The 271744-nt window shown below is 40.8% G+C and overlaps 5 protein-coding genes across 11 annotated transcripts; 3 read left to right on the forward strand and 2 right to left on the reverse strand.

Annotated features, from left to right (window-relative positions):
• Positions 1 to 9686: 9686 nt before the first annotated feature.
• Positions 9687 to 196072, reverse strand: MAST2 (microtubule associated serine/threonine kinase 2). Of its 7 annotated transcripts, none has more exons than XM_059853908.1 (31): positions 195811 to 196072; positions 175832 to 175979; positions 172406 to 172548; positions 166567 to 166719; positions 115470 to 115501; positions 74954 to 75045; positions 68134 to 68209; positions 65726 to 65746; positions 63140 to 63218; positions 58245 to 58381; positions 50700 to 50775; positions 49620 to 49829; positions 43825 to 43926; positions 39824 to 39956; positions 38143 to 38204; positions 37420 to 37505; positions 35818 to 36026; positions 34814 to 34952; positions 34260 to 34392; positions 32788 to 32953; positions 31673 to 31774; positions 29971 to 30093; positions 27647 to 27756; positions 25457 to 25611; positions 24150 to 24454; positions 21316 to 21531; positions 19328 to 19554; positions 17698 to 17820; positions 16831 to 16967; positions 16403 to 16590; positions 9687 to 15712 (listed from the first exon to the last, which is right to left on the reverse strand). In XM_059853908.1, the coding sequence occupies exons 1-31, from the start codon at positions 195976 to 195978 to the stop codon at positions 13623 to 13625; spliced, it is 6141 nt and encodes a 2046-aa protein (XP_059709891.1). In that variant the 5' UTR covers positions 195979 to 196072; the 3' UTR covers positions 9687 to 13622. The 7 variants fall into 7 exon arrangements, with proteins under 7 accessions (XP_059709891.1, XP_059709890.1, XP_059709893.1 ...); XM_059853907.1 differs by having other exon boundaries at positions 58245 to 58399; positions 195811 to 196071; XM_059853910.1 differs by lacking the exon at positions 65726 to 65746 and having other exon boundaries at positions 195811 to 196071.
• Positions 196073 to 205534: 9462 nt separating this feature from the next.
• Positions 205535 to 216550, forward strand: LOC132330999 (riboflavin-binding protein-like). Its single transcript, XM_059853914.1, has 6 exons — positions 205535 to 205689; positions 206508 to 206665; positions 207394 to 207493; positions 208583 to 208711; positions 213008 to 213119; positions 216183 to 216550. Exons 2-6 carry the CDS (start codon positions 206527 to 206529, stop codon positions 216426 to 216428), a joined length of 726 nt encoding a protein of 241 aa, XP_059709897.1. The 5' UTR covers positions 205535 to 205689; positions 206508 to 206526; the 3' UTR covers positions 216429 to 216550.
• A 10523-nt stretch (positions 216551 to 227073) lies between these two features.
• IPP (intracisternal A particle-promoted polypeptide) lies at positions 227074 to 234310 on the forward strand. Its single transcript, XM_059853915.1, has 8 exons — positions 227074 to 227412; positions 227497 to 227928; positions 228264 to 228419; positions 229303 to 229470; positions 230271 to 230408; positions 230729 to 230851; positions 231527 to 231747; positions 232570 to 234310. The coding sequence occupies exons 1-8, from the start codon at positions 227109 to 227111 to the stop codon at positions 232792 to 232794; spliced, it is 1767 nt and encodes a 588-aa protein (XP_059709898.1). The 5' UTR covers positions 227074 to 227108; the 3' UTR covers positions 232795 to 234310.
• Positions 234311 to 234924: 614 nt separating this feature from the next.
• TMEM69 (transmembrane protein 69) lies at positions 234925 to 238952 on the reverse strand. Its single transcript, XM_059853916.1, has 3 exons — positions 238414 to 238952; positions 237908 to 237970; positions 234925 to 237353 (listed from the first exon to the last, which is right to left on the reverse strand). The coding sequence occupies exons 2-3, from the start codon at positions 237950 to 237952 to the stop codon at positions 236634 to 236636; spliced, it is 765 nt and encodes a 254-aa protein (XP_059709899.1). The 5' UTR covers positions 237953 to 237970; positions 238414 to 238952; the 3' UTR covers positions 234925 to 236633.
• Positions 238953 to 239128: 176 nt separating this feature from the next.
• Positions 239129 to 271116, forward strand: GPBP1L1 (GC-rich promoter binding protein 1 like 1). The gene is made up of 12 exons (XM_059853917.1): positions 239129 to 239248; positions 253545 to 254427; positions 255089 to 255203; positions 255489 to 255618; positions 255966 to 256249; positions 259001 to 259073; positions 260227 to 260420; positions 264301 to 264441; positions 267976 to 268134; positions 268873 to 268997; positions 269847 to 269949; positions 270181 to 271116. Exons 3-12 carry the CDS (start codon positions 255144 to 255146, stop codon positions 270325 to 270327), a joined length of 1416 nt encoding a protein of 471 aa, XP_059709900.1. The 5' UTR covers positions 239129 to 239248; positions 253545 to 254427; positions 255089 to 255143; the 3' UTR covers positions 270328 to 271116.
• The last annotated feature ends 628 nt before the right edge of the window (positions 271117 to 271744 follow it).

Below are 271744 nucleotides of genomic sequence, written 5' to 3' on the forward strand. Positions count from 1 at the left end.
GTGGTGAGTGTGCTGCACAGCACCTTGAGCAGCCCAAAATCCATGAGGGATGTGGTTGCTTGTCCCCTCCATCCCACTTCAACATGCACAGCTGAAATGTGGGATCCATCAGGTGCCTCTGCCATGAATGAAGCACCTGAGCCTGGAGATGCAGTCAGGGCAGCTGCTTCTCTCACCAGTCCCAGTGGGATTGGGGTGAATGTGAAGGTACCCAAGACAGAGGGAGCTGCCTGAATCCCACAATTCACCCCTGTGAGACATGAGATGCAGTATTTCCCTCCTTGGAGCATCAAGTCCAAGCTTGGAGCAGCAGTCAGCAGCTTTCAAATGAACTGCTGGATTAGGGTTGGCCAGAGACCCAGAATCCCCATTTCATGGGAAATCTCGTCTTGCTTGTCAGGTTTCATCCAAATTGGAACAAAATGGTAATCTACAAAATTTGAGTCTGGAAAATACTTTCAAGGAGGGGGGGAAGAAAATATGCCACACTGATTTTTGTTGAGCTGGCACAGTGCCACACCAGCATTAGCCTTTCTATATCAATGTTATCCATGAGCCCAGAAGGGTTGGAAGGACAGAGGCTTTACTCTGACCAGCATAATCCACTTCCCTTCTTATTTTCTCCACATTTTATCTTGACTGTTATTTTCATCAAATCTTTTCTTTCTGATGGCAAATCTTTCTCACCGAGCTCTAATTCACTCTGAAGAGAAGTGATGGGTAGGGGACAAAATGCCAAAATGTCTCTTTGCTCCCTGGGCAGAAGGTGTGGTGGAGGAAGAAGAAAAGGCTGCAGAGCAGCAGCCTGGGTTGCTGCCCACTCTCCTGCCTCCAAACCCATCCGTGATGGTGGTGGTGGCTCCTGGGAAGCACCTTGGCCACCTCTGCCCAGTCACTGGCAGTTTTCAGGGCAAAACCCAGTGCAGGTTTCCCTGGGCTCCAGCTGTCCTGTGCACAGCCACCTGCCCAGAGCCCTTCCCTTCCCTGGTCCCACCAGACCCAAGTCATCTCCCCCAGACAAGGGGCAAAGCCTTGACTTCTCCCTTGGAGCAGGAGGAGGCAGCTCCTCACGTCCAGCTGGCTCAGCCTCCCAGCCCTGATGCAAACTGGAGCAACTCAGGGTCTGCTTCCCAGAAAAGGGATAAGGAACAGGAAGAGGAGCATGAGCTGTCACAAGGCCTCAGGGGCAAGCAAAGGCATGTCCCGTGGTAGAGTATCTTCAGGCAGGATGGATGTCAGGAGGGCAGGGGCCAGGGTGTGCCCCTGCATCCCAAAAACCTTCCCTGTGCTCCTGCATGGGCTTCTGGGCAAGATCCCAGCTTTCCCAGCTGCTGCCCCAGGGCTGTGCCCTAGAGAGGCACTCGATATTCACAAGCCTGCTTCAAGCAGAGCTGTGGCTGGAGCATTCCCAAACTTTGCCTTTGCTCACACTTTCAAGGGAAGGGGCAGGATGGGTGCACTGAGAGCAGAGCCGGCCGCCCTGGGCAGGTGCTGTGCACGCTCCCACGGCCGCCCTGCCAAAGGAAACACAAACATCCTACCCAAAGAAAGCACTTTTCATCGGCAGCACAAGTTCCCATTTTTGCACAGGGCTGGTCTGTTCCTGGCAGCTTTCCCCACCCCACCACACTGCCGGGCTGAGCAAGGGCCCGGCCGAGCTTTCCGGGCTGGGCTCTGGCCAGAGCCGCCCTTCCTGCCCCTTCCTGGAGCCACAGGAACCAGGCACCGTGACCACCTCTGGCACCTGGACAGGGTTTGGGCCGACCTGCTGGGAGACACCTCCCAGCTAAAGGGGCTAAGTCAGCCTCAGAGTCCCTCCCGTGCTTGAGATGTGGCAACTGGGGATGTAGGACCCTGGAGACTGGAGACCTGGAGGATGTAGGACCTTACTTCTCCTTACTTCTGGCAAGGGGAATTTTGGCCAAACCCAACTGTCCCAGCACTGCAGACAGAGGTGGTGAGGCCCCATAACCTAGAAGGAGCTGTGGAAGGGAAATTCCAGTGTCATGTAATGGTGCAGTTCAACACCAAGTCAGAACAACAAACACAGGTTATTAAAAAAAAAACAAACTAAAAAAAATAAAAAGCAAGTGTTAATTTGGCCTAAAGTTTGTGAAGACCTGAGCAGAAAGCAGGATTCAGGGTGGAAGAGGGGGTGAGGAGGAGTGCAAGGGCACTTGGATGCACCTCACTCATGGAATAAATAGCTCTGGGTGTTTTATACCTGCCCTCAGTGTCGGTAGGGGAGAGGAGCAGCCGGGGAGAGGGGCTCCTTCTCCTGCTCCTCTGCCCCCATCAAAGCTGCTGCTGCAGCAGAGCCGGCGTCTCCCTGGTCCCAGCACCTGCCCAACCTCACCTGCCCATCTCACCTGCCCAACCTCACCTGCCCAGGCACCGTCGGGAGCGAAGTTCACAGCAGGAAAAGCAAGGCTGAGGCCTCAGGAACAAAGCAGCCTTTCACAGCAGCAGCTTGGCCAGAGGAACCAGGGAATGTTCCTGTCCAAGGGCTCCCAAACGGCTCCCAGCTTTGATCCTGGGCACAGGGCGGGTTGTTGGCGTTTTTCCTTTCCTGCTTTGTGTTGCTCTTTAATTTTTTTCCTTCCTACTTCATGGTGTAATTTTTGTGTGTGTCTACAATTTCTGAGAGAATTTTCTTGTCCCTCTGGGAAGAGAAGCCTTCTGCTGGGAGCAAGATGCACATGTTGCACAGCCCTTTCACCCTTTCACCTTTCTCCTGAGGGAGAAAAATCCCTCCTCCAGGATTCACTGGAGGCACAAGCGTTCATCACCATCATTTTCAGTTCAGAGGTTGTTTTCTGAATATGTCTGATAAATCCCAGCCTCACTCAGGATGGGAAGCTGAACCAGCTCCACAGCTGTGTACCTTCCTCCTAAACCACACCTCTTCCAGGGACTCACTGGCGTGCGTGCTCAGGTGGCCTTTCAGACTCCCCAGGTGACAGGGACAAGCATCTTCCTCCTGAGCAGCCCCCAAATGTGCTGCCTTCCAACAAGTTCCTCTGTCACCTGTCTAAAGCTGCTCCCCCACCCCAAATGCAGAGGGAGGGGGTGCACCAGCCCACCTTGCCCAGCTGAAGCCGTGCCCAGCCCAGGGCTCTCCCCTCCTGCAGCACAGGGATGATTCCCCACGAGCCTGTTCACTCACACAGTGTGGGCCACACCTGACACCCCTGGCAGGCCAGGCCGAGCCTCCCCTGCCCACTGCCCACAGCCCAAATATTTTTAGGCAGTTGGAAACTTGCCTTTGCTGCTGCCAGCCTTCCATGCAGGGCTAGGAGGAGACAGATGGGATGGAGAAATTGAGTCAGCCCCGAGAGGTCACTGTGGCAGCCAAAGGAATAAAACCATCCCCCTCCTCTTCCTCCTTCTCCTCTTGCTCCTCATCCTTCTCCTGGTCCCAGCACCGCCTCCTGACGGATGTTGCCTTTGGAGCAGGCTCCTCGCAGCCCAGCTGCCGAAGGAAGGAACGCTGTGGTGAGCCCTGTGCGCCCACGGGCCGTCTGGAATCCATCACTGTCTGTGCACAGGGACGCCGGCCAAACCCTGCTCCTGCCTGCTGCTGGCAGCCCCTGGCTTTCCAGGGGAGCACCTGTGGGTCCCCCACTTCCCAGCACTGGAATTCAGCTGGAGAACCCACTGTACCAGCAGCAGGGGCTGGGAAGGGGAGCAGCCCCCCCACAGGAGCCCCAAACCAGCCCCACGCTGGGGAACGGTGCTTTTCTCCCGTGCCAAGGTTGGGGTTGGTTTCTCCAAAGTGGGGAGGGGCCATGGAGGCTGTCCCTCGCCAGCCCAATGTGCTGGGCCATGCTATAGGGCTCCAGGTGCTCCAGGGCCTTTCCTGGCTCTGCCACTGCATTCCCAGATCCTCAGGAACATCCCTTCAGCCCTCCCCATAAGGCTCAACACTCTTTGGGGTTCATACCCCTCTCCTTGAGCAGCAAATGCCCCATCCTACAAACAGACCGCAAAGAAGCATCATCCCTCTGTTCCCATGGGTGCAGCACCTGCCCAAAATGTCCCTGGTGTCCCTTCTTGGTGTTATCTGCACCCCACCAGGATAAGCCACTTCTGGAGCTTCACCAACACCTGGCCACAGCACCCTCAGAGGTCTGCAGCAGTGCTGGTGGAGCTCCAGCCTCGCTCCCCCGGGAGCAGGAATTGGAGAAGGATGGAGTGGATTGCCCTGAATTTGGGATGTGCCTGCACACACATGTGCATGTCCTTCCCCAACACAGGAAGGCCCCAGCAGACTGGAAGGAAAAGGAATTCCAGCCCAACTCCAATGCAATCTCACAGCAGCTCAAGCTGCCAAACCTCAACGACCCCCAAAAATTCAAATTTGGTCTCCAAATCACCTGATCTGATCCTGTCCTAGTGCCAGCACCCACTCCTCCAGCACAAGGACAGAGAAGCAGGGCTGGAATGTGTGTGTCCCACGAGCAGGAGGGGTTTTTCTGGCTGCTGGGTCAGGGGTGCAACATAAACCAGAAGGTCTCATGCATGGGCAGCACTGGCCTGACTCCCACAGAGGAGATTTCCTGGGAAAAGTGGGGCCTCCATCCAGCTGCAAAACAGATGGGGGGGCTGCCCATGCACCGTAATGCAGGCAGGGCAGGGGCTCAGCTGCTCCCCAGCATTGCTCCACCACCATTCCCCTGAATCTGGCTCCCTAAACAGGGGACAGCAGCCACAGCCCCACAGGTTTCTGCTGGACATTGCTGCATCTAGCTGAAGGCTTGGGAAAGAGGCGAGGAGGTGAATGTTCCTCCTTGCCCAAAGTCCTTCATGCCTAAAGAACCAGGAAGGTAAGCACACGGAAATGCAAGGAATGGGGGGACAGGAAGGGGCACAGTGGGCCCTGCTTCCCTCCTCATGCTCTAAACATGCTTGTGTTCTAACAGTGAGAGGGAATGTGGGCAGTGCTGGGGAGCAGCACAGTCCCCCTGTCCCACAGGAGCATCCCCCCCTGCTCTGGGAATGTGCACCCCTGAGCAGCCCCATGGACAACCCCAACAGCACCTGCAGGATTAAGGAGCACCCTCATTAATGACAGCTCCAGAGTTAACAAGCTGGCTCCACCACCCACTCAGCTTCTCAAAAGTCAGGAGAGGGTGGGAGGGAGGCAGCAGGACCCGGTTACTTTTAAGATCACTGGTGAGCAATCAAGCAGGGAATGGCCTGGGGTGTTAGACCAGTGACCTGGGGCTGGAAATCTTGAAAATCTCATTCCACATTTTCATCTTCTCCTTTTCATCTCCAGCAAAACAACCATGGCTGTCAGGGGATGAGAGGATGAGCACAGGAATTGTTTATTGGGGAATGCCACCTTCTGCTGCATTTCCCTGGGATGGCAGCACCTTTCCCAGAGACCTTCTCCTGCAGGATCAATAGGGGTGTCCAGAGCAAAGCCCAGACCTACTCACAGAGCAGTGAGACCCCATGTCCTCGCTGCCAGCAGCAGGGATGGCTTGGTCATCTGAGGGAACCCAAAGGAAGACCCTTCAGGATGCTGCCCCACTGTGCTGCTCACAGAGCCCCCCAGAAGCTGGTTTTGGGGAAAACCCAGCCTTTTAGGGAAGGAGAAGGGCTACTGACCAGAGGAGGGTTTGCAGCCACAGGGCCCATAGGTTTAGCTCATCCCTTCCTGATGGCATCCAATGCCTTTGCTAGGGGCCAAAACAGAAAGAGTTATTGGTGTGTCTGTATTAGAAATAGAGAAAGATGCTAAACCAGCAGCTGGGGTGCAACTCCAACTTCCAAGGCCCTGAAGGACCACGGAGCTCAATGCAGCTGCGATGGGTTAAATCCTGCCTGACCCACTGCCTGGGGTGAGCACCAGCCAGAGTCAGGGATGCTCCAGGTGAGATCCGGAGGAGGAGGGAGCTCTCCCAGCCTGACCCCACCGAGTTCAGCCCCAGCCCTGCACAGGGCAGCTCCCCAGGCAGCACCACGGGAGATCATCCCACAGCCAGAGGGATTCCCGGCCCAGGGCATCACCATTCCTGCCTGTCCCCCACCTCGCACAGCTCAGCACCGGCAGGACGATGCCCCCGCCTCACCCCTGCCCCTCCTCACTCTGCTGTGACCCCTGTGTGGTGTCACCCTCCCACGCCGGCCGTCCCCGGCGCCTCCCCTCACCGAGGTCAGCGCCGGAGCCGGCGGGGACGCTCCGTGCCCGGGCTCACGGGAGCCCGGCGGGGGAGCCCCGTGACGCGGGCCCAGCTCAGGGATTAGCGGGCAGACGGACGTGACTGCCAGGCAGTCGCCTGGTGCTAATTAAAGAAGGGATATATTTAGGCACACGGTTATCCCCTGCATTTCACTTATTTTTAGCTCCCAGTCTGCCAGGCTGGGGTGGCACATGGGAAGGGCACGGACGAGAGGCAGGATGGATCCAGCCCCGGCAGCAAGGAGGTCACAGCCGCACGTCCTGGCCAACGCTGAGCCCCTGGGGGCGAGAAACCTCTGTCCAAACTGGCTGCAAAGGAAAAGAAAGCTTTACTTTTCCCCCCAGAAAGTCAGGAAAATGGGTTTCAGGCAGCAATAGGAGCATCCCTGCTCAGTCCTTGCCCCAGATCCATCCAGCCTTTGCCACCACCCACACCCCCACATCCAGGAGCTGAAAATGGCCCTTTTTGGAATCATCCAGCAAAAAGCACAGCTGTGCCCAGGGCAGAGGCAGCTCCCTCATTCCCAGAGACCTGCAGTGGCACTGGCCTGACAGCAATGCCCCTGGTTCCCATGCCTTCTTTCTCTCCAAACCTGCCCCTCAGCACAGCCGGAGTGTGTCCTTGGCACAAGGCTGAGCACCCCATCCACATGGGCCATCAGCAGGTGTGGAGCTTCCTTGGGTCCTCAGTACCCTGAAAAGAGCAGAGAAACAGCTGGAAGTGCCCAGCATCCCTGCATCCCTCCTGAGCCAGGACAGCCCATTAGTCCCATTCGTTTCCCCTTATGCTTCATCCCCACAAGCACTCTGGGGTTTTATAATTGGGGGTTTGGGGTTTTTCCCCCTTTCCAGACTGAAATATTGATCAGGTCCCTGCTACCCTCCCACGTCCCACCTCATTATACACCCTGGCTGCCCTGCTTCCCTCATGGAGTGGAGGGTGGGGTGTGGGAGAAAATCAAAATAATGGGATAATAAATAATCCAGGGAGCTGAAACCCAGCTGAAAGCCAGGCTGCTCTGGCTGGCCTGGGAGGAGGCTTCCCAGCAGGGAAGGTTTGGTTTGAGGGTATTTTTGGAGCTGAACAGCATCCAGGGGTGGCCAAATTTCTTGTCAGGTGACCCATCAGATAAAGCTTCTCCCAAACCAGTCCAGCTGGGAAGTTTGGATCATAACTCAACAAATCTGAGATGGGAAAAAAAAAAACCACCCCAATTTCTTTACTTATTTAAATCCTTTGGCTCCAGGAGCAGGGGTCCTGCACCCTCCAGTCTGAGGAGAGTGGCCAGGGCTGTGTGAGGTTGTGAGCTCTCATCACCTGGGCTGCAGCTCGCCCTGGTTCCCTGCTGCCCATCAGAATTAGGCAGCCCGTTTGAGCAGGTTTACGATAATCATCAAATAACTCGTTCATTGACAGCATGTCAGGCTGAGGAGACTGACTGAGCCCTCGTTTGCTGATTGCTAATTAGCTTAACATTCCTAATCCCTCATTAGTGACTATGAAGTAAGCTCTGAAATATGAGGTCAGCCCTAATCAGCATTTAAAATATAAAGCCCACTGGCACATGAGGGAGGCTGGAGAGGGGGTGGCTGCAGGCCAGCCCTGGGTGCTCCCATGGTCACAGGGAGTGAGGCTGCCCAGAGCAGAGGCAGATGGGAAGAGTTAAACCCTGTGGAGCCACAGACGCCTGCACATCCCCCCGAGCTGAGCCCCTGCCCTCAGTGCCCTGGATCCACACGGGAACAGGCAGCAATGTGGGGTGCAGCACTTGAGGGGCCTCAGGTTCCTCTGGAGTCCCCAGTGCATCCAACAGCAATTCCAGCTGTGGCTTCCATTCTGGGCAGACTGTTTACAGAATCACAGAATATTCTGAGTTGGAAGGGGTCCACAAGGACCATGAGTCCAATTGTTAAGTGGATGGCCCATACAGGGATCAAACCCATCAGCTCCATGCTCTGACCAACAGTGCACCTGTGCAGAATGCTCTGGTTTCCCCCAGTTCCCACCTTCAAGATTCCAGGTTTGCTGCAGGCAGGCAGGCTGCTGGCAGTGGGACTTTCCCCAGAGACTCACCCACACCCTCTGATCCTGGGGAAGGAGTCAAATCTCAGCATTGGCAAGTGGGCACCAAAGTGCACTGGCTGCCACTTCCATGCCATCATTTGGGAGGAAAAAATGGCCCTTAGTTGTTGTAGCTCAATCCTCTAGAAGATGTTGTGAACTGAGTCTTACCTATTCCTGGCTGGGGAAACCTCTACAGGAGAGCTGTGGATGTTAAAATAACCCTAATTAAACTCTAGCTAGTGAGCCTTGAAAAAGGAGAAAAATATCTTGAAAATAACCATAATTAAATTCCAGCTAGTGAGCCCTAAAAAAGGAGAAAAATATCTCTGTTGCCATGAAAATGTAATTTGAAAAGCCCTTGCACCGAACTGTGCTCATCCAGGGCGCTGCTCCCACCTCAGGCTGTGTGCTGCTGCAGGTGATGCTCTGGGTTTGGGCTGTGGGGCAGAGCCAGCCCCTGCTCCTCGCCCGCAGCCGGGAGCGGGGAGCCTTTGCCGTGAAGGACAGGGGGGTTATTCCCGGGGAGGCACCGCTGTCCCCTCGCCCTCTCCCGTCCCTCCGGGCCCGCTCGGCGTGGGCAGGAGCATCTCTCTTTCATGAGCGCACGTCAGCAATGACGCCCAGCGAGCGGCTGCCGGCAGAGGCACCGCAAATCTCCTGCGGACGGAGCCGAGCTTCGCCCCCGATTCCCGCTCCGCAGCGTCTCTGGAGCACGGAGACACGGGATATTTTGAGCATCCTTGGCAGCAGCGAATGAGGATTAGTCCAATCCCCCCAGACATGAACGTCTCCCCAGCTCTATTTCCAAGGACGGGAATAGCCTTGGAAGGCTTTTCCATGTGGAGGGCACACACCTGCAAATGTTAAAAGCAAAGATCTGTTTCTGGAAAGGTTTTGGGTGGTGCAGCACCAAGGCTGCCTGAATGAGTGGGTGAAAAAGGGGCCGTGTAGCACCTGCTGGCTCTTGCCCCATGGCTAATCCAAGCCCACATCAAGCCCCTGCCCTTTGGATTTTATTGTGTATCTAATTCCTGCACCCATCAGACATGGTGTGCAGTTGTGGCCAGTCACATCCTCATCTCACTCAGCCAAGTTTCACATCTGACAGGTTTTTACCCTTTCACCCCTTACATGTTTTTACCATCAGGACCCTGCATTAGCAGGGACACAAAACACTGTAAACTTACAGACGTGGTGGAAGATGGCAAATTCTGGGCTTGAGTTCCAGAGTAGAAAGCTTTGGCTTAGCCACACAGCTGGCCTGTGGAGCAGAAAATCCCAAAGAGCCTGGCAGAGTTACTCCTGTACCCAGACACTCCACAGGCCATTTTCTGCCCCATCAAGCAGCTGGTTGAGCTGGCAGGTTGGGAGCACAGCCACCACCAGAGCTATGAAAAACTGAGGGGAGACCAAGCAAGAGACAAACACGAGTTTGGATTTATGTAAAAAAAAAAAAAAAAAAAAATTATTTATTTTGGAGGAGGATTTGAACATCGACATGCAGGTACAACATGAATAAAAATTATTGCACCGCTATTATGTGGCAATTGTTCAAGTTTCTAAAAACACAGAAATTCCACACTTTCTCTTATCTAGCTAAGTGCTGAGTGACACGGCTTGGCAGAGCCCAGCGCAGGAGGTGCTCTCACAGCCACCTGGATATGGTAATCGAACACAACGTAAACACACACTTCTGTCAAATCTTCTACTAGAAGTACAGAATTATCCTTCACATCCAGTAAGAGAAAACCAGAGAAAGACTTTATCCTCCCCTCTTCGGAAGAAAAACAAAACAAAACAAAACAAAAAAAAATTACTCCAAATCACACCTTAATGCAAGTGTGGCAAACAAACCCACAGGTCACTCCTACCCCTTCCCCCACAAGCGCTCTTTAGTACAGCAGCAGCCAAAGGCCTTCAACATTCAGACCCAGGAGTGGCCAGTACAACACTAAAGTCTAATATTTACAATAAATATCATCCATTTCTCTTAGTTTGCAACAGTAAGAGACAAAGGGAAAAATAACACTGAGGCACAGGGCAGGGATGCAGGAGCAGAGAGGAGCTGTGGAGGCCGAACCAGCTTAGGCACTGCCATCCCAACGCAGGTGAGGAGCAGGAGACACATCCAAGCTGACAGAAGGGAAGAGGGAAACAAAGCAGGAGAGCAGCACACTTGGATGGTGACATGCACGGCTCATTCACCAAACACACACCTCACGCTTGTGGCTCCCCCCTTGGGCCTGCCTGACTCGGCACTGGGAACACACTCGTGCCCCTCAGACACAGCTTTTCCAACATCCTGTTCCTTCCCAGCACATACTGCAAGCTTTTTTTTGAGAAGGTATTTAAGGAATTTATAGCAGAGCAAGGAATAAGTCTTGGTGTATCTACCTGGCTTACTATCAAAATTTAATAGAGAAAGTCTTTTTGCCCAAACCTTTTGCTAAAGTGCGCCATGTAAATTTGACAGCAGGTAGAACAGGGATGATGGGGCACCTGGCACACTGAGGGAAACTGCAGGACTGGGCAAGAGCAGGGGATTCTTCACTAGAATGCTTTCCTGGCAATGCTGTTTGGCTTTGGCTTCCAAAAAACCAGGGATTTTTAATTGCACTGACCACTCTCTGTACCGTAGCTACAAAAGAGGCAACGAAACACATACCTCACCTTTTCTTTGGCCAACACAGGCAAAAGCAGCAAAAGCTGTGACATAGTAAGGGTTTTCACTCTTCCTTTTATGCCTAGGAAAGGATAATTCTGCAATTCAGCATGGGAAGCAGTGCCTGCAAAGGCAGGGAGTCAGCAGCTTACAGCTGGTACTGTCACAGGGTCCCACCCCTGCCCGTGGGGGATGAACCAGGTTACCCAGCCTGGCTCACACCCCGTGCTCACCTCCTATGAGCAGTGAGTCTTCTCCTCAGGTTTTTTAAACACAGAAGGAAAAGGGGGACCTGCCACCCAGGGAACAGCCAGGTCAGACCACGTCCTCACACAACTCCTTAATTTACACAGACACTTCCATCTCGCCAAGGTCAGGTGCTCTCAGGAGATCAGCTTGTCAAGGAGGCTTGTCTTTGTAATTACCACAGACTCAGGATGCCAAATCCACTTTTCACTATTCCTGTCCATGCCATAATATCCTGCGCTGTTTCTCAACAGTTTTTTAGCAGATCAACCCATCAGGGAGAAAACCAGCCAGGCAAGTACCAGATCCTGCCAAGTCTGTTCCTTACTTGCTACTGCTCTAAATCAGCACTGAATGATGCTCACCACCAAGAGCACTTGGAGACGCTGGAGACACCCAGGACCCTGACAAGGCAGTGGAAATACTGTGGTTTGTAATTGCAAACCAAGTGTATACGAGCAGCCTATGAATTCCAGGGAAAAGAGCAGAGAGAGAGCACAGCAGGCTCTGCTCTCAGTACCACCACAACCAGGTTTATTCAGTGTTACCTGGGAGCGCTGAGGCTTTGGTTAGTGTAGTAGCAACACCATACATGTTCACACTGACACACGGAGTAAACACTCATTTAAACATGTTAAAAAAAAAAAAGCTCAAACCAAACCAAACCTTGGTCCAGAAATTGAATCCAAGCAGCCAAAATCAAGTATATAATGGGGAGAATCAACTGCTACACAGAAAGAAACAGGGTGAGATTCCAGAGATTTTTTCGAGTTGTGGGTTGTACCAAAATCAGATTAGAAGAGATGGAGAAAATATATTCCTATATAATAAACATATTTGCATTCAGGGGAAACGAATCAAAACTTCAAGTTCAGAGAAAGCCAAGACAGTGAAGGAAGCAGCAGTGTAAGGAAATCAGGCCAACAGAGATGGGTTTTAGCCTGGAATACTGTTGCACAGTCATTCTGCTTCTAACAGAGTAAGCCAGTGAGCAGGGAGCGATCCCTCGCGGTGATCCGCAGGGAGATCCACTCAGACAAGATGAGGATACAAGCTGAGCACAATCTGGGACAAATGATGGGAGTGTTCATTGAGAGGAACCTTTAATTGGATGAAGAAATGGCTTACAGTGCTACAGGTATCACCACTCGACACATTTATTGGTGCATTATTATTGGTCTAATCCTCAGCAAGGAGCACTGTCACCCAGGGTCGGTCACACTTAGAGCAAAGCAATGTCTAAACCTAGGAGCAAAGAGGAAGCTTTTAATGCAAAGTGACCTCAGCAGTGGAAATGATCTAGCTATTAAAGCTGAAATCTGAAAATATCACACGTGTTTTAAAGTCTGCTTGCAGCTTGACCACAGAGCTCGAGGAGTCTGAACTCTTCATAGGTTTGTTTTTAAAATGGGCAGATTCAGAAAACTCAGCAAGTTTCCCAAGCCCCAGTTCAGAAATGTTAAGGGACATCTTAAAATCCCTACCTATTTAGACTCACCAAGAGAAGGAAAAGTCTCCAAAGGTCGTTTTTCATTGAGATAACTTTGCCAGACACACTGGAGAATATGCAACTACAAATTTTTCTACTTTAAAACCAACCTACAGGCACCCCTTTCCTGGGGTCACTTACTCTGAGGCCGGGCAAGTTATGAATTGAAGCCAGAGAAAGGAAGATAAAACATCACTAAAATTTTAAAAACAGAGGGAAAAGTTGCCATGTGTACCATACAGATAAGTAAAAACAATCCCCAAAAAAGCCAGCTCATGGATTGGAGATTTCTCTTTCTGATAATTCCATTGAAAAATACTCTTACTTGTTTTAAAGAGAAGACAGGGATCTCTCTCTGTCCAGTCTCTCCAGTCAAGTCCTTTGTCTCCACATCCTCTAAGGACACAGGACTGTGCAGACACATGGTGACAAAGAGGTTTTACTTGCACAAAGAGGGTCTGTATTTTCAGAACAACTTGCAGACAAGAGGATAGGTTCTCATTCTTGTCAAGGGACATCAGATTGTAAAACTGGAGCAAAAACTTGACATTTGTGAATTTCAATGGAATTTCAAAGAGAATGCTGAAAAGCAGAAATTTAAAAACAAGCTGCCTTTTTTGCACACAGAATTTTTGGGATCTCAAATAAATGCAGAATTAGAGGGAGGAGCACATCAGGCCCTAAACTCAGGCAAAATAAAAGGTGTGGAAGGGAAAAAAATGAAACCAAAGTGTTTCTTAAGCCCTGCTTTAAAGATACCCTGTTCTAAAGAGACCTCAAACAGCAAGCACTACTGTGTACAAAAATAGAATAGCAAGGATGAAAAAACACAAAAAACAGTATGAAAAAAACCCTCCCAAAAATAGATGTACACAAGTTCTATTTTATATTAGTGTATATTACAAAATTCAAACATGCAGTCTCTATTTTGAATGTAGAACGCTCCAGTCCATGAGTACCAGCGATGCTGCTATGTTTTCTTTACAGCATCATCATGTGACAGGGGAAAGTCTTGTATTTTTAACTGATTCCCAACCTCTTTGCTTTTTGCTTGTGCCAGAGTCCCTTCTTTAGAGGGCCTCGTGCTGCCATCTGGCAGAGGAGATGCTCTCAGAGCTGCTGGTCCAAGAGCATGAGACAGCTCTTTTGACGGAGTGATTTTGCAGCTCCCTGCCAACGCCTCAGATGCTTTAGCACTGCAAAAAAGTGCCTCCTTTTTGACCACCACGGGACATGTTGCCTCCTTTTTGGCCCCCACAGGACACACTGCCTCCCAGGGCTTTGCTGGGTGTAAGGACTCTGCACGGGACCCACTCGTCGTGGTCAGATCATCTGTGCCAGAGGGTTTGGCTTTCTCTTGACATTCTCCTACTTGTGAAATTTCCTGCCTTTTTTGTTTCAAATCTCTCTCCTCTTTAGAGTGGGCACCCAAATCCTTTCTCGTTTCCACCTCTCCAGACCCAGACATACTGAGCTTCAAAGGGCCCAACACACTCTGGGCCAGGGGCACCAACTGGGACACGGAGATGGCACCGGGGATGGGGAGAGGGGAGCACACGGGTCCTGCCGGGCTGGTTTTGCTGGAGGTTAAAGCATCCTCTGCCTGGGATGAGCTGGGCTGCTGCTTGTCAGGGCTAGGACTTCTTTGGGATGTTTCACTGGCGCTCCCAGGAGACAGAAATGAGGAGCTGTGCTGTTCCACAGGCTGAGGTGTCTCCTCACGACCCTTCTGGCCGCGGTCCGGGGGGCTCACCGCGACAGGAGTGCTCGTGCTTGCTGGGCACCATGAGGAAAGTGCCAGCAGAGGTTTGGAATCCTGCTTTTTCTGACTGCTTTCTGTTAGCACAGGCTCTTTCAAGTCAAGTTTACCACAGGAGGCCCCAGAAGAATCACCTTCTTCAAGTTCCAGGAGTTTGATAGATGGGCACTGCATACGTTCTGTGAGATCTACTGGTTTTTGAGTACCTGGAGTGCTCCCAAGATCTTTGACTGCTTCAGAAGACCTGTCTTTTGGACCAAAACACTCCAAAGTTTTGTTTTCTGGCAATTTATGCTCCTTTGCAGTTGTTTCTGATTTTAGGGATGGCTTTTCTGAACTAGCTAGTTTTTCTGGAGCAGTTCTTGAGGGGAGCTCTGTTGGGGAGGGGTGCACACTGATTTGCAGCAGCTCTGAAACAGGCTTTGCTTGTTGAGTATTTCCCTTCTGCAAATCTTCTGTACCTTTTGGATCTTCAGGTAGAAAGGCATCATCTTCAATACTATCCTTGCTTTCCAATTTAGATGAAAACTTATTATCCTCATTAAAAGAATCCGAGCCTTGGTCTCCACTGCCACGGGGCTTGTCCACCCTTCTCCCATCCTGACTATCTTCCGAACCATCATCTGTTTCATCTTCAGAAGAATCTACTTCCCTGATGGCCTCCTGCTTTTGCAGGGACTCCCTCCTCTCCACCCTGTCCTGCCGAATGGCACCCAGCTTCCGCGAGCCCGGCTTCTGCAGCATCCCCTTTTCCGCCAGCCCGAGTTTGCCGCCCGTCGTTTCGTTGGCAGATTCCTGCAGGCTCTGGAGGCTGGGATCCCGCTGTAACATCTCCTTCTTGAACTCAGAGTGGGAGATATCCAAGCTATGCTTCCGTGAGGAGCCCAGCTTCTTCTCAGAAGAGGACAGAGAGGCAGCCAGTTTCTCAGCCGACTGCACTCTCTTCAGCAAAGGAGACCGAGGGGGCTCGGCACTTTTGGGGCGAGAAATTTGTCTCACCAGTGGTGGAGAGGAGTGCAGCTTTACTGGGAAAGACTGGATGATACCGGAGCTGCCAATTGAGTGTCCTGGCAAAGGAGATGGGGAGCGCTGCGGTGACGTGGACTGTGGGGTTGGTGATGGAGTGTGAGCCAGCGGGGACAGAGGGATGTTTCCTGCAGATTTACGCCTTGGAGACCTGTACTGCCTCTGGAGCTTTGGTGCTAGGCCATGCAGGGAGCTGGGTCGGATGTGTCCAGAGCTGGCTGGAGAATTGGGAACACTGGAACTGGGAGAGCTGCTCTGAGAAGAATTGCCACCAACTTAATAGAAAAAAAAAAAAAACACAAAAAGAACAAAGAAAAAATACCAAGAAGATTAATACATTTTTGGCCATTAAAACAAGTTATTGAAAATAAGTCAAGACACAATGCTGTGTTACTCCAAAGCACAGCAGTGATATTGAAGGCAACATTGCCAGGCTTCTGATGGAAATTCACATCATTAGCACCCAACTCCAGAGCACAGTAAGAAACATTCAGCTATGAGAACACTTTTCTGGAAAAAAACCCCCTTTGATCAGACAAACCACGTGTTTCATTGCTATTCTCTGGATGCAAATCTCTTTATTCCAGCAGCTGATTCAATTTTCAAATATGACTTTGCCACACTGTTTTGATTTCTTTTCTCTGAACGCAGAAAATGTGTCAAACTGCAATGAAAAGATTGCGACTTATAACACACATTTTCATCAAAGTGGAAGGATGCTGTAGTACAGCAAGTGCATTCTTAAAAGGATGTATGGATTCTCATTTTTAAATGAATCAATGAAAAAGAACACATCCATCCTTAAGGTAATCGACATCACAGCTGTCATTTGCTTCACAAAGAGACCTGCTACCTGCTGCTGTGTATTTTATTTCCAAAATTAATCAATCAGCAAAAGTCTCCTCCAGTATTTTCTTTACTTGTTTGACTGGATTTTTTGGCTCAGTTTTGTTTTGTTTTTTTACCTGAGTGTACAGACTCTGGAGTGGATCTGTAGCTCTGGGTTGGTGACCGAGGAGACAGGTTGTGAGTTGGAGAGCCAGGCACACTTTCTCCAGATGACAGAGACCGGTTCAGGGACGATAAACTCCGGCTGGTGTGAAGCAGCGATGCTTGTTTAGTGATCTTCCTCAACAGAGAACTCTTCTTCTTACTGGGGAAGAGCATTCATAAGGTGTTTACAATCCCAAATGATTTATTTACCTTTGCTAGCATATTTCAGTCAATTTTGTGTCACAGTAAAAGAGAAAAAAAGAAAAGGAAGAAAGGAAGAACTAAAGTACATACCTGCAGATATACATTATCTGCAAATGGATTTGACAAGATCTCTCTAAGGATCTCTTACATTATCTTGATGACCCCTTAATTTTAACAGAGAAACATCAAAACAAACCTTTCCTGACCATCCTTTGTTTTGCTCTTCTTGTTCCTACGAGCCATCTTGGATTTGTAGCTGGCTTTTCGAGCTGGACCAACTTTGATGGATGTGTTCTCAAATGGTGTGGTGGAGATGGACACTTTATTTCCACTCTGTCAGACACAAGACAAAGAGACATTGCTTAAAACATGGTTATTTGAAGCAGATCTGCAGGCAAAGCAGGTAGGCTGCTAGTTTATTGCTGCCTGCCATTTTGTAACCCTTTGTCAAACTCCATTTTTCCCCTCAGCATTTCCACCTATCATTTATTAAGGAATTGCCGAGAGAGAGCCCTCGTTAGTCAGGCTTTCACAAATGATTAGCTCAGACCCCAGCTGGTAGGTAAAGCTTCCCAGAGCAGGCAGAACACAGCATCTGACCTCTCCCATTGAGATCCCAAATGACTCAATTTAATACTTGTAATACTTGGAAACTTGAACAAAGTGATATTCTGTCACCAATCCTATTCCCAGTGCTCTGACTGATGGCAGATGAGAACATATCAGGCATCTATCATGATGAATCTGCAACACAGAGCATGGCTTGTCTCACTCATGTTAAAAAAATAATAATCCTGACTGCTCCTCTATTTGCAATCCCAAAGACGTCTGTCTCTTGGAACAGTCCAGAACTTTGGGGTTTTTTTCTGCAAACAGATTCTGCTCAGAGAGGTATCAAACACAAGTCATTTAACTGGATAATTTCAACACCAACCAGTACAAAGCTGCTCTTAAATACCACCAGGTGCTTTGCGCACACTTGTATTTCAGACAATGCCAAAATTACCCACATTTTAAACAAGCTGCTCATGTTTTCCAAAATGTAACGGTGCTGAGCCCCTACCTTCAGAATCAGCTCCACCACTTCGGTGTGCACCAGCCCGTGCACCGGCTCGCCGTTGACGTGGGTGATCAGGTCCCCTTCCCGCAGCCCTGCTTCGTTGGCCGGACCCCCTTCCTCCACGTGCTGCCAACAACAAGGGGTGACTGCTCTGAGAAGGGGAATGTGCAGGGCCACTGGCCCAGATGGGACTCAAAGCCCATCCGTGCCACTTCCTGCCACAGCCAGCCCCAGCTGCTTCTGAGAAGGGGGAAAGAGATCACCCCTGGCATGGACAAGCACAAAACCCTGCACTCTTCCACCCCTCCCCAGCATCCCACCAGTCTTATCCTGATCCAAGGCAGCCAGGATGGTTAAGCTGATCGAGAGACCAGCTCTTCTCAAAGCAAAAGACTTAACACACTTCCAAAAATTTTACAGCACGCAGGAATGTTACCCAGATGCTCTTGATTTCCAGACAAACATTCAGTCTCTTTCAATTTCTTTGCCATCCCAAATCCAGCATCCTTCCATATACATGCTGGAACCCAAGGTGGCCAACAGACTTTTAAGGAAGACTCTGCCATGTGATTAAGGTGCCTATATTGCATCTCATCCCAAACAGAGTTTCTTTTTCTACTTTCCATCCTTTATTAACCTATCCAACACAAGACTTTTCTCCTGTGAACACACTGCCTTTCCCCTGTCCCTGGTCAGGAATGTAAGCCTCCTTCACCATGAGGAGACAGATGTGCAAGGGAATGCACATCTCTCCCTCTAGCCAGGAAAGATTCCAAATAAGTATCTTGGTAAACCCAGCATTGCTCAAGAAAAGCAAGGGAGGGGCAAGGCAAAAATTCAATTTCAGATTATTTCTCCCAGAATGAGTGTTAAATAAGGACCAAAGGGTGTGAAGTCCATATTACCTAATGAACACAGAAGTGCAAGGGAAAGAATAAATCACCTTTACCCTGACTGCATTCTCCCTACCTACACAATCCTAACAACACTGCTTCAGGGAATGGATCATTCCTAGAAGTCATCTACACTGACACAAAAGGAACACAGAGATCAAGTACCAGCAGCAGTGGGAAGGAAGTGATACAGACATGGAAACCAGACCTTTTAGCACAGCTCACAACTAAGCCAAGAGCTAAATCCCATGGCAATCAGCATAGCAGCAGTGATGCTTTAAGGCTTGTAATCAATTCCAAGCGACTGCTTGAAAAACCCCAGCAGACTGAACTGATCAGAAGCAGGTTATAATCACTAACACAAGCCTGAATAAATTAGCTATAATGGACCTTCATGCAACAACCCCAATAAAGAGAAAGAGGGTGTGTACACAGAAACATGCTTTAAAGGATGTGCTGCAGGTGAAAGAAGGTGGATTCATGTAACCAGGGAGAAAAGAAGGAAAGAAAGGTTGCTGTGGTTCTGTGATGGGCTTGAAAACTATTAGAAAACCCAAAGTGCTGTTATTTATTTAGTTAGTTATTTATCTAGAGTTCCCCCCACCAAAAAGACAACTTTGGGTGTGATTAAGGAGAGAGAAAACAAGGTGGCAAAACACAATCTCTAAAGCTAAACCCCACACCCCTGGCTAGATGCATGTGGCCCCGAGGGTCCTGTGTGCAGAAGAGCAGAGACCTACCCAGACCATGTGATGCACAGTGTAGATATCACTGTCACCCATATAGACGCGAATGGCGCGCAGAGTGAAACCGTATTTCTTTCCGGCCCGATGGATGATGATTGGTGGTTTCAGGTTTGCAATAGCAGGAGAAAAGTCGCGGCTGGGTGAGGAGTCCCTCGAAGATGGGTTGGAGGAGAGAGAATGAGGTGACATTGGACTGGCCAATGGAGAACACGTGTGGTGATCTACAGTGATGACATAAAGGTGGGCAAAAATTAGGAAAACAGGCCTCCGAAAGAGAGAAAATTCTTGTTAGAGAACAGCGACGAAACCGTGTCCGCTAATGGTCCTAAAGCTGGTGGCCTTCACCAGAGCTGGGTCTGTCTGCAGCTTCAACTAATTCATGCTTTGTAATACAAACAGCAGAGTTTTCAAAAAGGCACATTTGGAGGTGTACATTTAGTGCACTGCTCATACAGAATTATGGTTGGGTCACAGTGTTCTCTACTTCTCTTTCCAGGATTTACAACCCATCATGAGCATTTGCTCTAGGCACAATCCTGCAACACCCCATTTTCAGGCTATCATGTATTATCCTTCTCCAGAAGATCAGATGTCTCTAGATCTTTGTGCAAGTTATACACTGGTGCTGGAATAAACCCAAATCAGTCAGTATTAACACAAAAGGAATGAGTAGGTGATCAGACAACAACTATGTCTAGGCAGTTTTGGTACCGTTTTAAATTCACAGGGGCAAAAATAGCTAAAATATTAGCTACTGCAGGGACTTTGCTACTGAAAAGCAACTTCACAAGTTACTTTTGTGTGAGTTTCCCAAATGAAAAGCCATGGGCTGGGCTGTCAGACAAACTACCTGACTCTTCTTGCTGGTGGAACAACATCTACTTTTTAAATTACAAAGCAAATACAGAACTCTCATTTAAAAGTGAAGCTGGTTAACATCAGTAAAATAAACCCAAAGAGCAGGAATACTAAATGCAGCTGTAGAAGGTAATCTCTAATCCATTAAGAAACACCTGCTGAATCACCCAGCACATATTTACCTGGCAGATGAGAGCAGCTCTGGAGAAACCTTTGCTGGGTGGTTAAATACACATTTTAGAGGTTTTCATGTGGGAGTTCGTAGTTCAAAAAGCAACCGACGCCCAAAGCACAAGAAATGTGATGTGCATCACCACAAGGCTGCCAAGAGCAGGCGCATTCCTGCCTCCAGCTCACTGCTGGCAGGAACGGGTGGGCATTGCTCATGGCCCAGCTGCATTCCCTGCTCCCATCTAGGCAGGAACAGGCACAGCCCTGGAAATACAGCACGATCTTATCCTCTGGAAAGGGACAAAATCCCTGTGGGGAGAAACTCCTTCTGCTGAACCAGTCTGTCACAGATCAGAATGGCTGAGCTGCTCTCTAGGAGTTATTACCTGGCATTGGGAATTGTAAAGGTCTGGTTATGCTTGTAGACAGAGCTGGGCCAAGAAGGTGAGCAGTTCAGCATTGACTTAGTGAGTTACTTACACTGTTCAGTTCCTGAGCACTCAATCTCAACCAAGTTATCTGGAGTTTCTGAAACTTCCCTGCACATAAATGCACCAGACACATTTCATTCCCAAACAGCGCTGTAGTTAGCATGTGACCCCAAAAAACAGCACCTTGAGGGTTAAAATGATTTTGTGTCTCTATACCTCCTTGCTGCACCATTGTCTAGAGACCAGCTAGGAGTCAATTTAAACAAAACCAGGGGAAGAACAGGGCCCAGCTGCCATTTGCAGAAGCTGCAGTCAGACCACACGCACAGCGCTGCTGTCTGTGGCACAGCAGTGCTCATCAACCTGCGAGCAGGAAATATGAAACCGACTGTAAAAGTTAGCTCTCTCCCCTCCTGCCAGCCAAGGCTTTATTCCAGGAGAGCAAAGGGGGAGGATCTGTCTGCAGACCTTTTGTTTAGTGCTTGCAGATTCTGACAATGCCTCACTCAAGGCATTTCTTACCTGAGGGAATCAGGAGAGACAAGGCAGTAGCGGATGCTGATTTAATCACTTTATTGACAGGTCTCGAGGTGCGTTTCTCCCCTGATTCCCCAGAGAGCAACCTGTGTCGTGCCCGCCGCACTGCCAAATCGCTGATGGCTTTTGGAGTGGTAAAGTCTGGGCCTTCATTGCTATTACTGCGAGCTCGTGGATCAGAGAAATCTGCAGTGCTCCCAGCTACAGTTTAAATTAAAACAGATTAGAACCACAGGGAATTCCTAACAGTCTATTCCCCTACAGGCAAAATACATTAAATCAAAGTCATGTTTACATGAAGTCCAAGAGTAAATTTTCCTAAGAAGAAACCCCAGGGCTTGAATTTTTATTTACAGAAATGGTGTTATTCCGAACACAGAAAATTAGCAGCTTCTATTCTGTGGAAAAGCTCACTAATGAAACCACACTGCTCAGTGGCAGTTCCATGAATCCTAAAGCCGTGGTGCTCTTCTGCACACCGTTTCAATGGGATCGTTCACAGACGAAAACTGGTTTATAGAAAGTGCTGCATTTTTACAACCAGCAAGAACTGTCAATCTTTAAGTTAAAACTGCCTGAAATAGAAGAGCCAGTTTCTACTGGAGTTGCACATAAAAAATCCACTTTAAGAGAATACTAAGGTACTCAAGTCAGGGAAAGTAAAAATGTGGATTGCAAAGACAACCTTAATTTGCCCCCTTCTGTGCACCGTTGCAATTTAGTCTTGAATTACTTAACCTGCTACAATTATATATAAAATGCGAAGTATTCTTGAAGATCAGACTGGGCATGTAACAACAGCAGATGCTGGGGGTTGGGGGTCCTGTACTCAAGGCCGGTGCCTCAGTCCCCCATGCGATACCTTAAAGGGGCACTGTGAAAATACAGTAATTAGAATTTACAAGGTGCTTAGAAATGAAAGTGGTGAGCATCACAGCAACTCCACAAGGGAAATTAATCATTCTGTCTTCAAAAGCAAATTTTAAGCAGCATGCAATAAATAAAGCCTAAGGGCCACATTTTGAACAATGAGGACAGAACAAAACATTGATCATCGTTATTTAAGTGGGCAGCACTGCTGTGCATACTAAGTGAAGCAGGAAGTATCATGAAAATAAAAATTCGAAGCACTATTCCCATAGACCTCAGGACCAGATGCTTGTTCAACATTTAAGAGGCACAGGGTTTGAAATCAGGCTCCCAGACAATAAGGAACCCGGATTTGGAGGCTGCATGGGAAAAGGTGCCATATAAATTAGAGGAGCAGTCTGAGACAGTGACAGGAATTAAACTCCTTTCAAGCCTCTGGCTTGGGGACACTGAAGCACTGGTATCCCTGGATTCCATGCACTAGATCAAAGACTGCTCTAATGTATTGAGCTCAGGGGAGCAGGCTGCCCAGGAGAACTTCATTTTTGCCAATCTCACATTGCAGATACTCAAATTAGCAATGGAAGTGTTCTTGCCATTTTTAACAGCATGTTTCTAGGTTCTTAGCATGACATTGAGAGCCCAAGGTTTCACTTATGGCACCTTTGCCAAACAAATATGAGGCAGCTTCCTTCCTTTACCCTTGCACCTCTTCTTTCCATGGGGGCAGCACCAGGCCTCTTCAGGGAGCGTGGGCAATGAAGGGGAATGGGAGGAAGGAATTTCACAGACTGGATTGCAGAAGAGGAGTAAAAAGATGTAGGAATCTTTGGCTTTACTCTGGAGGCAAATTTCTTCTAGCGCATTTCCACCTTCTGCTATCAGTCCCCCATCACATCTGCCCAGTGCCCTCCACCTTGTCCATTCTTGCTGCCATTCTGACTACTCCCTCAGTACTCTTTCCTCTCCATTCTCAATGCATCACAACTGCTTTGTCTGCTTGCTCCCAGTTTGTCCCAGCAACTTATTCCTTATTTTCTTACCCAGTTAGTCTTTGTTATTCAACCCTACAATCTAGCCCTTCCCCTAATTATGCCTTCTTTGTCGAATTTTCTCTTGCCAACCTTCATTTCAACTTCCCCTCTTTCTTCCATTGTTCCAAACTTCCTTTTTTCCCCTCTCCTTACTACTTTGCATCAGTTCCCAGCTCTGGCCTCCTCTGTTCTCAGAACAGGCAGCTTCACCCTCTTGCCTTCCCAATGCCCTGAAAGGGGCAGGAGCTGGGAACACTCCCCTGCACTGCAGCAGCCCAGGGCACCACCACAGGAAGGTTCAAGCTCAGCCCAGAGCTGGGGAAAAGCCCCAGGATGGTCAAAGTTGCTGAGAAATCAAACACTGACTTCTAAGTGCCACTCTACTAAATTTAGGCTGCACTTCTCTGAAACAACAACTGGATGAATATCGGCGTATTTGGCTGTTAAAATAAGTAGCATGTCCCTGACACAAGCCCCACTTCCCCAGCATATTTCAAGCCTCTCCAAACTCTTGGGATGAGCAAAACCACAGGAAGCGGGGATCTGTTGATATGGCTGACACCCACGTTCTCCAGCTCCAACTCAGCAGTGATCTGTTCTGATTAATGCTTGAATTAATGCTGTCTCAGGTAGGCACCCAGTGGTTGTAAGTAGGCATAGATCATATGAATCTCAAGCATGTGAAGACCTAAATCAATTTGAAGTGACAGTACTGAAATCTGAGATGCAATTTTGAGGAGATGAAACCACTGGCGTTATTTCAAAGGCAAGCACATCCACAAAGCGACACTAAAATATCTACATAGCACGAGGCACTCACATCCCCTGACACCCAGAGCCAGCTTTACAGAGCTCATCTCTGCCAGGTAACACAACCTCCTCGGGGAGCAGGACGCCCCCACGCCAAGCACGTACCTGTCAGCGCCGAGGCGCTGCCGGCGGCCGTGGAGGGGGTGGTGGCTCCAGCATCCCCTTCCAGCTGCAGCTCGTGCTCCACAGGCTGCTCTGGAATGGGCAGGGGCAGCCCCTCCCGTGCCTGCACCGTGGACAGGAGCATCCCCTCGGACTGGGGCCGTTTGAGGGCGGCGCCCTCGTCCTCGGCGGAGATGGCGAAGCGCGGCATGTCCAGGAGCCCCGAGCAGCGGCGCCGCACCGTCAGCGGCGGGCTGGAGTCGCTCTCCGTGTGCGAGGACTCGGACATGGACAGGCGCTTGCGCAGGCTGCGGGCAGAACCAGACAGGGCCCCGGGTGAGCCAGGCCACGATCAGCTTGGAAGGGTGAAAACAGCACAGAGAGCCAACCCAGGCGTCCGAAACCAATTAAAGGTGAAGTTTGGTGGCCAAGCTACAACACTGGGAGTTAAAACAGCAAAGGCTTGGGGCATCACTTGAATTTAGATTTCCAACTTCTAGGAAAGGAAGGGATAAGCCCAAAAAAACATACAGTACAATGAACATGGTATTAAATATTGGTTTTTTAAAAATCACAGTTGCAAAATACAAATCATCCTCCATGTTCCTTTTGGAATTAGTTGAATTTTTCTTTTGAAGCCAGGAAGACCCAATGCAAAATGAAGTGCACCTCAGTTGTGAGGGCAATCTGTAAAACATTTTTAAGGGAGTCATACAGACTAGGTCAGAGCCACATTTTATTCTCTTTCTAACGCCAAACATTAGTGTAAAGGTTTTACGGAGGTTGCACAAAATGAGAGACATCTCTTTTATAAAGTAAGTTTTCAGTAATGCCAGAAACATGGCAGGTATCCAAATTGTGAGTATTCATATATTTTACTGACATTTTTTATTAGAGCACAAGATTTTGCGGGCATATTCTGAACTTTTGAAACTTTGAACTCCCCTAATGATTTCTCTGCTTTGTAGCAAAAGGTCAAAGTCTGGCGACACCAGAATTTGCATTAATTTAAGAAAAAAACTGATGTGGGTACATGTCTGACGTAATATATAAAATCTGCCCTTAAGGTTAGAATACCTTTAAATTCATTAAAAATATTTGCTATACATTTAGATGACGTTAGTACTTAACTAGATACATTTAAGGACTGTATAGGTTCTACACATTCACTTTTAGCTATTCAACCCAGGCTTCTCTTGTAGAAATACAACATAAGAAGCTCTCCTCACTAAACACTGGTCACAGAAAGTTTTGGCTGGCCTTTCTTAGCTGCCGTGGGAGAACAGAAGACTCAGTGGCACAGAACTCACATTTCAGGAGAGCCAATGACCCAGCTGCGGTCCCGGCTCTTCAAGCCCCCCAGGCTGTCCAGCCGATCGTCCTTCTCCTCGCTCAGGCTCCGCTTGGTTGGTGGTGGAGTCTTCCTCTCCTCGTGGATGGAAAGTCGTTCCATGCTGCTGTACACCTGTGTGCAGCAAAAGATCCTCCTGAGCAGGGAAACCCAGCCCACAGGGCCTTTTCTGAGCAAGGGGAAAAAATCTCCTCTTGAAATCCCCCCGAACGCCTGAACTTGGTAATGTTATTTGACCAAGTAACAGTGCAGGTGTGACATGCTCCAGGTGTGCCAGGGAGGAAAGGAAAAAGGCCCAGCCTCAGAAACACTAAAATGCTTTTCTACAACAGCACCCAATGCCTCTCCTTTGAAAACACAACGGAAATACTGACAAACTTCATGAAATTACTTTGATTTTTGGTTTTAACCATTCTCAAATCCAAGAGGAGCTATTGCTAAAGACAGCTGCACAACTCTTGAGGGCTGGCATCTGGATCTTGAAATCTTACTACACAAATTCACTTCAGTGATAGGCATCACGCTCATGACCCCATTTCATTATCAGTCTATCAGCATTGCCCCAAGCTTATTTCAGAACAAAAAAGTCCTGCCCTCCTCAAGGAATCTACTATAATGCTGACAGCTTAATGAAAGTGCCTTTCTTGGTTTTACAGCCGTCTTTAAATAATTAAATGATTAAGCAAAAAAATCCATCCTTTTAAAACTACACTTGACTGTGGACCTAATTTACATAAGAAGAGATTAATGAAAATAATGTTATTAAAAATTCAGAGCATCAACAAGATAACTATTAATAAATCATATGGCTGAATTGTCAGACAAGAATTTCAAAATATAATGAGCCTTTTATGCCTCCCACATTACAAATGCTGTATAATTTTCCAGGTCTTAAAATAAATTCATTAAAAGTGAACTTTCTCTTTGTGGCAAAAACATTGAATCCTAAAGAAAAGCTTCAATCTAACAAATGAGTAATACTCATGGTGAGAAAAGGCAGAGAAAAGAAACTCTTACGTACTCATGAGAACTTTTTCAAAACACCAACTAATCCTCAGGTCCAATTTTAAACATACTTTTAGTGATGCAAATCAGGAGCAACTCCATTAAATTAAGAGTAACTGTTATTTAAAGCACTGTAGCCTGGTTGAGGACAAAGAACAAACTGGTCCTTAAAAACTGACTTCAGCAGTGGAAAACTGGAGGAACTGTTGTGAAAAACCAAAATACCTTTCAGAGCTCCTAAGTAAAATTCCTTCTCCCATCTCACTAAGAGGGAAATACTGTTCATGAAGTGGCAGCCTCAAAACAGCATTTCTTCTCCCTTCTGCCCCTCCCAAACATATTATATTTTATCAGGAAGACCAATGTAGTCCTTTCCTTCTAGTTATGTATTTGAAAACACCAAAGTTTTTATGTTTTGTAGAACTCAGGTCATTCTTGTTGTTTTCCTCTGGACTCCCTTTTAATGGTCCATGTTCATTTTCAAAAACATTGCCCAGTACAGACCAGAATTCCCCAGCTATGGCCTTCCTACTGGTAAGCCCAGTATGGAAAACTATTGCTTTCATAATTTGGCCCATCTAACTCGTGAAGGACTATGTGCCAAGACCCTTCTCTTTGAAATTGTCACCTTGCCTTCTGCTCCTCAGGCTGTATTTGAGACAATGAGTGATGTAAGCTTCACTGATGCTCTTACCCCTTTGATTTTAGACCCTTATTCCAAATGTCAGAATTGATTTTCTTCCCAAAATCATCATGTCACCCATGGAAGGTCCTGTCAGAATGACACTGCTCAAAGTAAGTAAGTTTTGGATACTCCCTATGCCAGCATCCAGGTCATTGGTAAAAACTGTATCAGATGCAGAAGGACATTTTTTATTTCTTAATGTTTCACCACAATGCCCTGCATATTGGTGAAACATTAAGAAATATAAAATGTCCTTCTCCAATTATTCTGGCACTCACCTTTTAACAGGCCACAAACTACTACAGAATAAACAACTCATGCAGGGTTTTCTTTCTTCAGTCAACTACACACCATGAGATCTCATAGAGCAACCACATGATTAAAATCTGCCCCATATGAAGCAAAGAAAGCGTGTTCCTCCCTAGATAGTTTTCTTTCAACAAGTCAGCATGTCCCCACCTTGCTGAACCTGGGCGAGCACGAGGAAAACTGCCGAATTTCCACGTGATCATCATCATTGGTGTCCTCCTCTTCTTCTGAATCCAGGTGCTGGTACCGCTCTGAACGGGCTGGGAACAAGACATGGCACTTGCATCAGAGCGGGGAGTGTTGGCAACTCACACCTCAAGCATTGCTTCTGGTCTGCTTAAAGAACTTGGAGTGTTTATACACCATGCAGGGTATTTCCCTGAACACTGAAACATACCCAGCCAGTTTTTGCTCATCCCGTGCAATTGCCAGTGAAGAATATCTCCTTGGCACTGAATTTATCTTATCCTGTCAGCTGTATTCCATTCTGGAAGCAGCTGATACTCAAAAGGTGCCTAATCCTGCAGACCCTTCACGGTAGGGATATTTCTTCCCTACAGCAAACAATCAAGTGGAAGGAAACATGGAAACAATTCACTGTCCAACTTCCCAATAAACAGCTTTTTGATTATACAGTCTGTCCTGCATACATGCATACATACAAGCCTACTTAAAAAAATAAAAATATTTACCCCAAAAGAAAATCTTCTCTTTTCCGTCTTGCAACTAGGAAAAGGATTAGATTTTGTGAAAGAAAATGGGCAAGCAGCCAATATGCAAAGCTATTTTTAATGCAAAAACTTCTTCCAAAGAGATTTTGTGCTTTGAGATTTGCAGCACTGGATTTCTAAGCCAGCCACACTGGATTTTGTGGGGTGGGCACTAATAAGTTTGGCTACAGGAAGCTGATAACTACACTGAGCCAAATTTGCTGCACCACATCAGCCAGAAAGCTACTTTTATAAATTCTAACATTTTTTGCATTAGGGTTTATAGCAGCAACACCAAGTCCTAGCAGTGTCTACGTGAGATATTTCCTGATGTGAGAATTCCAGCCTTTATAAAGGACTCACACCAAGGTCACCCTGACCCCGAGTGTGCCAGGACACGTGGGGAGGTTCCCATGGTTCTGCCTTGACAGACCCAGTGGTTTTGCTTTCATCCACCAGGATCTGCTCGTGGCTGCTGCACTGGGCCTCTGCCAGTCACTGACCCAACTCAGTGACCAAAGTTTCCACACGCTGTAAGTGCAGTTAGTGGTGAGAACAGCCCACCACATCAGTTTCTCCATCTGTGTTGCACCAGTACAACCTCAACACATGTAGAAACCCCACCTCTGCTCCCTCTGCACAGCTTGACCCCAGCTGCTCTCTGCAGTAACCACACAGAGATTTCTCAATCCATCTCCCTCTCCCATTCCTACCTCTCCAAACAAGCCCCAGCCCTAAAGCCCCTTCCCCAAAATGGAAGAACACTATCTAAATGGAATCACTGCTCGTGCAGTGTGAGAGCCAAGGGACTGGAGGCAGCTGTTCTCTCCCTCCTTTCCCTGTCAGCAAAGCACAGGAGCAGAGAAAAAATGTACTTCACACAGATTCAACCAGGCCAAGATGGGAGAGATTCTACTGATGTAGAGCAGAAATTTTCACTTCTCAGAGAACTGAAACAGCCAGTATCCTGTTCTGCAGCTGGAGAGGGGGAAAGACCTCACCCTGGCCAAGCCCCCTCCACCTGCTCAGCTCCCCAAGTCAAATGAGAAAAGTTAGGAGCAGAGGCTCTGGGAACAGAGATCTGTCCATCCCTCCCCTGATGCTCCTCCCTTCTCTCCCAAGACCACTTACTCTGTCTGGTGCTTATCTTGAAATACCAGGAATCTTACATAGCACTGATACCATAGCACTGATACCATAGCACTGATACCATGGCAGTTCCCAGACATTTCTACACACCAGACAGACACTTCATATCTCATTAGAGCTAGCAATACTAAAATAAAGCGATACACTTGCAGCAAAAATAATTCAAATTACTTCAAATCTCTTAAGAATTTTCCCCACATATTTGTCTTCAAGGTCTAGGGTTTGTTTTGGGGTTTTTTTAAAACATTTATTGGCTGAAAAGAGTCACTAGGGAAAGATCATGTTGCTCAAAAACTCAAGGAATTTGGATTTACCAAATGCTTTGGAAGAAGTTTAATGAACCCAGCATGACAATGGCAGCACCTCTCACTGCAGGCCTGTGGCTGGCAGGACCACAGGCACCAGTGAAAGGCCAACTGACTCCAGGAGCAACATTTTTTCATTTAAAATTAATTTGCCTTCAAAGAAACCTTCCTTGGCATTCAACAGAAACTTTTTAAAGCAATTCCCATCAAGCGTTTTATTCAATTTCTAAAATGACTTATCTCTAACAATTTCAAAAATGAAATATGCACAAGAAATATGATGCTGTTTAGGCCAAATCTCGAGTCTTACTGTCAAAATAGCTTGTGTCATCCTCAGATTCCAGCTGTGGGATGAATTCAGCTTTCTGCCGGAGTAATCCATTCCAGTCCAGATCTTTAAAGAACCGATGCTGCTTCACTTCAAAGGCACTACCTGAAATAAGCACCTTTTATTGCAGAGTATTTCTTTCAGCATTTGCATAACATGAAAAACAAACCCTAAAAATATCAAGAGCCTAAGAGAATGTACTCGAGTATTTTTAAGTCACACATTTTCCAGGAATTTTGAGAAACAACTTATCCTTTTACCAAAGTGGTCATGCAGGATAAAACCTGAACAAGATTTCCTCCTTCCCACCTCCTCTTCCTGCTCAGCAACAACACAGAGGCTGGAAGACAGCATCTGCTGTTGCATTCCATAACAAGTTCAAGATTAAGAACACCTTAATTAAAAATTTTCAAACTCTGAACACCATCTTGCTCATAACTGAATAAAGAGAGCAAGCCCTGAGAGGCACTTAGAATGTGAGTGACAGCTCACAACTCCACGGTTGTGAATAAACTCATTCATGTGCCTAGAACAAGACAGGGCTCACCTATCTTCCTGAATTAGTATCTATTGTTATTAAGCTCAGAAGCTTGGGTACCCAGAAGAAAAAAGTAAAGACTATCTGTCTACCTGCTTATGCATTTTTTTTTCAAATGAAATTAATATTCATTGCAGATGCTACCATCTTTTTAGAAAAGAGCAGAGGAAAAGAGATAAAAGGTTTGCTGAGTGCCAGTGGCACTACAACATGCCAAGTGAAACAGCAGTCTCAGCACTACAGGTATATAAGAAATCAAAAAAAATCAGTCCATCAACTCCTTTTATAAGGCTAGAAACTCTACATCTTTTCCATGACAGCAACATCTTTCAAGTACATGGATTTTAAGCAGAGAAGAACATGTGAAAACCATCTGATATCATTATTAATTCATGATCTATTCATCACCCTTGTGTGCACATGTGCTAAATCTGCTGAATACATGTACCTTTTGGAATTGTTATATATTTATCTCTAAGCTGTTTTTTTATCCTTAAAGTGTTGTTCTGAATTGAAAATCCCAAAATAAATTAATCAAATCAATGAAAGATGAGCTGTCATGTGAAGCCACAGTGTTGCACAAATTACTTTAAAACAAGAGTGTACCTAGAGATTATTTATGATTATTTACTATGAGGAATGAGAAGTGTTGGCTTGTAAAACTTCCAGCCTGACATTATAATACAGAAAGACTGACAGACATATCTGACTTTGCCAAACAGATTATCAGACTTTGCTGTATATCTGGAGAATTCTGCACTACAGGCCTCTAGGAATGGGAAAGTTTTCATTTACTTTATTACAGCCAGGAATTCACATCCACGGCAGGTATTAAGCTTCTACTCAAAGAGAACTTCAAAGAAATCTGATCATACACTGTTCAAATAGAGACACAACCCTCAAGTCTATAATGGAACAGCACAAATCAGAGAAGTGATGTTGCCAAGCTGACAGTGCCCCTTTCCTGTTTCCCAGACAGGACAGACGTATCTGCCTGGCTCATGGACATGTGACAGTAATGAATCCAGTATAAACTGCTCCCCAGCTCCACATGAGCATTCCCCACCATGACTGGGTGTGCATCACTGCCAAGGTAGCTTCATCCCCTGCTTGTGGGCAGTGTTTTCCTGTGCAGGAGGCTCTTACCTGTTCCCATTCTTTCCAGAGGATTTTGGCGGAGAAGCTTAGAAATGAGGTCCTGGGCATCTGGGGGCAGTGCATCATCTCCTTCTGGCCAGGCAATTTCATCTAGGGACAAAAAGAGACTTGACATTTTCTACCAGCTTCTCAACTAATTTGAATAACCATTCATACTCCTACACCTCAAAGTGCAGCATTGGGAACTGCCCCAGAAGCATAAATACCTTGAATTCAGCAGCTTAATATAATTCAAGCATTGACATTTTCCAAAATGCATAAAATTCAGCATCAGCTAAAGCTGCTGTCAATCCAAGCAGTGCTTGTGGAGACAAAAAAAAGCTTTAAGGACTCTATTAATAAAGTATGAAATGGGACTTCCATGACAATCCATAAACAAAGGCAGTGACAATACTGTGGCTGTATCTCCTGCCTGCACATTCCAGAGTCGTTATACTTGGAACAGAGAGAACAATTCACAGGTAACGATTTCATGCATCATATTTAGTGCTTTGATGAAATTTTCTTTTTACAAAGGACATTTGCCAAGTGTGTTAAAAATTTACTGCTTCAGAAAGGATTCCCAATAGAAAATTATTTCACTGGCATATTCACTGAGTGAACACAAAGCAATTGTCTGTCCAACTCCAAGCATGAGAAAGGTTTAAAAAGCCACAAGATGTGAAGGTACTGAGTACAAAACTTCAATGTATTGTGCTCGAATTTCCTTTCATTTCACTTATACAAAATTACTAGCTGACTAGCATTTGGACCTACAAAAACAATAACCAAAATCAGCCTGAAATAGACCAGTTGGTGGGTACTCCTTTCAAATTCTCCATCATTTAAGTTAAAAGACAGAACCGAAAAATCCCCAAATATTTTTCCTCAATCCCACAAGGATTTGTATGACTCCCACACCATGACAGAACTATTCAGGTAGATGTTAAGCAACACAAGCTTCCATAGCTGAAATCAGATGCAAGCTGCTTTGACAAAGAAATTTAGAAATTCTAAAATTAAACCCCATTATTTTATACCTAGTCCTTCCTGACTAAACTGTGGATCCCCAATATTCTCAAAGCACATTTTGAAACCCCTTCAGAGCCAGAGTAGAAACCTACCACTGATCACTTGTCCAAAGAGCTCTTCAGGTGTGTCCCCAAAGAAAGGAACGCAGCCGACCAGGAACTCGTAGAGGATGATGCCCATGGCCCACCAATCCACGGGCTTGCCATAGCCCTGGCGCAGGATCACTTCTGGGGCAATGTACTCTGGAGTCCCACACACCTCAAGAGAAACATGCAAGACAGCAACTTTACCCCCTCAGAGCTTTACAAGGAAGTTATTAATGTTTTGCCACTAACCACTTCATGCTGTGAACTACTTCCATGGAGCAAGAGTCTATATTTGAAGAAGACATTGCCTGCACAGAAATAACATCACATGAAATTAAATGTTCCTTGTGTGGATATGCCAGCTAAGTAGTTCTTTGGTGCATGCACAGGAAAGCATATGGGAAAAATGCATATTCTGTGTGTTTAGGTCTGACAGCTTGATGGATGTCTGCTGGCACAGCTACAGCTATCAGGAGCTGAGTTTTGACAAACCTCTCACATCTCTGTGCTAACAGAATTTAGTTTCACAGATGCAGAATTAGCAGCACAGCATGATTACACACTTCAGCCTTAATCTTGGGAGGTATAGCTGGCATGGACAATGGTTAAGGAAATTACCTTGGAAGATCAAAATTGCCTGGGGCTTAGAAGCAGCAACAACAATAACAAAAGAGTTGTAAAAATTGTACTGCTGTAAAGTACAAGAATATGATCTAATGACCTAGGAGAGTTCTGTTAGAAAAAGCATCCTTACTTGGAAGACAACAGGAAGACAACACCACAGGATAATTATGAATCAACACTTGGCACAAATAAAAATTCAGCTGAAATATTCAGCTGTGATCCTAGGCATTTTCAGAAGAGAGAAGCATTTTTTAATCCCATTATACAAGGCACTGGTGAGCCTGCATCCAGAACAGTTCCTTCAACCATGTCCAGAAAATATCAATTCAAACAGAAAGAGTTACATGCAAGAGCCATTCATTCACCAAAGGAAAAATCTGTCTTGTCAGCCAGAAGAACTTAGCTGGTTAAGCCTAGCAAAATGAAGGCTAAGGAGAAAAATGACCCTTAGTAAATATCATGGGGATAAAAATCAATGTTTAAACAGTTAGACAAAATTACAAGAAACATATAGAAACTTGCCGTGAACTTCCTAAGCACCAGAAGGGGGAGATCGTGGAACAACCTTCAGCAAAATCCACATTACATCCCTACACCAACTTCTGTTTACACCTGCACTGCTGCCTGGGCCACCCCTTCAGCATCCTAAACTAAGAGCTGAAGCGCATGACTCCAAAACAAGAAGCAGAAATAGCAAACTATGTCAATTTATGTACAAACATGAGAGTGGACTTGTGTCTTTTCCTCCAATTTTACAGTGCACAGCACAGCATCCAGGCTTCTAACTCTGATTCTATCCCATGACAGAATCCTGCACCTGATACCACATCAACAGACAACATTTTTCAGCTTACCTGCTTGTCCAGGAATTCCCTGGTATCCTTCTCAATGTGGCCCTCATAAAGATTAGTTGTAAGACTCATTAATCCAATTTTGGACAGTCCAAAGTCTGTTAGTTTAATATGACCCATTGAAGTTATCAGGAGACTAAAAGAAAGAGAAGTAAAATAATGCAACATTCATTTAATTGTTTCCCAAAAGCAATTTCAGATAAAAAGAACACAAGATAATGTGAAGGACGATCTCAGTGTTACATCCCCATTAAACACCTGGAAAAAACTCCTATGGAGCCAAATATCACAGAGCAGACAAGGCAACTAGGAGTGGGACTACCTTCTGCCAAAACACCAGCAGTGTAGCAACATCTTTGGGATAATACCTGAAAACATTCTTCCCACCCTTTTCAGTGCCTATCTGCTTCTACATTGGTAGCAAGAGACTCCATAAAACCTCCCACATGTCAGATGCTGTTGAAGATCAGTGCTGTCTCCAGCCCCCATGTCCTGCTACCTACAGAGAAAGCCCCTGAAGGACTGGCTCTGTTCCCTTTGAGGGCCCAAAGACTTACTTATCAGGTTTTAGGTCACGGTGAACAATCCCATAATTGTGTAGGTACTCCAGTGCCAGAACAGTCTCAGCAAAATACATCCTCGCCATATCAACAGGTAGGGCACCAATGTTCTTGAGAAGTGTGGCACAATCACCTCCTAGAAACAAAACATTTGCACATATGGCACATTGAAATGGCAACTATCAGTAAGAAACAACAGCTATGGGTCTGCAGGACAAGATTAGACTAAGTTTTCTAAAGGTCGTCTCTCACAGCCCTGTCAGGAAGAATTCTGAAGATCTCTCTGTACTCTGTCTTGAACTTAAGACAAATATTAAACTCCTAGGAAAACTGAGATCCATATACGTTGGGCAGGCTTGGATAGGAATTGTACTGATGCCATTTGTAAACTGAAGGAAGCCTTGAAGAAAATAAGTCAGGACTCCTGACTGAAGCTTCCTTGGGAACACTGGCCACACTTTTCAGTCGACCTTTATTTCTACTTGCAAAGAGGAATTAATATTAAAATTTCCTATTGTCAATAAATCTGATTTCATCCCACTAATTTATCTGAAAGAGCACTGATACAATAACTATAATCTTATTTCTCAAACATTCAGTCAAGCAAGCTAGGCATAAGAAATTAATCCTATCCACCAGTGGATATTGCTTATAATAAGATATACTGATAAAGTAAAATCAAATTATATTTCAAAGAATAAGCAAACCAAACAATGAAGAGAACCAACCCCAGCATAAAATGGCACTTTATTTTTAAAAAGGCTGCTAAAGAACAAAGACATGTCTCTTAAATCTTTTTCTAAGTGGAATGTCAAGCAAATGGGCTATGGATCCAGCCATGCCATCCCACAGAAGGGAGGGAGGGTTTCCTTTCCAGTGAAGACTGGAAAGTTCATGCTGATTTCTGGCCTCAGCAGTGAGGCTCAGCTCACTGCAAATGTGTTGTATCAGTCCCAGAGATTCACAGGCCCCTTTGGAGGAGTGGATACCAACAACCATACCTTCCACATACTCCATAACCATGCACAGGTGCCGCTTGGTCTCAAAGGAGCAGAACATGCTGACCACGAAGGGGTTCTCTGCAAATGTCAGGATATCTCTCTCCACAAAGGCCTGCTGGATCTGGTTTCTCAGGATCAGGTTCTGCTTGTTGATCTTCTTCATGGCAAAACGCTGGCGGGTGGTCTTGTGCCGCACCAAATACACCGCTCTGCAAAACCACACCGAGAGGAAAAGGTCCATTTCAGTTCAAACTGCTTTCTTGTGGGCTCAGGTTTGGAGTTCTTTGTGGTTTTGTTGGGGTTTCTTAAACAGTGATGTTACTGTTTTGAATGGATCCTGACAGACTTATCCATGACTCCAGAAAATCCTGATTCAGTGACAAGCTTCCCTAGAAAAGAAGGAGCCCCATGATGCTTCCTTCCCTAAGCTACTCTGCTTTCCTGAATAAAGCAGCATTTTTGCTGATGTGAAAAACAAGGAGACATCTCAAACACCAATGCCACAAATTTCCATAAGCACCATTGCAGAGCAGCATGTGTTTTTCAACACTACAGTGACCACTTTGCTTTAAACATTGTCCAAAATCTATGGAATCAGCACGAGTTCTTTCCAAGCTCCATAAAATTAATTTGACGCAGCACTGTCACCAGGGATTTCCTTCAGTAAAGTATCTCTTACACTTCTATCATTTGCAGATCATTAGATTCCTTCACATTAATAATACAGTTTGCAAATAAAATTTTCATCCAGTCTGCCTGCCTTATTGAATCAGTACTTGTTTCCTTTTCTCTGGAGTACATTACATTTAACGTGGTATTGTGTCTCACCAGCCACTGACTATAAAATAAACCCAGGATAAAGACATGTGACTTACAGCAAAACTACCACTTCTCTCTCCCCTTTTTACAAAGTTACATGGGGCTTGTGCAGAAATATGACTGAAGAGATTTAAAGTCTTTTTGTCTCATAATGACTCTTCAACATGCTCCATTGTGTCTTCACTCACTAAAAACCCATGCTTACACTTTTTCCACATATAATTTTTAAAAAGTGATTTGTTATTAACTAAGCACCCACTGCCACAAAACACTCAAGCACATGCTCAGGTTCTGTTATTATGACCTACTGAGTATCACTGCTTTTCAGTAACAGCCTAATGACCTCACTGGTAAGGATTTATGAACTGCAAAGAGTCAGGAACTGCCTTTTAAAATTCTGGATAGGTTTGTGTGTGTGGTTAAAACTGTAACTGACTGAATTCATACTTGATTCTTCAATGGATAATAAAATCTAATAGCCTTTCTCCTGTATTACTCCTCACAGTAGATTTACCCCAGTGTAATTCTAGCACTTCTTTTAGCATTTCAAGCGCTCACAAACAGCCACATATGTTACATATATAATCTGAAGAAATGAAAGAAATGGCATCTCCCAGAAGAATGCAGAAGATACAACAACTGTGGAACCTCTGTAAGACCCAAGTGAAATTACTTTAGCTTTGGACCCAACAAAACCCAGACACTTGCCAAACCTTGCTATAGCCCTTGGCTGGGTAGGATAATAATAGCATTTTCTTCTAATTCAAAGTCTAAAACTCTTACCCATAAGCACCATTACTGATCAGTTTAATAGTTTCAAACTCTTCTTCAGAGGGAGTTTTCTTTGACTGGACGGAGGCCCCACGGCTCTGGGGAAAGACAACAAGAAAATGGAAATCAGGAGCAGGAATGACTTAATTCTGTATGGGGGGATTTTTGGTCCTTTTCTTCTTTAGCACTCAGTAACTCAAACTCAATCCATTTCTGAATTTCTGGAGTCCCCAGCTTTAGGACAATTGTCTGTATCCAAAGGGTGTTTGCAGATTCCCTCTGCAAATTATTAGCACAATAAGTCAGTGGACTGTAAGGTTCAGGCCTTTCCTTAATATTACATTTTTTTAAAAAGCAATAAAATAAGGATCTTTGAAACCTAGCCAGTTACATAATTAAAGTTTTACAGTGGTTTAACTAAAGTCAACTCTTTTCAATACCCATCACATTTTACAAATGTAGACATAAAGACTTCTCCCAGATGATTTTAATTTTTAACTCCAACAATTAAAAAAAAAATCCACAAAACTTGGTAATAATGCCTATTTACCACCACCGTATAAAGATTTTCACATTTTTATGAGCATGTGCTCCAGTTTTAATATGAGCTTTTAAATGTCTGCACTTTTTTTTTTAAATTACAATTACTCTGCCTTATAATTAATTCTTTACTGTAGACTACTTCTTTTGAGAGAAAAAAAAGTGCTAGACAGAGTGAGTGTATTACTGCTTTACCTCGACTGAATCATCTGTCTCGGGAGTGTCTGGGCTGTCATAGCTATTCAACTGGGCCATTTCTGAAAAGAAAGAGGAAAGATTACTCCTAATGATCTCAATCAAACACTATTCTCTTTGTTTATGCAGGAAAAACAGGATTTTAAAAGGTGCTTGTAGATGATGAAGGACATTTTCTCCCTCTGTAAAAAGTCACCCTAATTATACAGTGATAACCTTTAACATCTTGTATGCTGCAGGCAGTATTATATATAAAGAGGAATATAATTAATTGTTCTAATTTCAGCCTGACTTTCTCTAGATAGTTTCTATAATAAGTAAAAGCAATAAATGCATGTTTGGGGAAAGTGCTGTCTAGTTAATATTAAAACCTATTACACACATATATGTCTGCATGTAGCCTGGTGGCATCTCTGTGCTCACATTTCAAACAGCTGCCCTCCACGTGACGTGGCTGATTCTGCAAAACACTGAGCAGCAGCAAACAGGGGAAAGTCACTTAGTTTAGGCTACTCAGCTGTTGCAGGAGATGCTGTAAACTCTGCAAGCCCAAATCCTGCCTTAGCTACGAGGCTCTGAACAGACATCACTGACATTTCTGGGTGCCCTCCTTACAGAAAGGAAATAAGGCACCTTGACATCTTCCCACATTTCCAAAGAAAATTTGACTTTAGTAAGGGGAATTAGCAATGGAAAGGTTCTCTCCCATGACAGGGATCAAAGGAAATTTCCCTTTAATGTCAGATTTCAACAAATGCTATTAAATTGCATTTAGCAATCTTTGGTAGAAATTTTCCCGAAGAGCTCTTCACTTGAAGTCAACCTGTCACTGTCATTCCAGTAAACACCAGAGAAGTTAAACTAGTCCCAGCCAGACTACTAATTTATGTTAAAATTATGCTCTCCTGAGGTAACAAGAAGCATAGTTCAATCACTAAAATATTCTGCAGTAACCTCCAGTCTCTGTCACACTTTCTATTGTTGCTGAACAAGCTGTGCATGCTCAGAAAACTTGTCATTTCAGCCAGCAAAGTGCCAGGCAGAAATATTAACCGACTAATTCTAAAGTTACAATCTTCTGGGCCAATGTATGTCTATATTAAGTTTACCATATGCAATTCTGGCACCTTTCAGAAAAGCTGTTTCTGTCCTTACACTGCTCTCTTTGGTTTGGCTGCTACACAAGATGTAAAGCTTCAATCTCACCTCCAGCTAAAAATTCATACTCATCGTGGCAATCTCATGAAAAACCACAAAAAACACACTTTTCCCAGAGAGGACAACCAAGTGGGATGGCAGGATACTTTCCAACCAGGCCACTAGCAGGCCAGGCAGATCAGAAAAATAACAGGTAAATTTACTTTTACTGTCGAACAGCACAGAGAAAACAGTTAAATCCTGAAGCTATTTTCTAACATTGTTTCAGCTATGATACAGGGAGACATTATTAACATCATAAGTAAAGAACTGTCACTATTGATGTGCCTTCCTTACCCCAGCAACATTCCTTTGAGACATGGGGCTGAAAAGGACAGTCTAGAATTTGACAGCAAACAGGAAAATAAGGAAAAATGGCCTAGAAAAACAATCAATAAAATGAAAGCATCCTTCGGCTATGTAGTGACCAAGGTATCTGACTATCTTTTCAACAGTGTGGAAAGTCCCTAAGAAGAGTTCTCACCCTCCAGGGGATCCCTGGTGAGTCCCAGCTGGCTGATAATGTAACGAGGAATGTCGCATTTAATTCCTTGCCCTTCCTTGGCATGGCCTTCCGCAGCTTCCAACAAATGGTAGAACTCTTCAGGATCAAACTCCTACAGCAAAGCAGTGAGAGACACACAGAGAGGTAAATGATACAGCTTTACAGTTAGGAAAGGTTCCTCCCCCTTAGAGGGGAATCCTCAGAAACATCCAAAGGTAATTCTGGGCTCAGCAGTGAAGCAGAACATTTCCAGTTACAACAAGCAAGGCAATGCTTCCCACTCTGCTCTGCAAAACCAACAGACAGTTACATCCCACGGGGTTTAGATCTGCAAATCTAAACAGAACAAGGACTGTAGGGACTTTCTACAAACCAAACCCAAACTTTCAAAAGGTCCTCTTAACATAAGTGTAAAGTGTGGACACAACTCCCAGTTTTGTCACATTGAGACATGCCAGGGAAAGGTCTGTGATGAGAACTGAGGCACCACCTTCTGCCACCTCCATCTGACAGGTGAGTTAACCCAAGAAAACCCTTTCCTGCTGTCAGTTGTCACTTCTGATCAAGCCATACACCCACCCAATCCTGCCACTGTCCTAACCTCAGCAATTGCTAATAAAACTATTAATAAAACAACTTTCTTCATAAGACATACTGCTGCCCTATTTCTTCTACTCTACAGTACAGGATCACTTTAGCAACTCAGTTGTGGTGCATGTGATCTCTCAGGCCAGACAAGGTTATAGAAGGTGTGATCTCTTGCACTGGACTAAGAGATATAGCAGGAAACAAAAGACAAGCTTTGGGCAGAAGGAGCACTCTGCTTAGGAACAAGTTCACCAGTTAACTTTAGCTCTCCCCACTACAAACCTCATCATTCACCAGCAATGAGCAGCTTCACCAACACTCTTCAAAAATTCTCCAGTGAATTGGGAGGGTGAAAAGGGAAGAGTTTGAGCAAACAGCTGAGCATGCACAGATAACAGTGAGGGCATCAGTAAAGAACTGCTGTGTGGTCAGCAACGTAAGAGAAAAAGAGCACAGAACTGCAAACAAGAAAAGGAAATTGAGCTTGTAATGATGTGAAGAGACCTGAACAGAGAACAGATGCTCTTTTCCATGACTGCTTCAAGCAATGCTGCTTGGTTAGATGCTGTCACCAAAGACAGCAACAATGTGAGAAACAAAGTTCCTTCCCAATTCCTCTGGAAAAGGATTAATCAACAGTCTCAGAAGTGGCAGAGAGCAGGAGCCAAACCAGAGAGGACCACAGAGAGACATGGTCACCAGAATGCAGGGAGAGGGATGGTGGAGCCAAGGAAGGACTTCTCGAGGTACAAGTGCAGGTCATTCATTGGTGAGTAAAAGAGAGAGGGAAAAAACCAACTTGGTGACAAAATAAAACCCCAAGCATACAAAACATTAGGGAACTATATAAATTCCAGTTCTGACTTCTTTATGGTAGGTTTAATCATCTGAATACAGGAGAATGAACCCTACTGAGGGGAGGTGGGTGCTATGGAAAAACAAACAAAAATTAAATAAATTAGATACTTTTCCCCAAAGATGGTTTCACAGATGCACAAACCACACTATCATTTTCTTGAAGCCTCAGAGATTGTCTGCCAATAAACATCTCATAGTCCAACAGGTAATGCAAAGACAGAAGCCAAACAGCTGAACTTTGGAATACTTAAATGTTTTTGACTGCATTAAAACAATCACAATCATCACAAGCACTGTCTATATAGACACTTACTTCATTTCCAAGGAAGAAAGAAGATTGAGCTGTGTAGGTAAACTCAAGTTTACCTTAACACTAAAGAGTAGAAAAACTTTTTATAAATTCATATATAATTGAAGCCAAAGATTGAATTACAAAAAAAAGTATGTTAAAGATAAAAATTAAAATTAGTTCTTAAAAACTATTTAAACAGTTGACTACCCACTACTATATTTCTTGTTTTATGGGACAAAAGGAACATTAGTATTTAGTTCTTCATGTCACCAGATTAAAATAAACATTTGGGAAAAAAATTGCTAGAAAGGCAATGCAGGTTGAAAAAAACAGGTAAGACTAAGCCACAGACCCAGATACTATTTCTATACTTTGGAGTCTGGCCACTTGATTGTCAAGGTTGTCACTACATACTTGGGAATTCGTTACTCAAATCTCAATGCAATGCTGCTTCCACCTGCTCCCACTCATTTTGCAGAACATCAGGTGGAGAAGACATAGAAGGACCTGGAGACCTCTTGATCTGCAACTAAGAGTTGCCTTGAGTTTGGAACTCAGCAGGTATAGACACGGGTTCCCAAGGCTTTCTGAGGTGCTTTCCTAGATGATGAGTGTACACAAGCAAAAATGACAATGGTGAATGCAGCAAATACAAACACGGTGAGTTCAAATTTATCTCCTTTCTCCATTGCCCTCCCTGCCAAAATAAATTTTGAAGAAGTGCTGGAAGAAGATAAGTGGGAGTCACAAAATCTCATCTAAATCACAAATATGGTTTGAAAACCAAGGAATTCCCAGTTTGAATGGAGTTGTGCCTGGGATTTTCAGTGCAGTCTGGCAGAGACTTCTGGAATCAGTAAGTGAAGATATCTGTCCTGCTGGTTGTGCAAGTAACTTCCTCACTGACAGTGCCCTTCCTTGCACTGCAGGATTCCCAGCAAAGTGATCCATCTGACAGCTGTGGAGGAGGAATAAGGAACCCTCCAAAGTATACTGGTTCTCAGAACTTCTGCAGGTGTTTCCAAAAACTGGTATCATTGGTAAGACTGGACCACTCTTGTCTACTTTGTCATAGAAAGCTCCACAAAAGTCATTCATCTTCCAGTGACTCCAGGGATAGAAGTCACCCATGGACACACTACACAACCCACATGATAACTGTGCTTTTATAGCCAGCCACAGATCCCTAATCCAGCCAACTTCTCTGATGTCTCAAACACCTGTAGCATCTCTGTCACTTTTATGTCCAGAAAGAACCATCATGAGTGTGCTCAGACACAGCAGGGAATTTCATCCTGTCATTACCTAAATTTCCATTGTAGATTTGTGACACGTCACAATTTTTGGTGACTTCCCTACATTCTCATTAATTTTTCAATGTCCTTTTGAAATACAGTCACTAAATAGAACCCTTCCAACTGTGTACACCTCTTTCTATATATATTGAAGGTTTATATTAACCCTGTTGCTATGGCATGACAGTGAGAATACAGGCTTTCAAGCTGCTTCTCCACCACACCAAGGCAATATTTTTGTAGCTGCAGAACTTCAGGACACAGTGGCCTATTTTGGAATTGCCTAAACAATTTCCACCATTTTCTAGCATTAAATTTTTTAAAACGCATCATTATTATTATTATTAGCCAAATTAGGTTGCTAAAAAGGAGTGAGACTTGCTTTTGCTTATATTCCAATAGCACCAAACTGGATTTCAAACCCAGGCTCCCAAATCTCCTTGGATCTCACACAGGTGTATCCCATTGTGTGTTCACAGCTGGAAAACCTGACACCAGGTTTCACCAGTTGTTGGGTTTACAGGAAGGGTTTGAGCCCCACAGCCCAAACACCATTTATGTCATGGAACTTCTTTCTTAGCACAGCACCCTGGACACGGGGCACACCCCACACAAACATTTACAGGCTCCTTACAGCAGCTATTAACAACATGAGGAACATCCAGTGGCACCAAGTAGCACAGAATGATGTTGACAGCTACATCTGGCCCCTCAGCCATGAACTTTATACTAAAATATAATCTACCTGCTGATAGTCCATTGGAGAACTACTTCTATATTAATGCAGAAGCCACTTAGCACTTCTATTTCTTTTTAAATATCAATTTATTTTTCATCAGGGTTTAATGAGCATGTAAAGGTCTCTTTGAAAGGCTTTGTGTCCCTCATCTCCTCGAGTGCACAGCACTCTGCAGAGCCTGCCCAGCCTGTGCCAGGCCCACACTCACCAGGCACTCGAGCAGCCGCGCTGGCCGGGCGATGACGATCATCAGCTTCTTCACCAGCTGCGTGACGAAGGCGACCTCGGAGCTCTCGGATCGCTCGTGGGCCTGTGGGGAGCACAGCAGCACCTCAGGGTCCCAGCACTGAACTCGGAGCTTCTCTGCCTCACGTGCTGAAGGCAGTCACCAGCTCAGTGACCAACCCAGCTGCAAAGCACGGCTGGGTCAGGGCAGGCTGAGCTCAGCTTGCTCAGGGATGCCACGGCTTTTCCATCACATCTGACTCACGTTATCATGCAAGAGATATTTCAAAGGCTCTATTTGCATTATATCACCTATCAATTATAATAGATACAATGTGGGCTCAGCTTATTTTTTAAAATGAACAGAGGAATATTGATTTTTTCAATTTTACTTTCCACACAACACTGACATCTAGGTAATCACTAACAGACACATTTCTGTGCTTTACTTTCAGCTAGAGTTTGAACTAGAATTTCTCTTCATCATCAAGAAAAACCTCAATCTCAGTTTCTCCTTTTTCAGTTTTACCAATCCTGTTGAACAACTCCAGCATTTCAATGTATGTTATGTAGGTCCAAGCAGATAAACAAAGAAAAGAGCATATAAAAACTTAATTCAGAGGATTTATTCCTGTCTGTTACTTCACCAGACTTCAGTATAAATTGAAGTCCTAGTTTGAAGATGTATGTGTGTATTTGTGTGATGGGATGTCTGTTTACAACAGCAAACCCAGCAAAACAATAATAATTTTAAAAAAAATAAGAGCTACACAAAAAAACCCTCAGAAATTACCCTTCTCTTGATGAAGCACACAATGGCTACATGATGAATTCTGGAGCAGAGATATAATAGTATTTCATGGCAGAGCGATAAAAAATGGCAATGCAAAAACTCTTAAATAAAGTACAGCTATTTTTCCCCAGGATCTAAAAATTGTGCTTTAACACAGCCACAAATATAGAGTCCAGAACTTAATAAATGAGCTTTTGCTGGCAATGAGCCAGTTACTTATAAGAGTGATATTTTATCAAGAACAGTGCAAGCAGCAATAAACTAAAAGGTTCATTTAATGTTGTCCATTAGAATCACCTAAGAAGAAGACATATTTATATGTCTTTATATGTCTGAGAAGTCGAATCACACTGGTGACCACCTAAAAGAGCAATACAAACACAGGGAGCAGAAATTCAGAACTAGAAATACACAAGCAGCATCTTATATAACATATCTCTGATACTTTGCTGCCAAACAAAAAATATTAAAAGGTTCATTATTTTTCATTTTGACACCAGTCAGAATAGAAATGTTGATTGTGTCCTTCTGCACTGGTTAGCACTGGCTAGAATTTTAACCTTGAAGAGAATGATGTACCTGCTAATTCATTATCTAAAAACAACAACAGAGGTCCTTCCTGGCTATAGAGCCTTAAAAAGATTATTTTAGAAATATTGAAATAAGTTGGTATTTCTTTTCCTAATTAAAAGATTTTTAAATTATAAAATAGAAAATAATCACAACAAAAATGATAGTCACTTTGTGTTCTCTAATGCATTATGCAAACTTACAAGTCACAATATGAATTTTAGAAAGAAATTAATGCTTTCATATTTTAAAAGCCATTCCAGATCACCAGAGGTTAGCTGCACTGAAATGAATGGATAAAACATCAACAACTTTGTATTATTTTAAACTTGAGCCATGCAATTGGAAAGTTCTTTCCTCCCCCCACATAGATTATATTATGCAAAAAATATAATATAATAGATATAATTCATCATTTTGCGCCCATTTGTACTGTTAAAGAGAACTTAGTTTTTTAAATCAAGTCCTTTTGTTTTCTCCTTTTCTCATCTCTGACAATCCAGGCAAAACAATTTAAAAATGCAGCTAGTTTAATCAGGTGTCTGTTTTGAAAATTAAAAACTAGACCATGACTGCCAAATGATACAGAAAAGCAAAAGGAAAAAGAAAAAAAGCATTTACAAAAACCAAACACAACTTGTAACAGCCACTCAGCCATCATCTGTGCACAGCGCTGCTCTTCCAAGATCCTCAGTGAAACTGCCTCCTCTTCTTTGCTGCTCCCACAGGACAGCCCGGACATCCCTACGGACCCCTCGTCCCCAGTGTCCCACGGACAGAGCCCAGGAGCAGGAGGTGTGTCCAGCCAAGCACCCCCTGCTGTCCCATGAGCCAGGTGCCAGCTGTGCCACCTCAGCAGCGCGTCCCCAGCACCAGGCGCCGGCCTCCGGGCTGCCGGTGCCATCTCAGGGCTCCCCTGCCGTCCCCAGGGGGGCTTTGGGCAGAGGCTGATGCCATCCCTGCACACACCGCCGGTGACACGTGCGCAGGAGGCAGAGATGGGGAATTTACAAACCGATTCCCTCATCTGAAAGATCCATCCGTCACTAACTGTGGCTGCTGGGGCATGAAATTAAAATCACCGTCCTCCCCTGGGCTCCAGCAGCACCAATAACTGGGATATGCAAGTCACAACGCTGTAATTGAGCTAATATACTGATGGAAACCAAAACAATAGACCTGCAAAGCCAAGGACTGATAAATTTACACTCAGGCTCCTACTAAGAAAGCAACCCCAGCCAGAATATCCATTTGCCAATATGCAGCATCTGTCACTGCTGTAGAACACTCATATCCCCCCTGCTCCTTTTGTTCCAAGCACAGAAACACCTGAAATCCTTCACCTTCCTGCCCAGCTGGCTACACCTAGGCTACTTCTATCTTATTGATTCAGCCAAGGAATAACTGACTATAACCTTTTGTTCCACAGTAACCTGACATTCTACCCCATGGTAACAGGTAAAGAACTGAATGTCACATGGTCTTTTTTATATCAGTGCTTTATCTTCTTTTTTTGTATTTCTACTTTGATGTGAAGTGTACCATTCAAGTTCATGTTTTCCAAAATGAAGAAAATCTCTTAAATTCATTTTTACCTCATGATTATTTCAATGATGTGATAAGTTCTTCTGGCTAAAAGACAGTGTTTCATGCTCCAAACAAGGGAAAAGATCTCATTTGCCATAGCTAATGAGATTTGCTGGCATGTTATTACAAAAGCCAGGATCCAAAAATCTTCCAAAAGCTTTCTGGTTTGGTGCATTTAAACAGCTCATTATTTGCTTACCCAAACAGTCTGTTTTACATTCTTACTCAAACTACAATATATTAAATCAAGTTTCCATTTTATGGTTTGAAATGCTGTGCAAGTTCAGTTTGTTACCGGGTATCAGAATCAACACTTTAAAAAGAATTTTTAAGAGAGAGAATCCATTCTTTCACAGCAAAATTGTAAGAAAATCTGTGGATATTTCTGCCACTTGCTGGCCTCATTATTCACCAATAAAGCATCTTTCCAATCTTTCAGTATGTTATAAAAATATACCATAAAACTCCATAGCCTCCTACACAGACCATACAACTCCCAAGTGGTACAGCTCTTTGAATTACCTTCTAATTGGCACTATTTATGTACCTATTATTTATGATACTTTACAACCTAAACAAAGGTTAAGATGCTGCCATCAAATTTGGAATAGTTTAAACTTGACTCCAAAATGTCCTGTGCTTCAGGTGAGTCCTCCAAAAGAAATAATATCACCAATTTCTATATATTTTGACTAAAATGTTCCAATTATTTCCTTGCAGAATGTAGTCTGAAGGGCAAAGCACAGACTAGGCAAGCAAAGGAAACCAGTAGCTCTTAAATATTAAAATCTAAAAGATAAGCTAAGGAACAGAAAAATCCATAGGACAGGGGGAAAAAAACAAATGCGAAAGAAGTGGAGAAGTGGAATAGAGCCTTTGGCTTTCCTCCAATGTCTTTAATGTCTTTGTTCCCTTCCTTCCCAGCCTGTTTTGCCTCCCTAGCCTCTCTAAACTTTCCTTTACTCACCTCTAGCCCACCTTACTTCCCAGAGTAAATCAACCAAATTGAAGAGCTGACCCCTCTCTCAGCCCTGCTCCACAGAAGATGTTAAGGAGAAAGAGGGCAAAGAAAGCCCCAAATGTCAATTCCTGAGCAAGCTCAGGGATGACCATTGTATCTCCTCTAATCACAGTTCAATGACCCATTTCCCAGTATTTCAGAGCAGCAGGATAATGCCTGTAGGATCAAGGGGGAAGGGACATTTAAGAAATGCATTTTGAAGATTTGTTCTGAGGCAAAGGGGAGAAAAGGAAAAAGCTGATTTATCTGACCCAAACCTTCTCCAAGACCCTGATTAACCTCTTCAGATCAGAAGACAGGACTGAAAATGCACACTGGAAGTGGCCAGCCCTGATTTATGGCTCTCTCAGTTCCTCATGGTGTAAGAAATCACTGTCCACACAGGAGAAAAGTCAGGGAAAGGGAGAATTTCAGGCTCCAAGGATCTGCTACCAGAAGCAGTAAAACACAGTGTAGTCCCCCTGTGCCCCTGAAACGTAAGGCATTTTGCTGAGCACACAAAGTCACTTTTAATGAAAACTTCCCAACTTCCAAACCATCACCCAAAGAGACCTGATCCCTTATTTCACAGCTCACATGTGCAAACACCCTGCTTCCAGACTCTGGAGATAGAAGGAGGATCCACAAGTGGTTACTGATATCTTATAGGGAGACAATCATATAGCCCCTCAAAAGATATTCCCTACTCCTCTTGGTCTGTCAAAATTGTATTCCCCACCCAAGCAGAACACCACAGATCCAAACATGACTCATTTTTCTCTCAAGCATAACAAATACCAGAAAAATTACAGTCACACTTACATAAATGGAGCAGCCAAAAAATTTAGCTGATACAAGGGAAGTTCCTGCAGCTTTCACAAAGCTTTTTAATACAGCAAATGAATATGAATATAGTATTTTTACTCATTTGCCTTTTTCTAATGTCTGAAAAGAGTGGCAAAGGGACACAATCTAGTGCAACTCATGCCAGTGGGTTGGCAAACCTATCAATATAGATAAAATAAAATTAAAATCATAGCAGAAAACAAAGTATTTTGGGTGTTCTGTTTCCAGGTGTCTCTGAGATATTTGCTATCTGAGAATGCAATATTTATAAAATCAGTTTTTTCAGCTTGCTGTATCATTAAAGCAGAGGATTAGGAAGATATTTCTAAACAGAGGTCTGGACTCAGCAATAGCACAGAATCTTCACAACAGTTATGGCATAAATTCTAGGAGATGTTTGAAATTTAATATTGTTTTCATGTTGAAGGGAAAGAGGAATTTTTAATGAGTAGCTGAGGCATACTGAGACTGCATTAAAATTACGCCCCCTTGTGTATTTTCAAATGCTTTGAGTGCCACAAAGCACATCCAAGTACTAAAAGCCCACAACTGGATTGCATTCAGCTCAAGAAAATCTTTTGTGAAAAATTTACAACAACACTAATAACTATGGTGTTTTCACTCCTGGAAGGCACTATTGTAATTAATAAGTCATTCAGAGTCCTGAAGTTCATGAGAAAAGATTTCAGTAATTTTGTTCAGCTGAATAAACCCAATTTTCATAAATGGTACAGATTGCCTTTGACTTACTCATATTCACATTTCATTTCTGTACAAATGAAGTCCACAGGTGAAGTGATTCACTCAAATCCACACACAGTAGATCCTGTTCCAGGAGATTGGAACATCTCAGATCTCCTGACACCCCCCACCTGCTGCCCCTCCCTTGGAACCCACACTGCCTCTCCTAAGATCAAATCTCCGGTTTATTGGTTAAAGTTTCAATCAAAATAATATATTCTACTTTCCAGAGGGCACTTACATCCTGGAGAAGTTTCTCTAAGTTTTCCTGCAGCTCATAAAAGTACCGAGAAGTAATAAGACCTTCACGTGATTTATCTAGGCAATCTCTGGCCAGTTCAATAACTTGATGATGAATGAAACTGAGGACCCCATCCGCTAATTGCAGCACGTTCTCGGGAGCATTCGAGGCAATAAACTCAGCCAGCCGTTCTTCCATCTGTGCCGTGGCCTAAAAGTGCAGAATACAGAGAAATCACTCCTGAATTTTACTAAGGCAGACCTTAAAGCATAAACAAGTAGGGTGCTAAAGAAACATTTGCTATATCATACTGCGCAAGGGTTAAAAAATATTCCAAAATACAGTAGCGTTTTCTGAGAATCAAGATAGCACAACAGAGGCAAAAGTTATGTTCACATGAGCAAACAACTAAAATTAATCAAAACATGCTTTCTGAAAATGTAAATGACCATAAAAATATCTTGGTCCTGAGGCTGTATTCCTCCCTGGGTCTCCAAAGTAAGGATGTAAGATGTGAGGCAGTTTTCAGAACTTTCAGACAAGACTCTGGAAGCTGGAAATCATTGCCCCAAGCAATAAACACGCGGTGTTTCCATCACTATAAGCCCTGATATCCTGTCTCCAGAGAAACATCTATTTTTGCTGGTGGTGGAACAGGAAGGAATGGCCGTATTGACAGCTGTGGGATACACAATCTTTTACTCATTTCAATGAGATTTTGACTTTTAACTTGCTTCCACAGGCTTCATTATCCAGCTTTTTAAAAAGCCAAGGCATGGCCCTTCTTCTCACTCTAGTGAGAGTTTCTCGTGCCAATAGAAGACACCAAAATTTAGCAAATATGAAATACATAAAAAAAAAAAAAATTTCAGCCTTTTCCATCCTAATCTCTACATATACCAAATCTATTTCTTCTACTGCAGAATTAAGGTATGAAGATGAGGAGGCAGCTTCAAACTCTTAATCACTGCTTGGAAATGGGATGTAAAAGCTGGATTCCTTCTCCAACCAGCACTACAAACTAATTCTGAGCTTGAACACAAGTTCATTGAATGCATTATTCAAAAAGTAATTATTTACCTTTGGAAACCTTTCTTTGTACACATGATTCATCATTATTATTTCACTGTCAAAGGAAACTGGAGAGCGACCAGGGCTGGAGGAGAAAAGAAATCAAGTCATCATTTACAGATATCACACCAAAACTTCAAAACCCAGTGCTGGTCATAATGCTGCCACATTAACTGTAGCCCTTCCAAAGCTTTGAGTTCACTTCAGTACTGTGCAGATGCTGGACCTCAGAGAAGATCCTGGCAAGCAGTGGCAGTCTGCAGTCTCCTGGAGACTGCTGACATCCCTGTCCCCCCACAGGCTCTGGCAGAAACCCCCCTGTTTTTTTTCCAGTGAATGCAAACCCTAACACAGAAGCTGGCAAAACCCCAGTGCATTTATTGCAGATACATTTGCTATTCCCCCCATTCTGTGACTGCCCCCCATGGCAGCAGGAGCAGCCCTACTCCAAAAGAAATCACAGTGAGCTCTGGAGACTCCAGTGCCAGAAGGAAGCAAGGCAATAGGAAGTAAGGAAGTTGGGATGATTTGTTTTCCTTTGTCTGAAGGATACTGCATGAGCACTGTTATTCAGCTAAGTCTTACATATAAAATAAATCCCACAGGCAACAGGGACAGAGTTCTTTTATGAGAGCTGCACTCCCTTGGTGCACATTACACCATGGATCCATATGCAGCTATGCACAGTTAGCAAGAAAGTTTAAGGCACACCAAAAAAACAAAACAGGACAGTAAATCTTGAAGAACTGCATTTATGTTACTGTTTGGGTGGGTTTTTTAAAGAAGGGTTGCATCTCCTTTCATCACATCTGATGGTATGCAGGGCTCTGACTCACTCTGCCACCAAGGACAGGCGGATGAGGTAATGCAGATAATCCCCAGCTACAGATCGCCTGCAGCAGCTCAGGGCTCCAGCTACCTTGCTTCAGTGCTCAAGACAAACAAGGGCTTCAATTATTTGGCATCTTACATGATCATTGTCTTCATGATTTTAAAGAGTACTAAATATTCCTAAAAATACTCAATGTCAAAAGATACAATTTTATCTTAAATGCCTTCAAACATTTCAAACTTTCTAGAGAAGGATGAAATCGATGTCTCTAAGTGGAATAAATGCATTTTAAACTTGGAATGCATTACAGTTACTACCTTCCTGATAACCTATTTAGAGCAAAAAACATTCTTTTGGCAACATATATTAACAATTCAAAGAAAACTTAACTCATTGGGTCACAGACTGTAGCAGTACCGAACTCTCTGCATGGCTTGTACTGAAATTCCATGAATTACATCATCTTGTTTTTATTACTCCTTATCCCTTAGCTTGAGAAAATGCACTTCAGATTAAATATGTCACTGAATCCTTATGTTGAAGAAGAAGAAAACTGATTTGGATGTTATGAATAGCAAGTAAAAAGACATTTTCATCAACTTCCCTTAGCTTGGCAGATAGCTATTTTTAATCAAGAAGAATTTTCTTTAAAATAAACTTACCTTTATATTCACATGTAATGTATGACCTAATTAAACATTTGGGTAAAAACATTTAAATTGCAGAGTTACAAGCAAATTCCCCTGCACATTTAGCCTATTCTCCATATCCTTTTTTCTCTTAAGACCAAACATGCTGACACAAACACCACACTTGTTTACTGGTATTTCATATGGAGCTGGAGGACTTGGTGAACACAGTTATTGAAGAATTTATTTTTCTCTGATGTAATTTTTCTCTGTGTGATCTAAGTGAAGTATAAATTACAAGTATATATAAGCCCTTTGATACTTACACAGAAATACTGAGGCACATACACTTCACTTAAACACTAAAATTTGCACATGCTTAAGTATTTGCTGTCTTAGGGCTACAATAAAACATGAGGGGTTTTGCCTTTTGCTTTATTCATATAGATACAGGAAATTAAGAGCTCTGCAGAAATCAGGCTACTTGAGCTGTCCTGCCAGCAGATGTAGCATTTCCATGACAGGAGAATTTACTGTGTTTGCTTTTGTGTAAGAAACAATTTCTGTGCACACCAATTGGCAAGGAAGTGCTTCCTTGGGCATTTGCAGTCTTGTATCTTACCTCTGGAAGCTCATCAATGCCACCTTCTACCAATTAAAACCACAGAATACACAAAAATCTCCAGATAAAACTTCGGATCAAGGTGCACATTGTCACCCAAAATAAAATTTGCTCAATATATCGGGTCAAATTAAATGTGTAGCTGACTCTAGCAAGACTGCAACATAATATACTGCACCATAGTATTTAATGTTGATCCTCAGCTTGGGAAACTAAGGAACTAATTAGCTGGAGTCCTAACTAACCAAAGGCTGCCTGCCAAGCACTGCCAGGTTCTTTACAGCACCTCTGGGACACAGCCAGGTGAAAAAGGAACAAGGACTGGGCAGATAACTGAATGCCACCAAGGGAGAACACAAGGAAATTTAGAAATAAGATAAAAGGAGTCTAAGACATTTTACTGGCATGACATCTTTTCAAATGCACAAGTTTCACACATCTACCAGCACCAAAAATTTCACAGGCAGAACCAAAGTGGTCTAACATTTCAAGCCCCACAGAAGAACAGATTGTTTTCTGCAAAACAGAGGACACATGCTGTGCATGTGCATAACATTCTAAGACAAAAGGCAGGCTCCTTCCCTTTTCTTGGTGCAGATAGGTAGGTCAAAGAAGTGATTATTGTCAGTGTTTTTCATTTCAGCAGAGCAGACATTAGAAGAATAATATCTGTCCCCTTAAGCTTAACAGCAGAATGAAAAACTACTCTCTCTTTTCCCCTCCTTCACGCTTCCTCCACTTTATGAGACAACGTGGAGGTGGATTTTCAGGGATATCTATCTCCCACAAAGATTTCTGTTGCCTTCAACCTGTCAAAACTCATGTCTCCTTATCTGATTCTTCAAAGTGAAAATAGCTAATAGAGAGCTATTTTGAGGAGCAACATTAACACAATAACTTAAATCTCAAAATCCAGTTTGAGAGTGACTAAATAAAACCAGGATGTTTATGAATAGGCAATTTTTCCTTCACTATGATAGCTGTACTTACTAGGAAAAAGCAAAAAAGCTGAAAGTACTGTGTTTCCCTCTGCTTTCACCCTGTAAATAAAGGTTTAATTAGGTTGTATTTACAGGACATGACCAAAGTCAGTTCTCATGGGAAACTTACAGCTATAGGCTTTAATTTTCTGTCTTTTCCAGACACAGAAAATATGGAATTTGAAAACTAGAGAGCTAAAGTTGGATAAAGTAGGCACTAAGATAAGCCTTCTGCTGAAGGTGAGCCTTCTTCTTTTCCCAAGAAATAAAAATTTAAATGTTTGAGGTAATGAAAGTTACATTAATACCAGGAGTCAGAAAACTCCACCAGCAGCAGGGGCTGCAACTTCTGCTTTCCAATATTTCAGGGGTTTTATGCATGCCAGCAAAGACTGAGACTGCTTTAGAAAGAAAACAGAAAGTTGGAGTAATGAGCAGTGCAAAGAAAAAATAAGGATACCCAGTTTTCTTCATAACAGAAAACCACAAAAAAGGTGAGTGAACCCAAAAGTTAATAAATATAAAACCGATCACTTTGAAGAACCTTTTCAAGTCAAGTTCACAGGACACACTGTCTTGAGAGAGGAAAAAAGAGACCAACATTATCTGTAATGCAGTTAGAATGTGTTTTCAGAAGGAACAGATGCCTTGTGCTGTAGAATATAAAACTTTTATCCTTCCCCAAATCCATGGGGATGTGAATCCCTGCTCCACAGCTTGTGGTGGATGGCCCTGTCTGAGAGCAGCGTGAAGGGATGAACACACCACGATTGCTCAAGTGGTTAAAGCTGCCTCTGAAGTGCACTGAGATGAGAGAGCCCCACAGCCTGCAGGATGAAAGATAAAAATGGACTACGTGGGCCACTGGTTTTCACAACACCTATTGCTTCTTGGGCATTTTATCATCAGGAGTCTTTTTTGGTATTTTCCAGTTGTTTTGTCTGTATATTCTTAACAGCAGGATCCAGTGTGCTAAAAGTCAGGCTGGGGGATTGCATTTAAAAAGCACTCTACCCAGCAAAGAGAGGAAGAAGGATGATCTCATCTACTTCAACTATATAAAAATTCACTGCAACAATCTTCAGCCCTTTGTACCTAGACAACATTATCCTGAAATACAAAAAGAGATCAAGAAAAATGGGCAGATTGGTGGGCTGAGTGACTGCACAAAGGCAGCTCCTGAAAAAGTCTTTATTAGTTAACTCTACTTTTATCTCTGACATTCTCCACACATTCCCACATGTGAGCAACTGCTAAAGATGACAAGTAAAGAGAACTGGGAAAAGATGGAAGGCAGCATCTCTTTAACTTAAAAAGAGTAATGATGCCAAGTTTAGTGCAAGTATTCACAACTTTTCATGCATTTTACTCCAGGGAGAAAAAGTCTTGTTCAGGTGAAGCCCAGGATTGATCTGAACAAAACAAATGTAGCCTGGGGATATCCCTGTTGGTCAATAACTTGAAAGATTTGAAGGTTGCATTATTTAAAACAATTAAAAAAAAAGAGAGAGAGAGAGAGAGAGAACAGTTGAGAGATGATATTTAGGAACTACTTCTGCAGGTAATAAAGAAGACTTTTCTTTTACTGAAGACACACTACAAGCACCAAAATGGGTGGCTCACATGGAAATATGTTCTTTGAGCACGTGGGTACTGGATCTTTTTGAGACAGATGAGAGAACAGGCTCCTGGATTTTGCAAGCAGCTTTACAAGGATGTCACACCTCTGCATTCCAGTGCTGCTCTCGTGTTCCCTCCTTCCCCCTGCACAGGAAAGCAGCTGGGAAAGAACCAGTGCCATTTCTTCAGGGCAGAAATTCTGGGCATTTCAAATAAGGCATGATTAAATAAAAGATGAGAATCTTCAAGGCACACTGGCAGAACACCTCAAGCAGAGCAGAGGTGCTACCAACCTGTCAGTGCACCCTCCATGACTGCACACTTTGTTAGTTTTATCATCCAGTTTGATCATTAAGAGTGCTCTGTATGAATAGAACATTTGCAGCTAGGTACAAGAAAATGGTACATTTCAAGCCAAAGAAGTAAGTGTATTTTCCCAAAAGTTACATCTAGGCAATATTCTATACCTAGGAGATAAAAGGATCATCTGACACTTCTTAAAAAATATCTTGGATTACAGAGACAAAAAAAACAATCTCAGCATTTGGCAGTGACATCTCAAAATGACACTTCCTCTCTCAAAAACAGATGTAAGGCTGCAGTCATATAGGAAGGAAAATGAATACACATTAACTATGACACCATCTTTTAAATTATAAAACCATGACTGCCAATTAAGGGAAATGTCTGATGTATTTTGTTCATCTGCTTTTCATTAAAGCTGATCAAACAAGACCACTGAATGAAAAAATACATTTTTAGGAAATTACTGCTTAATTGAATTCAATGTTGAAAAACAAAAACTGTTCTCAGCTTTTATTTTTTAAGTAAGTGAAAATATCTTCTCACCAAGTGAGGTAACTCTGAAGTGTGGGCAAATAAAAAAGCAAGTTTTGTGCAGTGAACAATGTCTGGTCTTCACGTGTTTCGTTCATATTTGTTTACAAGCACGGGCTGCCCCCTGTCAAAGAGGGTTTTTGCTCCTGCAAACATTGCTGCAGCTGATTGGAGTGACCTATCCATTTTCCTTGGAGGTACAAGGCCAGCATGAATGCCTGGTAGTGGCAAGGGTGCTTTAGAGTCCCACAGCATCACAGTACTGGCAATAAGCAAAATGAAAACCAAATGAGGCACAGTGAGTTGAAAAAATTAAATTACTTCATTCCAAGCTTTGGAATACCAATAAGGCTGGACATTTTCACACTAAAAACCAGTGAGAGAACCAGAAAAGGTATTCAAGAGAAGAAGAAGATTAATCAGTTATATGACACACTGAATTAATCTCATCCCACCACAAATTATAAACCTACTCCATGATCAGTCTGCTTCAAATTGGCTCACAGAGGCAAAATTCTCTGCAACCTGATAACCCATATTAACAGGGAAGAAAATAAAATTGGGCTCTTTACGTGGTGACGTTATAATTCTTGCATTGGCAGAATGTCTCCTACAACAGGATGACACCTGTGTTAGAGGACAATCATTATTTTAGCATGTGTGTCTACAGGAGCTGTCTCACCCCTAGAGAATTAATGCCACTACAGTTACACTACTCAGCAGGGGTCAGGGTTATCAGTGGCAGCACGAGGACTCAGGACTATGGTTCAGAGGGACTTAGTACAGAATTTATAATTAGTCTTCACTACATGGCACCGAGGAGGTCTCTGGCTAAGTGTGCCACTACCCACAGTACTCACCTGCTCCTGTAGATAACTGTGTAACTACACTTAGCAGGTCCATATGCAATTACCATGCAGCCTGCACTGAAGTTCAGAACATACAAATAATTACAAATAATCCTGAAAGGTCAGCTCTGCCATGACATGATATTCACCATGGGTTTTGTTACTATCCTGGCCTATTTCACTTCCTCCTTTTACAAACGCCCACCCAAGTCCTGAGCTGGGCACACTGATTCAGCAATTCCAGCTGGCAGAGTTTTTGAATATTGTCAATTAATTTAAAGGTGATATCCACCTCCACCATCCTCAGATGAATGAAGATTTCATCTCCTTCAACCCTGCTTGTAAAATCCCTTTTCTTTCACAAGGTGTGTCTAGACTTTTAACACTTGAGGCTTTTGCCAGGATACAAAGTGTTTGTGGATTTATTCCACATAACTGTTAGAGATCAGCAGAAAGATTTCCCAGAGAGTTTGTGGAATCTCTGTCCTTGGAGATACTCAAAAGTTATATGGACATGATCCTGGGCAGCCTGCTTGAATAGGGTTTTGCACAGGATGACCTGCAGAGATTCTTTCCAACCTCAGCCATTCTGTAATTCTGCCAAAGATGAAATTCTAGTTCCTTCTGGTTTTATGTATGGAGAAATCAACTACACAAGGAAATAACCTGGACAGTTATCTTTGAACAACCAGTTCTCTGAACCAAAAGTAAAATTATTCAACTATTAATGCAGCAGAAACGTTTTCAGCACTATTACAAAATCGTGCTGGGGTGCAACTCAATTTAAGATTTTGATTTTATCTACTCTGAAGCACTGCCAGAAAAGTTATTAAAAGTGGTTATAACCACATCCTTATGATATTGCAGCAAAATTCTGAGAAGAAACTTCACTAAAGAAAATCTACACGCTATGCATTTAGTTTGAGACACTTGCTGATCATGTTTTCATAGAGTTATTGTGAAAATACAAAAGCAGAGCATACCAACCACTTTGCAATCCGAAAGCCCAGCAATGTGAGGAAAAAATCCTTTGTGATCAGATGAGGTGCGTTAAATGCTGATTGAAAGTTTCAAACACACGTAACAAAGCAACTACAAGTAACTATTCTGAGATCTGAAAGCACATCTAGAAATGCAATAAATGTGTCCAACATCTTAAAAATTCAACAAGCAATCCAAAGCTCACCTGAGACTGCGAGAGCGAGGCCTCAAGGCTGGAGAATGGCGCCCTTCCTCATCAGTGATGCTCTCAGTACTGAAATGCTTTGTCAGGAAATGAAGTTCATCTGCCGTGGGCTGAAAGGGCAGCTGGTGCAGCTTCTCCTGAGATGAGCATGATGACTGAGTACAGAAAAAAATACAGAAAAGAAATGCACTAAACGCATGCATAGGGGTCAGCTAATGAATGGAAGAGGAACGGATTCTGCCAGACACTGCGCACTCCAGCGGAAAAGAAAGCTATTTATCAGACCAGGTGCCTCTTTTCATTGCTCTCATCAGGCTAAGCCAACCCTTACATTCAATGACAGAGCTGGTGAGATCAGGAAAACTTTGGGAGAGGGCTAGGGAACCATTGCATCTGATTCTGGAACCAGCACATCTGATCATGCAGATAATTTACTGTCAGGAGACAGAAAGGAAGGCACGTGAGTACCAGCACTAGTCAAGAAGGGACAAGGAGGTTCCTGGAGTGGTGAGCAACTTTCTTTCCTTTTCCCTCATATTCTCTTAGCTCAGGAGCTTCACTGGCATGCAGAATGCTATGGAGCTGTGTAGACCTAAGAGCTTTCTGGTTATTTGCCCTCACTGGAAATTGCTATTGTAAATGGTCAGGATCTTATTTCTCCTTTTCATTACCCATCAGGCTTCTTCAGGGAAGCAATAATAAATAAAGCATCTGACTTTAAGATTAACAAAGTTTCTCATCAGTGAGTTAAACATTCTTCTGTAAATTAGTTGATGCATTTATATGACACATGTCCTGTGATAATAATAGATATGAAACTGTTTTATTTTGTGAACCTCATAAAACCTGACATTAAAAGAAATATTTGTGGAAATATTTGTGGGAAATGCTAATAACATCAAAGTTAGACATTCCGGGGAAAAAGCCGAAGGTTGACTAACAAATGTATTTTTTTGTATGTGATTCTTCAATGCCCCTTTCCATTTTAGAGAAGAAAATAAATTACTTAAGGACAAATTAAAAATTCTCTTTAAAAACAAAAGGGAAAATGAAAAAAGAAAGGTGCTGAATAATCAGAGTAGCACTGAACAACACCAGCGGGCCTTATTAAAAACATCACCCTGACCTAAGTTCCACAGCTCCTTATTATCTGATGAAATTAATTACCTAAACTGTTCCTGCAGAAAAACTTTTCCTTTTGCTACAACAACCCTCACTTAGACAGGAAGCATCACATCCTAGTACCAGAAGTATTGGTAGGAGGGAGTTATACATGATATAACACACATGACCAAACATTTAACTCACCCAGCATGGGAAAGAAAGCATATCTGTCTCTTGCCATACAACTAGATCATTTGGATTGACATTTTCTGAGGGAAAAAACCCAATCAACCAGCAAATCTGAGATGAACAAGTCACATAGAATGTTCAAATGGTGTAGTTATTCCAAGTATTGTAAGAAACAGAAAATCAGGTGATATAACACATATCAACCTAAAGATCCAATGTTAGACAAAAATTTAATTGGCTCCAGGTCCACTCCCGCTGCACTGCACCGAGGAATTTTACAGAAAAGGAAGTACTAAAGACACTTAAAAACCTGCCTTAACAGATATCCAAGTTCTGGTATTGCAAATGCATGTCTGATTCAAAACAAATTAGTTTAGCACATCGTTACTTGAATTAGAAAAAAAAATCAGAACTTATAATCTAGAAAAATCATTAAAAATTTTATGTTTCCCAACAGCAAAATCACTGGGGAAGTAGTGCTAGTCAACCCATGGACAGCACAGCAAAATCCTCCCTCCACTTCCTCTCCCTAAAAGCAATCAGATCACAAAGTTTAGAATTCCAGAGAATAATTAATGAAGGCCCTGAAGATAAAGACTCTGGACATTCTCTGCCAGGGGCTTCTCTAGCAGTATTAAGGCATATGACCTTTCAATGAAAAAGCATGAAAGCAAAGTGAAACACTTCTGAAGTATTGATTTTCAGGTAATCACATCACAGTACTCAATATTTGCAGCAGACTAATACAAATATCCCCCTGGTGTCTTAATTACAGATGCAGAATTAGCCAACTATTCTCCAGTAAAAAAAAAACCAATCAATCTATATTACTGTTGCTTGTAAACTAACTCTGCATCTAGACAATGAAGAGCAGATTAACTGTTTAAAAATAATTGTATACTGGCCAATCTAACTGATTATTTTATGTTCACCTAACTAGAAAGGCCTTCCCCAGCTTCTTCAGTGTTGGTCTGATGATACATCTGGTCTTCATCATTTGTAAAGAAAAGGGTAAATGTGGTTGGTTTTGATTGAAGTGTCATCCTCTCTTGGAAGTAAAAAATGAAGCAAAACCTACCGGTCCTCACTGACCTTGGACTAGGTAAATGCTTTGGGTTGTTCAGTAGGTTGGTACAGCAGGTGATCTATGATCACACAGCTGAGGGTCAGCTCTTGCTCTCACACAAAACCTCAACCAGCAGCACACAGAACAGACTGGGCCCTTCTTGATATTTCATTTCCTACTGGTACATACACCAGAGCAAAGGTCGACTGGCTTCCTTGATCTTGCTTGAGAAAGAAACACAATCTTGAGGACTGCCCATATGAAATGGAAGCCCAAACTTCTGTTAAATTCCTATCTGCAGCCTCTTCACTGACTCTTACTTCAGTTTCAAAGTCTATGCAGGAATAACACTGCTTATCAACTTTAGAGGTGTTATTCAGATCAATTCAAATTAATTCTAATCTGTGAAATACTGAGATAATAGGATTGGCTTAGAAATGTAATACCAGGTTTAATAGCTCCAACAATTGCATCACTGCTTACTAAACAGCCCATTTCAAAGTCTTTCTACTACTGAACCAGCAAAAGGTCTAGAGATGAGGAACTTAGTCACTTAGGGGAAAAAAAGAAAAGCCTTGGAATTACATGTTTCAACCAATATCTTGAATGAAGCTGAATTCAGGTCTAACTACAAGTATCACTTTATGCTTCTCAATACATTTCCCTGTCACTTGCACTTTGAAAAATTACCATTTGAACTGATGCTTTCTGTGTGACATGTCTATCTCAGATTTGTTGAACTGTTTGTTTGTTTCATGGAAAAACATTAATCAAAATGGCCTATTTCTGAGAACATGACATGAGACAAACATGATGACTGAGTACAGAAGAAAATACAGAACTTTAGAAAGTTCTCAGCTTTCTCATGCCAGGAAGCCGAGACCTTTGCAAAGTGGCCTTGATGTCCCAATTTCAAAGTAAGAACTGATGCTTCCAACACATTTTTGGTGTTGTTACTTTTGTCTCTCCATGGGCATCCACTTTAAGTCTGGCCAAACTACAAACTCTTTAAAATCTACAGTTTGACCTCCAAAAGTGTTATCTTCACAAGTGAATTGGAAGCTGTGACAGTGACTTCCAATGACCAAGCTATTTTTGGATGCCATCCATATGGAAGGTAACTGTACTTGCTCCACGCTCCCATAGCTTGAAGAGGAATTAGACATGGATTATGCCCATAAAGATTTAACCTAAGACTATAAAGGCCAAAGCAGACCACCTCAACAGCTGCTCTCAAGTGCTTGAGTGTATAATATGTGTGGCAGTGAAACCAGGGACATCTTTTTCATGTACATTTTTCTATGCTCCTGCCCACATACCTGTATGCACATTGAAATCAAATCACCTGCCTTCCAAGGAGAAAAACTCAACAAGAAAACAACTGCCTTGAAGTTCAAAGATAACAAATGGTAGAAATTGTGTGAACAAGAGTTTGCAAGAATGTGTCTGAACAAATGAAGTTATAGAGATAAGATTAACATTGCAGAATCCAATTTTAATCGTATCAATTTATACCAAAAGGAAACTTTTGACCCCAAATTCTTCTTTTTCTATATAGATTGAATTTAACACTCACCCCCAAAAAACCTTATAAATTTGTGTTTGAGAGGCACTAGAAAATTTATGGATGAACTTAGACCATTGTTTTCACAAGAAAAACAATGATACAGTGCAAGATTTGCATAACATGTAGTAATGAGCCCTAAATAATGAAGGTGTTACAATTATTAGGTGCATCCTCTAAATAATTAAAACAAAACCAAATGATCAGTATTATGGAAAGAGGCAGTGATTTGTTATCACACAGTTGAAGACACCATAAGACACATACAAAAGCATGTTACATTAAGTCTGTACTTTATAGTTCTAATGGTCCTGTGTTTGTCTTTGCAAGGCTCTAATGTGGATAACCACAGTGCTGAGCTGACTTAAACTAAAGAGCAAGATTCATTTTAGGAAGCATGTCAGAGTTACAAGGGTTAACATGGTGCTGCCAGCTTGGTGGTATTGCTGACAGAACTCAAGCAAACTGCAGCCAGCCCTTCTAATGATGGGTGTAAGAACTGGAAAGCTCCATTAGGAGGTTCAAATTACTGGAGCTGAATAACAGATGTGGCTTATCAATTTTTCTTTCTGCTAGTCTAGTAGAAGAGGTTTTCAGCCTAAGTACTTGAAAGCAGACAAGAATTTCATTCCCCAGTTACAAAAAGCTGAGAGCTGGAAGGTATTTGTGCACTATCTCTGAGTCCTGCCACTTTGGAGACTTTGTGCCTCTCAAATGATCACTTGAGCCAAGTGCTGCACTGGGATTTCACCAATGCTGAAGGCAAAGTGCAAGATGATAGGAGCTGGGAAATGGAGGAAAAAAGCAGCAGAACCAACTAATAATTAAAATAATTTTTAAAATAATTAGTATATTAAATAATGTTAGCAAAACAATGAAGAAAGATCCAGTATTTTAGTAGAGACTCAGAAGCTGATTTGTTAGGGTGTGTTTGTACAAACTGAATTGCTTGGAAAAGTCTGTGTCACTTACTGAAACTGTTGAACTGGGAGTGTTTGTTCCATATCCCGATGAAGGAAGGGAGGCCAAGGACCAGCGGCGTCCGTCCGTTCTGGGGAAAAGGGGAAATCACAGTCAGGAACACAGTGTGGCTAATTCTGGAGAGAAACAAGCAAGTTCCTCCTCTGCATCTCCTAACCTCACGCTTTTATATTAATGCCTTGAGTTATTCAGATAAATCAGGTATCCTAATTACAATCACACTTGTGGAAAAGCAATCAGAGTAAGTTTTAAAAGCAAAACTAGGTGACCTAGGAGAAGCTGAAGTAAAGGGGCACCAGAATCCTGCATTAAGTAGATGCTTTGTACTTGTACAGAACTTGGACTTCCTAAAACAGACAAATACAAACAGCTCCTTGCAAACTTCTTTGAAAAAGACACTCATGCTTATCATACTTATGCAGCTCATTGCCTTCCAAATGAAGATTCAGATTGAGGACAAAAAAAATTACATTAGATCAAGAATCAACTGAAAGCAGAATTATTTGTTTACCTATTCAGAGGGCATTCTGCCCAGCACATTGCCTGGCACAGCTGGAAAATTAAACCCAGCAGACAGGAGCAGAGCCAAGGAGCCCACTCCAAATACATAAGTAAATCACAGAAATCTCACCCAGGGTCCTTTCTCCTCCAGTCAGTATAACATTAGCAATTATTTCCCTATTGTAGCCAAATAAACATGTTCCACAGGGAAAACATCCAAACATTGTGGAGATACTGCAGAAAGATCTTGTTTTGCCAGTGGCAAACTGAGGAATTACACAAAAGCTTTGAGAAGAATCAGTGCTGCCCTCCCTGAAATCCTCTTCTTCCCCCAAACCCAATCTCAGTGAGGATGGAAACTGAACTACATTTAGCTCAGTCTCACAGCACTTTTTCTATCTCTGATCTATTTTCCCACATTTGGAGTACTTTAAATGGACAACCATGTCCTGTTGCACAGTGGGATGGATGTTAGAAGTCTCCTCCTCACATCAGTTTCCGTTTGCTTGGGTTTTTTCTTGCAGCAGATTATCAGTAGCTGGTCATAACATGAAGTTGTATTAGGACAGCTCCAACTCACTTTGGAGAGGTATGGGGGGGTTTGGTACACACAGATACAGTGCATTCATGCAAGTGCATTATAAAATAGGATATTTGGTACAGGTCTGAAATAGTGATTATAAAAACCTCAACTGTTATCCTCACAGTAATTCTTCTCATCCCACTATCCATACCCATGAAGCCTCCAGATAAAGTTTCAGTGCCCACCAAGACAAAAACCCCTGTTTACAGTTTTTCCAGCTCTAGTTCCTTTTATTTTCAGGCACTGATACACACCTCTCTTTGCCATCTATCTTAGAATGAGAGGGAAATAAACTCACTGTTCCACATCACTGAAAGAATATTATGTCAATAGAGTTTTAAAAAGACTCATGCTTCATGCATTAAAAAAATAATAAGTCTGTAATGCAGATTTTTATTGCATGCCTACGTTACAGCTAAACCCCATTTAGCCACAGGTGATGTTTTCTCTGGCAAGACAATTAAATGTAAAAGAACAATCTCAAAATAATTTCAAGTGAAATGGAATTCCTTTCTTAACCCTGAAAAACAACAACTATCCTCATTACAAAGTTGTAGCATGCTGTGGTAAGGGATTGAACACTGAACTTCAATAATCTTCACTGAGTTTCTTGCAACATACAGGGGCTCTGGGGAAATATTTATGTCAATGATTCAACCTCACTTTGGATCCTCAGTCCCAGAGCAAAACACTCTGTTGCTTGCTGCACAAGTTACTCATTTCTTGCAAAAGCAAAGCTTGATTTTTTTTTTTTAACTGAAATACCTAAATAGTGTATTGAAATAACTTAAGAATTTTCATTTTTACCAAGTTAAAAGAAAATATCTTTCTCAATTAGAAAATTCCAGCACACCCCTTCAGGCTTAGGCTGTTTTCTGCTGATGCAATCCAGGCAAGCAATGTGCTAAGGAGTCAGGAGAAACATATCAGCTCTACTTTAGCAGAAAGAAGCAGGACAAGAGTGAAAATCTTCCAAATCAAGGAAGGGGAAAAGACCTTTAAGGCAAATTCCTCCTACACTTATGCAAAGCATTTCAAAGTACTTTAATGTTTTGTTAATAAACATACTTTTAGAGAGACAACATGCAATATTACTTCAGGATAAGACACTTGGAATGGCACCTTTAGGTTTTTTATTTATTATAGATGCTTTGCTAGCCCAACAAAGACATGCAAGCAACAAATTTTGCCTCTAAAATGATATTTTAATTAGTTAATTATGAAGGTGTTTTTTATGGCAGCTAAATGCTATTTCACAAAGAAGCAGATCAGTTTCAGACAAGGAGTTAGAAAAACAACACATCTTCTCCAGAGCACTACCTGTTTATTGTTTTAAGCCAAAATGTCAAGATTTTCTGTTTCTACTACAAAGACTAGAAGCTGAATGCCTAAATGGGGTTGTCACAGCACGAACTTGTTAGGGACACGTGCTCAGCTGCACAGAAGCACAGTTCACACACACACACAAACAGCAGCAATGGGATACACGTTACCTGTCTGCTCTGTGTCCATGGCTGTGTGGAAAAAATTGTACAATAATTATGAGAGAGGGAGCAGCAAATGATGCATGTGATTTCTGAAAAAAACCCTTCATCTTCTGTTACTGGTACTCCTCCAGCATCAGTTTTAGTGAGTATGAGCAGAATTACCCATATGTTCCTGCCCGTGTTGTGGCTCTGACACAATCATTGAAAGGGTATCTAACAAGGGATTTATGGTTAATCACAAGTCAGACTAAGGACAAACTTGCAGGAAATTGTAGTGCCTTTACAATAACACAAGCTTTCCAAACAAGTTTCCTATTCCATCTCAAGAAAGAATTCATCACAGGACTATAAAGAAAGAATGGAATTCACAAATTACGTCCAAACAGGATAATAAATGAAGAAATTACCACTAAAAATGGCAGAAAATCAGCAACTAGTAATTTCTGAGATGGCAAAGGCAGGAAATCAGGTAAGGGCCTGATCTCTTGAGCCCCATGCAATGCCAGTGAAAAGGTACTGTGAAATATCCATTTCTCTGGCCCCACACTTGTAATTCCTTAATTCCATCATATAGAGATTATTCTGATACCAGTATGGGGCAATCCAGTATGTATCTGTTGTTACTGCTGGCATAGCTATTCAGGCTGTAATGCAAGCAGAAAATAGAAACAGGTTTCTAAAACAAGCAGTGCTTAAGTGTTCTTTTCCCTGGCAGGAAAAGTATGGAGAGGAACATGAATACTATAAAATGAACCACTGTACTCAACAGGACAGGCTTAACCTTTATTCACCTATTTCTTTAAAAATTAGATTTAGAAAGTGGAAAAGTATGAAAGAGCACTCTTCAGAGTTTTAGAAAGCCATATTGAAGGATTGAAACATGATATTGAAAAATTACATAAGTTTTGACAATAACTGCTGTTTCTGCTGCAACTTTTCTCCTGTTTTCCAGGATCCAGAACTCCTGTGAGATACTTCAGATACTGTGAAAACTGGTAACAGTTCAGTTGATTTCAACAGAGCTTATTGAATACATCCAGATGAGGCTTTAAAAACAAATGTGGATGAATCCATTTCAATTGTTTAAGCTGCAGGTAAAGCACTCATTTTCCCTCTGAGGCAACAGGAAAATACATATCCAGTCTCTTACATTTCATGTGCTATTAAAAAGCATTTTCTTACATAAGACCAGAAGACCAAAGTCTGCTTAAAACAGAATTCAAGGACACCAGGTCTTCTAGCAAATCACCTCAATGGAGAAATGCTCCAGGATTTTCCTGCCATTCAGATAAAGAGTGTACCTTATTCCATCAAATCCTAACCCTTTATTCTTTGAAGTTTTGAGACTTATCATCTTTTCTAACTAGTCCTCAAGCTAAATCTGTCTTTCTGAGAAAACTTACTTCCTCTGAGGATGATCACACATTTCCTGTTCTCAGATCATTTATACTCAGACTGGGTTTTTTTCAACTAAGGCAGAGTTTAATAAATCCAAAATACCTTCCTCACACTTGAACCCAATAACCCACCTCCCATGCACAAGCACTGCTTGGGAGCTCTCTAATTTCCCTATTCTTTCTTTCTCATAAAATTCACCTTTCTGTATCATTATCCATTTCTGCCTACCTGCTGGGACTCATGATTCATATCACCATTTTTCTGCTTTTCCCAGCTGTCTCTATTCTCTCATTCCAGTTCCTTACACTAAATCCACCACTGTGGGATCAGATTTCCTCCCAGCAGTTTGACACACCGCATGACCAGCACCTGTCCAGCACTGCTGCAGGACAGATGACAGCTCCACACTGGGCTCTCTCAGGGCTGCTGCTGTAGAGGCTCTCTTAGACTTGCAGTTTCAATTATCAGCTATTTTCCTCATTGAGCAGTTATGTTCTCTTGGCATCAATGCCCAAGACAGAAAAGTCAGGAGTCACTAGCAGTGAGAAGGCAGGGAATGAAGACACAGAGTTGTGCACACGTAATTTAAGGTATTTTACACCTTTGTGCAGACACAGCAAAGAAGATCAGTACATTTTCAATACACCTCACTGAGAGCAACATCTAGGACTACAACTAAGTTACAATTACCCTAATCATGACTGGCTTTAATGTCACTTTGACTAAATTATGTGTCATATCACGTGCCCTACGAGTCATTCTTCTGGGAGAACACTGCCTCTTCCCTAGGCAGCATGAACTGCTTCATTTACTTTATCTTCTTCTAGGTCTGAAAAGCACCTAATACATTTTGGTGCTGCCAAGATGTAAGCCATAAGGAGTAAAAAAAAAAAATATAATTGGAGACATCAAAGAAAGTAAAACACAATCAAAAATGTTCTAACCCACAGGCCATTAGTAAATAAAATGCACAGACTATTTGCTTGCCAGTCCAAAGAGAGCAGATCTTGCCTTACCTTCGGGCAGGAACGAAGGAAAAATGAGCAGGTGCATTTGGAGAGAAGTTCCTGGGACTGTCCAAGGGACTGCTACCTGTTTAAGAGAGCAAAAATTAACAGGTCAAAACCATTTTGTTTACATTTGCAACAAATGGAGTAAGTTTTCAGTGTTCTGAAAGACTTTGAACTGCATGTTGCAGTCACAAATAACTGGAAATATGGAGCTTTGAGTCTTTGAGTTTTGAGCATTAGTTTGCTAAAGAACTGTTCTGACACAGATGTACCAGTATTTTTCCTCCTTTTAAAATAATTTAAAGGGTATGTTTCATTTCCCACTTTCAGGTAAGTAATGTACCACCCATAAATTTAATATTTTGCAGTAATTTCTATCTACAAGCTTTTCCTAACACTTGTCCGTGAAAAACCTGAGTTAGAAGTGACACATGACAGTTTCAGCAAAAATAAACAGTAAGAAAACATTTCTTCCCAATGTATGCTAAGGTTGAATGCAAAATTCACTGAGGGAAAAAAAAAGGATATACCATGAAAACTGCACATAATAAAAGGACTACCTATATGTAAGATGATTGGGCTAAAACCTATCAGCAGCCACACTACCTACCACTTTTCTGAAATAGTACTTCACCATGAAAATGAAAGTACCAGCAAAACTATACAGAAAATAAGAAAAACCAGTTAATTTTTGGTGTATTTTTTTCCTCTGGGCTTTGTCATATGGTGTGTAATCATGGTGAGTGGTTTATTGCAATGTATTTTATTTCAAAGTAAAAAGCAACCATCATGCAGAAAGCCCTTCTGAAAGCCAGGATCATTTACAAACTAACTACAGAAATATTTCAAAGATATGGATGAATTTAGAAGCTTCACATCAGTGAGTGTGCATTCTATTGGGCATGAAGTGGTTTGCTCTGTCCCATCATTAATATAGGCACAGAAGAGAAACTACCCATAGTAAATGTGTCAACAGCAATTTCTTTGTGCAAAGACAACCATATAGCACTAAAATAAGACCAGGAAAACAAAATAGATGCTGGAAAAGCAATACACTGCAAGGTACATCAGAAATGGTTTTAAATTTAAATCCCATATAAAATGGTTTTATTTTAAAAGCCACGTTGAAAAGTCAAACCTCAAGTATGAGGCATCTGCAAAGGACTTGTCTCTGTTTCAGAAGCTCAAGCTGTCCAGCTTGCCCCTCAGGGCAGCAGTGATCCTGAGGTTACAGTCCCATCCAGAAACCTACTGAAGCTTATAATTAAGCTTATAATTAAGTCACATTCATTTTAATTCAAGTTATCCACACACCTTTGGTGTTCCACTGAGCAGGAGCAGAATATAAGCACGGTGCTCAGCTGAAGGCAACGTTCCCTCCCACTTCAGCCTCACAAATGGGTCACAAAAGTCTGCAGCAGCATCTCTGCACAACTTCTGTGGGCAAGGTGTGCACACCTGGCACCTGTGTCAGAGCAGGAAGGGAGGAGGAGGAGAGGGGGAACAGGCTGACACCTCCTGGGGTAGGAGGATGGCCACAGTGCAGCACAGGCCAGCAAACTCCATCTGGTCTGCAAGACTGCAAGGGGAAGAATAGCAGCTGGTTGAGATTAAACCAGCCCTAGGCTGATGGAACATGTGTCATGGGGTGATGAGAGAACTGGAGAGATAAGTGAATTCCAGACCACTCCACAATCTGCTTCATCAAGAGCAAACTAAATTCAAAACAAAGAGTTTGACCAACAGGTTTGTTTTCCTTTGCCTTGTTGGGTTTTTTTTCGTATTGTTAGTTAAGACTAACAACAAGTTCACAGTTGGATACAACACAATTCAGGTCTTCATCCAAAACTGGATATTGTTTAATCCATTCCCAGTATATCCCAAGTGCAGAGGGGAGAGAGTGATCAGGAACCCTCAGCTAAATAACTTCTGGTGTTTCATTTATCAAGCTTGTACTCATTTTAATTCTTATGGTCACAGTGGAAAACCAGAACCATTTTGCTGCTTTTGAACCACAAGAAGATGGAGAGGTTTGACAGTCCCAGTCTAGGAGGCACTGCAAGCTTCCCAGGAGATTGAGGAAGTCCAAGTGAAGAACTGAGTCATGCATGACAATTCAAGTCCTGGCAGCAGCACACACCTTAGGGTCAGGGCCACCAGTCACTTGGTAGCAGAAAGTTGAAGGAGCATTTTAGGATGCTGCAGGAGTGAGGATTTTCCATGGTGGTATAGATGAGGTAACAAAGCAAGGAAAGCTGCCAGCTTTGCTGGAAACCTTGGTCTTTGCCTTCTCATTTTTCAAACTTTACTGGCAATGAACACTACTGTGTCAAGATCATAGTTTTGATCAAAAACCTCATTGCCCAATGTTGTTATAAACAAGCAATGAACTGTCATTGCCTTTTTATATCTTCATCAATCTTTGAACTTTCTGGGCTATGATCAAAATGGAATTTCCGAATAACTGAGCAAATTGGGTAATGACAGTTTTTAAATTTTGAAATTAAGTATGTGGGTGTTCAAACTCTTCTGAGTCTTCACTGTGTGGTACAGAGATCCTAATAATTTTTAAGCAACTACTTTTTCAGATGTATATGGCATATTTTCTTTCAGACACTGGAATTTTAATTAGATCCCCTGTGATTTGCTTCTAGTTTTAAAATGAAAAGCAATTAGTTTTTCTATTCAATTTAAGTCTGGGTGAAGCTTTTAAAACAACAACAGGGAGAAGGGGAATTTCTACTTTCCCTAAAATTTCCCAGCACTGCTGCATCTGCTGTAGATGAAGGTATTTTAATAAGAGAAGACTGAGTGCAGTGGTCTCATTCACCAAGGCTGAGCAAAACCCTATTTATTCTGCAGCAAAGGTAGATCCCCCTGCTGTTGTTCCAGGGTTATAGTTGGCTACTACTGAACCTGAAACACCTGTCTCAAGGGAGGCTGTTACACAGAATGATTGCCCTTAGGTAAATCAACACAGCAACACCAACGCCAATAATTCAGGCAGGAACCTTCACATCTTCCGGACCCAGGAAGAAGGATGGAGCCAAAGCATTTGTAAATCCACTTCCTTCAAAATATGAAACCAGACCTTACAGGCAATGACAGTCTCAGCTATCCCCTACAAACACGAATGACATTCATGATAGGTCATGAACCCCAAAATTCACTTCAGAACCATGCTGTAAAACCTGCCATAAAAATTAATAAATAAACACAAAAGCTAAGTTTCTGTGATCTTCTGTGCGGGATATTCAAATTATTTGCTGAATATTAAAGCAAGCAGCTAAAGATAATGTGCATGCTACAGAATAAGATGCCTTCCAGCACACACAAATTTCAAAATTATGACCATATTTAAAGCACCCTGTGCACCACCAGTCTCATAAACAATGAATGCCATGGTGCTCTCAGACCAGCCAAGGATCACAGTATGACGTGCTGATGAACCTCAGCTTTGATAACAAGGGCAGGATCTAGGGTGGGGTGTTACATAGTCTGCACACTCTGAAAATAATAAATAAATAGGCACCTCAGCAATAGCCATTTTTCTGCCAGAAGGTGAAACTGAACTTGCAGTGTAATAGCAGAATCATTTCATTCACAGCTCTGCCTGTAAGCAGCTCCCTCCGTGTGCCATTACTGATGGGAGCAGGGCAAAGGTCCCAGCAGTGACAAGTGCCCCCACTGGAAGCCAGAGAGCAACCTGGATAAGTTACAGCTGTGGAAAGTAAATTTTAAAAATAGCCTGAGTTTCAATTTCCCAGCTGTAATTACCTATCTCTTTACTACTAAATTACAACGTAACTTCTTTGATTTTAAGATTTTTTATTTAAAATATGATCTGATGGCAATTTAGTTATGAACCTTATGGTGTAACCTCTTTGTTATTTTCAGATTTAAAAAATGGATTCAAAGAAATAGAAAAAAATTAGGGAATACACATGCGTACCTCCATACTTCCCCCTCTCATTTCAAAACAAAAAGAATTTTGAATAAAGGCAAAATTTTCAAACTTCCATTCCTAAAACTGGCCACTACAAGTTTGGGAGACTAAACCAGCAGAGTGACCTCCCCATGAGCTGTAGCTCTTTATGCCAAAGTACCAGCTCATTCTGGAAAATGCTGCTTCATACAGTCTGAAAACTGAACTAGCACACTTCAGTGCTCTTGATTCAGAAGTGATTTCATGGCATGGCTCAAAATGTTTGGATGTACTGCTTTCTCAAATGTTGAGAGCTCTGTAAGTAATACTCTTCTTCTGCATTTTCTAGGATATGAAGTTGCCTGGCATCTTGTTGGATGCTGTTTGAGACAGTAAGTCCCTCTGCCTGGATCAGTGCTCATGAGGAGCTAGGTTTGCCTGACAGAGAGACAGCTCTCCTAGATCTCACCCACTGACTTTCACATCATGTACAGCAGAGAAACTCCTGACATTACTGACATTTATTTATTTTAGTGCATTTAGTGTATTTATTTTAGTATTTTAGGAATTATTTATTATTATTTATTTTAGTGTGGAATCTGAACAGAAACATGTTAGAAAGCTTCTCTGGTTTCTCTATGTGCGTGCTGTTCCTTTGATTTGTAGCAGAGGCTCAGAATGGGCATTTAGAAGACAAGAGAAAAGTTCAAGACAAAAGAGGCCAGAGAGAGGCAGCAGCATTTCTTAGTAACTCATCACTGCGTGTGCCTGAACAAACAGACTGACAGATTCTGTTCAAATACTAAACAAATATCACAGCCTGTTCTCAAATTCACTCCTCATATATGATATTTCTTAAGAAAATATTTGTGACTCTACTCTAAATTTCATCTACTTCTGTCTCTTGAATAAATTATTTTTTTCCCAGGGAACACTCCTAAATATAGTACTGGTAGAGAACCCAAATTAAATAAATTTATCTTCCTTTGCTCTACTGGCTACTCTTGCAGGTAACAAAGGATGCCCTTTTAATTAATAATTTTAAATCCCATATGCAACAGCAGGGAAAAAAAGGAAATATTTGAAAATTACTGCTAAAGTAAAGTGGCACACCACTAAGTAGTTACTCTTCCTTTCAAAGGACACTCACATACTTCTAATAAATTATAAGCCTGCAAAGCCTGAAGCAGCATCAAAACCACCAGAAAAAACTAAAATTTTTAAATAGAGGAGAAAAGCAAATGAAAAGAAAATACAATATACATGTTTCTATTATGAACATTTCTGCATTTGTTTTCTGACCAATGATCATGTCAATATCTTGTTACAACCTCCCAAGCATTTCTTTTTCTCAGTTAAAGGCTTGTAGAGCTAATTTAGAATTTAGTGAAACCAACTACATATATATGCATATGAATTCAAAGCAAAAAGCACAATGTAGCTAAGTGGAGAATCTCTACCAAGAAAAATGCCTTATTTAAACTAAATTTTACAAAATTATTGCTACCATAACCACACACAACAGCAACAAGGGAGTTTGAAGTGAAAGGAGGTGGTCCTATACACATTTTTGGCCCTGCGTTTTCTTTCAGATTCTGAAGCAGAAAATGGTTTTAATATACCATCTGTAAGATTTTGTAAACATTTTAATTTGAAAATCATGACTCATTTTAGAATAACAATGTACTTAAAGCATCTTCCTAGCTTTCCATGACTGAGATTTGTATAGCAACCCAAGAAAATGTGGCAGATTTTTACAAAAACTTAAGAGTGAATGAGGCTTCTATGGGCATCCCTGAACAATAACTTCAGCCTTCTTTTTCCTTTCAGCAGGCTGGATATCACCTCTCGGGATGCAAAGCTCTGCAAACAGAAGCAGATGGCTCCTTCTAGCTGAGCTCCCATCAGTTTGCTGTTCTTTCTCAGCATTGCCTCAGTCTCAGTCTCCAGAAAGCATGTGCAGAACACACTGCCATGTAGGAGGAAGACAGTGTGATGACAATGAAAACAACATTCCTCGTCTCGCACGCAGCAGTGACGTGTTTGCAGAGAGGCTGCGCTGTGGCTGATGTGCCACAAACATTCCAGCTGTGTCCTGCTACTGACTGGTGCCCATCAGGGACCTACCTGGAGCCCAGTCATCCTCTCTGGCACTTTGAAATAGCAAAGCCAAAGTTGTCACACACCAGAGTGACAACTACCCCCCTCAGCAACAAAAACAAGGGAACATGCTGTTCAGGCAAGCTGTTGAATCTGCATGTGTGACCCTTTCTGAAGAATTATTCCTTCTTTTTCTGTTGGAAGAACATCTCCACACACTTCACTTCAATGACTAACAAGCTCCTGCCCATGTGCTCTGAAATGAGCATTTCCCAGCTGCTGCCATGGTAAAATTGGGAGCAGTGCAAAAAAGAAACAGAACTCCCAAACACCTCATGCTGCTATGAGGAGCAGACAGAGACCATAAGATGGCACACTGCACAGCTGCCAGGCTGCCAGAGGCACGTGGAAACAGGCAGGATGTTCCTCCTCATGAGAACTGCAGTTAAATCACTGGCACAAATTAACCATGCTCAGAGACTCAGAACAAGAGATTTACTGAAATGTATTTATCTAATTTTATTTGGCTTCGTTTTCCATCTCAGGCTCTTTTGCAGGATGTAGGAGGATTGAATCCCCCAGGAAGAGTGGAGGATGGATATGGAAGCAAACTAGAAAGTGCAGAACATAAAACATTTATCTTGAAACTATAAGGACCCTCTTACAAGTTAGAGAAGGTGAAAAACCACAGTCAGAGTAATTTCCATAGGGCATACTTTGATGCTGAGTATCAGTAGGTTCAAACTCCCTGCAATGAGTGACTGCTGATGCTTCCCAGGTGGAACAGTCCTAGGGAGTTACCTGTGTGTCCATGAAGAGGGGAATGTGGCCGTGGGAGAGTTGGAGATGTGCTGGATGTTACAATCAAACTCTTCCTGTTGCTTGTCCGACAGCTGAAAGAAAGAAGGAAAGATAAAACAACCATTAGGCATGGTCAGATGGACAGCAGCACCTCGAGGCAGGTCCTGCAGAATCTCTTTCTGCTAAGGAGGAATCTCTCGGTATTTAGAGTGGGATTTTCTCATACTCTTGACCTCAGTTATGATCCTGCAAAAAAAGAAATGTACGGGGAAGAAAGGTACTTTGTCAGCAGCAAGTGTTTCAACACTCTGGAAGCATTTGTTGCACAGGCCGCTGGAGATAGCTGGTAATTTATTCCTGATTCACAGAATATGTGCTACTCATGCTTTACAACTTGCACAAAAAGCAAAAAACAATGCAATATAGCCCAGAGTGCTCTGGATATTCTTACCAATACCCAACGTAGCAAATAAATCCCTTACAATTATTGGCTTGGTTATAAGAAACTAGAGCATACTCCTTAGGGCAGAGTTAAAATTACAGAGCAAAGTGTTAGCACAGCCCAGCAGATGAGTGGGATTACTAATCAAACTTAAAACCTGAGATCCAAAAATCTTTGTGAACACATGTGGCAATACCAATGGAAACACTGCAAAGCAAGTTCCAGGCACGCCTCCACCCCATCAACTCCGCTCATTGCCATGACTTTGTTCCAGCAAGGAAAGTGACACTTCTTATGGGACAGCTCAGATTTCTTTTTTCCCTGTTGGGAAAGCTGAGCCAAGTGAAGAGAAGGATGTGTTCCTCCATTTGCTTCCCAGCTCGTGACTGCTGGTAGCAAACATTTAGCTCTAAAGATGACAAAAGGAATTGCAATGGGTGAGGGAAACATTTTTAAATCATGGGATCTGTGAAGAAGAGCAGTTAGACAGTTAAATCCCTTTGTAATTGCCACTCCTGCTGTTTAAACAGAAGAAATGAAGTTGCCAGCAAAATCCTAGAACTGACCAAGCCCTACAGCTACATACATCTATTCTCTGTACCTCCAGCTTGCATCCTCCATGGCAGAAACATTCCTGCTTACTTCAGCAGTTCCCACAACAGGTCCCTAGAACCCCACTGGTGTTCAATGGGGTGGGAGAACAGCCAGGAGCAGGGAAAGCTGAGCAAAGGCTGAGGAAGGAGCTCTCTGGCCCCACTCCAGGGGTGCCCTGTGAAGCTCCACACTGGGTTCCCCAGGCACAGGAAAAGCCTCTTTGCTTGCAGACCCCAAATGCTGACATCTGCCAGGTCCTTCGTGCACTGACTGATCTGCTGGAGCTGCCCAACAATAAACACACTCGGGCTGCCAAGAACTACAGTTTAATGCCAGAGTATTTTGCTGCCACAGGATACAGTGCATCTGACTATTATTATTTGTAAGCTTATTTTATTGCTGTTCTATAGGAAACTGGAGAACTTGATGCAGAAAAAAATACAACTGAACTGCCAACTATAATAAACAGTAATAAAGTTGAAGCACCATTAACTGCTATTCAGGCTCTTTAGTGTACTTAAAGCATTCCTCAGAATTATCCAACTGATTCCATACAATCTCCATTTACATTCATGTATTATTCAACAACAGTCCATCCAAAAACTGATTGCCATTGTGCACATCTCATGGAAAAACTAACAGCCCGATTTTAAGAAGTTTAAAATCCCAGTTCACAGATATTTTTAACATGTTTTCAGTTACACTATTCCAGTAACTGCTGAAAAAAACCCAGAATATTCAATTCCAACATTAATACCAGATAATCATTGTTTACATTAGCACAAAATCCTTCTTGAATCATGAAATTCCTGAGTATTCTAGTGTAATATATATTACTATGTAAGAAATAAAAAAAAAAAAATCCTGGGTATTTTAGTATCAAATATAATGTAAGAATTTAAGAACTTGCTCAACAAAAACCACTAGTACAGTGAGAAAACAGAGCACCATTCTCTACATTTATCTCTTTGCTATAGAGAGTTCCTAAAGCACACTTTACCACAGCAATGTCTGGAGCTGACTATGGAAACTTGGTATATTTAAACCACAGCATAACAAGGGAAGTGAAGTGTCCCAAACTCAGGGCTTTTTAACTGCTTGCCTGCATTTTCCCAATTGAACAGAGTTCTACAAACCCATTTTCTTTGCTGTCTTTGCCAATACAAGGAGCCAAAAGAGAAAGGGTTAAGGGGATGGAGAGCAAGCACAGCTGAGACCCCTTAAAATAGGTCAGGTTTACACAGATGTACCCAGAGGAGGGAATGGCTTGGAGTGAAAGCCTAGCCCAAGTTTGGAATAAAACATTATTCTCTTTGCACCCTCAGCACTGGATAACTTTTAATATTCCTGGATCTCTCATTTGCAAAAGAGAAACACCACTTGGGTCTGCTCAGCCATTCCTATGACTTATGTGTGTTGGCAATAAGGCAAAACTTAAACACAGAGACTAAAAACACAACTCCCAACTTCTCAAATTCATGTTCTATGTTGAGAAAAATACACAAGTACAACCACACTCTCTACTGGTGGAAGAGAGCCCTCTGCAAATAGAGAAAAAGCTTTTAACAGATGTAGGAATCTTAGAGGAAATGCAGAACAAGAGGGATGAAGTTCTGGTAGGCACTAAAACAAAAAAGGGTGAAGGGAGGAGGTAATGAGCAGACTTCAGTGGGATGACCTCTCCCCCCACAAGTCACTATGACAGCATTTGAGCACCTCCTAAAGAACAGCTAAATATGAAGGAAGCAAAGCTGGCTTTAAGCAGGGCTTAATGCCAAAGAAATTCAAACTAGTCAATTTAAGTGTTGGCAGAAGCAGTTCCAATGAAAAAAAAATTATTTCCTGGAAGGTTCATTTTAGCCAGACAGACAGTACCAGGCCAAAGATAATGAGGAGATCATTTTGTTAATCCTTTAAATTGCATTATTTATTATTTATTCCCATTTGTGAATCCTTGAAACAATACTGTATGTTTTCTTGCTCAAAAATTAATTCAACCTACATAAGAAAACAGGAGTAATAGGAGAAAGCAAAAGGGGAGAAGGTTGGCTATTGCTTACTTTTTAACTAGAAAAAAATCAGTTTTTAACCAATCCAGAGAGAGTTCAAGCATTATTATTTGTTTATAAGCCAAAGTTTTGCTATTTTCATTAAACACAAGGTGAGTCCTGCCCTGAACCTCCTTTTCTCTCACAATTTGCTATGGGTCTTGTTAACCTTTTTTTTTCTCAGATCTCACTTCATCATTTCAGAGAGCAAATCCCCTCCAGGTCTTCCAGCTTGGGCAAAACACAGTTTTAAAAGCACAGAGTTTCTGTAGGGCTCAAAGCTGTAGTGCTGAGCTCCAGCCCCTCAGAGCTCTGGAGGTGCTGCCCTCCCTTCCCTGGTCAAACACCCACACAGCCAAACCCGAGTCCAGAGACCTGTGAGATCACAGCAGCACCTCGGTTTAATTCTAAAAACACATAGTAAAATGGATATCTTACATTGAAAGAGCTGAAACAATGCCTTTGGATCACTTTGGAAATAGAGCTTTTACTCTGTTTCTGGAGTTAACTTCTCTGCCTGCAGTAAAAATATCATTTGTTAAGTGTACTGAAGTGTCCCCAGCGCGTTCCTGAAACCGAACCCTGCGGGGCATCGGACGGCTCTGGTAACTGGACACTGCTTTTGGACCCACTGCAATGCGGCCCCAAGGCAGCACCCTTGCCCAGAGTTATTTCTGAGCACATTTGGCGTTGTACCTGTGACCTGCACCTAGCCCCCAGCTCTTCATCTGCACCCCAACCAGCCTCCTCCTCCTCCCCCACGGACAAGCCCAGGGCAAACCTCAAAACTGAGCGCCATGAGTGCACCTTGTTCCATGTGCCTACTCAGTCCAAAAAAGAAATCAATGACTCTGTTTCAGCATAAATCGATATTTGATTCTTTATTTCAGCAGTTTACTCAGGGGACATCTTCAACTCACTGAGCAAAACTGATTAATGCCCAGGAGGTATCAGTGTAATGAAAGTGAGGGCCACGGAAAAAACAGTGTAAATATAAATAACCAACCATCACTATCATGCGATTTCAAAGGGATGCTGGTTATTATAAATGAATAATGATAAGGAAGTGTCTCAAAATCCATCTGAATTTATAGGCTTTGAGGAATTTCTCGTAGCTGAAACTGCTGGAGTATGTAAGTAAACAAGATAACACTGATTGCATGAGCCTTCTCATTGACTTGGACAGAAATCGACTTGAAGAAATAGGATACTTGGAAAAAGTATAGCTTAAATCACATTTTGGTTACTATTCATGAATGCATTTTATTTATATTAGTGATTTGTCACTGAATCGCTAAAATTGGAAAAGACCTACAAGATCATCAAGCCCAATCTTCGACCAAAAATTTTAATTTTAGAATTTCTTAAACTACCTCAGGTTGTCAGAGTGCCGTATTAACTCCAGCACTAACTTCTTTCCAAATAGCATTTCAGAAGCCAAACATCAGACTTGTTCCAGATTTGACACTTCATTTAGTGACCTCAAATCCCTATGAATCAGGATCCAAATTCAGAGCAGTCATATCTCCTAAAGTTAATTCTGGTTACATATTTTCCTAAAATGTAACATCACCTAACCAAACTTCACCAGATTCTCCTCTGATATTACAGAAGTTTGGTTTCAGTTGATTTGCTTTACAAAGAGTTCTTTATGAGAAACAGACATTTTGGAAATGAAAATAAGTATTTAAAATTTTTATTCACAATGACAGAAAATTTACAAAATCCAAAATCTGCATGTCAATGAATGCAGCAGCTGCACAGCAATGTTAACTAGATGTGGAAGTTATCGTCTTAATTATAGTAATTCAAAGATGGAAGCAATTTTGTAAGCTTTAGCACTACCAACAACAGGGATAATTAGTTCTCTAAAATAGATAAGTAAGCATCTGGTTCAACTGATTTCTTTTTTTTTTCCACATTCAAGAATAGTTTAAGAATTATTCATCCTAGAATAACTGGGGGGAAAAAGTGTTATTATTCATGGTGCAGGTTTGGGGGTTGCACATTCCTACAATAAACACTTCTTTTGTTGTAAAGAAATACAATTACACACAGTTAAGACACGAAGGATGGAAGCACAAGTCCAACAAGCAACTTTTTAAAGGTTGCAGGCAGAGTCTCCACCACAACAGACACAGAACTATCTTCTTCCCAACATCACCTAGGAAAACTGCTTTTTATTTCCTGTCATTAAAGTCCCAGGAGCAAGGAAACATCCTGAATTTGGATTCCTTCCTGGTTATTTTGTCCAGACTAAACAACTAAGGAGACTTTGTCCATCTCTGGACAATCTGCCATTCACTCCTTTATAAGATCAACCCTAACTCCCATGACCTTAAGACTGGATTCCAGTATTCCTGTTTCCACCATCTTTCTGAAGAACTTCAAATAGGATTTAACTTTGGAACCTAAATAAAAACAATAATGAAAACCAACTGCCTGAGTGCAGGGTCCTCTTCCACAAAAAGTTTTCTACAATTTAATTACTACAAACACAGTAACAGATGTAAGTTGTTCAGCAAGCCAGGCTCTACTCAAATTTGCACTGCCTGTTGTTTTGAAGCCCTTGAGATAGAATAAACTGGACAAAAAAAAAGAAGAGCACAGAGGAAAAAGATGCAGTCAACTTGTGAAGTGTGGGTTGTACTTCAGTACAGATATCCAGAGAGTGCATGGGGGTAAAACACACAAGGGACAACATTTTTCACAATGCCACCACACCTTTCAGCCTGCTACCAAACACATTAACCGAGGTGAACACAGAGTCAAGCAATGCAAGACTTACAAAGCAAGGAATAAAATGGGTGCAGATGGCCTTTTGTTTTAAGGAAAATTAACATCTTTGTACTTAGGAATTAACTTATTGCATGAAAGGCCATTTTCCTTTCATCTAAACCAAGCTATATGTTAGACAAGCCCTCCTCCTTCATTTAGAGCTCGAATTGAAGAAGCAGCATCACTGCAAGCTAAGAAATTACAAAAGAAAAGGCTGGAATTGCCAGTGAACACCAAATTTATGTCTAATTTGCCTAATGCTTGAGGCTGGTGCACACCTGCTTACACCACTCTGTATAGTCCAGACCTTTTGCATTATTAACAACATAGGAACAACTCTGTAAGGCCAAACAAAATGAGATGTCACAACAAATTACAGTGACTGGTACAGCCGTTCTCAACTACACAAATCCACTTTATTCTGAACACACTCCAAGCCTATCTTTGTTTAAGCATAAAAGAACAGAAGTAAGAAAAAAAATCTCTGATTATGGAAGAGAGACCCTAAAATAAATATAGACATTATTTAATGGGCAAAAACATAAAACAAACCTTCTCAAGCACTCCTATCTCCTACTTCAGTTGTGTTATGCACTATACTGCCATGAAGTTACATCACAAAGTGTGAAAGGCTGATTGAATGAAAACTAAGCACAACTGCATACTTTCATTTCCCATTTCCTCCAAATCTATTATTAAATGCTTCACATAGCATAGCTGCCTTTTAAATAAGTCTCTACTTGGCAATTCTCACACAAGCTGGTTTATCACATTTCTTTTCCTCCAAAAAATACAAGCAAACAAATTCCAGAATGAAATGACAAAGTGATTTTATATTGTTTCAAATCCTCTAACCATGGAGTGTACAATTACATACAGGTGTGCAATATAACAAACCTACTCTAGACACTCTCCCCAAAGAAGCACCCAGGAAACAAAGCAAATGAGCTGAAAATGGAAAGAAAGTTTTTCAGTTTAATGTAAATGTTACATAAAATAATAAGAAAACTCATTTGGTTGCTTTGTAGCACACAACACAAACACAGTTCTCTTCATTTTGTTTCAGAGCATTTTCTTAGTTTAAGAATCAGAAAATGTTACAAATTAGCTCATTACCAGCTACCTGCTGTTCCAAACCTCAGCATGAGGATTAATTACTGATCTAATTTTAAATCTATTCTAACAATACACTATTCTAGAATTAATCTCCAGACTGTCCAGGGAGTTGCCTCTACTGCACAGAACACAGATTTTCACACGGCCAACCAGTAGAGTAATAACCAGGGTGGCACCATTCTGAACAAGCCTAGGATGTTTGCAATCAAATTATCTGCACATTTTAAAAATTCAAGTTCTTAAGGTGCTTTCCTGAGCTCCACTGGAAAGGTTTTGCTCTGTTGGTAAGACTCATCTTCTCCAGCTGTGGAGACCAACTGAAGAGTGTCAGGGCTTGTGCTTGCCTGGCAGAATGTTACACTTGTGATGTGCTTTCCTCCCAGCTGGAACTACATCTCTGCTGTGGCTTTCAGACAAGTGCTGGGCCGTGCTTCCATCCCTGTGCCTCATTTTGCACATGAGCCTCACTTACTGCCCTGCTCAGCTCTGCAACATCAACTTCCTTAAGCATCACTCAGCATATTTAACCTGCAATCAGCTTCCAGCATACCAGAGCACAGAAAATCCTGAACAGAACATGGCACCACATCAGGACAAACGAGCCAGAAGAGCAGACAACAAAGAGAGCACGTCGTGAGACAATAAACCCACTCCCCTGCTCCCCATCTGCAACCAGTTCCACACCATTTTTAGGTAGCTTTTTGTAAAACCACCATCCCTCAATCTTTCAGTTCTACATACCTTTTGACAGAAAGGCTTTGTAAATATTTTGGATTGAACACAGAAGCTATAAGGACCAAAATATCTGACCTTTTAAAAAATACCCAAAAAACCAAGGTAAGCTGCAACATATACATTACCATGCTTTGCACCACTGATAGCTCAACACTCTCATCCCTCCTATCTTTCTGACCCTGACCATTGCCTGCTATGAAAATTGTGCTCTTTTATCTTGTTGGGATTCTATTTTGCCTTTCTTAATTTTGTAAAATTTGAATATATAAAAAAATATTTATTGAATAGGTAAACAATTCTCGAATTCATCCCTAGTTGCAAAGTGTAGTAGGTAATGACAAGGATGCAGAAAATCAGTCTCCATCTGCCTACCTTACAATGATAATTTAAATTTATACTTTTGCTTCTAAACTTAGAAGGTGAGATTGTGCTTTCTATTTTCATCACCAAGTCCCTCTCCTTCTTAAAGCAATAATATTCCTCAACACTTAGCAGCTTCTTACAAAATAAAATCAAAAGAAAAATATCAGCATCAATTTAATAAAATTTGAAAAAAAGAACAGGATACTTCTTAAAGGCAGTCCAATGAAGAAAGGTTCATTTCCTCAAGAGGGGAAAACCACTTTTCTGTTCAAGTATTAAAGTACATATACACATGTACACACAAACATTCAGCTTCTAAAGGCCTTCAAACAAAAACATTGAAAACAGTTTGTTGCTCGTGTTAGCACACACACAAAGATGGGAGAAAAATCCTCAAGAACATCTCTAAAAGATAACAGCAAAGCATGACTGTACTAAGGTAGACTGATAGGAGTCCAATGGACATATTAGGAAAATATCTGGGCTAAACAAACCTCTAATCTCAGTGGGCAGGCTACAAAACTTTTGACATTTGTCCAGGACTATGCTTAGACAGGAAAATGCCTTTCTCAGCCTGCCTGGACTCCACCAGGGCTGAGCAGAGCAGTTCCCTACCAGAGCAAGACAAAGGTGAGCTGTGTTTGCCAAGGTGGTGCTTTAATTCCAAACAGATCCAGAGAAAGAAGACAGATGGCTCAGGTTGTTCCCTTCAGCTTTGGAAGGGGAAATGCTGCTTGGGACCTTTCTAATGAATGCACTCACTGAATGGCAGAGAGGGAGAAGAGGCTACTGAGATAAGAATTGGCTTCAAACGTCAAAGAAGGGGGCAGACAGGGGCTGAAATTCTGTGGACATTGAAAATGCTCAGTGCAGCCACTAAAACTAGTGTAAATTCATGTAGAGAGATACATTGCAGTGTTGAAATAAAGCATTTGGTTTATGTGGCCCTTACTCATTTACACAGACAGATCTGTCAATAAACCACTGTCCTGGATAAAAACAACACACTTAAAAAGACAGGAAAAAATTATTTACAAAAATCCATTAGATAGCTACAGTGCAGTGTATATCAGATCAAATAAGCTGACTACTAAAAGAATAAGAAAATACACCTGTAGAAGGCATTTCATGTTAATGGAGCAACAAAACCACCAAGGGCAGGAGAAGAGGGGGAGGCCCTGAGTGCAGATCCTGCCCTGGCACACAGAGCAGCCCTCAGATCTGCAGCAAGGGGAAGTTTCTGGAACAATCAAGCCTGATTACATGTTAAACCTCCTTCTTTTGTGTAAAGCCTACTGGCTGAGCCAAATGTTCATTATCCAACAGCCATCAATTTTTCATACAAGGATGGCTGTTCCCATTTAATAACTATACAAATGTGTACTACAAATAGATACACACACACAGGGTTTTGAAATTTTAGAGGACTGAAGCTGGAACAACCATTCACAAAACTGAGCAGAAGAAAAACACAAACATTAGAAGTCACAAGCTGACAGCTAAAGCTTGCACCAGCAGTACATCCAAAGGGTGAAGCAGGTCACCACTGCCAAGAAAGAGCACTTGTTTTAAGAGCTATTCTACTTAAGAAGGCTGAAAAATGAAATCAAAATCAATTCCAGTAAGATGGTAGAGAGCAGTACATATAAATATATGAATGCATCAAAAATAAATGGATGGTAGCAGTGATAACAAAAAGAAATCATAAAAGAATGAAAAAAACTAAAACCTAGTAAAATCAGAGCCATCATTTACACAGCTGTTCAAAAAGCAGATATTTAATAAATGTACCTCATGTAAAATTGGATCAGAATGCAAGCAAAGAAACTGCTAAAAGCTTTTTGAATGCTTTATATACTTATTCATAACTAAAGGAACTAAGAACATCTGAGCATTATTTTTACAAATGGTGTCTAACAAACTCCAGCAGAAACTCACAAGCACAGGAAAACACAGCCCACATTTTCTCTGAGACAAAGTGGGGAAAGATAGGGCTGTTAAATAACATCACCCTATTTCTGTAAAAGATTGTTGTAAAATTCATTTCTGGGAGCCATGTATTGGGAAATCCCAGCATTCTTGCTGCCCCTATGTTCTGCACATAGTCTGAAACCAGCTTGGCCAGCAGGAAAACAAATGAGACCCATGAAAATTGCAGAACATACACAAATGAAGACACAGAGGAAGACAAATGCAAACACTGAGAGAAAGTCAGGTATTCAAATTCCATAGCAATCATGCCTAATTTAAATTAGGTCTGCTAATTGTAACATCCTAATTTACCATGCAATCAAGACTGGAAAAAAAAAATTACAGGACAGGAAAACACACAATGTACTGGAAATCAGTAATTTCAAATGCCACCGCAGGATCCAAGCTCGCTTCCTCAGAGAACAAAGATCCAGGGCAAGACTGTTCTCATGGGTGCCCACAGAAGATTTTTTACCTCACGTCACTGAGAGTCTCTGCTCTGGCACATGCTCACTGCCAGTGGAGCATGGCACCAGAAGGAACTCCTTCAGCCTCAAACAGAACAGGCAAGTGACGTTTACATCTTCTGTTAATTCTGAAGGAGTTTAAATTATGTGCTGAGTGCTACGTAAACACAGCAGGCAGCAATGAATATGGGGAGAAATCCTACTGATATATAGCATAACATTTGCTTAGATTTTCAAGTAATTTCTAAGCTTTGTCCTCATATAAAAAATGACAGTTGAGGCATTTTTGTGGAAAGATAGTGACTGATTAAGCTAACAATCTCAAAACACGTCCAACTTGCTGCATAACATTGCCTAAAATGATAGACAAAAGAGACTGGTATCAGGTGGCTTGGACTTCATATCTGGCACAAGGATTCCCCTACACAGGACTTGTAAGCATCCTCCTTCCAAATCCCAGTTCTCTGGACCCTTCCACCTTCAGCTGACATAGAACCAAAAAAAACCCAAATAACACCAAAACAGACTTTAAATTTTTAAGAGGCCTGGAATAACCTGTGGTATTTCACTACAGAAGTATGTTTCATTTTATCAGCAAGTTACTCTAAAGAACACTATTAGGTATTAATTAGAACATTAGGTATTATAAAGGTATTAATTAGGTACATTAATTAGGTATTATAAAGAACAATATTAATCTGTAGTCCTCAAAATAATAGAAAAAAATATAATTGGGCTATGAGTGGAGAAAAACTACTCAGGGATTATCTGATCATTAGCTACAAATGTAGAATCAAATCACTTCAAAGGCGTTTTCCTTAATGGTTTGAAAAGATATTTACTTGCTGAATATAGTAACTAAAATGGTGGCCAATATGAAGTGTTGAGCACCCAGCTGAAAACTGAGTAATTTCTCTCCAGGTAGGTGTCTGGTGATAGAAGATGACACATCACACAATGCATCTCTCAGTTCCTTAAGTAAGGTCTCCTTTTTGTAAAAAAATTTTGCTTCAAGGTGTACAGTTCCTTGTAAAGTCAACATCCAGCTGCCAGTAAAATAACAGGAATCCCAGGTGCACCAGAGAACATCTCTTAGTTTGCTCCTGACCACAACTTCACACCTGTCCAAAGAGGAGGGGCCTGCAAAGGGTCCCATCCTGGCATGGGCAGGGGTTCCTCACATCCAGATACATCTCCAAGTCCATCCCAGAGCTTTAGGCTGGTGGGCATTCAGATTTAAAATGCACTTGTCAGAGACAAAAAACAGTCAAAATAAGCAGATGCACAGACTCTGTAAGGATTCCAACACCCAAATGTGTCGACTTCAATTAAACACAAGAACTGCACATTTCCAGGCCAGTCACGTGCCAGTGATTTTCTCTGTCTTACCTTCCACAGTAGAACTGACCTGATCTGAGCATCCTCTGCAAAGTTCAGGATCTCCCTTTTCCTCATACCTCTCCTCAAACCAGTCTCTTACCCCACTATTTCATTTAGCTCACTTAAAACACCGGTGCAAAATTATTTTATACTCAGCAGTCTCGTTCATGTGAAGGATCCAAATAATTCATGAAATTGTCTGCAATTTGTGTGTTGCTTCATTTCCTCTCCACAAAGGTTTTGACTTGAAAAACTGGTTTGTCCTGGGCAATAGCCAAATGTTCATACAAGAGAGTTTCGATCTGAACAAAAAGCTTTCAAGGCTCAAAACCTCAGTGTTAACCCTCTAAGACCCTTTCCCTGGGTTTTAGTCAAGAGGGAATCTGCCACAGTATTCAAAATCAACATAAAATATGATTTACACAGAATCTCACATAAACTGCAAAATATAAACAGTCCAGGTGGATTGCCTGAATAATCAAAAATGTTTGGGGGTTTTAGGAGGACCTCCCTTCCATTCATTGGACCAGCCTCTTTCATTGTATTTAAGCAGTGCAAATATCCTGTAATGGAGAGTGTATTGGAAGCTCCCCAAAACTCTTCCATTAGTGAGCAAAATATCCATTACAATTCCATGCAATCCAACAGACTATCGTCATAAAGAGATTTTCAGAAGATAAGGTGGAGATCTTTTCTCCCCCAAGCAGTGCTTTTGTCCTAAGGCCATATTGAAATACCTAGCAGAAGTAATTGGAATGAAATTTCCTCTCCAATTATGAGTGTCAGATGGTCATTTAATACGCTGAGTTGGCAAAAAAAATTGAGCTAAGTATTATCAAAAGCATCAGATTTCCAGGTCTTTCCTATCCTTCCCAACATAAGGGAAATATTTCTTATGTTATTTATTTAAGCAAGGAAATGTGTGGTGAGACAGCTGTCACTTTAAAGTTAATTATAGTATAGATTCACATTTGTAATGCTAGCTTTATGTTACCACAAAAAGTAAGTATTCTGCTAGCATCAAACTAATTGTTTTTCTTCAAAGTGACAATGTATATATGGAGGAGGTGGCATCCTTCTGACACACAGCTTTTAATGTCAATCTAGATGAATCAGCATAAAAAAGACACTGAATACATTTGGGGGGATATGTATGGACTCACTGTCTAAGGTGGTTCTGTTAAGGCAACTGAAAAGTATCCAGAAAAACACCAATGCCTCAGAAAGCAGCATTTATGTGTTCTTGGCCACCTGATTATTGCCATTCACCCATTTACATCCCAGTGAAAGGTGGCTTCTCTTACTGTTTGTGACTATGTCAATAATGAATGGCATTTTTCTTAGTTACCAAGGAACTGTTTGTATGAAATACAATGATTTCCACAGAATCATTGATCTTTGAGGTGTTTTGCTACTTAAAGACTGCTTTACACTTTACAAGCAGTTAATTCTTGTGATTTTAAGCCATTTTTGTATTGCTAAAGCCCTTTCACTAAAAGGAAAGAGGAAAGAGAATTAATGCATCAATGGCAATTGTGGATATAAATCCAAGATGTCCTTCCTCACAGAAATCCACCTTTTCCATCTTACAAAATTATCTTTCAAGTCACTTCAACATACAAATCTCCCATCTTAACTTTGCAAAGAGAAAGCCACTAAACAAAAGTGAAATCATTAAAACCCACAGTCAAAGCCTGTTCCACCCAGAGAGGATTAAAATGAAAAAATGAGGGAACATTATAAATCAGCATTCTAAGTCAGTTTTACAAGACCAACAAACACTTGCACAATTCTACAATGCTGTTAATATCAAATTGCAAGAGTATATTCAAGATACGCCCAAAGTGTAAAGAAATAAAAGGACTTAAATGCAGAGACATTTAATTTAAATACGTCAGAATTATGCTTTATCTTTCCATAATCCAATTTCAATAGGCAATGTCTCAGTAGAGCTGATATCAGAATACCAGCCCCATATGCCCTTTGAACCCTTTGAGGAGTTCTCATATTTCTCCTATAGTTCAAACTCATAAATATTTATACAGAACCAGTTTGACAGGTAAATGTGATTTATGTTTATGTCACCCCTCCCATGAGAAACTTATGTATTTACAGTTTGCTCTTGACTTTCTCTATCCTTCTGGGAATAGGTTGGAGAAGAAACAAGGCAGCCACTTTGACCGGAGCAGCAGATGGCTCACTTTTCCAGAGCCATTAGCTGCGGCGAGAATCCCACCAGCTGCACCGGAGAGCTCACTGCCACAAAATGCACCGAGCAGAAAGAGGAGTCCTTCCCATTTGCCTCCTAATGCAGGAGAAGCCATATGGGAGTCAAGCCCTCTAGGATTTTTAGTACATATCAGAAGCCATTATAGAGAAATGTGCCATAGCTCAGTAGTCAGAATACCACAAATAACCCTTTCTTGCAACGTGAAACCAAATTAAAACTGAGAGAAAACTGAGGCGCAGAAGCCCTGAATCAAGAGCACACAAGCTATCACTAATGCAATGGGACTGTACAGAAGTTTTACAAACGGAGTAGGGGGAAATTGTATCAAATATTCGTCAGTAAAAAATTCTCTACTGCTAAACATGACCAAGATTGCAAAGTTACAGGAGAAATTTAAATTGAAATCATAATTTTTAAAGGAAGTGCACGAACTGAACGTTGTGCTTTGAAAGAGAGCCAACTAAAACTGAAAAATATTTACTTACTTATTTATATATTTAGTAATAGAGTATTCCATTCCTAGTGCCCAGATGCCACAATCCTGAGAACATTAGCACACAAAAACACCCAGGTCATGGCATCGCAACGCACTCCATGTGCAGAGACCACTCTCACAGCCCAGAAACTCTCAGGAGCAGTCATTGCATTTGTGGACATGGGATTTCAGGATGGATACCCTGGCAAGAATCACATTATTGCAGTGATTTATCACAATACTCCTCAGACCAGCCCAACCTGCCCACCCATCTCCCCCAAGACGGCAGGCAAAGAGCTGGCAGGCTGCCAGCCCAGCTCGGCAGAAGGTGATATTCCCAGCAAACTGTCACACATGCTCAAATATTTCATTTCTGAGGCTGGCTGAAGGCTGCAGTTTCCATCCTGTGCAAAATAGGATTTCCACCACATGACTTCATACAGCAGCTCTCTGCTCTAAATACTCATGGTGCTGTTTGATCATTTTGAAATACCTAATACTCGTTTATGTGATTAAATCAATAAAAAGTCATCTCTTTTCCATTAAGATGCTCAGCGGATTTACAGATCAATTCCTTTCTTTTTGTACTTCAACTACTAACAATAAATGGAATTGTAAATTTCAAGCAGGAGTTTTCTGACAAAAAATCACACCTGAAACCTTGTTAGTATCTCTCAAATTGTTTCTGACCTTGATGCATAATTTTAAATTCAAAATGGCACACTAACAAGATATTGAAAAACAAGGATGGTTCATTTTGGTTGTGAGAGACACTGTGGTTATCTACTCTCTTTGGAAGACTATTGTTGCTGAATTTTCACAAAATACTACCTTTAAGACACCGTCTGGAATGGAAGAGCTTCAGGAAACCAAAGTTGTGCAAGCAGCAGTAACAAAAGGATGCAGAACCTGCAGGTCTAACACAGGTTATCTTCTTATGCACAGGTGTCCTCCCTCCTCACATGCCCTAAAGCATCTCCTGTGCTCCTGGCTCTGCCCAGCTCCCCTGGCTCTCACAGTGAGCCAGGGCTCGTTACACCAGGCTGCTCCCATCTCACAGGTTGGTGGCCAAGAGCACCTGAAAGCCAAGTCCAACCTAGCTTAGCCCTTGGAAATAAAGGCACAGGAGAATCATTTGCCTCCCTTTCCTCTCCACAGCCAAATTAAAGAAATCTGTAAGAAAATATGAAGCTTTATCTTCGTCTCTTCTGTCACTTCATCAAACCACTGCTACATCTGCTCAATGGGTGTGAAAGTTACTGCTTGGAGCAGAGACATCAACACACAACTTGGATCTCAAGGAGCTCTTTCACTTTAAAAAACAGGCTGAAGACAACAATTTTGAAAATAATAACATAGTTAGTGCAATTCCTGGCCACTAAGATCCCTATTTATTTACAAAATCTTTCTTCATTGCCACTAAGATTTCTAAAAGTCAGTGGCAGCACAGAACACAACCTTAATAAAATTTAAATCACAAATGTGGAATAATAACAAAAAATTAAAGAGTCCCCTGAAATATTAGTTGGTAAGAAACTAATCCTCTAAAAAAGATTAATATAATTTCTGATAGCTGATGAACAAAATTCACCTGAAACCTAAGCCAAAGCTTATATTCTGAGTCTTACACAGATTATTAACTGTATCAACAAACCAGCTGCTGAGAAATTCTGGTACCAGCTGCAACTGTTTACACATAAATCTGAATATACTGCTTTAGTCAGGATTAGCTACCTACCAGTCTTACCAGTAAGTTTTCAGGCTACAAATGTTAAGCTCCACAGAGCACCTGATGAATGATAATTATGTTGATATTTCCCAGTCTTGAAGGGACAACCCTGTACAGCATCAGATCCGATACCATTCATTAGTTCACACACTTCAATGGGATTTTATCAAAATCCAGAGAGCAGGGTAAATGCAAACACTCATCCTATTAACTGCTACATTAACATATTCACATCTCTAATAAAAAGAAAGATGCTAAATGTATTAAGCATTATTTAAAATTTAAGGTTATGCATACTCTGTAAAGACCGTAAGAGCTGTAAGTCAAAATATTTGCAAGTCTTTCATGGTGCTGCCTATTTCAACATAATACTGTTTTGCTACTTCAAATAATAAAGCAGCTTCCTTCCAGTAAGCATCTATCCATCATTTTGCAGAAACAAACCCCTTATCATATTCACATAGTATGAGAAGGAACAATGCCTTTAAATAAATACCTTTAAAAAGAACAAACGGTGGATCTGCACAGTATGATTTTTACAATGAATACAATTACAAACCATTCAGAAATTAAGAAATCATATCTAACGTACTAGGAATATGATTCAATCTGTTAAAACAGGAAAAAAAGCAAGATAAGACAGTATTAAAACAAGTAGCTTAGAAAAAACATCATAAGAATAACTCGCAAAATCCTTAGATTACCTTTTGGATCGTCTCAACATGCTGGTAGCAGGCAGAGAGAAATTGGACAGCACTGTCCAAAAGGAGTCAGACATGATCTTTAAAAGCTTTCATTGCTGGGAAAATACAGCACAATCAAGCCACTAGCAATAAATAAGGAACTAAATAATACCAGTGACAGAGCCAATGCAAATTCCCTGTAGACCTTGCAAGCTGTTCCATTAATGTGAGACAGGCAGGCAAGCGTACATATTGCTGCTGTTTCCACTGCCTCTGTTTTCTCCCTGCTCCATCCCTGCCTCCCTCCCTCCACCTTAGGAGGCAGTGCAAAACGAGATATTTATTCTCTCCCTAATACACTTTAAACCTGGAGTTTGCTGAATACACAGCATGCATGCTTTCTATACATCTCTCTGTGTTCATCTAATTACAAACAAAATATTTTCAGTATTTTCAAAACCGTAACTGGGCACTGTTTGCAATCCTGAATAACACAGGGGGGTTTAAGCTGTGTCTGCACAGAAAGCATCACTGTCTGCCTAGTTTGTGTTTTTATTCTGACATGGTGGCTCTTCTTTTCCTAACTACATGAGGCACATATGGGGCATTTTGCTTATTATTCTTAATTAATCTTCCACCTTTAAACAAATCCCATCTTTCATCTTCAGTAACCCAAGTGGTTTTTTAATTATTAAAAAAAAAAAAAAAAAGCTTCTAATGCCTCCTAAGATCAGTTTAAAAACAGAAATCCATTCTAACCCTGAAGTCAGCCACACCAGATCCACATCAGTCACAGTAAACACAAACTCTTACATAGCACCTGGTGCCCAAAAACAACTCAACCAGCTGAATTTTGACAACAAAACACAAGCAGGACTCCCGTGATGCATATCAGAGGTTTCCCACACACCCCCTTTGCACATTAGCCACAAGTTCACTATTCCCCTCATGCCTGTAGAACCTTCTTGCCATGTTTTTTGTTTTTGCTTTTCCTGGGGTCTAAACAAAACCTCACTGGAGCTGCCTTTTTTTTTTTTTTTTTTTTTAATTTTAGTATGCAATCTATTTTCTTTTTATTGTGGCTTCTTTAAGCACTTCTGCCAGTAAGAAAGCTAATGACGTTCTCATATTTCAGCCTTCTTGAGTGGCTTTTTATCACAGTCATGAGAAAGATGACAATCAACAGCTGGCACAGCCTTCCAAGCACAATACAGCCCTAAAAAAATACACAAAAATGTCTGGGAGAAAGAAATCCCACTAGATTCACTTCAGCTTTCCACAGAATCTCATGGAAGAATTAGATGGTCTTCATAATTTTCCATTAAATAATTACATATTTTTAATACATACATTAATCAGGAATCACTGTGTCTGATTGAGCAAAGTATTCCCTTCCATCTGGAATTCAAAACAGGATTTTTAGACTCTCTGCACAGCACAACCATCTTTTATAGTGCTTTTAAACATTTTTACAAAGTTAATCTACATCACATAGTGGTTTGATTTCACAAAGTTAATTGAGAGTACAACAGAACCAAACTCTGCCACTGTCTACTACTGATGAGAAAGAATAAACACACTCATGTTTGTGTCCACATAATATCATATACCAATCAAGTAGAAACTGAACACTAGCCTTTTGGAATTATATTCAGGATATTATGTGACCTTCCAATTCCAATAAACCCTGGGTTTGAAAAGATATGAAAATTTTACTCTGTCAGCTAAAACATGAATTGAAATTCATGAGCAATAATGGTGGAATAAAAATGTTCAGTTAACTAACAAAATAAACCTATCACAGTAGAAATAAATTCCTGACTCCTTATAGTTAGCAAATAAGATCACAATCAGCTAACACCCCTAAATCTGTATTAGTCACACTTTTTACAAAAATGATTGAAAACTCAGTAGCTGAAGACATATCATTCATTATCACTGTACCCAGCAGCAGCACTTTCACATCTCTTGCAGGAAGGACACAAAAAGGAGAAGCCATTTTAGGAGAACATTTCTCCATGGGCATCAGTGACTGACAGCCCTACAGCAAAGTTAATCCAGCTAAGCCCTGTCCATCCTCTGCTGTTCCTGGGGAACACAGGGCACCCCAAGCAGGGAAGGGGATGGGGTGTTTGCTATCACCAGAAACCCATCCATTCACCCATCTTGCTATTTAACACAATTCTGCAGAGCTTTTACCCAAGAACTGTAAAAAGCACTTTGAGAATTACATAACACTGGTTCAAAACCAGCAGAAATTTCTTTTAACACTTTACATTCCTGCTTTTCAAAATGTTTGTTTCACATGGAAGTCACAGACTCTAATTTTGCAAATCAGCACCTGCAAGGTGCTCATTTTGGGACTCAGAGATTCCCAAGAAATTCAGAGTACCCAAAAAAAATAGGAAGACACCACACTTGGAGATGAAGTGTTTTTGCTAGAAAAACAGAACACAAACTGTCAAAAAGCTTTAAAAATAAGTCATGTCTTAAAATATGACTGTGTCAACATTTGCAGAATTGTCTTTAGTAGAGACAAATACAGGAAGCATAAGGATTTTCTCACACCTACAATGGCAAATGAAATCCTTTGAAGGAACTGCTTTACTGTCTCTGCACAATCAGCAAAACATTTTGGAAAATTTGGACCAGAAACTTCTCACTAATTCAAAAATATCCATATCTGTATATGACACAACATGTCAACAACACACTCACACAAGTAAGTTACAAGACGAGTTTTCTATTTCATTTAACTCATAATAACATTAACATATCTTTGTGAATTCCAGGCCCTAAGTTATTCCAAGCCTGAAGAAACCTCTTCCTTTACAACATTCTCTCACTCCCCTTTCAGGATATTTAGTCTCCATCAATCTTCCTAATGCACCTTCCCTCCTTTATGCCCAACTTGTCCTCTGAAAAGACCACCTGCAGAACATTTCAGCAGCTCCTGTGATGATGGAGTATTTCTCTGCCAACCAAATGCACAGCTTCCAGAGCCCTCCTAATGACACTGCATCCACTGGACAGTTATAAATAGTCAGTGTCAACGACTTTCCCTATTTCTCATCTTTACCATTACCAATGCAGGACATTAATTAAGCCTGACATTAAATGAGAATGCAATTAGGCAAACAGTCCACATGAAACCCATTGCTTTCTGGACTTTTTTATAGCAGCTACATTTATCATTAAATAAATTTCCTCAGTGTAAGATCACCTTCTTTAAAATAAAATCTGTCATTTTAGAAGTAAGCCGAACTCCCTGAAACGTCTGAAGCAGTACCAAGCAGATCAATGAGGTAATTTTGAAAAAGAATATCCCAAAGATCAAAACTCCTGTGACTGACTACATTTTAAGATGACTAGGTATCAGGAAAAGTTTTCACAAAGTACTGATTATATTTTTAAACACTTCAACCAGGATGAACCATGTAGTTTTCAAATGAAGATGAATTTCAGAAGTTACAGTGTGGTAAAGGAAAACTTATAATGAAAACCAGTTGAAATGTCATTGGGAAAAACTTACCTCTTGCTAATTACGCCATCACTTGCATGCTTACATTGTATTAAGCTTCACATAAAAAATGATACTTGGGGACATAGCTTTTTTTAAGAGACATTAGACTGAAATACACAAATTATTCACTAGAAATACACAGAAATTAACACCATTTTGCTAGTAAAGCCACATTCTTTGGAGAAGTCACAGCATAAGTAGGTATATTCTATCTCTATAAAGAGCATATTGACTGATTTTAAACTTTAAATTGTATGCCCAAGGAGCACAGAAAATTATTCCACTATAAGTAAGCAGAAGTTAACACAGGTGAGGATACCCACTCTGTGTCACCGTACACTGAGAAGCATGTAAGGTGTAAAAACGCCAGCAGAAAACTGGTCCTGCAATAGAGGAAAGGAAAAAGTTCTTCATTTATGCTTTAAAAAACAAAAAGGAAGGTTCCTTTAAAAAAAAAATTACATGGGAGATATGTGTTGAGCTATTTGGGGCATCATTATTATTTGAACAGTGACCTAAGTAAGTGAAGAACAGACTGTCTTTGAGCCGCCTGCAATTGCAAGACTCCTAAGTAACAGTCTGAGAGAAAACATTAGGGTGGCTGTATCTTCAAGGTTCCCTTTTCTATCATTTGCTAAATTGTAAAACCAAAGATTTCTCCCTTTTGGGGCAGAAATCACCAAGCCAGCACCCAAGATCTAAAGAGCCATAGTCTTTTACTACAGTGGCTCCCATGGATTTCAACTACTACCTCTGTATAAAAGGGCTCCCAAAGATGTATCTGTATGAGATTGAATAAACAGCTGGTGGCAGAGGGTTTTGGGGGTGAAGAACAACTAAACTTCCCTCTGGTGTGTATTCCCTATGCAGGGATCTGCCTAGTGACTGCACTAGTTAATGATTCAAAGGACCAGAAACATTCACTGAAGCAGCTATCAGGCACTGCACCTGCATGGAAGCTGCCAACTCCTCATGTAACTTTAATTGGGCACAGTTACTGAACTAACAGGGGTTGCCATCCTAGAGGACAGCCTGAAATGCTATCTAATGCACTACAATATCACTGCACAGTTAAGCACAAGCAACTGCTCTGATTTCAGTCCAAAACAACTCACACAAAATTGTACTCACTTAGATACAGAGGACACCAACTACAGCTCCATCATCACAATCTTTTAAGTGAAGACGCTACTAAATAAGTGATAAGTGAGCAGTGCTAAAATACCAAGTTAATTGTGCCCCAAATCCTATGAATATTTAATAAGAAATATTCTTTCGCTGCATTTTTATTTACAAAAATATCACTTATTAGTATGTGCATGATCCATGCCACACTATCTTTCCCAAGTAACACTAGTAAGATGTTCAGCTACTCCAATACAACATAAACTTAACATAATTTCAAACTCACAGACTTGACAATTGGGTTCAGATGCCATGGAAAGGTCAATTATCCTCTTTAAATAAGTTACTGGATCTTGCATTCTTTCCCTAGTCCAGCCTTCTTCATGTGTGATTCAAATGTCAGTTGTCCAATTTAATCAAATGCAACCTCCAAATGTGATTCAAATGCCATAAAAATTGACAAATGCTAATTGAAAAACAACAATACTGAATATCAGATCTGAAAATGTCACTTCCTGTTTACACAGAAGTCTTCTAACACTTTATCCAAAATGTAGTTAGGGACATTCAGTAGCACTTGCAAAAAAACACAGCATCACTGAGTGCTGCTGTAGCCCAAACATCTTCCTCCAGTGGTCCTTCCTCCTCTTCACCAGCCAAAATTTATATAAAGGAAAAAACATAGGTTGAGCCTCCTCCTGCCACCATAGCATTTCCTCATCTTTGTCATGTATTATTTATCCTAAAGCATTTAAAACTTCCTTTTTAACCTGTAATACAGTCTTAATGAATTCACTGTGCAACTGGATTTACAAACAGGAAGACAACTTAATCTCTTCTCCTGCCACTCCAGCCTGCAGCAGCCTCTCCATGATGAAGTACAGCACTTCAGCTCTTTGCAGTTTTTCCACCTCTGACTCCCTGTACTTGAGTAACACCACCAGGCTCTTGCTAATTCCTGTAACAGGGGATTTGTACATATCCCAAAGAGCTGTAACACACAGTCCTTGACAGACAGGGTCCATAACCATTCCAATAAAACTGTGTCAGCAAAGCAGATTTGAAAAAGCAGGTGTTATCCTCCCCCCCATTTAACAGAGAAGTTACAGTGCGGAGCCTCAAGGAGAAATTGGGGTAAGAGCAGCAGCAAAGGAGGCTGGCAGACTTTGTGTCTTCATAGGGAGTGAGGACTGAAGAAGAAAAGATGGCTAAAACTAAACCAAGACAACAGGCAAGTAATTAAGGCAAAATGAACAAAGCAAACAACAAAGAGAGGGAACTGAGCTGTATTTCAGTGAGTGAATTAGAGGGCTTTGAGTTACTCAGCTCTCAGTTACAAGCTCACAAAAGCAAAAAGGGTTCCCCTCATCTATGCAGGACCACAGACTCCCAGCACATCCCAGGGCAGCAGCCTGTGCCAAGGATCACCATGGTGCCCCCAGGCTCAGGGCACACGTGGTGAGCAGCGAGCAGGGAGTGCTGTCACCTGTTTCACAGTGTATTACCCTGAAGACCAAATCAAGCCTGAACTCCAAAACAAGCCCTGGCATCTGATTTGTTCCTCAGTATAATTCAGGTTGTTTGCTCCAACCCAAATCTCCGGTGCAGGACGTTCCACTCACAGCTTGTTTCCTCCTTCCCTGGTTAACACGCTTAGGCTCAGCTGAAATGTTAAGGATATTGCAAAGCTCTTGCATTTACCATGGCTTTTCTGAGACAAAAAGCTTATTTTGTAGGATGTTGGCTAAGAAGAGTTATTCTGGGAGCAAGGGGAATGCTAATGTAATGAACAGACGAAGAGGATGAATTTTACATTTTCAAGCATAAATTCTTAATGAAGTTAGAGCATGGGATAAGAATAGACTTTACAAAATAAGCATGGTACAAAAGAGACATGAGAAATCAAAACCATGCTTGGGAAACATCAGGGGTGCTAGCAGACACACACACAAAAAAAAGGAGAAAAAGTTTATCTAGTTTTAAAAGCAGAATTAAATCCTTATTTGGACAGGCATTTTTAAGATAAATTGGCCCCTATTTTAGCCATTCCTCTGGAATACTATGAATCTTCACAGCAAAAGCTTAGCTTTTAGTCTTAAAGACTGGAAAAACTGTGATAAGATATCAACTGTCAGAGAAACAAACTAGTCCAGGTTGCGACCCTCAGAAAACTATATAATATACAAACATAAGAACAAGCCTGGATCACAGATTTCTAAATAACTACAACTCTAAATAACTATACAGTTCTAAATAACTATGCAACTCTATCAACTGTTCTACTGTAATTCTGAGAAACCCACAAAGGTGGTTCATTACAAAACCAAGGTTTCCTAAAATACATATATTATTTAGAAGGTCTTGAATGAAGACATTTATTTTATCTATGACTTTTAACATGTGTGTCTACCTATATATAAGTGGAGACATAAGTGTTAGAATGCAGAAGCAGATTAATTTAAATTAAGATAAATTGACTCAAACTGAATTCTCAGCTTTGAAATAAAGTACAGAATGGACAGATATGGAACTCGTAATGATTTCTGCAGTCTCCAGAGAAACATTCATAAATACTAAAACCAAAATTTATCCATTTTCAGTGCTGTATCTTACTACACTCTACTGTAACATTAAAAATGGCACAAATAAATCTAAATAATACAGCTAGAAACAAAAATATATTAAAAAATTGCTTGGTTTTAAAATAAATTACTTTCATAACCCACCTCACCAATGACCTTTTAAGCCATCTCAGATATAAAGAAAAAGAGAAAGTGTTAATAAATGGGAATATCCATCATCTATTCACTTTCTTTTCTTTTCTTTCAAATTTTTACAAGGAGATGTCGCATTATACAGATTTTATAGATTAGGGAAAGGAAAAAAAAATAAAATTTAAGCACAAATGTACACAATTTCAAAACATATTTTCTGCGCTACCTATTAAAATGCAGCCAGTAAGAAAAGCAAACCCTATTTCCAGCTGGCCACAGTGTTCAGTACCCCACACAGGCTCCTAAGCAAACACATCAGCGGGCAGAGCACAGGTGAGGTGTCCAAACCAACGCCACCTGCGCAGAGCAGAGCTCCCTCCCTGCAGGGCAAGCGCAGCTCCAAGCCAGGGCACTCACAAGAGCACGATGTAGAGCAGCGACTGCGGCGTCCTGCGGCCCAGCCTGCAGCTGCCCGTGCTGGGGACACGGAGCGGGAGGCTGCAGAAGCGGCAGGTCCCGGGCCCGGCATCCATGCCGGCGCCGGCCGAGGCTGCGCGCTCAGCCGTGGGGCGCAGGCCGGGACACGTCCCACGGCCTCTCCTCCATGCCAAAGACAAACGCAGCTCTAATCCGCTGCATTTGGCTCCAAGTAATTGCAAGTTCCCTGCGAGGGCAATGCAGACGCTCGTGACTTTAAAGGAACATTTCTGGTCAATACTCGTGCGTCGATTCGCTCGGAAAATTGGGCGTTTCGTGGTTCTGGAATCTTCCCGTCTCTCGGAAGCAGAATGGGCAAGCAGTTGCATTAAATGGAGTGTGGAAGAAAACTAGTAGGGACTTTTTGTCTTTCAGTGGAAAATTTTGCCCTAAAAATTTGCTGAGAATTATCACTTGACCTGTTATGCTATTTTCAATTTCTCCTCAGCTTGCAAATACAAGTGAGACTCTCAGGAACAAAACAAAATTTTAATAAAGAGTACAAAAAACAATATTCACCTTCTCAGGCAAGCTATAAGCCAAACATAAATTACCACTTCTACTTGTGCAGCATGTCTTTGATGAGAATCAAAATAATTACTTCCAAAAGCAGCTTTTTTAGTGTTTATACAATAAATGCCCATCTCAGCCCAGAGATGTGACAATGCAATTCTAAGTGCAGCAAGTCTTTCCCAGACGGCTGGATCAATAACATCCCTGCTCTAAAGACCTAAAGGTCTGAAGAAAGGAAAGGACAGGGAGAACAGGAAGGAAACAAAAGCACACAGAGCTCTTTCACCACAGCAAAGATTACGGTTTGAAGATTTTATTTTAGAACATTAATAATTCATAATGACAGTGTAATGTAAACTAGGTTAGAAGATTATGCTCTCAAGTACCACACAAGGGATTGAATGACAGAATAATAACAAGTAGCCAAAGTAGCAAAATTTCAGGAGATAAATGAGGGGAAGAGAGAACTCAGAGCACTAAAAGAAGCATATTTGAGATGAATGAACAAAAACAGGAATAGAGAGATACTGAAAAAAAGGGGAGCACAGATGCAGCCTGTAGAAAAAAGAGCACGAGTGGGTCCATTTACAGCAGAAGCAGCTCTGCAGGCTCTCTGGCATGGTAGTTATGAATATTCAAACAAGAGCATAAATTTGAGACAGAAGTTCACCATAGCTCAGGATGGTGAGACATAGCTGAAATGGGTTGCCATTCCAAAGACTGGTGAAAAGTTACCCTGAGATCCTCTTTCCTTCTTTACATCCTAAACCTTCCTTAAGCTTTCAGGTTAATATTGATCCGCTAAATGGTTTATCTAACTAAATAAAATCTGTAACACAGGTCTTCAAAAAGCAATTTTTTAAAGAAACACATTGGAAAGGAACCTGCTTCTCATGGGCAGGAGCAGTCCTGGGCTGACACACAGCTGTGTAAAATAATCTCTGTTTCCCCCCAGCTCCAGGCCATGAAGGTGACACCAACTACTCACTGTTAGTACATCTTTACTATCTGTGCTTCAGCACAGGACATTAACAGGCCTCTTTGCACACTCACTGATTTTCCAAATTAAAACTAAAAATAGCCCCTGGTCACCTCATAGTCCAATTAAAAACAAATCTTGGAAACTGCATGGCACTGTCTATCAACAATAATAAACACATGACTGTCTGGTTAAGAATTTTATTTCCTTCTCAGAACTATTCCCTTGCCAGGAATCTTTCAGTGCTCTGGTTGTTTCAAGATCAAAAAGTCTTTGAAGGAGAGACTACTTGGAAGGAGCACACCGCTGTCGTTTGAGGAACTCTCTGTTATTTGAGGATAAGGACAGAAAAAGAAAGGCTTCAGTATTTACTCTACAGTCTCTTAAGAACCTTCTGAGCTCTTCGTTCCTCCCTAGAAGTTGCTGACTTATCCCAACCATCCCAAACTCTGAATAGTGCAGGGGTAGTAAATGAGTCAGCTCATACACAGGTGCGCCAGCAGATCACAGCCTTCAAACACCATTATATAGAAAAACCAGTGATGAACCACAACCTTATATGGTTTATAGATGAAATGGCCAACAAACAGTAAAGCTCTCCAACTTCTAAAGTCACAAGTACAAGCTCCCCTCTGGGAGCCTCCAATTTCCCAGGTCAAACCACCAGGTTATGATTTACAATTGGTCCCATGGAGGGCAGCCAAATGGTGAGCCTGGAAGGAGACAAGAATTCACACCTCAGGCTCCAAAGCCCAGGGTTTAACTCTTCTGCTACTGCAGCTCCAAGCAGGATGCAGAGATTTTTGCATTTACATAATGCCTTCACATGAAAAAATTATACCATGAGGGCCACCATGCCTCAATATTGCCAACCGTATTAAACAAACAGTCTCCCGTCAGGCCGAGACACACAAGAAGTTATCTGAGCCTGTCACGTTTCAAGTATCAACAGTGTGTCCCTCCCATGTAGTTTCATAGATGGGAAAAATGATTCCCAAGAATAATAACCAGTACAAAGGAAAAGGAATAAGGAGGAAAATTTCCATTAAAAAAGAAATTAATTCTGGGAAACTCATTGATTCGATGTGAGATGTAGATTAGAATTCAGTTGCCAAAAGCTTACCTACTCAAAATTCATCATTTCACATTATGCGTAATGATATATCCACAAAGTTGTTCTGTTTCTCATTATTCTTGAATTGCTGATCTACACTGTTTCCAAAAGTGACATTATGCCATCTTGCAGTCAACTCTGACCAATTATTTAGCACATTTAAGAAAGCAGAACCTGTACAAAATCAAGCACTAAACCAGGAGGATAACACTTACTGCAAAACCAGAACACTTTCCAAATGTCATTCAAACTGAATACAGGCCTCTTCATTAATTCCTCCAGCACTTGTCAAATAGGAAATTCTAACTAAAAAAAAAAAAAAATTAAAACCTGTATGATATCAAGTGACTTTAGACTAAGCAAAATTTAGGCAAAGATAGGAAACCATCAACAACTTTTGATAAGCCTTGAGGTATTTCAATATAAGAACAAAGAAACTTATCAAGTCTGAATTCTGAAAGGTTTTGATCTTCCTTAAAAATAAGGAACTTCTGTTTACAGCTACGGCCCTGATGTTGTAAAATATATGCAGTCTTCAAAACCCAGACCTCAGGTGATCTGGGGATGTGTGTGCCAAGAATACATCCTTGTGCTATGGAAGGGATTTCTGCACCTGCCTGAAGGAGCAGGACTGGAGTTACAAGCCACTCATCCAGGCACACCAGCAATTCTCACACACAAGACAAAGAGCCACAGTCTAACATGAAATCCATTCCAAGAAGGAGGATGTCCCCATCCTCACCCTTTGGTGAGGGTTTTCTGACCAGCACCCTGCAAACCTGGAAAGCCCACTGGATTCACTGCAGTGGAGCAGACCTGCCCAGGACACTGCCCACCCAACCTCACTCATACACCCAAACAAGCCCTAGCTCAAAATAGAGGTCTGCCCTCATCCATTGCAACAGCTTGCACAAAAAAGGCTTTAAATAAAGGCAGGCAGCCCTCCAGGACATTTGCTGAATGCCTATGTATAATATATTCTTGTTACTTACCACAGTTATTGATGAAAGGCTTGTTTCCTAGAATAGCCTTTTTATGTAAATAAATTAATATATTCTTAAATTATATCACAGATGTCCATAAAATCCTAATTATAAAAAACTCATAACATTGTAATTACACACTGATCAAGTAATTATGTAGTGTGCTTAAAGACTATTTTGGAGCAACATTAGGTTTCCCATTTTGTTTTACTTAAATAAGACAGCAAGGGTCTGGTCACCATCACATCCACAAATGGTGACCAGATTTCGTACAGCCTAGGAAAAAATTCTATTAAACTATTCTGAAAAGCTATAAAAAAATTAATAGCTATTTCCAATAGACTTCATTAAAGCTAGAATTTCCAAGGGAAAACATTTCTATAAAAATAACCTCCACCATACATCCCTATAAGAACATGTTCCACGACTGGCATGAATTCATGAAATTGAAATAGCACGAGAAAATGCCCCTTGAATGATCCAGCTGAAACCAACTCTTCCCTTGGTTTGTGAGGAAATTGAAGCAAATTTCCACCGAGACTTCACCTCAGCTGCAGCACTCAGAGATGCCAGAAAAACAGCACCTGGACACTTTCATCCTTTTTACCACAAACAAATTAAACTGTTTCTAGAATTACTGAAAATGTCTTATATCTCACTGAGGGTGTTACACAGCATGTAACAGTTTCTGGAATGGGGGTAATTGCACTCTCCTTTAATCTCACGGTTCATCACTTCCAAGTTAGAACAATCAATTCATGACATCTCTTAAGCAACCTGAGAGCAAAAAATGCTGTAAATTCATATTTTGATTAAATTAAAGGACAAATATGGGTGCACAAAGATTTGCCAGCTCATAAAGAGGACCAGCTGTGAAACATGGCCTCATTTTCTTCTTCAGTAATTTGACTTTTCTGTTACCCCCAGAAGAGTGCAAGCCAGATCCCAAAGACAAAAATCAGAACTTGTTTAATTCTGGACATAATTCTCTTTTCTTCCTAAAGATGCATGACCTTAATTCCAACCCTTATTTCCATCGACTATAGCAGTCTTATTCCACCTGTTATCAATTTGGTTTTATTGTAATCAGACCACATTTCCTTTTACTCTTTTGCAAGGTTTACATTATTTTCATTTGTTCAAAGGTTATGTATAAAATATTTTCAATCTTAATTAGATCAATACTTTCAGAAGCCATGAACTTCCATGCCATCTGTATTGACATCAGATGCACCAACAGTTGTTCATCTGTCAACATAAAATTATCAATGGCACCACAAAATATAGGGAAGAAGGGAAAATCTGTGCAAATTCTTGCAAATGCAATGTACCAAAGGTAAAAAGTGAGGAAGATTTAATGTGAAGGCACAAGTTTTTCTTGTTACATTTTCCAGCAGTTCCCTGCATAGCCATGGAAATGAATCACTGCCTGGCTAACCTGAGGTGCTAAGCTGAGCAGATCAATGACAGTGGGAACTTGCCAAGATGAACCTTTGCTCTAAGCAAGCAGGAATGGCTATCGCTGGCACGGTAACCAAGTAAACAAAACTACAACAAAGAAAGACAGGATAAAACAGGATCAAGAACTGCACAGGTGAAAGCAACAATGACAAAAATAAAAACTTATTATAGTCGACCTAAGCTCTCACGCAGAAACATGTACCTGTGAATCATCAACCATTCAGTATTTAAAGAGCAGATGGCTGGAAGGTCCCCATATGTGAAAAACATTATTATCAAGGAGTCCATAGTAACAGTGGAATAAAGCTTGCTAGTAAGACTTTTATATGAACTGTTCTTAAAGAGTAAATTATTCACTGACCCATGTCAGAACTCTGAAAATTGAAGGTTTCTCAGAGGAAGAAAAAGCAGTAAGTACCAAAAAGGTTTTTGAAAATAATCAATAAGCATCAGATCTCATCTCCAAAAAGAACAGTTCTCAGCTGACTTTAACAATAATCCAATCTGGATATTTAATTGCCACTTACCAGTCTGTTAATTAGCCCCAAGGCTAAACAGCATTTAATCGAGTTTAATCACCCTTGTTTAAAGGAACATTACCCAATACCAGCCTTTAAATAATAAAAATTCATTTAAAATTAGATTGATGGCCATGACATTGAAATGTTAGGAGACTGTTCTGTAGCTGCTGCCCTTCACTTCCCCCAAGTGCTGCCAAAGTGAGCACCTTATTAAGAATTGTCACCAAGTGCTGCCCAACATGCAGGGAAAGCAGCAGATGCTGGGCAAGCCACTCCCCATGGCCATGCACAGTGAGGACAGACACATGCAAGGTCCCTTTCCTCTGCTGACAACCTGATTTCCACTCAACAGATGTCATATACATTACTCTGCATTAGAGGGGCAGAAGCCTAAAATAGCTCAACTTCACATTTTCTGGTTAGTCCTACCAGAGCTGGCCAGCAAGACCAACCTCCCTCTGAAATAACATCTAGATTCAGGGGCTATTGCATTACCACCTGATGAGTAACTGAAATTTGACCAGCCACATCCACCCTGCAGCATGTGAACTTCAAAACCAGCCCTCTGGTGCTGTGTTGGCTCAAGTTTTAAGTAGGTACCACTGAGCTCCAGTTTCATAACCACACACGCAAAGATCTCCAGCGTGTGAGAGCCATTGCCTGGGACTGTCCCCCTGAGAGCTGGAGACATTTGCCCTGAGAGAAGAAGCTGAAGGTTTCCACTGGGGTGGCTGATGGCTATGCTTGTCCTACACAAGCACAGTGAGTGAGGAACAAGAGCCAGTCCTGAAGGGAAAATATATCAGTTGAGCTGTTAAGTGTTTTAATATAAACTGAGCTGGTTTGGGCTATTTTTGCTTTAGAAACTCTCGTATCCTTCACTCGAGCCTGATAACAACAGGCTTGACTCTACTCCTTATCCTTTGTGTACCCTGTGCTTGGAGACTTCAGCCTGCCAGCCTCTGTAAGAAAGCAGAGTGGATTTCCAGGGAATAGAAGAGGGTGCAGTATTTAGCACAGACCCACTACTTAGACAGGGTTTTTAAGGACCCCCCTTTAGGCTGCTTGACTTTTAAATTGGTTTTCCTGACACGAGGCATGCCTGTGAGGGCTCCTCTGCTGCACAGCACAAGGTGCCCAAGGTACCACCAGGAACAGGCATGCACACACCACCAGACAGGTTTCCATTCCTAAATCCAATTTATCTTTTTCCCTACATAGGGCCTACATGCAAGCTACAAAAATTTTGTCCCAATACGCAACATCAACTTGAACACTAAAAGGCTGGAAGTGAGCTGTGAGTAGGAAGCTGTTTCCTTCTGTTAGATGTTACTCTCTTGAACTGTAGAGCTGTTAAGTTCATAGATGGTTATGCCAACACCAAACTGTTAAAAATTCCTAGCTGATACCTCTCCTTACCTCCACTGAAAAGGATGGCTGTAGCACGGACTAGATGGATTGCTCTGGGCTTGTGAGTTCAGGTAAAATACTAGAGGAGAAGTGACAAGTGCACAGTCAGCACTAAATGGGAATTTAAGATGCTGCAGACCTGGAGCAGATGTAGGAGAGAACATGTGCTGATGAACATCATTTCCTCGGCAGTGGGAGAACAAAGGAGAGGAGATTCTGACAAGGTACCACAGTAGAAAAAAAAAAAAAATCAGGGTCAATATCACATCCTCTGTTTGAATAAAGAAAAAAATAATTTCAAAATACAAGTTATATCTTCTAAACAAATGCAATAAACTGAGTGGTCAAAAGTCATTCCTTTCCATTATTATCCAAACCAAAATGCATTTTTCAGTCAATTTAATATCTATTCAATGTTATTTTTCCACAACAAAAATCCTCCAATCTGGAATTATTCAAATCCTTTCTTGTGGTGATTTCCAGGCTTTCTGGAATATTCACCATTGTCAATCTCTAATATAAAGTGCTTAATTGAGAAAAATTCACAAATTAATAATGGCACCATTAGCAAACACAGACCATTTCTATCACTGCCTTCACAATTTGGGAGCCATGGTTCCATGCCACAGCTGTGGCAATAACTGAAACACACAACTGTGAAAATATGAATGACACAAACCATTAACTAGAAAACAACATTTAGCAGTGGCAGTTGTTTTAGAGCAACAACTAATTAAGCCTGAAAGCAGCACTGCAAAATGGCTTTATTCTAGTTTTAGCAGTGGGGAAACTGAGGCATGAAGAGGTTTAGTGACATGTCCACAGCACATCCACAGTAGCATCAGGATTGCAGCTGAGGGTGCTGGTGCCCAGCTCTGTGCTCAGCTCTGTGAACTATCCTGCTTTTGCAGGCTAAGCAGCCAAGGCACATTTGTATTCACACAGGGCACAGAAAAGGTCTCAAAGTAGCTGCTTTTCAAAAAGCTGCAAACAGACTTGTACATAAACACAGAGCAGAGATTCTAACACCTACTTTAGTGAGCTATACACGATGAGATGTCCTTCACTAGAAATAAAGTAAAAGTTAACTTACAATTATAGGTATTACACAGTGTGTTTTTGTGTTAGAATACAAATTAGTGCCAGTGTATTCTTTTACCTATAACTTTGATTTTTGACTGAGGGCTGAAAAAAATTTCTATTTACCGTATTTAAACACAAAAATGAGCAAAATGGAAATTTGAGGCATGCTTCAGTTTTGGTTAGAATTCAGATATTTTACACTTAGGGTCCTGAAGTCAAGCATGTTTGTCCATGTTCCTAGCTTTAAATTTCCTGGTGAATCCAACTACTTATCAGTAAAGCAGCCTTTATATACTGGAAATCCTCCCCACCAGCAATCTCTGCTTAAACAGCTGATGAGCTTTACTGTGTGCAGACAGAAAAGGTTAAGCCTGCCTCTTACTCTGCTCCTCCCTCCACTGACTACAAGATAGATTATTTTCACCTCTACTTACGAAAACCATATTAAACATAGAATTTCCTTAATTTTACCTAATAGAAATAATAAATACAATTATGATCATAAATAGCAGTTTCCATTAGTAGATTTCAAAGTACTTATAAAGGAAAAGCATTTAAAAAGGAAATGCTTGTTAAAATTCCATTTGTAGAAATACATGTGGCAATGTAGCTAAGACTTCTTGCTTCAAATCTAGAAGTTTTCAAAAGCATTCTTAATTCTAGAAGACAGCAAAGGTAACAAAAGTTTCTGAAGATTTTAGCACTGTGACAGCTTTCTGACAGATTATTAAAAGTGCTTTTTAAATCTGAAGAATGATCAAACTAAAAGAGTTACAAACATTTAGTTTGACTACACTAACACTTGGGACAAAATTTAACCACAATGTATCCCAGTTAAAAACATTGAAACATTGCTTTTTTTGGCTATACTTTGCAGCTAATACTCCACAAAAGTAAAATGCTAAAGCTTCCAAAATTAAATTTCATGTACAGCCAAATAAGCATGACAGATAAAGAAAGTTCTAACAAATCAAAGCAATGCCTATTGGCCACAGAAAATTCTGACCGTTTTTTCCTCTTCATAGCTTCAATTTGAAATGATTAAGTGCAATTTCTTTTTCACAACAGTCCTTACTGGATCCGCAGAGATGGGGCTCCGAGCCTCTGTTTCCTCCGCTTCATCATTGTGCTGATACACTGATACGCCTCTTCCCAGCATAAGAGGCTTAGGGCTGGGGAGGAGAGGCCACTGTTATCACTCCAACGCAGAGCACAGAACAATCAGGGCAATTCCGAGCTCTTCATACACCCCCAGTGTCACAGAGACCTCGGGAGTTCAGTAGTGGTCCAGATTAATCACACAGCTCATGTCAAAATCCTAATTCTTTATAAAAAAAAAAAAAATTCAGATTTAAAAAATCTTCTGCGAGCCTATTCCCAGCATCCGGCGAAAGGAAGCGGAGCCCAGCAGAAGGAAAGGAAGGAGCCCTGGACACAGAGGGGCCATCTGACCTGTCCCACGGCCAGCAGCGCGGTCCTGCCACGCTCCGGCCGAGCCGCCGCACATCAGCCAACTGATTTACCAGCGCCGGGCTGCCAGGAGCAGCCTTCCCCAGCAAAGCGAAGGAAAGCCACGGCACACTGAAAGGATTCTGGCAGGGACCTCGGAGCAGCCCGGACAGCCGCAGGGCGATGGAGCAGAGCAGCGCTCCCGCCCAGAGCCCGGCAGAGCCCTCAGCGGGCCCGGGGAGCAGCTGCGCCCGGCCGGCGGGACACGTGAACCAGCCCCCGCTCCGAAATCAATCCCCTCAACTACGGCAGCCTAAACACCCTCCCGAAACTCCCAAGCTGTGTTCCAGACTGAGACTTTATGGATTCCAGCACCGAGAACGGGGCAGCAGCCCGGGGAGCCGGACGCCGCAGGGGAGGAAGGGGAACACCTTCGCTAGGAGGAAATGTTCCTTACACTTCTGCTTGCAAACAGCGACTTCAGTCAGCTCAAAATCAATGCTGTGCTATTAACAAAACTGCCCCCAAATGAGGTCCAACATTTTTAAAATGTGTATTGGTAAGAATGTTACTTTCCTCAAAAAAGTTTCCATATATATGTTTGATAGAGTTTAGAGTGCTAAAGGCTGTATTTAGTCTGCCACTCACAAGTACTCATCAACCAAGTCAAATTCCAGGTGACAGCTCTGATCTTCAGACCTTCCCATAATTCTGATCACAGCCCCACACTACAAAATCCCAATCTCTCAGCAATTAGGAAAACAGTGCCAGGCTGAGGAGGAAGGGCCAGGATGGCTGTTCCTTACACAACCAAAGCCCCTGTCCCCACACTGTGCCTCTGGAGTCAGCACAGCAAGCAACAAAAAGTACAAATTTGGTATGCTACGAATAATTCTATTGTACTTATTAAATGAGAGCCTGGATTAAGTAGTGGAAACTTGACAATAAAAACTGCACAAAATACTTTTTCCACTTTTAAATCCTTGATGAAAACCTCCATAAATTCTTTGTCTCTGAGATTACAGTCTATACATAACACTAAAATACTCCTGATTCACCAAATCACTTCTTTTAAAGAAACAATGCTTTCAAATAATTTTTAAAGTCTAATACAGGAATAGCAGCACTGCTGTGGAGCTCCACAAGAATAATTCAGCATGTTCCACCTCCAGAACCAGCCCCATGGATCAGCTTAAGAGCAGCAGGTTATTTTTGACCTACTGCTTGTGAGCTGCTTCTACGTGCTCAGAGAAGGATGGGGTGGTCAGAAGAGTGCACCTTTCTCTCCCCATCTATATAAAGCACCACAAGCAGAATGCATTGGCTGGAGGCATTATTTCTTACTTTATTTCCACATCCAAATCAGAACAGAGTGCAAAAGCAGCAAAATTCTCTACTCCTTTTCAGAACCATTTTTCATCCACCTCCTGCACTTTGCCTTTCCCACTCCTGGGACAGTGGCACTCGCTCCTGGCAGGGAAACAGCATCGATCCATCACCAGCACAAACACTCACCCGCCAAGACGAGCAGAAACTGAATTATATACTCCATTTCTCTGCAGACACAGAGGAAATTCCCACAGCCCCTGAGCATGGCAGCACGAAGACATAAACCACTAAAGGCCAGAAATTTTCTTTCCTGCCATCAAACTTCTTATTGTTTCCAAGGTCTAAACATTCACAAAAATACAAGCAGTTCAGCACATCCCCTCAAAGAAATTCCTTGGTGTGTTTGTGTGTTATGTTACTGTCAAGAAGCTGGGGGCAAGTTTAACAAATTATGATGAAAACTTGTTTAATGAAACCCCCTCAGAAATGTCTAGGGCAGCAGAAAGTAAGAATCTTCAGAGGTTTAAAGTAAAATGGTAATGCAGAGAAGGAGGGACAGAATGAGAGAAAACAAGTCCCACAGGGGACATAAGCTGCCTTAAAAAGTGATTAGAAGGAATAAAGACCACCATAAAAGGCTTGCACACATCTTCAACAAACACTTTTATGTTGCTTACCATATTTCAGAGATAGACATAAAAGATTCAGGTAAACACTACTCTTTACCAGCACCAATCACCATTAAAACAACAATGTGTAATATTTGGTTCATATAAATGTGTATTTTTACTGGATATATTCTGGGCTAAAACTATTTTTTCACATTTCTTATGCCTCCAGGTTTTTTTTTCCATTTGTATACAGCCTTTTAAAGTATATTTGATACAGATGGTTGATAGCAGGAAATAATTAACAAAAAAAACTTACAGCTGAAGTTAGAAACTGGCTTAGCAAATTTAGTTTGCTGAGGAAATTACTCTTTTCAAATTTGGATATAATATGGGAAAGCTGTGTTTTCTTTTCAGAAAATTTTACATTTAGCACAAAAATTACAGCAACCCACACTGTGAACCCTGCCTTAGAAACCATGAGGATTTAAAATATTAACCCACATTTTTCATTAAAAAGCCTGAACAGGTCAATAAAGTTCATGCTATAAAGAACTGAATTTATAATTAATGTATTATTATTGGGGTACTGAACAAGAAACCAGATGGCTCAAGGGCAACCCCAACTGGATTTAGTGACCACTGCTCAGCCAAGAAGGCGAGCAGAAGCAATAGTGAGCTCCAGGCTGGTGCTGGGCATTCTGCAGCCAGGATGAAATGCAGTTTGCAGCCTGGTCTTCTGGGTGCTGAACTGCTCTCAGACACATGAACACACAGAGGTGCTTCCCCACGGGATGCTCCTGCTGCAAAGTCCCCACCTTTGTCCCTTCAAGTCTGGAACATCTCTGCTGTGATTCACGTGCAGGTGCACATCAAAACCATGTGAAAGCTGCAGCCAACAATACAAAAACCAATCTCTACAGAGAACAGAACAGGATAATGGCTGAAAATAATTAAACCACTTTGACTAATAGGCTGGAGATCAAAGTTGGAGTCTATCACTCCACATCCACTATTTGAAACTAAAGAAAATATTCATGAATGGTAATTATTTCTTTTGTGAACAAAGCATGGGGAAAAACATAACCAATACATTTATATGCATAATTCATTAAAGGAAAACTTTGAACTCTGATTATTGAACCACACCAGAGACAAAACATAACTACTTACTCCTTTTCTCTAACTATTCAGTCTCTTAGCAGCCTACAACTCAGCTGAATATCATCTCCTTTAGTGCATTAAACATAACCCCCCATAGAAACACAAACACTTTAAGCATATTAACAACAAAATGCTATCTAAATTATCAGGCATTTCTCTTGATGTCACCCTGCATACAATTCCCCCATCTGTTTTACATGTCTGCTCACTCTGTGCTGATTATTTCAAAATAAGGATTGCAAGATACCCAAGTGCAAAGCCATCCTCTACAGTGTGCCTGTTTCCTTCTGCTAATATGGAAATGGTCATCAACACACATCAACAGACTTCACAGGCTTCTTCCCACCATTCCTTCTCTTCAGCTCCCACCCAAGTGCTTCTTTAGGAGACAAAATTTCTCATGTTCTCCTGACAAAAACAGTGAGACATGTAACTCCACTCCTTTTCCTTAGCACAAATAAGCACAGCAGCTCTTGTTGTCCCTGCTTATAATCAGTTCCTTCAATAAAACTGAGATTACTCACACTGACCCAGGAAATATGAAATATTGAGAGTTACACAAAGAAAAAGTTAGAAGCATTTTCAGGAATAGCTCATCTTTTTAATTCAGCAATGACAAATATTCAAGCTGATCCACAGGCTAAAACCTTTGTAACTCGACAATCCAGCAAAGCAATCCCAAACCAGTCAGCAGTAGATTTTTTACAGAAGTAAGTGCACCCCACCCTCCAGACTAGCACACAAAAAAATGCTGAGTGGCTGACTTTTTGTATATAATTCAATTGCTACTCAACTGCTACAAAGCCTGGAGTTTGTGCAGAAAATTCGTGCACCACTTGAGGGTTTCTGGCTCCAAGCCAGGTACTTCATCCTCCTGTCCATTCCTGCTTCTGTCAGTGACCAAAAGTCAGTGACTGACAGTCAATGAATCAGGACGTGGCTACACCCATAACTATCCCTGCTCATCAGCCACAGCACCACAGCAGCTTCTCAGAATAAATTTTATTTTCAGAATTTATTTTTGAATATGAGGTTCACAGTTAAGTTGATTCCAGCTGAGGAAAAGCCTCCAGAAGAACTGAGAACTGCCTACAGTTGAAATGCCATTATTGTTGACAAAATGGTTGAACAAATTTATACACAGTATATGTATATTTTTACTTTATATTATATATATATATACATGCATATATTATAATTATTCCCTTGATATAAATTTCTCTAATTTCTAATTCAAAAACAAAGAAGATTTTTTTTTAATCAATTTAGTACTCTGATATTGGGATATGCAAAATCAAGCAGATCAGCTCCACAAGAGCCTTTTCAGTGAGCCTGTACATTTCATAGTACAGCATCAACACAGATCTACATCAGCCACAATGCACCACTGACTTCATGAACAGTTAAAACTTCTCAAACAACAAGACATCATTTGGTTCTGGACTACACTTGGTACTTGACTTGATCTAGAATCTGTAATTCCAGAAACTACAATCAAACAATCAGCTAGACAACACAGGCAACTAAGACATTTCAATTCTTCATAGATCTTTAGTCTCACTAATAGCAGCAACCTTGAGCTTAAAATTTATGGCCTGGATCTTCTTGACACAGGTTGCTAAATTACTTCACATAGCGACAGCTTAAAAGGCACTCACTTGTGTAAGAAAACTAAAGTGAAGTAATGAAAATTGCAGGAGTTAAGTAATACAGAAATAAAATATTCAGACATTTGGTTTAGTTACCAGTAACTAAAACATTACACATCCAAAGCACTTCATTTGTATCTCAGATGGCTCAAATGAAAATACATGACTAGTCTTGTGTCATACCCACCTCCATGCTGGAATGAGCTGGAATATCTCTGGCATCCTCAATTTCAATTCCAAAAGTTTTGTGCAAAAATTACATTCAACAAAAAACTTACTGGTAACTCACTGCTCAACTATTTGATCAAAGAACCCTCATAATCTTCAAATGATGAACACCACCTGTCTTAGAAATCTCTCAAATCTTGTTAAGCCAGCCTTAGAGTCATACTGGTTAAAAAACCCCAAACCAGTCAGTGCTTCATGTTCTTTAAATAACTCCCTGACTGGTTTATCATTGTCATATGAACTAAACAAAAAGGTCTGGTCATGCCCCACTTTTAAAAAAAGACCTTTTGATCCTCTGTATTGTTCAGCCCTGAATCACTAACTCTACACAGCATTTTCCAAACACTGTTTCTTATACAAAGGGGATAGCTTACACTGAAAGACTGAAAATCATTTCTCATTAGAACCAGAAACCTGAGGAAGAAAGGTTATAAGCTTTTGTGAGATTCATGTCTGTCGTCCACAAGCTTTGGGAAACAATTTTAAATCATAATGCAATAGCAGGCAGTACAAAAGCTTTCTCTTTTATATAATGCAATCAATAATGCAATTTCTTCCACCATAAATCTGTAAGCACAGCAGAAGCTAAGCTCTTGTAATACCATTGAAACACCAAGTCAGTTCGCTGAAATTAAGCACCTTTAAGCATCATAATGCATTAAAAAAAATGCTGTTTGTTTAAATGACAGTTTTAAAAGCCTACTTTTCCTGACATGCACTACTTTATTGAGACACCTCTACCAGGCTGCCTGCTCCACAAATACCTGACCTGTGGCCCAGGAGCTGTGTGCTTAGACTTCTGTCAACAGACTGTTTGGAGAGCAGTGATCAGAGTCATCCATATCACATAAATAATCAGCGACTCCTCTGGAGTCCCTTCAGCCACGTCAGAGTGGCAGCACTCAACACTGCAGCTGCTTTGGTATCAGGAGCAGCTCAAGCTGGTAATTAGAAGTAAGCTTACACTACCACTGCTTTTCCTGCTACACTTAAGGAAATGAATAGAGGCTTCAGTCTCACAGAAATCCAAGCTAGCTCTTTCCAAGCCCATGACAGATTCTTGAAAATGTTTAAAGAGAAAACAGAGCATCTGCCCATCTAAATTACTTCCACAACTGAACAGCTATATATGTTCAAAACAAACCAAGGGATGAATAAAGAATAATTATACTTACAAGCTTCCTCTTCTGGGGAGACTGAGCTCTTTCTGGAAAAAAAAAATTAAAACCTTGAGTTAATTTTACTTTTTATTATATATTACTGATTTATTTATCAATAAATGAGTGAGGTGGAATGAATAAAGAGCTGGCTATTCCCCAGCGCATGCTCAGTGTAGAACTGCACAGCTCTGCTGCTGCACATTCACAATGCACAGTCTGGGGTATGAAAGTTGCTCATTTTGCCTAAACAATCATTGCCTTTGGTGTTAAAAATCATAAGTACTCAACAGAGCAAACATAACTTTGAAATTCAAGCCCGAGCACAGATAAGGCAGTAATTAATTCTGTCCTACATACCTCATCAGCATCAGACCGAACCACTTCCAGAAGTGTGGAACATGGTGTGCCTGCAGCTGCTGAGGTATGGTCTCACACTCTCACCAAAAGGAAGAATTAATGCCATAGAGTGAATTTGGGGGGTGATTTGGATTTGTTTTTCTTTTTTTAACACACACAGTAGTTGTGTTATGCATTATAAAAATTTCGAGGCCAAACACAACTTCCACTTCTCAGCAGCATTTCGCGTTTCAGCAGCACAAGCAAATGCAGACAGTGGATTTTTCCGTTTTTATTGCAGACGAGAGCCCGGGGGCATCCCCAGGCGGGGGCATTGCTGGACACGGCATATCCCTTGGCACTGTCCCCCTCCCCGGGCACTGTTCCCCCCCGGCACTGCCCATGCTGGACACGGCGCATCCCTCGGCACTGTGCCCCAAGGGGCACTGTCCCCCCCCGGGCACTGCCCATGCTGGACACGGCGTATCCCTCGGCACTGTTCCCCCCCGGCACTGTCCCCCACCCTGGCACTGTCCCCCTCCCCGGGCACTGTCCCCCCCCGGCACTGCCCATCCCCGGCACTGCCCATCCCCGGCACTGCCCATCCCCGGCACTGCCCATCCCCGGCACTGCCCATCCCCGGCTCCGCAGTCCCCGGCCCCGCCCGGCTGCGGGGGCTGCGCTCCCGCCGGACACCGCCAGGTGGCAGCCGCGGCCGCCGGCCCGGCCCCCGATTCTGGGGATTTTCTCCTTAAAACATCGGCACGGGCCGTGCTCATCCCCGGCTGCTTCGCTTCGGCTGAGCCCAGCAAGCACCAGCACAGCCAATACCAGCTGGATGTCAGGGTACTGATCTACGGGGTGTGTTTCTCATCCCCTCTAAGAAATAAAAAAAATCAGTATTTTCGCTGAGTATTGAAAAAAAAATCAATAGGGAAAAAAATAAAAAAAATCAATAGGAAAAAAAAATCAAATCCATAACATTGGTAAGGTAATCTCTTTTCCATCTTTAGCCACAGTGTTTGTGCCGACTGACATGACTAACAATGCTACTGACAGGCAGTGAGTGGTCTGATCAGTAACACATTGGATTCGGCTTGAAGTTTTTCAAAGATACCAAAAAGTTACAGCCACTAATAACAAATAAATAAATATATACTCTTACATGCCATTATTCTTTTCGAGTATTAGTTCTCCATAATTTGAAATTTCATTACACTTTAACAGTGCCGAGCAAATTCCATGTGTGAATTATCTCAAGGCTGACAGCTTACAGCATGGAGAAATAAATTCCTGTCGTCAGACAAACTTGTCAAGATCTAATCAAAACACTTCAAGTGCATAAGATAATAAATCATTAGCATCTATAACAGGTTGTGTGGTTTATATTCTAAAAAAGGTATTTCTTCCACTCTCATTTGTTAGAAAGAATTAGTTTCCAACTGTGAAGCCTATGTAGCAAGGACAGCTTTTGCTACTGCAAATGAATAAAAAAACAGATAAGATATAGGTACTATATGTTATTCTGCTTCTTTGGATAGTGTGTTACTTAGACATGCATATACATCTCTTTCATCATATGAGCAGCTGTATTTAATTTATGCTTTTTAAAGAAGATGGCACCTCTTGGCAGAAAACACTTTTTCTATTCAAATGACGTATTCCTGTTGATTCCAACACAGTAAGCCCCAGAAATTTTTAGAATGTATATATAAAGCCCTGGGATTTCATAGTACTGGATGAAAAAAGCAAAACAGTGACCTTTAAATCTAACTACCTTCTAGTTTTTGAACTTCCAGGGTTCATTTTTACAAGCTTTGCTCTAGTCATTAGAGCTGAAAAGTCATTTAAAGAGAGAACACTCCCTTGCAGCAGCAGAGCTCTGGTAATTGTGACTTGTAATTACCAGACATACATCACAAGAAACATGGCCCAGGAACAGGAATGGACAAATCCTTTCCTTTACTGAATGCTTGCTTTACTCAAACAATATGACCTTTAATACCTCGCATAATGTAAGAAATTCAGGATAAAATCCATGCAAGGTTAGGAGGAGGACTGCCTGGGGCTTTGTTCCTGAAAACATCCTTTGGAAACTGAGTTTCCAAATAAGGAAGGAACAAAGTCCTGGCAGATGACATCTCAATGCAATTGAAATATTATCCTATCCATGCAGGAATTGTCTTCATTCTGCACCGCCACCTTGACAAACACAGTGCAGCTGTGGAATCAATAGGCAGCAGTTCACGTTTAATACCACTGTGGTCTTGACAACAAAGAGCACAATCAAAACAATCAATTTTTATACCTGTTGTTCCACTATGCCTCAGTTCATGTTAGTCTTAAAATCCCCTTCACAAACCCTAACAGCCACACAGCCCACCATGTCTTGGCCTCTGCAGCACTTTCCCTGTCCTCTGGAGAAATGACAATGCACTCTCCCAGCTCTCTGCCCTTCTCTGCCTCTCCAGTGCTGGTAACAGCCCCTATAATCCCCCAAAACAGGCCATGAGCAGTGGGGCCAAGGCAAAAGCACCAGAGCTGGACATCACACAACCACAGGCAGTGTAAGGAGATTTGCTTTCCCAGATCACCAGGGAGTTTGAGTGTGAAGAAGTTACATCCCAGAGAGAAAACGCCTGGCCATGGAAAGCAGGAGGGAGTAGACTGCAGACAACTGCTGAACTATTTCCTATTTGAGGATGCCCACTGCCAGGAGAACACTGCAGATCTCCAGGGGATCAAGGGGACAATGGAAATGCCTCCCAGAGATGAGGATACACTCACAGGGTTGAGACTCAGCTGGGTCTTAAGAGAGCTCAACACTTCAATGTGAGCAATGGGACCAACAGAGATCTTGTATCTTATAATGACAGGGTGGTTTCAAATGTATGGAGCAGCAATACAAAAGCAATGATTCAACAATTATGAAAAATATGAGGGAAAAGTCCAACAGCATTCCACAAGCATCCTATAAAGGTTAAAGTCTACTCAGAATCATATATAGAATCATTTATAGCAGAGATTAAATGTTTTAGTTAGTAAATTATGAGGTAGGTGGTATGATTTAACTGGTTTCCACTCACACCACAAAGGAGTTTGGCATTACATGTCCATGTATCCTGAAAAAATAAATCACATTTTAAGAGGTGAGATAACTAATAAAAGAGTGCTGAGCTGTGACTCCTTGGTCTGAAACACTATTTAAAGGGTGCAGCTGTAATCCTTTCAATATGCTAGTTTACCCTGAAGGACATTTTTCATTAAAGACCACCCTTCTGATGAGAACAACACAGGAACCTGCAAGATTCCAAACTGCCCCTCCCAAGAGCACATCTGCCTCCCTGAGCACTTGTGCTGCCAGTAGCTATATTTATATTACCATTATTACTCCAGCCAGCCTCCATGCCACCTGCTCTCTAGGTCAACAATATAACCCTCAAAAGAGAGGCTTGCATTTATATTTGATTTATATGAAGTGCTAAATAGCATAAGAACACTATAAAATATTGGTGCACATTATTCACAAAGAACTTTCAGAAGTGGAAATAAAGAACTACTTTCACTGAGCCTAAAAAATAAGGAGTGTATTAAATCTTGCAGTACCCAAATGACAAGAACAGACTGTTCTGAAAGTTAATTTTTTGTACCAGTTCCACATTTCAGGGCATAATTATTAAACATGCAACTTGATCTCTACAAGACAAAAGAAGCAGCAGATTTTCAGATGAGCGGTTAAAAAGGAACCTTGGGAAAGAAACTCAGCATCGCAGAATTTATAAAAAGCTGATTCAAATATTTGCCTTCAAAAGAGTTCCTTATATTTCCTTTTATCCCAAGTTCATCACCTCAATCATGAGGCTATAAAATCAGTTGGACACCATATCATGCTACCGAAGAGGTTTCACAAAAAGACAAGATCCTCATTTTACAGGCAGCAAGGAGGCTAAAGAGAAAAAATACCAGTCATTTGACAGATCATTTTTGTTTGCAAAATACATTGTTTCATACATAGATACTGAAAAAATTATTCAGTTATGGTTTTTTTATATACAGAAATTGTATCTGACAAGAGGAATGTTTCAGGCAGCAGGAAGAGTGCTGGCTTTTTGCATAGGTGTGTGCACACAATATGGAGAGGAAATAAAGTCTGGAAATCTATTTGTTCACTGACCTACAATACAGCCCACATCGTTCCAGCAGATCCGTTATGTTATCAAAGTGTGAAAAAACAGGAACCCATCACTCAAATTTGTCACTTTCTCTCAGTCTTGTAATTTGTCCTTGAATATGTATCTGCACATATGGCACAGACCCACAGGCAAAGTTGGATGCTGGAGCCTGCACTGATGGCAGCTTAAATGGAGTCCTTGCAAATTAAAATGAGAACCATCGCCACACAGGATGTTCCATATTTTTGCCAGAACAGACAGCATGATTCCTGAGATTGCTTTTGACCTTGGCTCCCTTGCAAGGTACTCACTATCATACCAGTTGGGACAATAGACAAATATTTTTACAGCTATAAGAGTAAATACATTTCAGTTAATAAGTTAATATTTCACAGATGATGAAATTCCACTGACAGTCAGTGACCTGGTACCATGCACTCTTGTTTTAATTTTTTTTCCTTTGCTGACTATGTTTGCTTTAGGGTATACTACCAACCAGCAGGGGATTAATTAAATCTCCCTCTATACATAACCATTTGCATTACAGAAATGATATAATGAGGGTTGGAATCTCCAATTCTGATGGAAAGTACAACCTGGCCGTGCAAGGACAAACTGTAATCCATCCATCAGATTAACAGGAAGGAATTTTTCATGGTGATTAAGAAAAAAAAAAAATGCCCCCATGCTAAGCTTTTCTTTCTGCTATCAGAATCTGTCAGGAAAAATAATTTCCTTCTTTTCACCATATCACTGTAAATGGTTATTAAAAACAGCACTTCTCAATTTCTCTGTCTAGAAGTGATTACATCTGAACTTGTTTTCCAAACTCATCAGTAAAGAATTTTAAACAGCAACACTGAAACGATATCTGTACTGAAGGTCAGATGAACCTATGGAATATGCTACAAATATTTTCTGTAATTTACTGCCTTTTTAGAAACTAAATTCAGGATGATACTGTTAGATCATCTGCTTAACTACAGAGATACTTAAAATACAGAAAACGAATACCCAGCCTCTTGCCAATACCATTCAAAATATTCAAAGAGGACATGGATTTAATTCCCAGACCTTTCTCTGCACTCTACTGAATTTATGTCTGCCATCACACAAATTCTAAAATGCCACGGATAGCTTAGCCCCAAGGCATCCCCCCACATTCCCAGTACCACCCAAACTGCCTGGAACCACCCTTTCCTAAGAAATCTCACCTTCATGGTGGCAAAGTGCCACAGCCTCCAGAAAAATGTGTGTGACACCAGAATAATCAATAGTGTATCTGTTCATCCAGCACTACCCTAAACATACTACAAGTTCAAAGCAAAATAAAGTTTTGATTCATTTTCTACCTCAGCAGGAGCTGCATGACAATAAAAATACCATTTGCAACTATTCTAACATATTAAACCAAATGGGGAAAAACCCCTCAGCTGTTTAACTAACAGGCAGCCCTATTTCTCTAAATATTCAGAGTATATCAGTCTTTCGACCCACAGGTCACGAATCAGCCAATGATGCATTTCATGCTTTTAGATCTTCCAGTCTTTTCTCTTCAGCTTAGAAATCCCTTACTAGTCAGCAAAATAAAAAGCCTTTGGATTTATTTCAAATTAGAGTTACTGCAGAAGGAAATAAAGCTAAAAGCCCTTTAAACTTCAAGAAAAATTCTCAAACACAGCAAATTATTTTCCCTCCCCCACCAGCCCTTCTGAATGGGCAACAGAAACTTATTCTTTGGTAAGCAAAGCTAAGGATCCAGGTCACATCTGTGCATTAACTTGTCAAGAATATATGTGACCAGAAGCTTCCCACTAACCCTTCATACCACTTAACCTCAGGGCTTTCCATAAGATTATGGATTTGGCACTTGACCTAAAATAATTCCAGAATACATCTCAAAACAGACAAGAATTCACACTTTCCTCAGAATATTTTCAGTGCCCACTCCCATGTGTATATATGTACTATATCTATATGTATTTTAGTAAGCTGGAGTGTCTGCTCCATATTTTGTACATTACATCATGTTTTCCAGCCCAAAATACAACATTACACAGTGCACAGCATGGGCCACTGCTCATGGCAACAAACAGGACTGAAACCACACGTCATGGCTTGGACTGGCAAATGACAATAAAAACAAGGGATGCAAACCACATTCCCAAGGGATGAAGGGACCAGCCCCAGGAAAAGCCACAGCTTTTCCACAGCTCAGTGGGCACCCACAGCCCAGGGCAGTGTGGCACCCACACATCCCTCACCAGCCAGAGCCATGAGAGACTTGCAGTCCTCCAGCTCTCATTTCCTCCACAGGATTCATTCCTATCTCTGTTTCTCAGGACCAGGAGCACAGGGTTACTCTGATTTCATGCCCTCAGTCAAGCAGAAGTCTCTTTCTTCCCATAATAAAGACAATTCCTAATTTTATATTCGAACCCAAGCTTTTCAGTTGTGGTTAAACATAGAGTGGCTTCTGAAAATTCAGACAACCTCTAAGAGCCCTGGTCACAATAACAGGGGTACAGTAACTCAGCTGTTCAATCCTTAGACATCAGCAAACTAATTTACTACTAACTTGATTGTTTTCCTCAAGGCTAAAAAAATAAAATCAACCATAGAAGCAGCCCTCTTCAAGTACACTTGCCAAACTTACTTTTAAATGTTACAGAGCACATTAGAGACAAGCACATGTTTTTAAGGTGCAATTTCACTAGCAGGAAAAAGTAAATCTAAATATTACAGCTTGAATTTTGCAACCCAGAGTCCTAGATGTGATGCAGAAGCATAGAAAAAAAGCCAGCAGAGCAGAAGAAAAACTATGAATTTACTCTCCTAACAGAGAATCCATAAATTGCAACAGCAGCAGCTCTAGAAGACCATTCTGATAACTTATTCCCCAAATTAAACAACAGCAGCAACCCAAAATGTGTGTGTGTGCGCACGTGTGTGTAGCAACAAAATAAAAAGTGAGACACATGGTAGTCCTCTGTAAATAAAAGGTTATATTTTAGAACCTGAGAAATAACACAATAAAAAATGCTCCAAATCTTCCTTATATATTTTTGCACAATTTAGCCTAAAGCCAAAGGAATACTGAGAGTAATAAAGCAGAGAGCTTAGACAGCTCATTAATCTTTCTCATTACTTAATTCTAGTTTTACAAGGCCATGAAGCAGATTCCTGATGTGTGAAAGAGCCTGACCAGCACTGAACTCTCATCCCAAATAATGGGAGCAACTGTTCCAAATTCTCTTTCATTTTGCCAGCCGGCGCCAGTTTCAGAAATTTAAGTCAAAAGGTCACATTCTGCAAAATTTTAGAAAATGCAGGGAAGAGTCTCATCTCAGAGCTATACAGAACTCCAGCTGTAATGCTATTGTTAGAAACTGCTCTTAAAATTACTCTGTCTTGACTTGCACCAAAAATTCCTTCAAGACTGGGCATGCAATGGTCACAAGAAAACAGTCACAGCTGCTAAAAATGCCAGGAGCATTACAAATAAACAAATCCAGTTGTATTATCTTAGGCTCATACTAATATTAATCTATGATTAAGTCAGTCGATATTTCTACAATACACAAATCTTAAAAGGTTGTTTTGGACAAATTAACTGTCATCAAGGCTACCTGACAACCAATTTGATTCTTAAAACTCTTTAAATATCCCTTAAAACTGAATAACCAAGCCTGACAAAAGGATTCCACAAGAACCTTTCTGGTTTATCCCACATAAATCTACATGAAACAATGAGCATCTCATGAACACTCCAGCCCTGGCTCATCAGCTCTTTTCATTCAGTGCACAGTTAATACAGACCATGAACAAAAATCAAAGGTTGCCCCTAAAATTATATTGGGATACATTGGTATTATATATTATATTAAAATCAGTTGGACATTCTTCAATACCATAGTTGAAGAAACAAAAGGCACATGGTCAGTTCAGTGTTACTGTGTCAGCAGCAGGTCTCTCCCACCAGTCCAAAGTCTGTCATGCTGGCTTCTCACTGACTCCCCAGCTGTAAAGTTTTTGAAAGCAAACAGGCAGAAATTAAATTTGGTGGTTGTTTTTGAGAGGTACATGTCTCCAATTGCTTTGTCAATGTTAGGCCAAGATTGTGACATCAACAGAATTTTATCTTTATGATTGTCTATTTCTAAATAATTTAGACAAAAAGAAAAATCTGTCAGGCCAGTGCTGCCAGACAGCTGGACAGCTTGGCCAGCCCTAAAATAACACCAAGTTTCCTAACAGTAAAGCTCTGGGAGAAGGTTCCAAGGAAGAGAAACCATTTAGTTCCCCAAAAAGCCTCAACAATGAAGGTGTCTCCCATCCTTCCTTAAAGCTGTATCAAATCCATTTCACATAGGTATGGGAAAACACTCTCAGAAATTGAAAGCATAAGCAATCAATTTTAAAGATATTTAGTAATTAGTTCTAAAAGGATTTCCAAACAAATAAAGCTCCCTTGCCTTCATCTAGTTTATGACTGATAGCATCTGTAACCTCACGTGGCATCCATTAAGCTCAGTAGTTAATTACATCTGCTCTGACTGGACATTATTTACAGAACAAGCAGATGTAATTTTCCATTGCTTAGCTAAGCTTCATGAGGCACTTCAGGCTACCCCTCTCAAATCACTGCTTCTCACAAAACCACGGGAGGAGGGACAGACAGGGTGCTCTGAGCATTCCCTGCAAAGGAATAGTTACAGGCCATCATCCACTTAACGAAGAAATCCACATGCTGAGCACCATGTGAAAACTTGGAATAATCAGAGCCAGACACTATTTCCACCTTTGTAAGCAAACAAGAGAATGTTAACTTCTCTTTCTGCCCTCAGAAGTGAATAGTCTCTGATATTGCTTATGCCTGCTGGGCTCCACACTGGAGCATAAACCCTTGACAGAAGTGATGAAAGAAAGGGATCTGTTGCTTCATTCCCCTAAAATAAATGCTTTTTTATACCAAAAGCAAAAGCCACAGATACGTGACATTTACACATATTATCTGTATAGGAAGAGATATTCACCCCCTGGATATATAAGGTGGTTACACACCTGGCATGACTCATTTCTGTTATAACACAAAGCCTTTATACCACAAATTTTTTATTATTAGTTCTGAAAAACAATAATTACAGTGAAAAAACCCAAACATTAAATTGGAACATGCTTTCCTATCATCTTTCATGCATACTTTCAAACTAGTTGGTGGGGTTTTTTCTGCTTAGGCATATTTAAATTAATCATAAAGACAAAAAAATATATTAGAAAAAGTAATTAAATTGTCCTCTCAATTTCAGTGAGACAGAACTGTAATAATCACCAACCGAACTCTAATTTTAAAATCACAATCTTATATTAACTTCACGAGTTCAACAGTATGACAATGCTCTAAGATGGAATATAAAATAAGAAACTGCAAAGTGGTGCTAGGCCAAACCCAGCATTCATTTACAGCTCAAACCCAATGTGGGGAAAGTTTTCTCCTCATGTAGGAAAGAACAACTTCAGGCTTAGAAGAGACAGAACATGTCTCACAAAAGCAGCATTTATTGGTTTCAAAATGAAAGACAGGTGAGCTGGGAAATATAGAAACTGACCAACCTCATCCCTGGGCATATTTTTAAATAACCACATCCAGCCCTGACCCACAGTTACATCATATCCCCTGCAAATGTCAAGAGAAGTGAAGTTTTTGGATCACTCAGATTTCTCCTATGAAAAAGCATGGGATACATCTAAGCATCTTTTACAGATTTATTTATGAACAACCCTACATTTAATGTAGTTGGATAATTCAGGTTTACTCCGTGCCAAGAGATCTGTTTCAGAGTAAAGGAAAATTCATCCCCAATTAAAGCAGTGGTAAGATACAGGCCCTCACTCCCAAAGCACAGATTTGAGAAAGTGCAGACTGTGCCTAATGACTTTTAGCTCTGATGGGTGATCACTGTGCTCTGTAATGGGCTGACAGAAACAGCTGATTCTATTACAAGGACATGTTCTGGCAAGGATTCTCTTTCTGTTGCATTTCAATTATAAATATGGACTCTCCTGAAAATATCAAAACAAAAGATACTAATCAATATCTAAATCTTCTGCCTTCTGTCCTTTCCCATGCTTCAAATTAGAACAAACACTGACTTCATCACCAGGAAAAGCCTTGCAGGTACTCAGGACTGTCTGCACTGTAATTTCTCTGCTGTGCATTCCTCTTCATCCTCTACTCCTTTTAGAAGAAACTGCACGGGGTTTTTTGAATTCAGCTGTTGGCTTCAAAGTGAGGTTTTAAGATATATCCTGTTTGCATTTATAGGTACAGAAAAAATTTCCAAAGACTTCCCAATACCTGAAAATTCATCACCAATTGTCACTGAACAGTCTCTTTCTTCAAAGAGGATTTGGGAAGGGGCTTTTCCTCAACTTGACAGGTCTCAAAACCACAAGTCTAATCAATGGCCTTGTTCACACTTTCAGGTTGAATTCAAGGCATGATTAAAGCATTCAGCTCAGAATAGCTTCTGGGGAGCCAAAAAGTCTTTAATACAATGTTTTAAACTCGATGTCTGTAATGTACTGTAGGAGAACTTGAATACCAGAACCAAAGTCCCTGCTCCTCTGATACATATTTCATAAAAGCTACAAAAAAAGCTACTCGTACTGGAAAAAAAAAAAAAAAAAAGGCAGCATGGAACTGCAAACTATCTAACAGACAAAAAGCTTCAGTACATCAAAGCATTTAAGTACAAATGCTGCTCACAGTACCTAAAAACCAGGTCTGTACCTCTGCACAAGCTTTCCCACTGCTGTTTTTGAAGTTTTGCTGTCATTTTCTTTTGTCTATCCCACCTCACTAGCAATCAGCCCAAACTCAACAGCTTTTTTCAGAGTAGAAGTTACAATTTTGATGTGCTATGTGTGTTAGAGGACTTCCTATACAAAGAATGTTTGCTGTGGACAATAAAGCAATTCTTATGTTGATAACTAATGGGAAAAAAAGCCTTATGAGATTTGTCACTGAACTTGTTACATTTTTGTTTGAGAGGGACCAAACTTCAAAGAAATAACAAAAAAAAAAAATGGAAGTTTAATGACCATCTGTGAAGAACTAACATAAATAGCTTTCAAAGAGTGACTCAAGGTTTCATTTCCTGATAGCAACCATCTACCCATGCTCCTTGGTATAATAAGTTATCTTCTTCATCAAGAAAATTCTTGGTTTAATTCCCTTAGATGTTTAGCTCCTAAATCTCTATTTCCACAATGTTTTCTCTCAGGCAGTGCTGCCACAAGCAGTACTGGTGCTCCCAAATTCTCACAACAAAAGTGCAACTTCAACAGCCAGAACAAAGGAGTAGTAAAAACAGTAAAGTGATCCTGCAAAATCATTCCATGCATACACAAAAATTGAATTAATTTCATTAATTCTCCTACAAAATTAAATTCTGTGAAAAATGATAATTTTCACTTCAATAAAATTATTTAGAAACTGACAAAATAGTTCCAATGTGGTCTGACTGCAACAGGCTCAAAGCTCTTTTAACATCTTTCACTTTTCAGTTTCTCACAAAGTAAAAAGCACAGCAAAGAAAAGGCAAGATGGTGATTCCCATTTAAATTCCCATTTAAATCCTATTCTTGGAGCTGAAACATTGCTCCAAATTCACCACTGTATTTTAAGCATTTCAATTTAACCAGGAGGAAAGAAACTTTGGAGATTTAAAGATTTATTTTTAATGCAAACTTTGTACTTGTAGAATTCAGAATTTTAACACAAGAAAGCAAACCCACCATCTAGTCAAGAAATTACAGATGACTGGCTATAGGGGAATTTCTCTAACACACACACCCAAAACAAACCCAGTGCAGCTCCTGGGGTTAATCCAGATTTACATATGTGCTAAGTGACAATTTAGACATAACATCTCAAATGATCTTTCCTCACTTACATGATTAAAAAAAAAAAAAAAAAAAGGTGTGTCACAGGTACCACTTTATTTTCACATGTTTTAATTCCACAGTAGCTTCTTAAATAATTAATATTTATTTTCTGCCCATCATTTACTTTTATAGAAGTATTTATCTTTGAAACAAATTTAAAAGTCAGGTTAGTATTCATTTAAGAAAAATCCTAGGATGGCTCACCTGGACACAAGAACTATCAGAGACTGGGCAACAAAAACATTTAAAAGCAGCTTTTCAGATATAGTGAGCTTGGTGTCTTACTAGGTGAGCCCCTGGGAAAGTCTATTGCTTTGTTAACTTGGTGTTGGGTTCTTTTTCAGATGAAGGTAAAGCAACTCAAGCAATATTCCCTCCCCCACCTGAAAGAAGCTGCCCAGCATTTGTGTCCAGAGTGCTTAAATTGCTATGTACAGACTCCTTAAAAAAAATAAAATCAATAGACATTATGCCTACTCACCTAAAAATCAATAAACATTATAGATAAATAAAATATTCTTTTCATTTTCCATTTTCATTTTATTCTAATTGAATATTTATAGCCTCTCTACCCAAGTTTAACATTAAATGCAAATGGACAGAGAGCATTTAAATGTGTACTGGTCCTAGGAAGCAGAAGCTGTACTCTTATACAAACTTGAAAGAATAGTTTGTAAAATTACCATACTCAGGAGAGTAAAACCTTATTTTCAATCTTAATACTTCAAGTTTTCCTAATTTCAGTGTGCTTAAATAGCAGTCCACTGTTCAGACCTAGAAACTATTAAAGCAAATGGCTGACCAAAAAAATAGTATTTTCAAAACAGTATTGGAACCTCAGTACCCAAATGTCCATTCATTTCAATGGAAAAGGTGAGAAATTAGGTTCATTGCAGTGTCTGAAAATCTCCCTCTATGGCTTCCTTCATGCCCAGAAGGTTTTTGCTTCACAGATTCAGGTATTCCTATCAAAGCAAATAAATCTCTGGAGCCTGGGAAAAGCAGAGAGCAAAAAAAGGGCTCAAAAAGCCAACAGGCAAATAAACAATATAATAGCAAGATACTGGAAAAGGAAATGAATCTGTCTACAATTCCAGGGAGCTACCATGTGCAAAAAGCAAAGCAGAACTTACAAGTGCTTCTACATGAATTCTAGAAGCTTGGCAAATAAAACAAAAGTATATTTGGCATCAAACAGCCACCCTCTGTAACAGGCATCCCACACACCTGCCCACAGGAGGATAATCTGTGGGACAGTGTTGTCAGTATTTATCTTCAGGATTGATGGATTAAGCTGTGGGAGCAGGGAAGATGCTCTGCAGATGAAATTTACCAGGATAAAAATATTACAGAAGAAATGCATCACAGGATCCCTTTGGGCAGGAAACCCAGCCTGTAATAGCCAAAAATACAGTTTCAGGGCTGTGCTACCAACTCTCAGTTCAAGGCAATGGCAACAATCAGGAAATGTGAAATAAAATCAGGGAAGCTGCAAAGTTAGAACAAGTCACAACAATGGAAGTTTTCAATCTGGGCCAGTGCTTCCCCAGGATAACAGAAGAGCAGTCTGAACTCCAAAAAGAGATGTTGTTTTGGGTTTGTCCTTGGCCTTCTACATTCCTTTTTAGTGCCCACAGCATGGCTCTGTCTTGACTGGGGTGCAGTGTTCCTCCTGGGCAGAAGCCTTTGGTCCCAAAGACATGATCAGCTCCCATCACACCTAATTCCTCCTTTTTACTCCCTTATGTTGTCCACACATGTGGGCTGCTAAGCTCTTGTCCACAGCTTCTCACACACAGAACTGGCAGGTATTACAGAGAATATTATCACAGAAATCTTGTACTTCAATGTTCTACTTGGCAACCTCGAGTTACCCTGGAAGCATCCCTCCCTGAACCTCCCACACAGAAACTGAGTTAACTGCATTTATTCACAGCATCACCCACTATCACAGTCAGCTTCCCCTTAGCCTTGGGGGTATCATCTCTGCTGCAGGAGCCTCCCCAGCACAGAAGGATACAATGACCCTGTCTGGAAGGTGGATCTTGTCCAAAAGGTCAGGTCCAGCCTCAGCAGCAGCGCAGAGGGGCTGCCCCTGTGGTGTCCCTGCAGGTCTCACCTCTGAGCCTCTCTACTAAGTTTGTCCAGCTCAGGTACTTTAAGAGCAAACCTCTGCTCTCAGTGCTGAGAGCTGCCTGAACCACACACACAAACACACTGAAGACCTGCTCCATCCTGTGATCTGCATTCTCTGAAAAAGCTGGAGAAGCCTTCACTTAGACACCAGATTTTTACCTGTCTCTTATGTTGAACAGTGTGTTAGGTACTAGAACCCGATGCTAATTAAGCTTCTCCTTCAAGTAGTAATTAAACTTACTCTCCTCCCACTCTATTCTACTTTTATTAAGTAAATTAAAAATAGGTGACATCTATCCAAGAGCAAGTGCAGTTTTTTGAGTTTATGGGCTTCTTCTTAAATGCTGACTTGAGGCATTCTCTCTTCACTGATGACAGCCAACCTTTCATTGTCCCCTGTTCTACATATGAGTTACAAATTTCTTTTCCTTTCACTCCTGCATCTCTGAACAGGTTGGGCATTCTCAGTATCCCAGATGATCAGGGAGAAAGCTGGCTAATGTTGTAGGTGGGTCAAAAATCCTACATACAGAACCAAAAAAAAAAACCCAAACAGCTAATGCAGAAGTTCAAAAGTGTGTGGTTATTTTATTACTGCAAAATGTTAGAAATTTGAGATTTGAGTTTTCCATTTAGGTTGAGCTTTCCTAACTTAATTCCAGATTACATTGCAATAGCAGATACTGCACAGAACCAAATGTGGGTTTCCTGTAAATGCTGGCAGTGTGAGGAATTTATCAGACAAGTGGTCAACACAAGGCTGGAATCAGGATATACACAACTCACTCCTCACCTACCCACACACAGCCAAACTTGAACTAATTTGAAAAAGGACAGAGGACAAACTGTGAAGACAATGGATAGCTTTAATTAGGGAATAAAAGGCAAACAGGCTGTTAGGCAGCATCAGGAACGGGATGGAACATAATATGGAAATTATTATAATGGCATGAGCTCAATCAGAAGCACATCAGCAGCTACGATGCCATGTCTGGTTCTGGGCACATTGTTCACAAAGAAAAATGCCAGACTCCTGGCCAAGACAGCTTGCTACTATTCTTGAAATTCATTTTCCTATGGAATACATATTTGAGCCTAAAGCTAGGAAAAAAAACCCTCCAACCACCACTGAACAGGTTTCATTAGAAAGGAAATAACTTGCCTTTCTAGCCAAAGGAGAAGTATCTTCAAACACCTGCAGTGTGACAGCACTGCCTTCCACAGCTCAGCAAGGAGTGCCACCAGTTTATCTAAAATGAATATTCAAATGCTGGCAGCCATCATTCCAGCACAAGAAGTCTTTGGCTGCAGTGAGGACAGTCTCATGGATTAATTGAGGGAAGAACTCCCACAGAAGGAAAGCAACTCAGAACAAAGGACAATGCTGACACAAGAAATGATGCATACAAATAGGTGTGTTTCCATTTCCATACAAATGGAAGATAAAAGTTTCTGATTTTCAGAAGACTATGCTTGTAAAACAGTAGCAATGAAGTACTTAAATTCTTTGTGGTCCTAAAGAGATACAATTGGACAGTATATATACATTATTTCATACATACACACAATTTCTGTGAATACACAGACACAAAGAAATTCTATTTTCCTGGGGTAAATGGAAAGGTCACACATTTTCTTTTGTATATATACAAACTTCAAAGACACCGCAAGAGGAAATTTTGTTCCTATGCACCACAGATTACAGCATTATTTCCAACACCTTCTTTTACAACTGACTTCTTTCTTTGGAAAACAAAAGGATTGAAAGCCACAGGTTTCTGGAATGCATTTTCTACATGGGCAATTTATGGAGGCATTCAAAAACAGCCTACAATATATATAGCAGGCAAACTGTGAAAGCTTAGGGCAAGAGGAATTTTCCTAATCTGCTTAAGCACAGGATTTTTTTAGTGGCAACATGGCTGCTGCTCTATGCCTGTGTCTCCCTGTCCTAAGCCTGTTTGCTTTTTGTTTTCTGTTTAGTTTGATTCTCTGGGGGGGCTTAATTGTTTTTTGCTTTTTTGTCTTCATGGTAGGATTCCTTTATTATCTGATTTTACGGCTGCCATTGCCATTTTCTGTGGGAGCACTTTTTTGTTTGTTTTATGGCCCACCTTCAGTGAATCCTCTTTAGTACAATCAACCTTTCTGGCTTTTTACTCCACTCCGTTATCCTACTGCACTACAGTTTACTTCTTCTGAGGGATTTGCTGCAAGACTCTCAGCCCCAATTTCCAGCAAATGAGGACTACAGAAGGATCCATCTGCTGCTGATACACAGAAGTCTCAGCTGAAATACTTCTTATGCCACAAATGCGTCATTTGGGATGGATGGAGCTACATGACCACATTTTTTCACAAGAGGATGCACTTCAGGAGTAGGAATCTAACTCCTGAAGACACTGTGGATCAGGATTTCATCCAAGAGAAGGAAGAGCTACCAAGAATCCAAAGGCTTTGTTATTTGACTGCCGTTCTACCAGCAGCTATTATGAGCTGTTACTTCAGTTTTTTGCATCTCTAATCCCTGAGGTTTTCACCACTGAAAAAGGAATTAGCACCTTTATGTTAATCAGTGAAAATATTTACTTGAATTTTGACTTGGTTATTAAATTTCATACTGCACATACTTACCATATGGACTTTGGAAATACACTGCTTGATTAACCTCCACCATCAATGCTGCAACAAGAGGAGGGTGATAGGTCTCTCCTGAACAGCTTTTGGAGATGAAGATGCAATCTTTCTTAACTGAGGAAGGATTATTTCAGGTCTAACTCCGATTGCTGGCAATGTTGTTAATGCATCAGCATCTTGTATTGTGTGCAAAAATTAAAATTATAATTCTATGTACTTTGGAGAAATCTCTGCTTTGTCCAGCATCAGGGTACAACAGGAGCTAACCTGCTTTTCTTTTAGCATTAGCTTGTTATTGTCTTGTGCATCAGAATGCAACCTCCCATGCCCAAAAATCAATTTCTTCTACAATTATGTCTTTTCCCTGTTGAAAGTTCAAATTGTTTTTAGCAAGTGATCATATTTAATATTTTGCTGTTAGTGAAGTTTTAATCTCTTCCCTGCAAGCTGGAGTTATTATTGCAACCTCAATGCATATTGGCTGCCCTTAAATATTGCAATTGAGTTTTTCCCATTGTTTCAAGACTGTCCTTGAGGAACAGCAAAATGGTCTTATTTCTCAGTTAATTCTCAAACTGTCTGCAAACCAGGCCGTGGTTAAATGCTTGGAGGTGCCCAGGTAAGGACAAGACCCAAAGACACAAAGCTGCCCCATCTCAGTCAGATGCAGGAGGTGGCCACATGCACAGCTGCATGTCCATTAAAAGCCTTACTCACATTATCTTAATTAACTTTCTTAACACTTGCCTGCCCTGGAGAATTCAACTGAAGTTAAAAGCTGACTTGTGCTTCTATTTGGACTCCAAAATTGGAATTATTTTATGTTTCAGCTTGAAACTCCATGAAATTGACAGCTTTGTCTTTGAACGCTCAAGATCAAAATAGTATAGATGAATTTTTCTTGTATTGTTGGTACTAATGTTTGTATTTTTCTCATTGAGCTAATACTGCATATTGTTCCCTTATCAGAGTTCTACTTTGTATGTTGCCAGTCCTGTGGCATTAGGATTTTGTAGGATAAGTGTTCTATTTCTTATTTGATACTCATACTTTTACTTTAAGATTTTCATGAACTGATCTCCATGTTATGATTTTTTATTTCTGGAAGACGACTCATACAGCTATTACATGAGTTCTTTAAGGAATTATGATTCACATTCTGATATCTCTTACACTATTTAACATGTGTCAAAATAAATAGTAGAAAAACCCTTTTTAATGCAAAAGAATATCTGCATGGATATTGCACAAATCTTTATCAACTGAAATACTATTTGAAGATTTCCATTCCAAAGCAATTACCACTCCTGCAGAAGAAAGCAGCTGATGAAACAGGGGGCAGAAAAGATCAGTACTTAATCCATTATCACATCCCAGTAATGCTAATCTAGGTGTAAGATTAATTTGGACTTCAAACATATTAAAGCAGCAAAATAAGATTTGCTTCCAGGAATGTTCAAAAGACAGTATATCCATATGATTAGATTCAACATTTACTGCAACCTTTTGTTCATAGTACAAATTTGAAACCAACTCAGACATTTAGTAAAAGATAATACAAACAGATGATGTATGGAACCACTTACAGGACCCAAACATGAATTTTAATATGAGAAACAAAACTTAATGAGATTGTCTTCTCTGACAGGGCAATTAAAACACAGGAAGCATATTTCCAGAGCAATCCTTTCAGCATTTCTCTCATGGAAACTTATTCAATTCTTTGGATGTAGCATTTTGTTGGTTTCCACCTATGAGGTTTCTATTCTTTTTAATTCTGTATTGTTCCCTAAGATCTTGACAGTTACTTGATAAATCAATTTTAAAAACATTTGGTTTAGCCTGCCTGACCTTAGAAGTTTAGGTGTATTATTTCTAGGTGTATTATTTCTAAAGTAATTTTTTCCAAACACAAAAATTCAATAACCTACCAGTTTATTTCACAGCAGCAATGGTGAATAACCTCTAAGCATCTTACTACTGTTAAATCTAAAGTTTCAGCTTTTTCATTTTTGTTTCTGTGACTTTGATTTCTGTTAAATTTACAAAGGCAAACAACTATTAGCAGGTTGACAGGTATCTCATTTTACTTGGGATTTCAACTGCTCAGTTTACCTGCCACTGACTCAAGAACTCATTTCACTGTAACAAGAATTAACATTGTGCATAAAGATTCACATGGGAAGGCTTTGAAAGGCACTGGACCTTCTGGGTTCTTATCTTTCCTACAGCCTGGCATTTGGATTTCATCTTCCTGCCTCCCTCATTTCCTGTTAACATCACAAAGTTCTCACTCAGCCTCCACCAAAACGCAGGCTCAAACATATACTTGTCTTTTACTAACACTCCATGTCCCTCCTGTGCTGGGGACTCCAGAGCTGGACACAGAGCTCCAGGTGGGTCTCACCAGAGCACAGCAGAGGGGAAGAATTCCCTCCCTCCCCTGCTGCCCGCGGTGCTTTGGATGCAGCCCCGGACACATTTGGCTCTCTGGGCTGGGAGTGCCCATGGCTGGGGCATGTCCAGCCTCTCACCCACAGCACCCCCAGGTCCTTCTGGGCAGGGCTGCTCTCCATGTCCCAGCCTGGATCTGTGGTTGGGATTGCCCCAACACAAGTGCAGCACCTTGCACTTGGCCTTGGTGACCTTCAGGAGGTTCTCACAGGCCATTTCTGACCCATGTCCAGGTGCCTCTGGATGGCATCGCCTCCCTCCAGCATGTCACCCACTCCACTCAGCGTGGTGACACCAGCAAATTTGCTGAGGGTGCCCTCAATCCAACATCACCAACAAAGCTGTTAAACAGGGTCAGTCCCAACTGACCAAGGAAACCCCTCGTCACTGGTCTCCACTTGGACATCAAGCATTGACCACAACTCTGAGTGCAACATCTATTCCAACTTTCATTTTTCCCACATTACCTCATTTTTAATTAAGAAATATTTCCTCTGAATTTTATTTAATATTTTAACCTTTAAAAACTAATATCATGCTCAAATGCTATGATTGTTTATCTCTACCTTACTGCTCTCTCTCTCTCTTATTGCATTTTATGATCTTTACAGCTACTTTGACTGCTCTGGCTACATTTTTTAAGCATAAATCTTCAAAATGGCCTTAGTTTGGAAAGATCTTTATTCAAGCAATTAAGTACAGTTTTTTACTACAACTTCAAATATATTTACTTTTTTTTTTTGTCTTCATAATCAGTTTTCATTTTCCATTTCATTATGGTTTTCTTGCTGCTGCGGAGCAGTTTAGAGCTACACAAATAACAAATGGTAGATTCAGAGGGAGAAGGAAGAGGACGGATTATTAAAGAGTAAAGTGAATGTTATTTCAAACAGATAAAAAATAGATACCTTGTCCAAATATATCCCTTTGCATGGTTGAAAGACTGAGAGCAGAAACAAGATTTTAAGAGAGGCATGTTAAGTAAAAGCCTATAATATTACTCAAGCTGTTCCAAAACACAGTGCTTAAAACCAATTTCCAGCCATAACAACTATCAATCATGATCTGTTACACTAATAATAGGATTGTATTCTATTTTTGCTTCTTTAAAATTGGCACACCCCCAAGATGAACAGTGGCAAAGTGGTTTTTCTCCCCTGCCTTTGTTTAGCGTAATATACTCCCTAAACCTGCTTGCTACACAAATATTAAAGAGGAATTCCCTTTGTTTTGTGTTCTATCAGAACTAACTCGGCATCCCAAACTGAGTGCTTGCAGCCTTCACATATATTTGGTTCACCCATCTTTCCCCATCCTAACCACAACCTGTTCCACACAAGACCAACGTAAATTTATGCCTCTCATTGGCTCCTGAAAACAAACAGCATTTGTTCATTTCTTTTTTTATAAAGTTAACATAAGCTAAATCAACCATTCTCATAAGAACCTTCAGCAAAGACCCAAAAACCCAGCCCAGGTACAAAGGTGGCCTCTTTTTATTTCTACAGCTAAGCATCTTGCTGGCTTCATTTTTTGGGTTTTGTTTTGGTTCTTTTCCAAGAGAGCAGGGGGCTCTTGAAATACCAACAGGAATCATTTTAATGCTTTCTGAAATCTGCCTTCTAGGAGTTTAGAAGCAGTAATTCTTCACCAAGAGTATTTGGGGAGAAACCAAGGTTGCCAGCTGGGGAAAAAAAAGGCAACCATTCCATTTCAAACATCCCTTCTGCTCTAAAGTGGTCAGGTTTCATTTGCACAGTGCACCCTGCTGATGTCAATTTAGCAGCCCTCTATCAAGCTCACTTCCTGAAAGAAAAGCAGAGAATATTGAAATGATGGTTGTTAAACTCCTAAGTTTTCAGAAAATAGAAGGAACTCAACTATAAAACCCCCTTTTGTGTCCCATTATAGAATATGCACAGTTCTGTCTGACTTCACCTGTGGAACAACTGGGATCTGGCAGAAGGATCTGCTCTGTGGCATAAGGATAAAGGAGGAATAATGAGGGGAGGCAAAGCCCTCTTGTGACAAGGCTTCAATTTGCCTACAATAGAGAAATTTTTTTAAGTCCAAAACCAAAAATGAATAGTTGTTTCTTGAAACACTCACTTTCACCTGATATCAGTCATGAGCACATAAAGAGACCCAAGACACCAATTCAGGAGTGCTTTGTTTCGAGTATCAGGGTCTATGTCAAGGGTATTTAAAGCCATCCTACTTCAGGATAAACTAGGTCACCTGAGGATTAAGGGGTAAATGAATGAAAGACATACACCAGTCTCTCAAAGAGTAACATAATACAGTTCTTTCTGGCTGAAAGGTGAAGTTATTAAAACCCTTTGGTAGCATTATATTGTCTGCCAAAAACCACAAACAGTAATCACTTCATCCAGTAATTCTCCTGTTAAAGACCAAGAGAACTACTGCCTCCCAGAAAGAACTCACATGCCACAGTGACCACCCTGACCTTCTTTGAAGTCACTGCAACTTTACCTCAAATGCTATTTTGCTTGATATTTTTTTAAACAGAGGAAAAATAGCTTGTGTACACAAATGCTACACAAAAAGTTGTAGTTATTTGTGTGAGCAATACAAGGCAAGATCTACCCCAAGCCCCTCTCATTCCACTGCCTTCAATCCTATGCAAGTTATGCAAGGGATTGCTTTCAAGAAATTGTTCTTTTCAAGTGTGAGTTAAGTACATGGAAAACTGGCAATTCCCAGCAGCAGCACATAAGGACTCTCACCCCCTCACTTAGATATGGAACTGGATTTTTCACCTGGCAATACTCACCTCCCCACAGCTATCAAAGAGAAGGGATTCTGTCACTGCACCATTTTTAGGTAACAGGTTTCCCCAAGATTGCTGCAATCCATACAGCCAGGCAAGGCACAGGCTATTTCTCTTGATTCATGGTAAATCAATATTATGTTCCCAGCACCACACAACTAAATTACACCTATTGCATCTGCTGCTGAAAGCTGTATGTAAGGGCATGGTTTTTCTTTAGTATTTCATTTTTATCAGTCCCAGTGGTACTACACTGGCTTCTATGTTGTATTATGCCTTAACAAAAATGATTTTACTACATCACTCCATCATCTGTCTAAACTTAATCAAGCACAACATTGCTTTCTGAAGGTCTCCAGTAGTATCATGTCCCTGAGGGGCTTTCTTCATGGTAGCCACTTTGGAAGAAAAATACCAGCTTGGCACTGTCAAACTCTCAGAATTTACAAGCAGGCAGTCACCACACAGCAAAACTATCCCAGATAAAATTGGTTTTAAAAAACTTCAATGTTTGCCCATTTCAGTACAAGAAGTTTTGGGTGCTATTTCATAAATAAATGTTTTGAGACAAAGTGCAACAGAACTGCCAGGTTTAAACTTGGTCCCCAGAGCTTTAAGGTAGGGCCTACCAAAACAGCCAACAAGCTCAGAACAGGAAGCTGCCTGACATTCACGTTTGAAAGAGGAAAAGATAAAAGCTAGGAAAACAAACACTAAATGACTAGGGACCATTAGAGAGAATAAACTGTCAGCCCATAGCCTTTGCAATCTGAAATCAATCTCAAATGTAAAATCACTCATGTCCCTGTTTAAGTCACCTCCAATCTTTTTCTTGCCCATAGCTCACCACAATCCGTTCCTCTTTCCTCTTCCAGCCTTTGAATTTATCCCCATTGTTTAGGTTTTTTAAGATCCTAATTGCCTCCCAACAGGCATCTCACAATTAGCCCCCCCAGGGGATCTCTCTAGCAGTCAGCACACATTCTTCCACCTCAGCCAAATTGTTCACTGTCATTATGAAAAATAAGGCAAAGGATGCACATTTTTAAAAGGAGATCACTACATACACCTAGGGGAAAAATAGTGTAATGCTGGAAGCACTCAGAAACACTCTCAGGGCCACAGATCTGCTGGGAAGTGATGGCCATGGGCTTGGCTTGCTCCATTTCAGACCGTGGAGTCATCCCCAGCAGGAACAAGCCACAGCTCATGGACCAGTGGAGCAGAAAGGGCCTTTTTCACAGACTGCACCAACCTACCCCAGTGACATCTGATATCATTTCTTTTTTTTGGCTGGCAGTACAAGTGACATTTATTAGCCTATGCTGATGTAAAACAAGTGATAAATGTCAGAGGCAATTAATATTTTCATCTTTTGAGGAAAGTAATTTAAAAGTAATTATATCAGGTTACAGTTGTTTAAGCTGTGCCATACAATAGGTAATATTTATATTCATCCTCATTCCAAACATGATTTTATCACACTAATACCCAAGAGCATTTTGAAAAAGAAACCTTTGGCTACAAAAGCATCTGTTGTGCTTCAACAATTTGATTTAAAGGGAGCATTGCTATTAGCAAAATGAGTCATTTATAGATTTGACCAGGTAAAAACAAAGTTGAACCACTTTCCATCCAGAGAATGCATTCACAGATGATGTGCTGATAACCTCAAAGTCCAGATTTCAAAGATCTCTATATACACCTCATCTTTAAAAAGAAACAATACAAAACCATAAATGCTGTTATCTATTTAAGAAATTCATTCAAAAGACAGCAATGACATCTATCAGGAAGCATTCTGCATAGAAAGTGGAAGAGTTAAACCCTTAATTCACTATATTATGACATGCCTGCAGTACAGCACTTCACCCAAAGCCCCACAGCAGACAACACATCGGGATGCAGGGGAAAATGGCCCTTATTACCTCCACATATAGCAATGAAATTGATATTGGAGAACAGTTATGGACAGTAAGGCTGAATGCTAGAATAAAGACTATCAAAATCTGAAACAACTTAATACTTTTCACTGGATCTCATTCTTGCTCCTTGAAACAAAAGAAAAGAAACTTCAAGGTTTAATCATGCAGAAGCATTTATGTAAAATGTCATGTATTATATATTTCTACTATAGTATACAATAATGGAATTCAAGCTGAAATTAGCTTTCTAACGTGGCTAGACTTTCACACTGTGAATCAAAAAACTAAAAAGTGTGATTCATAGCAATCTTTAAATAGAGATGATGATTCCAAAGCCAAGTTTAAGGAACTCTGCTGCATTATTTACAGTACAAACCCAATGTTTTCACAAGATATGAGTAAAGTGAAAATTCATATTTCTAAAGCATACCTGTTTATATTAAACCTAGTCTAACAAATCATTTTCATACCACTTGAATTTACTGTAGTTTTAGGTGGCTTTTATTTTGTTTAACAATTCTTTTGAATGTCATGGATGGCCAGGCCAGAAGTCACACAACTAAGAAAAGCCTTTAACAACTAGAAACAGGAACATTCAGTGAGCAAAACTTAATAAATATTAAGTCCACCTCCACCAAAGCCAACCCCAGGTCTTCAACTGAAAGATAATGTAAACTTTGAACATTTTCTGAAAAAGAGAGAGAGAAAAAGAGAGAAAGAAGAGAGAAAGAGCTGCTAAACTATAGTCACAGATTGGAAAATTCAGAATACATCCACACAACAGAAAACAAACTACAGGGAATATCTGACCTGCCTTGGATGCCAAGAGTAAAGCAGCTGCATTTGCACATTTCTCTGGTGGGCAAAAACACTCTGCTATTCATGTAGCTGCTGAATACAGTAATCCAGCTTCTTGCCTCTCACTGTTGTGCTAAGAATGCACATCAAAACGCCTTGGGTATTCATTTCTTTAAAAAAACTTCTTAAGATTTAGTACCAGCTCCTTCAGAGAATAACACTGAAAGACTTTGGAGTCCACAAATTACTTCACATTTTTAATATTAGCTCCTAGAAATTCCAGAATCTCCAACCCTGAAAAGCCTATCCTGTCTTGATCTCAGAAATGATAAAATCCCATACCTTCTACAGGTCAGATAAATACTAATGGCTTGGGTAAAGCAATTTAATACAAAATAAAAGAAGACCAACTGATAAATCACATGGGAAATACTGCCACGTATTTACAACAGACTTTAAATATCTCTTGACATTTTAGAGATCCTTTTCCAGGTGCTATTAAATACTGATACTCCTAAAATATTTTCTGTAATTTATGTGACTACTATCCACAATTTACAAATATTTAGAATGCAAAGATAATTAATATTTATCTCTTGAAAACACAAAAGCACTGCCTACTCCCAATGAATATTGATGGTTTTTCAAAATTAGATTTTTTTCACTTGGCATGTTTTAATTAGGTTTCCTTTCACAAAAAAAAAAAAAAAAAAAAAAAAAAAAAAAAAAGCCACTCTATACCATCTTTCAATGTATTTGAGGAACTGAAGAGGCAACCATAACCAGCAGAATTGACAGCAGGAAAATAAAATGTGCTCTAACCAATTTCAACTTCCAGACTGATGACATAAGCCTAGAAGCAAAATACACACTGCCTCACTGCAGGACATTTCTTCTCATTAAAGAGGTAAGTGGGTCTGTGTAAGCAGTGAAGACTATTAAAGATAAGCAGATTAAACACCAGTCTTGCAGCATGGCAGCATTATGTTATGTTGCTAGGCTGGAGAGCTGGTTTCCCTTTAAGATTTGGAATTTCCAGCATTAAGTACAAAATGCAGTGATGTTAACACCAGTGAAACACTCCAAGTGGCTGATGGTGAGGAGGAGAAACTCCCACTCCCTACACAGCAACCCCTGCCACCAGCAGCAAACACCATTCATGGCAACAAGCAAGTCCAGCTGACATGTTCAAGCCAATGAAATGTGTGAAACAGGTACTGCTGGGGTTTTTTTGGGAAGAATTCCTCTATCCAGAATTTCCTTGGGCTCAGGTTCACACACATTCATCCATTCTTTCATGCAGTCACCTGCTAACAAAACCTTTCTTCCTGAAGTAGGAGAATATTAATTACTGGTAGTTTTATCTTTTCTCACAGCCTGAAAATAAATAGTTTAGTGCAGATATACAAGCATTCACAATGTCCTTACTGACAAACTGAAAGCACTTATTTAAGCATTAACTACAGCAAATTATCAAACCAATTTAACAGTACCCTGAAGACAGCAGCTAAATGCCATCTTTTCTGCCTGAGCAAACCATTTAACCTTTTCTCCTTGTCCATGTTTCAAGGACTTTTTATTCTGACAATGTTTCACATTTTTGCCTTGGTAAATTTTCTAGTGTCCTCAAAGTGAATGCCAGAAGCTCATGCCCTCCTAAATTTGGTTCCCTTCCCTACTCCATTGCCAAGTGGACCACAAGCACCAAACCTGAAAAATTGAACCAGTGGGAAAGCTCACATGCCCAGAAGACACCCACCAAAAACCCACAAGGCTTCAAACCTGTCTGAGCATGACTCCTCAGTCCTACAATGAGATGTACCACACAGATTTCACAACATTCCATTTCCCCATGTTGTGCCATACAGCATCCCAGCACCAGATCACAACAGACTCATACAATAAAACTTCACCGTTTTTTTCCACTGACTTCAGTCAAAACCAGTTGCTTATGAGTGATCTAGGTAATGAATTCTAGCAACCATTCATCTGCAGTCAGAGTTCCCCAGTTCTCAGCAGAAGACAGAGCACATTGCCCAGACAGTCAGGACACCCTCAGCCACCACCCCTTGTACAAGAGCAAGGTCATTTCCCTTCCTCACCCAGATAGCACCAATGCAGATCCCACTCCTCCTGTCAGCTGCCAATTTTCACAGAAGCTAAAGAACTTAGACTGCCTTTTTAAATAATTTCAGGTGTTGGAAATTTACCAAGGGAACGGGAACCAAGCCTAAACATAAATCTTGCTTCTTTTGGAAGCCAACCTGAAAAAACTATTTTTCTTCAAGTAATATTTTTAAAAGAAAACTGGTATGCACTTTCTGGTATTCTAAGATGAGTTTAAAATTTCAGTATCTGAATAAATCATTTTTATTTATCTTCTCATGTTATCACCTCTTCCTCAGATGTCAGTGTACATGGTGACTGCCTACATCATCACTGCTGGAAGCTCTTCAGCACATATCTGACCTGTGGGTTCAGTTATGTTCCTGGTAAATCTGTGAGCAGTATAAAATAAGTCTTGTTAATATATTTCCCATGGCAGCTCTGCTGCAGCAGACAGTTCCAAAAACTCAAACCCAAGAGATTGGTAACATCTGAAGATCTTTACATGGGTATGTATGCATCTATCTTCATGCTAAACTTACAAAGGTAACCTTCAGTTTAAAATGTAGGTACTAAGTATTTAGTTAATATGTATTTCAGAAGCTTTTTAAAAGCAGAACACAAAAATCTAATTTTGAGTCCCATTCAGAGTCTCCTTTCACTGTGAACAACTTATAGGTCTTTAGAGAGCAATTTCTACTTTAATTTTTTTATAAAAATACAGTAAAAAGCAACATTCTTACTAACACCATTTTTATCAGATCTTGTAATGAACTTTGTAGCCAGCAAAAAAATGTCTCCAATAATTCTAAAAGACACTCTCTAGGAGACAAAACTGAAGAGCTAGTTAAGTTTCAGGGTCTCTAAATTATGGCCAAAGGTGTGTCAGAGAAGGCTTGAACTGTACAGTGCAGTCAGCCTCCTATTGTTAAATATATTGAAGCTTAGAGATTCTGATTTTCTCATTCCCTTTCCCTATAGAACAAAACAAAAAAAGTACTCAGTCCTTAGAGTAAAATAAATCAGCTCAAGAACAAGTCCACCAAATACTCAGATTATACTCTCCATGCCCTATTTCCCCCCTGCCCCCAGGAGGAAAATGTTAGATTTATCTTTAAAACTAATGAATTATTCTTCTGGTGGCCTAGGAGGCATGGGGGTTTTATATATTATATTTTAGCTAAACATGCTCTGCCATAGAAACATTAGCCAAGATAAGCACATTCAAGCCCTGTGATGCAGTTTGTCTTCAGATCTCCACTGAAATCAGCACAAAAGTCCCACAAAGTAAATTACCTAGCTGAAGTTAGCCCAAGTTTCAGCAGAGAATGAAAGAGAGATACCACATTGTAAGGAAAGATGGATGCAGGGAACTGTGGTGATAATGTCCAGCCACAACTGAATACTGCTCACATAGCACAAATGCAGAATATAAGCTGCATGCAAGTGTCTGAAATTTGGAATATCACAATCTCCATTACTTTTCTTACTTGCATTCACTCATGAGAATTTTGGGGATAGAAACTCCAATTTCTTGCATGTGTGAGAAGAGTAAAAGCACACATGCACCAGCTCTTGCAATGTAAAAGGAGCCAAAAACTCCACCATTTTCTAGTACAAGATGATCTAAATACCAGTTCATCTTCACAGGGACTCACTGAGTACTACTGCTATGATCTGCACTAAAACACCAGCAACAACAAATGTACAGGGAGCAATAACAAACCTGGGTAGCCTCCTACCATTTGTGGCTACATCACAATGCATTTCATGTAACACCAAATAACTTAGAAATCCAAATACACATCTCTGTACAGAGCAGCAGAAACAGCTCCACCACTTACAGCTCCATCACTTAGCACCTGTCCCTAGGCAGTAATTTATGTCAAAAGTCCAAGTTCATTATCTAAAATGAAAGCCTAGAAATTATAGGACTATTCCATGATTAGAAGCTTTCTCAGCCTTTTCTCAATACTATTGCACAGCTAGTCACCCTATGAGCATGCTATATGTGTGTGTATATTATAAATATATAAATATATACAGTTACATGTACACAGAAAATCTGATTTGCCTCTCCTGGATCTTAAATTTCCACACATTTCACCACTACAAATTTTTAGGCCAAATTTGTGGCACCAAACAGGATGAAACAAAAGCAGAACTGAACAAATGAAGAAGGTGATACAGAAGGGCCACGTGCCAGTACATTGACTTTGCATGTAGGAACATTCCTGCTCTTTTAGGTGATCTGCTCCCTCTAGTCCACAGCTATTTCCTGCAGGGATCAGGGCTCAGACAGCCCCCCAAGAAGACAAAGTTATCACAGTGTTGATATCACAAGCATTTCAGGTGATGGAGGTAAAAGGGAGCATGAGGAAAACATTTGTGTGCATTTGGAAAGTGCCCTGTAGTGAAACAAAGAGGAAACAAGATTTTCACAGTGGACTTGATTAAGTACCAGAACAGGTGCCAAAAAAGGCTACAAAATCTCCTATCCCTAGACACACTCAAAACCAGCCTGGACAAGTCCTTCAGGCTGATCTAACTTTGGAATTAGCATTGCTTTGAGAGGAGAGGTTGGATTAGAAAACCTAATTTGGGCTGTGATGTTCATTTTAAAAGCCATCAACATTCTGCTTGAACTAAGAAACTAATTTTTTTCATCAGTGGCCTTTCAAACTAGTATCACCCAGCTCTGCAAGGGAAGTAATTAAATATATTGCCTTGGCAATGTTCCAACAGCTCTTTAATTTTGCCTGATTTTTGAAGTTGAAATTGACTATAAAATGGCCACTTTTCCAAGCCACAATTTCTTCCAAAAATTCTACTCCAAAATACAGAGGGAGGAAAAAAAATACCTAGCATTAACTTCCTTTTGGACATCTGCCTTATTTCCTGATATCCTTTTAGCCTATTTTCTTAGTTCCTGAAGCATTTTTGATGTAGATATTGATTACACCTATATATAAGTATGCATATGCATTTACACATACCTACCCAATTGTGGACAGACACAACACCACATCTAGACAGCAAATACTCAAGACCACCAAAATGATGGAATTTCACCATGCTACAAAGTTAAACCAGGGAAATGCATTCTCATTCCCAGCAGTGTCTTCTGCTGACATTGGTGGACATTTGGGCTCCTCCAACCTCCCTTCCTTTTCCAATACTCCCCTAAAGAATTACCAGGAGAACCACTCCCTGGCTTGTCAAACAGATAAAACATCCATGAGAAATGCTAGGTTCAGAAAAGCAATAAATGGCTTGAAAAAAATTTTCATTATCTGTGGACAGAAACAATCTTCTTGATTATGAAACTCTAACTAATTAGATACATTGAAAATAAATATCAATTTATCCAAAAATTCACCCCCAAATAATCTTACTTATTCCTATCTACTCAGTTATACAGAAAGTAAATACAGCTAATTTTATGATGAGGAAATGCACTATCCTAATACACTGTCACCATGGTATATGTAGCACTGTGTCAAGCTATTTCAGTAATATTAATAAGCAATAAATAAATAAATAAATAAATAAATCAAAAGGTGAGATGTAGAACATATTCACATAAGGCAGCAATTACTTTGTAATTGCCTTAAAGCATCAGCAAGGCATGAATAACAATATGTTAAAATAGTACATTTATTTTCCTCAAAGGAAGTTAAACAATGGGACAGACATGGTTAATTTAATAGGAAAGTTCATGGTCTATAAACAATTACTTATGCTAGCAAGTATGTAATAGGCTATATACCATCCTATTACAATGAAAAGGAGGGGTGGAGGAGAAGAGTATGTTGCTCTCAAGCACAAATCTATTCCCTGTCCATCTCACACAAGATTTTGGAGCTCACTCATTTCCAGCAGTTTTATTCCATAAGTATCAGTTCAGTTATCACACACCACTGACCCTGGCACAGATTGTTTGTCAGACCAGTGCAACTGAGTCCAGCTTCCACAGCACCAGTGCAAATTAAAACTTCACTAGGATGTTTGAGTTCAAAACAAAGTATTTATGCAACAATGATAGTTGTTGGAAGTAAAATATAAATATTATTTGCATTGTTGAATTGCATTCTGGTTTTGGATTACTGTGCATTTGAGGCAGTAAAGAAGCATATGTCAAAAATAAATGAGAATATTCAATCTGCTTTCACATTTAATTTTTAATTAATGCTCAAGTAAAATGGCTACTCTAAGGCAAGTCTGACAAGACATGTAACAGATTTTTGTATGTATCTGTAAAAGTGAAGTCCCAAAAATAAGGTAAGCCTCATAGCTTATACTTTACTTCTTACCATAGGAATAGTCACAAAACTATTGGATATAATCCAAGACATTAAAATATTATTTTATTACTGTATACAAAATCCTGCTTCTAATTTATAAAAAATAAACGAGGTGAAAACAGAAAAACTCAAATTCTAGTATCATTGTTATGTTCTCAGTCAACCTGATTTAGATTGAACAACTGTCAGCATTTTTATGAGACTGTCACATTACAAGCAGAAGAATAAATAAAAGAAGGCTGAAGTTACACTTACCTGCAGCCCTCTTCTTCGAAGAATACTTGAATCATCCATATTTCCACTGCTGATCACTAAAGCTCACTTGTTTCTCACTAGCTTTGCTCTCTAACTGTTAAAGAAGTCCATTATTTTCAAACTTTTCTCCCCCTCCCACTCGCCCTCTGTCCACTTGCTAAAAATAGGACATGGTCTTTCACTTGCCTGTCAGGAAGAACTGCAGCCACGGTCTCTGACTATCTGTATGTAATTTTGCCTGCCTCTTTGTGGCAGATTTAGCAGGTCACATTTGAAAAAAATCTCTTTGACTTTGCTAAATCTTTTCAAGGTTGGATGTCTCACTCCCGTCATACACACAACTGTCTACAAATATATAATAATAATAATAATCCACAGCTCCACGTAAGGCCAAAGAGTGGAATTTAATTCAGATCCCATACACACACATTTTTGCTTTATTTCAATTTACTCGAGCTGTTATAAGGGATCAGTAAGCTAAAACAGCTGCCTTATTTACTGTGTATAATAAGCTCACAAAATCCAGGTCACATTTCCTTTAAAAAACACACAGCCACGCTAACTAAAAAAGCAATACTGTGGGCACACAGGACCATACACTGGCACCGAAAATACAGAAAAATCTCGCTGTGAAAACCATGGAAATTTTATTTTTCCCAATTCTGAAAAATTCCTTTACTCCTTTGCAAGACAAAGCAACTGTGAGATTCTTCAGATACTGTCACACATTCTTTTGTTTCTGCTATCTCTGAGGTATGCTGGGCTCCTCCATGCAGCAGGCAGGGCACATTCTTCAGCTCATTGCTGAGATCTTGCGACTCTCATGTGCTGAAGGGTCTGGAACACATGTTGCAAGTTCTGAACATTTAAGAATTCATTCATCTATTCATCACTGACAGAGCTGTCTGAAGTCGCCCTTCCCTCATCGTCATCCATAGCAAAAAGGCAGGGGGAAAAAAAAATGAAAAAGCACAGTTCAGCTGAGGCTTTTTCAGTCTGTCCTGCAGTTTCTGTTTTCCAGCTACCTTCACACAGACAACTCCAGCAAGGTCAAGAAGGGCTTTGCCCCTTTAGGCCCACAATGCCAATGCCATTTTAAAACATAAGCATACAGCACGTGTTGAAAAATAAAACAACAACAATGCTTCTAGCTATACCGAACACCGTTTCAGTAAAACCAAAAATCTAGGTATGTTCATCCCAGTATCATTTAAATTTCTGAGCATGTCAAGAAGCCTTTGTCCTACACATGCCCTTTCTAGATTAAAAAGGAAAAAGAAAGTATTGCAAATATAATGAACAATCTATTGCCGCAATGACCTTCAATATTTTAGCAGAAAGCTAAAGCAACAGATTTCATCTCCCGATAAAAGCTTAGGAAGAGAGTCTATTTATAACTTCTGAATTTAAACACTGTATTTAAAAAGAACCTAACTTCTGAAGGATTTCATGAGATACACAAATCAAACTTCATCGAGAGCTGTGTTTTTGAGGGGATTTCAGCCAGACATCCTCAAGTGTGCAAACGCAGCAGCGAGCGGAGCCCAGCCCGGGGCAGCGCTCCTGTCCCCGCAGCTCTGACAGCTGCAAGCCCAAAGGAGTCTCCGGACAAGCACACGGGTCTGGCGGTGCTTAAAGGAGCGGAGATTTACACGGAAATCTTTAGCTGATCTTCATGCTAAGTGACCGAGTCACATGAGCTGAACACATCAATGTAAAGTCAGCTGAAAGCAGATACAACTCAATCCCATTCACCAGGCTTTTTCCTGATCCTCGGCGGAGCCAGTGTGGTCTTTTATTGAGAGCAGCTAATAAATCCTGCGGCTGCCGTGCCTCCCTCCATCCATCTGCCGATTTACACGAGCGAATGCCGAGCGAGGGCTGCAGCGCCTTTGTGCGCTCCGGAGAGGGCAGAGCTCATTTGCATGGAGCCTACTGTACCATATAAAAACCTGCGCTAGTGAAAACAACTCCAAGAGCCACTTCATTTTAAAGGAACAGCATCTGCTTTTGCAAATGGGGCTGGGGAACGGCGAGCCAGCCACGGAACTCTGCGGGAGAACTTAAGGATGTGTCACCGGGGGGAACAGCAACATAAAAATCCAGATTAAGCTGTTTAAAAGCACACAGGAACGTAAAATGATCATAGGACTTCACTGTGATAATGTTCATGATCGATTTCAATATCATTTCTTGCATTTTGCTGTCAAATAAGCTTCCTCAGAAAAAAATACAAAATACTAACCTTCAGTTATCAGACATTAGTACCATACCAATTCTGGTTTTACTCAAGAAAATCTCATAGAAACAAAACATTTTGGCATTTATGCTCACATACATTACATGCACTTCGCAATTTATTTTAGTCTACAATAGATTTTAGAAATATTTCTATTAGACCATGCACTAACCAGATCATTGATCTTACCTCTTCTAAGGCCACCAGCATTAAAGTGAGAGGAATCAAGGCATCTTAACAATCATGCAACACCATTCCCATTGTATTCTCCTCAACCACTAAATGAAAATGTTTCAGCCAGATAACAGTAGTATATAACCATAACTTATTTCCATAACATAACTGGAAGCATTCTTATTGGCACATATACATCTAATCCTTCCTGGATTATTTACCGTAATATTCAGACATTGCCAATTCTCAATATGTCTTCACAAGTGACTTGTAATTGATTGAGCCTGGCATGAGTCTTGAAATACCATGAGAATCATCTGTTCTCTTCCAAATTTCAAGCTTTCTTGGGAGGGATGCTTTCAAATTGGCTGCCTGCCACACTTACCCAGTTTCTGGAGTAGAGAAGCCAAGTGGGGCTGCTGGGAAAAAAAAAAACAGGCATGGCTTTTCCTCCAGCTTCCCTGTCCCCTTCCCTTCTTCAGTGTTTGATTAAATGTCAGATCAAAAACCATCACCAAAAACATCACAAATGGAGCAACCACCTTTCCTTCTCTCCTCTTTAACTGTTAAGACTCATCCACTCTCCTTTTTTCTTCCTTCAGCAAAATCTACCAGAGAAAATCAATGATGAAAGAAGATGGGAGAAAATACTTAGGATCAAACTGAAACAAGCCAAGGACAAATGGAATTTAAGAGTAATTCTCTGACATGGAAGATTTTTTTACTAAATACTACCTTTAGAAATTTAAATTAACTCATCATTTCACCAAAAGATTACACCACCCTTAGACAGTGATTTTCACATCCTGAAAGGTCTGCAGGTAAGTCTCCAATTAGAGATGAGAAAGTATTTGTATAAGACATTCCATTAAAGGATGTATTACTGAAAGATATTAAAGAAACCAAAGGACACAAAATGTACTTTTACATATTATATAAAAAGTTAATTCTAGAAGAAAGTTCCCAGTTTCCAGATGCGGGCAACACCAAGAAAGGGTCTAACAAAAAACCTGTTTATCACGAGGAAAAAAAATCAAAGTAAGGAGGTCAAGAAATACTTGAATCTTTTAAGAATGAGAGTAGCTACTTTAACACTTAACTTCACTAAAAAAATTAGGAAGGGGGATTAAAAGAGGGACTTTAAAGTTGGTTAACCAACAACTTTAGTAAGCTCCTAACTCAGTTCTTCTTCCCTCCATCAAATTTACAAGTCTAGAGAAAATTTGCTTTGCTCTGCATCAACAAGGAAAGAGAAAGGGTAGTGTAGCATTGGGATCTCCTGGACATAATCCAACCAATTTCTGTTTAGCTGCAGTGCTCTGAAAAAGCTCTGAGAAAGTTCCTAATTGAATGTTGATTTGAAGACATCAAGAAATGGAAATGCCATGATTTTCCAGTATGTTCCTACAAGGATTAGCCTGGTAAGTAGGGAAGGACAGTTTATCAGCTTGCCAATACTGGGGTGAATTAAATGAGGCTAAGAGCAATTTCCAAAGAAACAAAAGGAGGCACTGCTTTACACAACAGTCACATTGGGCTGTTTCTGGCTGTAAAAGGCTGGAGGGGAAAAGAACCACAAGCATGGGCAGAAGTGTTTGGACAAATGCATTGAAGAATCTGCCAAGAACTCTTAAAAGAGGGAAACACACTGAAGTTGACTCAGAGTCACAAACAGTTGCAAGTGCTCTGGGGAGAGACTCTGCCTTAGACACCTGCAATCAGAGATAAGGTACTGGGCTCAGCCAGTGTAACCATTCTGTGGCTTTATTTAGGTAGAAAGTCCAAAGGTAGTGCTTGCAGAAGACAAGAGTGTCCTACATCCTAAAAGGCGTCCAAACTCCAAAAAGGCACGAGGTGTAACAGTGAATTTGTAAACTGAAAAGTAATTCTAAAATTAGTGTGTAGGTATGACAGTTCAAGGAAGCTGTGAACAGACCAAGAGAACTTACACATCATAAATTAGTGGTATTGTCTCTAGATATAATATTGATGACTTCACCATGGAAAATCATGTCTGTGGCCTATATTTTGAGATGAATATTGAAAAAATGAAAGATCCAAAATAAATGTTTCCAAGGTAGAAAAATATCAGTGTTAAAAAACTTTAAGAACTTAATCTCCTTTAATTATCCCAGGAAAAGCCACATGTGTGACAAGATATTGAAGAATATTAAGAGGACCTGGAATTTTACTTTTTACACAGTAGACAGCAAACAACCCTACCTCTCAGAGGTCTCTAGGAGGGGTCTGTGCTTGGATTCTGGTGAGCATTTTATGTCTTTTGATAAGAAGAAATCTCTTCTCATTCATGCTGATTCAGACCCCATTCCACTGCCTGCTACCAAAATCTATCACGTCTCTGTCTTGTAGAAGAAAAAAAATCTGAGAGGTCAGAACATTTCCAAGGTGAAAATGACAGGAGTTTTCCATCTATTAACTTCAGTATCATCAAAACAACAATTCTTTCAGCTCTTCTGCAGCCCACAGGTCTTCAAATAGCATCAGTGGAAGATGACCAAGGACAGACCAATTTCACAGTCAGAAAAGCAATGACCACAGGAAGTCACTTAGAAGTTGTGCAATTGCTCCTGTGCACAATACGTTTTACTGAAACATAATTGAGAATTCCTGAATAAGCTATTATCCTATTACTCACATTTTCTACTTACCAAAGCAACTGCAAAGGGGGATAAATAAGAAAGGAGTCTGTATCTACTCTATCAGAGTGCATTTACATATGCACAAAGACATATCTGTGTAGAATCACGTGGCTCATCTCTCAGCTGTGTTCAGTTTGCATATTGTACTTCCTATGCTGAATATAAACTACCTATCTTAAATTGTAATTGATATTTGCAGTGTATTTCAGGTATCACTCAACATCCTTGAAAAAACTTAAAATTAACCAAAACAGGGCAAATAATTTTGCTATGACTTCCTAGTCATTTCAGGTTCTTGGCACTGCATCCTGGCACCTTTGTGGTTTATTCCACTGCATCAGAATTGAAACCTACCATTACCATAAAAGCAAAACCAGTAAAGATCATCTTGGCAATCAAATCATCACACCGTGGATCAAAAATGTGTGTGCTGTCTAGAATAGCTTAAGTGAATCCAACAGCTGCACTCCTTAAACTCACAACTCCAGAGAATTTGGAGGTCCTTCCAGAGGTCCAAATCCACTTATACTGACCACTTAGAAGCTTTTGATATTTCATAATAACTACAAAACCACCAGAAAGTCTCTCATACAACCAGGGCCCCATCACTGGAGACTGGGTATGAAGGACATCAGCACTACACAAAAGGATGATTTTGTGATGATCACCAATTCACATTTTGCCCATTTTGCCACACAAAGAGTGCTCCCATTCAAAAATCAAGCTAAAAAGACCAACAGCTTTTCAATTTTCTCCAGCAAGATGCAATGTTTTTAATTATATATTGAATTATAAAGGAATTTTTTGAACCAATGCCCTGATCTAAAATACTGAGATTCAAAATTTACATTTTTCATAATGTAAATTATAAATTTCATAATTCCTAATTCATTATAGTTTTTACTCTATTTAATCAAAACTAAAAACAACAAGACATCAAGCTGTGGGAAACTTTAAAGCTATAACATTTCCTTACATATCATATTGTCTGGTGGGAAAAAAAGATCACTTTCCAAAATTTTTTAAGCTGACAACTTTAGTGACATTTTTTTTAAGTCTTTGGTAGCATTTATCTGTGCAAAAAAAACGAGCCAAATGTTTCGCTGTCAAACTGAAACTTAAGTGCTTGGGGCTTTTTTATTTATTTTGATCAAGCTGTGTTTATCTGGAGATTTAAAAATGTGTCTCTTTGAGATACACTGACAGACTACTGAAACCAGGAAGGTTGATGAGGTAACTTGTTTTTTAAAAAAATAAAAAAAACAACTTGGCAGCCAACCTAAGGAAACTCGCCTGACAGCTTGTCTGAATTTCTTCTGGATGTCTTGCCTATTTACAAGATTCAGTTTGATAAAGGAAGACCTTTGGAGCAAAGCTGTGCATTAGCAATGAACTACAGAAACTCATCCTGAGCCACCGCTTACGAGGCTTGGTCACAGAAAAAGAAACACTGAAAAAATGTCTAAAATCCTCAAGGTTTACACAATACTCAGGCTTTCACAGCACACTTTCTGTTCCCAGTTTGTTAGCTTTAGATTCCCGGGCCAGACTGGCCCATCCCCCACATCCAAAGCCTTATGAAAGGCGGCACTCCCACTCATCTTCCATACAAATGTAAATTTGCTGCCGACGAGGCTGGAGGAAAGAGTTCATTCATCTACAGAACAACTGCTTCCATACTGTAACAGAGAAGGCACATGCAGAAGAGACACCAGCTTCCAGGCAGAACCTTGGCTCAAGCTAACATCTTTGGAAAGGAATCTCCAATTAAATTTCATATTTATAGAAAATGTGGGATTCACCATGCAAATTCATATTCTGGAGCTGAACTGCCATTAGAACAGAGTGGAAATCAGCTTCTCCCATGCTACCTTTCAAATACAATGCCATTTTTAAAAGAAACGTAGTTTTGATAGGCAGAAAAGCCTTTCTCAGTACAGGGTGCAAATTTAAACCTGAAGAAAATATAGTTTCTGTTTACTAAACGTTTAATGACAGTACCAAAATCAAGTTTCTCTTACTTTATTATAAGACAACCCTTATGCTTCAGACATTAGGATTTAAACCTCAGCAATTAATAATCAGAACGGCAACAAACCCAAAGCTCAAGGACTCAATACCGACTTGTGTGTTTCCCAAATGAAGCTATTGACATTTACTGAAATGTTTATGGAAACAAAGGCTGTAGTTTCAAGAATCCCACAGGAAAGATGTTTTGAATCCAGTTAGCCTAGAAGCTATTCTGCCCTAGAAGCTGGCTCTATAAAGCTACAAATTACAGATGCACCTCATATCTCATGCAAACACACACTGATAAATACTCCCAAAATTTTACTGCACACAAAAGATTTCCCCCACTATCCACACTCCTGTCCAGCACTGCCCTTGCTGCAGCCTCACCACAGCACAGTGGTTTGCATATACACACTTCCCTTTTCTGTGAACTCCACCCAAACTTCTGCTTCCAATCCTTACTTCATCAATGAAGCCACATTTCACTTTGAAGTACAAGCTAGACAATTTTAATGGAAAGATGGCACTTTTCAATTAAAGAGTTATAAGGACAACAGATTGCAGAGGTGTGAGACCAAACTGAGCTGTATTTCACTGCATCTTCCTCCCACTTGTATCTGTAGGATATCTGTCATTTTGGACTCATTTCTTCAAAACAAACACTTGATATTTCATGAGACAAGGAACCTCTTCTATTACACTGGTAAAATAGTTTCAAATACTGATTCATGCTGTCATTAGGAAAAAACCCATTAGGAAAAATGCCTGAAACTCCACAACTGCTTTTTCTTTAATTATTCTGCTCAGAACACAGTCTACAGCACTGAATATATTTTTTCAACTTAATCCACATATAATTCATTTCAATATACCATGAATTTCACCTTGGTTTCCAGCTGACATTAAAGTGCTTAAACAACACTCCAAAGGTTGTACCATTTTGCTGGCTTAAGACCAACATGATATACACTTAAACACTGCCTCTGAAATAAATACTTGAAGATAAGCCAAAACATTTGGAATTAGAGGGCTTTATTCTCTCCTACTCTCCTTGTTTATACCTGACTAAGCTTACATCGGTATCTAGGGAGACATCTCACAGCAGTTTTTTACTGATGGATTCTGACAAGTTTTTATTCTTCCGTTTCTGGTCTCAGACAAAACTTTGCTATTGATTTCTCACAATTTGTCATCTCTTTAAGTGCTGGACAAGTTAAAAGCTTTTTTATAGATATCCCTTTTTTCTGACATTTATCCATTAAACTTGAACAAAAGCAGAAAAAAAGGTAAAAATAACAAATTCATTCAAGATTTCAAAGATTTACAGTACAATGATAACTTTTTTTTCAATTCTCCCTTTTTACCAGGATCTGCATCAGACCTCCCATTTTTATGAGCTCTGATGGTTGTTCGGGGTTTTTTTTCATTTTAAAGCTATTTTTCATTTAAAAAAGAGTAGAGACATAATCGTAATTTGGCAATCTCTTGAACTTTTTTTGGTGTTTTTAAATGGAACCATTTACATTCAGTCAGGAGAGAAGAAACAGAAGACAGTAAAACTGCTCTCTTAAAAGACTCCAAGAATATTTCTCAAAAGAAAAGTGTGATGATAATTATTTTTAAAAGCATGTGAAAATATGTCTCCTTCCATAAAAGTAGTGGGTAAAAAATGCTTGGATTTCAAATTAATAGTCAAATATATATGTTTTGCATTTCTTGATACAGTTACACTTTACTCCAAATTAAATTCAAACACAAAACTCTTACAAGTGACACAATACATGTCCAGAAGCAAAGGTTTCAGAAAACAAATGTGCTTCATTGCAGCAGCAGTACCTTTACAATATATGTTCCTTAAAGAATTCAGACTTACTACTGAGTTACTAATGTAACATTGACCAAAACAGTTGAAATCTTTTGTTCTTCGTTTTAAAAAAATCTGAGCTCACCAGTAAAAATTGAAATGTTATTTTCATGCATCATTTGAATTGTCACCTGGGCTTTTTGTCTCTAGAACTGTCAGAGAATATCAATGTGTTAATTGAAACAAGCAGTACGTAATCCACAGGACATCTTTAGCATATGTTTCCTTCCAAGGCTGACAAGAGCTTTCTTGGATTTTTCAGCACTAGAGTCTGACGTTTCCATAGTCAAGCTAAAAATATGAACAAAAATCTTACATTTACATAAATATGTATTTTCCCAGCAGTATCTTTCCACAGGAATCAGACACGCTGTATCAGTTTTGAGACCTCGAAAAATAAAATGTGAGTGTGGTAACATTGCCATGAAAGTGTTGAAAACCCCATCCTTAAAGCTGTATTTCTCTTCATAATTCAAAAGGTCCAGAAAAATAAATCCAATCAGAAATCCAGCTCCATGATAGAACATTCTTACTGATGAAGGAGAATGAGCTAGTGGATGTAGCAAGGCAAAGCTCAATACTCAAAGCTATCATAATTTAAAATTAGACATAATTATCCTTAACAAAACCAGGCACTGTGGAAAGGGGCTTTGGAACAGCTGCTCCTCTTCAATTTAAATGCTCATTTGTTTTACATTGACCTAGAAATCAGTATCCTCCTAACCAAAAGCCAATTAGATAATAGTCTGTCTTTCAAGCTTGTAGAATACTAATTTTTGTAATGTTGTTAGTAGTGAAAAGCAAAGAAATAAACTGCAGATGATGCCACAAGTATGCTCAGCTCCAGTATGCACAACTGAACCATGAGGGTTCCCTTCCCTCCTTTCTGGAAGGTCAGATTTACAGTCCAGGGAAGACATCCATCACTTCCTTGTGCTGACCCTGCAGTGCAGTCCCAGGCTGGGACAGCCACAGGACACTGCAAAGGCAGCCACAGGGAAAGATCTTCAGTTTGCTGGAGTAGCATCCTGCCACTCCTCCCACAGCAAAAGCAACATGCCAAACTGACAACAGGGAAGCATTTCAAAAGCTGCCCTTCCAACCCTGCCCAGAGCTAGGCCATGAACACCAGTGTTCTTGGAAACAGAAGGATGCCAGATTCTTTCATTACTGCAATATAAACAAGCTGCTTCTTCAGCAACGAGGACTAAAAACGCCCAACTTCTTACAGACTTGAGTTTGGCTTTTTGTCTCTTGCTCCCTCCCATAGCCCTCACAGAGGTAACTCTGGCTCTCCTCTTCTGGTCTCCACCCAGCTGGAGACAGCACCTCCCCCAGTTAATCCAGCACTGTCATATCTGAGTGTCAGTCAGTGCTGCCAAACCACAATAAACAACAAACCGACTGTCACTGAGAGAATGTGAGGGGGTGTCTCCTACTCGCTTTCCAGTCTTATAGTATTGCAATTACAGTTATTTTTGACATTTCTTATTCTTTTCAAGCCTGGATGAAATTGGCATGGTAACTTGGAAGTTACCAGAAAAGAAGGAACAATGGGAGAAACTTTGACTCCCTACTACTGTTCAGTGTTTCTGGCAGTCAGGATCATTTATACCATTACTCTCAATTTTGGTTAAAGCCAACGCCAAAAATATATATTCATCTACAGAGCTGTTCCTGCTCTAAAGAGACAAAATGATCATGAATGCCAGTTTGATTACACTTAAATACAAAACCATATCATTTCTTGGTCTTCTGAGACTTGGCAGCATCCCTAGAGAAAATTCTTTCCATGAAAGGAGGAGAGCCTTTTCTAAATGCATCCACAAAATAAGCTTCTCAGAAGGCTGGTATCACAATGAGGCTGACAGGATCCAGCAAGAAACCAATTAACACAGGAAACTACATTAGAAAACAGGGAATTCAATTCTACCAAAGCATTATGTCTTCCTAGAAGAAAGAAACACTGACAATCATCAGTTGTGATTCACAGTTCCATGCTGCTGTTAGTGCAAAAGGTGGATATTTCAATATTGAAAGGAGTCTTCCAAAACTGCTGAAGTTGTAAAGTAAACAAGCCTATATTGACAGAATTATCTCATAGCAGAACACGAATCTCTACAGGAAGGTGGAATTCAAGGCAGGAGAAGCTCTTTCCACAATAGTTAATGAAGCTGAAGAAACCCCTGTCTCCTTAGGTTGCCTTCCGAAGTCACTGAAGTAGAAAGCAACTAAATGCAAGTGTGAGCTGCAATGGACAACAAAAGACAAACATAAAAACAGCAGCAGCACTCTAAATATACCTCTGAGTTATCAGACATCAGCATTATCAGTTGATTGTAGTTGATTTGCTCTGTCCTGTGCTCCTGAATTTCCCACGCTAGCAGCTCTCTTTCCTTCTCAGAACTGCCTTCAAAGCTGCTTTTGCAACAGGAAGCAGAGGACAAGCCAAAGTCCATTCCTGCCCAGCCAAACAAGTAAGCAGATTATCGAGGAGGTTTCAGAGCAGCTAGGACAATGTCCAAGGCAAAATAATTATTTCAGTCCTGTATCAGCTTTTCCAAAGAACAAGTAGAAGAAGCATCACAGCCTTAGTTATTGAGATTTTAATAGAATAAAAAAAAAAAAGGTTGCAAATAAATCACTGTGGCTTCTGAGAAGAGTTCTTAGGTGCTTTTGGATAGGAGAGGTATAGGTTGGGCTGTTTAAATTACTGTCTCTGCTGATCAAGTAAACATGTAAACATCAGGCTCTGAATTGTTCAGAGCTTACAGCTTGACTGAAAACCATATTTCTAAAGAAAATGTATCTCTAGGAAACAGCAAAACTTTCTGGGTTAAGAACCTGCCAATCAACTGAATTTTTAAAAGTAGCTGTCGGAAGAATTGCTAGGGAATATGACCTTTCTATGTCAAAAGAACAGCATGCATATAACATTAGATATGAGGAAGAAATTATTCACTGTGAGGATGGGGAGGAACTAGCACAAGTTGCTCAGAGAAGTTGTGGGTGTCACACCTCTGCAAGTGTTCAAGGCCAGGTTGGATGAAGCTTTGAGCAACCTGGTCTAGTGGAAGGTGTCCCTGCCCATGGCAGGGGGTTGGAACAAAAGGGTCTTTAAGGTCCCTTCCAACACAAACCATTCTATGACTCTATTATTTGAATAGGTGACCTAAAAATAAAGCCACTGATGACAAATGAATTCTAACAGAGAATGAACAGTGAGGTCAACACTGTCAGGATGATCTGAATGACCTGCTCTGTGCATGTACCGTGTTAATGTAACCAAATGGTAAATTACACTTGTAGAATTTAGGATTTAGGCACCTACAGCATGAAGGGAATATCTGCAATTCTAACTCCATTAATCTCTCATGGATCCCTTTTTTCAAATACTGGTACTCAATTTGCCATTTTCCAGTCCTCAGACTATTTCAAGCAGTTGCCTATACAACACAAATAGTAGTTCACACATTTCATCTTTGAATTATTTTAAAGCTGTGTCATTATCTCCTTTTACTCACTGAAATAACAACCTACTTTGGTCTGTTCCTAACCATTCTGATTTCTTTTTAACCATTCTTAATTCTTATTCATAGGTAGGGCAGGGGAACACTGCATTACTCTGCTGCCTTGAAGGAGTGGTCCTTAATTTAGTTCTGTGGAGATTATAAAGATGCAGGTCTCTTCACTAATGCTCCTTATTCTTCACGCTTCTCTTTCTAAATTAGTTCATCTTTTTGAAACTCAAAGCAATTGGGGTTTTTTACTGTTTTTAGCTTTGCATACCTGTATTTCTATTTCAGCTTTTAGGGTGTTGTTTTTTTTTTTTAAATTACCTTTTGAACCAGAACTGAGCGCTGCTAAGGACACAAACAGCTCCTCCTCCCATGGGATCTTTGCTGGAGCATGATCTCTCTTATGAAACCATCACTGAACATACAAAGTCTGCTCTCATCATGTTCCAGCATGGCATGTGCCCAGTCTGCACAGAAGCAAGTGAATTCTCCCACTGACATTTTGTTCCAGAGTGTCCAATCTTCCTCAGCACACTGCAGTCAGCATCCCCTGCCATGGTAATACAAGCCCCACAATTAACACATCTTAATTAGACCCAAGCTTTGAGGCTCAGTGCTGTGTGCTTTGCCTGTTCCAAAAGGGAGCAGAGAGCAGGGTCTTTAAACATGCAGCACCACCCAGCCACATTTCCAGCCTCTATAACCTTTCCCATGCAGTTTGAGGACAGGATACTGGACACAGAACTGCATGTAAATGAGACAGGCAGTCCTCAGCATAGTCATGACAGAATTTGAGCATTTTATGGGATTAATTATCTGTAAAACATACAGTAGTGTTGTAATTACACTTATGGGCAGTGAACATTATTATATGCTTTCCACTACTCTGAACTGGGGGATTCAACACAGAGCAGAAGCTTGTAACACAAAGCATAAGCTCAATAATATAGCTTAGTTGAAATGGAGTTAAATCTACTTTATCCCTTTTACATAACACAAAATGGAGTTCAAACAACTTCTCATGGCTTGCTCCAGAATGTGAAATAGTGGTTACCTACTTCTGAACACCCAAACTATTGGGGATGTTTCCTGATGTGCAAAGAAAAATGGAGCTGACCATTACGAATAGCTGTCCATGACTATTCTCAGATGGAGTTTGCACTCAATGGAGGCAAAGTTTGATGATAAAATCCGTGTTGATAACGGGACATAAAGAAATCCAAAGCAGATGGAAGGGCATGCATCATTAATGTACTCCACTGAAGAAGCTAAGCACCATCACACCTTTCCCTTGGAATTATTGCAATATCTAGTAAGCCAGGGGAAAGAGCAGTTCACCTTTGGCTTATGGAAAAATAGAGTAATTCAGCAATTAGAACTGTAAGGGACATCTATCACTTCATTGCAGACCCAAGTTTAATGGCCCAGCACCCTTAAATGGTTTTTAATCCATTCTCCACACTTTCCTTGGGAAGCTGATACCACAGATTTGTCTGACAATAAACCACATGGAACAGGGTCTCCCAAGGGTTTCAACAACTCTCATTTATGCAAACATTTGCAGCCATTTTCTTTTTACATCTCATCTATGTATATATGTATATGTATGTATGTGTGTGTGTGTGTGTGTGTGTGTGTGTGTATAGATATGTATATATATAAAAACTGATTTCTAAATTACCTTCATCATAAAAAATAAGAAGATAAGCAAGCCATTCAATTTATTAGAGTGCTCTCCTAGAATTACATTGGTACATAAATCAGCTGGTTTGTTTGTAGGCATTACCTGACATTCATACATGTTCATATCAGCTATAAGAAGGTCTGATTTTCTTTTTACTCTGCCTTGTCTAATTCAACTATTTCTCAGTCAGCAACATTTTAAACACAATATGTAAATTATATTGAGAAAGTAAACATGTCAGCAGGCCAGTAATCATACAGAAAATAAAAGATGTCAAAAGTACCACTTTAAACAGTTGCCTGTTTAATCAGGATTGATGCTGATACCTGATCAATATAATCTGGCAATGCTGACAGAGCTCCTTTCCTCTCCATTCAGAGAGTTCTGCATGTTTGCCATATTACACGTTGTTCCTCTTTCCTTTCAAACACCTAATCATTTATCTTGCCAAACTTCCCTTTCATTAGCCTATTTAATTCTAATAAGAGTCGAGAATTAACTTTGATAAGAAATTAATGCATTTGAAATTCATAACGCTCTGCATTTTACTTTCTTTAAAAAAAAAATATTGCATAGGTGAATTTTAAGGCAAAACATCAGAACCTTACCTAAAACCAAACAAATAGTTATTGATAGATTTAATAACACCCACAAACTTGACTTTTATGTTGCATACTGTCATTTGAGCAGACTCAAAGAGCTTGAGGATCAAAAGCTCATGACTCAGACCACTGTTTATTTAGCAAGGAGGTACTAAAGAAATAAAGGTAGTACCAGAACTAGTAACTGTACAGAAAAGGGGAGTGCAAATTTTGAGCAGCTGTAAAGCTGCAATACAAGATGCAATCTACAGTGCTCACAGTTCCCACTCCAGGAGCTCATAGCCCAAAGAACTGACAGGGGAGAGGGACTAAGGAGGTCACAGTAGAAGTATATGTGTGCATAAAGCAACCCAAATTCACAATTAGCCAGAATTTTCTGGCTATCATCAAGAAATAAGAACTGAATTTTACTGTGGGGAGGTTTTCTCCGGGGATAGGGAAAGTCGTGGAGAAAAATAAATACTTCTGGGACAACACAGGAGAGAAAGGAGAGCTTAGGAACATTGAAGAGGTAGGAGATCCTTACAAGGATCTAGTTCAGAGTGGAGGCAGCCCAGTGTGCAAACTGCCCTAACCAAGGTTGGCAGCACTGATGAAATGCAAGCAAGAATGAACATTCTGACCATTGTCTCCAACCCCTGGATTCCTGACATTGTGATAAGCACTGCATGTATTTTCCTTGACAACAGCTCATCCATTAAATTACTTCAATTACTTCAATATTTAGAAAATTTGAAATGCAGATTTGTCAAAAGTACCTCTGCAGGCTTAACCACCTGAAACAAAAACATCACACTGCACCTACCGAGGCAGCTTTGTGTGAGAGATTCAGTGCATGCACTGTAACTTTGTGTAAACAATTCACAGCAGAATTCTCTGTGTTAAAGGTATGCAAATGCTTGTTGCTAATTTGAGCAAAGACAAATACAGAAACCATGTTAGACCTGAAGTTTCATGTTTTATTTAAACTCCAAGGCAGAGAATTTTAATTCAAAGTTTCACACAATAATTTGTTTTCATGGACAAATTATGAACCCTGCCATAGGAGTTCATCATATAACTACTTTAAGTGTCACTATACTGTATGACCACATTAAAATAATGAGGTTTGAACATTCCACTCTTCAATTAGAGCTTTGTGGCTTCAAGCACTTAAAGAATAAATGCTGCCATTAACCTAGACCTTACCCCTAAAATATGCACCAAATATATTAACAATGTTACTGAATCATGAGGTCATTGTGAAAATATAAATCTCAGTGGATTCCATCACAAAGCAAAATCTTGAGGATTTTAATAGGATATTATTTAAGGTATAAAATTAAAATCTCTCATTACGTTATCTCAACAGCTCATTTAATTTATCAGGCTCAAAAAATATTTTAAAGGTTATTTTAGGTTAATTACACTTCACATCCTTTTATGACAGATCTGAAACCCTGCACATCTTTCAATCCTCTTCTATAAACATTGCCCTTTGCCAAATAGCTGAGAGTTCACACTGACATATTTTTGCATACTCACACTATAGTCTCAACATGACAAGCGTTTTATATTCATGATGAACACAGAATCTTGTTTATTTAATGGAAACTTGGTCACTGCAATAAACAACAAAAGCAGAAGCCTCTCAGTCAGTAAGGCACCCTCTCAGCAAATTTTACATTATTTGTACTTAGTTGGCCACAACTGCTTTCAGTAAAAATAATTCTGATCAATCCAAAATGCCACAATACAGGAATTCTTCTCATCTATTCCTATAATAAACAACAATATGGAGAAAAAAAAAGAAAGAAGAGAAGCCTAGCCATTATTTTGTCCTATTTTTTGTTCACAAAGGAAAGAACTAGAGATATTGACTCTAAATCAAGCTTGGTAATATATTGATTATTCTGACTTCATACCTCATGTTCTCACAGCACAAGGACTCTGCAGTTCCCGCCAGGGAAGAGTCTGAAACTCACAACAAATGTGGAAATGCTCGGGTTAGCAAGAATAACCCAGCAAGGGCAGGAAGAGATCATGGCATGCCTTGGCTCTTAAACAAGTCACTTGAAAATCTAAATATGAACACAATCAGAAATAAGAAAATTATACTGGCATACTATATACAGTGACTGCAGCAATAAATTAATCCACAGCCCCATCCATTTGAGCTGCAAACAGCTGCTAAACACGAATAAACTGAGGTTTACAGAAAGTCTGCGAGACGTGCTTTACTTTCAGCTCTTCAGGTGACCAAGGGACTGAACCTCTCTGTACCTGAGCTTATCAAAGTTCAGATATCAGCATTATTGCATAACTCCCAGGCCTGTGTTTCACTTACAAGGCTACCCTTATATCTGCCAGGAGATTTCACCTCTCCCACTCTGGTAATCCCGAGGCAATAAGGGTTTTAGATTAACTCCTAGGAAAGATTCTGAGCTGCAGCTCTTCAGAGGTGAGGCACACAAAGCTCTGTATTCCCACTGTCCTGAAAGTGGTAAAATAAACAATCACTGCGTCTCTGGGGCTGAAAAAGGATTGCTGGAAAGACACATTGCATGGCTTGGATAAACCAAAGTGACACAGTGCAGGAAAACAGACCAAACAAAAAGTGCCAGCCAAACATGGAGGATTATGCTACTAATTACAGAGCATGTCCAAAGCTTTTGCTCAGTCAAAATGCTACAGGGGATTCTTATAAATGTCCTAAGGCTCAAAACAGTTGGCATTTCTGAAAGAAAGCAGCTTGAAACTTAAGCAAACAAACTATTTCATGTTTTAAGACCCATCCCCCTATTATCACATCCTAGGAAACTATTTTAAGAAGTATTAGCAGACACAGAAGGCAGCCATATTAAAATACTAAATGCAGACATCTCACAGTGCCTTTCTATGGAAATATCTGCCAAAAATAAACCAGCAAACTTTCAACTACTTTAAATTAAAACCCAGAACTTTCATTGTGTACATCAGTATGTGTTTATAGAGAGGTCACTGAGAACCACAGGACAACACTCCAGGAACAAAGCCTCACTCTTCAACAGAGTGTGTTCAAGACAGTCTGAATAACTGTATTTTAAGTTCCCCACAGCTCCCCAAGCAAAATAGCTAATTTTCCATGCACACCACAGCAGTTTCTCACTTTACACCTACAATAGTGCTGCTGTCAGGAAGAGAAGTGACTGCATGTGCCAAAAATCAATTCAACATATTCACAGACAAAAAAAATAACATGCAGCATCTGAAGATAATGAGAACTGCAATCATTCAAACTGACAGTCTAGTGCCTAACAATTATCACAGGCAAGTTTTATGAATTCATATTTCCTACAATGACAAGCCTCAGGTTACACAGAAGGGTGTTCACATTTTCTTTCAAATATGAAAACCTCCTTTAAGCCAATGAGTCCACTCCAAAATGGAATTCACTTAACTGAAGAGAGCAAAAATATGCTGACTGTGTTTTAAGGAATATGCTGAAGTTTCTTCAGAGCAAGATGCTGACTGTGCTTTAGTAATATGCACCATATAGTAAATATAACTTTAGTACAGAATTTATCACAAAAAATTTTTGTTCTTTACATGAATTATTCAGAATTAAGTTTCCTAGTGAAAAACCAATCAGGACTACCAGTTCTGGATGCCAGTGTGAAGCAAGTGTCCTGAATCTATCATGAAAACACAGAGTCACAGCACATCCATTTTTGGTTTCCTACCAGAGACACCTTAAAAGCTGTGACAAAAGTGAGTCCCTGCAAGTACTCTGAACACTGTCAAATGTCTAGAACTTGCTCCATACTTCTTTCTCAGGTCCTGTCCAAATTCCAAAATTGATAATGTCCCCAAAGATTCACCAACAGCCCCTGCAGCATATGTCCATGCAAGTATCTAATTAGTATGCATAAACTTAGACGTCACATGTGGTCTTAATTTGGAAATCCACTTACTTCCTAACTCAGGTTATTACAACTGCCAATTTAAAATGCAATTTCCATGCCTTCATACAGTAATAAAACCCTTTCATTCATGCAACCATAGTTCCTGCTGTCTTTTCCTTTTCTATCAACATAAAAATATGAAATCCTACTTGTACAGTCAAGTATTGAATGTTCTCTACTCCCTAACAAGAAATTAAAAAATGAAATAATTTATGACCTTCATCACCCATGACTTTCAGGATTATTCTTAAACAAAACTATTTTTATCTATATTAAGCAACATTTAAATGAAGAACATGTTACCACCTAAAATGCAAACTAAGAGTAACATTATCTCTGACAAAACGTTTTGGGGAAAGAGCAGCTGTGTGTTTTAGAAGACACAAAAGTAAATGACGTTTTCCCATCAGATTAAATGCCTGCTTTTGTAATAAGTATCCAGGCAATCCACAGGAGCTAGCACTATGCACAACTGGCATTTGTCCCTGAACTAGTGCTGTATTTTTCAATTAAAAGAGATTATATCTAATTCTTTTGTGAGGAGGGGGAACTCTAAGCTCTATGCACTCACCTCACTGCCTGCACACCTAAGGAGCAGAGAGGTGGATGGAGAGTGTGCTGGGAGAGCAGATGTTGTACCTGGGGTCTGCCCACCCCATTCCTTCCAAGACCTCATCCCTGAGTTTAACAGCCACTGCCCAGGTGCCTGCATAGCGCAGAGATCCTAAATAATAAACAGGATATAATAAATAAATAAATAAATGATGCATTAAAGCGCCAGGAGCTAAGCAAGAGCTGCGGAGATGGAATTTCCCTTTATAACTAGGAGGGGGTTTGAAGCTGGAACTTCTAGCTCCACTGCACTTCGCCTGGCCTCTTGAATTATTAATTCCCGTAGTGAGCTGACAAACAGCACAGAACTGAGGTCTCCTTTAGCTGCGGGAGCCATCCCCGTGCCCAGCCCGGCCCGGCCCCGAGCCAGAGCGACATTCCCGCTGGAGCCGCGGCTCGGGGACGCCCGGGGCTGCAGCGCCACCGCCAGGCCAGAGGCCGAAGCGCAGCTCACACAGCTGCCACCCAAAAATTCCCGATTTTATTTCTAGAATCGGCTACAAATAGTATTTCTTATTTTTTGAATCTTTTTTTCTTCGTAAATGTCCCAACCATCATCTCTCTGTTACCAGAAAAAGGATGCTGCAAACCACGGCACGGCATTACAAAGCGAACTCATACTCCAGCCAAAAGAAAAGGCCGGTTACTAACAAGGGGCTGCTGTGGGACACGATCCCAGGCAGAACACAGCCCTGCTGTAAGATCACTGATGATTGCGGGGGCTCTAACGCCCTTTGACAAAATCTCGCTCGGATGGTGGAGTCGGCGGTTCCCGTGCCCAGCCCCGGCACACCAGCAGATGGCAACGCAGCTCCGCAGAGCCCTGCACAGGCCCGAGGAAAGCGCAGCCTCTGGATTCCACTTCCAGGCATTCAAAGGGATTCACCGGCCTTGTCATAATCTCACCCACTAACTCAAACCTGTAGCCAATTAGCCACTCTTCCTCATAGCCAGGAACAATACAAATTTTAATTTTCGTTTTAATATACAGCATCCTGCACAGAGGAAATATGTTATTAGGGGAACTTTATATATTGGGTACAATTGATTCTATTCCTAATATCTGTAATATGAAATTAAAAAAAAAAAAAAGAGCAAAAATTTAGATAATAAAAACTCAATATCATCTCCTACATCTAAAAAGTATACCCAACTTGGAGACCAAAGGTACCATGCCCCAGTGTGAGGTCTGTCTGTCTTCAGCTCCCAGCACATACCAAGCCAAGGCCCCAACAGCACAAGGATGACCCATTCTCCCCATTCCACTCAGCATTGCCTAATCCACACAGCTTTGGGGAACTGAATGTTCACAATAAATCATGCTGAGTGTTGTTCCACAGAGGAACCTCTTCAGTTGAGAGTTGTTTCAAATCTCTGCATTTGAGCTTTTCTACCCTCCAGATCATTATTCAAAATCTAAGAGGCTTGGGTCTCTAGCCATTTCTTCTAGAACAAGATGAGGGAAATATTAACTCTCTGGCACTGTGTACAACCACAATGAATATGTAATTATTTCACTCTGTTTGAACTTTCACTCTGTTTGAAAGTAAATGTTAAACCCTAAGGCACTTGAAATTATCCTGTGAAGATGAGACTGACCCTACAAGGAATCTTACAAGTCTGGAATCAGAGGATTAACAGAGCACCAACTGCTTAGTCAGCAGCCTTCATCTCTGAAGATGAAGAAATGGCTCTGACCACATCCCATAATGTATCCCAGAATATAAGGAAGAAAGTTTACACTAAATAGAACTGCAACCACCCAGCTGAAACCATCAACCTCATTTTCAAAAATTATGTCCAGTTTTTCAGTTCAAGGAGTTCCACAAGTTTCAGTTCAGTACTGGAAGCGCCTCAGAAAATTCAAGTTTGTAAGTATTAAAAAAAAAATTTCAAAATCTCTTTCACAAACATATCTAAGTTTCTATTGACAGGCTTCCTCAAACGCTTTCCTATCGCCACACTTGGCAGAAGGAACATGCATGGTTTCTTATTCCTGGAACATCTCGAACTTTTCCAGGCATTAGATGGTGAGCAATGCATAAGAGATGTAGTCCTAATTAATGGGTTGCACATTATCAGATGTTTCTTTCACAAAACCCTGGGGAGGGTGCTTGAGATGCTCCCTGCGAGGGGCCAGGACATGGGACACACACACACACACACACACACACACACACACACACACAGAATCTCTCTTCACAAATAAAGAAGCATATTCAGCATTAGTGTAGTGCTCTAATTAAGCATCCTGTCCTTAATGAAAATGAGGAGAAAGTCACCCCTTGCCCACCAATAAATGCTCAGCTCTGGAATATTAGCACCTTCTGGCATTGCTCCTGGCAATCAGTTTCATTTACATTGTGTTTGGTCAAAATTAACAGTTGCAAGAAAGACACTCCCAATCTACCTCTACAACCATCACAACCATCTCTTCACAAGGTCATTTTCCTTTCTAAAATTAGAAACCCTGATGGTCTTTATGCTTTATTTCCGAAGAGAATGCACCCACATAACTGATCTTTTGCACCACCAGTGGCAGGACTCAAGGAAACAGGATGAAGCTGGGTCAGGAGAGGTTTAGGTCTGATATCAGGAAGGAGTTTTTCACCCAGAGATGGCTGAGCACTGGAACAGGCTCCGCAGGGAAACAGTTGCAGCACCAAGGCTGTCTGGATTCCAGAAGTGTTTGGACAACACTCCCAGGCACATGGGGTGACTCTTGGGGTGTCCTGCACAGGGCCAGGACTTGAATTCAATGATCCTTGTGGGTCCCTTCCAACTCAGTGTATTCTAGGATTCTAGAATTCTATTACATCCCTTAAAATAACACAGTCCAGGGTCTAACTCTTTTTATGACAGGGTAAGATCTCAGATAAAACCCCAAAACCCAGTCATAAGAAATTTTCTATAAAATTACCCTTCTGTTCCTTAAATGTGCACTCCATACATACTCCCTGCACCCAATTTTTTTTAGTGCATTTTGGTCTTGACAGCAGGAAATACCACTGAGCTGCCCCTGATGATGCTTTATGTGTTTTCCTCTGATGACTTCTTCGGCTATCTTAGGGATTTAAAGTCTTAAATAGGATACTCTGCAGCAGAACTCAATCTCATAGGATCAGAGCCATTCTTCTTAAGGTAGATGACTAGCTGAAGGTCATCCTCTAAAATCCTCACATATATTTAGAAGGGACACAGATCAGATCAACACCTTTCATTCCACAATGACAGCACTCAGCATTCACTCTGCTCTGGCTTCTTTCTTAAGTCAAGGACCTAGTGGCAACTGCTGTGCAGGCACATTAATCCAGATTATCACACATGTACCAGCTGAAAGATCCTGCACAACAATAAATTGTGTTTATATAGTTCAGCAAGTTAGAATTTGATGTATTCCCAGTTCTGGAGTCATTGCTGATAAGTAGCCTAGCTATCAGGCTTGTTTCAGAAGCTGAAAACTAATTTCTGTAGATTTGCTATTGTTAACTTATCTTTTCACTTTGTAAATATTTTTAAAGTGGAAAATAATGCAATTTTAGCACAGTAAACAACCTATAGTATTAGTAGTGCTTAGAAAGCAAAAAAAAAAAAACATTACTGAATGCCACAAAGCAATTCAGCAAAGGAAAATCTACTGATACCTGCAGAGCCAGAAAGAGGGAGCAGAAACAATGCACACAGCTTTCCTGGCTTTCCTAAATCACATTCCACTACTCCCTAGCTATCCAACTACTGTATTATAACAAATAATAGAAGAATTAAATGCTCTAGCAGTCACGGCTAGCATATTATAATGACACTCAGCATTACTGAACTTACTCATCCCTTAATAGAGCTATTCTTCAAAGGAGATTAATTATACTGGCAAGAGACCTTTTGCTATTCTAATTTGTGAAATGTATTTCAATACCACAAGCATATTAAAACAGCTGCAAACATGTAAGTGGCTCCAAAATCTCAGGACTCACTGCATTTAATTAGGTGTTCATCTTGTGATGTTCTTTAGTCACTCCTTTTGAAACCCACTTCACATAAAAATTTGTAATGTCTAGGCTTAATTAAGTGCAACTGTAATGAAACACAGAGTCCATCATAGAATATACAGAGATAGGAAAGTGACCACATTGTTCAACACCTCAACATCATCACAGAGGAACAAAAACTGGATTTGGAGATTAATTTCTCTGCCTTACTTAGGAAACAGAAAATTCAAAATTATTTTAAAATAACTCATGGGCCTTGTGTTTCAGATCAGAACATTTGATAGACAGCACAAACACTGCCATGACAAACTGAAAACACAGGATATAATATAATATGCAGAATAGTAACATGCAAACATCTGCAGCTCGCTGAGCTTCACACAGCTGTTAAGCAACAGCCTAGTACTCCAAATTAAATATCTGAGAATTACTGCTTTGTTTTAAAGCACAGTTATTTTCATTAACCTAACTTACGAAGCTTCAAGGCATTTATCTGCTTCTAGAGAACAGGACTGTGTTTTAACATATCACTTTTTCTAATCCCCCTCAGACAAATACTTCTAGCCAAGTTCATGTGAGCATTCTCCCTTTCTGCTACCACTGAATTTAGAGCCACTGGTGAGAGCATAAATTTAAGGCAAACACTGAACAGGCACCAAATTAAGACACAACACAATTAAACCGAATCAGAAGAATTTCAATACAGTAACATGTCTGAAAATGTCAAGACTACAATTACTTCATTGTGAAATCAAAATTAGTTGTAACACAAATGTGTGGCTTTTTGAACCTTAAAGATTTAAGTTTCCTTTCGTAACATGGTGGTGCCCAACTGTCTAGGAACCCCCAAAAATTTTCAGAATTAAAAAAAGAATTAACTTAAGGGGTCATTGCTTCTAAGCAGTCTTACAATATAACATAAATTTACCCAGTTACTTGCAGCACTAGAGGTAGAACACACCAAAATTCCTCACTTGAGTAAAACTTGTTATGCAAATAACTCTGTAGATGTTCAGCAAAAAAAAACATTTCAACTTTGGCTTTAATCTACTACTTACCAACAATTTCTGTTGCATATATGCCTGCTCACAAATAACTGTCTTTTCCTACCCCTGGATTTTTCTTCTCCTCCCACATCACTGATTTTAGAATTTTATAGATAATAAGGAAAATTTACAAACAAAACACATGTTCCTTTTCATGTGCAGTTCAGACTTGACTGTAGCCACCTGAGAGTGTGTCCCCATACAGAACACTCTTTGCTTAGAAAATGTTAATTTAGCAGATGCAACATTCCTCAAAAATATTTTCCCAAAGGTTTTTTTACCAAAACCTTTTGACAGGAACCACAAAGAACAACATGTGTCAATTTCAGCTCTTCAATTACTTGGGCATAAGAGTTATCCCTTTCAGATTCATCTCCCTAGCTATTCCCTAGAAAAACAGGCAGAGGCAGATATTCAGAAAGCTGTTTCCCAATCAAACTTGTCTGAAATGGTTGGGTTCCTATGCTCACATCTCCTAGACTCCAATGATATTTCTCTCAGGCATCAGGCAACTGAAGTAGCTTTGAGAAGGAATGTCCCCAAAAAGAAATGATTCTTCAACATACATCTTTTCCTGCTTTCTGTCGAAAGCAGGATGAACATATTCTCCTCCTGGCTCACTTTGTAGCCTAAAAAGTCCCACAGGAACAAAATGCTGCTTTCACTGAGCAGGACCAGGGGAAACAAGGTGAAAACTAAAGCACAGGATCACATCACTTTTTATAGCACAAAAGCACCACGAGTATTCTTTCCCAGAGCCACTCACCAAACCAGCAGTAAGGGAAGGAGCAGACTGTCCCAGAGACTGATTTCTCATGCGGACCAGGTTGGAGGTATCTCCAGGAGGCTGCCACAGCGTCTGCCCCACTCCACTGTGGACACTATTTGACAAGGGAAGCAGCTGTTTTCCTTTAAAAATAAAATCAAAATATCATCAGCTTGTTTCTAAACAAGTCTGCAAGTTCAATGCACAAAGCTGAGAACAAATACTGCATAGGAAGAAAAAACAATTAATAAAAAAAGCAATTTCAAGATTTTGGTAGGTTGAAACTTGTAAGAGCACTTTACCAGTAAATTGATAACTAACAATTTCCAAAAAAATCTACTTTACATTATGAGATAATGGGGAAATCCAAAAACCTTGTAAAACAGACTTCTATCACTTTATATGTTTCCATATTCCACTCACCCTAAAAAGGAAACAATATTTGCTGCCCTAAAAGAAGGCAAAATCTGTTTTGTATAATTTAAAAAATTCTTTTGAAAATGGATTCCTAACTGTAAAATATTGTCTCCTCCAAATAGCTTGGTCATCTAGACAGCCCCACTTTCTCCTATCACTGGAACACTGAGCACTGCATTTCACACAGCTGTAACATCATATAGTGTATGTTTAAACATTGTCTTGCTTTGAACAATGGATGGATATTTTTTGCTCAATACATATTTTCTAGTCAATGCAACACTCGTTTTTGAAAAATGTCAAGCAGTAAATTTCCACACTGAGAAAGAACCAAAGTCAAAGTAGGTCATATTTTGACTCCACAGAGCTTGACAGCTTCCTTTTATGTACAGTGTCATCCACAAAGAAAAAAGAGAAGATATTTCTGTGGTTAAAAACACATAAGTGAAGAAGTCTGTGAATCTGGGTTCAGTTATTAGCTTCCAGATGACTTACTCTGTAAGTTTGGTCAGTCAAGCCCTGTGCTGCAATTTCCCCATTGCAAAATGGAAGTGGATAATACCTCTTTCCCTTAAAATTAGGACTATGGGACTAAATAACACACCCCCTTCCTTGCATTCAATGGATTACTACATGCTCAGGAATCACAGGGGACTGAGACATTTATTGCAGTGAGTAGCAGGAAGGCTGCACCTTTAATCACAAATATGCTGCAGAAAAAGGCTTGTTCTCTCAGAGGCAGAAAGGTGTTTACAAATTCAACTGCACCTTAGAACCAAATGTGAATTATTACATTCATTCCATAACAGTGGCTGCAATATTTGGAAAGCTGCCACATAATGTGACCAGCCATGATCTGGGGAAAGGTGTGGAGTGGAAGTGGTGTGGTTTTTTTATTTTTTTTTAACTAGTTAAGATTAATATTCTGTGATAGTTACAGGCAATGGGCAAAGTATACACCAATGGAATGAGTCAAAGTGTATGAGAGATGAGCAGGCCCAACTTTGTCAAGCAAACAGAGACACAACCTATTAGTACCCTCTTCCTGGTCCCACTCAAGCTGCTTACAGCTGTGGCCATGATTTTCATGGCTTGATCATTTTCAAGATAATGTATAAACACAACAACTCGTCAGCAGAGACCTAAAACTACAGAAAAGTACATTGCTGTATTTATCTCTATACAGCACTAACAAAGATATCCTGTAATAGCAAGTCAAACAATATAATCATCTAGCAATCTAAAACACCCATCCTTGAGGACAAGAATAACTTTATTTAAGTCTTTATAACATATAGTTATCAGTATCTCCTTTTAGTTCCACAAAACCTGAATCCAGGAGGGCAGAATTCCATCAAGAGTCAAATCTCAGCCAATCAGTCATCTGCACTCTTCAAACTTATTTGATTCTGCAGCAAAAATTAGCAGGAATCATTTTAAGGATGGAACTTGAAGCTAAAGCCTTTCCCCCTCATGCCTCAAGTTCTACACACATTCCAAACACCTACACTGAAAATATACATCTAAACCTGTACATTTTCTCTACCCAGTTGGGTTAGACTGATCTTTTTCAGGCTCTTTACCCCTTCCTGAATCAGATATAGTAGACTGAAAAGTAATCAAGATGAATCAACAGGTTCTGGAGAATATAGAATTTCTTGTTCTGAAATTACACTCTCCAAACAGAAAAATTGTTTTTAAAAGAGAACAGCCCTTCCAGTTTTCCTGCTTCCTCCTATTTACTTTGCTTTCTTCTACTCAAAAGGACAAAAAAAGCTACAGTACCAACTTAGGCCATTGAAGTCAGTCAACAGCTGTGTGGGTCATAAAGTTCTGTTCTCCTCTAGTGATTAACCTACCTTGGAGAACAAACTTGCACATGTACAGAACATTATGAATGTTTCCATTTTTCAAAAACTATCCACTTATTACAAACAAAACACTAAGCCAAGGCCAAGCCAAAATAAAATATACATAATTTACTGCTTATTTAATTATATTACACCTAACACCTCAAACATGAAAATATTTATCTTCCTCTGATAAAAGATGAGGGACTAGGACTGGACGCATTTTCACTATCATATAAATAAAAAAAGGTGGTTTCACCTTCTTTCTCTTTCTCTCCCACCGAGAATTTTCAACTCTTCCAGTTCTTGCACTAACATGCAAATAGGCAAGCTGCCTAATTAGGGAGTAAATGGGCTGCATCTGAACCCTACAGAATAACAGTGGCATTCAGGCATATCAGCTCTTTCATTCTAGACTGATCATGCAGCTCTCTGTGCTCTATTGCAGCACCACAGACTCTGATATCAATTTTAAACAGTTGTGAAACCATCCCCTAGCCCACTAACAAAGTCTTTGAAAAAAAAGAAAACTACTGAACTTGGTCTATTTTTGGTTCATTACTTGCCTATGCTCGCTCCAATGATTCTAGAGCTGACAAACTAAAGTCAATTACAAGGCTGAATATCACACTCACAAGAAAAAACAAATTTTACATGAACTGAGAAAAATATCAAGTTAGTAAGCAAGATTTTTTACTTTGAATGATAATTTCCTACAGCGCTTTTGAAGCCAGAAAGAAACTAAATAGTAATTTAAACATGATATAAAAAGTCAGTCTCCCAGTATGAAACAAAAGGGCAAAGTGGGCAAGTTTACAGTCAGTGCTGATGTTAAAAGGGGTAAGAATACACCGATGTATTCTTAAAAATTGTCACTTAAAATTCCACAGCTCCATTCTTCAACTTTGCATATTAAATCTTGGCTTTTAACTTTTCACTCTGGGCAATATAAAAAATTTCACTCTAAATCCAGGCGTTTTCACTCTTCTCTACTGGTATTTCTTTTTGCATCTTTCTCTTACATAAAATTTTGTATGCCCTGCCAACAAGAGGTCACCTTACCACTGACTTACCAGTATCTTTTATTATGACTGTTATGCCAACAATGCTGAATCTTCTTTCATACTAACCAAGTGTCATGCTCTACAAAATGGCATACCTGACAAAGAACTTGCCAAGCTACCTCTTCGTAGCTTGCAGTCATCTTGACTTAGCTGACGGTGGAGCTTGGTTTTCCCAGCAGATGAAAAGATGTCAGGATTGCTGAGCTTCCTGCAACGCAGCGGAGTGGACTCTGCTGTCATCTCCTAGAGGAAGAAAAACGTGCAAAACTGTATTCATACTTTGTTAGCCAAGTATCCCCTGTCTGAAACATGCAATCTCCAGAGCATAAAGGAGACTGTTCAAAAAAATACCAAGAAACACACCCCCCCTCCCCCACCCCCCCAAAAAAAAACCAAAACCACAATTAACATCCCCCTCTTTGGTGCCCCATAGCTGCACAGAAAGCACATCACAAGATCCCTGTCAACTCTGGTCCTTGAACACCACTGCTGCAAGAAATACCATTAATAATACTCAGAAAAATGCTATTATGCTACAGCAGTTCTTTTCTCTGACAGTATTTAGGACAAAATGGCACTGAAAAAACAAGTTCAGCTTTGATTAAAGCTATTTCCTGCTAAAGCAAAAGTACTTTCTCCAATCTTCTTCAATCTTTCTTCCATCCAGCCTATGAGTAATATACCTATAAAGAAGCTGTTGCAATGTCTATTGCAACCCAAAACTGCTATTATAAGTTATAGCTCTATGAAGACCATATGCATAACCAAATAATAACTAGGATAAGGATCAGCCTTTGTGTCATGTCTTTGTTATTACTACAAACAAAATTAGACATGTATTTGTCAGAAACACTCCCACACATGTGAATTCCTTTCACAGCATACAGCAAGATTTCAGTCAAAATAGCGTAGGCAGAGCAGTGTCAAGCACAACCACTTGTGAGTGCTTTCCTCATGTTTCTCATTGTTCTGGAGGTGTCAAACTCTCATTCCACACCCAAAGAAGATCAATAAGCTTTGCTATCGGGTATGGATTTGAAGAGGTGACACTTTCCATTATAGCCCATATAGATGAACTGTTCAAGTTCTCCCTTCCCTGCAGTGTGAAACACTCCACTTGTTTTAATGGACTGCTCCACTTTATTTCAAATGCCTCTCATTTGCTATACAGCACTTCAAGCCATGCTTATCCTCATAAAAATCTCATCTGAGGCAGAAAAATAAACTTTCCCTGCATGATACATGACCACATGATTTAACATAGTTTTAAATTATGTTTAAATCAAAAACCAGTTTACCAGTTACGGTTTTTAATTAAAATTTGCAGATTCAAGTCAAAATCTATTTCTAAAGTCATTAATTCAAATCTATTCAGTCTACAGTGCTATGCCTCAAACTGTCAGATCCAGACCAGGAGTACACACTTTAAAAACCTCAAGGGGAAGGGAGGGGAGGGGAAGGAGATAAAAAAAAAATTATTTGGGATTTGAAATAGAATTCTCATTTAGCTCTGAGTCACTCATTCGCAACCTTTCTTAGACCCCATCTCCTTCTAGTCATGAAATCTTTTGGCACCTCATAATACTGAATAAGTTTATTACTGCTTGAGGGACAGCTATGCTTTGCTCCACATCAGCCTCAGTGGTGCACCTTTCCCAGCCTGCTCTGGATTTCTTCTCTGGTTCTGGTCAGACTTTCAGCCTCCATAGGGTCTAAACCAGATCACAGAGACAGCTGGGTACCTGAGCAGGTCAGTTCACTCAGTCCATACAGCTGCAAACAGTTGTGCTGGTGCAAGAGTGGGGGACTTTTAATAAGGCCTGTCCTATGCCTACAGTGTCTGAAATCTGGCACATGTTTGCCATCTGTGACAGTCTGAAATTGCCACACCTCAAAAAAAAAAAAAAAAAAAAAAAGCCATGAACATGGGCACTCCAATCCAGCTTACAAGCAAATTACTTAAGAACTTCATCCAGCCTACCCTCTCACAGTCCTTATGCTTCAATTCCAAATATTCCCAGCATCCTTCAGTACCCAGCTACTTCCCTGAAACTAGGCATGTGTTGAAAGGCCCCGTGCACATCAGCAGCAGTTAAAATTAAAATGTCAAAGACTAACTTAAAGTGAAGTGTTCTAACTGGGACTTCTTTCTTCAAAGTTTTGGGGGTGTTTGTTGGTGTTTTGGAGGTTTCATTTGGTTTGTTGTTTTGGTTTTTCCCCTGCAGGTGCACATTCACCTCCCCTTCAACACAAACACAAACACACACACAAACACACCTCTCACCAATCGTTCTCAGTGAGCTGCAACTAAATAAGAGCATTCTTTCACTTGGAACACCAGGTAAGGAAAGGCACTGAAGTCAGAAACAAGAGTACTCTAAGTCATGTTACAAGCTACTTCTGTGTTTTACGTGTCTCTTTCTCCACAATATACAGACAATGCTTACCAGGCAAGGAATGTGCCCACTTCCCTACCCTTCCCCTTTCCCCTCTATGCACAGTCTCCTTTTATTGGCAAAAATAATTACAAATTCTTAATGTGTCTTCTTGAGTTACAGTACATAAATCTTGCAGGTCTGATAATATCTAAATCAAAAGCTCCCCAGTGAAGGGCACACCTACTCCTACCACAGTATCTGAGCAGCTCCAGCACCCTGCCTACACACACCTTTGAGGTCAGCCCAGTGGCATAAGCTACTTCTCAAAAAGCCATTCCCTGTGACAGCTGTCCCCAGGTTCAGCTTTCCACCAAAACTACTACAGAAATAAGAAAGGAATAGTAGAAAGGTAAATACAGCTTCCCACACTCACCAAAGAATCCAGGCTGTCTTCTAGAAATTATGGATTTGGTACATATTACAAATGGAAACCTCTTCATGAACCCTTTTCTTGTTAAGCACATTAAACACTTGAGCAATGAAGACTACATAAGTGTTAAATGTCTGGAAGAAGGGGCCTCCAATCAAATTCTGCAGGTTTATATACTGTTTAAGTCACTTTTCAAATAGATATTTTAAAAGTTTTTTCAAAAAGTGCACAGTTCTGAGACATCCTATTATGTTTTAAAAAATGCTAAGTGCAACACAGCCAATTTAAAATTTCATCCTCTAAGAGCTGTGCCCATATTGTGTCAGCAAAACAATGAAGAGGGAAAGTTTTAGCTTGACAACAATAGAGCTGTCTTCCACAAGACTGCAATTTACTTCACTCATCCATCAAAGCCCTGCTTTGATATTGCAGATCACAGATGAACTGCATGAAAATAGCAGTAGATTACATTACCACTCTCAAATAAGGAAGGAAAAAAATAGAGGAAAAGATCTTTCCTTGTCCTTGCCCCAAAGCAATACCTACAAAGAACACAAAAATCTTACACAACATTCCAAACTGATGAATAAAGAAACTCTTTGCAGTGGTAGAGCAAAATTTTGCCTACATGCTTTCAAACTAGTAAATTAATCTATCAGACCAAGTAGTTGAAGAATAGACTACATAGAGCAAACTGCCATAATTTTAAGGACTCCACTTCCACTTTTCAAAAGAAAAAAGTTTTGCAGCCCTAAAGATGAAAGCATTAGCAAGCACGTAACACTTTGCTCACAGCGTGTGAAAAGGACTGCAAGCCTCTCTCCATTCATTTCTTTTCAAAGGTGATAAAGAACTTAATTTACTTTGGGCTTGTGGCTTTTGCCACAAGCTAAAAATCAGGTTCAAACAGCCAGCTAATTCCTGCAAAGCTTAGGGCTGAAGATAAAAACATCACATAATCTTGATTTGCTAGGCAAAGATTATTGCTATCACTCCCTACAAAGGTACACGAAAGTTTGCTCACATAACTTGAAACAGGATATGAAGAAGAATGGCCAAAGCTTTTCTTGGCTATCAAGAGGCTCTGGATTTCTCAGCTCAGACACCACACTTGCACAGAAAAAGCACTAAAAGATTTCTGATACCGGAGTAAGTCTGTTCCTCTTGCCTGAAATCTCACACTGGGGCTATCACACTCAGCTGCATGGGAGAACCAGATTGTCACAGGGGATGCAGACAAAAGACAAGAAGCCAAACGTGCTTCTCAATTTGCCTGATCACTACATCCCCTGTTAAAAACCTGACCTGGTAATTTCAGAATACAGCTACAAGGATCCTCCTCAGTCCTCATTGCACAGGAAGAGTTCCAAGTAATTAAAGCAGGATATAAAAGAACAAGCACTAAACCACTGCAAGGACTGTCAGAAGTTCTTTTGTTTAACCATTGTTCATTTAATGGTGCTGCAAGAGAGCAGCATAGGTCTTTAATCTCCAAAAGGCAGGTGAATCCTGCAAGAGTGGATCTGTGTTTTGCTTTGACTGCCAGGTGAAGCATCACAAAGACAGCGAGACTGATACATCAGCATCAGACCAATGCTGGGATAAAACTTCTCAAGCCCTGGTTTTATGGCCTATATTTAAGAAGTAACAGATCATGCAAAGGGCACTTCCTTGCATGTAACTGTGCTATAATTAAATCAAACACAAAGTGCCTCACAATCTCTACAACAAGCAAAAGCACTCAATTGGGACTGACAAATATTCAAGTCTGCAGGTCAAAATATGTTAAACTGTTAGCCAGGGGGTGGAGAATCTACACAAAAATTTTCTATGAACAGGAAATCCATTAGTAAGAAAAATGAGAAACCTTTTTAATGAAGCCTAATGAGCATAACCTTAGGTCATCTGGAAGTGAATCCTAGCAAACTGTTGGAAGGAAGAATGAAAATGTAACTACAATAAACTGGCCAAGAATTCACTATTATTAACCCATCTTGTAAGGAATATAACCAATGAGCAATGTAACTTGAGGGTAACTTAATACTTTCTGAATTTTTTGAGAGCACCAAAAATAGTCAACATTGAAAGCTGCATTTTCTATTTTTTAACACAGTACTGTTTGTCCTTTAAAAGATAAAAGCTTATTATGTCAGAGCTGTGTGCATATCTGAAAAGCACTCTTTTTCTTCCCAGCCTTTCCTCATCACTTTATATAATCTGTGTGCATACCCTTAATGAAAGATAAATCTGATCCTGTCATTAGGCCTGCTCTAATATACTCTAAAATACACTGAAAATTAAAGGCCTGGACAACAGATCACAGACCAAATATCTCTCTATATAAGTAGCAATTAGTGCAATGGAATCATAGTATTTATGCTTTAGCATTTAGCACTGAAATTTGCCTTAACTTTCTAGTCTGGGCATTACACATTGAGAGCAGAGAGCCAGCAGATTACCAGAAAACTGGGGTGAGCCCACATGTGACCAAAATTATAGGCTAAATAAGAATTTGCAACTAAGTTTCTTTTTAACTGTATCTGCTTAACTCATGTACTTGCCAGCAGCACCCTGAAAAATGTCAGAGACAGCAGAATCAAGGAAAATTACAGTAAATCAACATAGACTCTTAGGGGTTATAATATATTGGTTTACAACATCAACAACAGAGAAAAGCTTTACAGAATGTATTGCATTATATAAAAGTGTCAGTATTTAAACACAGAAGAGAGCTCTACACCATTTTTCTCTGTAGTAGATTTATTTGAAGAACTTGGCAATAAATTCCAACATTCCTACAATAGCAAATATATAAACTGAACTTAGTGTCAATATCAAGTTTTCAAAATGACTGCAAAGCCAAGTGTTACTTGCCACAGGGATGCTTTGAGCACATCATGCACACATTTACCATTCTGAATACCTACAGCTTCCTCTGCACACTCATCTGCAGTTATACCACAGATGACAGAAAAGTTACAAACTCAAAACTTCGTGTTATTAAAAAAAAACCACAGCATTAAAACCAAACAAACAAGAAAAATAAATGAATGTTCCCAAACAAGAAAAATAAATGAAAGACCCAGTATTAGAAGCCCATCCTATCAGATACACCCTCCTTTCTTGCTCTTCAATGAGATTTCTTTTCTTGTTAAGTCTTCAGGGGTTACATGGCATGTTTGATTAGAACAAATGAATTAGAAGATTTAATGTTTCATCAGGGAAGTTAGTGCTGTTAACTTTGTTGTGAAGTGTCCCAGCTGCAGGATCACATGGAAAAGCTTGTTAAAAAGAAAAGGTAAATATTTATAACTGTGTACATTATTAGCCCCTTTCTGAGGCCTGTTGAGATACAGAATTGTTTTATTCCTAGTAGAACTACAGTCTAGAAGAGAAGGTAATTGATGATTAAATTATATCAGCTTGAATGTTTGGTTCTTACATGGAAACACAAATGGCTTAAACAAAGTATTCAGCCCTACTTCAAGACCTCCCAACAACCAAAAGGAAAGAGTAATTCTTGAATTCAGCTCTAAATGCCTAAAGCCAAATGAATTTCATCAAGGGAAGAAAAAGAAGCAGAACCTCTAAAGTCTGTATCAGACTTCACAGAGGCTCAAAGAAACCACTATCAATCAATCAAGACTCCAAACCCCACACCAGGCTCAGTAGCTGCACTCACAACAAACCAGTCTGAACAAAGACACTGAGCATTAAAGGCCACATCATTCCTTTATCATTGCTCTTCTAGCATGAGTATTGCAAACATTAAAAGGTTGTACTGAGCAGGGAAATTAACTCCTGGCCAGATAAAACAAAACAACTCTATCATTCATCATCCTTACTCATATGCTCTGAGGATTAAAAGAAATATGACCCCCACCAAAAAAGGGATTTGTAATAAAATTTCATTTTATAAGACATCAAAACATCTTCTTTCTGAAGATTTTCTCTCAATAGACTCAAAAGATGTGCCAAACATGAGTCCCAGCATCACTGACTAGGATTACTGCAAGTTCTCTTGAGCATCCTGTGTGTTATCAAACACTCATTTATCTTCTCTATTCTTGTCTGTGAGGTTTTTCATGGTTAAATAAAGGTGCATGTTTAGATCTGCTGAAGACTCTAATCCACAGCATTAGCTAACCAAACTTTTCTTGTTTGTCAGTTCCTCACAGATTTATTCAGATATTTATTACACAGGAAACACTGAACTTAACCCCTCTTAGCACAACTAGGCTGTGAGTGAGACTAGAATGGGAACTGCTGGTGGAACCAGCAGCAGGAACAGCTGCACTTTCATCTGTGCAGGCAATGAAACCTATGATTCCTTACTGGCTATAAAAAGGAGACTTACCAGAGGACTCTGCAGGGCACCTTCATTCCCTGCAACTCTGATGGCTCACTTTAGAGCTTTCAGAGCTCCAACTGTATTGATTTTTGTGCACATGACATTCTCACTGTCTCGTTCACAGGGAAAGAACAAATCAACATAAAATACCTACCTATACCTGTGTAAACTCTCTTTAATGCCCAGTAAAATGTTACAAGCCAATGAATTTTTATTTGGAATGTAAACTCCCTGGTTCTTTAGGAACAGAGATGAACAAAACCTAATGGTAAGTTTTAAGTTCATTTAATTTACACAAACAAACAATTGCTTCACAGCAATAGAACCAGGAAGGAAGTTTAATCTGATTTTATAAATTTCAGACAGGAACCTCCAGGTTGATTTGGAAAACCTAAGCAATGTTATCTGTACTAATATTTGATTCCTGACCCAAAACAATGCAGAGTTTTCTATGTTTAAGGCAAAAATAAAATATATTTTAAATTCAAATAGTAGCTGAAAATACAAAGTTTGACAAGTGAACAATAACAGTGTATTAAAATGTGTGTGCTTTATAGAAATTACTTATTTACTAATAATACAAAGTTCTAATCTTGCAAAAGCAATTTCCAAAGAAAAATGTTAAGGTTCATTAAGTTTAAAGTACAATCTCTAATGAAAGTATCTATTGGTCCAGTATGAGACATGGCCCTTAAAAAAATGCCCCAAGACTTAGGAGGCCAGAGGAAAGAAATCCATACCCAACTGCTATTCTAAGGATTATTTCAAATGAAGCTGCTTACAAAGAAAATTTTAAAAATAACTCATAAACTGAACTTTGGTGGACAATCACTCAGGTGAGCTCAAGGGGATTTTCTAATCAGACAATGAATGGCTACTTACAGATGGGTAATACAATTTTAAGACTTGATCATAACTGTTAAAGCTCACTTCAATAACAAATATTGCACAAAGCAAAGCATGAAACCAGAAAACACAACAGGAATCCACTCTGGCAACACTAATTTTTTTTTTGCCCAGGATTTTTTATGGATCACAGATATGGCCTGAATAGTAGCAGTAGTAAAACCATCTGCAGCTAGACAGAGATTACTGGCAAAATAAAATTTAACAAGAATCAGTGGACTGCTAAGAGCTAAAACACTATTTGTTCATATATCTGACAAAGAGAGACCAAGATACAATTTAATCTCGTGTTATCATCACTGAGGAGGATCTCTATTTGGAGCATAAAAAACCTTTTTATTGTGAAGTTCCAATTCTTTGGCATCAATATTTTTGTTTCCATAAAATATCTGCAACCTTCTCACTTCCTACCACAAATGAGATAAGCAGATCGATTCAGAGCCAAAAATAAGAAGCACTTGTGTGAGGTTCTTCCCGAGAACAAATTTTCCCTGAGATTCAACAGCAGATCTGCATGCACAGAACAGGAAAAAAAAATTATCAATTTATTATAAAACTGTAAATAAAATTACCAGTGGCTTTAGACCTAAACAAAACTAAGTCAACCCTTGGGCACACAATAAGTGCTTAGTCCTTAGCTTCTCGTCACAGATCCCATTAAATGGCAAAGATAAGCTAATTCACAATTCTTATCAATGTCTGCACAAAGAAATGGAGACTCTACAATCTGCACGAAAGCTTCTCCTCACCAAGCAGGGTAGTACAGTTCCATCACAAAGGAACAAAAGCCCAAATTTTTTTCAAGGACAAGACGTATTTCTTCTCTTCTGCCTGAGAACAGAAACAATGCCCAGTGTTGGGTTTATGAACAGCACCGTGCCTTGAGCTCAAACAAAGACTGGAGTCAGCAGACACTCCTGCTGAAGTGTCTGTTAAACTGGCAAAACAACCCTGGAAACAGATTCTCTTCTGCCCTAAAACCAGAGATTAATGTAAATGTCAAAGAATACACAAATAATTAAATTAATGATTAATTTAGCTTTCAGGGTCAGAATTTTGCCACCTTCATACTGCACAGGTGCAATTTAAGTCAATTAATAAAGACATAGCTGCTACTAATGTGTCACTGGATCCATCTATGCCTGGATATCTAAATATCTACATGCCTTCAATCACTGCAGAAACCAGACAACTCTATTAATAAACTTTTCTCTAAAACAGTGATTATAATTTATTCATTTGCTCTCTGATCTTCTGGTGCTGTCCAGAACACTTGACATCAGTTCTGACTTGATTCCCTCATTTCTTTCTAAAGGCCTTTACTAAGGGTCCAAATTAAAATGTTATTTTTATGATAATAAAATACACTAAATATTGAATGCTGTGATTTTAACAACTAATAAACCTGTTTTAATTACTAGGCATTCCATTTTTGAGATGACATTTCCCTGCTCTGGGGCATTATAAAAGCTCCTTTACAATAAAACTGGAGTACAATACAGTCATGAGAGCTGCTGCTAGTCCTCAGTGAACAGAGGACACACAACTACCAGATTAACAGAACAAACATCAAAGAAACATTGCTAGACATGAAATCATTTCACTATCAGTGCATTTTTTCCAAGTATCACCCCACGCTGACATTACACACTCTTGTCTAGTTTTGTCTTTCCTGGAGTTTAACACTTTCCTTGCATTAGTGAAGTTGTATTCTCTGAAAGCTGCATGGAAGACAAAGGTAGTTTTGTCATTTGTGTACTTGTTTCATAATGACAAATGGTTTTTAAGAGTGCAGAGAAACCCAGTTTGATCATTCTGAGCTGTATGCCCTTCAATGCAAAGAGAAGCAAATCTCTGGCTTAGCGCCTGGGATACCTGGAAATCATAGAATCGTGTATTGGTTTTGGTCAGAAGAGATCTTTAAAGATCATCTTGTTCCAGCCCCACTGCCATGGGCAAGGACACCTTTCACTATACCAGGTTGTTTCAAGTCCACAGTGCAGACACGGGGCACCCACCGCCTCTCTAGGCAACCTCCTCCAGTGTATCACCACTCTCTTGGTAAAAAATTCTTCTTATATCTAATCTAAATCAACCCTCCTTCAGTTTAAAACCATTACCCCTTGTCCTATCCCAAGAGGCCCCACCAAAAGAACTCCACATTCACAGGGAGACAGCCTTCCTGGAAACATGGAACTAGGCTCAAACCACTTGCAGAGTCTAACTCAGATGTTTGTGCAGTCCTTCTGCACATGTACGACCCTGAGTGGGATGAAAACAATCTGCAGAGGCACAAAGTTCCCATCATACATAGCAACAGAAAGACATATAAGAAAACTAATGTATTAGAAAACTAGGTTTTTAAATCATTATTATTAAGCTCAAAACATGACAGCTGTATTTTTAAAAGATAAAAGGAAACCAGGCTTGGGCATCAATTAACCAATCTGACAAGTACTGCGTTTCATAGAAGTCTTCAAGCTTCCTGAAATGCAGCTGAAATGTTTTCTCAAGTTTTCATCCCACAGACTGCACCTCCCTCACTCCTTGGTGGATGTACCTTTTCCACTTAGTTTTTGTTTGTTTGGATTAACAAAGTACAACAAAGTGTCTCAAGTTTGGGTCTAACTGCACACATAATTTTAGTCTTTAGCAAAACTGCCTTCTGAATGCTGCAGGCCAGCATTTGTTTACTACTGCAACCTTTCTGTACTGTCTCTTCCATCCTGAAAGACAATCTGCTCTGTGAACTCTTCCATCAAATCCCATAGGGGAAATTCAACAGGGGTGGCAGGACCTACACAATCTATTGCTGGTTTTCAATCCTGTTGTGCTAGCAGCTAACATAGCCAAGTGATAAACACACAAAGGGTATATCCAGCCAATTTCCACAAGACAGCTCACAGACACTGCAAGAAGTTAGGACCAGCTGAATGAGCCCCTTAGAAACAAAAACATCACTGGAAATCTGTCCTGAATGGATTGCTGCGTGTTTGGACAACGAGCAGATAGTGGAAGGTGCATTCTAGAAGTGCACTGAAAATCAGCTTCTTATTATAACTCTTGTTAAGTATTTTTAGCATTAGCTGAATTAGCTGATATGTCAAACACCTACAAGAGTTTCAGAACACAGCATGACTCAGTAAATGCAAAGACAAAAATTTGCCAAGTATCAATCAATTAACTAATCAACTTATTTTGGCTACAAACAGCTGAGAATGTTTATGGTGGATTACATCTCACACCTTATAACAAAAATCATTAGCAAAAATCTTCCTATATAGACAGCTCATGAAGACGTGTGTGGACTGAAACTAAATCAGAAATTACATTTCAAAAATTCTTACACTCCCCAGAGCCCACCCTCCACAGTTTCATCTGCTTCTGGAAATTTAAACATGTACATGGAATGTTTTGAATTCCTGTCTTGCTTTTACATTCATAAAAATCCAGACCAACTAAAAAGTTTTAAAACATGTTTTATTGGTAGAAATGTTTACTATATGTATAACAAAAAGTGAAAATATTTATGATGCAGCTCCACTAGCAAAGACAGTATTTCTTCCTGGAAAGAAATACAGCATCATCCTGTTTTCCACGTACATAATAGACTCCATTAACACTAGACCAATTTCAAATAGTAAAAAAATTAAAAGCTAGACTTCAAATTATTGCAAGACCAAGCCATCAGTCTTGAACCCTCTTCCCTCACTGCACTGTAACATGTATTTATAACAGAACATTTGAAAATAACTTCTGACAGATTACTAGATTTGGGGTTCATGGAACCTAACTGTAAGTTAAATAAAAAACTCACAAAAGACACAGCTTAGAGGAAGAGCAAATTAAAAAGTTCTAAATCTGTTTTCAAAGGTAGTCTTTTGAGTGTTCATGCTTCCTCCTTCAAAGAGCAGCATTTTCACCAGGCTTCAAACAGTACTACATCACTACAAAAATACACTAACCACAGCACATCATTATTTGATGTGGAAATGAAATCACCGAGACTCTACATGACCTATCCATTTATCTATTGTGGTTCTTGAGGAACAAAGTCTTGCTGAGGCATAAAGCATTTCGGTTTTGTCTCAAATAGTTCACCAGCCTGGTGGTCTTCACTGCTTCGTTAGCTTCAGCTACTCAGCTTCCATGAATAGGAATTAAATAAGACTTAGAAAAACTTTCATTTTAAATAAATGCCTATCATCATATCTACAATAATCCACTGTCTTGCTTATAGCACTAAAGCTATATTGGCTTATGGCAGGCAACATGGGTAATAAAAAATATCTATCAAAGCAAAATGAAGAACTGCCCCTTCTAAAGGCTCTTAAGAACTACCTTGACAGGCAGGACAACATTTACACTCTGGGCTGCAAGAAGGTAGGTGAGCTTGCTCAAGAAGTCAACTGCTAGGTGTAAAGTCAATAACACATAGCCATTCCTCCAACACAATAACACTTGGATATACTACTTGGTTTCCCAAAGCATCCAGTCAGGAATATATCCAAAATCTTTGAGTGCTTTGCAGCTGCCTAATCCTAGCCTTGGACAGCACCCCACTGTTATCCTCAAGTGCTCTGTAACAAACAGTAAGTAGCAGCAGCTTCCCCCTTAAGGCTAATAATTATTCTAAAGAAAAGCAGTGCCACACCAAACCCTAGCACTTCTGACAGAAGAATTCTCTTGGCTCCTTCACTTCTATTCTGCTTTTGGACAAGAAATGCAGTGTACTGCATCTTTCCACTGCCTGCTTAGTTATTTTAATATGTAAGATATGAAATTAATGTGGCTAATACAATATTTGCTCTTACTCTTCACTTGTGACAGGAAATCGAAATCTCACATGGGTGAGCTGAATCATCTAAGCTGCTGATGCAATGCCTACCTAGATATTGATTTACAAAACAGAAATTTGTCCATTAATACTCAACTTTGAGAGAAGTGATGATTCCATTTTCTCAGGCCAAAGAAGTGCCATCAGCCCTCTGGTGCCATTTTGCTCTTACCCAACAAGCCCATTGCAGAATTGGTCACTTGACTCCACATCCCTTTTGTCTGCATCTGGATTTCTCTTTTGGCTCAATTCTGTTATTATCTAACAAGCACATTACAGAATTGATCTCTTGATTCTATTCCCCTTTGCCTGCTTTTAGATGACTCTTTCCCTCAGTCTCTTTTTCAGCGCCCCATCTTTTTAAACATTGGTAGGAACACACAAGTGACCTCAGAGGAAGAGCTTGCCTGGAGCTGCCATCTCTGTTTGATGAGGTCACAGAAAGGCAAAACTAGGGCTAATGAAGAAGTCAGGTAGAAGCAGCTCTGGCATCAACAAGAATCAGCTTATGGCAGGCAGTGAGACACACCTATGGGGCACTGACAGGTTTGTTCTTTCTGTTTTCCTGCCTCCTCAGAGAAAGGACCAAGAAAAAAACAAAGACAGAACCACGCGTGTCACAAGAGAACATCTGATTCCTCAACAGCTATACCCTGGCCTCTTGACTACCTTTATTTCTCCATAGAAAAGGGAATAAACTTCAGAAAATAAAGTCTGAGGACAAGTAAGAATGCCTGCCAGCCAGCCATGCACTCTGGACCTGGTTAACCATATTAGAAGCTCCACAGGCTAGAATTGTGCTTTTTATTAGAAAACAGCTTTTTTTTTTTTTTTTTTTTGCTTTCTTCCTGACATAAGAAAAAGAGCTAGACAGCAATAAAAGAAGATGAGAAAAAGGAAGTTTGAGGTCTGCAAAGAGTAACTGAGATTTTACTGGAAAGTTACAATCACAACTTGTAATTCAGGAGTCTTTACCAATGTCCTCCTTAGGAAATTTCTTTAGCTCCCTTGACAAAACAGACATAGGTCAGAACTACCCTAAAATCAACCCTAAACAATTTCACAGAATGGGTGGTAATAAGCATTTATATAAACAGATGGTTCCTGAACTTCTTGAAGTTAGCAGCACTCCATCCCTCCTTTAAAAAAAGGGGCAATGATGTTTGCAGAATATATTTGGCTATGATTAAGCTATACTTGCTTTTATAGAATATGTAACATGAATAGTAAAAACTACACTAGATTGCAAATGCAATCTGCATTGCTAACAGTAAGTCCATTTGATTTGGCTGATATGCTTGAATTTTGAAAATAAACCTTCATCTTCTTCAGATTAAGTTTCATCCCAGCCTGTAGGTTTTGACATGAAGTTATGAAGAACAGCTTTGAGTGTTGTGAACTGCTACCCATAGGGTCCATGACTGGGAGAGCTGCAACAGAGCTGTGATCAGCAACCTGAGAGTCAGAGCTGTAGAGAAAACTGAGAAGCAAAGTGCCAACTGAACTCCAAAAACTTTATTCTTCACTTGTCAATCAAAAGGGAAGACTCATGGTAGAAATAACCAAAGAACACCAAACTGTTCTGCAGTCTACATACAGAGCTCATCAAAACAGGGGTACTGCCTTTTACTAGCACTGATGTCACCTAGAGGGAAAAGAAAAGAAAACACTTAGTATATCTGAAGTACAGAAGTTCAAATTAGGAAAAAAGAAAAATCTCTTCAGTTTCCAGGCTTGCCACGCAGCAAGGAAAGCATGGTAACAGCTTCTCTGCAGTTGTGGAGACAAAATAAATCTGAGTAGCACTCTGGGGTTTGGCCAGTTTCTCCCTGCTGGTCACTGACTGCTTTCCAAAAAAGAACAGGGTAAGAAGTCAGTGGAAAAGATCCTTTGCTATTCCTTCCAAGAAAAAAAAAAGAATCAAAATATAATGACAACATGAAAGGAGTAATAAGCTTTGTAACCTATCGTTTACAAGTAGTCTTGGACCAATTTGCATGATTTTACTCATAGATGGAGAAGAAATATCCACATATGCATAATGTTACAAAACCCTCTCTGATATGACACACCCAACTGTGGGAATGCAATCCCCAAAATTGCAAATAGACAAGTATCCAAAAGTAGTGAAGGAGGAAGCTTGTCTGCAATCACACTATTCCAGGCTGCTGCCAGAGTATTACCTGGGTTTGGCAAACACTCCAAGAAGAATCAAGAGGGAAATGCACAGAGTTCTAGAAGCAAAAGAACTCAGTGTCTTCTGTTCCAACCAAAGCTCAATTTTACATTTCAAATACTTCTACATGGAAAAGAGATCAGATAGTAGAGAATTTTTACTGCCTGAGCTAGCACAAGCATATTCCACAGCTGAAAGTTGGCCATTAGACAAAACAAGCGTTGAAGTAAGGTGTCGTTTAGTTTTCTAGGCAGGAATAATTAAACATTGGCAGAGCTTTCAGAAAGGTGACAAACACACCATGATCTAATGCTAAGATAAGATCAGTTTCTAAGAGAGATGTTTTAATTTATCTTTCAAGAAAGCTCCACAGACGGCACACTGGATAACCTCAGAGCTCCATTTTGGCTTTGGGACAGAAAGATCTACAATGTTTCAAAGACAGGTTGGGGGGGGGGGAAAGGAATATTTTTGTTACTCTCAGAAAGTTTGTAGCGCTACAGTTCCTAGAGACAGTTATTGTAAAATGAATTGATTGTAAGTCAGTTACCTTGTTAAAAGCTCAGGAAATACTTTGTATCTGAGAAGAAATTGGTGGCACACCTGGCCACCCACAGCAAGAGTAGGAAGCTTGTCAGAAGTGATGGGGTCTGTTTCTGTTCCCTCACCTTGTCACATACCCAAGCAAGCGCCCCTGGGTTGCACTCCCTAGTTCCCTGCATGCCTTGAGAGCAGAAAATGTCATTCAGTAATGTTCAGTGCTCAGAATTCTCTATTTTTACTTTCTCTCAACCTCCATCCCACTAGACCTGCGACAATACTTCAGTTTGCCTCATACCTGTTTATCATCCCTCTGCTTTCAGAGGAAGACAGCATTTAGATTTGTTAGAGACATATTAGCTCCCACTCCTCATGGAAAAAAATAACAAAGACATTCCACACAGACAAGTAAAAGCAAGCACCATGCATTTGCCCCATTCCAATGTTCTCCTAGATTTTAGCTGATTTCAGGTGTTTTCCTCGGGTGGATCCAGCCTACCTAATAAATAATGTTCACTCTTAATCTCCTCCTTTGCATCTATTACATCCCTTGGGGAAGAAAATAAAAAGTACATGTATTACCTTGAGCATGAAATCCACCTCTTGCAAAGCCTGAGTCATCACTTGATACCAGAGGACACAGCGAGTTGCTGTTTGCTACCTACCCCCTGCAGACCAACCATAGGCTTGTATAATTCCATCACAACCTCTAAACTCATCTCTTCTAGAAACAGAAGAATCCTTTCTATGAGGACTTTGTCTTCTACCTGAAGAAAAAAATGCTAATGAAAGCAATTCTAACAAACATTGGCTATGATCCATGTCAAATCTTTCACTATAAATATCACTAAAATTAATTATGTCAGCATGATACGGAAACAGCCTAGTGCTTGAAACGTGCCTCTGGATGAGGGTGACTGTCATTCATGAACAACAATCACTTTCACCTCAACTTCCCATTTTTCTCCCTCAGTGCAGTCAGCAATCATACAATGATTAAGGTGATCCTTTACTGAAATCCAAGTGGGCTGTGCTTGACAAAGATGCCATCACTCAATGAAACTAAAATGTCACGGAGTAAGAAGGACAATTCAGTCATGAATTAATGACTGATGAACAGGAAGTAAGTTGAAGCAACTTACTTAAGTTGGCCTTTTTCCCAAAAAAGGAGGATCACACTGGAGTCTCACAAGGATCTCTTCTGGGATCAACGCCTTCCATATTTTAAGGCAAAATCTAGCAAAGAAGTTTGACACTTATGTGACAGAGGTTGCTGACAGTGCTTAAAGTTATTGAAGATTGCAAAAGATCTGAAGAAGACTTTAATGATACTGTTTAAGTGGGCTGGTAAAATAGCAGGTAAATGTAAAATGATGCATAGTATTAAAAAATATGTACACAGTCAGAAGTTCTGAACTAGTTATTACCACTTAAAAGAGTGACTGGAGTTATCATAGTTCCACAGAAGTGCCAACTCAATGCTTAAAGAATGTCTAGAAAAAGCATGCAGAAGATTAAAGAACGAAATCTAATATGCCATGTAAGTTTACTGGGTGGCATATGCTGAAATACTGTAGCTGGTCCTGGGTATTGTAACCCAACCCTGTTCCTTGGATTCCTGCATCACTGTCTCCACTCAGAAACATACCTGCAAAAGGTGCAAAGAAGACAGCAAGGACAATGAAAGGGGTAGAGTAACTTCTTTCTGAAATACCTCTGGAAAAGTCACAAGCAAGGGATGGCAAATAGAAGAAAAAGTCATCAGCCCATAAGGCACACAGAATAACATGGATTCTCCTTTCCACTGCCTCTTCCAATACAAGAAGGAACCAGCAAGGCATGAAAAACCAAGCAGGCAGAAAGTTTAAAAGCAAACAAAAATAAGTGTTTTTTCCGCACAAAATGTATTTAAGCCCTACAACTCAGCCACAGGACGCTGTGGATGCTACAAGCATACATGGCTTCAAACACTAGTTGGACAAATTCATAGAAGAAAAAACCCACTGGGGGCTCTAAAAACAAATATCACCTCTGGTTCAGGAAACCTATGAGCCACAAATTACTGGAGGCTGGGAGAGGCATTTCCTCAATATACACTGTACTCTTCTCCAAGCATCTGTTCTTGGCAGCTGGGAGAGGCAGGATACTGGGCGAGAGGGATCTTTAATGTGCCCAAGTACAGTCATTCTTAATTCTTGCATAACACACGAGAAAGCAACAACATTCATCGTGTGCACGTCGGAACTACGAGCAGAGCAAAGGACCAGATTTTCAAAGGCCTTAAGGTCAGTACAGTGATTAACTGCTGCAGTCACCGTTTGATAAGGATTTTTTTCAACACTGGAGCAGCTCAGCCTCTCCCAGCCACAAACTTGTGCAAATGTATGGCAAACAAAGAGATCTGAATTTAACCCAGAATGGTATGGGCAGCTGTGCACACTGTTGCACTGGCACTGCTGAGGGCACATTACAGACTTGGGAACAACTGGGCTACTTAAATCAGAAGGACCCCAAAGGAAATACTTGTCAAGCTACAAGCTGGATCAGTGAAAATGGAGTATCTCGCTGTCTTTTGCATCTCAGAAGGCCTTTTTTACCACACGCATGCTACCAACTACCAACATTTAAATAAACACTGAATTATTGATATTAAAGACAGAAATGCTGTTTGTCACATTTGTCCAACACACCCATTTATTTGCAGCTGTTTATCACACTTACAAAACCTTAAATGAAAGACAAAAGGGGAGAGGGGATGAGAGCTTCTCCTTAGAAGTTTGGGGAGTATCTCACACACGGTTGAGTAGAAGCTTTCCTAACTTTAGCTGAAAAATTCCTCCTCCAACACACCGAATACCTGCCAGCACACAAAGATCTGTTCTTACAAGTCATTTCAGGTCCTAGTCAGAGCACCCAAGTTAAACACAAATTGGCACTATTTCCCATTAAAAAGCCTGGTGCATCTCAAAAACTGACACTTCTGAATTTGCAGCCTTTCCTGGTTTGCAGCACAGGGGTTGGTCCAGTGAAACTGCCCAAGTGTTCAATACATTATTCAAGACATAGCATGTTCTGTGTGCACCATTTGTAAGTTTCATTCACACCACCAAGAATGGAAAAAATTTCCTTCAATTTCCATGTCAATATCAAAAACAGTACAACAAACATCTTGCTGCTGCATTTGGTTGCTCTACAAATTTGCCCATTTCACAGACAGCTGGGAAGATACCAGGTGACCTCTTCTGATTTTAGATTTTTTTACCCCCAAATGAAGACTATAGCATTTCTTAGTTGTTTCAGGAAAGAATAAACATCAAAAGCAGCAGCCCCTCTTAACCACCTGGCTTAACAAAGCACTAGAGAATAAAATAATAGAGTTCTCCTCTTCAAGGACCCAGTCTGATAAATCTGTATTCAAGAGATATCCACTAGTCAAAGCCAAAATCCAAAGCTCCCATAATTGAAGGCAGTGTAATGCAGCTTTTCTAGGAAAAAAAATTTAAGAAATTATTTTTTAAACAGCATAAACACATGCGTCTGCAACAATGACGTAAACTTAAAACACCTTTTTGACAAAGACTCGAGGTTTTCTCTTTGCTCTAAAAAATGGCAAAACATGGCAATGAATTACTGCATCCCAGGAACCTTCTTACTGGTGATACTTTCTCCATCTCTTCAAATAAACAAAAAAATAGCATTAGTTGTCACCTACATTTTTCCACTGCAAAGCGTCATCTCCCATTTTTATCTCTTGTAAAACTAAGACTACCAAAGTGCAGATGATCCTAAACTTGATTTAGTATCTCTTTGGTCTCTTGTCCTTGGTCTCTTGTAATCTTAAACACTAATCAGTAGATCCTATTTTTGTGGGTATGAAAGACGTGAAAGTGGACATACTGAACTTACACACTCTCACATGTAACAAGCCTGTGCATTTTCAAGTCTCTGCAAAGGTACGGTATGTTCCCTAAACAAACCACTTCTGGAATTAAGACCTAAAATGCTGGAAAATGCATCACAATTATCACCGCGATTAGGAGTGACCCACAGAGGGTTACTAGAAAGATGTACTCTGCGATTAGTAACACCAGCCAGCACACAGCACACACCCGACTTCACTGCATCCTCCCCCGCCTTCCGCGGCACGCGGGCAGACTCTCGGCACCGCGGCTCCCGCAGCACTCACTCACTCACTCACGCCACGCCGTCAGCACCGACACGGACACGCCACCGCTCCCACCCTTCGCTCTTCTGGGGGCATCTACCTTCAGGAGCGCACGGAGCACGCGAGGATGCTCGGCGCCGCACCGAGCGCCGCCGCTCACGCCCCGCGGTCCCCGCCGCTCTCCCCCACCGGAGCGCCGCCGTCCCGGCCCGGGGCGGGCGCGGACCGGCCCCGCCACGCGGGGCGCGTCTCCATAACAACGGCGACCCCCGCCCCGCGCCCTGGCTTTACCCGTTCCGCCGCCCCCGCGGCCCGGGCATCCTCCGGCTCCTTCCTGCCGCCGCCCCCTAGCAGGGCGGCTCTGCGCTCCGCCGCGGTGCCGGACACCGCCCGCCCGGGCTCCCTCCGCGCCGGCGGCGGCGGCACCGCTTTGTCCCCCCGAGAGCGGCCCTTCCTCATCGCGGCGGCTTCTTCTCCTCCTCCCCTCCTCCTCCTCCTCCTCAGCGGCGGCGGCAGCACGGCCGGGGCCCCATGGCGGGCGGCGGTCAGGGAGCGCCGGGGCGGCGGGGCGGCCGCGGGCACCTGCGCGCGGGGCGCGCGGGCGCGGACATGCCGCGCGCTCCCGCTCCCGCCGCCTGTCAGCGAGCGCGGCCGCCGCGGCACCGCCCCCCTCCGCCCCGCGCGCCGCCCGCCGCCCGCTATCGCGAGAGCAGCGGCTCGCGGCCGGGAGGAGGAGCGAGGCTCGTGGGCGCTGAGGGCGAGCGGGGGATGCTGGAGTCCCGGGGGAGGCTCCGCGGCGGAGTCCGGCTAGGGCTGTCCCGGCCAGCGGTGGCCCTGCCGGGCGGAACAGCCTCTGCGTCCGTGCCAGGGCTGCCTCGCAGGGGGAGGCTGGGAGGTGTGAGATGAGGATGCCTCTTGCGGGAGTGTCCCGCGGACGTGAGGGCAGCGTTCGTGTCCCGCAGAGTCTCCCTCCCGGGCGATGTTCCTGAGCCATCTGGATGCCATCCTGTGCCTCGTACTCTGGGGCGACCGTGCTGGAGCAGGGAGGCTGGAGCAGATGAACCACTGCGGTGCCGTCCAGCCTGAACCGTGCTGTCACTCTGCGATTCTACAGTTCTGCCGTTCTGTGGATCACAGAATTGTCAGGCTGGACGGGACCGCCGTGGCTTACCTGCTCCAACCTCCCTGCTCAAGCACGAGGCACAGGATGGCGTCCAGACAGCTCGGGAACATCGCCCGGGAGGGAGGCTCCACAATCTCTCTGGGCAATCTGTACAGGTGTGTGGTCACCCACAGAGTAAAGTTCTTCCTCATATACAGGTAGAACTTTCTGTGCGTCATCCTGTCCCTGTGATTGTGATCCGAGATCAGCTCAGACGTCCAGCAGAATCCAGCTTCCTTGTCAGTAAATTCTTAATTGTCCGTGAAAATCTCAGATGGGTGCAGGACCTTCCCGGTGGCTTGAAACATAGACATTCACATTGGAAAAATGCCACAGACTTCCTCCTGCAAGACACGGTGGGATCCAAGCCCCAAATCTGCAGTGCCCAGGAGAGTGGAGAACCTCTGGGAATTCCACATCCCTCCACAGGAACTCCGAGCTGCAGAAAAATGTTCACCAGTTGTGCCCCTCCACTTCCTAGGGTGTGGATTAAGATGTAGTTCACCATCTTAGCAGAAAAGACAAACCTTCAGAGATTCATTACCTCAAGGAGTAGTAAGAGAATATCATCACCTTGTGTTTCATCTCAATCCTTCTTGGCACTTTTGTCTTTGCAAATTATTTCTTGAGGGTTTAAGTTACCAGTTTCTGCATTCATTTTTCACAAAAGCAACTTTGAAGTTTTGGGGTTTTTCCTTCGCTATTACATAGTCAGGAATCTTGCTGCTCCTGCAGAAAAAATAACTCATTTTTCCATTTTACCAAGCTGAAAAGGCTCATACATCTTCATCCAGGAAATCTAACTGTATAAATTTTTTATTCATTTTGCACAAAGACAACAAAAATACAATTCCCAACGATTTATTGAGGTAGGAGAGTGGGAGCATTTTAAGTAATTATTAATGTTTAAATGCTTGCTGAAAGCTATTTCAGGATGCTGGATTAGTCAGAGAGGACTTTTTCCATCATAATTGTATGTGATGAGGATGGACAACCATGTGGAACCTCCCAGCTGGGAATCCTGCTCTAACTAAATGTAAATAATGCAAATTTATGGAATCTTGGTGTCCTTGTTAATGTGAATCTATTAGGATGGCACAGTGCCTCATCATAATTTGGCTGGATCTTTGCCCTGTTGCAGCATAGATGCCAATTAGTTATTTGTTGGTTATGGCCTGTGGGACACCTTGCTCTGGCTCACACCTGTTTGCTTCGTGTGCCAGAAAGGAATTCATGCACACAGGAAGAAAAGTCACAATGAGGATGTGGATAACATTACCTGTCTAGCATATTAAACAAATAAACATGCTAGAAACAAATCTTTAGTTGTTCGTTTGAGACAGAATTGCAAATAATTGCCTTCTGGTTCTGTATTTTAATTTAAAAATTAAAAATATCTTTCATTTCTCCAAATCAAAAAGCCATTTGGGAGTTAATAGAACATTTTATTTGCTAAGAGATTGTGTTTTGTTTGCTTCTGGCTCATTTCCTTCTCTGTTTAATCCCCGTTTAGTATTTTGGACTCAAAATGTCTTTCCAATATTTTTGAAACAAAAGAACAGTGAGGTTTCATATTAACAGAATAGGAAAAATACTCCTCATTTTACTGATTCTCCCATATTTTTTTCCATTTAAACGTGTCACTGAATATGACCTGAATCTGCAGACCAGTCTGAGTGACCTGATTTTTCTTTTCCATATGAGCTAGTTTTCTGAACTTTTTTTTTTTCCATCTTTAAATAAAAGTGAACAAATCACGAGAGGCTTGGCAGAGAAAAGGAGTACAGATGAATGAGGCAGAGCGTGGTGTGGTGCTACATCAATGCTCGTGATGTTTGTCTCCAAAAATCTTCTGTCACATCAAAAAAAGATGGAAAAATAATTTTAAAAGGCTTATAAAGGACATGATTCTTAGGTTATCTACACTAACACAGAGCAAGGCACCACAGAGTCTGTGTAGCTCATGTGCTGACACTCAGCTAATGCAGTTTCTCTTTGCAGTTCCAGATACTGCCTTTCCCTGGCTTCCACCTTTGTTTTTTTCCATATAAAAAAGGTCTCAGCATGCTCTTCTGATTCAGAAGGTAGCTGGAATAATGCTGTCAGGAAAAGTTCCCTTCCATTCTTCTCTAGCTGGTTTAAAGGGACTTTGCTAGAGCAGAACACAGTCTACTCGAACTCACTCCATGTTTTCTGGAATGACAAATTCCTCTGCAACATTTTTATGACTGCTTAGCACACAGTTACAGCAATAATTCCTGGAGCTGGAAGAGAGATATGCAGACTGAAGCTGTGAGGTTAAAACCTCTTTATTCCAAACAGAATAGGAAATGCTAAATAGGAGAAGTCATTCTGCTGAGCAAGAGAATTTTTTCTTCAAAATGAAATATTTAATCATTTGAATCCCTATTAAATTTGACCATTTGGCAAAATCAGTGCCACACATAGCCCAGCTGATCACCTGCTTCCACTGTTTCCAAGGCAGAACTGCATCACTAATGCCATCAAACAAGTCTATCACTGCATCCTGTCATTTGTCATTCCATTCACACTGTACACACAGCCTTCCTTCTCAGTATTTGTGCTCTGTACGAGACGGAGGAAATGGCTTTGGTTGTTCTGCATGTGAATCTGTCACGCACCTTCTGTTAGTGACCCACTTCTAATGGTATTCACAGACAAGTTCTGGGCTTTTCACTGGAATACTAATGCTTGGCAATTGGCAATGTGCAGTCAGGCAGGAGGAAGGCACGGGACTGCGGCATGTGGTGCTGTACCTGCACAGAGTGTCAGGAATGACAAGTAATTAACAGGCTGCATGTCATCACCCTGACTCCTGCCAGTTTCCCTAGCTCCATACATGTGACAGCATTCTTTCTTCAAGATTCACCAAAAAAAAAAAAAAAAAAAAAAAGAAAAAAAAAAAGTGTGATATGACACAATTAGAGAATACCAGTTAAAGCAAAATAAAGAATGCAGGTAACAAAGTCCCACAGAGCCAGCAAGATGTGCTGGGCAAAGCTTTGACTGAGACTAACCCATTGTTCTTCATAGAATGAAGCATCCATTTGTTCAGCAAAGTTCAAGATCCCTATCCCAGCCCTGCCAGGCTGGCAATGCATGCTGCCTGCACAGCACAGGAGTGCAGCCGCAGAGTACAGCTCCCCACCAGCACCCCCAAGCTCCAGAGGAATGGTGAGAAAGAAAGGATTTTCCAAAAGAACACAGGAGAATTTGTAAGTCTGGGGCCTTGACACAATCTAGGCAAAATTTCTCATCATCTGGATCTAGTGAGGTCTGCTGTTTTAGAATCACAGAATATTCTGAGTTGGAAGGGACCCACAAGGATTATCAAGTCCAACTCTTAAGTGAGTGGCCCACCCAGGGATTTAACCCACAACCTTGGTGTTATCACCACCCTGCTGAACTCATTCCAGGGTCAAGAAGGCCCATTTTAGACATTTGTGTAATTAATAAAAATACTCATAGTTACATAAGGACTTTTTACAGGAAGGTTGTAAATAGTTATGTTTCAAGCCACAAATTAAACATTGACTTAAGGAGGATTAAAAAGAACTTTCTTACTAGCATTTTTTTACCGTTAAAATAAACTATATCATATATTATTCTAGTGCCTCTTCACTGGAAACTACTACTATTAGTCTGTTCTAGGCACAGACTAATGAAGTAAACCAGCACACATATGAATGGCAATTACTAGATCTAGATATAGCAAAATTCCAGTCATAACTGGATATGATTTGTTTTCCAATAGCTATTTTCCTTCTTCATATACCATGAAGGACACATATCCTTGTTTGCAATGATGCAGTATGTCAAAGTGACAGCTTTGCACTGCTCTAATCTTGTTATAGGTATCATATTTACATCTGATAAGGAAGTAGAAGATACAAATATGAAAATATGTAGTAGAAGTTAAAAATTATGGTTGTGTAGTATCACGAGAGCTTAGTGCAGTAGCAAAGTTAACAGCACTTCTTAGCTACAAGAGCTCATCAAACACACAGAGCTTTAAACAGAGGACGAGACTAGTGAATGTGCTGCTCTCTGTCAGTTTGGGCTTGACTGTACAGCAATTGCTACAGTAGGGCTGCTACCCCTGTGTGTGAACAGAGGACAAAATACATTTGCACAAAAATACCTATACTTTTGTGTATTTCTGAGAGGTCCAAAAAGAGAAGCACCTTAGGAAGGGGGAGAGATTGGCCAGCAGGAGTAGATTCAGATCCTAACTGTTGTCACCCTCTCTTTGGCACCCAAAGATGAGATTTAAGAAGGGCCAAGGGGAGGATTACACATGGTTCTACTGTTACTTAGAGAAACACCTCCCAAACAGAAGATGACAAATACAAAACAGCAGCCCTGGAAATCCAACGGGTGTGCTGGGAAGGCTGGCACTGGGATAATTCTAGAGACTTAAGGTGTCTGTGTTGAAAGAGAATGGTCAAAGAGGGCCTTAGATAACTGAGGAAGGATTTGGAAGCGAAAATAAGTCTTGGTTTATACAACAGAGAGCAGAGCCTTTTGTGGGGTGCAGAGAGAGAGATGACAATGTAAACAAAGGTACTGGACAAAAAACCACCTGTTTCATGAGTGTTGTGGTCAATTTTCTAGCCACAGGACAATGAGTCAAGCTATCTAGGACTAATATGGCATGTATGGGAGTCATTCATCAGAGACAACGTGTCCTCCTTAACATTCATCCCAGCAGTGATGCCAACAGGAAAAGCTCAGCAGTGACTCATCTGGTGGTTTCCAGTCACTGCCTTCTAATATGTTGACCAGTATGATCTCACTGTTACCTTGTGCTTGCATTATTTGTTTTCTCTATAGACCTGTCAGCTTTTCATTTTCATTACAAGGTGTTCAACATAACAATTAAAAAATCCATCACAGAATGTCAACACAGTGGGGCACAGAGGCTGGCAGTTCTGACTGAAAGTACTGCCAGTCCTACCCTCACATGTCTCTCTCAGTGTGATACCACGCTTTTCAGCAACAAAATTCTTCTTCAGCTGTGCTATAAACTGAAACTGATTCACACAGAAACACTGGAGGCAAGGGGAGCACTAGATTTCTTTTTTGCTGTATCACTTTCCCCATCTGATTGGTTGCACAATCCCATGTGAGTTGTCCCAGGACAATGGAGGGAAAGGGACAGTACAGGATCAAGGCACAGAGGGGACTATGGGACATGACCACCCAGAATCCAGTAACAGCACCGAGTACTTTAAAATACTATATCACAACTTTAGGCAGAGACATCTAGGCATTATCTCTACTCAAAGATTGATTACCCATAATACAAGTGTGATTTTTTTTTTAGTGTTTTGCTATTCCCCTAAGAGGAAATTCATCACTCATAAATGATTTCTACATAAGTGATGTAGAAAAATCAGTTAAATATTAACGGTCTAAATTCAGAGCATGATTGCAGCCAGTTATTTCTGGAGTATAGGTCAAATTGGACACAGATTTTCTTTGTCACTTGTGAAAGTCCCCTTCACACCAGTCAGGAGCTACCCAAACCCTTCTTTGTAGAAAAACTAACAGTAGTTGTTAGTGGTTCAAGGAACCCCACAGTAACAGACTAGCAGAATGTGAAAGGCAAATGAAAGACTAGGGCAGAGGAAGAGCATTCTGTTATGCTTTCAAGAGGTGCTTTCAACTCAGTAATAAGCTGAAATAAGTAGGTTTTTGTCCCCTTTAATTTTGAAAAGCCTAACATGGGGCTTAAAATGGCATTTTTACAATTCTAATTTTGTTGGTTGGGGTTGTGATTCCTTTTTAAACCTACCATTCATTAAAATATCTGGTTTTTTACCTACCACTGACTCACACTCTTCATTATATAAAATTACTGGTGCTTTTGTCATTCCTATGCCCTGTTGGAGAACTAGCTCAGCAACATTTGTGTACTCAAATAAAACAAATAAGCCTTTCTTTGTTCTGTGATGTATTCCTTACACCAAGAAAAAAATTAGGAGAAATCCTATCAGTGAACTGAAACAAATCACACCTCAGATTCAGAAGCATTAAGATTTGACCTCAGCTGATTTTCTCCAGAGTCAGAAGTGCCAGACTGAGTCCATCTGGAGTGTCTCCCATGGCATTCAGCTTGACTTGTGACATGATACATTCAACCAGGACCTGTGAAGACAAACTCTCAGTTCTAAAGTCTCACATAATGGAAGTCCTGGTTATGTTCTTCACTGATCATCAAATAACATGTTCTTGTTGCAACTTTAAATGAAGTGTTGCATTTAAAGGAGTGTCCCTAAATTAGAAAACAACCTGTCCTCCTAATTACATTTTTTGTTACAGTTAACAAGAAAAACACTTCCAACCTCTGAGCATGCAGACTCACACTGAGACGCGAGGAACAAACAGATTAATTTCATTAGCAGACATTGCCATTTCTAATAAAGCTGTAACAGGCCAAATGCTCTAATTTACACTCCTGAAACTCAGTCTCCCTCCAGTCACACTGTGGTTACACTTTCAGGGTGCCAAGAAGGGAAATGGATCTGGCAATTGTCACTGGTTGGAAGTACAAACAATTTTTCCTTTAACTGCATCGGCTTTGCAGAGTTACCAAGAATATAAAAGCATGAAAGCTTGCTGCAGTCATTAAAGAAATCTGACTCACAAAGCAGGGATCACTCTGTTGAGTTATGAGATGTCAGTTCACATAGTTACTAAAATGAGTGCCAGAAGGTGGGAAATTAGAAACTATATTTTTTAAACATTTTTCCCCTAATTTTTCCCCAATGGCTTGTGCCAGAAGGAAATTGCTCAGGTAGATGAATCTTTGGACCTAGTGTAGCAGTGTTTGTGGGTTTGGAATAGACGCATGGATTTGCTAACACCATTGGCCACTATCAATTAGATCATCAGATGATAATAATTCATTGTTGTGGCGCCTGAATTGTTGTCTGTGGCAGTACCTCAACATCACCCATGCTTTCACTCTAGCTTCTGAAGAGATTAACAGAAGTTACAGGGTACTGATACTAAAGTTAAAATTAAACAGCACTAGGAATCTTTAAAGTACAAGAATATCACCAAGTGCTTGAAAATGAGTTAAATTTTAACAAATTAAGATAAATTACTTCTTCAAGTATGGGAAGAAGTAAGAAAATTCCTTTAACAAATTTCTCAGTATAAGGCATCAGACAAAGCAATTGGTAGAGACTACTTTTAGAAAAGAATCAAGATTCACTTCTCAGGAGATGATGTATAGCCAACATCACTAAAAGCTCCTTAGCCTGAGCCTGCTTACATGTACTGCTAACCAAAAGCCAAGTCTGGGAAATCACAAACATATGACAATTTTCCTTCCTGCTGCTAGAAACTCTGCCTAATCTCCCAGCAAGTGGTCCCATTTGGCTCATACTCAAAGCCTGAAAGCGATCCCAGTTTCCTATAGCTTAATATAATTTGTATGCCAATTCAGTGAGCAGAGGCACTACAAGAACCTCCTGGCATGCTGACACCTCACCAGTGTCCATGAACTTCTCACAAACCAAGCAGGAAGGAGCAGAGCATGAACTGTTTCTGTGCTTTTCACCAGGCTGGCCAGCCTGTCCACTCCTCACAGGGTTGAAAGTCAATGTTCATATTATACTTTGGTCTTTATTTTATATGACTACACAGATCTGAGTGCTGAGCAGCACACACCAATCCTTTACTTTGCAAAGCAGCAAGGAGCCCCATGAATTTCAGCCAACACTAGATCAAGACACGTGAGGTGAGAGCATGGGTAATAAACCATTAGATTGACTTCATTTTCTCCTATAGTTACTTTATGCCTTTTTAAACATGCCTTAATTAAATTCATTCTCTAAATTTGCCTTAATTAAATTCATTCTGGAACATGAAAATTGCTCAATTTCCACTCATCTGGAAAAGGCTCTTTTTAGGCCAGCAAGACTCACCTTGAGGCATTTACTAGAGCTAGAATAGGAATCAGTGCTTACAGCTTGTAGAGATTGTTTTATTATCATGCATGTGCCTTTGCACACTGCAAATCAAACCACACTTCTACTGTGCCAAGGTTTGTATTTTCAAAAAGAAAAGGTTAGTGGATAATGGCCTCAGAGTATCATCTAACAAATCAGTATTCTACTTAAAACACAAAACCAACAGATGCTGCTTTCCTCATGCATATAAATAATTGCAAGGTACTGAGGGGTGCTGCTCTTTACAGTACAGCAAGACAACCTGTGAAAATGAGTGCAACCATTTATCATCACCACCAATAGTTTATGTTTAGATGCAAATGCTCTTTGCAGAAAGCAGGTTTCCCAACGAAATCCCATCAAGAGCCACTATCAGTGGTACAATCAATGATTTCTTGTAGTGCTTGTGAGCCTGGTTGTAAGGTACATATGAGACAGGTATAGAACAACCAGGGTGAACAACAGCAGGTTTGGAATGGATCTTATGAAGACAGAGCAAAGAACTGGGAATCAGGAGACATGGACTATCTTCCAGGGAATGTGGTAAAATTACTGTGTAACAAGGCAAGTCATTAGTCAGAATTAGGTCAGTCGGGCTGAAATAAGAAGCATTTAATATCTTAATTTACTAAAGCCTGAATTTGTGGTGAGAGCTCCATAAAACTGTTGTAGAAATTAATTTAATAATTAATAACACAAGGAATCATGGAAAAATCAGGCAGGAGGGGTTAATGGCATTTGAAATACAGGAGAGCTATTGTTTTTCTTCTTCTAACCCGTGTTTGTACTTTCCTCTTTATCATGTCGACATTTGCAAGCAATAGAAGGGCATTATGTGCTGGTCATTGCATCTGCTTTTGAGATAAATTTGTGTTAGCATTCCAAAGGGTCAAGGAACTCTTCCAGGGCAAACAAATTCTGGAGCACTGATGCCAGATGGTGTGTATATAAAGTGGAAAATGGGAAAAGCAATTTACTGTGTTCCTGTTCCAGGGAGAAGTATCACCCAGAAGGAAAGCAAAAGAGGTGAGAAATTACTGAGAAACTGAAGAGATAGTTTTCATCTTCTGTATAAATTCGTCTTTATGTCTGAAAAGTCTAGGTACATAGAACTGCTGTGCTTATTCAGACAAAATTATTCCAAAAAGTTAACAGGAATATTTAATTAAAGAATGAAATGTTAATAATAATGCATTGATTTATGTAAAAAGTCCTAGATTTATCTTCATAGGTGACTAATGTATAGCCTGTGTTTAGAGAAATTTTAGTCATAAAGACAAAGCATTTTTGTCTTGCATTTTGACCAAACTCTACAAAAGAGGCAGAAAATAACAGATCAGGTTCTTAAATATAAATTAGCATAACTTCAACAAAGGTGAGTATTCAATGTAATTTATCCAGCTTGGGTGGTGAACACTACTATCTCACTTGCAGCTGTATTTAATGCATAATTTCCAAGTGTGCAAAAAAACTCCGAATATTTTCTTCAAATCTAGTGAAACATACAAATGTCTCTTGGAAGGTTTAAAAAATAATTCAGCTCAGTGGAAGAAACTTCAAATTACTTTCTTAAATACTGAAAATTATAACATGTTTTCATACGTAGCCTGAATTATTGATGACATTTATCACTTGCCACCAAACCTCAGAAACATGCAACAGAAGGCTAAGTGCTCAGTTATAAACAAATAGGAAGGGAGAATGTGTCTTAGTATTTCTGTGTGCATCTTTGCTGAGCATTTTTATTGTATTATGTATGTAATATTTTAAATGCAGTCCTTCCTTTTTATGTTATGGGTTCTCCTAGAAATAAAGGATGTAAACAAAGACTTCTCTCCATACAGGAAAAAGAGCTGAAGAACAATGCTGAGGTTTGCTATCACCCTCCTTGCTCTCATAACATCATCCACCTGCCAAAAATATGGATGTCTGGAGGGGGATACCCAAAAACTGAAGCCAGGTCCTGAGCCAAAGATGCAAGAGTGCACTCTCTACTCTAAATGTAAGAGTGGTTTAATTTTTTCCAATTATGGTCAAGTACAGCATTGTACACATTAATTGTTTTGGCAGTTCCCCTAATTTCTCAAAAATATATAAGATGCAGTATACATTGTATTTGAAAAGCCTTCTTCATTGGCATTTTGCTGCATGCAAAGCAAGAGTAAGATCCTTGGTCTTAGCAAAGTCAGCTGTAAAACTCTCATTGACTTAATTTATTTTCTTTTCAAAATTCTGATGCAGTTTGCCTTTCTTGTAGTTCCATCTGCTTAAAAATGTTTAGAGCAAAGATTATTTTGATTTTTTGTAATTAAATATAAGAATCAATTGTAGCAGACATCAAATGGGAAAATTTGAAATCAAAATTCTATTGTAAGCAAAGTACAGCACTTATTAAAATTCTTCAACTTTTTTTTTTTTATGTTTGGTACTTTTCAAAGTTAGTATCCCTCGGGATGTGGCATCTGGCAGAACACTGGTAAAATTCTTGGGACTCTCAGGGCACAACTTGACAAAACACTGTTTATGTCAGTCTGCCTCACCTGGCATTAACACTGCCACTTTCACATCCAAAATCGTTAGAGCCTGAGTACATCTTCTAGTTACTACTGTTACTACTAAGAGACTTTATCACTTTATGGTTCAAACCAGATTAATCTTACATTTTGCATCTTCCACATACAGTGTTAAAAAGGAACACTTATTGCAAGATCTTTGTTTTACTCCCAACAGTTTCCTGTTGCTATGCAGACTTCACAGAGCAATTGGCTCATTCCCCAGTAATTAAAGTAAGCGACAGCTACTGGAACAGATGTGGGCAGCTCAGTAAATCGTAAGTCTGCTTTGATGTTTTCTGTGTCCTGCTTCCACTGATCTGGGCTGGAGCAGCCACCAGCTGCTGATGGACATTAGGTTACCCTAGAGATTATGTCATCCAGCCTAGTTTCCCATCACCTTTTCTCTCTAACTGACCAATGTCTGACTCTTCTCCTCTCACACAAACCCACAAATCTCTAAGTCTACATGATTTCTGCCATTTTTTCAAGACAGGGTTATGTTTTTTCAAATTTGCTTTCAGTATAGAACCAGATCTTGCAATGCAAACCAGTCATAAACCCAGTAGTGACAACCACCCTGCACCTCTGTAGCTCTCCAACCATCACCCAGCAGTGAGAGTAATCTGTAATGAATAAAGGCTTCTTCCTTTGTTTAGAAAGCACATCAACTAGATTACTAAATCTCACCCCAAAAAAAAGCACAGGAGTCCAGAAATGAAACAACTGAAAATTTAGAATTAAAGTTCTTGTAGTCCTGTGGGTTTTGTAACCATGAAAAATGTCTCCTTAATTAAGATTTTTAGTACCCCGTTAGATGTTAAAGCTGTGAAACATGGCAAGTTATAGAAATAAAGGGATGAAAGTACAAAACAATTAAGCAAAAACAGATGTGAAAAAGTAACAGCTCTTGCCTGCCCCTCCCAGGAGAGCATCACAGTATGCAATTTTAAGTAAATTCAGCTGGGCTGTGGGAAAAATCTAAAGATTAGTGAAACCATGAGGCTACAGCACAGACAAAGCTTTATACTATAGTTTTAATCTACATTTTATTATTGCCTGGAATCGTTGTTGCCAGAAAAACTCGAGGCCTCAAAAGTTTATGGAAAGCTTACATAAATAGGGCTGAAATATGCATGGAAACATTTGTGCTGTAGCTGGCTGTGGTAATTGCACGGTCAGAGCCTGCACACAATGCCAGAGGAATGAGTTTCAAACTTAGGCATTAACAGGGCCAAAGGATGCTTTTCTGTGTTTTTCTCCTAATCTGTAATATTGCATCCACATAAAAGCAGGCCTAGAAAACTGAGGCTGTAGCCTTAATGCTCAGAAACAGGCTTATTTGTGGCTTTTCTCATCCACCACAGCTGTGAAGATTTCACAAAGAAAATCGAGTGTTTTTACCGGTGTTCTCCAGATGCTGTTTACTGGATCCATCCCAATGACACTGCTGCTATCCAGGCTGTTCCATTGTGTCAAAGCTTTTGTGATGACTGGTAGGTTCAGCTTTTTAATCAAAGTATTTTTATTTCGTTTTAATATGCCTGTGATTGAGTGGTGTTGCATCACCTTTTCTCTTGTTCTGCTTCTGAATTTCTTGTTGGCCATCTCTGCTTTTCCTTCTGCTAAGCTACTGCTCCCAAAATAACAATGACACAGGCTGTCAATGCAGGATGGGGACACTAAGATGAGTTTAGTGACCTGGGGACAGCACTGCCCTGCTCTGGGGGAAGATGCAGTGCAGTGGCATCATGACAGAGGAGCTCCTGCCACACTGAGGGGCACTGGCAGCAGCAAGGACCTGCCCACACTTCAAAAAGTCCATGTCTGTGAAATATCATTTATGCAATTAGCATTTTCAATCTGAATACTTGATCATGATATGATACATTTGTTTTGCATGTATAAAATGCACTAAAAAATCAGGAAAGACATCAACTCTTGTGGGACTTCAACAAATTATTGTTACAAATTAGCTTCATTCCTTTAATTTTCACTCTTGATCTATCCCTTCTATCATCACACTCTCTAAAATCCCTTCTAAAATCCTGAATATCAGAGACAATTGCAGCCAACTAATGCTAAAATTATTAATAGCAATGAGCAGCATAATAGCATTGAATTTTGTTTCCCAAAACACAGCATCAGAGAATCACATTATGTTTTGAGTGCAAGGCACATGGTAGGGCAACCCAGCACCCATCTGTCTTTAGTGTTGGGGCAGGAGAATTATATCCATGTAGGGTACTGAGATTTTTCCACTGGTACTTGTCCAGCATATATATCTCCCTCCCTCTCTCTCTTCTTTCCATCCCTGTTTTGAGATGCTGGATCTTAAAAACATCACCATGGGACACATAAACTCAGTCAGCACCTTATGAATGTTGTGCCCAGTCACTGGAGGAACTTGTCTGGATGTGTGTGGGAAGCACAAACACCCCAGGCTCTGTTCACACTATAAGTGCTAGCTTTCCATGAAAGTAATGGAATGTGAATGTCTGGATCCCTTAGGCCACTCTGAAAATCATGGAAAACCATTACAATACTTCTAAAAATGTCATAAAAGAGCTTTTCTTAAAAGTACAGAAAATACAGACCACAGTAGGGTTCTCCTGGGCTCCTCTCTGTCCTGCTTCCCTAGGACTTACACAACTTGGATATTATTGACATGTGGATCCAGTTCCATTCCCTCCAAAGGCAAAATCATGTGTGCAGTGCAGAATTTTGCTAGGATTTGTCTTCAAATATGTCTCCATTGCTTTGTGCCAGTGAAGGAAACAAGAAGCATAGCTTGGATTTGTAATGGAAGTGAGTGAGAAAGGCTGATGTATTTCTTAGCTTTCCTAGAGGTTTCTCTAGCAATGAATTTTATTTCTGTGTCAGGAAACTACATGTGCCTCAGGAACAGATTTGTCATGCGCAGTCTTCCTTGCTAATTTTTTTGTAATCTTCTAAACTGAATCCCGATTATTGACCTCCTCAAAGACAAAGACTGAGACCTTTAATTTCCCTCAGTGCTCTGAGTCTTAAAGCTCAGAACCAATTACCAAATATTGCATTTGGATATTAAAGCACTGGCACTGCCAGTGAGCTCCAGAAGAGATCTAATGGGCAAAATGATAGAATACCATTATCTAAAACAAATGTGTTCCAAAACAAGTAGCATGAAAAGTCTTTACTAAACTGTTATATCAAGTAAAAGCATAAAGATAAAAGAAAATGTGTGCTGTAAGTTTAGTTTGCATCTGTTAACTAGTTTAAGCCAACTTCATTGTATATGAGGTTTATACCAAAGTGTAGATCATTGTAGGTCAGTTGTAGATCATGCAGGTCGATATTACATTGCAAAATCCTCAGTGTTCCCTGAGCACTTCCAGAGCCTGCAGGTAAACAGTACTATTAACTTTTGGGGTGTAAACAGTACTTTTAACTTTTAACAGTGGGGTGATTGAGAGCAGCTGCCCAGGAAAACTGACCCTTTTCCAGTATAGAGTCTCCTGGCAGAGAGAGGATCTGCTCTAAACAAGTCCTGAGCAATGATCTATGGCTCCTGTTGGCGTCACAGATGCCTGGCCTGAATCAAAAATGTACTGATGGCCCATTACCCTGCATGCTGCTCTGTGTGCCTGCCTAATGCCAGTGTCAAAGCCATTCCCTCACCCTGCTTAAGGCCTTGGGCTAGAAAAGAGCCTGGACAGAATTCCCACTCTTTCTGGTGAATTAAAGTAACATTTTTTCATGTTCTATTCACTGGAGGCCCTTTAGCATGCTGTAGCACTGCTGGTGATGTGACCTACTTTCTCTACATACTGTGAGTGTGCCTGCTGCATACTGTATGTCTTTGTGGCCAGAAATGTGCAGAGTATTCTGAATGAACAGTGACTTAATTTAAAAGAAATCCATCTGAGTAGCTTGGGGCCTTCCTTTTCTTTCTATTGTTTTAGGATTCCTTGCTCTCACTAGTCCTTAAACTATTGCTTTTGAAAGAGCCCAATGTACAAGTCATTTTCCCATTCACCTGTGAAAGGGCCCTGTGTCCTTTAAAAGAGAAAAAGCTAATTAGAAAAAATACAGTGGAAAAGGTTTTAAAATAAAAATATGCTGCTCATTATACACAGGGAACTAATATGGTCAGGGAGGGTCTTTTAAGTATTTATGTTTCTCACATTTAGTTAATGTTCAAATAACTTATGGGTTTTTGGACTGCAGAAATTAGCCTTTTCACAAATCATGATTTTCATAAACTTGATTTCATAATTACTTCCTTTGGGATAAAGAAAAACTCCTACCAATGGAATTATGCCTTGTCACCTGCTTATAGAACAAACCACAGTCCGGTAATAATAGTGATTAGGAAACATTTTATCTTGACAAGTCAATAAATAATGGTGAATAAAAATATAAACACTTTTATTCATATATTTTATTCATATTCCAGATGAAACCAGATGCATACCATGAATATTAATTTCTCAAATTTTAGCCTCTATTTCCAGTAGAGCCCCTACCTCTGACAGCAGATTAAGGGATGAACCCATTGACAGTACATGTCTTCTGACCCTGAGCTGTTTACTTCAGGCCCTGGTTACCTTCCATCTGTTATTGCTCTTTCTCCCTCCAAAAAGCCCAGAAAACCAGTGTGAAGACACCGCAGATATGCATCTTCTGACCTTTCTGCATTTGCAAATCTACTGCAATGTCCAGTTCTCATGACCACATGACAACCCACATATTTCATTTAAAAATGTAAGGCTGCAGCCCTCATGATATCAAAACAGTTTTGAAACATGACCCTGAAGATTAAAAATGACAAACAGAAAATCTATCCAAAGGCACTAATTACGAATACCATGCTAAACATTAACTTTCTGGAAGCTGTGCCTCATTATTTTGGCAGTCTCAGTTACTGGTATGAATAGTCCTACAAGCCAATGAGACTAAATTTAAGAAGATGTTAACTGATTGCGAGAAAGTAAAGTCCTTAAAAAAGGTAAGAGCCAAAAAGTACAGCGTAAAAGAGAAGTGGAAGGGAGGAAATGATGTAGGATAATGGTAAGTCATGAGATCTCTCATCACATCTACCAGCCAGCACTCTACTCATTCCAGGCCATTTATAGTTTTTTTTCTACATTACCACTTACAAATTAAAAACAACTTAAAATTTAAGATTTTAGACCTATGCTCTTGAGGACTCTTATCTTTCCTTCTCTTTTTAACTTCTTCAAAAATGTCATTCTGAGGCTGACAACCTATTAGTTTATATTATTTTGGTTTCTGTGGAATTTCCTTATTCCAGTGCATGTTCCTCATAGCAACTCTCCTGCCTGGCAAACATCATTCTTCTTGTCCCATATTAATTCATAAATACAAACTTCCCCCACATCTCCTTCAAGTGACAGTTCACCCCTAGCACTCCTATGCTCTCTTATGATACTGAACAACAGCATTCGTGAAACTCCCTCTCTCCCTCCCAGGATTTCCTCCTCTCAGAAACATCAGATAAACAAGCAGAAACCACCCACAACATGAGCCCTTTGCTAAGGCTGTCAGTATAAAAGGTAGTGAGTGAACTGTTTAGTTTTCATGGGAATTTAGGTTTTCCTGGGCAGCTCAGAGTTTATGAACATGTCAAGTTAAGATAATGTGCACATTGCTTGAAGATCTGTTGCTAAGCTGCACTGTAATCACACCGTGTTACTAACAGAGCCCCTGGACATCTCTTTGAGTTGAATCTGAGTCCAATGAAAAATGTGAAAGAAGTAACTTTATCTTCCACACTAATCTCCATGAAGGTATGAAGCCTGCAAAGATGATTCCATATGTGTTCGTAACTGGCTGACAGACTGGGAGTGGGATAAAAATGGAGAAAACCACTGTAAGGATAAATGTATTCCGTACCGTGAGGTAAGAAAACTTGATCAACTGAAGCAGAAACTATGGCAATAGGAGTTCTGGGGTTTTTCCCTGAATATATGGGAGAAAAAGGCCATCAGTGAATTATTTTTACTTCAGCAGTTTCAAGCCATTCCTACATCAGACTTTTTAAATACACATATTTTCAAACATTCATTTTTATGTACAGCACTCACTGTAGGTAGATATACATTTAATTAATCACTGTTCATTCCACTTGGGAAACAAAAGTCCAAGAAACAGATATTTTAACCCAGTGGGATTTAGAAAGTAAAAGATAAATGAACTTTGTTCATACAGAAACACTAAGATGCAATTCATAGGGTTCCTTACACAATATGGAGCTCTACACATCTCTGTCTTTTAAAATTGGAATGTGAATTCCCCAACCAATGAGAAATTTTTGAACTTTTCTTGCCTATTGGGTATCTTTGCCCTTTCCTCTATTTTACCTCGTCCTTCTCCATCCCATCTTTCTGAGAATGTTTAGTGGCTGATTAACTAATTTTATGAGCAAAAGTGTATAAAGTGACAAGACTTACAGGAGTAAGGTTGCCTGGAACCTGGTCTACAGACTTTTCCAGAGTCAGGTAGAATTTTCTAGTGACTCAAGTAAATTTAGCTTCAGAGCGATATAATACAGTTCAAAAGTGCATTTGAATATTTTTAACAGTTGAACTTCACTGAGTCCACGAAAAACTGGCCAAATTGAAGAAGTAAACAAAATTTCGGTGAAGTGCTTAGGGACTGGTAGTAAGGCTTGCAGATTCATTATTTTTAATTCAATTCAAGTGCATGTACTTCCAGAAGTCAGTTCAGCAACTGATATAAGTGAAAAACACAGTCCAGTTCATGCTGGATTGCTGTCTGCCTTGCAAAAGTGACACTAATCAGCAGACTCAGGAAGGTGGCCAAAACCAAATGGGCTGTGGAAACTTACAGCTTAGTTTCCCAGATGTGCTAAATCAGCAGTAGTTCCAGATGAAGTGAAAAACAAAATTATAATCTCCATAAATAATCTCCAGTCTCTGTTCAAGCTGTCCTTTTTCCGAGATAGGAGTTTTTAACCTTGAGTTCCCTTGCACTTATTTCTTAAAGAAAATATACCATCTGCAGGGAAAAACATGCAGCAAATTCCAAGGTCTTATCACTCAAAGCCAGGCACAGCTATTCCTTAACTAAATGGAGCCACACCCTAAACTACCCATGTTTTTCACCACAAATAGGCTTGCATGGCAAGTCATAATAAAGATTAAATTTCTGCAGAAAAATTAAAAAACATACATTTCCCATATGAAGATTACATGATATACAAACACTAGACTGCCTTGGTTTGCACTCAACTCATGGAAGGCTTCTTACACGTCAGAGCACTGTAAACAGTTCCTTTTTTCACACAGAGGAGCAATCAGCAGCCCTACATGTGATGTGTGCAAGTGGTTCTAAGGCCCGCTTGGGACAACTGCTGAATAAAGAATAAATGCTGAATATTAAGGATGCACAACTGACCATGGCCAGTTTTAGCCTTGTCATTATTCTCCTAGCTGGGTGCTCCCCAAGCAGTGTTAATGCAGAGGCTAGGACATTTTCCAAGAAGGTAAAGAGTCAGAATTCTTTGCAGAAACTTAGGAATATGTTGGGGAAATAGGCTATGTGCTCCATGTATTTGCTGCAGCACTCTGATTATCCTGTGATCTTTAAGCAGAATTAGAAGGAAGGTAAAAATAAAATTATCAATTTAGCTAGTAGAAAAGTACAAACACATTACAGAACCTGCGGGATACAAGTATAGGGTGTATACAGGTCTCTTGCATAAAGACCTAAACAAACTCATGTGACAGGCTTTAATACTTTCTGGGATGATTAGCTAAAAGCAGGTAGAAATTCAGAACTGCACAGGAGCTGGAAGAAAATATCTAATGCTACTTAAAATCACAGGAATAATAGGAAAGAAAGAGCTAAGATCTGCCTACCCTGAGAACACAAGGAAATAACTAGATGGAGGAACTTTCCTTTTCTGACTGTGCCCCTAGTGCATCATCCAACCTCCATACTCCTTCTCCAGCACCTGCAGCATCCATGGTGCAAGCCCTGGCTGGAGATGTTATTGGCTGAAAAGCTGGTTTACAGACTACAGAGTCTTTGAGGCTATTTGAAATGGTCTTTGTATTATTCATAAAGGATAGTTTTTTAAGGCAAAAGACAACATAATTTTTTTGCACATGGGGACACAGGGAGGAACTTGCTAGTTTCTTCAGATAAACTGAAGCTGAGCAGGCAGAACATTGTCACAATGTGAGCTCAGCAAACAAGCAGTATCTTTGCTGTGTGGTTGACAGGTCCTACGACACAGGACTTACAAAATGCAATAGTAGCAAGAACAGAACAGTTTCACTTGATAAGGGTACAAGAAGCTGCAATTCGCAGTTTTTTGAGCCAGAAAGGCCATTGCCCCACTGGGAAAAGTACCTTGGAAGCTTGACAAAAACTTACTTTCTTCAAACAGTTGTTAAATTATGTCTCTTCTCTTTGCCTGAGAGGTCCTGCCCAGCCATGAAGTACATTGCAGCAGGCACAATGAGATCCCTCGGAGCTGTGACTCCACTGGGCTGTCTCTGGCCTGTAAATAAAAAGATTCCTGTATTCAAAGCACTATCTGGCACATTCAGCACTACTCAGGTTTCAAGGCATGTCAGAGTGTCCTGACATGCTACATGTAAAAGCTCTCACATACAGCTTTAACTGTCAGCCCCAGAGAGCTGCTGGGCTGTCAGCCCCAGGGTGGAAACAAAGGGCAGCTGTTGATCTCTGCATTTTGTGTAACCACTTGCTCTCAAAACAGACAAATTACTTTTGCCAGTTGTGGGACTGGGTAACATTTTCAGACATTTTAGAAGAGATGAAGCATAGCACACAAGACAGTAAATTACTCCAGACAGTTTTTATATCTTGGTACAAATTTTTAAAAAGTGATAAATGGTGATCAATTTGATACAAACGGATGTTAATTCAATTTATTTAAATGTAATGAGGCATTTCTTATTTGACACACAGATGTACGCAAATGGGACTGATATGTGCCGGAGTATGTGGGGGGAGTCATTTAAGGTGAGCGAATCCTCCTGCCTCTGCTTGCAAATGAACAAGAAGGACTCGATTGCAATCAAGTATCTCCTCTCCAAAAGCTCAGAGGAAAGCTCCAGCAGCAGCAGCAGCAGCAGCAGTGAGGAGCATGCCTGCCAAAATAAACTCCTGAAGTTCGAGAAACTAAAGCAAAAGAAAGGTGAACAGACAAGATAAATGCTAGTGGATGTATGTCAGCACAAGAGAAATCGTGGTGGAGGCTGGGCTCGGGGCATCATGCCAGCCTGCTCTATCCCTTCCTTTCTAGAACATAATAAATCAATGCCTGGTTCTATTAATCTTTCTCTGATGTTTTTGCATCTCTATCACAAAGCACCAGACAGGCTAGCACAGGTGTAATCTTGTGACCTGAACTGAACAGCTACAAGCCTGAAGGAAACATCCAGGGGCTGACTTTCAGAGAAGAGGCACAGGCAGCCCCTGCTGACTTAAGGTGGAACAGCGAGAACCAGAGACCTCTGGAAGGTCATGCCTGCCACTAATGCACCAAATCTTCAACCCAAACACTTCATTAGCCCAGGCACACAGCACTCCTGTCACGAGTTACTCTGTGCCTGGGTCTGCTCAGATAAAGAAGAAATCTTCAGGCAGAAATAGGTCAGGGAGCCTGGCTACTGACCACTGAAAATGTATTTATTTTGAATCTGAAAAACAGACATTTATAGTGTACTACATAAATCCCTGGATCCAAATATTGTCACTACACAGCATACACAGTCTATTGCACAGGACTTTTACCTTAAGCAAAAGAAGAGGAAAAGTCTCCTACAATAGTGAAATTATTCCCACTGAATTATTCCAAACATAATGATCTCTGAGAAACCAGTGTCAGGGACAGCTCCAGTCAGGTCTCTCCCATCAGTAATTCTATTTCCCAGCATCACTGCTACAGTCAAACTAAAAATCTGCCCCGGTCCCAGAGGGATTTTTAAGGTAAAAATTAAGGAAATCCTGCTTTCAGTTACGCATCCATACTTCCTCTGACATCACTGCAGAGTGGACAGGTCTGTGCCATTCTGTACAGCCTTTTTCAATGCCATCACCCCAGAAAACATGAGAAGGGTTGAATTTGGGGGTCACATTATCAAATTGTGAATATCAGCATCATCTTGGTGCTTCCAAAGGATCCGGTTGCCTTACAGCATTTAAGGATCTGTTCCACAGTTAAAACAATGACTTGGCACATCCTCTTTAATTGAGAGAATCTTAAAAATCTAACACACTTTCTTCATTGAGCTGTTTATTTATTGGAATGGTTTCACACAGCTGCAAAAGTAATGCTAAACCCATCAGGTCATGCTCTGCTTCCAACAAGTTTCTCAGTACACTTAACAATGGACTAATTCCTAACAGCATTGAATTGTTTTCAGAATGATTCTTTGCCACATCTGTATTTTGTGTTAACTCAATTTGTCAGTTCTACTGTTAGAAAAGAAAGAACAAGAATTTAGTCTTCTGTAAAACTCTGATAGTCCTTTTCTCCCCCTATTTCACTAACTCTGTTTTTTCCTGTCCTTTATTGCACCTGAATCAGAGCAGAAATTTTCCTGCATTTTATTTTGCTATGCTCAAAATTCAAGAATTAATTATCCCCTCTCACTGCTGTAACACCAATTTTTTTCTGTATCACAATGGACAAATATTTTCTTCATGTTTTTTGTTAAGTATAGCACAATTTTTTCTGCCTGTGCCTCTGCTCTTTTTCTTCCCATTCCACTTTTTTCTCTTTGCTCTGACTAAATTACTCTTGAAACCACTCTCAACCAACAACTCCTCCGTGCTTAGTTTCAGGATGACCCATAAGACTGATTATTGCATGCTTTTGAGGAACATTGGGTCCTACAGCAAGATAAAGGACCAAGGAAGATCATTTTGCTCCTATTCATAATTTTCCCACTGACTCATGATGCACCTGAAGTAAACCATTTAACTCTTTTGTGACCCAAATAATTTTCCAGAGCTACCATATTTCTTCTAGGTCATCTCTCTTCTAGGATAAAAATTCTAGAGCTTCTCAGTTGTCCCTATGGGACAATTTTCCACTCTACAGCTCCCTGGTCCCAGAGGTGTGAACAGTGATCTTAGCTCTCAGGCTCACTGGTTTGCACTCGCTTGTGTTACAAAAGCTTCACATGAATATGCCAATCTTCTTAAGGCACTGTTGCTCTGTCTAATTGCTTTATATACACAGTAATTTACACCCAAAACAATCTTTGTGATACTCAGAAATGCTATCAGTGGATATTTTACATTTACAGAAAGGCTAGGATAACTCAGGTAAAGCAAAATGAAAAATAAGACAAATGGCTAAAAAATAGATCACAGCAATACACCGTGAGGGTAACCAGGGAAAAGAAAGATCCAAGTTATTGGTGGCTGCAGACATCCCCAGCTAGTGCTGCCTGATTAGGTAGGTGCCTCTATGCATCACAGCCCAAAAGCACATGTCCTGCCTCTGGAGCCATACTGGCCCAGACCACTGAAATGCCTCCGTATTTAGTGACACTAGACTTCACTAAGATCTTTATTAAAATGTCACAATGGTAGTCAAATGCTTTGGGAAATAGGTTGGGAAATAATTCCTACACCAATGTGAGGAAACAGATTTAAAACTCTTATCAATAAATTAAACTGGACTTATCAGCAAGACGGTGTTGATAAAAATTAAAATTATTGCCAATTATTGACTTATTTACAACCTGGCTAAGAATCAACTTTTTTACTGTGCTACTTGGGCCTGGTGTCATGTTAACCAGCTAAGCTGGGTCATCCTGATTACTCTGTTTATTTAATGTTCTTTCCTTAAACATTGGCAGAATACTGTGAATCTTCTGGTATTTCACTGACAGGCCAGGATTTCTTACAAATGAGACACCTCATGACAGATCTGTTAGAGTTCTTTAGTATATGTTATCTTAGCCTACTGTTTTAAAATTATGAATATGACTTATGATGATGATGAACTTCATCCTTAATTACTTGCAGACTGAAAATAATTCCATCATACTTTCGTAATACAAATGCTTCATCCAGCACATATTTCAATACTAAGTATTATCAACAAAACTTGCCCACTGTTCCTTGTGCCATTGCAAGACTTTCTTCCTCAGGCCAGAACTTCCTGTAGCACCTTTAGAGTTCTCATTCTATTTTTATGGTTCATAAATCTCCACAGATATTGATTGCCATAGAGTCTTCCTTTTTAAAAAATAATAAACATCAGTAATTATGACATTTTCAACTTCTGTTGCATTTTTCATGTGCAGGTTTCACTCAAAACATTTTATAAATATTCATTAATCTTCAAAATATACCTGAGAGGAAAATAAGTAGTGAGAAGCAAACTGTATCAGTGGGAGAAAATCAAAAAGAGACTTATCTCATCTCTGCAAGTATTGCAGAACTAGGACTAGCACAGACAAGATCTGTTGCAGAGTCTTTGTTCACATTGGAAATGGAGCTGCACTTTGTAAGATAAACATTAGGTATTATGGTAAATTATCATGCAAAAGTTATTATGCAAAAATTATAGAATCACAGAATTGTTCAGGTTTGAAAAGACCTTTAAGATCATTGAGTCTGCTGCTCCAGGTTTTTATGAAATAATAATAGTGCAAAAATCCTGAGCATCCAAAAACCAAAACAAATTATTAAACCATACATTTCCATGGACCTTGAAGGATTATGAAATTATTTTAAAAAATCATTGAATTATAAAAAATAATCATTGCACTATATAAGACAAATAATGTCAAACAGGCTAATTTGCCTTGCTGAGAGACAACCAGCCCAAAGAGAAAGAGAAAGATATAGATTTGGGTTTTTAAGATTTTGATAACATTTGATATAATATTCTGATAAGCAACTGGAGAAAATCAAAGTGCAAATAAAATCACCATAATACTTGCTTAAAAATACATTTAAAGGTTACTATGAGTATGTTGTTGTTAAACTAAGATTTTCTGTTAGTAATCCCTAAGGATCTGTTTTGATCCAGTCAACCCTTATGTTTTCCTAAACAATGAAGCAGAGATTTTGCAAGCACTTTAAAGGACAAGATTAGAATAAAAATGATATTTCTATCCAAAGAACTAGACCAAGCCTCCAAACCTGATATTCTGAAAAGGGAGATGAAAAATTCTTGCGCTGAGGAAAGATAAATCATTGGAAAAAATTATCCAGGAAAATACATGGCAAAGCAACAGCAGAGCAGCCAAGGAGCTGGGATGCATAGCAGCAACCTATGCCATTTACAGCTGAAATGTTATATTATGGAAGAAGGTATAATCTTTTAAGGCTTCAGTGTATGCAGAGCCCTGGAAGTCCTGACTCACCAAGCAAGCAGATGCAGAACCTACAGGCATCCTACTAACAGTTACTCAGAGCTGGTGACGTATCTCACATTCCACTGAGGCCTGCTTCTGGAATGACCCCACTGCATCACACAGGCTCTGGAATGTGGTGGGTATCAGGCAGAGTTTAACTCTATCCATCTTCCCAATGAAATCAGCTCACAAGCTCTGTCAACACCACTGCAATATCTTCTAGGAGAACAAACATGCTCTTGGTATATATCTAATGACTATATAATTTAAAAGTAATGAAATTAGCTGAATTCATGCACATTTTCTGGTTATTTTCCTTCCTTTTTTTCTGTTCCAAAGGTTTGCATAACTTGGAGTTATTTTAAAAAATGCCACATGCTTCAGAGAGCTCATGTCTATTGTATGCTTGGTCTACTTTATTATCCAAGGAAACACTGAGATACAGACAAGAGTTAAGTAAAGAGTCCAAAAAGCATTAGGGTTTGGATTACAATTTGAAACATTGCCAAACTTCAATAACGGCAAGACTGAATTCCCCCATGCCTGAAGAAGATAATTCTCAAGCACAACTCATTTTTCCTTTTGGCAAAAAAAAAAAACTCTGCACCTTTGATACAGTCACCTAAGAGAGCAGATCTAATTCAGTGTGAAGCTGCAGGTCAGCTCCAGACCACAGTGAAAAAAGACCCAAGCGATGAAATCAATCATCTGCTTCAAATAAGTGTGAGGACACTGTTAGGATCAGACCTCAACAATCTGGCAGCTTTCAACATCTCCAAGATAAAGTTGCTGTGATTCCCTACTACTGAGATTTATCTTCACAGAGAAATCAGGGAGGAAAGTCTCTCTCCTAAAAGCATATCTCTCCTGCCTCTGTTTTGACACCAACTGCTATCCGAGTTCCAGTATTCTTTTGGCCTCCTTCCTTGGAAATGCAGTGAGGTCTCTGTGGAGCTCGCCTTGGTTCCCCTCTCAGACAGCTGTGACTAATTCAATGTTCAAGCTCTTGAGTTAATTCTCTCATTAGATCACTTTCCTCCTTCATGGAATAATTATTCCCACGGGAGAAATGAGGAAGACTAAAACAATATTGTGCTAGTATCTGACACACTGCATCCAGGATGTTTATTTTAAATCAAATTGCCTGGAATTGATCCAGATCTATGGCTTAAACACAAGAATCTTCTAAGTGGTGGGGAACTGTAGCCATGCATGTTATACAACATTCCCCATTTCACTGGAATTCCTCCAAACTTCCTGCTAGGTAAGTGTACCTAGAACACAAACCTCTCCACACAAATAGGTCAGGTGACCCAATCCTTTCATTGCTAGGGCATACTTTAGGACTGAAAAAGGTTTTTTCCCCGGTTTTATTATTTTTTTATCACACACCAATCCCTTTTCCACCCAATGCTGTTGTGAAGGTGAAGCCTAGAGCACACAGTAGTGAAATATTGCCAGGGCTCCTGAAATCACAAGCCAGTATCGGTGCATTACTCACTGGGAATGTCACATTCCCTCTGAAGCCTCCTGTGGCTCAGATGTGTTTCCCAATTTTGCTGCCTGGCTCCCCAGGGGGCAACACCTCCCTCAACTGGATGCCAACACAGCCTGCGCTGCAGCACCTTTGGTGGGATCTGAATACTTTGGGGGAGTTTCTCAATCCCCACCTCAAGGGTGCTAAACCTCTGTGGACTGACAACTCTGATACGAGGCTGTTACCTTAATGCCTCCTTTACCTCAAGCCACATTAGAGTGAAAATAGTAAATACTTAGTTACGAATTTCAAAATAGAAAAAAGTTCACAAAGGCTTCTAAAGAGGAGAGGAGAGGAGAGGAGAGGAGAGGAGAGGAGAGGAGAGGAGAGGAGAGGAGAGGAGAGGAGAGGAGAGGAGAGGAGAGGAGAGGAGAGGAGAGGAGAGGAGAGGAGAGGAGAGGAGAGGAGAGGAGAGGAGAGGAGAGGAGAGGAGAGGAGAGGAGAGGAGAGGAGAGGAGAGGAGAGGAGAGGAGAGGAGAGGAGAGGAGAGGAGAGGAGAGGAGAGGAGAGGAGAGGAGAGGAGAGGAGAGGAGAGGAGAGGAGAGGAGAGGAGAGGAGAGGAGAGGAGAGGAGAGGAGAGGAGAGGAGAGGAGAGGAGAGGAGAGGAGAGGAGAGGAGAGGAGAGGAGAGGAGAGGAGAGGAGAGGAGAGGAGAGGAGAGGAGAGGAGAGGAGAGGAGAGGAGAGGAGAGGAGAGGAGAGGAGAGGAGAGGAGAGGAGAGGAGAGGAGAGGAGAGGAGAGGAGAGGAGACTCTTGGGCCTGGCCCAACCCCGTCAAGAAAGAGTGTTCCCATGCCTGGCTAGAGTCTGGAAAATGTGTTGTCTCCCTGTGAAGAACAACTCACTGAGGTAGGAAACATTCAGACCCTGAAGGGAAGCTTCTTTATCCACTGAAGCTTATGTATCACGTGAAAGCATAAGCTGACAACAGGTTTATGCAGGTATCTAATTAGAATATAGTGTCTGTAGCTCATTAGAGGCTTTTGGCTGAGTAGACAAACACAATAAGCAGTTGTGATTATCACCATTGGGGTGATAATGGAATAAATCAATGCTGTCTTTGAGAAATACCTTACAGTAGTCAGGGAGCCTCTTCTCTCCTCCAGGCTGAAGAGTGTGAAGTCCAGCAGCCTGCTTTGTCTTACCCCTTCAAGGAATGCACAACAGCATCCACCAACTGTGCATCCATAGACTGACTGCTAATCTGCATCATACCTTTGGACATGCAATGGCATCCAGAGTAAATGGGACATGTGGGAAAAACCTAGACCTTAACAGAGACAAGGTGTCTTGGAAGTGTAAGAGACGTAGCTTAGATGCTTGTACTACAGGTGCTTGTACTCCTCATAAGCTCTTGGTAGCCCTGCACTTTTGAAATTTTGGCTTTCCTGAGAGAAGTTTGAGTTCAAATCCTTGCAGCATTTAGGGAAGTGGAGCAAAAATGGTTGTATCCTATTACCTGCACATCAAAACACAAAGCTACATTACATTTTGGTGAGGCTGTAGAACACCTCTCCTCTGACAGATCCAGTACATTACAATACAAGTAGCAACTATAGTGGGTAATTAGTAACAAAAATGGCAACTGCCTGTACCATTGAAAGGTTACAGCAGATGCCTTAGCACAGAGGGCAAAGTGAAGAGATGCAGTTTGTGACAGGAAGTGAAGATTTCATACCCACTAAACTGGGGGAGGAATTATGGCACATTCTGGTCGCAATGGAAAGTGGCTCCCTATCGCAAAAGATCCCATGAGATTTGATGTACCTATGAATAATCAAGCTCTAAGTTTCATGTCTCCTCTGCAATAGGGAATTTAACAGCCAAGTATGGCAAGGGTTTTTAAGTCAAAATGGTCCCCAAAACTGCAGGTGTAATGGACAGGTTCTGAGAAGAAGCAGGCAAAACTGCACATTCAAATCAGTTATTACTCTTTTTAGATTTTGGGGTGGGTGTTTGGTTTTTTGGCTTTATAAGACTAAGATCTCATCATCTTTATCAAATTTAGGGGAAAAAAACAAAAACAAAAACAAAAACAAAACAAAAACAAAATAAACAAACAAAACCCCCCCACAAAAAAAAAAAAAAAAAAAAAACACAACAACGACAAACTTAAATCATACTGTAAGAGAGGAGAAATTCAGCATCCGCACAGGCGACACCTTTCAGCCTCACAATTTTGTTAATGTTCCAATACGTCACCCTGCGGTCCCGGTCTTATTAATATTCCAATACATCTCCCTGTGGTAACAGCGGCACCTGCAGGATTCGGGAAAAGCAGCACAGACACCTCCCATGGCTCCGCAGAATATCATCCAGGCATCTGGAAAGGTTTTCCTGAGAACCTTTCAGCCAGGGAAATCTGAGCAGCCATGGACCTCTGTGGAACAGGGGTTTTTCAAGAGAGAACCCGAATAGCTTTTTGTGAGAATTTTCTCACTGTTTTGGCAGGGTGGCAGCAGCACTTTGGAGCAGGTGTGGGCAGTGGGACATTTTGAGGAGCACAGGGCATGCCTTTTTTTGTCACCTGTCCTACATCACAGTCAGCATTCAGCTGGCTTATTGGCAAATATATTTTTTAAAGTCTATTATATTAAAATTGAAGACATTTTTAATTCCTTCACTACAGTGGCTGCCATTCTTGGTGCTGGTTAATCAAAAGGCCTCCTCATTACACGGTACAATTTCACACCGTCAAGGTACTTTCAGACTTATTCCTGAAAATCTACAGTATGTTTTAGGAGATTCACAATAGTACATGGGATCATTACCTCCATCCTGTACAGCTCCTGTGTGGCCCAGAAGACACCTGCTGAAGAAGTGCTCTTTGCTGGGGGCAGAACCATGAGCACAGCACAGGCCTTTGGGGCAAAATGAGCTCTCTCAGCAATGCTATTTTGTGTCCATAAATTTGGAACTATGGTGTGAAATCCTAGGGCTGGCCAAGAGTCTAACAGCTGACATCAGCCAGCCAGCGAGCCACTGGCATTTAGGAGAATTCTAAGCCTTTTACTCACAGGCCACTTCCAATGAATAAAATGTCAGCGCGAGAGGGGTCTGGTTTCTTTTACTGATATGTCAAAGAATGAAAAAGTTCAATGCATTTATTAGCCAAGCTTCAAATATATAGAGTTATATCAGCATGCATCCAACTGTGTACTTACAGAAACTTTCTTTCTAGATCTATGTTTTCTATGGGTATTTTTTGAAGACCAACTTGAAATGTAATTAGAATGTAATGCTGATGAAAAGAGAAACCAACAGCCCCCTGAGGGTATCATGATTCAGATTCTTTCCAGAAGTACATTTAAAAGTTATTACAATGAAATGCAAACTCATGAGAAAAGCCTGAGGGGCCATGACCATTGTAACTGTGAGCAGACATGTTTTTCTTTCCCAGTCTCACAGTAAATAGATATGGAAGCTTTCCAAGTGGCTCTCTGATCGCTTTTTGCTCTGGCTGGATGTTATGCTCCTGGAACAGCTGTGGAAAACTCTGGACATGTTTTTCTCTCAGAATTAGTGCCAGCTCTGCTGGACCCGGTGAGTGTGTGCATTTAACTCAGTATGTGATGTTCATCCCCCATCAGTGCTCAGGCATGCCGTGACTCAGGGAATTACACATACTAAGATGGAAGCACACTTTGCCTCAGGATCAGTGCTGACCCCAGTGACCCACGTGGTGCTGCTGCAGGACACTGATGAAACATCTGTGCTGGAATGAGGAGGAAGGCCTACACATGGCATGACACGATGGACAAAGGGGGTGCTAGGCTTTGCCTGTCATGCTCCTGGAACAGTTGTGGAAAACTCAGGAGGGGTGCTTTTCTCTCAGAATTAGTGTCAGGTCTGCCAGACCCAGTGATCATGTGCATTTACCTCAGTATGTGACGCTTATCCCCTGTCAACACTGCTCTGCTGCCACAGTCCCAGGCAGTGTCCCTGCCTCCCATCTCTGCAGCTCCCTGGGCTGGTGGCAGCTGCAATTTCTCCCCAACACAGCCATATTTCTCACAAGCACAGACTGAGGTGGACAGGGACCCAGTTTGCAAGAGCATGACTAGGACTGAGGGACAGATGTTGTGCAGGCAGTGACTAAGTGAATAACCTATTGCAGGACCAGTTTTAACCACAAATAAGCTCTTTGCAGAGCAGGGACCAGAGGTGTCTGTAGGGGTGCGCAGGGTCTCCTCACTTTAAAATGGACATTAAGGTGCTAGGGCATGCCCAGGGAAGGCAACAAACCCAGAAAACATGTCTTAGGAGGGGCTGCTGAGGCAGCAGGGGTTGTTCAGTCTCAAGGAGACTCAAGGGGCACCTCACAGCTCTCTACAACTCCCTGGAAGGAGGTTATAGTGAGGTTGGGGTCAGTCTCTTTTACCGTGCCTGCAGTGAGAGAACCAGAGGAAATGGCCTTAAGCTAAGACAGATGAGATTCAGATTAAATGTTAGAAAAACATCTACTGCCTGACCACCATTCGGGTGGTCAGGCAGTAAATATAGGCAGTGTCCAGGGAAGTGGTGGAGTCACCAGCTCTGGAGGTGTTTGAGAAGCATCTGGATCTAGCACGGGGTGGTGCGGTTTAGCAGTTTAGGGGTTACAGGGGCAGTGCTGGGTGGACCATCGGAATGAATAATCTTAAAGGTCTGTTCCAGCCTTGATAATTCCGTGATTCCTGTGGGGCCTCACGGGGCCAGGCGCCCAGGCAGTCGCATAGACAAAGGAGCGAACAGAAGTACCTGAACCAGGGCCGCCGTGAGGGCAGGATGCTCGGCATACACGGAGCCCTCACAAAACACGGAGCCCCCACGGCGCCCTCAGCACCGCCCGTCACGGCACCCACCCCGTCCAGGCAGAGCCGCCTCAGCGCGGAGCGCGCCCCCCACTTCCCACCCGCGCACGCGCCCGGGCGGGCGGAGCGGGGCGCGTGCGCGGCGCGAGGCCGGCGCCGTGGGGTGCCGGTGCGGCAGCAGCGATGGCGGCGAGTGCCGGGATGGGGAAGGGCGGCTCTGGCTCCAGCTCCGTCTCCAGTTCCGAGCGGCACGCCCGCCTCCTCCTGGCCCAGATCAACCGGCTGCGCGCCGGGCACAGCTTCTGCGACGTGCGGCTGGAGGTGGGCCCGGAGGCGTTCTCCGTGCACCGCCTGGTGCTGGCGGCCAGCAGCCCGTACTTCGCGGCGCTGTTCGCGGGCGGCATGAAGGAGTCCGGGCGGGACGTGGTGCGGATCGCGGGCGTGGAGGCGGACACCTTCCACACGCTACTCGACTTCATCTACACAGGTGAGGGCTGGCGGGGGGGACGAGGGGCGGGTGCCCGGCGGCCGCAGGCTGGAGCGGGGCCCCGCTGTGGTTTGGTGCCCGCAGGGGTGGTGAGCATCGCGGAGCACAACGTCCAGGAGCTCATCGTCGCCGCGGACATGCTGCAGCTCACCGAGGTGGTGGAGCTCTGCTGCGAGTTCCTCAAGGGCCAGATCGACCCGCTGAACTGCATCGGCCTCTTCCAGTTCTCCGAGCAGATCGCCTGTCACGACTTGATGGAGTTCACCGAGAGCTACATCCACGCGCACTTCCTGGAGGTGCAGAGCGGGGAGGAGTTCCTGGCGCTCACCAAGGAGCAGCTCGTGAAGATCCTGCGGAGCGAGGACCTGAGCATCGAGGACGAGTACCAGGTGTTCACGGCAGCGATGCAATGGATTCTGAAGGATGTGGGGAAAAGAAAGAAATATGTCGTAGAAGTACTGGAGCCTGTTCGATTCCCTCTGCTACCGGCACAAAGGCTGTTAAAATACATAGAAAGTAAGTGAAAGAAGGAATATCAGATGCATGTATGTGAGCAAACCATGTGTTGTTCAGAGTTACTGGGCTTTGATGGAGTATTCTTTACATTAATGGAATGATGAATAAAAACATTTATAGCAAACAAGCTCTATTTTTTAAAAAATAAGCGCAGCTTACTTTAAAAGATGCTTTTGAAAATGCCTTATAAAAGTAAGCAACATTGATTTGTCTGCTGTTTTCGGAGAAGTTAGTAATTTTTCTACAACTGAATTGCTTACAGTTTGTTACTTTTCACTGTGATTTTTTTTAATTCTGCTCATTTTATTCTCATTCTGCTTATGTTACTCTTGAAGGTATTCCAGATTTCAGTCTTCGGGTGGCCCTGCAAACTCTGTTGAAAGAATATTGTGAAGTCTCTAAGTCTCCCAAAGAGAACAAGGTCAGCAGTTTTCTACAGGCTTCTAAAGGTCGTCCCCGGAGGAAAGCCAGGAAGTACCTTTATGCAGTAGGTTAGAATGTGGCTGTTTGAACCTTATAAAACAAATGAAGTAGTATCCCAGAATGAAGTACTAAAGGAGATACTCGAGGATTTTTTAAAAATCAGAATATATAATGATAACAGAACGTTTCATCATGGCTGAGTTACCATGTTAGCAGCTGTGATCAGAATTGCACAGGAGTCCAGCATTCACATTTCTTGTCATTGTGACATGGCATTCAAACCCAGATTTGCTGTTCAAAAATAAGTTGCTTTGGGTGGAAAGCTGCAAATCAGCAGAGGATTTACCCAGGGCTCACTGCTGGAATGGTGTGTGCAAATTCACTGCACATTTTGTTCTGATGGCTGAAGTTTTCTCCGTGCAGGACACTTTGGTTCATATGATGGGATACTTGAAATTTCAAGTTTTCAGCAAAGCTGCAGTTTTATATTGGAAGGGAACATGTTTGTTTCACTCTGTGGGCAGTAGCACCAGCTTGTACAGCTGTCAGTCACACACGCTTGTGCCTCGCTTGTTTATTGTTCTAATATTCTATTTTTAATTCTGCAGAATTCAAAGACTATAAAGTTCTCTCTTGTCTTCTGCCTTTTATCTCATGAAAAATTTTTACATGGCTGCCACTGTGGTTATGCAGCAAAGGCTGTTGGGTGATCCTTGTATTTTACTGAAAACACAAATTCTAATATTTTTAGTGTTGTGGCATCAGCTCAGCACAATTTCTGTGACCCTCAAGGGTTCTTCCTTGTATGCTGGAGAAATGAAGCTACTTGGAAAAATCCAATTCCTTCTAAAAGTGGCTAATGGCTGTTACTGTAATATTTTTAATGGTTTAGGTATAGGAGCATGAGGGTGAGCAGGAAGCTCTTACTTGGCCTTTCCACTTGCTTTGCAGGTGGGTACACCCGACTGCAGGGAGGACGCTGGAGTGACAGCAGAGCCCTGAGCTGTGTGGAGCGATTTGACACTTTCAGCCACTACTGGACCACGGTGTCCTCGCTCCACCAGGCCCGGAGCGGGCTGGGCGTGGCTGTGGTGGGAGGAATGGTCTATGCCATTGGAGGTAACAGCTGAAATAAGCTTTCTTTCTTACATGAATGCTAGAGAACTTGTGGATGGAGACTTTCAAAGTTATTCTTATTTTAAGTGGTTCTGAGGATAATACAATTTTTAAGTGTAATAACAAAGGAATTGGGGTTGCTTGATTCTCTACTGTCACTGCTCTGTGAATGCCTGTGAGGGATCCTCTACTGGCAGTTTTTACTGCTCTCCCCTCATGATGTAGCTGTTCACAGGTTACCATATAGATGTCTGCAGGTATACTCAAAGATGCTGGCTATTCTGAGGCCTTTGTGTACCACCGCTGATGGAATTTGTTTTCTCACTTACAGTCTAAGAGAAGCCCATAGCATAAAAGGCAGTAGCACAGGACAGACCACATGTGCACTAACTGCCTGCAAAGGCTCATTATGTCTGTTTGCACAAGGATGTGATGAGTAACTCTACCAGGCCATCACAAAAGAATGCATATGTAGACTGTTTTTTGTCACCACAGAGCTCATTCTTTGGTCTTGAAAACCCAGTCAGTTGTGCTGAGGAGTAAAACGTGCAGCACCGTGGTTGTTTACCTCTGTGATGTTTTCAGCAACATTTCAGGGAACTACTGATGAAAGTGCTTCCCAGTGATGATTCATGTATAATCATCACTATGTATAAATGAAGCTTTTGCTATGTAGGCTCTTTCACCAAAAGATAAATCTTGTATTCAAATGTTGCCTGTACTGGAAGAAGTTGAAGAATGTTTCCATATCTGCAGTGCAAAGGATTGCATTTCCCCTGACTCTTCTTGCTTTTATTATGCAGGTGAGGACAACTCAATGATTTTTGACTGTACTGAATGTTATGATCCTGTTACTAAGCAATGGACAACCGTGGCTTCCATGAACCATCCCCGTTGTGCCCTGGGAGTGTGCACGTGCTATGGTGCCATCTATGCTTTGGGTAAGTTGTGGGGTTTTTCTAGATGGAGTTAAAGATGTTAATTCATAGAACTTGTAAATTGATTTGATCTTTAATATTACATCTTGGTGATGCAAATTCACAAACTTAAGTTTTGAAAAACATCTGTGTCCATAAATATTAACATATATACTAAATTTCTGTGGATTAGTTATTGTTTAGTTATAATTTATTTCCATTGTAGACTGACTGCATGCTAATTTCAGAATTTGTCCTGGAACAGTCCACTGCATGTCTAAAAATGCAGCTAATACACAACTTTATGCCATTAAATTCCTTCCTGTGTTTGCTGTTATTTGCAGGAGGCTGGGTTGGAGCAGAGATTGGCAACACAATTGAAAGATTTGATCCTGAAGAGAATAGTTGGGATGTGGTGGGAAGCATGGCTAAGCCCCGTTACTGCTTTGGGTGTTGTGAAATGCAAGGTGAATATTGTTAAGCTGATATCCTTATATAGTTCCAACAGCCATTGGATTTTGAAGCTTTATGTCTCAGTCATGAAGTCTTACCTTTGTCTTGTACTGAGCTGTCACACACGCTTGTGCCTTGCTTGTTTGTTGTTCTAATACCCTGGTTTTAATTCTGCAGAATTCAAAGACTATAAAGTTCTCTCTTGTCTTCTGCCTTTTATCTCATGAAAAGTTTTCACATGGCTGGAGGTATGGTTAGGCAGCTAGTCTTTTTGCAGTTGATTGTTCTTTCTGATACTGCTTTTATTTATCTTCCTATTTGGGTTTGCATGTTTTTCTTTGTGACAATGTGAAGATTTGCCACAGGTTATTTTAACTTAGTAAAAAATACTAAGTAAGCACATTTATTGAAATGTGCTTACTAAGTATTTGATCCTGGCCAGGTCAGCAGTTGCAACCTTCTGAATGAACCTTCCCCTGCACTTAATTAATATTTGCTTTCCTCAGACCTTCTAGTGCTCAAGCCTCAAGCTGCTCATGCAAAAGCTTTATGTATTCTACTACTGAGCAAGAGGAGGATTTTCTGTCATTCTTTAACCATCTTAATGTCAGGCTGAAACTTATGTTGTGACAGTAAATTTTCCTGTCTGCATTATGAAGCCTAAAAGAGGAAAAACTCTGTTTCTGCAGGTTTGATTTATGTCATTGGTGGTATCAGCAGTGAAGGAGTAGAGCTGCGTTCTGTTGAAGTCTACGACCCCATCTCCAAACGCTGGTCTGAGCTCGCTCCAATGGGCACCAGAAGAGCCTATCTTGGTGTAGCTGCTCTCAACGATTGTATCTATGCTGTGGGAGGCTGGAATGAATCCCAGGATGCACTTGCTAGTGTAGAAAGATACTCATTCGAAGAGGTATGGCAGAGTCCCTTCTTTTCATAAATGTAGATTGCATCAGCTTTGTGCAAGATGGTATAGAGCCTGCTTCCTTTCTTTAAAAAGAAAAAGCTGGAAATTCCATTTCCTTCTCACTACTGACTGGCTATCTTGAGTGAAACAAAGCTTTGGTGATCTCAGGGTCTGTCCTAAGTAGCTGTCATGGTTTAACTATGCACAGATATACTGTAGTTTGGTAAATACTTCTTGGGGTTAAGATGAGAGGATGGATTCCTCCTCTGCAATAGAAAGCTCAATAATCTGAATAGAGAGAAAAAACTCATTGTAAAGGTAAGAGTTGCCTTCTATTGCAAAATTTGAGGATCTTCTTCTGCATCAAAATGTAGTTGTGCTTCAGCATGACTAGAAGATAAAAAAAATTTCCAGACTGCTATTGCTCATGTTTTTATGATGCTCTTTGGAAGAGTAGCTACTCTTAAGAGCAGAACATAATCCCATGTGCCATCTGTTTTGCTTTTCAAATTGAATCTAGTTTTCCTGTTTCCCCCACCTCAAACTGTACCGTGCTCTATTTTAGAGACTGACTGCATCTTGCAGTGACTGAAGAAAGGGAGGGTGTTGTGTGCAGACAGTATTGGATCTGCTCTTTAGAGATTACCACAATTTGGACCCCTTGTGAAAGTGTTGTCATTCCTGTCTTGGTAATCCTCTGGATACTGTACACATACCACATGTAAGCCTGTGAAGTGTATACACAGTGTTCTTTGTATATGTTTCAGTACTTTAGCAGAATCAGGGCTTGCCTTAAAGCTATTTCATCATCTTTCACCTTTTTTTTAGGAAAAGTGGGTTGAAGTTGCATCGATGAAGATCCCAAGAGCTGGTGTTTGTGTTGTGGCTGTGAATGGACTTCTCTATGCCTCAGGAGGCAGAGCTCCAAGTCCTGATTTTGCTGCTCCAGTAACCTCTGACTCTGTTGAAGTTTATAACCCTCACATGGACAGCTGGACTGAAATTGCCAACATGATCACCAGCCGCTGCGAAGGAGGTGTAGCTGTGCTGTAAAACACAAAGAACAAAACTCATTCAAGGAATGAGTCAATTATGTCTCCTCAGATTTCCTGTTTCATTGGCCAGAAACCTCTTTTAACACAGGAGCTTCAGTGGAGAATTAGATCAGAGGGATTTTCCTGAGCAAAAGGAAAAGACCTTCAAAGTAAATTGGCTTATCCAGTGTCTGTCTCAGGATGTAGTCTGGTAAGAGTAGGAATGCCTCTTAGAACTGGATTGAGCTCACTGAAATAAATGGTGAATTTGCCCTGTAAAAATCTGAAGAAATAATTCCAACACATTAAGAGACATTAATCAGGTTGTTACTGAGCTGGCACATTAGCCAGACTTGCAATCTGGAACTGGGTTACTGTCAAGAGCAAGGAGTTACCTGTAAGTAAGATCAGATGGGCGATTTGGATGGCATTAGTTCTTTTTCTGGCAGAAAACAAGGAAGAGAAGATAACACACAGGAAAGACTTGGTGCCTCTACTTATGACTTTGATGCATTTAAGCTTCTTTTCTGTTGCTGGACATGGTGGGCATTAAATATTAACTGGATCTTTACTTTCTGGCCACTCCACAAATTTGAATGGTGAGTGGATGAGAATTTCCTGTTCTGGAAGGTTGTCCTCACAGTTCTAACAATGCCATTCCCCTTCAGCGCTGGCTTTTCTTCTCAGTGGTGTCAGTGATGCCAGTAGAGCTGCTTTTTGTGTAAGCTCTGGTGAATTGTAAAAGCAAATGCATTAGATTGGCTGTTCTGTTTAGGACTGCTCTTAGCATAAAAACACAGGGAAAGGCTTTTCCCCCATATTTTTTTCCCCATAGTCAGATGTTTTTTTACCCTGTGTGACACATGCTGAGACTTGGCATTGGATACTTGCTGTTCTACAAGACACACTCCTTCACCTTCACTACATCTTGTATCCTGCCTCATCCGAATTAGAGCCAATGGAGCTTTCTGTGATAGAATTAGCTGCATTTAGCATTGAACTGATGATATCAGTGTGCTCTTAAGGAGTTTGTATTTAGCTTGGACACACTTAGTAAAACAATACTACAAAGAGTTTGGAGTTATTTCTAGATTCAAGTTGTTTTTTGCACGCTGTGGCTGCATTTTCAGCACAGCTGTGGATGATTTGGATGGAGTCTGAAGTGAGGCTGCTTGAATTTTGATAGACAGTGTTATTCTGGATCACCAAACCACAACTGTAATGTCACAAAACAGGAAGCCTGGCACTGTGTAGACAAAGGAGCATTCATTCTGTTTAGGTCAATATCCCCTGTGTAAAATTAACAAATTATTACATGATAAATCCTCCAAGGTCAATGTTGCAGGTACCTTAATAATCAAGGTCCTAAATTCTAACATAGAGTTGGGCTAAAACATGCTAGATGATGGAGAGTCTCTCTGATTTTTCCATAATCTTGTGTGTGCTTTTACTTCAAAGAATTTCTTATGTGTCTGAATTAACGGTTGGATCTTGTTTGAACTGTTTTTCATAATAAAATGTATTTTCAGAACTGACTGGAATGCTCTTGAATAGGTTGCTTTCATTGTATTACTGCCACTTTCATATAATAGGTCATTTTTTCTTTTTATTGGAAATCATATTTCCCAGTAGAACACTAGGGAAAGATTGGTTATAAATTTTGACTTTTTAAGTGGTGGAAGTAACATGCTTCTGCAGTAAAATACTCCTGTATTTCTCTTCTCAGTGTAAAATCACTCAAATTTCTTGGGAATCTGACTGTCTTGCCAGCTCTATTCAGCCCTCTGTGGGATGAAATTACAGGTAATATTTCTTAGTCTTTCTTCTTTATATTTCAGGATCCCTCTTGAAACTGTTTGAGAAATACTACCTTAGCTGTATTTTATTTGTTTGGGAACTACAGGTTTACCTCTGATCTCTACCTGTAAACTTCCTGGTTAATGGAGCTTGAGGGAATCTGCAGCCGTCTGAAGTTACCTTCTCCAGGTTTTGTAACTGATTCTGTCGTGTTTGAATGAAACTTTGAAGCTGGTTGATTATGGTCTCTGATCCTCAGCACCTCTTTTACCTCATCAAGACAAAGACAGGACTCTTCTCTGGACCCATCTTAAAAGATGCCATGTCTAAGTAAGAAGGAATAGAAAAACCATTTTCATTCACAAACTCAATTTTATTTCCTTTATGTTGAAAAAGCTCTGAAATATTTTGTTTAATAGGGTACTTTTATAATTCAGCATAGAGCAATTGATACCCATAATTGCTTAATATGTTCTTTAACATAAAAATGTTAACAGATTGCAAAAGGGAGAGGCTGGTGTACAGAGCTGCTGTTTCAGCAACATCATACAAGATGGTTTCATCTCCAGGACAGGCAGGTCTCTTAAACATCTGTTCTTTGCAAAACGAACAGGTAACAAATTTTAAGGGACAACATATGGTTTATTTGGTATAGAACAAAAATGAAGAATAGTGCTTTAACAGAACTATGAAGATTATCTGGTCCTAAGACCACATGTAGATGTCATTTTCAGCTTTCTTCCTGCATCTTACACTGTACTTAAATACTTCTGATAAAAAGCTTACAAGAAATATGCCCCCATCCCATTTCATAGGTTTCTTGAGGTAGCTGACACAAAAAAGAAAATCCATGTGACTTAGGTTGTATCTTCTACTAAATGATGTACTAGGAAGAATCAAGTACAGAGAGCATATGTTTCTGCAGTGGTTTCAGTAATAGACCTGCAAATGGAGGGTTTGCAGGCTACATACAAGCCCATTGGTACCTGTCCAAATGTACACATTCTTAGGAGGGAGAAGCTACTTTCAGTCCCATTATCTGATCCCTTAGTGCCAGCACTTGAGTCCTTGTGTCACAGCATAAGTTAATAGTCCTTTAATTTAGGAGTATAGCAGATCTTTATGGTTGTGTTGCATGCAGCTTCCTTTGCCAGGCAGCCCTAAATCCAAACAAAACCTAGGAACAGGTGGCCCAAATAGCCTTTTTAATTTCAGTAAGCCTGAGCAGGAATTTGACTTTCCTTCTCCCATGGCACCTTGTCAGTCATACAAAGCTTCCTCTTCAGCTTTTCCCCACTCCAGCACAGTAGCTGAATGACATATTTCAGGTGAGTGCTGACCTTGGCTTGCCACTGCAAACAAACCTCACCTGTCCTTTCTTACCTGATATCACAGTGAGCACTTCCTCACACAGCATCCCTGGAAGAGTCCAGGCTGGATGGGGCTTTGAGCAACCTGATCTTGTGGAAGGTGTCCCTGGGTACAGCAGGGGATGGGAATGAGATGATCTTTCAGGCCCCTTCTGACCCAAACCATTCTGTGATTCTGTGATTTTCAGCATCTCCTCTGAAAACAGGAGTGAAATAAGTCTTGTTCCACATCACAGCAACTGAGTAGAATGTGCTTCTGCATCATTCTCTGCTACTTATTTAAACACCAAGCTAGAACTGCTTTCACCTTGTTACTGTTGTTTTCCCCACCTCAGAACATTATCACATATTACAGTCAAAGCAGATGCTTTCATAGTTCAGCACAGAGTAATTCATACCAATGTCATTTTGAATCTCTGTTCTAAATTCCTAGAGCAGCAACATCTCATTCAGGAGTGATTCTTTGTTCTACAGATAAGGACAGACTCGTGCTTACCTTGGAAGTAATTGCTATTTACAATACTTCCCTCCTGAACTAACTTCAAAATCAGTTGGAAAATCATTTTGCTTCAAGAATAAGAATCTTGATCCCTGCCATCATATAACTTCTAAGCACAAATCAGTCTTTATTTCTCCTGGAACTCCATACAAATACCTTATTAGTAGATAATAGCTTTTCCTTACAGATTTATTAATTTATGTTCTGCTGTATTTTTCTGTCATCACTTTTCTCCCCTTTTAAGAAAGCTTTCAGTGCTACAGTGGCCAACAGGGATGATATCATCACCACTGTTCCCACTACCCTCAGTACTTTGAACCACCTGGGGTAAGTAGGAAGAAGGGAAATGTCATAATGCAGCGCTATCCCCAAGGCCACCGTGAGCATTAGTGCTCCCTGAGTGACATCTTTGAAAAGCAAGGCTTGGCAGGCAAGCAGAGCAGGAACTGTGCCGTTGGCCAGGTTCAGCCAGTCTGGCTTGGCTGGGCTGTTTTCTGGGAGAGCAAACCCCCACCTCATGCCCCCCAGGAAGGAGGCTGTGGCAGCTCCGTAGGCGACCTGAGCAAAGGCCAGCTCTGGGCTGTAGGAGCCCTGCGTGGCCATAGCCAGAGGCACGGCCACAAAGGGAATCAGCCCCCCCAGGCTTAAGTAAAGGGCTGGCTTGGGACAATCCTTCAGAGATCCCAGGCTCTCTTGTGATTGTGCCTCAGATTCTGCAGGGGTTTTCTTCATGGAGACGGGGAGAGAGGTGTGGAAAGGCCGGAGCTGGGTTGTGTAAACTGATGCTGGTTTGAGGCTCAGAGATGTGCAGAGGGGCCGTGCATCTCTCTGCAGCTGGAGGAGGGCCAAGGAAGAGCAGCTTGTCTTATTCCTCCCATGGAGCAGCACGCTGGCACCAGGTAACTTCTGCAGCTGCAAGCACAAAACTTGTTCTCAACACTGCACAGTGCAGGCTTACAGACCTGCAGGTACCTAAATGACCTCCTGAATATTGTACCAAGTAGTTTTCCAGGTCAAGTCATACCACAGCTGTCTTTGCTTTTGAATTTCAAGTGGTTTTAACCAAACTAATGAAGGCACCCAATGCAGCTGATGAAGAGCAACTGGGCTCTCCAGAATGCACAAGCAAAGCACTCAGGTACTTCGAAGATATATCAGTCCTTTTCAGAGTAAAATATAAAGTAGAAGCTTCATACAAAAGCAGGATAAGATCACCCCAGAAATCAGCTACTGTCCCCTCACTACTCCACCAAAAAGTGATAGGAAAAAAAATACTTTGAGACAATAAAACTTGATTTTATAAAAGAAAGAGTTTTGCCTAAAAGTGCTGTAGAAACAATGAACTGTTCGAGAAAAGCTGAGTGATACACTCCATCTTAAAAGCCATCTTTTTTCCAAAGCTGCAATCCTATCTTTTGCTATTTTATTTTAAATAAAATCAGCAAAAAAAGCCTTCAGTAACTTACTCTGAAAGGTGTGTTGAAGCAGCATCGTTGTATGAGAGGAAACATATTTGTTTTCTCAATATCCTAAAACAGAAAAATTCAGAATAAAGTCTGAAACCAATGTATCACTGAGTCGGTCTGATGTCAAAGTTCAGTCACAGTTATCAAATACAAGAGTCTTAGAGGTATATATTTAAAGAGATATGTGTATTTATATTATATATGTATTCAATCAGTACTATTCTGCCCACTGCAGAATACTTCGTTTCAAGCAGCTCTATGAACTGAAATTCTAAAGTTGTATTAACTGTTTCAAGAACAATTTCTAGTTAAAAAACTGAGTATCAGGGGACAGGTGATGACTTCCCGTTCATGGATCATTCCCTCGTCAATGGATAAATGGCTTCACAAAGCTTATAAAAGAGCATTTCCTCATGCGCGGGAAAAGCCACCATTAATAAAAAAGGAGCAGAAAAGCCATCCCATGCAAGCTGCAGGTGAGCTCCCTGCCAGGGTACGACACTCACCGGGGGAAGATGGGGCGCCTCGCCCTGGATTTGACTCTGCAGTTCCCGGTCTTGCTGCGCCGGGAGAGAAAGGCAGCTCCGGCAGCCAAACTCCCCTGCCGGAGGGCGAAGGGAGCGGAAAGGGAAGAGGGGCCGCCCTGCCCACGGGGGACCGGGCAGGATTCACCGGGCGCTGCCACCGCCCCGGGTCCGCCAGCTGTGGCGGCTTCCGGTGCTCCCATAAGCGCTCCGACGGCGCCCGGTGCCTAGCGCTACCGGTCCGGGCGGGAACCGGCGCGGCCCATCGTGTTCCTCCGGGCAGCGGAAGGCCCACCGAGCAGATACCGGGGGCAGCAGTGCCGGTCACTCTCAGCCCGAGGGCCGCGGTCGGTCTGGCAGAGGAGCGACACGCTCCTCTCCTACCCGTGGGACAGAACGTCTCCTGGGGAGCCCAGTGGCCGTTCCTGCTTTCTGGCTTCCGGCATCACCGCATTAGGCAAGCCTTTCACAGGCGGACTACGAATCCCAGGCCTCCCTGCGGCGCGCTTTTCATAGATCTGCACGGCGGAGATGGCGGATAGTCTTCTGGGATTCGTAGTCTGGAGCTGCTTCCGACAGGCGGTGACGGGGGCCGTGCGGGCCGCCGCCTCTGATTGGTGGGGCAGGAAGCGAGGGGGCCAGGGCGGGGGCAGGGAGGGGGAGCTGGGGGGCGTGTTCCTTCCGCGTGCTCGGCCCCGCCCCGCGCGCGCGCGGGCCCCGCCCCCTCCGGCCCCCGGCCGGGCAGGGCTGGGCGGCCATTTTGGGCAGAGCTTTGTTATGGTTGTGGGGCCGTCGGAGCCGCGCCAGGGCCCGCCCGGTGAGTGCGGCCCCCGCGCCGCCCCCTCCGCGCCCCCAGCGCCCCCCGCGCCCCCCGCGTCTTCACCCGGCCCCTGCCGCCCCCAGGCCCGCCCCGCCGCCCCCCGCGGCACCGCGGGCTCGGTGCGGCCCGGGAGCGGCCTCCCGCCAGGCCGGCCCCCCCCACCCCCCCCCCCGCGCTCGGTCCCGCGGCCGCGGCGGCTCCGGGGGGGGGTGCAGCGCGAGGTCCCCGCGGGCAGGGCCCGACCGGGGTGGGCGGCGGGGCCGGGGCTCTGCGGGTTATTGTTTCCTGTTCAGCCGGGAAGTTCGTAGCGCTGACACTGCCTGAGCTCCTGTCATGGGGCCGTCTGTGAGCGGGGCGGGGGGGGCGGGCCGGGGCGGCGGGTGAGTCCCGGGGGCCGGGCAGGGACGACCCCGCTGTAGGCTGGAAACGAAACCGGGCGGCCCGGCCGTTCCCCTTCGGCTCCTCCCGGGCCGCGCTTCCCGGCTGCCCCCGGCGGGAAGGGGCGGTCGGCGCCCGGCAGTGACACGTGGGCTGCGGGCAGCCGGGGCTCGGCTCGCTGTGCCCGCTGCCAGCGAGGGTGGGAAACTTGTCAGGTGCCGCTCGGTGTCTGCTCGTAGGGAAACAGCGCCCGGCCCCAGCGTGAGGCGGCTCTTTCGGGCGTCAAAGTTATTTCCGTGTGTCCGGTGTGTTTGATGCCCCCTTGGCCTAAGGTCTTGTGTGGTTTGACTTGAAGGGCTGGGGCTGGACTTGATCAGAACGCGCCTAGCGTTTCCAATATTCATTTAAGACTTTGAATTCAGTTCAGTTTAGTAACGAGCTGTTTTGGAACGATTTTAGAGCAGTCAGTAGGTGTCTGCACAAGTTACGAGTTTTTAAACAGCTTTAGAGGAACAGTAGCTATTTAAATTCTTACAAGTAATGGTGGAATGGTTTAAGAGTGTTGCTTAAAGATCTTTTTATATTAACATGACCAGGTAGGTCATCCTGCCTTTCCCCGCCTCTGAGCTGTGAGTGACACAAGCGTTAGTAATGTTGATAATACTCTGAAACGTTGCAAGTGCCTGAGCAAAGTGTGGAAATAGCAAAGAGGGGGAATGGAGATAACAGCTGAGATAATTGGAGTGCCATCAAAGCTGAGTTTACTGTAGAGTTGACATTGCTTCTATAAAAATGTTAGGTGGTTATGAAAAAAGCTTATGCAAATGTTAGTTCATGAATGAAGATGGCTGGTATTTCAGTGAAAGGTTCCCCTTAAAGCTTATCCATTTGGAGACCAGAATCTGAAACTTCCAGTTTCTGACTCAGGAAGGAAACAGGTGTAGAGCAGTGGTAGGAATAAATAAAATTCCCAGATTCTTAAAGCAGCTTTTCCTCTCGCACTCTTTCGCTTCATTTCTGGAGCAAAGTCCCTTTAAAAAGAACTTATTAAAAGTTTTGTATTTGGAATAGAAAGGCTTCAGGGGGTACTTCCTTATGGTGTTGGGGTTTTTTTTACAGCTGTTTGTAGGGAAGTGCAGCAGCCCTCTGCATTTTATATTCATCTGGTTTATAGCCTTAATCCTATATGACACAGAAGTTTCCATTGCAGATATCATACGAGGACCTAAAGTGAAAATATGCGGGGAACAGATGGCATTTAAAAAAAAACTGCAAATCCTGTTTTTTCTGCAGTGTCTCAGAAATATGAGGAGCAGAATGCAGATGTGAAATACAACAAATCAAATGGAAGTGCATACTTTCTGAATGTTAGGAAAAAAATCTTCACTTTGAGAATATTTACAGGGTATGGTCACCTTGTCTCACATATGTGACTGCTGCATGGTGTTACTGAATCTTGACATTCCTGTTTTAAATTAGGAAATTAAGTCACTACAGGTAAAATAATATTCTCTAGCATTTTCATTAAATGGAAACAGTATTTCAGGAGTTGTGGGATTCTTATTTTAATACAGAAAAATGCTGTGGTTAGATCTGTGAATTTCTTCAGGAGTGTGGGATGTCAGATAATGTAGTTCTTGTCTTTATAAAGTGAAGAAAAACCATTGGCTCAGGAGTTAAAGCTACCTTTCCCCCCCCAGTGTTACGAGTTGTTTGAAGTTAGTTGTGTAACTGCTGAATTGACTTAGCTGTGAAGTGTACTCCAGGGTGTGCTTTGTTTGTTTGTCTGTACGAAGAGATTTGGAAAAGGGCTGACTCTGTTCAGTAGAGCTGAAGCTTTAAAGCACCTCTCTCCTGCAGAGTGCTGGCTGTGCTTGCATGGACACAGCTTTTCCTCACAGCTCCATAGAAACCAGGGGTGACTGTTGCTCTAGCTTATCCACGGACAGGTCATACTTAGTGTTAATTTATTTGTAGAGACAGGAGGGGTTTAGTTTTGGTTCTGCAAATTCAGCAATGTAAGTAGACATTTTACTGTCACTTACGTAGTGACCAGGATGCCAACTAAATCATGTGTGGCTTTTGTTTCAGCAAGAGGAATTGAAGTCCATGTTCTCTTTGCTCGTCAGATTTGATGAAAAGCAGTGAAGTTGGCAAAAACATGGTTCTGCTCAGAATACTTCATGAAAGCCAGGATGGATGTTGTTTAACTTGTGTACTATAACTTTATATGTTCCTGTGAAAATGTGCCAAACTTTAATGAGTTACTGTATAGTCAGAAGATAAATCTATGGTTTTGGGAGTGGATTTAGGTAGAGATTGATAGTGGCTAAGTGTCCACTGCCCTGTACATGTATGTGCTAACACTGGGCAGACCTAGAAGTTCTAGGTTAGACAGGGCTGTGAGCGTGACAGTAAGCAGGGAGGAAAGCATTTTGGCTTAATTGATCATACATATTAGTGATCAGGCTGTATCACTCCAAACTGGAAATTCTTGATTGAAGTGTGCAACTCCTTCTCTAGCTGGTCTTTGAAAGTCAGAAGAATAATTTTCACACTTGATACTACTTAGACCTTTCTATTATTAAACAGCAAACAGTTTTGCAAAGTGTTGGTGTATGCAGTTCTATAATATGACTAATCTGAAATAGTTGCACTTCCAAGGTCTGGCTTAACAAAAATGCTTTGAACCAGTGCAGCCAAACATGACTGAGGTTTTCTGTAATAAATGATGCTCAGAAAGAAATATTTTACAGCATGTGACCTTGTGCCTCAGGGACTGTTGTACATTAGGGAGTTCGCCAGGAGCAACTGAAGTTCTAGGACTTACAGACATTCTAGCAAAAATGCCAGTGTTGATTTGTTTTCTCCTTGAATCTTGTGATCATTTCCAGTTCAGTGTTTTGCATAGTTTTATCCTCCACAATGGAAGGAGGATCACAGTTCTGTGGTGTGAGGTTAGTGGCACTTGATAAGAAAGTATGTGTATAATGTTGTCTAAATGTCCTTGGTTTTAAGAATCCCTCTTTTCAATACAGGAAGAAATTAGACATTTTAATTTAAGTTTTATTTTTGGTGTCTCTTCTAGGTTCTGGATATCTGTGTAACCCCCTCCCCACAGCGTATTTGCATATTTGTAACATACAGAGTATGTGGCAATGAGTGACACTCTCTTGGAATTTTGTCATCTTCAGTTTGTGATGAAAAATTAACTTGTAAATAAAGGACTGAGTCTGCCAGGGAGGTACACGGTATTATTCTGGGCACAGAAATTATTGGTGTTCACAGTGTTGCTGGTGAAGGTGTATGGTTAAGATTACAACAGGTCTCCAGCCTTTCAGCAGAGGGGAGTGTTTTGCCATTGTGTTACAATGCGTCATCCATCATCAAGGGATTAATCAGGACTCACGTGAGATGATCTGAAAAGACCTTTGATGTTAATCTTAAAGAAACTCAGCAAGGATCTCTCATCCTGAAAGTATTGAATGTGTTATGATCTTGACTGTTAGTTTGGAGAAACTGTCTTTCTTCTACTTTGAACTCCAGTTAAAAGTAGAGAAATGGGTTAATGATAACTTCAATGTCTTCGGGTTGACTGGGCCTTCTGGAATGTATCCTCTAGTGTTTAGGGAGCTGATAGCTCCTGGGGGTGGGAAAAGTTCCAGAATGCTGAAGAGTTGAGGAGCTTTATCCCTCTCAACATGTAGAAAAAAAGCAAGACTTGGGTATGTCCAAGGGAAGAGTGTTCTCATCAGGGAGTCTGTCCTGTGTCATGTACTTTTTGGTGGTTTCACTTCCCTATATTGCAATAATGTTCTTACTGAACACACAGATAATGTGATCCTAACAAATTCAATAAATGGTCTGAAAACAATAGCTTTGGATTCAGCCATTTTGGTGTAGATGGGTTCAAATTACTGTGTTTTGGTATATTGCCTACACAGACAAGTAGCAGCTGGTAGGGAAGCAGTTCTGTGGGGGAGTATCCTGGGGGTTGTAATAGTTCCTAAATTATCATGACTCAGCAGCATCACTGTCATGAAAATTCATTTGTCATACTGGAACATACAGAAGCATTTTAAATAAGGCAGTGAAGCAGTTTCTCCATTCTGCTGAGGAGGGGTAGGTCTTCAGCAGGAGCTATCTTGTTCAGTTTGGGATAATGGGATATTTTAGAAAGTTATGGCTGTGTAACAAGACTTGTAAAGAAAATAATGAAGTCTGAAAGAGAGAAACCATGATTAAGGATTGGGAAAAAAATGGATTGGTTAGCTCTCCAATGGTTTTATACATCATGTTTCATCAGACATAAGCAGGTGATAAAGCAGCTTTAAAAAGTTACCTGCAGGTATAACTGGGAGGCACTTCCAACATCCTGTCACTGCCTGTGAGCTGTCACACTTGGTAGGTGGGTCACATCAGTTTTTTCATCAATGATGCTTTGAACTTGAAAGCTTGATCTTTGCCAGTAAAATTTGACTGGTTGAGGGTGGGTTGTTTGTTTGGTTGTTTTTTTTTTTAAGAAAAAGCATGGCTATATTTGATCTCAGAATATGATAGTAGATCCTTTTTCTGCTGCCAAACAGTGCTGGGATACAGGGTGGTCTGTAGGACTTCCCCTAAAACAACAGCTTCTAAAGTTGCCTTTCAGTCAGGGAATACTCAAGTTTTGGTCTGAAGAAAATATTTATTAAAAGGTATCTGCCAGGAGAGTTTAGTCAGTTTTCCACATCCATCATGAATAAAACAAGCAGTTATGAGGTGAAATTGCAGCAGAATATGTTCAGGTGAGGCATTAGATGCAGGGACAGACTTTCAAGCCATAGGAATAACCAAAACAGATTGTAGGGATAAACTGGAGAATGCTGGTGTGCTAATCTGGTGTCATTTACACCTTCCAAACAAATATCCCAGTAGGGGTACATATAGCTGCATAATGAATTCCAGTCTGCTGATAACAAACTTGTTTCTCTGATACTTCATGAGACATTTTAGGATTAATTTTTGGACCTCTGCAAGCTGAAGATCACTGTACAAATTGGTGAAGCAGGGAGCATTGCTTAGTTGACTTTGAAAGATATCTGATGGATGAGGATAGAGCTAAATTCTTTTAAATCTCTGGAAAAGGTCCTTAACCATGCAGTGTATGAAGATTCCCCCCACCCACCCACCACAATGTTTTGCTTGTATTCCCTAATCTATAGTAGGACAGTGGGATAGAAGAATTACAGTGTTTTAGTCTTGGCCTGCATAGATTACCTGGAGAAGAACAGCACAATAATTCTCTTTGAGATCTAAAGACAAAGCCCAAACCAGCTGGACAACATTTTGTCCATAACTCCTTGCTTTATTTTAACTCAGTTTCATGGACTAGATCATAGAGACAACTCCAGGAAAACACTGTGAATGTGCAAAGAGGATATATGTCCCAGCTGCAGCAAATCATTAGATCACAGGACTAGAGATCACTTCCCCCCACTTTTTTTTAAGCCAAGACCAAACTATATGTGTGTGTGTGTGTGTGTGTATATATATATATATATATATATATATATATATATAAAATTTATATATATATATAATATATATATAATTTTTGCAATTTATTTTTTATGTATATGAGTTGTTTTAAACTTTGTTGTGTTCACTGATGTTTGTTAATACTTTCTCAATCAGAGAAAGTGCTGAAAATGTTAAACCAGTGCAATAAAAACCATTGCAGACAATGTAAACTTTACAAACTGTAATGCAGGTGTTGTACACATGCTGAAAAGTGCTGAGTGAACATGTCTTTGTCATGTCCTAGTTACAGACAAATAAATGTGGAGTTTGATCATATTGTCCTGGTCTTGATGTACAAGGGTTTGGAAATAATCCAGATGCAGGGAGGGGCAGAGGTATGAGCTGTCCCTCAGTCTTGGCAGGTTGTCTTTAGGGGAAGTACCTAGAACTGGAATGCACCTCCCTTCCCAGTTTATAGTACTGGTCTTGTAGGACCCAGGCAATGGTATTGAGGGTAAGAATTAGTCCAGTACTGGTTAGGAGAATGGTCTCTTATTTCTGAGTGTCCTCTGTTTTGTTGATTTTCAATTCTTCTTCCTCTTTGCAAATGACATGTCTTCTATTTGCTTATCCTTCATCTGGAATGCAGATCTGTACTTCCCTCTACTTGATTTGTAGTCTCTCTTGCCTTGACACAAATATTTTATAAATAGTCTGGTTGCATTTGAAGCTCTTTTCCATAGGAAATGTGTTTTTCTCCACTCCAAACAGAATATATTTAAATGTAAATGTGCTATAGTAGCAATAATAGCCCTGGTAAAATACTGATTTATAAAATACCCTTAGTGGAAAATACCTATCCCTTTTTTTTTTTTAAGGTGCTGGAGAACTACTTACTTAACTTCTGCTTAGGCTCCATCCACATTTCTGGAAGACAGGTAGGCAGGATGTATGCAGCATCCAGTGGGGATAAGCCAGTAATTACATATTTGCAATTCTTTCCTGATGATGGAGGACATTATCCTGGTGTGTGCTGCTGTGCAGTAGAACTGACTTTGTTCCTTAAGGCTTTGGGCAGACTGCACAGATGTGCTCTTCATTGCCCTTTCACTCATTCTGTCATGAGGGTTTGGGGACAAGAGTGGTACCTTAAAGGTATCCATGACAAGGTGCTGTGCTGTGCAAGCTTCTGGGCAGAACAGAGCCTTATCTTGACTTACTTGCAAAACGTCTGTAGATCAAAGTGCAGTACAAAATAGATGTTTGATTTTGTTCCTTAAAGAGATAAAAAGACCTTTGGATTTGATTAAAATAGTAGAAAACCTTCTGCAGATTTGAAATAGCTTATTTCATAAAATGCTACAGCTGTTCGAAAGTTCAGACCATTGTTCACATTTAAAGCCTAATACTATTTAAAATGTGTTTATTTGGTTTGTATCAGTAGTGTCAATAGATGCACTTGTTTGAGAGAGGTGTGCAGTCCCTGAAACCCTACTCCCTGCGGCAGGGTAGAGCAGTAAACAGGTTTTAATATTTCAGGTAAATACCACAGTTCTCTAACATAAACAGTACTAAGGACAGTTAAAGGGGCGCTGGAGGAAGTGGAATCTTCACAGGCACAGGATAGTGGCATGAGGGGATGACAGCATTGCCAGTGGCTGCACAGTATGAAACACCCAGGAATAATTGCTGGTAGGCATAATATCCAGAAAGTCTGTGCTCTCTTATTTTGTGCTTAGAAGTTGAACCTTTTAGATTTTGCATGTTTTAAATGGCTTGATCTTGGTATTCTTGCTGGTTTGAGGAGTGAACTCATGAAAACCCCTTGGAAGGGTTCATTTTTGATGTATCACACTTGCTGGCTGAGGGCCAGAGACTTATCATCTTACACAGGCTTCTGTACAGGTTCCCCAGATGCTGCCTTTTCCGAAATGTGCTTTGGGCTTTTGAGTTAAGTGCAACTTGCTTCCAAAGACAAGTTTGCTGACTTTTGTATGGTAACCTTGCTTGCAGAAACTTGGATCAACAGAAGCTTGAAGGGCAGGTATCATTCCATCAGTAGCATTTCTAAAGGCAGTATTTTTGTCAGTGGTGTTTTCTTGTTTGATGAAGAATCTTTTCTCAATCCTAGAAGTCACTTTTCTCTGTTACTTGGTTGTTACTCTTGTATGCCTGTGTATCTGTAATTGGTGTCAGAAAGGAAAAAAATAATCTCCTTACCCCCTGCCCTCGAGATCTCAGTATGTATTCACACGACCAGAGTGCTAAGGCTTTGTTCAGTATGTGGTTTTGTGGGAGTATGTGTTTGTCCAGAAGTTTTGAAGGAGGTAAGACTGGGTCAGCGTGACCTTGGAGAAGTGGAAAGTAAGTATGTGAAGGGACAGGTTGTTTGTGAAGCAGAGCTGTGTGAGATAGCAGTTGAAGGATTGTCAGTAGAGAAAAGGGGATTAGGACATAGATGTATGGACCTTTCTTAAACTATTTTCAGTTCATTTAAGTTTGTCATCTGGTTTGTATAAATGGTCAGGTATGTAACCATTGGTATGATTTTCCCCCACCCCTAGCATGTTACTCTGCATCATACTCTTTTGTATGGCAAAAGAGCATCATACTCTTTTGTATGGCCGAGCTTCTGGCATGTTTTCATCTTGGAATACAGATTTTTATAGTAGTGTTCTGTCTAGAATGCAAAACAGTTTTGATGACTCTGCAAGATAGATTAATTTGCTTTAAACTTGAAAAATAAGGTGTTAATCTCTCAGTAATAGCTGCTCTTCAGTAAAGCATTTAATATCTGTATCTGAGAAGATTTTAGTTTAGTACATGATTAACATTTTAATCCATCATTTAGTGTTCTAAAGTGGGCTCATATTTCTGTAATTCTAGAAAACCTGTTATGAGTGATGCTCTGCATTTTTAGATACTAGAGGTTTGGGTTTTTTCACAGCCAGATACCATTTAAACAACGTTTTTTGCAGGACTTTTAATTAATAGGGCTGTCCTTTATATTTGTGTAGTCATTTTGGAGGGCTGACTGTGGGATATAATGGGAAAAAACGAGTGATGATGGCATCTCTGGGATATAGTTCTTCTGGTTCCTGTAGCTCAGGTGTGTGAGCTGTGGCAGCTGTACGTGCCATTCTGGAACATCTGCATTTGTCCTCTCCAAAGGGAGCTGCGCCTCAGCTGTGCAGACACGGTGAAGGTGTGTCTAGACAATTGTATTCATGGAAGTGAAAGCAAAAGGAAAGTAATTTTTTTTCATATATACTTGATGTAGGTAAACTGGAAATGAATGATCTCAACTTGTGAAGATGTGGCTCATCAGTTGTTACTACAACTGAATGAGTTATGCTGCACTTGTCTTTTACAGTGAGGCCCAATAATGCATGCCAAGTTGAAGCAGAGTTTATAATTATGTTAGAAATTGAATTTGCTGGCACAGATTGCCCAGAGAAGTTGTGGATTCCTGGAAGTGAGCAACCTTGTCAAGTGGAAGGTGTCTCTGCTTGTGGCAGGGGGGCTGTAACTAGATGCTCTTTAACTCTGTGTGACCAAATATGATTATCTTAATGAAATGTTTATGTAAGACCAAGCCATGTTCTGTTTGGGTTTTTTTCAGAGTAGTGAGATTTCATGTGAGGCTTTTTGATATCCTTAAGGAAATCAGTAGCGTACTTTTGACTCTTCCAGAGTTGGACCCCAGGCTGTGGCTCCCTATTTCTGTGAATGTATTGGGTGAATTGGAGGTTCTTAGAAAGAGATATTTTAGTGAATACATATTGTAGTAATTCTTTATTTTAAAGTAACATACACTTATTCAGCAACGCTACTCCAAAAAGTAGCTAAGTGGAAAGTGGTCTGTTTTGAATGTTTGGGCATATCTGCTTGATTAAATAACTTTAAAAGAGCTTCACAGAAAGAAAACTGATGAGGGAAGTAAATTCTGTTCTGCTTTCTGCATCCATTAAACTGTTCACTAATGCTTCTGAATGCTTTTGCAACCCAGCTAACATCTGATCTTTAGGAATATTACTGAAATCCCCATTGACTTGGCTGGTTAGAAAAACAAATTTTTTATTTCTTTAAAGTAAACATGTTTTATTTAGAGTAATAGAGAGAAATGCAGTGAACTAAAATTGTGGCAGGGATAAACAGGTGTTGCCCATATGACCTTTTACAGCTGCTATTGACTGGATTGATAAATGTGTAATGAAGGGTAAAAGTTTACTTTTATGCTGGTTTTCTGCTAAAGGTTCTACATCTTTGTGATTTGCTGTTGCAGGAAAGGAGAAACTGAAGTAGAGGCTGCAGTTAATAGGATTCCTGGTAGACAGCAGTGCTGAAGGGAGCTGGGGATGTTTGCAGGGTACTGTGAAGCAGAAAAAGCACCCAGTTAGATGTGTCCATTTCAGAAATGTGCACTGCAGTACGTAATATGGACAAAGGTTGGAAGCCCTAGTTCCAGGTATTCCCCGAGAGGGGCTAGAACAGCAAGTCACGGCACAGCAGGCAGCCAGGAACTTACGGGAGACTGCTTCCCCTTGTGTTTTGAGCACCTCCTTGGTTCCCAGTGCCAGGTATATCTGAAAAGCTCAGCTTGAGACTTAAAGCTTTAGAAATTCTGGTTTAGAGATTAAGTCTGATCAAGTCTGTGTTAGGAGCAGAAATGAAAGTAAGCAGAAGGCTGAAAACAACCAGGCAACTCCATTCAACTGAGGTACAGCAAGAACTTTATGGAAGGGATATTGGAGAATGGGGGTTTGTCTCTGACTGCACATGTTTCTTACTGTGGTCTGTGTCTCTTTAAATTCAGTGTGGTTGTATGTTCCTTCTGTTTTCATGCCAGTTTTTAATACTTGTTTAGACAAATACACTATAAAATCTGGTCTAAAAGAACACCTGACAATTTTGTTTGACTCAGTGATAAATACCACTTTTACTTGCATGTAAAATGACACAGTGATATTTAGTTGTGAAACTTAGGCACTTAACAAGGGAAAAAATACTTTCGGATCAACAAAATCTTAAGAAAATAGGTGGCTATGAAGTAGCAGTTAAGACATTTTTAATGTTACATGTAAAAAGTGATATTATAAATTGTTAACAGTTCTAGTGAACCTTTAAAAATAAGTGAAACCCAGGTGCTAATACAGAGTTTAATTCTTTTTTGTACTTAGATTACTTACCAAAGACTTATCCATTTTGATGGGTAAAATAATATTTTGGGATAGCTGACAGGTTTTTTTTCTACACCAAAGCACATTAATGCAGATTTCATTGTTCTGAAAGGAGGTATGCCTTTAGAGAGCATTTCATTTAGTGATATTACAATTCTTTTCTCCTTTTCTGATTCTTATTACCAGAAATAATTCACATTTTGATTCATTTAAAAGGAAAGCGAGAATTAATTAGATTTGCATTGACAAGCACTTTTGTTTGCTTTTTTCCTGGAATTGGGAGTGTCTACTGATGATCTTTGTCCTTGTGTTTTCCATAGTGAAGCAGAGATCAGTTCGATTGAACTGGAAATGCAATGATAGAAGAACTGAGTAGTTGTCAAAGGTCATTTCAGTTCTGTGTAGTAATAGGGGAAAAAATGACTACGTTTGATATTAGGAATGCAGTTTTGCCACTGTATAAATGGGCCATACTCCCAAATCTTGAACATTTGATGCTGTTTTGGTGATGATGTACCTAAAGAATAGGGTAAATGCTAATAAGGATGATTAGAGGCATTCAGAAGACTTCCATGGATACTCTTAGTTTGGAAGAGGCATGACTTGATGAGTCTGTGTACCTTGGGTAAAATCCTGAATATCATGAAAAACTGAATAGAATGTGGTTGGGCACTTTGGTAGCACAAGAAAATATCCAGTTGAATTGAGGCTGGTTTTTTTTAATAACTCCAGGTTGACTTCTACATAAAGCACAAATAAACTGTGCCCACTCTCATTTGGGAGGCAAAAATGTATAAATGTGTCTGAAAACAAAGCAACTGAATGGATTTGCATAGAGCTCTGACTGGTATTGGTAATTGGTAATACAGACTCTGGCTTAAAAGTCTGAGTAAGTATCCTGGGAGTCCTGATGCTATTTGTTCTTGGTCTTGCACTTTTTTTCTCAAGAATTTATTACAGGTTGATGTCAGAGAGGGTAATGGAGAGATTTTGGGTCTTTCCCATTAGAATTTTGTGATGTTGCTCTCAGTAGAGTAGTAAGTTATGGAAGTGGTCTCAGGTAGGTTGCAGATGTGCTGTTGGACAGGATTCAGAGTGTGTGTGAGAAGGTGGCACATGGGCTAATCCTGGAGACCAAAGGGTTTCAGTGCTACTATAATTTACAGCACTTCATCTAACAAGGTTTTTGTTTTAGCAAAAAGTATTGCATTTAAATGTGGCATCTGTTGTTCTCTTTGTGCTGGGACATGCCCAGGAAGGCGATGACTGAAGAGTTGTGTATGTCCCTACTGAATTTTGGAGTCAGGTCTAGGCATTGTCCTAGGCTGTCTACTTGCATGTTAGGCACTTCTTAAGGAACTGCCCTGGTCACTCATACTAACAGTGATATCAAAATAGCAGCTTAGGAGACCCAAATCTCTGCAAGATCATCTATTCATTGGTGGTTGGAGTTTTAGAAAATGTTTCACCTTCACTTTGGTTGTGCTGAAATAGAAAGAGAAACTCACAGCACCACAAACTGTTGATATGCTTTTCCCTTGCCTTTTCCGAAGGTACTGGGAACCATTTTGGGAAAAGGAACCTGTGGTATTTTTATTTTGTGCTCAGACCTCGTTCTTACTTCAAAACTGCAGTTCTGTAATGTTAATTTATTTAGATACCTTAAATCCAGAGAACAGTTCTCTGTGGGCTTTCTTAGGTCCATTTTTCACATTGCTGTGAACCATTCTCAAGGTTCATTAAATCACCTTAGTAAATTTTTTAACTTCTATCAATAGCTTGACATAGCTTAATTGCTATACAGTTTGTTCTGAAAAGCATATTTATTCAGAAGGTAATGAATCTTGTTTAAATACAGTCAAGTGCATTGACTTTGTCCCTGTTTTATCTTCTACTTACTGCTCAGATGTTTGGTAGTAGACTTAAAAGGTCACATCTGAAGGAGTTCTGTACCTGTACAGAGTTGAGCAGGATGGGAAGTCTGTTCTGTCTGCAGCAGGTGTTCCATTATGTCCATTATGCACACTTTAATATAAAACCACATTTCTATAGATTAGAACTTTAGTTGTTTGCAGTGTGTGGCACTCAGTAGATTGTAGCACAGGGTGGGGTGCTCAGAAAGTTCCCAGGTCAATACTGTGTATGGCCATGAGCACTCGTTTTACGTTTTTATGTAACTTTTTCCTCATCTTGGCTGGTGGTTTATATGCGTTCTGAGGCTGCTTGTTCTTACTTTGTCTGCAGAAATGTGATTGTGGCTCAGAGCTTAGGTGCAGAAGTGTTTCCATCTTTCCAAACTCCTCTATACAACAGTAACATCTAGTTCCAGAAAGGAAAAAATAAAATAATAAAAATTAATGGGTTTATTAGAGGGGTGACCCAGAGGATATAAGATGGTGATTATTTTACTGTTCCGCAGGGTGTGTTTATCTTGAGCCTTGATCAAAATCACCTTTAAAACTTTTTTTAAAAATGAAGAATGACATAACATACACAGTGAAAATCAGAACTGATCAAAGAATGGAACCGTATCCAAACAAAGAAAACAAACTTGGATAAATCAAATATAAAAGCATAATAAGGCACACCTAAAGGCATCCTATGAAACAACTAATGGCATCAAAACAGTAATAAAACTTGTCAGTTGTTTTAGGATCACTAAACTATCTCTTTGCTTCTGATTAGGTAGGATGGTTCGAGAAAAAAGGTCATAGCAGAGTAACTCAGGTTTTGGTGTTGATGGTGGTATTTTCCATGGAGAAGTTCATGGAATACTGTTTGTATTACTGTCATCATCCTCTTGAGAGGCGACTCTGGCTGTACTGGAGCAGGTTAAGAATGATGTGGGCATGTAGAGATGAGGCATTTAGAATGGCCAGGCCAACCTGCAGCCCCAAGTCTCATTATTTGAGCAGCAGGTTTTAAAATTGCTGTGAAGTCTGGAATTGCTTTCATTAGCTGCATGCAGTTTCTCCAGTCTTCCCTTTATTCCGATTTTGTTTTGTTGCCCTTTTGTGGACTAAATCTGGGAAGTGATCATTTAAAAGTACAAATGCCCTTTTCAGGGACTCTTTTTTAATTAGACTATTTCAGGTTTTGTTTTGATTGGAGATCAAATAGCTTTTGGCACTTGCACTATAGTTGCTCAATTTCCTTTTCTGTTCTTCTCTTTAGTCATACTTTGTCGTGTTTATGCCACTTGTATTGATGGAGTTGTGTTTGGTTTTTTACAGTGACGACAGTTCCTGTCTCACCTCTTTGATGGAAGAGGACTATGACCCAGAAGTGAACTCTTCACTGTAGAACAAGAAGCTCTTGTGGATTAATTGTGTCCCTTTAAAAGCAGCGCCCAGTCTACAAAAAATAGAGTAGAAGAGATTATTTTTGGACCTGGCTTTTTTTTGTTCATGTGACCTATGTTTCAGCATGTAAATGGTGAAAAACAGGGAGAACATTTGTGCCTGCTTCTGAGCTTTATATCAAGTAGTGCTTAGCTCTGTGGAGCATTAGCCAAGTTACGTGAAGACTAGAGTATATCCTAACTTTCATTTTTTAAAATATTTTACCTTTTTTTAGCAGATGTATGCGATAAAAATGAAATTTATATTTTAAGAGCACTTGGGCAGATGCATCTTGTTTAGATCTCAGCATTTAGGGCAAACATTTTTATGTAACATCTTTTTTCCTGAGTGTTTAGGTTGATCTGCTGCAGATCATGAACTGTCCAGCAGCCTTGAGTGTATCTGTTCAGTATTGACCATGATGTTGCTCTGAGTGTTGTCATGCAGACTTGACAAACCTTTTTGTAATGTAAAGGCTGATTTCTGTACTACCACGACCAGAGGAAATTTAATGAGGTGAACGTGGGCGTGGCTTTTTAAAATATAAATTACCTTCTTAGGTATCTTTTTTTTGTAGTGAGAGTGCAAAGAGAGGGTAAAATGAGCAGCTGAGGGGGTGAAGGGCGCAGTTGGCACGAAGTGCGGCCTCTCGTGCTCTGCTTCAGACGCACTATTGCCACAAGGCTGGCCTTCCAGAACTCTGGAGAAGGAAGGAACCCAGAGGTCACTGAAGCACACAAACTGAGGACATTGGACTGCAGAGGCCAAACTCAGGGTGAGTGCTCATATGTATTTACTACTTTGCTTATACTGTGTTGACTTGTTTCTAGGTAAATTAAAGTTGAAAAATAAAGCAAAATGGTGAATTGGAGAACTTTCCACAAAAAAAGGTGGAATTCAGCTATACGGCGCAATAGTGAAATGTTCATCATTTTGAGCAGTAAAAATGGCTTTGATACATTGGAAAGAACATAGGGGTGCAGGAGCTGGCATACGGTTGTCTTTCAGGTCTGATCTGCTTTGAATATCTCTTAACATCACCAGTTGGTCATATTTGATTTACAGCCCCCAGAATAAAACATGCAGACTGTGAGGCAATGAAGGATTGTACCCCAAATTCTCTCATGTCTTGATTTTTACATCTGCCTTGTGTAGCTTTTTTATGCCATTGGTTCTGTTTTCTTCCCCCTCCACACCCATTCTGTCATGAACCTCATGGGTGTGTTAATTGTAAACAGGAAGTAACTGGGACTGTTGAATTTCTTACCTGTTTCAGTCAGAGGAACAAAGTCAGCAGGAGAGAAAAATGCTCAAGTATAATACAAAAAACTTCAGCATTTTACCCCTCCTATTTATATGGGCAAAATATTGAGAGATAAATTGTATTATTATTTCACTTTGAATAAGATGACAGGGAATGTTCTTCTCATTTACAGAGCCTGGCCATGAGGTTTGATGCCTCATTTTATTGAAGGGAGACACTGGACCTAAATGGCGCAGCATGACTTTGTTCCTGCCTGGCTTAACTTCTCAACACCACAGTCAACCAAGGTAACAGTAATACAGATCAGCTCCTTTCACAGCTCTGGCCACGGGTAAGACCAGTTTGTTGGTTTCTCTGTGATTCTGTGTGAGACAGGTGGATTTATGAGCCATTCTGATCAGATCCAGGCTCGTTGCTGGCTAGTCAATGCAGTTATGGATGCTGTATTGAAAACTGATACAGGAATGTGGGGGTTGGTGGTTTTTTCAGTTAGCCACATGTCACTGCTGGGCTGACAGGCTCCTGGAGAGCCCAAATGATTGCTTCATTACATGACTTTTTACTTTCTGCAGTCCCCTGCAGCCACCTTTGAGAAACATGGAGAGCATCTTCCTAGGGGAGAGGGCCGCTTTGGCGTGAGCCGCAGGAGACACAACTCTTCCGATGGATTTTTCAATAATGGGCCCCTCCGGACTGCGGGAGGTAAGAAGGATCAGAATGCAGCCTGAGAGCAAACAGTTTGAAATATTCTACAGAATGAGGAATTCAGCAGAATAGAAACATTTTCCCAAACTGTACCTTTTCAAAGCATCCTATGAGGAAGTTGTGCTATTCTCCTCTGCAATGTGCTCAGGCCTTAAGAGGTTTTTATGTATGTGCATTGTGTAGCTTGAGTTGTTTTCTGATATAATCACACAGTACTTAATAAGTTCAGCTCAGCAGTTCCTTAGTGAGTACTGGCTGAACAACAAGAAAAACAACCTGATACTTCCAGTATTCTGCATACTGTGTTGATTTTTTAATTTGCATCCTTATCTCCTTTTGTTTAGACTGCTGGCATCAGCCGTCCCTTCTCCGCCATGATTCTGTAGATTCTGGTGTTTCTAAAGGAGCTCATGTTGGGCTTTCTGGCAGTCAGCCTGGCTGGCATGGTCCCTCACGGGGCCATGATGGTGTGAGCCAGCGTGGAGGAGGAGGAACTGGAGTTCATCGCCACTGGAATGGCAACTTCCATTCTCGGAAAAGTTCCGCCTTTCAAGAAAAGCTGCCTGTTGAATCTAGGGAAGAGAAGAAGGAAGATAAAGAGCATTTGCAGTTTGAGGAGGAAGACTTTGTAAGTGTGTAGCTTCTCACTAGAAGTGGAAGGTGTGAGAAATGGCTTTTCAGATCTCGTTTGCATTAGCATTGATAGGTGGTGAGGATCTAGAATTGCATTCCATTCCATGTTTGAGACACAACAAATTTAACAAAACTATTCCGGCACTGATAGGATGCTGATTGGTACCCAGAGCTCTCAGGACTTGAAGACCTGTTGGATTATGGGTTTTGGCTTTTATTTTTTGCCAAATGGTTATTGTGAACTGAAGACATTGTAACATTCAAGCCAGGTCTTCAGTGAAACCCATAAGGTGACAGAGGAAGAGTAGTTGTATTGACTTTGTGGCTTTGCTTACAAAGCCTTTTTTTTGCTCCTAGAAATACATCTGTTCAGTTTATCTCCAGCCTGCCTGCTTCAGTCTTCCTGTCTCCTTCACTCTGATACATGTTGGTGTTTGTGATAACCTTCCCAAGCTTGTTCATGACATGCTCAGACTTTAGCCACCATCTGCCTTGAATCTTCTGGAACAGTATTATCAGAGATGATTTCCTCTCTCTCTGTTAATCTGTGGATCAGGGTTTCTTGAGCCATTTCTTCCATCAACATCTCCAATTGACCAGTTTTCTTCTTATTCAGCATTTTGATTCATGTGGTATTATCAGTATGATAGTCTCTTACATCCTAGCTCTATTTTTACTGGAATATCTTTAGTTTTTCAAACTTTATCAAACAGTTCTTGGACTTACAGCTTTCGTCTTACCATGTGCCTTCCTTAATGCTAATGCTTTGAGAGATGTGCACCTTTTATGCTTTCTCTTTTCAATTTAATTCTATTTCTCCTGACCTCTGAAGAGTGTTATATTATTAGACCATATGTTTTTCTTTCTGCATCTGTGGATGTCTCTAGGCTCTTCTTGACCAGTGCAATGAGAATATCCTTTGTAAGGTTCTGGTAGCTCTGTCCCTTCCCCTAATGCAGTTCCTCTGTCTTCATCTTCAGTGCTAAAGCCTTTGCTGCCTCCTGTCATGAGAGGTTCTGGTGATACTGTGCACACTTGTGTATATCATCATCATGAGGTTTTTGCTGTCTTATTCAGCATTTGTATCTGGAAGGCTGTTCACAGCTAAAATTGTTGTGGCAGTTTGATGGCTTCTGCTCAGGAATTTACGAGTCAGAGTGAAGTACTTGAATACCCACAGCTGCTTCAGGCCAAAATCCAGAGCCTACACTTAAATTGCCACAGGAGGTAGTTTGATTTAAGCTGCTGGATTCTTTTCAGTGAAGGGCCTGGGAAGTGATTGCATGCTCTTGTTCAGCTGCGGCTGCTTGGAGCAAGAGCCTGCATCACAGAGTGGTTAACAGCTGGAGAGTGGGAATAAAGCTTGTGTGTGGATTTCTACTAGCTGATTTCTCAAGAATATTGTAATTCAGTCCTTCTATAAGCCTGTTGGTTTTGGTTTTTTTTGACTGTCAGAAGTCTGTTGAAATCAGAAATATTGCAATGATTGCAAGTGTGCAATCTCTTGTTATCTGTCTTGGTCTAAATCTTTCTTCCACATACTTCATTCTCCTCTTCAGTGCCTTGATGAGTGCCTTCCCCAACTACATGGCTGTTTCTTCTCTAATTACTTCCCTCATTTTGAAGATGATAATACCACACACTGGCTAGCAGCAAGCTTTGTTTAGTAACTCCTGTACTGTCTCTGCCATAGTGGTGAAACTGATGTATGCTGTGGTTAAGTGTGTGGCTGTTAGGCCTGCGTGGCTGACAACACTTTTCCTGAGAGGTCTGCACAGCAGGCTGTCTTAAGTGTGAGCACCCCTGCTATAAAACTGACCTGTAACTAAAAATTGAAACACTTAAACAGAGGAGTTTCTGGAGACTGAGGCAGAAATTTATGCTATGGTGTGACATTTTTTCCTTACTCTTACAGAACAGAAATACCTACTATTTCAGATGCTCACTATTAGAGAGTTATGCTGTCACCATAGTAACTGACATATGAGGAATTCATTAAAAAGAGGAAAAAGATGGCTGTATTTTGAACTGAGGTTATTTGGGACAGGGGAAGAGGAGTAGCTAATCAAGAACATCTGTCATTTGAGTGCTTAGATTTTCTTCACTCTGCTTTGAGCTTGGACATGTCTGTAGTTGTTTCACCAAGTTGAATTCTGAAACCGAATCTCATGTAAGTGTGCAGAGAGCACTGAGTCTGCGTGCACTCTTGTCCTAAAAAGTGGACTCTGAGGTTTGATACAAATTTAAATGTAGCCCTTTTTTTGTTCGTAAATATATTCCTTTGCATTGTGAATCTAGTATTGCTTTGGGGTGTTTTTTTTAATTGGCTTATGCATAATCATTGCATTAAAATACTTTTGAAATAAGGATAGATTATTCATTTACTAATGATGTGGATTCTATTTTATTTTTTGAGCTGCTGATCAAATTACCTAATTTTTTAATACATGTACTGGTTGGTAGAATCTACTTAATTATAGTAGAAGACTAGAGGAGTTATCCTGAACCCTCTGGTAGTTCCATTGGAAATACAGCAGAAACCAAGCAGGCAAACTTGATTTTCTGATGTCTTGTGGCAAAGTACTCTCTTCCACTTCAGCTGCTGTTCAGAGAAATCTACCCATCCTCTGGGTTCTTGGAAACAAAATGTTAATACTGATTTTTTTTTTTTTTTTTTTTTTTTTTTTTTTTTTTTTTTGGTCATATGTGATACAACAATATATTCATTTACATTGTCTTTTTGCAGCCATCTTTGAATCCAGAAGCTGGAAGACAGAACAACCAGAACAAACCTTTAGGGACACCTTCTGGAGTATGGGGTAGGTAAAGGTCACTGTACACAATGCTGATGATGGAGCAGAAAGTTGTAACCGGTGTTCAAATGCTGGGTTTTCACTCAAAAATATTTTAAAGATTTGAGTGAAGCAGACAGTTTGCTGCTTTCTGTCCTTTGCTGTTTTCCTCCCACAGTCTTCCCTAATCTCTTGGCCCTTTTGTCTGTTTGAAACTGTGCTTGTATTGTCATAAAAAAACAGCCAGTGGCAGTAATGTCACTGCTCTGTGTTCGCTTCCTGTCATGCAGTTACGGTTTCACACAGACATCACTTGAAGGGCAGAGCAGATTGGAGTGAACTAGACATTAGTTCCTGACTTGGGATCTTCATAGTGGAAATACAGCAAAGCTGTCATAGTTCTGTGGTTTTGAGTTTAGTTGATTTTTTTTAAACTCAGAACAGCCTTGCTTTTGATCCTGATGTATTCTGTGAATCCATGCCTTTAAAAAAAAAGTGAAACAAGGTACCAGTTCTAGTAGTTAAACACAGATTTGTTAATAACTAGTTGGATTAGATACTGTAAATAGTACAAATGCAAAAGAAACTCAAAAACACTTCTTGCAATACTGTTGGGTTGTATTCTTTTGTATTGGTCTGTATTTTTTTCTGTTCTATTCTTCAGGTAGCTGTTGTTCTTCTCAAAACCTAATGACAGCATTTATAGGGCTTTTATCTGTTTATACTATGAGTATTTTTTAATTGTTATGCTCCTGGAAATGTGTTTATTTGGCCTAAGAAGCATTAACTGTTCTTGTTTGTAAAAGCAGTGTGTCTTTTGAGGTACAGGTTGTGTAAATATTTTTGCTGTGTTAGTGACCTAATAAAGCTGATCCATGGTTGCTCAAAAAAATGCTCATACCTGTTCTGATTTCTGTAGAATGGTGCAAGGCTGTTAACTGATGTCACTGTAGGTTTTTCCTTTCAGCATCAAGGGAGCTGTTTTGTTTAAATTAGAAAAGATTGTGTTTAGATATCCACATCAAGTATCTTCTCTCAGAGCTGAAACGAAAGAGCAGCTGATGGTCTCAGAATCAGATGTGCAGTGTCTAAGATGGAAAGGGAGGAACTGGACCAGTGTACTGAAGCTGTTCTGAAACTGAATATTTGTATTTCATAATCTCTTGTTCTGTTTTTACAGAAAACCCCCCTAGTGCCAAGCAACCTACCAAGATGCTGGTCATCAAAAAGGTTTCAAAAGAGGATCCTTCCGCCGCCTTCTCAGCTGCATTTACATCACCTGTTTCTCACCTGGCAAATGGCAACAAAGCCACCACCATTGTCCCAAGTGTCTACAAAAATCTGGTTCCTAAACCTGCAGCTCCTCCTTCCAAGGTACAGAGGGTTCCAACCGAATTAGTGAACTGCAGATCAAAGGAATCAACCCCCGAACAAGTAGCAGGAGTTGGAATCCAGTAGTTTCTGGGCAGTGGCTTTTACAGTAGAGATCTATTTACTACTAAGGTTGTTGTTCTCTGTTAAAATGCCTTTGGGTTTGTCCATAGGGAGAGCTAACCTCTGACTGACTACACTGCTGTCTATTTGAATGGGTGTGTCCTCATGCATGAGACAAACCCTTATCTTAATAGGACAAAACGAGCACTGCTGGAGAGGTGGAATGTGTGCTGCTATGTGCTTGAGCTGTTCACATGACTACCTTGAAAAATCTTTATTGGGTTGCAATACTTTGATGTGTCCAGAACAATAGAGGCTAAGATCAGATTAGATTGTAACATCCTGCAATTCAGGTGTAATTTAGTTGAGCCTTAAAAACAATCTGGAAAAGCCATGGAGTTTGTGCTATAGTTCTTTTACTGAAGGAAATACAGTTGTGCTAAAAAAAAAAAACAACAAGTATTTTTTTTCCTTAGTTCTAGGCTTAGTCTTGCCCATTTTTTCAGAGAACAGCATGTATATATGCATTAGAAATTTTGAAGAATTAATTGGGAAAGTATTTAAAAAGCTAAAAAAAAATGTTAGCTGGGTTATTCTTTAAAGAGATGTCCAAATACTTTGAGTTCTAAAATGTATTAATTACTAATGCTGGCTGCAGCATTCCAACAAAATCTTTCCTGTGATTACAGTAGAAAATTCTTAATACACTTGAAAGATAAAAGCAAAATAAGAGACTCGCAGCTTCTTTTTGTAAGAAAGCAAGTTTAGAGCTTTCCCTTTTTTAAATTTTTGTTAATTCAGGTTAAATCTGCCAGCTACAGAAAAAATTGTAGTGGTTAAAATTATCAAATAATCTTGTCTAAACACTTAATTTGACAGCTGATCTACTTCTTGGTGAGATAGGATAAATTGACCCATTAGAAAGGATGTTTATAAGGAGTTTTTCATTCCACACACAGTTTTCAGTCCATATATATTCTTGTTTAGAATAGGTAAACAAAATGCAGCTTCTAATGAGTAGGGAGCTTCTTCTGGCTTTTAGTTTTGCTTTTACAGCTTGATATTGATACATGTGTAGATACAGCCAGACCTGGGTTTAGTCTGGATGTTTTGTGTGTTCTTTGAGACAAAAGACCAGAGATACAGTTTCTGACCAGACTGTTGGATTGTCTCTGGCTTCAAAGTAAACAGAATTCTAGTGAATCACAATGCATAGAGCTTGTCCGTGTTACTGGCTGTTGTATGCAAAGATAATTTCTGAGGTCAGTAAATTAATGCTGTATCAGTGTAGAGACTGAGAGATGAAAATGCACTCCTGCAAGTTATGGGAATGTGTATTGTTAGTGCTGGTCATGATATACCCGTTGCATTACAGTGTAGAATTTGGGCATAAAAGTCTGCTTAGCTAATGTAGCAGCTTTAGGAGCAGCTACAAGTGCAACAGTAATTGCACATCAAGTCGCTCCTTGCAGCTTGCTGTGCAATTACTGTTGCATTTGTTTTAGCTGCTTCTGAAGCCCATGGACAGCGGTGTTCCATTAGTTCGGTCAAGGGGAGCTGCTCTCTAAGCTTTTGCTTACCGTGTTCTGAAATTAGACTATGTAGGTTTTGATTCTTCAGATAAAAAGAATACATTATTCAGTGCTCACAGTTGGAATAAAACTGACTATGATCTGAAGGTTCAACATCCATCAAAATATAGTGGTGGGCTTTTTTTTTTTAGCTTGCTTTACATGTGACATAGTTCATTTGCATTCCAGATTGTTTATCTGTATTTAAATCAGAGATTATGGCAATATGTAGTGGTACCTGCCTAAGTTCCTTTTAGTTAAGTTCTTACTTCACTGAATCCAGTAGGCCTGAATTACACCTGGATTTATACACGAAATATTGCAGTATTGATAAAAAAGGAAATGTTCTTTGGCTAGTGGAAAAGGTATTAATTTTTTAGATCAGTCACATTAAGCAGGCTATAAATATGTACTTAGTGATTTAGCTGCTAATTTCTAAGTGTTTACACACTGACGTGGTGCTGTGATTACTGGGGCAGTGTGATATTCCTCAGATTGCAGTGGGAAGAATTATCTGATGTCATCAACAGTGCTGTTGTTAATGAATGGTGACCATTAGCAAAACCCAAAAGTGGGGTATCAGCATCTCCTTAGCCACAAAAGCTGTGTGCATTGATGCCTTTTTAAAGTCACAGCCTTAAAGCAGCTGTGGTAGGATGCATTAGCCTTAAGACTTCTAGAAAGTTATCCAGGAATTGCAGTGCATAAAATAGTAGAGGAGTCAAAACATTCCTTTCCATAAAGTCAGCAGTATTGGAAAGCTGTCACAGGAAAACTGAATGAAAAATTATTTTGTTAAGTTGTACCAAGTAGTTCAGAAAGGAAGAGAACTGATGGCAGTGAAATAAGTGTGTTCTTTCTGGCTAATTGAGATGACCAATAGCTCACAGTCAGGCAATCCATGAAGGTCACACTCAGCCATGCAGGGAAAGCAAGAGGGGTCTGTCTTTGGATCTGACTGAGCTGCAAGCTGCCCCTTTGTGGAAGCCTGGAGAACAGCACTGGGCAGCTGAGAGTGGGAATGGAAAAGTGCAACCCTGGAGCTGTGGAGAGAAACTTCTTGTCAGAGTCATACTGCACACTAATTTTAGTACAGGCAATAAATATTGTGCAGATCAGGATATTTCTGAGGTTTGAAGGGGATGTTTTTAATGTGTGCTGTGAGTGCCATAGAATCTATTTGATAGTGTGGGATGCTCATTTTGAAGTGAGAGTGAAGAGTAAAGCTGATGGCCTACCCATGCAGTGTATTTTTTTAAAAAATTCATAGGACACAGTAGATAGTGACTACATACTGAAATAGTGCCTCTGTTCTCATTGCTGGCAGATTGCAAGATCTGTTGCATCTCAGATTTAGCTGAATCCCATTTGTGCATTAATTATTTTATGAGTGACTTGAAGCTGGCTTCAGAAGTCCAGTGAGTCAAAGGAACCTGTATGTTTTAACGTTCTGACAGTGTCTTGCTAGTGCCACTTGGAACAAGTTTCTTCTTAGGATTGTTTTTGTAGAGACTCTCACTTCACAGTGTTTGTCCCTGACTGATAAGAGACCTTCAAGAACGCCATTCCAAGTAACACAAACTTATCTTTAAGTCTTTGCTCTTTAGCCAAATGACCGGTATATTCAAAGGGATACTGCAGAGAGTATCCAGGGCAAAACAGCAAGTGATCCTGCACTGTAATAAATTGGCTGCTTTTTCTTCTTTTTCTTGTTATTGTTGCTAAATTGGTGCAATGATGGACACTTTCAGGGCCCTAGGAAATAAATAATTTTCATTCTCTAAACAAAACCATTGCGCGATGATCTTCTTCACACAGGGAAACTTCCTATCAAGTGATTGGAAGCCTTTCTTTGTGGTGTGCAGTGTTCCCCTAAGAAATTTCATTTTAATTGGGATTTTTTTATTTCCCATCTGTGAGTAGCTGTAAGGTGAATTGTATTACACAGTGGTGATTCCAATTAACGAAGGGCAATGCTGGATTTTCTCTGTGAGCTCTTAATGGTGTTTTACTGAAGGGTGGTGCCCATGAACCAGAATTGTGTGTAATTTGGGGAAAACAGAAGATGCCAGGGGAAAAACAACGGGTGTTGAAATAAACCTGTTGAGACCGTTGTTGGAGAGGGAAGAAGAAAAGGAAATCCATACAACAGCCAACACAATGTTTCTTATTTATTTTAATACTTGCAAGCAGCCCCTTCTCATGCCTTGCCATTTACTGCCCTGTGTTTTGTGTTCTCTTCAATACAGCCAAGCCCATGGAAAGCCAACAGAAGTGAACATAAACCAGGCTCACTGTCCTCCACCCGTGACTCTGCCTTTACCAGTCCAGTGTCTGTAACCAAACCAGCGGTACTGGCAAGTGGCTCAGTCCTCACCTCTCCCAAAGAGGTAAGGGTTGGGCTTGGGGATAGGCTGGGAGCTTTTGTAACTATCACCTACTAGAGCATAAACTCTAGTTTATGATAAAGCCCTCTCTGCGTGTGGTACGTACCTTTGCACCCTTGAGGGATGACTCACTTGTACATTCTTAGCACATTCTGCCACATCAGTGATACACTAAAAGTAATCAAAATGGGGTTTATCTGTCTGTAGAGCCACTGATGTTTGTTCAACTGTATTAGAATTTCCTTCCAGTAAAAAAAAAAAAAGTACTAATGCTTTAAGTGGTGTTGTGTAACAAGACATGCGTCAGCTTGGTGTTATGGGAGTGCAGATACCAAGAACTGATGTGAATAGGTAGGCAAATTGATTCCCATGATGTTTTTCAGTATAGGAAAGGAAGGGGAAGGAAGGTGTTCTGCCTAATTTCCTTTTTTTGGAACAACAGCACAAGCACTCAGATCTGAGGGGCCTGAAGGAGTTTAACATGTGTACATATGACTTTTCAGCTACAGTATCTCTTTTTAGTTTTGACTAAATTGGAAGGAGGTAATCTGCTGAGATGGAAACTGACTTGCTCCTGGTTTTGGTCTGAAGTATAGAGAGAGCCTTGAAATACAAATCTCTTAATATTTCAGCAATAACTGTGACAGAGCACAAGGAAAAAAAGAATGAAAGTAGAACAGACTGTGATAAATTCCTGGCCAGTGCAGCTGCTCTTTTCAGGTTTGACTTGATGATCTTGGAAGTCTTTTCCAACTTTAATGATTTTGTGATTCTGTAAATGATGATTTACAACATCTGAAATTAGCTTGTTCTAACTGTAAAATTGGGGGATTTTTCTAGTCATCGCTTGTCTTGTTCTGTTATAGGCATTACTTCTAAAATAAGGCCTTGTCCCTTTATGATTCTCTCCTTTGCAGACTGTACTTTGCAGCAAACTGCACTTTTCTGCCTTAGCCAGAGCTGAGTGTACGAGCAGTCATTGAAGGCAATAGTTAATACACAGGCACCTGTCACTTTGATAGATAGATCTTATACTCTGTTTCTTTCCCTTACCTTTTCTCTCTCTTTAGACCAAGTTCTTTGGGCTGCTGTTAGCTTTCCTTTTGTGTAATGCACAGCACAGTATGGACAGTGTAAATATGTAAACTTCAACAGTCTTTTCACTTCAGCAGACAGGAGAGGTGTCACTTTGTATCATACAGGAGTAGTGCAAGTGTTTCCTTCATGTGTCCCTAAGAGGGGGGTGTGAAGTTTCTGTGAAACTGCAGTCAGTGAAGATGTTGGGTACCAACCTGAGAGCTATAAACATAAAGGGCTTAAAAATTACTCCCAACTAAACTGGATACTTGTAATACATTTTTCTTTGAATCTGTTGGAGATTGAGATTATGAAAACAGAGATCTGTGGCCAGCAGATAGTACTGCAATCCTGGTTGTCCCGGACTACTACACATAGTCAGTCTCTAGCTTTTTGTTTCTGAAAGGGGGCTAATGCACCTCCTTCAGAAGTGGTAAAAATAGCACCTTTATTCATAAGAGACCACAGTGTGTTGAAAACTAAAAGGATGCCTAACTAAAAGTAACACTGGCCCTGTCCCCACAAACCAGTCTAAGACAACCAGGCTTACAATACAGCCTGAGTTCTTGAAATTAATTAAATGAATTCAGGATTACTTTTCTGGAAGAATAGCCATCCATGTTACCTAGACAGACGTCAGAACAAATCTGAGGTGATGCATAGTGCTCTCCTTCATAAAAACCCAAACATTCAAAAAAAAGCAACACCAAAAGACTTAGATGCCTTATGTTTCAGTGAACGGGCTAAGCTTACTTGAGAAGAGATGCCAGTTTACTATTTTAGTGCTAAAGAAGAATATTTCGTAAAACATAACCCTTCTACAGAAAGTTGTGCATAAAACCAGAATTGAGGTGAAATTAATTCCCTTTCAGAAATCTGTTGTTTCTAAACTTTAGCTGTAACTGTCTTCCCCTGATGTGTAGGAATTGTTTTAGTACCTCAGTAGTTTATTAGAGATTAAAACAGCCACTAGCAAAGAGTTCAAGTTGAGTATTTCAGATTACCAGAAGACATCTAATTTTAGTCTCCTTTGTTCATTGTTACCTTCTGTCACTGCAGTCAAACTGATAGTTACGTTGAGAGCTTAATTTCACTCTTGTGTTGGCTTTTTATCCTGATAGTTGCAGTCACTCATTAGGTCTGTAACAACTGCTGATTTGTTTCTTACTGCGTTGAATTAGACAAAATCTGGAACGTCTGCCTGAGAAATTACTTCCAGGCTGCACTTACTTCCTTGCAGGCATTATTTCACACCAGTGTTTCACATGCAACAGCCATTGGAAATATAAGCAGCAGTTGCTGCCTTGTTTTTGGTCTAGTTCCCTTGATCTTTGCTCAGAGCAGTGAGTGCGATAGAAATTTTTGGCACAGGAGTTTCATTTTGAAGAGCCTGAATTTGCAACCTTCCCCCGCAGCTTAAAAAAAGTGTGTGGGGAGAAAAACACTACAAACTTCAGGAAATTTTACTGGTTTAATCTTCATTTTTTAAAAATCAAAGCATGTACATGAAGAAAAAGTAGTTTTGCATGCAAGATTCTGGTGTCAGTTATCCATAATAATAATTAAATTCCTCATTGTTTTAGAGTAGCCAGCCATGAACTCCAGCAGGAGGTTAAGATACTGGGAACTTTCCCATAACACATTCTTAGATTCCTTTTGTGTGCCCAGTCAAAACATGGAACAGATAAAATTGAAAGCTCACCTTGGTTAGCAGTGCTCCTATTGCAGGATCATGGCCAGATACTGCCAGTGGGCCTGGTTCACAGATTCCAGATTATTAAGAAAGCTTAAACATTGTGGAAGAGCACAGGAGGTTTCCTGGTGTTCGTGCACTGAGCTGAGCAGATTTCCCACAGGCTCAAGGGTTGTCCGTGTCTGGCTCCACACTGAACCATCTGGGCTGAGTGTACAGAGCCAGGAGTTGGCAGCATTCCCTCCAGGGGAGGATTCCAAGGCTGTGGCTGCCTGTTCTGCACCCGGTTGTGGTTAGTTAAGGATGTGACCACTCCCTAAAAGGAGATTACTTCCCATAGCTTAATTTCAGGGTAGAGTCTGTCAGGATGACTTAAAACGCAAATATGAACTGAGTCTGATCTGCTTCATTTGCTAATTTTTGTAGGGCAGGAATCCTGCGTGAAGTTTTTTGCCCTAATAGTCTGTTGTAGGTACCAGCTTGCTCGAGACATTACAAAGAAGCAAAATAAACATATTCATGGCCATGTGAATTGACTCCTAGGGGAAGAAAAGAAATTGATTTGATGATAATAATAGATGGGAGAAGTGAATGTGCAGCTCCCATTAGTATTTTGATGGCAATTTGACATTAGATTGGGGTTTTTTGAGGGATTAAGAGCCACCCAGGGAACTGATGAGTGTTTGAAAGGTGTAAGCACAGCCACTGAAGAGGCCTCAGGTTTGCAGCAGTGCAGTTTGATGTCTGTGTTCTCCCTCCTTGTGCAGAGTCCTTCCAGCACCACCCCTCCCATCGAGATCTGCTCCTCACGCCTGACGAAGCTGATGCGCCGGACCACTGACAAAAAGAGCGAATTCCTGAAGGCACTGAAGGATGATAGAAATGGGGAGATAACAGAAAACAGGGAATGTGACAAGCTGGATGATGTAAGATCACTGTCCTTGCTGTGTATGCAATCATTACTGTCGAAGGAGTTGGGGCTGAAAAAGCTCTGAGCAGTGTATGTAATTCAGTCTCTGGAAGAGGAATGGAATGACTCCCACTGATCTGGCGTACTTGCCAGTGGAAATAGTGTACAGCAGTGATGGAGGGGGATGTGTAGCACATTAAAATGCAAGTGGATAAGTAATAAATGAGGCGGAAGGGAAGGTCACAGATGTTAAAGGTAATCTAGATTTTTTTGCAAGGATTCTCTAAAGAGAGGAACAGTATCATATTTTAACATCTCAAGTTGCTTTCCAACTCCTCTATCAAACTGCATTCACAGAAAAGTAGAATTTTGTGCTTGTGAAAGGTGCAGGAATGTGGTTTAAGCCTCAGAGGTTCAGACCAGACCCCTAAATGTATAGATCTGTGCCTTAATGTGTATGTAATGTGTGTCCTTAGGAGCATTTAATTCTCATCGTTTTCTTGCTGTCACTCTGAGCTGCTGGTGATGGCTTTGCAATGCCAATGCTGCTTGGCACAGCAGCACAGGCCACCAAGTGTCCTTTGTCCTGTGTTGTCCTGTCACAGCCAGGTACATGTTGCTGCAGCTTCTGTAAAAAACACTGGCTCAAGGAGAAAGGCTTGGCTGAACTTCCAAAGGCAGAAGCTTGAACTTGGAACTGTGCTGTTGGCATGGTCTGTGCAAGCACACTTTGATGGTTTTTATTTTTCTTTAGATGGAGAGCAACAGCACACCAGAACCAAAGGAAAACTGGGAAGAGAACTGCCATCAGAATGGCCTTTCTCTCCCTTTGCCGGAGGAGGGGGAAAACCTCTCCCATTCATTGGAAGCAGAACACAGGTGAGTAAATGGCAGAATAAAGTGTCTGGAGTAAGGGAGGGCGAATCCTTGGGCTTTGTGAGGAGAAGGAAACAATTTTGAAGAAAATTCTATTTTTGGGAAGCAGCAGTAGCTGTGTTTATACAGGTAAGGAGGTGTGGGGGCTTTGTGACTAGTACAGGACTGGGTGGGGTCTTATTGAAAGTAAAACAAGACAAGGCTTTACCAAGGTCTGTAATTAAATTCCAGTGCTTCTTTAATGCCACATCCCCATGTGTTAATGCTCCCTAGAGATATTTATCTGCCCACAGTGGGAGTCAGCATGAACCAAGGGTGATTCTGGTTAATTTGCAAGCAGGTGTCCTAAATGTAATGATTTGAAGACACACACCACACTTTGTTTGCACTTAGAATACTCCTGTGCTCCTTTACATGCTGTAAAAGTAGAAGAGAGTTAGAAAAATATTTACCTGGTATCTCAGGCTGTATCTCACATCAGTGAGTAAGCAGTGTGAGCATCTGGTGCAAGCAGATAATAAGGTTCAGAAGATTCTGAGCTGTGATACTGGCTTGGTTGCCTTATGTCCTTCTTCAGTGTCCTTGAGTTAGAATTTCAAATCCCTGTCTTCCACCAGACTGGATATGTACCCATTGTACAGGGCTGCTGATGGTTAAATATTTGTAAAAGACATTGAAAAATGGTGGGTAAACACAAAGGATTGTTGAAGTGGTCTGTGATAGAGAAGATTCCGTGGTGAATTTGGAGTGATTTACTACAAAACCTTGCTTTTCATGGACAAAGTGTTCCTTCCTTTGCCATTGTTCCCTTGCTTTAGTTCCCATGCCCCTGGTTTTTTTCTCCACAATCAGGTTATTGAAAGAAATGGGATGGCAGGAATATCCTGAAAATGATGAAAACTACCTTCCCCTCACGGAGGATGAGCTCAAAGAGTTCCAGATTAAATCAGAGCAGGTATGTTTACAGCTCTTGTGACTGCTCTTTTCCTCTCCTTTCTCAATGGCTTGTTCTTAAGCGTGTTCAGGAGGACCAAGCGTATAAGGGAGAATGTAGTAGAGTGGATGATTCTGCATTATCCATGTGTGCATACACAGTTAAATGTGGCATTCATGTCCACCACAGAGGGCTGGTGACAGTTACTCTCCACACTTCTGCTCCTTTTAAAACTTAATTTCATTCCTACAGCGAAGAAGAAACGGATTTGGGAAGAATGGATTTCTTCAGGGCCGCGGCTCCAGCCTGTTGTTCCACTGGGGAAGCACTTTTAAGACAAAGATTGAGGACTCAGACACAGAAACAAGTAGCAGCGAAACGTCAGATGACGATGCCTGAAACTGGGCACAATAAAATTAAAATAAATAAAACCAACCCAATAAACTCAGTTCATAGTTCAACACGTGTTTGGGGTTGTATAAACTAAACAGAGTTTATTCTGTCTCCAGTCTGTTCAGTTTTTTCTTTTGTTGTTGATACTTCATGCACAAGGGAAATAATTTTATCCCAAAGAAGAGAGAAATTGGCTTCTTTAGCTTTTTCTTTTGGTTTTGCCCTAATGCTTACTAGAAGTTTGTGCAGCTAGCAAATTTTGACAAAAATCCCTTGTGGGGCAGTGCACAAGTTCAGTCGTGTGAGCAGGACACAAGTGGCTGACTGATCTCTGCAACAACAAGCTTCTAACAGTGCCGCCGCATTGCCCAGCGCGCGGTAACGGTGTGCTAAAACAATCATTGTCAATGACAAAATGGCTTTTGAAGTTCTAATTATGTTAAATTAATGCTAATAACATGAATATTTTATTTTATTTTATTTTTTTGGCGGCTCGGGGAGCTTCATCACTTAACCAGGCGTTTGTGGTTTTCTTTTTTTTTTTTTTTTTTTTTTGGGTACAGCTGTAAAATATTTGGATATAGGAATTGTTTGTGTTCTTCTTCTTGCAGCCTTGATATTCAGGGTGGATTGTAAAATATAAATTTTTTGTGAGATTTCAAAGATTAAGATTATTTTGATAACATTATTTACAGATTTTAAAAAGTGACTATCACATTGAGTCTGTATGAGGGGGAAAAACTACTGCATCAAAAATAACTAACTTGGAATAAATATTTTGCATCAGTTTGCCAATTCTAATTGTCTTTCTTCTGTAAGAGAAGCTTTCCTCTAAGGGACCTGCAACTTTGGGGGTTCAGTAGCACTGGGGATAAACAGTTTCTTCTCCCGCTCTATTTTTCCACTTGGCAAACATTGCTGTAGTGCTCAGACTGCAGGAGCTGAACTCTTCCTTTAAGAAGGGAGAGGTAGAACAATGCTGAGATGACAGTCCATGTTTGGGGATTTTTTTAAAGAATTCAAAATTATCTTCTACTAAAGCAGTTTGCTTTTTTTTTCCGCTTCATACAAAATGGTGAAGCTCGACCGGTCGGTGTCACTTGTTCCTAGTGCAATGCTGCTGTTTATGTTCACAACGTGGCAAGGGAATGTCTGAATCCAAAGCTGTTTTCATTGAAATCTTTTTTAAAAATTCATGAAAACATTTCTATTAGATTAAAAAGAATTTTACAAACAACTCAGTTGTGGCCTAAGCTATTTTAGTGTCTGGTGTAAGTTCAGCTTGTGCACAAAGGTTTTGGATTGGAAAGTGCTCTGGGGTTGTGCAGTGTTTGCAGGGGGGTTGGGCGGAGTCACACAAAACCTGGTCTTGCTGCGCTGAGGGGGTTTGTCCCAAGGCTGTGCCTGTGTGTTCTTAATCCAT

Source organism: Haemorhous mexicanus, chromosome 9 (assembly GCF_027477595.1).
Source record: "Haemorhous mexicanus isolate bHaeMex1 chromosome 9, bHaeMex1.pri, whole genome shotgun sequence".
Classification (NCBI taxonomy): Eukaryota; Metazoa; Chordata; class Aves; order Passeriformes; family Fringillidae; genus Haemorhous; species Haemorhous mexicanus.

Coding starts and splice junctions, on each gene's coding strand:
- MAST2 (XM_059853907.1), bottom strand. CDS start 195,978: ATGAGGAAGGGCCGCTCTCGGGGGGACAAAGCGGTGCCGCCGCCGCCG. Junction 65,747..68,133: donor TCCTTCGTTCCTGCCCGAAG/GTAAGGCAAGAT, acceptor TTTTCCACACAG/CCATGGACACAGAGCAGACA. Junction 16,591..16,830: donor ACAAAGGATGGTCAGGAAAG/GTTTGTTTTGAT, acceptor GCTCTTCCCCAG/TAAGAAGAAGAGTTCTCTGT.
- TMEM69 (XM_059853916.1), bottom strand. CDS start 237,952: ATGTTTCCTCTCATACAACGATGCTGCTTCAACACACCTTTCAGA. Junction 237,354..237,907: donor GCTTCAACACACCTTTCAGA/GTAAGTTACTGA, acceptor TTGTGCTTGCAG/CTGCAGAAGTTACCTGGTGC.
- GPBP1L1 (XM_059853917.1), top strand. CDS start 255,144: ATGGCGCAGCATGACTTTGTTCCTGCCTGGCTTAACTTCTCAACACCA. Junction 256,250..259,000: donor AGTTTGAGGAGGAAGACTTT/GTAAGTGTGTAG, acceptor GTCTTTTTGCAG/CCATCTTTGAATCCAGAAGC. Junction 268,998..269,846: donor TCATTGGAAGCAGAACACAG/GTGAGTAAATGG, acceptor CTCCACAATCAG/GTTATTGAAAGAAATGGGAT.
- IPP (XM_059853915.1), top strand. CDS start 227,109: ATGGCGGCGAGTGCCGGGATGGGGAAGGGCGGCTCTGGCTCCAGCTCC. Junction 230,852..231,526: donor TGGGTGTTGTGAAATGCAAG/GTGAATATTGTT, acceptor CTGTTTCTGCAG/GTTTGATTTATGTCATTGGT. Junction 231,748..232,569: donor AAAGATACTCATTCGAAGAG/GTATGGCAGAGT, acceptor CCTTTTTTTTAG/GAAAAGTGGGTTGAAGTTGC.
- LOC132330999 (XM_059853914.1), top strand. CDS start 206,527: ATGCTGAGGTTTGCTATCACCCTCCTTGCTCTCATAACATCATCCACC. Junction 206,666..207,393: donor GTGCACTCTCTACTCTAAAT/GTAAGAGTGGTT, acceptor TACTCCCAACAG/TTTCCTGTTGCTATGCAGAC. Junction 213,120..216,182: donor AATGTATTCCGTACCGTGAG/GTAAGAAAACTT, acceptor TTTGACACACAG/ATGTACGCAAATGGGACTGA.